General features: G+C 49.1%; 21 protein-coding genes and 1 long non-coding RNA gene across 34 annotated transcripts; 2 read left to right on the forward strand and 20 right to left on the reverse strand.

Annotated features, from left to right (window-relative positions):
- Positions 1-793: 793 nt before the first annotated feature.
- GJD3 (gap junction protein delta 3) lies at positions 794-2,408 on the reverse strand. The gene is made up of 2 exons (XM_065699178.1): positions 2,333-2,408; positions 794-1,529 (listed from the first exon to the last, which is right to left on the reverse strand). The coding sequence occupies exon 2, from the start codon at positions 1,520-1,522 to the stop codon at positions 794-796; it is 729 nt and encodes a 242-aa protein (XP_065555250.1). The 5' UTR covers positions 1,523-1,529; positions 2,333-2,408.
- Positions 2,409-4,383: 1,975 nt separating this feature from the next.
- TOP2A (DNA topoisomerase II alpha) lies at positions 4,384-22,937 on the reverse strand. The gene is made up of 35 exons (XM_065699159.1): positions 22,856-22,937; positions 22,430-22,576; positions 22,164-22,254; positions 21,667-21,730; positions 21,032-21,177; positions 20,579-20,676; positions 20,047-20,259; positions 19,670-19,843; positions 19,385-19,486; positions 18,757-18,894; positions 18,455-18,593; positions 18,030-18,187; positions 17,517-17,642; positions 16,993-17,103; positions 16,797-16,902; positions 16,029-16,138; positions 15,583-15,675; positions 15,018-15,132; positions 14,667-14,788; positions 13,935-14,083; positions 13,312-13,543; positions 13,051-13,185; positions 12,731-12,931; positions 11,968-12,163; positions 10,596-10,687; positions 10,244-10,387; positions 10,064-10,147; positions 9,356-9,547; positions 8,344-8,449; positions 7,913-8,053; positions 7,332-7,482; positions 7,135-7,196; positions 6,770-6,895; positions 5,486-5,718; positions 4,384-5,218 (listed from the first exon to the last, which is right to left on the reverse strand). The coding sequence occupies exons 1-35, from the start codon at positions 22,886-22,888 to the stop codon at positions 5,069-5,071; spliced, it is 4,680 nt and encodes a 1,559-aa protein (XP_065555231.1). The 5' UTR covers positions 22,889-22,937; the 3' UTR covers positions 4,384-5,068.
- Positions 22,938-23,559: 622 nt separating this feature from the next.
- LOC136024132 (collagen alpha-2(VIII) chain-like) lies at positions 23,560-30,160 on the reverse strand. 4 transcript variants are annotated; one of them, XM_065699242.1, is made up of 23 exons: positions 29,821-30,160; positions 29,515-29,651; positions 29,104-29,172; positions 28,869-28,931; positions 28,723-28,788; positions 28,220-28,426; positions 27,656-28,009; positions 27,381-27,500; positions 27,247-27,300; positions 27,016-27,042; positions 26,600-26,701; positions 26,393-26,437; positions 26,139-26,219; positions 25,991-26,032; positions 25,855-25,882; positions 25,616-25,665; positions 25,376-25,510; positions 25,167-25,229; positions 25,000-25,068; positions 24,790-24,858; positions 24,459-24,653; positions 24,190-24,302; positions 23,560-24,039 (listed from the first exon to the last, which is right to left on the reverse strand). In XM_065699242.1, the coding sequence occupies exons 1-23, from the start codon at positions 30,143-30,145 to the stop codon at positions 23,829-23,831; spliced, it is 2,625 nt and encodes an 874-aa protein (XP_065555314.1). In that variant the 5' UTR covers positions 30,146-30,160; the 3' UTR covers positions 23,560-23,828. The 4 variants fall into 4 exon arrangements, with proteins under 4 accessions (XP_065555314.1, XP_065555313.1, XP_065555315.1 ...); XM_065699241.1 differs by having other exon boundaries at positions 27,656-28,012; XM_065699243.1 differs by lacking the exon at positions 28,869-28,931 and having other exon boundaries at positions 27,656-28,012.
- Positions 30,161-32,763: 2,603 nt separating this feature from the next.
- IGFBP4 (insulin like growth factor binding protein 4) lies at positions 32,764-41,320 on the forward strand. The gene is made up of 4 exons (XM_065699193.1): positions 32,764-33,175; positions 38,354-38,508; positions 38,626-38,760; positions 38,981-41,320. Exons 1-4 carry the CDS (start codon positions 32,782-32,784, stop codon positions 39,107-39,109), a joined length of 813 nt encoding a protein of 270 aa, XP_065555265.1. The 5' UTR covers positions 32,764-32,781; the 3' UTR covers positions 39,110-41,320.
- Positions 41,321-43,718: 2,398 nt separating this feature from the next.
- Positions 43,719-60,300, reverse strand: TNS4 (tensin 4). Its single transcript, XM_065699227.1, has 13 exons — positions 60,218-60,300; positions 54,205-54,804; positions 50,506-50,923; positions 49,890-50,305; positions 48,969-49,055; positions 48,377-48,496; positions 48,033-48,125; positions 47,716-47,793; positions 47,326-47,397; positions 46,052-46,220; positions 45,512-45,580; positions 45,283-45,309; positions 43,719-44,756 (listed from the first exon to the last, which is right to left on the reverse strand). Exons 2-13 carry the CDS (start codon positions 54,680-54,682, stop codon positions 44,627-44,629), a joined length of 2,157 nt encoding a protein of 718 aa, XP_065555299.1. The 5' UTR covers positions 54,683-54,804; positions 60,218-60,300; the 3' UTR covers positions 43,719-44,626.
- Positions 60,301-79,784: 19,484 nt separating this feature from the next.
- CCR7 (C-C motif chemokine receptor 7) lies at positions 79,785-90,645 on the reverse strand. 3 transcript variants are annotated; one of them, XR_010616723.1, is made up of 4 exons: positions 90,594-90,645; positions 84,966-85,015; positions 81,065-83,251; positions 79,785-80,035 (listed from the first exon to the last, which is right to left on the reverse strand). XR_010616723.1 is itself a non-coding variant. In XM_065698930.1 (3 exons), the coding sequence occupies exons 1-3, from the start codon at positions 90,601-90,603 to the stop codon at positions 82,187-82,189; spliced, it is 1,125 nt and encodes a 374-aa protein (XP_065555002.1). In that variant the 5' UTR covers positions 90,604-90,645; the 3' UTR covers positions 79,785-82,186. The 3 variants fall into 3 exon arrangements, 2 of the variants coding, with proteins under 2 accessions (XP_065555002.1, XP_065555003.1); XM_065698930.1 differs by having other exon boundaries at positions 79,785-83,251; XM_065698931.1 differs by lacking the exon at positions 90,594-90,645 and adding an exon at positions 85,154-85,218 and having other exon boundaries at positions 79,785-83,251.
- Positions 90,535-98,481, forward strand: LOC136023972 (uncharacterized). The gene is made up of 4 exons (XR_010616725.1): positions 90,535-90,631; positions 93,221-93,368; positions 96,771-96,867; positions 97,297-98,481. It is a non-coding gene; the product is annotated as an uncharacterized LOC136023972 (long non-coding RNA).
- A 475-nt stretch (positions 98,482-98,956) lies between these two features.
- Positions 98,957-115,095, reverse strand: SMARCE1 (SWI/SNF related, matrix associated, actin dependent regulator of chromatin, subfamily e, member 1). Of its 4 annotated transcripts, none has more exons than XM_065698925.1 (11): positions 114,866-115,095; positions 113,726-113,781; positions 113,157-113,200; positions 110,315-110,419; positions 107,941-108,021; positions 106,688-106,819; positions 104,950-105,121; positions 102,510-102,682; positions 101,497-101,598; positions 100,761-100,971; positions 98,957-100,226 (listed from the first exon to the last, which is right to left on the reverse strand). In XM_065698925.1, the coding sequence occupies exons 2-11, from the start codon at positions 113,730-113,732 to the stop codon at positions 100,018-100,020; spliced, it is 1,236 nt and encodes a 411-aa protein (XP_065554997.1). In that variant the 5' UTR covers positions 113,733-113,781; positions 114,866-115,095; the 3' UTR covers positions 98,957-100,017. The 4 variants fall into 4 exon arrangements, with proteins under 4 accessions (XP_065554997.1, XP_065554996.1, XP_065554994.1 ...); XM_065698924.1 differs by having other exon boundaries at positions 98,957-100,229; positions 114,897-115,091; XM_065698922.1 differs by having other exon boundaries at positions 98,957-100,229; positions 114,866-115,091.
- A 2,681-nt stretch (positions 115,096-117,776) lies between these two features.
- Positions 117,777-125,042, reverse strand: KRT222 (keratin 222). Of its 2 annotated transcripts, none has more exons than XM_065698943.1 (6): positions 124,930-125,042; positions 123,508-123,636; positions 122,569-122,789; positions 121,506-121,582; positions 121,235-121,340; positions 117,777-120,094 (listed from the first exon to the last, which is right to left on the reverse strand). In XM_065698943.1, exons 1-6 carry the CDS (start codon positions 124,957-124,959, stop codon positions 119,881-119,883), a joined length of 777 nt encoding a protein of 258 aa, XP_065555015.1. In that variant the 5' UTR covers positions 124,960-125,042; the 3' UTR covers positions 117,777-119,880. The 2 variants fall into 2 exon arrangements, with proteins under 2 accessions (XP_065555015.1, XP_065555016.1); XM_065698944.1 differs by having other exon boundaries at positions 124,848-125,022.
- Positions 125,043-128,105: 3,063 nt separating this feature from the next.
- Positions 128,106-131,873, reverse strand: LOC136023903 (keratin, type I cytoskeletal 12-like). Its single transcript, XM_065698905.1, has 8 exons — positions 131,243-131,873; positions 130,849-130,931; positions 130,463-130,619; positions 130,026-130,187; positions 129,804-129,929; positions 129,217-129,434; positions 128,810-128,892; positions 128,106-128,595 (listed from the first exon to the last, which is right to left on the reverse strand). The coding sequence occupies exons 1-8, from the start codon at positions 131,849-131,851 to the stop codon at positions 128,498-128,500; spliced, it is 1,536 nt and encodes a 511-aa protein (XP_065554977.1). The 5' UTR covers positions 131,852-131,873; the 3' UTR covers positions 128,106-128,497.
- A 2,241-nt stretch (positions 131,874-134,114) lies between these two features.
- Positions 134,115-137,823, reverse strand: LOC136023913 (keratin, type I cytoskeletal 20-like). The gene is made up of 8 exons (XM_065698917.1): positions 137,401-137,823; positions 136,571-136,653; positions 136,267-136,423; positions 135,837-135,998; positions 135,629-135,754; positions 135,253-135,473; positions 134,840-134,880; positions 134,115-134,364 (listed from the first exon to the last, which is right to left on the reverse strand). The coding sequence occupies exons 1-8, from the start codon at positions 137,821-137,823 to the stop codon at positions 134,267-134,269; spliced, it is 1,311 nt and encodes a 436-aa protein (XP_065554989.1). The 3' UTR covers positions 134,115-134,266.
- Positions 137,824-146,891: 9,068 nt separating this feature from the next.
- LOC136023912 (keratin, type I cytoskeletal 23-like) lies at positions 146,892-157,381 on the reverse strand. The gene is made up of 8 exons (XM_065698916.1): positions 156,928-157,381; positions 153,280-153,362; positions 151,953-152,109; positions 150,212-150,373; positions 149,998-150,123; positions 149,054-149,274; positions 148,124-148,155; positions 146,892-147,459 (listed from the first exon to the last, which is right to left on the reverse strand). Exons 1-8 carry the CDS (start codon positions 157,342-157,344, stop codon positions 147,365-147,367), a joined length of 1,293 nt encoding a protein of 430 aa, XP_065554988.1. The 5' UTR covers positions 157,345-157,381; the 3' UTR covers positions 146,892-147,364.
- Positions 157,382-161,404: 4,023 nt separating this feature from the next.
- LOC136023905 (keratin, type I cytoskeletal 15-like) lies at positions 161,405-166,178 on the reverse strand. 2 transcript variants are annotated; one of them, XM_065698907.1, is made up of 8 exons: positions 165,514-166,178; positions 164,979-165,061; positions 164,345-164,501; positions 163,727-163,888; positions 163,454-163,579; positions 163,097-163,317; positions 162,229-162,254; positions 161,405-161,772 (listed from the first exon to the last, which is right to left on the reverse strand). In XM_065698907.1, exons 1-8 carry the CDS (start codon positions 166,117-166,119, stop codon positions 161,693-161,695), a joined length of 1,461 nt encoding a protein of 486 aa, XP_065554979.1. In that variant the 5' UTR covers positions 166,120-166,178; the 3' UTR covers positions 161,405-161,692. The 2 variants fall into 2 exon arrangements, with proteins under 2 accessions (XP_065554979.1, XP_065554980.1); XM_065698908.1 differs by having other exon boundaries at positions 166,080-166,145.
- A 4,822-nt stretch (positions 166,179-171,000) lies between these two features.
- LOC136023914 (keratin, type I cytoskeletal 19) lies at positions 171,001-176,532 on the reverse strand. The gene is made up of 8 exons (XM_065698918.1): positions 175,771-176,532; positions 174,045-174,127; positions 173,557-173,713; positions 173,166-173,327; positions 172,919-173,044; positions 172,576-172,796; positions 171,782-171,810; positions 171,001-171,286 (listed from the first exon to the last, which is right to left on the reverse strand). The coding sequence occupies exons 1-8, from the start codon at positions 176,215-176,217 to the stop codon at positions 171,249-171,251; spliced, it is 1,263 nt and encodes a 420-aa protein (XP_065554990.1). The 5' UTR covers positions 176,218-176,532; the 3' UTR covers positions 171,001-171,248.
- An 8,160-nt stretch (positions 176,533-184,692) lies between these two features.
- LOC136023911 (keratin, type I cytoskeletal 16-like) lies at positions 184,693-188,057 on the reverse strand. Its single transcript, XM_065698915.1, has 8 exons — positions 187,587-188,057; positions 187,122-187,204; positions 186,811-186,967; positions 186,493-186,654; positions 186,129-186,254; positions 185,811-186,037; positions 185,190-185,281; positions 184,693-184,884 (listed from the first exon to the last, which is right to left on the reverse strand). The coding sequence occupies exons 1-8, from the start codon at positions 188,055-188,057 to the stop codon at positions 184,865-184,867; spliced, it is 1,338 nt and encodes a 445-aa protein (XP_065554987.1). The 3' UTR covers positions 184,693-184,864.
- Positions 188,058-193,809: 5,752 nt separating this feature from the next.
- On the reverse strand, positions 193,810-197,195 carry LOC136023915 (keratin, type I cytoskeletal 16-like). Its single transcript, XM_065698921.1, has 8 exons — positions 196,725-197,195; positions 195,865-195,947; positions 195,517-195,673; positions 195,174-195,335; positions 194,810-194,935; positions 194,492-194,718; positions 194,241-194,332; positions 193,810-193,829 (listed from the first exon to the last, which is right to left on the reverse strand). The coding sequence occupies exons 1-8, from the start codon at positions 197,193-197,195 to the stop codon at positions 193,810-193,812; spliced, it is 1,338 nt and encodes a 445-aa protein (XP_065554993.1).
- A 3,330-nt stretch (positions 197,196-200,525) lies between these two features.
- On the reverse strand, positions 200,526-205,372 carry LOC136023899 (keratin, type I cytoskeletal 13-like). Its single transcript, XM_065698897.1, has 8 exons — positions 204,626-205,372; positions 203,848-203,930; positions 203,265-203,421; positions 202,513-202,674; positions 202,032-202,157; positions 201,580-201,806; positions 201,106-201,467; positions 200,526-200,726 (listed from the first exon to the last, which is right to left on the reverse strand). Exons 1-8 carry the CDS (start codon positions 205,370-205,372, stop codon positions 200,701-200,703), a joined length of 1,890 nt encoding a protein of 629 aa, XP_065554969.1. The 3' UTR covers positions 200,526-200,700.
- Positions 205,373-211,966: 6,594 nt separating this feature from the next.
- LOC136023898 (keratin, type I cytoskeletal 13-like) lies at positions 211,967-222,832 on the reverse strand. Of its 3 annotated transcripts, none has more exons than XM_065698896.1 (9): positions 222,753-222,832; positions 216,512-216,594; positions 215,821-215,977; positions 215,403-215,564; positions 214,963-215,088; positions 214,563-214,789; positions 213,710-214,014; positions 213,131-213,232; positions 211,967-212,301 (listed from the first exon to the last, which is right to left on the reverse strand). In XM_065698896.1, exons 2-9 carry the CDS (start codon positions 216,535-216,537, stop codon positions 212,276-212,278), a joined length of 1,131 nt encoding a protein of 376 aa, XP_065554968.1. In that variant the 5' UTR covers positions 216,538-216,594; positions 222,753-222,832; the 3' UTR covers positions 211,967-212,275. The 3 variants fall into 3 exon arrangements, with proteins under 3 accessions (XP_065554968.1, XP_065554967.1, XP_065554965.1); XM_065698895.1 differs by lacking the exon at positions 222,753-222,832 and adding an exon at positions 216,950-217,588 and having other exon boundaries at positions 213,131-213,229; XM_065698893.1 differs by lacking the exon at positions 222,753-222,832 and adding an exon at positions 216,950-217,588.
- A 1,124-nt stretch (positions 222,833-223,956) lies between these two features.
- On the reverse strand, positions 223,957-229,275 carry LOC136023908 (keratin, type I cytoskeletal 13-like). Its single transcript, XM_065698912.1, has 8 exons — positions 228,787-229,275; positions 227,848-227,930; positions 226,858-227,014; positions 226,290-226,451; positions 225,736-225,861; positions 225,354-225,580; positions 224,763-224,884; positions 223,957-224,243 (listed from the first exon to the last, which is right to left on the reverse strand). Exons 1-8 carry the CDS (start codon positions 229,273-229,275, stop codon positions 224,218-224,220), a joined length of 1,392 nt encoding a protein of 463 aa, XP_065554984.1. The 3' UTR covers positions 223,957-224,217.
- A 5,009-nt stretch (positions 229,276-234,284) lies between these two features.
- LOC136023904 (keratin, type I cytoskeletal 13-like) lies at positions 234,285-239,092 on the reverse strand. Its single transcript, XM_065698906.1, has 8 exons — positions 238,508-239,092; positions 237,480-237,562; positions 236,804-236,960; positions 236,412-236,573; positions 235,874-235,999; positions 235,533-235,759; positions 235,090-235,235; positions 234,285-234,341 (listed from the first exon to the last, which is right to left on the reverse strand). The coding sequence occupies exons 1-8, from the start codon at positions 239,090-239,092 to the stop codon at positions 234,316-234,318; spliced, it is 1,512 nt and encodes a 503-aa protein (XP_065554978.1). The 3' UTR covers positions 234,285-234,315.
- A 6,721-nt stretch (positions 239,093-245,813) lies between these two features.
- Positions 245,814-249,932, reverse strand: LOC136023909 (keratin, type I cytoskeletal 19-like). Its single transcript, XM_065698913.1, has 8 exons — positions 249,405-249,932; positions 248,957-249,039; positions 248,530-248,686; positions 248,270-248,431; positions 247,777-247,902; positions 247,430-247,656; positions 246,388-246,498; positions 245,814-245,870 (listed from the first exon to the last, which is right to left on the reverse strand). The coding sequence occupies exons 1-7, from the start codon at positions 249,930-249,932 to the stop codon at positions 246,411-246,413; spliced, it is 1,371 nt and encodes a 456-aa protein (XP_065554985.1). The 3' UTR covers positions 245,814-245,870; positions 246,388-246,410.
- Positions 249,933-255,361: 5,429 nt separating this feature from the next.
- LOC136023906 (keratin, type I cytoskeletal 14) lies at positions 255,362-260,381 on the reverse strand. Its single transcript, XM_065698909.1, has 8 exons — positions 259,791-260,381; positions 257,982-258,064; positions 257,524-257,680; positions 257,103-257,264; positions 256,889-257,014; positions 256,559-256,779; positions 256,179-256,228; positions 255,362-255,679 (listed from the first exon to the last, which is right to left on the reverse strand). Exons 1-8 carry the CDS (start codon positions 260,310-260,312, stop codon positions 255,582-255,584), a joined length of 1,419 nt encoding a protein of 472 aa, XP_065554981.1. The 5' UTR covers positions 260,313-260,381; the 3' UTR covers positions 255,362-255,581.
- Positions 260,382-262,811: the final 2,430 nt, after the last annotated feature.

The following is a 262,811-nucleotide window of genomic DNA, read 5'->3' on the forward strand; positions in this document are numbered from 1 at the left end:
TTAGGCCTGTGCAGGTGGAGGGGGCCCGGTGGGTGCTGCCCGGGTGGGGGTGGGGGGGGATGGGATGGGGGGGGGGGGGGAGGTGGGGGAGGGGATGCACAGTTTATTATTATTAAATCTCTTTTGGTTTTTTTTTGGTTGTTGTTGAGGTTTTAGTGGGTTTAGAGCCGGGGGGCACCAGGCGGGCCCTGCCCCGGCCCCCCCCCCCAGGGAGGGTGGGGGCTGTGGTGCCACCCCGGCCTCACGGGCACAGGGAGGATGGGGGGGGGGACACGGACGGGGAGGGGGAGGCTGGCTCCAGAATAAAGTTTATTTATTCTAGCGCCTGGCTCGTTCTTGATGTGGGGGCTCGGGGGGGGGGGGGGAATGTGTGGGGTGTGGGGGTTGCACGTTCAGGGTTGCAGCGCCCCAAATACCGGGGGTTCTTTGGTGCTGGGGGTCTTCTCCCTGCTGTTATCTCCATGGGGTAGAACCCGTTAGGGTCCCCCGGCCTTTCCCATTGCTGGTGCTGTGGTCGTGTTCCCATGTGCCAGGAGCCAGCCCTGTCCTGCAGAGCCCTGATGCGGTTGTGCTGTCCCCCGGTGGGGGCCAGCCCTGGGGCTGGGGGGGGCAGCAGGGATGGGACCTGTTTGTTTTCCGTTTGTCCGTGTTTTTTGTTCCAGCAGCTGCGGGGCGAGGCCCATCCGCTGCCCACAACAGGAACCAGCGGCACGGCTCCGCGTGGCACCGGGGCAGGGAGCAGCGGGCTGAGAACGGCCACAACTCGCAGCAGCGATGGCAGCGCAGAGCCCCCTTACACAGTGAGGTCCCCGCGGGGCAGGGGGCCGGGGGCGCAGCGCGGCTCCTCCGTGGCCCCCGCCGGCTGCCCGGGGGCCGGTGCCCGCTCCTGTGGCCGGTGGCAGCAGCCGGCGCGGGGAGGGTGGCCCTTGCGCAGGAGGTGGCCGAGCTCGGCCAGGCTGAGCAGCGCCGACACCAGCCCCACCACGAAGTAGAAGTGGATGAAGACGGTTTTCTCGGTGGGGCGGGACACGAAGCAGTCGACGCGGTGCGGGCAGGGCCGGCGGCGGCACACGAAGAGCGGCTGCACCCTGAAGCCGTAGAGCAGCGCCTGCCCCAGCAGGAAGCCCAGCTCGGCCGCGATGCGGGCCACCACGCTGCCCACGTAGAAGGGCTGGAGGCGGCGGGTGCGTTGGCCGGGGCCCCCCCCGTGCCCCGGTTTGGCCGCTTGGTGCACGGCGAAGATGACGAAGAGCGCGGCGGGCGCCGAGAGCACCACGACGTGGAAGACGAGGAAGCGGTAGTGGGAGATGGGGAAGGCGGCGTCGTAGCACACGGGCTTGCAGCCCGGCTGCTGCGTGTTGCAGACGAACTCCTCCTGCTCGTCCTCGAAGACGTCGCTGCCCACCGTGGCCAGGACCAGGATGCGGAAGAGGAGCATCACCACCAGCCAGAACCGCCCCACCATGGGCGAGTGCTCCTGCACTGCGTCCAGCAGCGAGCTCAGGAAGCCCCATTCGCCCATGGCCGCCCTGCGGGAGCGGGGTCAGCTCCAGGGGGATGCTGTGTCTGTGAGGATGGACGCCAGCGGCAGCACGGCCCCTCCAGCTCAGCCCCGTGCCAACCCCAAATGCACAGAGCCATGGAATCAACCAGGTGGGAAAAGCCCTTTAAGCTCCTCCAGTCCAACCATTCCCAGCAGTGCCAAGGCCACCGCTAACCCATGGCACTGAGGCCTCGTCTCCGCAGTGTGTGAGCACTTGCAGGGCCGGTGCCTGCAGCCCTGCCCTGGGCAGCCTGTTCCAATGCCTGAGCACCCTCTGGGGCAGGAATTGTTCCTCAGCTCCATCTAAACCTGCCCCGGTGCAGCTTGAGGCCGGTTCCTCTTGTCCCATCCCTTGGGAGCAGAGCCCAGCCCCTCCTGGCTCCATCCTCCTGTCAGGCACTTGTAGGGAGTCATGAGGTCCCCCCTGAGCCTTCTCTTCTCCATCTGAACCCCCCAGGTCCCTCAGCCCTTCCCCATCACCGCTGTGCTCCAGGCCCTGCACCAGCTCCATTCCCTTCTCTGGCCCCATCCAGCCCCTCAATGTCTCTCTTGGAGTGAGGGGCCCAGAGCTGAGCACAGGATTCGAGGCATCGCCCTGTGCTGCTCACAGAGTGGTACCCGGCAGTGCCAGCCCTGCTCACCCCATCGCAAGCATCCCCTGTGCTCCAGGACTCACCAGAGATGGGTCCAAGGGCAGCAGCCGGGGCAGGACCAACACGTTCCCCATCCCTTGTGTGTCCCCCCCAGGCTCCCTCCCCAGCCCCATCCCGCTGGGGTGAGCCCCGGTACCTGCGGAGGCTGCGGTCCACGGTGTGCCCGTGCGGCTGGCGGCGGCTGTCCAGGGCTGACCGGGACTGTCCGGTCCCTTGTCCGGCTGGGGTGGGATAACGGCCCCGCAGCCACGCCTGGACTCCTTTTAAAGAGACAGAGCAGCCCAGGGGCGCCCGGAGGGGAGGGAAGGGCTTGGCTCTGCCTGTGGCCTTGCCTGCGGCCAGGCTCTCTCCTGTGGGGCTGGGATGCTGTGCTCAGGGGATGCTCAGGCCCAGCCATCCCTGGTATGAGGTGCTGTGTCCAGGCTGTCAGGGCTATGGTGGCTCATAGGATCATAGAATGGCTTGGGCTGGAAAAGACCCAATGCTCATCCAGTTCCAACCCCCTGCCACAGCCAGGGATGCCTCACACTTGTAGACCATGTCACCCAAAACTGTCCAACCTGGCCTTGAGCGATGCCAGGGGCAGCCACAGCTTCTCTGGGCACCCTGTGCCAGGGCCCCAGCACCCTCACAGGGAAGAGCTTCTGCCTGATCTCCAACCCGAACTTCCCCTGTTTCAGTTTGAACCCATCACCCCTTGTCCTATCGCTACAGCCCCTGAGGAAGGTCCCTCTCCAGCAGCCCCCTTCAGGCACTGGAGGCTGCTCTGAGGTCTCCACGCAGCTTCTCTTCTCCAGGCTGAACAGCCCCAGTGTTCTCAGCCTGGCTCCATACAGGAGCTGCTCCAGCCCCTGAGCATCCTCGTGGCCTCCTCTGGCCTTGCTCCAACAGCTCCATGTCCTTTTTATGTTGAGGACCTCAGAACTGCACACAGTGCTGCAGGTGGGGTTTCATGAAGCATCCCGGGCTCTGGCATGTGCTGGCAGATGGAGCCACGCCAGTGGTGGGAGGCCATTCCTCTGGGTAACTTATCCAAAGCACTGCGATGCTCTGCAAGGAATTCTCTATGGCACAGGTGGGGCAATGGCCAGCGGCCTTTGCCTGTGCCTCAGGATCCTTTGGCAAATGGAGCAGAGCCCTGGCCAAAGCAGATCACCCTTGGTCCTCCTCACCCCTTGTGATGCCCACAGTGTGTTGGCACCCTCAGCTCCCCCTCCAGCAGCGCTCAGCATCCCCAGTGCCCTGGTCAGGATGGATTCGTGATGCAGACACCGCCGTGCACTCGTGTCCATGCACACACATCCCGGGGTGATGCTGGGGTTACAGGAGCAGAGGCACGGCCAGCCCGGAGCAGCCCCTGGCACAGCCGTGGCCTCACCATTTGCTGTGAGAGTCCCAGCAGCCGGTCCCCGGGCACACTGGCAGCAAGAGGAGCTGTAAATAGCTCGGCCCCTCGGCAGGGACGCGCCGGAGACACTCTCCAGAGCCTGGCAGTGGAAAATGTGACAGCGCTTTCCACACTTGACTGGGTTCCAGCGAAGCACCTCGGTGGCACCGATAGCGCCTGCTCCTGGCCCCAATGCCACAGGGGACGGGGGGCCCTGGGCTCTGGTCCTGAAGCCGCACAGTAACGCCCAGATGCTGCCAGGGATGTGATTCCAGCCTGGAAAGGCAGCTTAGCACAAACCCTTTGCTCTGGTCTCAGTGTGCTGAAAACCTGAACCAACGCTCACCTGCAGCCATTGCCCTAAAGCAGGACCCGGGTGCTCACATGAATGTGGGAACAAGGCAGCAAAGCCACAGGCTCAGCTGTGAGGAAGTTGCAGGAAAACAGTCTGGGCAGCAAGGAATTTCCTCAGGCAGGGTCCAGGGCTTTCATCCCAGAGCTGCTCCTGCACAGTGACCACCTACACCAGCCCCACACACGGAGCAGAGGGCTTGGCACAAGCTCGGCGATGGATATTTCCCTACCAATGCCAAAACTGCCCAAATCAGCCCTAGAAATAACCTCCAAAATAACAAGTGTGGTTTGACAACGCACATGAGGCATTTAGAGCAGTCCTGGCAGCAGAGGGTGGAAGCTGATGGCCTCTTGCTCCTGAGAAAGGCAGAGCTTGAAGTGCTCACCACAAAGACAAGCTGTGGCTCTGGAGAGTGGGCACAAGGGATAACTGAGGCAACAGCAGCTGAGGCCAACCCCTTTTTAATGAACAAAGCTCAAGTAAAAACCCTTTTATTACATAAATATTAAAAAAGACAAAGGACAAGAAAAACACAGAAAATATTTACATGGACAGTCAAGAAACCACAACGAGATAAATACTCTGGTGTGGAACTTCGAATTTGAATGTAAAACCCCAAAGGCTAAAACTTAACATGGTAGAGGCTGAGCAACTAACTGGGGCTTGCACAGACATAAAGGACTAAGAGAAAGAGACACACTAGTGTGGAGTTCTAAACACCTCCCTGTTACGTCTCTATGGCTGTGAATCTTACTATTAAGGTCTCTAAAATGGAAGGTGTCTATGCGAGAGGGTGCTTAAAAAGGATTCAATCTGCTCTAAAGTACAGCTGAACCAAATGACAACCAAATGTTAAAAGGATTCCAGCTACTAACAGGTAAGAGGGAAGTGCATCAGCACCAGCTGGGCATGTGGCTCCAGTGTTCCCAAGAAAAGGGGGGTCCTGTTTAAACAAATCAAAGTTCTTTAAACCCAAGAAAAAAGGAGAGAGATTCACTTACACCAACACATTTAAACTAGCTTTAAACTCAGTGAAAGTATTCAGCAGACCAAGATAAGGATGATCTTTGGCAAGAGCTTGTCCAGAGCTCTGCTGATGGGTTCGGCACTTTGAAACTCTTCATCTTAAGTCAAAACGAGTCGTCCTCCTCGGACTCCTCCAGGTACTGGACGGGCTTCTTGAGACGCCCAGGCCTGACACGGGGCACGGCTGCGATGGGGCTGCCTGCACGAGCACTTGGATCAATGGTAAAGCTATCATCATCCTCTGGCTTGGGTTTCTGGAGGGAAAGGATGGTCAAGAAGTGACTCATGGCTCTGAGCATAAACTCAATTAGCCCCTAACACCCCACTGTGTCAGGGAAAGGGATGGTTGGGCTGATGAGACCAAAGCAACAGCCTGGGATAAGCCTGTGTGCCCACCCCTGCTTCTTGCCCACCCCTCCCTGCACCCCTGGGGTGTCATACGGGAGGTTCTACCTCTACCACACTTTTCCTGCCACTCTCTACGGTACCGCCTCAGCCCTAATGGGTGGTGGAGCACAAACCTTTGCTGCGACTGATTTGGAAGGCTTGGAGCCAAAATCTGACTCAGAATCCGAATCCGAAATCAAAGTGGTCAGCTGCCTTTTGACGACTTTCCGCCCCTTGGTCTGCACAGGCTTCTTGTCACCCACTGCTGTGGCCTCAGAGTCCAGGGATCCCTCCTTTGCTGCTGTTTTGGTAGATTTGGGTGCAGCCTTTTTCTTGGTGAGAATATCCATGATGGATGGCTGATTATCTGAAACAGAGCGCTGTGTTTAAACCCTTGTTCTGCTGCCTCTCTTCTCCTTCACAGCCTGCAAGTGACTTCCAACACAAACATGCTCTGCACTACACTGTGAGGCCGCGCTGGTTGCCTAATTTTGAAGCATGGTTTTCTAGAAAGATCACTCTTTACCAAGATGAGGAGAAATGAAGGGGTTTATCTGCTCAGTTCCACTACATTTAGAAGAACAAATTAAAATGTACCCAAAGCAATTTGCAGGCTATTTCAGGTTGGAAAGACCTGAACTTTCAAGGCTGTGTAACCAATCTTACACCTTCAAAAGTGCTGCAAAGGAAGGAATGAATTTCCTAGCTACACCAAACGCTTTCTGGTAGAGTTCTTCCTTACCTACATTTTTTTAACAGCATTTTGAAGCCCAGCTCCAAGTTGAGCTGAAACGAGCAGGCCACTTCTGAGTGATAATAGGCTTTCTCAATTTAGGAGTGGAAGAAACAGCTATTTTGCTGTGAAGTGACATGCTATTTCACTGCTGGGATCAAAACCAGCTTGTGGTGGGATACGCAAAACAGCTCTCAAAGTTTGACAAAGAGTCTGGGCACCTAAAAAACCCCTGAATCAAACGTGGCAGATTTATGGGGTTGAGCTAGCACTAAATAGATCAAACTACCCCAAAGCAGCTTGGCTTCTTCCTGGGAAGTGAGCTACCACGCTGCTTTCTTCCCAAAAAGACATGAAGTAGAACATTGACTGCAAGACACAAATTCCACTCGGATTGTTTCTGCCAAGTATTACATAGCACTGTAGGAAGCATTCACTTTTCCTGTTCCCAAACTAAAATTCACTCCCTTCGAGCATGTCTGAGATGAACTCGAACATGATCTGCTTGGAAACAGACTTCTTTAAAAATGACAACAACCAGGAAACCTTTGCCACAAACCTCAGATCTTTCTGGAGTGAAAACTCAAGTTATTTGGGCCTCTGAATGCCTCAAAATCACTCAGACTGGTTTCCCACAGGAAAAATAATTGTTCATCTAGAAAGGTTACTAAGGTAAACTTCTTACCCTTAGTGGCCCCGGCCTTCTTAGCTGCAGCAGGTTTTTTAGCTACAGCCTTGCTGCGAGGCACAGAGACAGAAGGAGCTGCAGCAGCTTGACTCTCATTTTCATCAGCAACATCCCGAACTTGAACTGAATAAAGAAAACAGAAAGCAAGTCTGAAACAGTCAAATTTATCTATAAACATTAGAGCAGAAGAAAATTGGCTTAATCCACTCTATAAAAAGAACAACTATTCAAACTGGATTTATCCCAAATCCAAGATAGAAATGGACAAGAAGTCTGGTGCCCTGAAACCACCTTGTACCACATCAGTGCCCTCTCATGGAGTTACAGGTAAAGAATGGAGGTTTGGAAGGTCTGGTACTCACCAGGGATAGTGCTTTGCACTGGCTTTTGCTTGGGAGCTTCAGCTGTTTTTGCAGTGGTTTCCCTAGAACACAACACCCCAAAGTATTTTTATAATGTGCTAAATAGGTGCATTGAAGAAAATGAGCTATTAATATCTATAGATCAGTCATGCTAGAAGCACAACTAATTTCCAGTGACTATGCAGAGAAACACTCACTTTGGAGCAGCTCTGGGCTTGGAAGGGGCTTTTTCTTTGGAGTCTGTATCCAATTCAGTGTTGCCTTCACTGCTGCCCTGAAATTTAAACTCCTCATCTGACCCGGAGGGATCTGAATCCGAGTCCGAACTGATTATGGTCTTGACTTTGGCTGGTGAAATGACACAGATGTATTTTACACATTTGGTAACATGAAACTCGGTTTCCTTTTCATTATTTTAAGCTGCAGTTGTTAAAAAATATAGATCTGAATAAATCCAAACAGATACAGAGACCGCCGGTGAGAAGACTCCAAATCACAGGCATATTCTGCACTCACCCACCAACAGCATACTTGATTTGCCAAACACTTGTGTAATTAAAGCAAATGACCTATTTCTCTTGCTGCCCAGTTCTGCTTTTCCCTGAAAAGCATCGTGAAAATTTGCTCAAAGGGTAGAAATATTAAGTTCTTCTCTCTAGTATAATAAACAAACCTCTTAAAAATGATTTCTGACTGAGATCGCAGGCTCTGGGAGCTCTCTGAAGAGTCTGTTCAATTTTCTCCTTCACAGACCACCCTTCATTTGTGTTGCACTCACCTGCTGCTTGGCGAACCACTCTCTCTCTTTTAGGAGGCACTTCAAAATCAGTCTCCGAATCAGACCCTGAGTCAGACCAAGGGTTTCGTTTCTTCACTTTCTTTAATGGCTTAAATGGTAGCGTGGCCTGTCTCTTACCACCTGAAAAACATCAGAGGCAGGATGAACCAACAAACTTCCACATGTACTTCAGGCTTCGTAGCTCAAGCTCAGCTTAGAGATACATCACTAAATTCAGAGGATTCTGCCTTAAATATCGAAGAGAAACAGCAATCTTACCCTGCCTGTTAGCCAGGATCACTTTCACAGCTCGTTTTTCCAAGAACAGTGATCCTAGATATTACTCATCACTTTAGGAAGAGGTCAGACAACCAAATGTACAACCCTTCCCCTCATTTTCCATTGATGCAGTAACACACAAAAACATTTACCTTGCTCAGTCTTAAGCTTCTGTGCTAATCTCTGCTTAAGGCCTGGAGGCTCTTTGTCCCCTGATGGGCTTTCTTCTTGATTCTCATCATATTCATTTTTTTCAGTCTGAAGACACAAGCAGATATCAAATAGAAAGCAAGTCAGCTCACACAGGAGAGGCAACACAGGGGTAATGCAGAAAGGAGCTGCTTTTTTGAGATGTACAAAAGTTGGTGAAACGAATTGTGTGTAAAAATGATTACAAGTAAATAGGACATGATCTGTCCCCAGAGCTGGTGACTTCAGTGCAAAATTCACCTATTAACAAAAACAGGAACTTTGCCCCCACTCTGAGTGCGGTTTTGGTATCGCCTTTGTGTGCTGCTGGTCTGGCTCTGGGGTGTGTTGAGGATGCAGAATTGAACAGGGTGGGTGAAAAACAACAGTGCAGGTTATGTGGAAAAACTGTTTGATGGAAGCATCTGTAGGAAAGGAGCCGTGCCTGGCTCCAGGTCAAAACAGGTGAAGGGCTATTCTAATTTTCTATGTTGCAAATGGCTGAGTGGCACAATTAGTCCTATATAAAGGATTCAACCTTTATCTCCTCAATATCGAGAACAATAATGGCATGAAGTGGCTGAAAGTATTACTAGAAATGCAGAGGCTGTTCTAGAGAAGCGAATTTACTAGCTGAATTTACTGCCTGCTAGAGGATTTATAAAATCCCCAAGGCACCTAGGACAACTTTACTTGCATCTGCCTTTTAATTTCTAAGCTACCAACCCATCTCTGACACTGTGACATACGCTCTTGCCAAAAGATTTCCCTCTAAGCCATCTCCTGATCTGTTAGCAAATCTGTTCTCCTTCAGGCTAAGAAACATCCATTTCCAGCATTCCCCATGTGTTAAGAGTTCTGCCCTTTTCCCTGAATAGCTGCTTCATCAGGACAAGTTCAGCTAACAACTTGCATTTCTTTAGGACTGGATTGATGGGGATGTAAAGAAAGATTAAGCAGAATACTCCTTGTTACCTTAATTTTCTTTTTACTTCTCTTCTCTGCCTCTGCCTTCATCTCTGCAGTTATCCGAGGTACAACCCTTTCACCATGAGGTGATGGCATTACTTCTGGCAGTTGTGCCTTCTTCATTTTCCCTCCTTTTGCTTTTAAAGGTTTCCCAACAAAGCCTGCCATCTCATCTTGCCTTTGCTTGGCTTCCACTGCCTGCAGAGGCAAGTTCAAAATAAGACAACCGTGAGAACACAAAAGAAACAGCGTACTCCTGAACAAAACACCATCACAGGCTGCAACAGAGGACTCTGTACTTGCTGATACATTTCCTACCATCACTTTAAATGAAGTTTCCCACCCTCAGAATCTGCAGATTTGCACATTTTCGAACAATGATTTAAGCCAGAGATGTAGTTACTTCGGGAGTAAGGAGAGGCACAGGCAGTGACCAGGCACGATGGTGCAGATGCCTGCCCACAGTTCAGGCTCTGTTCAGTAAAGTCCAGCTCGTCCCTCATCCACCTTTGTGTTTTGACTCCCTGGCCCAGAGCTGTGGTACTCCTACCCAAGCTAGGAAGGTGAAAAAAGCTTTCATTCTCCATAGTGAGTGCAAGACAGTGCAAGACATAGGAGTTATTTTTAGTCTCCTTGTTACGACAAAAAAGTCAATACAGAGCTGGTGGCTAAGACTACGAGGGAGACAGTTGTCTGCACTGAACACTGACATACATCAAGTTCTTCAATAAAGACAGCAAGGTCTTCCTTCCACAGATCAGAGGGACTCTTGCACTTCAGGTTCTCCAGCTCCTTTTCCTAAAGGGAATCACAGTTGATAATCATTAGTCACACTTTAATCCACAATCAAAACAATATGTGACGATGCTTTTATGAAAAAAGGAAGCAACATACTTTGCTATCTCTCTGCTTACACAGCTCATCTTTCTTCTCTTTAGTCAGATACCAGAGAGGCATGTTAAGCAGATAGTTGAAGTCCGGTCCAGTACCTGCAGCTGATTCTTTGTCACTCTCCTCCTCCTCCTCCACCTCTTCTTCCTGAATGTGGATTTAAAACAAACACTGTCAATAAATACGGTGACATACAAGGGTAGGGCTGTTGATCAAGTCTGGACTGCATCACAGGTAACTCCATGTGCTTGTGGTGTCCTAGGCAAAAAGCAACTTGGGCTTCTTTGCATGAATTAAGAAGCTTCGAGACAGGGGCTAGTTGAGATCTATTTAGAGGGGATGACTGAAGCATTACCTTGTTCTGCGACTCCTTCCAAGCCTTCACTGGATCAGATTCATACCCTCTCTGGATAAGAACTTGAATCAGCTCTTTCTTGGGTTTGTTTTCTGCAAACAGACAGTTCAGGATTGTCAATTAGTGACCACTGCCAATCACTGGTTTGTAGCATCCCATGGTTCTAGCAGCTCAGCAACCTACCGGGCTCTAAACCAGCCTTTCCTTACGGGAGGTGGGACATGTGGAAGAGCCTGAAATAACACCTAAAATGTTCCTACTTAGCAGGTGATTTGTCAGGTCAGCATTGCTCCTAAACCTGCCAGGAACTCCTGTCAGAGCACTGTAAATATTTTTCTTCTTCATTTCCATACATGCATTTCCTCTGCCCTCAGTAGTTTTTGAACTTGGAAAAAGAGGTGTGATGGTATCAAAAAGGCTTCATGGTAATAAGCAGGTGGAGGAAAAAAAGCCCTGATAGCACTCAAAAGTCTTTGGTGTAGCTTGTACCTCATTAGACATCACCTGGGAAATTTATGCTCTTAAGTGCCCCAACCAATGGAACTGCTTCAGCTGGAATTTGTTCCTTTTTAAGATATCAGAAGCAATCAAGCATGAGACACAAATACAAATGAAACCAGCTCTGTCAGCCTTGGAACTACTTATTACAAAACCCCAAGAAAATGCATTTCAAGGGAATTATTTCTCTTCCTGAGTCAAGTCAGACAGACACAGGCTGTTGGGATTATGGGGCTGCCTTCAGATACAAACCACAAAGCATCTTATGACACTTTGTCTAGCTGAGTCCTCCAGGAATGCAAGTGAAACACAGACTTGCCTTTTAGACAGAGGTGGAAAAGTTGATTGAAAAATCTGAATGCTGGGAACAAAGATCTGTTTCTTTTCCTAGCTCATGATTCTCAGATGCTGCTAACTTGAGTATCTCCTGAGTTTGAAATCCCAGTCCACTGAGAACATGATTTGGAATACTTTTGCAAAGGTTCACAAAGATAACACACCTGAAGTATGCATTTAAACAGAAAACACTACCTCTTCCTTTTAACCCCACCAGTACTTTACTCTTATTCTGAATCAGAAATGCATAGGGATTATAACTAAACTATTAAAAAACAGAATTCTATTCTCAACATAGTGTCAAACACACAGTAGGAAAGCTGCACGAGTATCCCGTCTTAATTACTGCGTGCACAATGCTCGACAGACCAGGAATACTCTGTGAAGCATTTTCCTCTTGTATGTTACTGGAAAAGAAAGATAAGCTCTGGTGTTGCTTGTTAAGAGCCAGTCCGGGGCTGAGGGGGTGCTGACAGAACTCAAGGGAGCACCTGGTTCTCCCCATTTCATCAACCAAGTACCCAAGAACAGTACATACCGATGACAATTTTGCCATCTATTTTCTCCAGGATGAACCGAGCCTGGTTGCTCAGCTTTGCGGACTCGGCACCCAACATCCCAATCAGCCATTCCTTTCTCAAATTGTAATATCGGAGTCTGAGTTCAAAGAACTCTTTGAGAATGTCTTGGGGAGAGTCGTACTTCTTGAGAAAGCCGACATGGTCAAAAAGAACCTAGGTGAAAGAACACGAGTGTTATGGTAAAACTGATTTCCAGACCCACTGAGAAGTACCTATAAATACAGGTGTGACAGTACAATTGAATTATTAGCCAACAGGTTATAAAACCTTTGTGTTGCTTTAAATATGACTGCAGCTTGCAAGCCCAGCAGCAGAGACAATTTTAGAATATGAAAGTTCTTGAAAGCACACACAGTAGGGTGAAGGTTACTCGAATCGTCAAGCTATCTGTAGGATAAACGTCTTGCATCAAGCTTCACACATTGTCAGAATCCAGACATTCAAGTGGCAGTGCTGTTGTCACAACAAAGGTTTCTGTAAACTGTGTGATTTCAGATCACTTTGACTCCTTCGGGCAAAACTATACCACTCTGAGCCCATTCCCAAGCCAGCCTCTTGACCTTTCGAAGGTATATTTAGAAAACAGATTTAAACCCAGTAACAGCAGAAAAAAAAAAATCAAAGCGAATAGGTTACTGCAAAGAGGATTTTTGTTACAGGCAGCTGTTTTCACAGTCTGAGTTAAACCAAGGACTTTCTACAGCAAAATCTATTACATACCATGGAGTTGCATGTTAAACTTGTTTGGAGTTTGAAGACCTTATGCACCCCTGCTGCTTTAACTTCTGCTAGTTTTTCTTCAGTCATCTTCACTATAAACTTCACTGTTGTATCTGTGTGATATTCTTTATAGTCTGTGATCAGTGGGGGTGTCTTCTCAGTTCCATTCAACATTGGCTCCAGAACCTGCTCTTTGTAAGTCTGAGAAAAGAGTCAAAGTCAGACCCACGTTTTCTGTGGAGATGAAAAGCTCCAAAACTAATTGCTTTTGGTTTATAGGGCAAAATATCCACTCCTGGGGCAAATTCACTGTTTATTACCTGTGTCCACGTTCTGACAGGCAGTTCGGTGATCTCAATGGTTGTAGAATTAAGGATAGACACTTCACCACTTATCACATACTGATTAGGTCCCAGCTCATCTATTGTGCCTTTGAAATTCTTGTAACTAGGAAGCTAAGGAAAGAAGAACACTAGGTTCAGTTTTGTGTTGATGCTTCAGTTTTGAAGCACTTGCTTGAATGCTCCAAAGTGCTGAATGAACTGATAAGTGAGGCATCAGTTTTTAAATGCATTATTTACCATTGGCAATGGCTCTTCTCCATCCATTAGGCGACGGATATTGTTCACAACTTCCCTAATATCAAAGTTGGGGATCTTACAGGACCAGCCAGTCCCAATCCCTTCTGCCCCATTTATCAGCACCATTGGAATGATAGGCATATACCACTCTGGCTCCACACGTTGATTATCATCATACAGGAACCTCAGGACATGGTCATCCATTGGTGGGAACACCAGCCGTGCTAGTGGACTAGAAAGGAAAAAATACTTTAAGCCCGAACTCTCCTTATTATCCTACTCAAATTTATCCCTCTCAAATTTATCCCTTTGTTTCCACTCCTATTTCCATATTCTCTGCCATGCCTTTCTGTTCTCTGGGATGATTAGGGACACAATTTAGTGATGGACTTGTCAGTTCCAGGTTCAGGGTTGGACTTCATGATCTTAAAAGTCTTTTCCAAACCTAAATGGTTCTATGATAACCAAGTTTACATATCAGAATCTAGCATCCAACTCTCACTTCAATTGCTGCTTTTGAGTATGCAAGTAGCCCAAAGTTTCAAAGGGAAAAAGTAACTTCAATTTTGAGTCCTGTAACATGCTAATAGTATTTAAAACAGCAAGAAATCTTTAATGCTGACCTGAGCATTGTGAAGATGTATCGAGGACTGGCAGAGTCTTTCCCACCATGCAGCCTTGTGCCAAACTGACCAATAGGCTGTAGCAAGTTGAGGTTGTTACTGCCCACGAAGTTCTGAGCTAAGTTAATAATAGTCATCATCAATGATGCCTGCAGTAAAGGAAAGTTCAAAGCTAAGAATGCAGAATTCTTCACTGAATGGACAAAGTTAGAGGCAAAATTCGCACCAAGATCAAATTGACAGAGGATAAACTCCACTAATAAAATACTGGAGGAAACTCACTGAAAGTGTATCCCAAGACCATCTATTTAGTCTGGGTGACGGGACGTAATCCAGTGACTCACAGATATATTGCTATCTGCCTGTCCTTGAAATCTTCAATGAAAGATTCTGTCAGTCTCCAAAGGGAAGCTTGCTTTAGTGCTTAACTTCTCCTTACCAAGGTATAAAGGCTATTAGCATCTGCCTAAACCTAGCACAAATAAAGTGGGTTTTTCTTGTTCTACTTTTTGAATGAAATATAGTCCCGTGAAATCTAGGTAGGACAGGCAGACTGTCCAATCTCAGATTAGATGAATAATGAACAATTAATAGTGGATATACAGCTACTTCACTTTGTTTATACTCAAACATCTAATCCTGCTTTAGGGGCATCTTAGCTGTCAAATCAACAGAGGGGCTTTTATTGCCTTTCATTTAAAAGCATTTTGCCTAATCAGGCCAGGTTCTTACTTCACCATGATGGTATGAGGACATCTCAGCTACAGAACCAGCCAGCTGAGCAACCTTCACCTCCCGCTTATCATTTCGTTTGAAACATGTGAACAGAACTTTTCTTTGACCTGGCTTCAAACCTGTATAAAAAAGGAAAGACCTTGGGGTTAGAATGTACAATGTGTTTCACTTCTCTTCTGCTCTCTAGAGACCAAGAACAACTTGAGAACCTAAAGATTCTGCACCCAGAGAGCAGAACACCCAGAACTCAGCAGGTTCACAGACTCTGATACGACATGACATACAAACACCTATTTATTAACTTCTGGGGAATGCACTATGCAGAATCACCACCTTGAAATAACTTACCATCAACCAGTGACGGGATTGATCTTTCATTATCTGAGTTTGAGAACAGCACTAGCTCCTTGTTGATGAAGTTGTTGTATGTCAGGTAAGTAGTGTTTTTCCCGTATAGGTATTCCTAAGAAAAACAGGTGCAAGATTGCCTTAATTTTAACAAGGTCTAATCTGTTGGAAATAACACCTGGCTAGTTTCGATCGAAGGCAAGCTCCTTGTACAACTAGGTAGACACAGCTCAAGTGCTGAAATCCTTAGCATGGCCCATGAGGTCTGAGAAATAAAGATCTCATACAGTCCTGCTGGAGTTATAATTTCCCTGTTGATAAAGAAATTTGGAAGGTTTAGAGTTAAAAATTAATTTAACTGTTGGACAACTGACAATGAGGCCATGCTGATAAGATGAGAGAAGCAGCTGCTCTGTAAAATCCCAAAACATTTCAACTGTCCCATAATCCTGCGACTGACTATCCAAATCCAAGCTGTGTGCAGCTCTGATGTGCCAGAATGAAGCTGAGAACAGCCTCAGGGAGAGACAGGAAACCAGTTTACTTATATATGTAAACCTTCTACCTCTGGCAGGCCATGCAGCTTCCGTTGTCTTCTATCCTCCATGAAATTAGTCAGCCACTCCTTTCGCTCTTCTACCTTCTTCTTGCTAAAGGCCTGTATATTACAAAATGAAAAGTAACTCAAGGTCTGACCCAGGAGAAAACTGCAGCAGAACATGCAGAAAAATGTTAAAGGAATATTTACTGTTGTGTCTGAAAATATCAATTGGTTTGTAGTGATTAGCTTGTTCTGAGCTATATTTAAAACCCATCATTAAAAGGGTACTCTTGGCCTGAGGTCTGTGGACAGATTTGCTTCTACTGGTTAGACTAAAGCCGTAGCCTTGACAACAAAGAGATTGTCTCAAGCCCAAAGGCCTCTAAGAGCATTTTAAGAAAAATACACAGCACTCAAAGCAGTAAAATACCAAAGGTATTAAGTCAGCAGTTAAATCAAGTGCTAGTTACCAGGGTGATCGCAGCATCATCTTCAGGACCAGTGTATTTGAAGCCAATTCGATGTTTAGCCATATCTGCAAAGTATTCTTTAGCCTCCTTCGATGTGCTGGTACCCAAACCTGCAGAGACAGTATTAGTTAATCCTAGTTAATTCTTGCTTAATTCAAGTTGTAGTTCAAAGTAGTATTTTTGCTATGCCTAGTATCTATGATACATCGTTAAAATGCACAGCATGAAGAGGACTTACTGAAAACTTCAGTTACTTTAAAATGAGGTGTAAGGCATCACAAAATATTACAAAAATTGCAGACTGGTGAGCAGTTGCATGCTGTACCTTTGGGTTTTGTCTGTAACTCCTGTAGACATCTGCAAGTATTAACTGCAGATTGGAAACAATTCCTCATATCCAGCAGTTGGCAACTTTCTTACTGGTATTAAGCAATGGGTGACTACTTACCTTAGAGTGCTAACGGTACACAAGGACTGTTACATGGAAAATAGCACATAAAACTGAGGATAATTCCCTAAGAGGGGTGAAATAATGGTTACCTACAAATATTGTAATTCCATTTTGAGATTTTATCCACTTGGAGGTTACTATTTCTTCAGTTTTATAATTTATGTTGCAGATATTCCTAATCAGGGTCTCTTGGGAGGGCAGAGACATGGAGGACACCCAGTCCAAAACTCCTTCCACAAAGGCAGGGCTAATTGAATTTAATGATGAATTCTCTTAATTGGGTCATTTACTTTCACCACATTAAATTTTTTACAAACCTTTATAGTACTTGATTTTCCATGAATTGTAGTTCTGTGTTCTGTTTTTCCATTCTTCAAATTCGGGAATGCTGTAGAACGCAATCTCTTCTTTGTTTTTAGAGGCCTACAATTAATAAAATAATTTGTGAAATGAGAGGCAGATTTGGACCAATGGATCCTTACTCGTTCGCCTTCCCATCCACCCAACCCTTACCTTTATGATGGGAGTAATAAATTCCTCTAAAAAGTTGTGTTTTAGAAGAGATGGCCAGTTGTGATGGATGAAGTTAATCAGCAAACCTTTGATATGTGATCCATCCTGATCCTGATTTAAGAAGAAGAGACATTTTACCAGGGACATGCTAGAATTAGCAATTGCTAGACTGATAGCAAATGATTTGATAATTTCAGCTAACTGGCCCTATTCACATTCACTTCTAACAAGGTGACCATGTGTTGATTAATCACTGAAAATTAAGAGAAATAGAAAACGCATATTCTTGGTGAAAGGAAGTATAAGGGACTGGGTCAAGAACCCTGAATCAGCAGACTGAAAGATAGCAATTGGCTGTTTGGTGATGCTACTCCCCCTTCTGCTTCATCTGGTTTGTGGCTGAAAAGACATTATGACCCACTAAAATAGAGAATGATGAAATAGAGAATTTGGTACAATGATGGCAGTGGAAGAAAAATGCCATTTTCTTCCTTCTCCCCATTTTCAGTTTGAGTGAACCTAACCTGATCTGTCATAATCATAATCTTGCCATAGCGAAGAGTGTTTAAAGATTCTCGATCTTCATAGTCCTTTTTATATTGCAAGCCCACAATCTTGATGATGTTATTGATTTCAGCGTTTTCCATAATCTGGAAAAGACCACACAGAATAAAAACTTGTCTTTCAGACTTAAAACATAGCTCTCAAAAAGTCTAAAATGATCCATAAACTGTTGACTGAGCTTTGTCTTGTCAGTGGTTTTTTGCTGTTTAGAAACTTATTTCTAAACTGAAGCCTAGTGCTTAAATTATTATATACGATTCCAAATATTTTATAGTCCACAACACAAACACTATTTCTTCAGGCAAAACGCTGAACAGGACTTAATATTCCCACTTAACCAGCAAGGCAGGCTGAAGATGAGACTAAATTCAGGTGTTTAAGACACTGCTCCTCCGAGTTCCAGTGTTCCAGATGTTGACTCACTACACTAATGTGCCTTCTAACACGTAGACTATAACAATTTTCCAACTCACCTGTTTGTGAGAAGCTTCTCGGACATTGAGTATTTTCCCACGAAGTGGAAATACTCCATATTTGTCTCTACCAACCACTCCTAGACCAGAGACAGCCAGGGTTTTGGCTGAGTCTCCCTCAGTCAGGATAAGTGTACAGTCTAAAGAATTCTTGCTGCCTAAAAAGAAAAAAAAACCCAAGACAATTTCCTAAGTAAGTGAAATCAAAGCCCGCATGCTCAAATTGACTATCTTCCAACACATACAGGTTTTGTTGCACTGCATGTAGTAAATGGGGATAAACACAGTAAATGGGACTGTCAAGTGGGGATAAACTATAATTACAGGTTCTGTCTTCTTTCTTTTTTTTTATTCTTTCATTTGTCTAACGAACAAGTTTTAATTGTTTTTGAAGGAATTGGTTACAAAGGATGCAAAACACTTACCAGCATCGTTGGCATCATCCAGCTTAGGAACTCCCTTAATCTTCGTGTGTTTCACAGCTGAACATTTCTTATTCAGCAGGTTCTGAGCTTTAAATTTTACCCAGTTTAGGATACTTTCAACAATGCCACAGGCAATTGCCTGCAAGACAAAGAATAACCCTTAACAACTGGAAAAGCCTTAACAATGATGGAATTTTAAGGTATATACTTTAGTTCATGACACTACTTCAAAAGTATGTATTTGACACATTAAATGTAAAATGGAGTTTACAGACATCTTGATTGTGTATACCAATACTTACACCCTTAATAAATTTTTCACTCAGTTTACAGGTTGAGCCAAAGTTCTTTGCCTGCAGAGTCATGTTCTCTTTGGTCTGAGAGTCAAAAGTTGGGTTTTCAATTAAGGCATTCACAAAAATCCACATGTGGTTCTTCACCTGGAGTTAAATACAACAAGCATCACAGGTTACTCGAGCTCCTCTCAGTTAACAGCAGTCAGTGCATTCTGACAACTGCCTGTCAGAACCACACAGCAAGGAAAAGCTGTTATCACTTTATGGTCTGGAACTTTCCTAGATGTCCTGAAAGAATTTAGGACAGCCAATGAACATTCCTGAACAATACGTTATGATTTGGAATGTCAGGGAACCAACAGCTCTCAGCCTAATAATAGGGATCACCTAACAGATACTGAGTTTTAGTGCAGCTACACTGACTTACAGTGCTCTGATTACAAAAGACAGCAGCCAAACAAAGAGAAGATTGTTAGTTGGCTTAAACTGGACAACACTTCTATAATTAGCAGATATTTCTATACATTGTCTGTACAGTGGAAATATGTATTAATTAATGTTTAATTAATGCATTAAGTTGTAGTTGCAATGTGCAATAATGTTAGAGCTGTCCTTCCCACTGGGGACACTGTACCTGAAAAGGCTTCACTCCAACTCCGTTCTTGTTCTTCTTTTTCACAACTTCAATGACTTTAGTCACAAGCTGGTCAGCTATGTAATCAACGTGCCTGCCACCCTAAGGGAAAATGGGATCAGAGACCTGATGGTAATTCCATTTAAAAAAGAAATCTATTTCAAGCTTTATGAATAGCCTTTGCAACATGAAACAGCTAAGTCTGGTTCACTAACATACACACGTTTGAAACAGCTAATGACAAAGAACATGGCATTAGCTTGACTGAATAAACCAAAGAGTTACCTTTGTAGTGGCAATGCTGTTGACAAAGCTAACTTGCTGGAAGCCTTTTTCACTTAAAGTCAAACATACTTCCCACCGAGAATTTACTTCTTCATGGACAACCTTAAGTGTGTTACCGGTTTCATCTACTTTGTCCTTCAGATAGAGGTCCACATAACTGCGGAATCCTTTCACCTGCACACAGATATAAACAGACAACTCCTTTATAACAGCTCCTATAAATACTTAATTCATATCCTCCTGAAGTGGGTAGAGAAACCACTCAGGCACATTTTCCACTTACTATGTGTAATGACATAAATTGCTTCAACAAAACCTCACTGTTTAAATGGCATGAGAAATGCAGATGTTACCATTTCTGTTAAGTGTTCACTTACAGGCAGCCTCTGTCCATTCAGGAAAACTTTGACATCCTTTGTGGATCCAGCAATATCATACGCTCTTCGAGACATCAGTGCTACGATGTCTTTATCAAGGATTGTCATTTTAAATTTTGACAGATCAGGTTGGAAGGTGACACATGTGTAATCCTCTCCATCAAAATATTTCAGTTTCATTTCACCAGCCTTCCCCATGTTGTCGGTCCAAGTCTGAGAAAAGGAGGTTTTGTAAGTAGCAAGTCTAACACACACAAGCCACTAGAGCGTTGTTTTTAAAAGCAGAAAGCCAATTTGGAAGTTTTAGATACTTTCAACTAAAAAAAAACCCCACTGGTTAAAAACTAGATTCTGGTTATGTCTGCTCATTTCATTATTCATTTGAATTTTGCTGTGTGGTACAGTGACTGTGGGCTAAACTTATTCTAATCACAATGCTCTGAATGCAAGTTATACCTGGATTTTTTAAACAAAAAATTAGGGTCTTAATGGAAAATCTTGGATATAATCTTACTGAAATAAGGGTTCCTACCTGCCTGAACAGCTTTTTGTATTCACGACAGGCAGTTTCCACAGTAAATTTTGTGCTAAATATGTTGCACAGTTTGGCTCCATAACCATTTCGCCCACCTGGAATTAGAAGGGAAACAGACTCATGTTATTACCTTTGGTCAAAACCATTTTGAAGAATTTCAGACTAACAGGAGTTCAGCCACTTCAGTGCAAAGAACAACAGGAAATAAGCAACAATATCCTACAAACTCAGTATGTGACTATAAATCCATATTTAATTATGATTAGCATTCAAAGAGAATTTTCCATGTTTGTACTGTCATTAATACAGAGCATGAAGGTATCTCTCTGGTGGACTCCAAACATCATTTTCAGTTCCATCAAGGGCCCCCTTCCCAATCTGATTTTGGTTCACACATTTTTATCCATCAAGCCGCTCATCTATTAACACATATTTGAGAGTCTTCCCTACCTGTAACTTTCTTTTCGTTGTCATCGTAGTTGCTGGATGTTAGCAGCTGTCCAAAGATAAGAGCAGGCACATAGACCTTCTCCACTTTGTGTTCAACAACTGGAATACCTTTCCCATTGTTCCATACGCTGATTGTGTTATTCTCTCTAGGTAGAAGAAAAAGGGTGTTTTTAAGGCTGCAAATGACTGAGCTATGGAACAAATGTCACACAAAAGCTCTGGGGAAAGGCCACCATTTCATTAAAAGCATATCTCTGCTGAGCAAGTGCAGAAATTGCCAGCAGAGGGAGAACAAGTCAACCAGAAAACTCAGCTGCAAAGAAACTGTCTATGAAATGGACCACCACACAACCAAATCCTCCATTTGTGCTCAGTGACAGAATACAGAGGTTAAGAGGAGGAGAACGGCCACAATAGAAAACAACCACAAAGCAGTCATTTCACAAGCCAGCACTCTAAGAGACCAAGGCAAAGAAAAAGCCTTTCACCAGAGTTGAGTTACTAGTCTAATTTGGATTGACCTCATGGCAGAGGCCACCACCACCACCACCACCCCGGCTTAAACAGCATCCATGTGAAAAAATACAATGTACTCATGTTGGGAAAGCAATGAACAGAAACAACCCAAAACTTACACATCAATTGTAACTTTAATGCATGTCATGTTTTTATCCCTCTGCTTGTTGTCTGCAGCATTGACTAGAATGGAAAGATTATTGTTATTATGTTGCATTATCAAGACAAAGCTATTAACTGATAGTGTTTCAGTTCAGCAGAATGAATGCAAAAACTCAATACAATGTTATTAACAACCATCTTGGCATGCAAGTATGTTGCAAGTTAAAGATGAGTACAAGTTAAAATGAGAAGTCTGGGATGAATTACATCAGTTTTGTTAAGTGTGCCATCATCCCACCAACAGCTTGCTAGTAACTAATGGAAGGACTTCAGCGTCCAATATCTCCAAGCACAAACCACACACCCTGCAACCACCATCCATCGAACTGTGCTACAGACATTAGCTGGTCAACAAGGCAACTAGATAAAAGTAGACTTGCATTTCTTAGCTATTAGACATTCAGCACCCATTAATCGACCCCGAACCACTGACTCAACAGACAGGCCTCCTTACCTAGAATCTCATCAAAGATCTTGTACAAGCCAGGCACAAAGGTCACATCTCTGCAGTTGAGGCCCACGTCCTCATCGAAAACCCACATTTGCTGAAAAGAAGGCAAGAAACCCATGAGTCCTTGGGCACACCTCCACTTGCGTGCCCTGGGCTTGCAAAGCCGGAGTTTTGCGCTGTACAAACCAACGCTTTGTGCTTTATAAGCAGATATTAATGACTTCCTGCCTGCACCGAGGAGCTCGGGCGGCTTAGCCCCAACCCCGCACCTGGGTGACCGTCTCCACGGAGCCGATGTAGGTGTCGGGCCGGAGCAGGATGTGCTCCAGCTGCGTCTTCTTCTGGTAGATGTGCTCCACCGAAAGCGTCTTCTTGACGCCATCGCCCTTCTGCACCCGGAGGTTCCCGTCCGCGGGCTGCTCGGGGGGGGGGGGGAGAGAGAGAGCGCGGCAGTGAGGGGCAGCGGGAGCCGGGGGGCTCAGGTCGGAGGTGGGGAGGAGGCGAGGAGCGTGCCCGGGAGGGGGGACCGCGACACGGAGCCAAGGGAGCGGGAAGGACCCCGGGGGATCTGAGGGGACCGGCGGCGGGGAGAGACCTCGAGGGGCGCGGGGGAGAGGAGGGGAGCGCGGAGGAAGCCGAAGCCGTGCGGGGAAGGGGCTCCTCGGGGCGGAGGGGGCCGAGGCGGGGGCACGCACCCTGAGGGGCGCCGGGTGCTCCTGCAGCTCCATGATGGCGGCGGCGCGGCTGAGCGGCGGCGGTCCCAACCGCCCGCGGGCTTTCAAACCTCCGTTTAGCCCGCCGAAACCCTCCGCCAATCACCGCCCGCGGCTCCCCTGAGCTCCACCAATCGCAGCGGGAAGGCGGGGACATGGGTGGTGCCTCAGCTTCCCCCTCTGGCCAGTCAGAAACGCGCAGCGCGTTCAAACCAGCCACTCAGAAGGGAGAGCTGCGGGACGGGCAGGGGAGTCTGCTAATAGGAGGGTTCTGCCTGCCCGGGCTCTGCCTGCCCGGTTGCTGTTGGCACGCACCGGTGCCATACTGGGACCCACCGGTGCCATACTGGGACGCACCGGTGCCGTACTGGGACCCACTGGTGCCGTACTGGGACTCACTGGTGCCATACTGGGACGCACTGGTCACGCTCCGGGAGCACAGCACTGCCTCTGGGACAGGCACCGGCGCTGTGCCCCATGTGTGTACCCAGCAGTGCTGGTATCACTGGAGTCCCGTTCCACGGCTTCAGTGTCCCTATGGTGTCCCTGTCCCCCCATTTGTGCTGGTCCCAAAGCCCACGGGTGGCCCCAGACCCTCTCCCCCTTCCCCAGGCTGGCTGCAGCGTGATCCCCATTGCCCCTTGCTGCAGCAGGAGATGTCCCCCCCCCAGTAACAGCACGCTGGGTATCATCCAAGCCCCAGCGTTTTGCATCTTTATTTCCAGAGCAGTGGCAGCATTCCCTTTGCCGGAGCTGCAGGGACGCAGCCGGGCACAGACCAGGGATGCACGGGGTTGGCACAACCTGTGATGAGCCCGGCTGCACGCTTGGCATCCTCTCGATGCTCTCACCTGGCTCCAGCGCTGCACTTCTCCCTCCCATATCCTCACCCGCAGGACAAGGAGAAGCCGCCCGGAGCGTGCAGCCGGAGATCACCGGTGCCACGGTGCCGGCATCACCACATGTGCCGGTAGGGAAAGGCCACCTCCACGCAGAGCACCACCAGCGCCTCGGAGCAGTTGTGCCGCTGCCCAGCCAGGAGCCTGCCCTCGTCCAACGCGGCGGCCAGGCCCTGCCCGGTGCCGGAGCTGCGCCAGCCCTGGCAATCCCGCTTGCGGGCTTGGCTGCCCCGTGGCGTGGATCCGTGCCAGGCCAGCGCCCGGGGCCTGCGGGCAGGGATGGGGGTGAGAAAGGCTGGGGCACCCCCTCCAGCTCTTTGCATCTGTGCGAGCATCAGGAGCAGGGGGACCCGTGCGGACCCCCCCGGTGCGGGTGCATTCATTCAGGGTTACCCGGCTGGTGCCCACCAGACTCACCAGAGAGGATCCGTCAGGACATTGCCCCCGTTGAAGGAGTAGATGGGGCCCCGCAGCGTGGCACTGGTCTGACCCTCAAAGAGGGAGCTCCAGGACTTGGCCAGGAGCTGCCCCTGTGGGCACAAGCAGTGGCACTGAGCTGGTGGCCGGGGGCTAAGGCGATGCCACGTGTGGGCAATAACTCGCCCTCCGCTCCTCCGAGCTCCCCATAACACAAGTGCTGAGCACGGCCAGGGTGCAGCAGCCCCATGGGGGACAGGGGTACCTGCCTTCAGGTTGACGATAGGGAGGTTCCTGTCCGTCCTCTTGACGATGGAGACTAAGTCCTGCGTAGGGGCTGACAGGAACGCCCGGAAAGTGCCGTAGAGCTGAGCCTCCTGGGACTGCCGGTAGCACTGCAGGTCCGCACCGCGGAGCCCGCTCATGTCACCGGTGAGGGGCACGTTCAGCGCGGCCAGGCGGAGCTGGGGGGAAAGCAGGGAGGCTTGGGCATGGCTGGGATTTGGGGTCTCTGTTCTCCCTTCCCAAGAGGGTGTGAGGGGCTGCCCGGGCATGGAAAGGTCCCCCCAGCACCTCTGCCCAGAGCTGGGCATCGCTTACTGATGGGATCCGTGGGGCGATGGTGGTGGGCAGGGGCTGGGGCATCTCTTGTCCCCCTTCCTTCTGCACCTGCAATAACACAGCTCAGGTCAGCCCAGGGACATCCATCCCTCTGCCAAGGGTGCAGCCCAACACCACCCCAGGCTCTGCGTGTGCGCTGCCCTGCAGGTACCCCATCTCCATGGCACAAGGACCTGCTGCAGGGCTCACCAGTGAGTCCATTGGGGTCAGCGCAGGCGGTGCCGTGTCAGAACCTTTTGTCTGCACCCGCTTTGCCTCCTGAATGCAAAGGAGAGGACAGTCCCACAGGAGCCTGTCTCCCCCCCTGGCCAACAAAGGAGGGCTCTATCCCCTCGATGGGTACGCGCACCCCTCACCTGGTACCGTGGGGTGGAAGCAGAGGGGTCATCACCAGCAAAAAGCGACTTTGAATCCTCCAGCTGCTCAAAGCAATGAGCAGAGCGATGGGTTAGGGGGGAACCAGCTCCTTCCCAGGTCTCTGCTGCCCCAGTGACAAATCCAGCTGCCAGGGCTGGATCCTGCCCCCCCCAACCCTATGAGGGCCCTCAAGGGGTGTGCTCGGTACCAGGAGGCGGCTCCAGCCGGTGGGGGTCCGGAGGAAGGCGCTGCTCCCTTCCCGCACATAGACCAGGCTCCCCTCGGGCACGGCGCTGCCCGACTTCAGCATCAGCTCCTTGGTCCTGAAGACCCACATCTGGCGCTGGGGGATGGAGGGGGTCATGGCTCAGGGTCATGGCCCAGCTGCTGTGCATGGGGCAGCCGGACAGGCTGGGGGTGCTCGACTATGGCCGCGGGCAGGACCAACCTGGAGATCGACACGGGAGTCCAGCGGCTCCGTCCGAGGGACGTCGGCACCTGGAGAGGGTTGGGGGTTATGAGGCATCCCTGTGCAGGGGCTGGATGCTCTCTGCAGGGATGCTGGTACTGGGAGCCGGGAGGGAGAGCCAGCTGCGGTGCTGGGGACCCCAGGAAGGGAGGCAAGACTTGATAAAAGGTGGTTCCACAGAGGATGGAGCACTGGAAACACCTGGGAAATGGCCTCACCTTCTGTCCAGCCTGCATCCGAGGCTGCCTGCAGAGGCAAGTGGGGCCCGTTACTGGTGTTGGGCACTAGAACACCCTTCCCGGTGCATGGGGAGGGGACAGGGTCTCTCCTGGGGACAGCAAGGCTGTGTCTTACCGGCTGCTTGCAGGGCTGCTGGGCACGGATGGGGTAAACCCTCTGGAAGCAAAGAGAGGTGGGTTTGTGGGGAGCCCCCCGTGCTGTGCATGCTCACACGTGTGCGTGCTCTGGCACAGGCACATGCACAGCCAGGGCTGCACCTTACATTGAGGTAGAGGAGTCCTGGTGCTCCGGGGGGACCAGGGGGCCCGGGGGGGCCGGGGTTCCCAGGGGGACCTCGAAGACCCTGCAGCAGATCAGTGTGGAGGTTGGGCTGGGCTGTTTTGGTGCTGCCTTTTGGGGGGGCAGCTATAAGACACCCCATTGCTGCCCCTCATCCTTCCCACTTCCTTCCCCTCCCAGGGCTGCCCCCCCGGGGCTGAGGCAGCACACAGACACGAGCCAGGCAGTGTCTCTCACATGGGGAATGATTGCTCCGTAAATCTCCGTCTCCTCTTTGCTGCCCTGCAGAGAAAGAGAGAAGATTGAGATGATCTCCATCCTCCCGCTCTCCATCCTCCATCTCTCCGAACCAGCTGGGGCTGTGAGCCCTGGGGACCTGCCAGTGGGGCACACAGAGCCCTTGGGCACCCCTTGCCATGATCCCCATGATCCCTGAGGACTCACCGTCTGGTACCCATTGATGGGCACCCAGGAGCCGGCCTGGCTGCCGGTGCTGGGGAAGGGGGGGTGGCCTGGTTTGCACCCATGTTCCCCATAGCAGCACCCCTGGGTGAGACACAGAAAAGGCACAATTATATGCTGTGATGGGGATGCTGCATGTGTGCATGGGGGTACTGCATGCTTGCACGGGGGTGCACACATGTGCACTGCATGCACTGCATTGCAGTGTGACTCTCCAGTCCCTCCTCCCTGTGCCCCAGCCCGCCTGGGGACCCCAGTGGTGCCACTGGGGGAGTGAAGGTTGGGGCTGCCCATAGAGAGGGCGGTGGGGAGCGGAGGCAGCACTCGTGGCTCAGGGGTTCACATTCAGGTTGTGAGGATGGGGCCCACCCCCTGCACCAGTGCCTGTGGCTACTAACCCGCTCTCCAGGGTCGCCCTTTTCTCCCTGGAAGGAAAGCAGAGAGGTCCTGTTGGTGCCCAGCTCTGGGGGTACAGTCACAGCCCCCCTGCTCAGCGCTGTGCCTCACCCCACCGGGTGACACCCGCCATGGAACTCTTTGGTTTTGACACCAGCACCGGGGAGCAGCGCGGCCGATGCTGTCCCCATGCCCCAGGTGCCAACACCATCACTCGCAGTGCCCTGGCTCACCTTGGGGCCCGGTGGCCCGGCTGATCCATGGTGCCCTGCGTGGCGCAGGTCGCACTGGAAGGAGAGCATGCGCCAGGGTGAGCATGGTGTAGGTCCCCGAGCACCTGCAGCCCCGGGACCGACCCCCTACTCACCCTGTAGTCCCCCGGTGGACCTGGTGGCCCCATGGGCCCAGGCATGCCTGGGGCGCCGGTCTCTCCGGTCCGGCCAGGGTTCCCTGGCATGCCCGGCAGTCCATATTCACCCTTCTCACCCTGCCAGCGTACATGGGGTGGTGAGTGTAGGGGCTTAGCACCCCGGACCCATAGCAGCAGGGCTGGGGCAGAGCAAGTTGCTCACGGTCCATCCCCATTCCGCTGCCTCTGAGCTCCTGCAGTGCCATGGACAGGCTGGGCTCGGACCCCCTTACCTTTAGTCCAGGGAATCCTGGCTCCCCTCGGAGCCCTGGTTTGCCAGGAAGTGATGTAGGTCCTGTGGGACCGGGGGGTCCTTCGTGCCCAGGCACCCCGGGGGGACCTTGGGGCCCTGGGAGCCCTGGTGCCCCGGGGGGCCCATCTGTTCCAGCCAAGCCTGGAGATCCCGGAGCTCCTTCAGCCCCAGGGAAACCAGGGGGTCCCACAGCCCCAGGCGGGCCGGGGGGTCCTGGCTGCCCATCCCGCCCAGGGACCCCTGGGGGGCCTTCGTGGCCTGGGTAGCCTGGGGGTCCAGGCAGCCCGGGGGGACCTGGGGGTCCCGGGTTTCCCACCGGGCTGGATGATCCCAGCTGCTGTTGGGTTGGAGTTAGTGAATGGCACCATCCCATCCCCTATTCCCATCCCCTGCTCCCATCCGCTATTCCCATCCCCTATTCCCATCCCCTGCTCCCATCCCCTGAGCTGCCCACGGCCATGGGCCCCAGCCCTCCCCATCCCTGCTGGGCATTGACACCACTGTCAGGCCCCCCACCCTGGCATCAACCTGCCCGAGCGCTCACCTCGTTCTCCGATCCCTTGGGAAGGGAGGCAGGTGCAGGCTGGCTCCTGGCTCCCCAAGTGCCTGGGGGTCCCGGGGGTCCCGGAGGACCTGGGGGACCCCGGGGCCCCTGGTGACCCGGCTGCCCTGGGCTGCCGGACTTCCCTCTCTCCCCAGAGAGCCCCGGCCGGCCTCTCTCCCCCGGGGATCCTCGGTCGCCTTTCTCTCCCTGTTTGGAAAAGACAGAGCCTGGCTCCGGCTCCTGGTGCTCTCCTCCATCAGCGCCCACAGCAGGGACCTGCTGCCCCCTGCCAGGGGACACGCGCGCTCCCCCCCACCCAGACCCCGAGGCAAGAACCCAAATAGGAGCAGAAAGCATTGTGCACGGCCAAAAGGGCCTCAGGATTCCTCCCGGTGTGTCCCTATGGGTCCCTGCGCCCCCGTGTGTCCCTATGGGTCCCTGTGCCCCCATGTGTCCCTATGGGTCCCTGTGCCCCCGTGTGTCCCCGGGGAGAATGACAGCACCTTGGGGCCGGGGGGGCCGGGAGGGCCGGGGAGCACGGGGCAGACGCAGCCGGAGCCGTTGTGCATCTGGAGAGGGAGAGCGCGGTGAGGTGCGGGCTGGGAGCCCGGCTGCAGGGTGCGGGGTGGGTGCCCTGCGCCCCGCTCACCTGCATAGCAGGATCCACCTCTGGGGCTGGGGGCACCCGCCGGGGCAGCCCCTTTGCTGTTGTCTGTGTGGAGGAGAGAAGGGGCCGAGTCTGAGACCCCTGAGCACCGTCCCCCTCCCCTGCAGCACCGTCCCCATCCTGCCCTGCCAGCCCACATCCCCCAGAGCCCCCCCACGCGGGGGCACATCCCGGGCTGCCCCTCGCAGCCCCGCTGGGGATCAGGGCCCTCCACCACCTTGATCTGCAGGAACTCCTCTTCCTCCGCGCTCCCCTCGAAGATCGCCGGGGTGACCGTGGGTCGCTGCTGCGGGGATGGATGGACAGGGAGTGCTCAGTGTGAGGCTTGGGGGGCATGAAGGACCCCTCCACAGCCATGGCTGCCTGGAGAGCGGGTGGGGGCTCAGCACATCGCCGCCGTGGGGCTGTGCCATGTGCGGGGACACCGGGAGCTGCCACAGCTCCTTCCCATGGGACAGAGGAGGCTGAGCCGCGGCCGGAGCAGGGCACGTTGCGCTGCCCGGGCTGTGTGTGCAGCAGGGCACAGGTAAGGGGAAGGACGGTGCAAGGAGCCCTGCAGAGGCTGGGGGGGTTCGGGAGAGCTGGAGGAACTGTGGGGGGGGACGACACCCTGTCCGGGGAAAGGCACCTGGCCTCGTGTGCGTGGTGGGGCATGGCCAAGACCCTTCCCTGCCCCCCTGGCGAGGGGTTCCCGACGTCTGGGGGCTGTTGCCAGCGGGGGTTTGCTCAGCAGCATCTTCCGAGTGGGCTCCACGGCATCTCTGTCTGCAGGAGCAAAGGGGTGATGGGGTGGGAAGTGGTGGGGTAGCCACAGCAGCCCTGGGCCCCAGCGCTCCACACTTCACCCTCCAGCCTTATGTCAGAAGTTCCCCTCTTTGCTGGGGTGCAGGAGCCAGGGATGAAGGGAAGCCGTGCCCTGCCCCTCCATACCTACCTTCCTCCCCATCCAGCATGGGCGCTGTAGGGCTGGTGCCTGGGTCCGGGGTGGTGTCGTCCAAGCCCAGGGGATAAAACCACTGGGCCGTGGCAAAGGGCAGGCGCCCGGCCAGCATCCAGAGGATGCAGAGCACAGGGAAGAGGTGCTGGGGGCTGCCGGACCCCATGCCGCTGCCTCGGGGCCGGGCTGCCCAGGCTGGGGGTCCTGTGCTCATCCCGCTCGCCTGTGCTGCCTGCTCCCGGCACCCGCGGTTATCACAGCGGCCCCCCCGCGGCCCGACACGCCCCTTGCCCGCCCCGGCACCCGCACCTACGGGCCGCATCCGGCGGGGGCTCAGCACCAACATGGCCAGGAGTGAGGGGGGGCAGCCGGGAACCACGGGGAAGGGAGCCAGGGCCGGGAGGAGCTGACGGAACCAAGGCGAGGGCGGGCTGGGGAGGGGATGCTGCCTGGAAATGGGGAGGAAAACCAGCGAGGAGGGGGCTGGCTGAGAGCAAGGGGCATTGACCGCGGCGAGCAGTCGGGTGCTCTGCAGGGACTGCTGGTGCTGGTGCCTGGAGGGGACTCGAGACTCAGGGGACTTGGGGGTCAGTGGGGCTGAGCCCTGGGGACAGGGAAGTTGTGGATGTCCTGCAGCATATGTGATACTTGTGCCCTGTGGTGTGTGCAGTCATCGTGTCCACAGTGGGTGCAAAGAGCCCTGCGGGTCAGTGGCTCCATCAGGGCCACCTCGTTTGGGGGTCTCCAGCTGACTCCTAGACCCCCTTCTGCCACTGCCTTGCGCTAACCTGCAGCCTCTCCCCAGGCTCCAGACCCTGCTGGGGCAAGTGGAAGAAAGGCAACAGCCAGGCTGGGCCCCAGCAGCCTTGGGGACCCCAAAGAGCCACTGAGGTAGGGGAAGCTGTGCTGGGAGCTCCAAGAGCCCTGGGGCCAGGGGCAGGGGGAGCTGGGCTGCACCAAGCACCGTGCACTGAGCTCTGTGCACTGGGCATCAACCACCATCCACAGGGCACCCTCCTTGGCTGCAGGGCTGTGATCGGGGAGAGGGGCAGCATGGCTGTGGGTGCCCCCGCTCAGCCCCCCTCTCTTTGGCAGGATGGTGCTGGGACGGGGACCTGGAGGAGCACAGCGAGAGCATCCCTGTGCCCTGCACACGCTGCAGACACAACAGTCTCCGCAGTGGGCGCTCGGCGCTGCCAAGGCCTGATAAAGTGTCGCGGGGCTGGGCACATGTTTGGGTTTGGTCCCTGCTTGGACACTGTCAAGGCTGATGCCTCTGCTCCGAGTCATGGCCACTGCAGCACTGCCAGGCAGGGCAGGGGCTCCGGAGCAGCACCCGGTGCTGCTGCCTTGCAATGCCCCTGTGGCAGATGGGAGAGGAAAAGAGGGGCTGGGATGCATGGGGGACACAGACCCTGCCTGCCTGTGTCCCGCTGGCACACTTGGTGCTTCCCGATTCACATGCACAGGAGAGAGATGGTCCTGGGAGCTCTTGCAGTCAGTGCCACCAGTGCTGGCACTCCAGCCCCAAGATACCAGTTTGAGCACTGGATGAGATGAGTTCAGGGTTCTCAGCCTGAGCCCTAATCCTCTCATCCCACTCACTACACCGAGCCCCACACCAGGCCCCGCAGCAAGACCCAGTGTCTGGGTATTTAATGACTGTTAATCACCATGTACATGGTGCAGGGCACAGTTACAAGCCCCAGCAAACCTGCTACTCAGCCAGGTCCTCGGTGGGATGTGGTTGCTCCTTGCACGCTGTGCTTGCCCTACAGTGCTGCAAGGCCTGGGCTGGCTCCCTTGTTCCAGATGGTGAAGGCCATCTTCTTGACAGGATGCACCATCTCCCCACTGGTGCTGTTGGTGGGGATGGCTGGGGTGGTTGTGGTCATTTCATTACTTTGTGTGGCATAGAGCGGCATTTTTGCTGGCATTGTCCAGGGCCAGTGTGGTGACGCGGCCAGCACCCAAGTGCTGCTGAGCCAGTGTGTCCCTGAGTCTGCAGGGCAAAGCTCCCTGCGGTGCGCAGCTGCTCCTCATCCCACGACATGAGCTCAACAAGTCTCTGCTTTACCCTTGCCCACAGCTCGTCCTGTCCCTGGGATGGGGAGAAGGGCTCTCTGTGCCCTTGCACCCCTGCAGCGAGCCAGGTGTGTCGGGGACACCTTGTGCAAAGCCTGCACGGGTGCCACGGCCATTCACACAGGGCAGCGAGGCTGTGCTTGTAGCGGAGCTCATCCCACCCGCAGGACCCCGCTACCGCACCCAGGCGGGTCCCCCCGGGCAGGGCCCTGCGGGTACCGGCGGGGAGGGATCCGGGGCTCCCTCCCGCCCGCCTCCCGGTTTTCCCGAGCAGCCGCTAGGTGCCGGCAGCTTTCAACTTATCCCGGGGCCGTGCGGGGCGCGGGGAGCCGCCGGGTGCGGGGCCGGGTGCGGGGGGAGCCGGCGGGGCCTCCCCGGGGCGTTGCGGGCAGACGGGGCTGAGCTGCCCCCCGAGTGATGCCGCTCCCGCCGGGACCCCCGTGCCCGCGGCCCGGAGCCCACCCCGGGCAGCCCCACGCGGGAGGTCTTGGCCGCAGCCCCCGCGATGCAGCCCCGCGCGGTGTCTGGGCCCCCCTCCCGGTTCATCCCCGCTGCTCTCGGGCCCGGGCGGGTGCCGGGGCTGCTGGAGGGGGCGGCGGGTGCTCTGCGGGAGGGGGGCGCAGGGCCGGGGGGCTCCGCGCTGCGCGGAGCCGGAGCTGTCCCTCCGGCGGTGCCGGTGCTGCCTCCGCCGCCCTCCCCGCTGCTGCCGCCGGCGAGGATCGGTTCCCCCCGGTGCCTTCCCGGTGTCAGCGAGGGCGGCCCCGCCGGTGGCCCCGGTGCCGGCGGCGGGAGGTGTGGCCAGGGGCCGCATAAAGCCTCCGCCGCCAGCCGAGCGCCGCCAGCCGCGGGCCGGAGCGCGGGCGCGGGGCCGCCATGCGCGGGGCCGCCGGGTGCGCGCTGCCGCCGCTACCGCCGGTGCCGCCGGTGCTACCGGTGCTGCTGCTGCTGCTGCTGGCGGCGGCCGCGGGGCTGGGCGGCGGCGAGGAGGCGATCCAGTGCCCGCCGTGCTCGGAGGAGCGGCTGGCGCGCTGCAAGGCACCGCAGGGCTGCGCGGAGCTGGTGCGGGAGCCGGGCTGCGGGTGCTGCGCGACCTGCGCGCTCGGCCGCGGCACTGCCTGCGGAGTCTACACCGCCCGCTGCGGCGCCGGGCTGCGCTGCTACCCCCCCCGCGGCGTGCCGCGGCCCCTGCACACGCTCATGCACGGCCAGGGCGTCTGCACCGACCTGGCCGACGTCGAGGCCATCCAGGAGAGCCTCCAGCCCCCAGGTAAGGCCGGCCCCGGGCGGCAGCGGGGCGAGGGGTGGGTGCCGGGGGGGGGTCTCTGCCCCTCGCAAGCCGGGTGGCAGCGCACAGGCAACCCCTGTGTGCCCCAGGCCGCTCTGCACTCACTTGGCAAGAGTTGGGGCCATGGGACCGGGGGCTCAGCAGGGTCTCTGTAGCAGGATGGGATGGGGCAGCCTGGGATGAGGATACAGGGAGCATGTCCCAGTGGTGCTGAGCTGCATGAGGTCCCACAGCTGGGTACCAGTGGGGCACGTCTGTGCCATCCTTACCCAGCATGGGCACAGCCGTGCCATGGCCACTGCAGGAGCAAGGTGCTTCCCAGGGACCTGTCACCCGCTGTGCCCTGGCTGCAGCGTGCCCCTGGACATCAGGGCAGCACCCGTGGTCCCTGGGACAGGTCCCGGCTGTCTGGGAGGCTCCTGCTGCACGGTGACCCTTTTTCAGGAATGCTGTCCACAGCTCTGCTGGGAGGAAACAGGAAAGAGGCCTCGGGGCACCTGCTTCCCCCCCAGGCAGGTCAGGCTGGGCTCTGCCGGGGCTTTGCAGAGGGCTGTGTCCTTCCCACGGCTGGACAGGGATGCAGGCAGGGCCAGGGCAAAGAAGCTGCCTCTGTGTGTCTGCCCCAGGACCCTCTTGCTGGTACTAGTACAATCCCTGTGCTCAGGCAGGGGCTGGGGCTGGGAGCAGGTCATGCTGTGGCTTTGACAGTGGGAATGGTGCTGCTCCTGCGGGCTGAGTGTGGAGACCAGGCCCATGGAGCTGGTCCGTTAGCGGGTCTGGATACTGCCACATCCCCATTTCCCCCATCCTGTGAGCTGTGCTCAGGAAGATGTCCTCTGGAGCTAGGGAGCTGCATCCTGCCAAGGGATAGTCCATGGGCTCTTCTGGCCCTGTGTGCCCATGTGGGGTCACCCAGAGCTCCCCAAGGGGCAGAAGGGGCCGGAGCGGTGTCTGTCCCTGTCCACTTGACGACCAGATCCCAGCTCCATTCCCTCCTCATGTAGCCGGTCCACGGCAGCTCTGCTGGTGTCCCATAGTGAGGAAAGCCCTTTGTGGATGGGCCCCTCCAGCTGCCCCTCTCCAGGGACAAGACATCCCCACGAGTGCTCGGCATGGGGTCCGCTGCGGAGACCCCCTGCCCTGCCTGTCTGTCCTCATCCCACATCCTGCAGGAGCTGTCTGGGCTGCCTGGCCCGGGGCTGCGTGGGGCTGCCAAGGCCTGTTGGTTTTGGCCGTGCCCCTGGTAACGCAGCATTTTTTCCCAGAGCCTTTAGGAAACAGACTTGCAGATTTTTCCCTTCCTTCCCTCCGTGTTCTGGCCTTGCTGGGCAGGGGTGGGTGGCCGTGAGAGCCGGGCTGGCCCGCTGGGCTCCGTGCCTGCCTGCAGCATCGCAGGTGGCAGGACAGGGGAGCACCTTCCCCTGGGACACCCCACAGCACATTGCTCGGTGCTGCCCTGGTGGGAAGACCCCAATGGGATGTCAGAGCCGTGGGTCCCTGTCCCGCTCCAGCAGCCCGAAGCAAGTGGGAATGTGGGGCTGGGGACTGTGGGCTCTGCCGCTCCCACCATAACCCTGCCTGGCACAGAGAGGGCATCCCAGCATCCGATGGGTCCCCTCCGGGTAAGGAGAAAGGGATTAAATGCCTGTTTAGGGGCAGGGGGATAGGGAGCGGGTGCCCCCGGGGCTGAGCGGGTGCCGGGGAGCAGAGGCTGCAGCAGGAGGGTGGCTGGGAAGCGGTTAACGTGCAGCTCGTACAGTCAACACTTTGTCTGGGGGCTCAGCCCAGGGGGGCTCTGCATTCCAGGGAAGAGGCTGGGATCGAGGGGGCTGGGCTTGGAGCGATGGAGCACCAACACCAGGAAAGAGCCTCTCTGCTCACCCAGGACCTGCAGCACCGTGGGACGGGGCTCCCTAGGAGCTGAGGCTGCGGGTGGCTGCTCTCCTGCTGCAAGACCCTCACCCGTGGCTGTGGGTCTGAGCACCCTGTGCAGGACCCTGGTCTCTGCTTCCCACTCCCAGCCCTGCCAGCTCCAGGCTGGCTCCCGGGGCATCCCTCTGGTCAGGCCAACCCTGGGAGGTTCCAGCCATGGGTTTCTGGCACAGCCCGTGGGTGCCTGGGGGAGGTGACGGCTGACGCCGCGGGTGGCAGCCGGGAAGGGGTGAGGACGGTTTCCCCAGCACACATGACAAGTGATTTAATGCTGGTTAAATAATTATGTCTGGGAAGAACTGACCCCATGGGAGCTGCCTTCGTCCCACGTGGTTACTGGAAGCAGTGTCTGGGACAGTCCCTATTCCCTTCCCATGCGCAGTGACTGGGAGGGACAGTGGTAGCTGTGCCCGGCTGGATGGCACAGGAATGGTGAGGACAGGCTGGGTTCATCATGGTGGCCACACTGCATTCATCTGTCCCTTTCTGCCCTGGCAGGGAGCCTTGTCCCATCCGTCACCCGGGATGGTGTTTGGCCTTTGCCCATGCTTGGGTTTTTCCAGGCTGGGAGCTGCTCCCAGCAAGGCTCTGGTCCCTACCCGGAATCATCTGCATCCCTGTATCCTGACCTTACCTCCATTGGACTCACACTGGGCACCGAGCCGGGAGATGCAGATGTGCTTGGCCATGTTTGAGCACAGCAGGGGCTCAGCACCATGTTCCTGTGGGATGAGGATGGGCTTGGCTTCCCAGAAGCATCCCTGGCCAAGGAGCAGGAGGTGCCTGCGCCCAGCCACCGCTGTGCCCCTGTGCACTCCAGCGGGGCCAGCTCTCACCAGGACAAGCACAGAATTCCCTGTGCCAGTGCCTGCCAAGCCCGGAGCCCCGGCAGGCAGGAGAGCCAGCGCTGCTGGTCCCTGCCAGGGCCACCCACCGGCCGCGCCAGCCCTGCCAGATTGGGAAGAGGAGGGTGCCGGGACCCTGCGGCTTATGTTGGCCATGGACACATGGATGTGTCCCTTCTGGCTCCCTCTGGTCCTTTGCCCCCGTGCTGGTGGACGTGGGGAGCAGGGCTGGAGCTGTGGGGCCCTGGCACTGTCCCTCTCCCATGGACACACTCACTGCCCCGGGCTCTTCTCCCATGGGAGCCATGCGGTGGAGCCGGAGCCCTTCCCAGCTCCCTCGGAATCACAAGCTCCGCATGTGACCAACCTCATCTGCAGCTCCCGTTAATTGAAGTTGATGCTGAATGACCCGTTTGTGTCTCCCGTCCACAGCTCGAGCAGAAGGCCGGGCAGCAACCCTCCTCTTGCCAGGGCAGGGCGGCCGGCGCGGGCAGCACCGGTTCCCATCCCATTGTGCTTTTTCCATGTCCTTTTGTGAGGAGTTCCCTCATCCAGCCGGTGCAGGAGGATTGCCAAGGGCGGCTCGAGCTGCTGCCTGTCTCTTAGTGGGTGAGAAAATCACCCCGAGGATTGCAGGGATCCTGGGGGGATCCTGGATCTGTGTGCGAGCCGGGGACCACGGGCACAGAGCTCCATCCCCAGCGCCGAGTGCAGGACCAGGAGGCTCCTTCCTGCCCAGAGGCACTGACGCTTCGTGTGACCTTAGGAGAACGTTGTTGGCATCTGGTTTTATTTAAGCTGAGGGATGTGATGCTCTGAAAGCAGTTGGCTTTCAGGGGGAGGAGAGGGGTCTGTCCATGCCAGGGCTGGCTGCGGGCTTCCCCCAGGCTGTGCTTCCCAGCGCCTTTCCATGGTGCGGCGGTGGTGCCAGGACTTCGGCTTGGTGGTCCCCCCCCGGTGCCAAAGCTCCCACCTGGCTCTTCCCTGTGTGTAACCCCAAGGAGTTGCAGGGGGAGGCCGGGGAGGGCAGGAGCTCTGTTGCCAGCGCCCGCTTTGCGCCACGGCCCCGTGGTCGGTGCCACTGGGGCTGGCATCGCTCTGCGCCGGGTGCTGGAGACTTTGGGTTTGTGTTTCAAATTTCAAGGGCATGAGCCATTTCCTGGAAAAGGGAAAAAAAAAAAAAAAAAAGGACAAATTAAACAAAAAGCAAATAACACGAATTGAAGGAGAAAGCTTCGATCCAGGCTTTGCTGTGAACTTTACCCAGGCTGCTGGGAGCTGGTCCAGGAGCCATGCACTGCAGGGGAACTGATGGGAGACCAGGGCCGGGATCCCAAGGGGATGTGGCAGGCAGGAGGCTGTGGCTCTGACCCCGCTGCCTGCCTGTGCAAAAGGGCTGGTGCTGGGCATCGCCCCGGCAGCCTCCATCCCTGGTGCTGTGGGGCCCCGGGTGCTTCCACCCGTGCTGCACCATGACCGCCTCCCGCTTGGTTTGGGAAGGTTTTTCCCATTGCTGGCTGCAGTATTGATTAATACGAGCCAAATCCTGGGATAAGCTCAGGCAGGAAAGGGCCCTGGCTGCTTTCCTCTTGCAGCCCAGCCGGGTTGGGAGCCAAAACGTTGCCTGACGTGGCTCTGAGCGCAGGCAGGACCCAGCTGCCCAGCGTGTCCCTGTTCTGCAGAGCATTAATGGGCCCCGAACTGGAGTGACCAGCAGCTTCTTAAGAAACAAAGTGGCCCCAGGAGCTGGGTCTCATGACACCTCATCCAGCTGCCAACATCTGGGATCGCAGTTTGGCTGCGCTCCTGGCACAGGCGAGGATGCCAAGCGCCGCCTTTCGGGATCGGCCCTGTGGGAGATTAACTTTCTTATTCCAGGAATTCCTTCTTTCATGTCTTTGCGGGGGCTGTGCCCTGCGGCAGAGCACGGCTCCGGTCCCAGCCACGGCGCCCGGTGCTGCCCCAGGCCTGGCGGGTGCTCAGCACTATCCCGGTGCAGCCCCGGTGCCCCCGTTCCTGCTGCAGCTCCTCAGAGGCAGCTTTCTGGGGGCATCAGGATGCTCTTGGGGCTCCCTGGCCATGCACCCCGTGGGCACCTTTCAGCCCCGTGGATGCAGTGCACGTGTCTGGCCAGGGCACAGCCAGACCCTCATGCTGTGCTGTCACTGGAGCAACTGCCCCTGCTTTTGCTGCATCTTTTGCAACCCTACAGTAACAGACACATGGCAATCAGCCTGTGAATTGTGGCTAATGGGTTGTCAAAACTCCCAGGAGCCTTTCCCAGCGCTGCAGTGCTCAGCCCAGCGGCAGGGCTGGGGGTGATGCCCATGGGGATCAAGGTTTCGATGCAGGGCTGAGCCCCCTCTTGTCTGTGTCCTTGCAGAGAAGGAGGAGATCGACCACCCCAACAACAGCTTCAGCCCCTGCAGCATCCACGACCGCAAGTGCCTGCAGAAGCAGCAGGCGAAGCGGGTCAACAACGGCAACAAGATGCGCAATAGTGGGAGCCAGTACCACCGCGAGGAGACACGGCCCATAGTGAGCGCCAGGCTGGGGAGGGCAGGATGGGTGCTGAGCCGCCCTGGGCTGTGCTCCAGAGTTGGGGTGTTGGGGTTGGGGGCTGGAGGCATCCATCGTATTCCCCCCTTCCTGCAGGCACAGGGCTCATGCCAGAGCGAGCTGCACCGGGCGCTGGAGCGGCTGGCGGCCTCGCAGACCCGCACGCACGAGGACCTCTACGTCATCCCCATCCCCAACTGCGACCGCAACGGCAACTTCCACCCCAAGCAGGTAGGACAGGGTCACATCCCTCATGGCGGTGCCACTTGTGTGGCTTGGTGAGGCTGGGAGCAGGACACAGATGATGGAGGCAGGAGCCACCGGTCGGAATCACCCTTCAGGGTGGGATAGGGGTGGCAAAGCCCCCCATGAGAGCTCCCGGTTGCCCCAGCCATGGGAATGGGGCTGTGGGGGCCAGGCTGGGCATCCCTCCCTGAACCTGTCCCCTCAGTGTCACCCGGCGCTGGACGGGCAGCGGGGCAAGTGCTGGTGCGTGGACCGCAAGACCGGGGTGAAGCTGCCGGGCTTCCTGGAGCTGAAGGGGGACTTGGACTGTCACCAGCTGGCAGACAGCATGTGAGCGCGACCGGGACACCCGCCGGGGCTGCGCAGGAGAGGAAGAGAGGGGACATGACTGTCGAGCAGCTCCTGTGTGCCGGGGGACCCTGCCACGCACCCCGGCTCTCTGCGGTGCTCTGCGCCCCAGCACGGGGCACGGCACCACGACCTGCGCCATGACCACTACCTGCCAGTGCTGAGGGGTCCCCGGCACACCTCCATCCTGCACGGACACTGCTGAGACTGATGCTGCACTGGGGCTGGTGTCACCGCAACATCCTCCTGCCCCTTGAGGCTGCTCCCACCCCATGGTAACCTCTGGTTTTTGTCCTGGCCCACCCTGTGCAGTGGTGTGGCCGTGGACACTCCAGTGGCTGCATCAGCAGCATCACCCCTGCCCACGGTGCATTGTGTCCACACTGGACCTCTGCATGTGGCAGCAGCAGAAGTGCCTCATCCTGCCCTCCCTGGCAGCAGGCATGGGCTGGAGGTGCCCAAAGAGACCCCCCCCCCCACTGCCACTGCCTGCCTGGAGCGCCCCCCTGCCTGTACTTCACCCAGCGTGTGTGCACCATGGGCACCACAGCCACACAGAGCAATAAGAAACCTTCCCCCTCCCCACTGCAGCCCCCCAGCTCCACAGCCCAGGTCCTGCCTGCCCCATGGCCCAGCCCCATCCCTGCACAGGGACAAAGCCAGTGGCCGCAGCATTTTCCTCCTATCCATCCATCCATCCATCCATCCATCCATCCATCCATCCATCCATCCATCCATCCATCCATCCATCCACCCATCCATCCATCCACCCATCCATCCCTCCATCCATCCCTCCATCCATCCATCTATCCATCCATCCATCCATCCATCCATCCATCCATCCATCCATCCATCCACCCATCCATCCATCCATCCATCCACCCACCCATCCATCCACCCATCCATCCCTCCATCCATCCATCCCTCCATCGATCCATCCATCCATCCATCCATCCATCCATCCATCCATCCATCCACCCATCCACCCATCCATCCATCCATCCCATCTCCCCATGCCCGGTCCCCATGGGTGAGGGGGGTCATGCACCCCCAGGCATGCCTTCTTCCAACTTGGCCAACATGACAAAACCCGGATGAGTTTGTGGCGCATCCCAGTGATGGGATCTGCAGGTTTCGCCAGCACCAGGTTCTCAGCTGGGGAATTCTCACCACTTTTGTAGCAATTTTTTTCCTTAATTCCCTTTTTTGTAGTATTTTTTAAGCTGGGCTGGAAGTTTTCACCTGAATGGCTTTAGGTGAGGAGTGGCCTTGCTGGCTGCCATGGCGGGTACCAAAGATGGAGGGGATTTTGCTGATCCCCCCTCTCCCAGACCCATGCCCTGGCTCCATGGCCTCAGTGGGAGGTTTTGGTTTTCCGTGTGGGTTCTCCCTGGTGGGTGCCAAGGCCCCGATGGGAAGGAAATGTTTCAGTTTTAGTGAAACACCCTGTGCCTCCCAGCAGCTGCCCGGCACGGCATGGCACAGCATGGCACAGCATGGCACAGCATGGCACAGCATGGCACGGCACAGCGTGGCACAGCAGCTCCCAGCACCAGCAAGGATGTCCCCACGTGTCTCGGCAGCAGTGCTGCCATCCCGCTGGCCAGCGCTGGCCGGATGGTGAGGACGGAGCAGGGACGGGGCTGGCACCGGGCTCAGTGTCGCAGCTCATCCGCACGGCTGCGTCTGGCTTCTCGTCCATGTGCTGGTGTCCTCGTGTCACGTCCGTGTCCCTGGGTTCACGTGTCCCAGCATGGCCCAGTGCCTTGTTGGGCTCCTGGATCCCCTGCCTGGCATCCCCAGTGTGGGTTTCCTGGGATGCTGCTGGGCACCACGGCCGGTCCCAGTGCCGGTCCATGCGCTGCACTGGCAGCACCACGGCAGATCCCATGGGACCTCTCCTGGTTTGGGGTGGCCAGGGGATGGTTGTGCAGGGACCAGGAACTTCTGTATCCAGCTCAGAGGGCTCCAGTGTTTTGTATTGTCTCTCCTGTAGGTTAGGGCTGTATTTACACACGATCATATACCAGCGTAAGGCTCCCCAACCCCAGCTGCGTTTTTCCATGCCGATGTGATTTACGTCAGTTCCTCCCGGGCCAAGCCCATCCCTTCAGCCTCCCATTATTAGCACCGACCCCCTTTTACAGTAAACTTGAACCTTTGTATCGTCAACAAGGAAAAGTAATTCCTGTATTAATTGTCCCTGTTATTTAATGTGTTTCTGTCGAGTGTATTTTATCTTTGCATTGAGGAGAGGGGGGAAGCAAAGCAGAAGAGGAGCGAGGGGTCCATGAGGATCCCCCCCATGTTCCTGCAGTGCCGGTGTGAGCTGTATGGAAACGCTCCCAAATGAATCCGAGGCTGCCCACGGCCTTGGCACCATCCTGCTGCCACCTGGCAGAGGGCAGAGGAGCAGCCCTGACCCATGGAACCCCATCCAGAGGGGCCACCGCTGCTCCTCACACCCATGGGACCCCCTTTGGCCACCTCCAAAGCACCTTGGCCGGGGGTCGTGGCCAGGCTGCGGAGCAGGATGAGGGAGGATGAGGGAGGCCAGGGCAGGGGGAGCTGGGCAGGCCGAGGGGCTGGGCTGCAGCAGTGGAACAACTGCCGGAGCTGTGCGTGCATTGCGGATGCAGGATGGGCTGCAGGAACGGGACCAGTGCACCCAGAGCTCAGGGACCGGCACTGGGCATCCCACGAGTGCAGGGACCGGCCCAGACTGGGGGACCCCGCACCGGGACTGGGGATCAGCACCACAAACATCAGGAAGAGCTGCACGAGCTGGGATGGGGCGGGAGGCAAATGATTTAACGCCTTGTCCTGAGTCCCAGCTCAGCCTCTGCTTGGTGCCACAGTGAAGGCAGCAGAGACCATCACCACCAGCCCGGCACAGGGCAGAGGTGGGGCCTGGGGATGGTGCTGGGCTGGGATGAGGCTGGACAAGGTTCAAGGGAGGATAGGGACAGGCACTGGTTCGTGCCAGGGCAATGTGCTCATGGCCAGGCAGCACCACCGGCCGCAGCATGTGTGTGTGTACGTGCTGGTGCTGATACACCCCGAGCACCACCGGCTCTGCTCAGTGTCCTGCAAGGGTGTCAGGGGATGCATTGGAGAGATGCCCAACCATGGGAATGCTGATGGCTCAGTGCTCCCAGCCATGGCTTGGCTTTCCTATGGTGTTTGCAGACCGGGGCACCTGCATCCCCACGGCTGCCTCTGCTTGTACCCATCAGCTGAGGTTGTGCCGTGGCCTTTTTCCTCTTCTGGAGGTCACCAGGAAGCCGGTGACAGGAGGAAACCAAACCCTCTGCACCCTCCATGTGTCTGGGATGTGGTGATGCTCACCCCAGCAGTGTCCAGAGGTGGGTCTGGGTCCTGGGTGCGCTGCTCTGCACCTCGCCACGGAGTAAAGCTCCACCTGCAGCAGCCACTGAGGGGGATCTGTGTCCTCCACCTGTGTCCGTGCACCCCATGCCCCGGTGCCATCCTTGCCACGGGCTGCAGTTGTTGGCTCTCGGGGTCCTGCTGCAGCTGGGGACGTGGGGCAGAGGCTGCCGGGAACAGACCCACGAGCCCGGCCACAGAGGGGCTGGGCTGGTTACAAAATGGCTGGAACCGGACCCAGGAACCGAAACCAAGAGCCGCGCTTCCAGGAAGCCTGGGACAAACTTTGGAAGCCACGAGGAGCTCAGAGAATTGTTTGTTTTTTTCCTGAATCCAGGTGGTTTTGGCTGAACTGTCCCTGCCGCCGCGCCTGGGCCCAGGCTCCAGCTCTGCTGCACTGGAAAAGGCTTTCCAGTGAGCTGAAAATTCCATGTGTGAAAGGCAGCGCCTGGCGAGGGGCCTGCTGCCCATCCCACAGTGGTCCTGAAGTGGGGAAAGGGAGCATTGACCTCCCCATTCCCCCGAAGATGGACTCTGCAACAGGGAGAGGGATTTGCCAGGACGAGGAGCAGGGCAGGGATGGGGGACATCAACGTGACCCCCCCGCTTGGAGTCAAAGCCTTTGAATGTGACCATCATATTCCCTTGTGCTTGTCACTGCTGTCACAACAGTGGTACATGTGCTGGAGCTGTGCTGCATGGCCCATGGGGTGCAGGGGCCGGAGTCCTGCAGCCCCTGCAGTGCTGGTGCAGTGTTGGTTACCCAAAACAGCCCTGAGCACCCAGCTCTGCCCTCATCTGTGGCTCCCGGCAGCCGGGCAGAGCACAGGCAGGGTGCAGGCAGGGCATAGGCAGGAGGCAGGCAGGGCTGACAGTGTGGTGCTGGGGCCCCTTGCCGGCTGCAGCGCGCACTGCAGCGGGTCACATCCTGCACAAGGGGCTGAGCTGCCCTCCTTGACCTTGGGGAGCTGCAGTCCCCTGGGTCTGTGCAGTGCAGTGCAATGGGGCCCATGGGGTCACAGCCCAGGGGCCACAAAGCCGATGGTGAAGGAGGAGAATCCTCCTCCCCTCACAGTGACTCCGGTGTCTGTTCTATCGGCCCCGAGCAGCTGTGGCAGACGGATGCTGTTTCTCTGCCTGGCTGGAGGAGAATCACGTTCATGAGCAGCACAGAGATGCTCGTCCATGGAAGAGAGCAAAGTAACGCGTTTCAGCGGCCAGCACCGAGGTAAGTGACCCGCTGCTTTATTGAAGATAACCCCCGAGCAGGGTGCGTTACACAGGGCCCAGAGCGAAACCCCCCCAGAGGCACCAGGTAAGTGCATGCTAAGGGAGGCGGCTGTCGAAGCCGCTCCACTGCGCTGAGGTTACAGCGAGAGCAGAGCCTTCAGCTGGTGTAAATCACAGCAGCGCCGGCCGCAGCACCCAGCGCCAATTCACGTCATCGCAGGACCTGGCCCAAATTCACACAAATCCATTTCCCAAACCCCAGCATTTCACTGTCCTGAAGACGTCAACATCCGCTCCTCGGCTCCAGGGCTGCTGCTGCTTTGTGAAGAGGGGCAGGAGAATGGACCTGCACCGGGCAAGAATACGCTGCTCTGACGCAGCAGCTTCTCGCTCCTTAGGGAAGCAGGACTTTGCAGCAGGGCCTGATGGGTTTATGCGCTTTGATTTGCAAAACTGCCTCCTGATGCTGGTCTGTGGGCAGGGATCAGAACCCCCCCCAGCTTCACCAGGGGTTAGGGCTGAGGCCCCAAAGGCAGGAGCTCAGCTCCTGCCTCAGCTTGGACACCCTGAGTGCTGGTAGAGACCTCAGCCGGAGTATTCCAGTGCTCCAGAGCAATGGATGGTGTGTGCCCAGTGAGGGAGGCAAAGCAGTTCCATACGGGAGCACAGCTCCCATCCTGTGATGCCCCAAAAGGAGGGTCCTGGAGCAATATTTTGTCTCACCAGAGCATGAAAATCTTTAACCGAGACTCTTGACGTGCTGGTATGCAACAAAAAATACAGATATAAATACGAGCTGTTGCCAAAATGCAACCTAGAAGCAGGAAAAGGAGAGCAGGGACAGCTCAGAGCGAGGGGACCTGAGCTGTCCCGGGGTTTCGGTGCTCTATGGGCCCGGCAGGAGCTTGCAGAGCAGGTCGATGACAAGGGACGCGGGCTGCACAGTGTCGTACTCGGCAAACAGGTGGCAGAGGTTCTCCGAATCCGTCTGGCTTTTGGCCACGAACCCAAAGATTCTTTGAAAAGGGAAAGAGATTCGCTCGGTTTGCATCCAGGAATCCAACGGAATCCGCTCAAACCAGCCCCAGCCCCAGAGCAAAACCCCAGCTCCAGCAATTCCACCTTGGCCCGCTCCCCAATCACGTTTACTTGGAAGCAAAAGACCCAAGAGAAGTGTTTCTGGCAGGGCTGTGCGGGGTTTCTTGAGCACAAGGTAGAGCCAGATACAAACTCACTTCCTGAGCCCAGAGCAAGCAAGACCCTGGCAAGGCTGATGGGCTTGCGCAGGAGCTTTCTACGTGCGTGGATGAGGAGAATTGGGCTTAGCCAAGCCTCTCATCAAAGCCTACAGAGCACAATGCCCCCTGAGGCTTCACCCGGCTGCCCCATGTCTCACCCTGCCACCACGTTGACTTTTATCACACCCCCTCTTCATTTCTAAGCTTTGATTCTTTGCTGCTCTGCGCAGCTTTGCAAGGCACCCACCGAAGAGACAGCATCTTCCCCCCCAGGTTTGCACCCGCACCCTTTGGCTGCTCTTACCTGGAGGACTTGCAGTACTTCTGCCACCTGAGGGGAGAACAGAACTGGAGTCACAGACTGGTTTTTAACTCATCCCATCAGCTGCAAGGCCCAGGTTTATATTTAGCTAAACCACAGCACGTTAAGCCCGGGGCAGGGGCTGCACAGCCGATGGTTGGGGATTTCAAGTGGTGCAGAGACCCCTTGGACCTGCTCCCACTGGGATGGGAGCCCTCAGCACATAACTCACTTTCTGTTCTCAGGGTCCATCCCACAAAACCTGATGGCAGCCAAGGGGTAGTGTCGCCTGAAGAACACCCTGAGGGAGGAGGAGGAGAGCGTGGTGTTAGAGGAGGGAAGAGCCTGGGCAGAGCTGACAGAAGAAATGGGTATCTGCAAAACTAAGCCCTGTTTGCACTGTTCTGGCTGCTGGGGATGGGGGTTTGGGGGTCCTGCTCCCTGGGGCTGCCACCAAGCTGATGGTGGCAAAGCTCTTGGGATCAGCCTGCTCCTGCCTCCCACTTGTGAGATGCTGCCCCTGGCTCCATGTAAAGCAGCGTCATGCCCTGTGCTGTAACAGAAGGGGTCAAGTCCGCCCCTGGATTGCGACACGGATTTGTGCTCGCAGGCCAGCTCTTGACGTGCTGCAGATCAGCCCCTTGGCAGGCTGAGAGGCAAGAGCAGAGCCGGGTGCTCACGGGTGAGCTCTGTTTCCATCATTGAGCCCTCCCTGCACCTCCCCACCCGTGAGCCCTGGGCTCCATCCTCACCCTCCCCAAGCAGCTCTTACTTCCTCTGGATGTCCGTCAGCGTCACCCCCTGCTCCGTCACTCTGAAGTGCACCAGGGTAGGTGTGGGCAGTGTCTCCAGCTCGAAGGTGCAGGAGATGGCTTTCTGGATGGCCGGGGCTCCCGTCAGCGTCTCCATGCTCACCGAGTTGAGGTACAAGACGTTGCACACTGCAAGGACAGCACGGAGCCCTGCTCGGCGCAGCACCAGCATCTCACCGCCACGCGTGATGCTGGTCCGGGGGGGGTCACAGGCATCACCCTGCGGCACCGGCCACACGGACGTGGTCAGGTTTGTTTTGATGGAAACGCGAGATCCGGTGACTCAGAAATCCATCGTGAATTTATCTTGGTTTACTTTAATTCTTTGCGCTCAAAGTTTTAAAAGTCAAAGTATTTCATTTCCAGTTCCTAAATGTCACATTTGTTTAGGATTTTTTGTTTTCCCTGTTTAGTGCATATTTCTTTTAATGAAAAGCAGAAATACCCCAAGCCAATGGAGGGCTGAAGCCAACCCTAAAACATGACGTTTTGGGCTGATTGAGCTCTGTAAAGGGCTGTTCTGGGTCAAACTGAACTTGCCAACTTATTCTCCAGCATTTCCAGCAAAACAAAGCAGTTCCTGACTATGCTGGGGCCCTCCCCACAGCCTCCTGCCCATCGCCCTCTGCTCTCACCTGGAGCCCACTCACCACTGCACCCAGGCTGGGGGTACCGATGGTGGAAGAGAAGCAAAGACCCTTCCCCATCCTGCTGTGCTGTTTCCATGTGCGTTCCACCAGCAATTTAACCAGCCCCGACTGCCCCATCCCTGTCCTAGAAACCCCAGATATTCAATACCCATCAGCTCAATACAATTAGGAGAGGCTTAAAAATCACAGGCTAGTTAAAACTGTGGGAATTGCAGGTCTTTCACCAGCCTTGTGACCTCAAGAACTGCGTTTTCATCATCCTGAGCACCAAAAGTCTCCTTTCTTTAAAAACACCAGGCTCCCCTGCAGGCCACATTTGAGGATGTGAAGAAAACCTGCAGGCATCTCCAGCCTGGTGATAAAGCCATGAGGGGACATTGGAGCTGCGCAAGGGAGCAGGTCACCCATGGGCGTTGGTGCAAAGACAGCTTCTGCTGTGAGTGGTGCCAGAAGGAATGACATAGAAAATAGAGCTTCTTGTTTGATAGGTAAGGATTAAAGCCCGAAGCACGGATGCATGCCCAGAGCTGTGGCTGTCACCAGCTCAGCTTTATCCTGGTGTCCTCCCCAGCTCATTTCCTCACCAGCAGTTTTCTTCAGCAAGGCCAGTGCGGATTCCGGAGCACAGTCAGGGCTGTCTTCTCCATCAGCAAGATCTGCACAAATGACAAGCAGGAGCACTGATGCACAGGGAGCCCTGGGTCACCACCTACCCCCCGTTCCCTCTCCTCCCATCTCCCAACTCCTCCTTTCCTTGCCCACCCCCAGTGGTGCCCTGCTCCCCACTGCTTTGCTGACCACCCTCCATCCGCAGCAGAAGCAAGTCACCACTGACTCGGACTCACGTCAGCTCTTGCTCCACCTCCAGCCCTACTGCACGGCATTGGGGTTCAGCCCCCTCCCCACTGCAGGACTTGACCCACATCCCCAGGCTGGGGACCGCTCAGAGCATCTCTCCTGTCCCCAGCACCTACCTCGGGTGGGGATGCTGAGCTTGCAGGGCAGTGCCAGCGGCGTGATGGCATGCTGGTACACGAAGGCAGAGAGGCTCCCTGCAACACAGAACTGTGAGCTGAGGGGCTGCTGGTGCCCAAAACCTCCCACCCATGTGCCTCAGGCCCTGCTACAGTGTCCAATGGAGCTCAGAAGGAAGGGAGGGGGGGCTGAGTTTGACTCTGTGGGGTCTCACGTGGGTTTTCCAACCCGCATCCCACGTTCCTATTTTGGAGACTGCTTTTGAGGGCTTTTAGTGGCTTTTTTGGGCTGGTGTGGTTGATGGCAGCATCCTCACCGAAGTACAGCTCCTCGCTGGCTCCTTTCAAGTGCACCCCTTTGGCAGAGGACTCGATGAGGAAGTGCCGGACGAGGTCACTGCCCTCATCGCCTGCAGGCGGGAGTGGAGACAGTGTCAGCACCAGCATCGGAGCCGTTTTCACTCCTGCCCTTCCCCGCCTGCCCCTGCCCGCCCTGGTGCATCCGCTGTGCAACAAGTGCGGTGCCAGCCCCAGCACAGGGATGCGATGAGCACGCACAGACCCGGCCACTTGCATCTCTCATAGACAACAGCAGCTTCTCAGCTTGCTCCAGTTTGAGTAGTTTCAGTTAAACCCTTTACTTTCTGCATGAGCCCTGTACCTGTCTGGCTGCTGGATGGAGACACGAGAACCTTCATGGCCAGCCCGAACGAGCCACGGTACGACGTGCTGTCCCGCACCACGAACGTGCCTGGCTCCTTGTCCTTCAGCAGCTGGATCGCTGTCAAAGCACAGGAGGAGGCTCAGCCAAGCTAAACAGGTAGAACCTCCCCATGTTGCTGATGCTCTCACTGGGAGTCGTTCCTTGGCAGCACACATCCCTTATGTGGGTACCAGATGTGGTGCCCCTGCAGAGTGAGGGACCCGGCTTGGTCCCATGGCTCCTGTGGTCCCAGGACAGAGGCAGCCCCTGCCCAGGCCATGCTGAGTAGCAGCACATCAGAGGGAGGAGAAACTCTGTTGGAGTTAAGGGAGTCACAAACGGGCTGTGTCAGAGCCCATGTTGGAGTCTGCCCCTGGACCTGGGAGTGGGTATCAGTATGCTTTGAGCTGCCACCACTGAGTCTCCACAGGACTTCAGCATGGGCACTGGGGTGCTGCGGGGGGAAAAGCCCAGCCTGGGGAACAGGCAGCATCCTCCCAAGAGCAATCCTATGGTGGGATTACCCCTGCAGAGACCCTTTCTGCCTTACCTTGCTCCCTAGTTATGCTTGGCTTGAACCAGTATTTCGATGTGTCCATCACAAACTTCATGGTCGGCTGCCCAGCCTTGAGGGGACCTGCAAGAGACCGTACGGTGTCAAGGACCTGACAGACTTCACAGCAGCCATCACCAAGAGGACAGAGCTCTGGCAAAGAGATTCCTCTTTCAGGCTGGCCGGGGTAGGAGGTTGCTGTTTTCAATCCTTTCGAGCAGAGCTTCCTCCCTGCGCCTCGGAATGATTCATTCCCCACGTAATTATCTCTCTTGGCAGGCTGCGACGGAGCGCAGGGAGGCAGCACATGGAATCCCCCAGCAGTGCCCATCTGCACAAGTCTACCAGCCCATGGGGATTTACACCAGCTGAGGATCTGACCCACAAAGCCCTGCTGCTATTCCCATAAGGGTCCCAATTAAAACCCTCTGCCCTGAGGGCTGCCTCTGCTCATCTCCAGAGAACAATAGCCCCAGTGTTTACCCTTGAATGAGGGACCCTATGGGCTCTGGTATCTTTAGATGCCCTCCAGAGCAAACCAGACCCCCAGCCCCTCCTCCCCACCCGCCCTGGGCTCACAAGCAGGAAACAACGCAATCGTGGTTCGCGTTCTCAGGTGCTATAAATAAGCGTGTCCGCATCTCCTGGAGGGGACCGGAGTGTTTCTGCCTGCTGAGCAAAACACCGTGGGTAATGCAGGCTCAGCAGCAAAGAGCCGGGGACCCCCGCAGAGCTCTGCAACCTGGTGGAGACGCAGCGAGGATCTCCGGCTCCAGCAAGGACCTCCTGTCCTTTATGTCTATGACCCACGGATAAACCAGAGTAGAAAACAGCGTTTGCTGCCTCTTTCCTGGCAGCTCTTGGGCTCTGCAGCTCCTTCCCCCCTCAGGCCTGCCCCATGGCAGGGAGGTGACTTACTGTCCGGGATGCAGGAGAGTGCTGGTGCCGACAGCGTGGTGTTCAGGCCACTGAGCCCCGAGGATGGGCTGCAGGTGGGAGCAGGGACCCGCTTGACAGAGGCTGGGGGGGCTTTGGCCAGCCTGGAAGATGCATCCGCTTGTTCCAGGCACCCGTTCACCAGCAGCACCGGGATGTCGGCTGAGGAGTTGAGGATGGAGGGGGGGCAGCTGCTGGCCTGTCCCTTCTGGGATGGGGAGGTGCTGGCTTTGGTGGAGGAGTCTGCCCTGTGGTGGCGGGGACTCAGGCCAAAAGCTTCTCCAGAGCGACAGGTGATGCTTGGGGAAGGTGGGCAGGGGCTGCCCAGGGAGCTGGCAGGGGACGGGCAGGCAGCGGGGTGAGCATCCGAGTCGTTGTTGTGGAGCGAGTAGGTGCTGCTGCAAGAGGGACAGCGAGAGCAGGGGCGGCTGCTTAGCCGGGATGCAATGCACAGTGCACCCCAGGGACCACACCAGCCCTGCGGGGCATCGAGCCCAGGCTGATGAAGGAGGTTTTGAACCGTGGGACTTGGGATAACCACCCCATGCCCCTTCCATCCCCACCATCAGCCCACGACCAGACATGAGGCAGCAGTTACCTTCCAAGGATGTAACTGGTGTCCGAGCCAGGGCTGGTGGAGAGCATGGACACCCGGCTGCTCCTCTGCTGAGCCCTCACCACGTGCACCGGCTTCAGCAGGTTGTCGAGGCCCGGGGAGGTGCCAGGGGTGCCGGGGCCATAGGAGATGCTCTCGGTCCGGCACTGATGGGGCACGGCCACGCACTCGGCTGCGCTGCTGTGGGGTGGGGAAGCTGCAGAGGTTGGCCTGGGGCTGGATGGGCTGGAGAAAACCACGCTGCCACTGGTGCTGTAGTTGCCTCTGAGCCCCCCTTTTTGAGACAGGAAACCATTGCCCTGGGGGGACCTCGAGAACGGGGTGCCCGAAGGGCTGGGGGAGCCCTGCAGCCGCTCGGGACACGTGGCTCTGCCTGGCGTCATCTCTATGTATTTGATGTCTGCAGGAGGAAAGAGGAGGTCGTTACCAGCTCAGTGTGAATCAGGTTTGTTAGCTAAGCTCTGTGGCACACGCATGTCCCTTCTTGCTGTTCATTTTGGCTCTGATGCACACGCCCCGCAGGGTGCTGCACCCGGGGAGGACCCCCATGGCCCAACGCTGTCTTCATTAAGACCCTGTGAGGGCTGATTCCTTCACAGACCCCAAGCCACAGAGACCCCCCCCCGGTGCTGGCAGGGACGAGGGGTTACACACGGTCAGGTCTGACTGCACAGCCCCCCCCATCCTGCCCTGCACCACCGGAGCGTGCTGAGACCTGCGGCCAGAGGAGGGTGTTTCCCTCGGCAGCGGCTCTGCTTGTACCTGACTCAAGAGAAAAACACGGGGCTGCTCCCCCAGGGATGGCACCGGGCTGCAGGGTGCCCACGGCAGCAGGCACGTGGCCCTGCGCACCCATCTGAGCACAGCGAGGGTGGCTCCTTGGCTCCCAGGGGCACCAGCACCCAGGCAGAGGGAAGCCACAAGGCTGTAGGTGCTGGTAATGGGACCTGCTCACCCTTCCCTTCTCCCATCCTGCACAAGAGTACTCATTTCCAAGGCAGTTTCTGTGCCTGTGCTGTGGGTTCCCTCGTGCTCTTCCATTCAGGAAGGCAGGCACTGCCTCATCTCCTACTCCCTCTTTGCACACCATTATCTATATCTAGCAGAGCATCGCTTGCTCCCAGACCTTCAGTGCGATCTCAGGTACAGGACAAGGGGTGTGCTGGCTCCCCATGGTGCATGTCACTCTCTATGTGCCTTGAACAAGCCATCATTTCCATCTGAGCTAGAAGACGCCTTTTAGCAAGAGACACTCGGGCTTGATTGGAGTGCTCTCAGTGATGGTGAATTCATCACCTCCCTAGGGAGGCTGTTCCAGTGCTTAATCACCTGCACTGCTTCAAGCATGCTCCTTTCTAGTCTGAACGTGCCCAGCTCTGTTTTCAGCTCCTGGTTCTTGCCCTGCCACGGGGTTCAGGAAAGTTCCCCTTCTTGAAGGCGTTTCTTGGAGGCAGAAAAGCCCTTTTGCCGCAGCAACGAGAAGCTGCTCTTGCCAGCCCTGAGCTCCCTGGGCAGTTGGTGGTTTATGTGCCTGGTTCCTGTGCTGGGACCTGCTGGCCAGGGCCGAGCAGCTGCCCCTGGAATGCCAAGTGCTGCAGACCCAGCTTCCTGCAAGGAACAAGCAGACCTCTAGGGAATAAAGCTGGATGAGCTGGAAAAGCACAAGTCTGTACAAAAGTTACTCCCTGAGCCCCTTCTCCGTGCTGATCCCAGCACGGGATCCGGTCGGCACAGCCAGAGGAGAGCTGCCGAGGAGGCACTGGGTCAGGCTGGTCCCAGTGGGAACACGGCTGGACCATGCACAGGGAAGGAGCCAGAACTGCAGCCTCCTGCTTTGGGCAGGCAGCAGCAGCTCCTCCAGAGCCCTGTGGTTCTGGTGTCAGCATCAAACTCTTACAAGAAGCTCTTTCGGGTGCTTTTTGTCAATGTCTCCCTCAAAAGGGGAAAATAAATGGGGATTTTAATTGAGCTTTAAAGAAATAACTGAAAAGCATCTGTGCGCTGCTGAGGCCTTTTGCCTCCTGCTTCGCTGCCTTCGCTCCTGCTTATCATAAAGCTCAAATATTTGCTCACGACCTTGGCAAGGTTCTCAGCATCAAGGAGTGTCAGCAGCACGGAGCAGAGCTGTCACGCGAGCTGGGATGCTTTCCCCTTCTCCAGGAGCAAGCATGTACCAGAGGGAGCTGGTGACTCTCATCAACGTGTCTCTAGCAGCTGTGATGTTAAAACCCTCCTCATGGTTTCCACTAGACCAGAACAAGCCCCTCTCATGGGCTTGGGCACTGTCAGTCTCCTGCCACATCAAGTGGCTGTGCCTGTGGGGAAGAAAGAACCTTAGAAAGAGCATCAGGCAGAGAAGGAGAGTGTGGAAGTGATTCAGGGGTGTTGTGGGGCCTCCCCTGCATGGCCAAGTGGAGGAAAGGGAGGCAGGAACCCAATGAGAGCAAGGCTGGGCAGGAGGAGGTGGGTGGTGTGAGATGTGCAGCAGTTGGGAGTTTGTGTTAGAAAAGAGGAGAGCTGTTAGAAGAAAATGAAAGCTGAAGCGAGGCTTTTCCCATGAATCCGGAGCCAGATTCCCAGATGTTCAGTTCCACACCAGGAGCCAGATTCTCTAACCCACGGGCACGATACCGATACCCGCGGGCTGCTGGGGACTCCAGCCCTCGAGTGATGCCTGGGGCGGCATTCCAAGGCCTCTGCAGCCAGGCTGAGGAGCCAGGAGCTGAACTTGCCCTTTGCCACAGTACGTTATCTGCAAGGCCACCCCTTCCATCCCAGTGGGAAGCGGGAATGCCTCTGTTCCACAATCACCGGAGCCCCATGGCAATGCCTTCCACAACCTCTCACTTGCCTTTCCCCTGGAAATCGCCCTGGGGACAGACTTTCAGGGTATTTCTACAGACACAGACAGATAAAAAAGCTTTCCAGAAGCGTGGAGACTGTATCTTTAGGCACCCAAACACATGGCCGAGCTGCCCGGAGGCGCACCACAGTGCTTGCAGCAGCGGGCAACACAGTCTGCTGGTGTTCCCCTGTGCAAGGGTGTTGAGCAGCTCACACACCGCACAAGAGCCGCAGGCAAGAGTGCTGGCATCAGGAGCAGCACACAGGGCAGGGCTCTGGACTGCTGGGATGACAGAGGGGTGTTGCACAAGGGTTCACGTAAGGCACCCAGGCATGAGAGCAGGAAGAGGGGGTTGGTGTGTGCTGCTGATGCTCTGCCTCGTGTATGCCAGGTATGCTGCTGGAGGAGCGCACAGGCTCTGGAGAAAGAATTTCCCTGGCAAAATGACTTAGGAACCTGTAAATGGGCTGGTTGTGCAATGACCGGTACCTTAGCCCAGGGCTCTGCAAGTCTGGCTCCAAGTTCTTGTGCTTCCACAGGTCAGGTCTGACCCTGAGGAAGGCTCTGCTGCCCTTGGGTAGAACCAGACCTGTGCTGCAAGGGTGAGCACATCTGCACATCACATCCAGGGTCAGTGCCTGTCCCTAATCACTGATGGGAATAACATGGATTAGGAGTTTTCCCCACGAGCTACAACTCCCATTTCTAATGAGAAACGCTTCCCCAAGCACAGAGGAGCAAAGATCAGGTTGAATTAAAGGCTTCTTCCTGCAGATGGTTTTCACTAGCTCGGAGCTGCACCAGCTCCACCACACGCCCAGCACCTTTTGCCTCACCTATTGCCTCTGGATCCTGTTTCTTGGTGGCAGCAGGGTCACCCTGAGGAGCAGCTCGGACTGCATCCTTCACTGGCTTGCACGGGAGCGGCTGAAAGGTCGGATCGATTTCTAGGATCATCTTGTTGAGGCTCTCTATGTCCAAGGTAGGAGACCCCAGGTGAGCCTCCGGATCTGCACCGGGGTTCTCCTCCTCCTCCTTTGGCTGATACGGTCTCTCCAAAGGGGTATCCTTTGGAGCCATGTGCTCAAACACAGGGTGGGCTCTGTAGAGCCCCCCATGGGGCAGCAGGACTGTGTTGGTGTGCACCATGGCCAGCGGGTCAGCCCAGCCCTCCGTGGAGTAGTAGGTGCACTGCATGGGCAGCGCTGAGCAGCCCTGGTACCCGGCTGGGTGCAGGCTCTTGCTCTCCTCCCGTGAGGAAACACACACAGTCTGTCCAACACGCAGCACGTGGCTTTGTATGACCTGGGACATGCTTTGGCTTCCTGGTTTGATGGCTTAGAGTCCAAGGGAAATCTCCTCCTCGTCCTCCCCTCTTCCTTTTCTTCACCAAAGACTTCGGACCCCTTCACTCCAGTCTCAAGCAGAAGAAGAATCTGAGGAATGCAGAGAGAGGAGCGGTTACACAGGCATGCCCCGGGCAGGAGCAGACTGCAGCGGAAAACTCTATAAAAACGGGGATTTGGAGCGCAAAGCTGGAATTCAGCTCATAAGCAAACAAGTCATCCCCTATTGCTTTTCCACCCCCTTCCAGCCCCTGCTCCCGCTGCCGCAGTGCATCCGGGCAAGTGCAAGGAGGATTAATTCGCAACAGCTTTTCAGGATTCAAAGGCCTGAAAGCTGCATTCCGCTTCCTCTGCGCACTGCTTATTTTCCTGGGCAGGAATGAAGGACGACTCCAACAACATCAGTGTGGGACCCTTGGAAGCCACCCGGAGCAGAGAATGAGCCCGGAACCACGCAGGTCAGACCTGCCATGGGCCATAGGGATGGAGCTGCTGCCAGAGCAGTGGGTGTACACTTAACTGGAGGGTTTATTTGGCTGGCACAACATGAGCTGAGCCCTGGAAGCCTGTGTATGCGTCTGCTTTCTCTAGGAATCCGACCGCTATTAAATTCGGAATACCCTCTGGCTTTGCTTTAGATAGAAAGTATTCTGCAAGCCTCCATTCCAAAAGACCCATGCCAGGAGCTGGGTTCCTCTGGGGGGTTCTCAGACACTGTTTGGAGGTGGGGGAAGTTGTGCAACTCCATCTGCAGACAATTGGGGTCCCCCCGGGCTGCTGCTCTCCCTCCTGCTCGTCGGCACAGTCAGCAGACCTCAGTGCCACCAACGTGCTGAGGGAACCTCACTCTGCCCCTTCATACCCGCCGGGGCAGCCAAACCCCAACGTCTTGGTGCTTGGACATCAAAGCCAAGTACCTTTCCCAGTATGCCAGATGGATGGGAACGTGCCCATCCTCTCCGCTCCTCAGGGAGGGCAGCGCCAGTGGGGACCACAAAGTCAGAGCCAAAGACTCACTGACAGGGGTTAATCCTGGGGCTCAGGGCTCGCTCCTCTGTGTCCTGTGCGGATCTGGTGTGTAATACATACAAGCAGCGGGCTACACTTAGCATGGTATTTGTCCTTTCCTGCACCAGCCTCGAAGGAGTTATTTGCTCTCCTATCTCGGGTTGAGTAACTGTGGAGTCACAGGACGGAGGCAGAGACACACTGCGCTGGGTCCATCGCGCCGTGGGCAGGGCTGGCGCCGTACGTCATGTCTGCTGCGTGGTGACTAACTGCTGGGCTGGGTGAGCTGGCGCAGAGCAGGCTGGCTTTGCCCTCAGTGAATGCTATCACCCTGGAGAAGCTTCTCCTCTCGCTGCAGAGACACCCGGAATAGCACACGCTCACCAAGGTGAGTGCATTAGAAGCAAAATGTTGCCGCTGTCTGCTCTATGAGCGGCTGAGGATCATGAGTCGCAGCAGTTAACACGCTCTAAAGAGCAAGGGGAGGTTTTTAAGGACTGCAGGAAGGGAATAAATACTTCCGACCCATTTAGAGTCCTGCCCAGACCCCACTGTGTCTCCTGAGCCTCTTGAGAGATGTTATTTAGAGGACCAGCAGGCTGGCTCATAGGAAAGGCTCAGGACAAGGATGTGTCCTGCACCAAGACCTGTGCTGCAGGAAGGAAAGCACCTCTGGGAGGCAACTGCTGTGCCTTTAGCTGGGAATCAGACAGGCATGTGGCATCTCCGAGCTGGAGCTAACTAATACTACACATGGGACAGACGCAGCCCCTCCAGGCATTCAGGGCTCTGCAAGCCAGGTCTGTCCCATCCTGATGGGAGATACCCAGAGCCTGGAGCAGGTTATCCCTATGGAGTGCCAGCTGGGATCTACCAGAAAACGGGTGGGAAGAGCTGGACCTCAGGGGAGCTGCCATCAGCACAGGTCCACGCTCTGTCCACTTCTGGTTCCCTGCCTTGGAGCACGTATGTGCCGTAGTGCCACAGGCGATGCTGCGAGGGGTGCAGCACAGCACAAGGCTTGCAGAGGGCGTTTGTTAAGTATAAAAAGAAGAGTCATTCCAGGTCAAAAACACAAGTGAGATGGAGTGAAAATTGGATTCTCCCCCGGGGACAAGAACTGCCTGGCTCCAGTCAGCGTCCGCAAGACAAGGCTGGTTTTAATTTAAGTAGGTACAGAAATAACGTGCAGTATGCATGAACCGGGACTGTCAGGGGGTTCCAGGAGCATGCACGCAACAGCTTCGCTCCTCCCTTGTACTCCTGCCCCGAGTTTTTGATCTTTCTCATGCCTGATGCTGCCAGAATGAGCCTCCAAACCTCATTTCCCTTCCCTTCTCCTGGTTAAAGTGAGAGGGCTCCCAGGCTCCTCGCAAGAATCCTAAGCGTCAGATGCAGGCTCTTCTGCTTGGAGGAGCCAAAGCCAAGGAGGACGCTCAGTGCAGCTATTGCTGCAGGGCAAAGGGCTGGGATGAAGGAGGTTAACGACAAGGCGGCTGCTCACAACCAGCCCATGGCACGCCTGTGCCGTGCTGTGGGGCACGATGCATCGGCGCTGCAGCAGAAGCATCGCAGCCCTGGCAGAGTTAACCCAGCGCTGCAGACGTGCCTTGCAGGGCTTGGCTGGGAGCTCATCCGAGCCTGAGAGCATTCGCTGGCTGCACAGAAACACGGGGGGAAGGAGCGCTGCTGTTTAGGTGAAGACAAGGGCAGCGCAGGCAGGAATGGAAATCAGCTTGCCACAAGCACATCTAGACTGGAAATTACAGAGCTTCTGCTTCTGGAAGCAGGCTGTGGAACGGAATTCCCCTTCAGATGAAGGCATAGACAGACACGCTTATAAAGGCTCTTGGTGGGGTAGCTGCTTAACTCACCAAGACACCCAGCTTGGCGGGGCAGGATTCAGCCCAGTAACCCCGGTGCTCATCGCCTCCTCCAGCCCAGCTCGGGGGGCAGCCCCTGCTATGAAAACCCGAAGCCCCCCGACGTGCGAAGGAGCCGGGCTCGGGGCTGCCGGGGCTGGAGCGGGAGCATCCCCGTGAGGCTGCAGGAGGTGGGAGCTGGGTCTGGAGGTGCCTCCCGGGCGGGTGAAGCCGGGTGCCCTCGGGCCAGGGCTGTGCCAGGCACACCCTGGTGCTCCCTAACAGCCCATAGCCTTTGCCAAGCCCGGCAGGCACGGCCCAGCCCAGCCAACGGCCACGTGGGGCGAGCCCCACGGATCCCGCAGAGAGCAAAGTGCCAGCTCTGCCCAGTAGGAGCCAGGACACAGCCTTGTTCCCCGTCCGCTCAGAGACCCCAACACAGCAAACCCAGCTGCCAAGCCTGCGCTGTTTTCCCTTGCAGTGTGAGCCCCGGGAGCCTCCCGCTGACACGTCCATTCCACATCCCCGCACCAGGAAGAGTGGAAGGAGCTGCTGGGACACCCAAGATTTACAGGGCTCATTACACCCGGTTTAATCATGGGGAGGGCTGCAGGCTGGCTTGCCTGGATTAGCAGGTCATGCTGATGAGGGTGAAGATAAGGGTTCCCATGGTTATGCTCTGTTTTGCCCACAGAGCAGGGAGTGCAGCGGTATCGCACAGCAAATATCAGTACAACTCCAGCTACAGCGGGTTCCAGCACCTCTGGAGCACGAGGCAGCTGAGAGGGGTGACGGTCAGACAAAGCCAGCTCCCTCCTTGCTCAAACAAGAGCTAGTTAGGAAGCTCAGCAGCCAAAAGAAGCCTTTATGAAATCCCTGACAGCTTCTTGGTATTCGATCAGCCCCTGGAGCCTCACGATGGGGCAGCATCCGTGTGGCCATTGCCAAAGGGGGACTTGTTGCTGGGGTAGGGAGAAGCACTGCAACATAGCCCAGCAGCAGCAGCCATCCTCCCGCAGCGATCCCCCGCCAGCAGCCCCAGCGCATCCTTGTTTAGCAACATTTGAGGCTTCTGACAGGGTCTCCAGGGCTTTGGATGAGGAGGGTTATTTGTAATGTCGAAACCGCTCCTCTCCCGCTGCTGTGTTCCCTCTTCCTCTCCCAGGATGGCTCTTTCCCCATTAGCAAGAACTTGTCTGGGTATGAGACAAGCACCAGAGCCTGGTTCTCCATCCCCAGGAGAGGTCCCAGCGCAGCCAGGAGGGGTTTGCCTGCAGCTCTTTGCAGGCTGAGCAGTGGGCATGGGAAGTGAGGGCATCGGGCAGCAAGAGGAGCTTTGGAAGAGGGAGTGCTTCCAAAATAAGACTGAGTTAGCTAATCCTAGGAACATCTGAGATGGGTTACAGCAATATGAGAGCTCTCGGTCACACCGACAAGCTCCTCAGAGCACCAGCTCCCTTCTGATCCCACAGACACATCTCACCTCTGCTCCCACATTAGGCTGTATAATGACAAAGGGAGCTGCAGTGTTAGGGAAGCTGTTTCCCTGCATTTCAGAGGTACCAAGGGAAGGGAGAGGATGGGAGCTGCTGCATGGAGGCTCTGCAGGTTCTCAGTGTTCCAGAAGGACACTGTACATCAGCTCTCCCCCACGCACGTCCCCTCAAGTGTACAGCACTGCGCCCCAGGGCTGGAAACCTTGTGAAGCCACAGACCATGCTCTCCTCTTTGGTCCAAGGGACAAACAGCACAAGGTGGGACAAACAGCACAAGGTGGGACTAGGTGCTCTTCCTCCCCTCTTCAGACCTCCATCTTCCTGCCAATACATCTGCCTGCACAGCTGTGTGTCTGCAGCTCTCCCGGCTGGAGCTTCCACAGCGTGACCCTGATGTTCTGCTTCTCTCTTAGGCAAGGATGGATCCTCAGGACCTCAACTGTGGTTTCACAGCATCTCTTGACACTGACCCAAGTCACCGTGCTGTGACCTTGCTGACTGTCAATGGCTTAAGAAAGTACAGTGATACCAAATAACCCCGACCAAGCATTGCCTCTGACTTCTTGCTACCACGTGGCATTTTGATTGCCTTGGACTCTCACCACTTCACCACACCACAAAGCCCTGTGTACACACAGAGCATGCTCTCATTGCCCCCTTGCTATGGGCTGAATTCCCTTCAGAGCGAGTGGAGCACCTCGCACCACTGGCACAGCAAACATCACAGGAAAGCGTCAAGCTCTGGGTGAATCAGAAAGGTAATTGCTACTAAATAAAACCCATTGGAGACTGAGGAAAGTCCAAACCCTTTGCCTGAGCAAAAAGCATAATCCCATGGCATTTCCCACAGACCATCCAGCAACATTCCCCACCCAGGATAAACAGCCCTTGGTCTCGCTGCCAGCCAGCAGCGCTGTTCAGGCAGGAACAACCATGTCTTGGCTTATTCAACATCTCTGCAGCAGATTTCTCCCAAGGCGCAGGAATAAACATCAGTTAAATGCAAAGCAGCAGCAGAAGAAAGAGGAATGATGGAAGAGAGGAACAGATACCAGCTACAAACAACATTAGCATGGAGGATGGAAGGAGAGAGGTGGAAAAGCAGATACGGCCCCTGAAGCGAGCACTCGGCAGTACCTGCACTGCAACCGCTCGTCCCCTCTCCTGCAGCAACACCTCCAACAGCACCTTGAGCTCTTAAACTCGGCACAAGGGTGGGTCCGTGAAGGAGTCAGTCCTCTGGGAGCCTTGGATTTAATGGGAGCCCAGTCCCTCCCACCTGGGCTGAGCTTTGCTCGCCGCCCCTCTGTGCACTGGGTGCAGCCCTGCTCCGGCCAGGTGTGGTGCAAGAGGGAAGATCCAGGGGATGGGATACAGCTGGAGCAGCGCTGAGCTGCACCCAGCACATGGGCACAGCACAGCCCGAGGCAGAGTGACTCGGACGAGCTGGTGCAGGGCAAGGTGACTGCTGGCAGCAGCTGAGGGTTTGATGCTGCAGTTGACAGCCCTGTCCATGAGGTCCCACCCGGGTCAGCAGTAGCCCAAAAACCAGCACCCAGCCGTGGCATGGGCCCCTCACAGCTTGTGGAGGGAGAGCAGACAGGGACCGGGGCTTCACCCTCACTCTCTGGCCTGAAACCATTGCCTTGATTCTGCCTCTGCTGTAGGGAAGCGATGAGGTGCAACCACCTTGACTCATGATGCTCCTTTGTGTGTTCGAGCCCCCTGATTTATCCAAATGCCAGGAAAGTCCCAGGTATCTCAGTCAGATCATGCTAGCAGTAGGAAAGGGTCCTGCGACCTTTTGTCATTCCTTTACTCTTGGTTGAATTCATTTATTTTCACAGCTGTGGAGGCGACAAGCTCCACTTGGAGCGTCGGGATCGTGGTGTCTCCCTGCTCCTCCTCAGTGCAGAGGGCACCCACAGAGCTGTCATTGGGAGGAGCAGTTTGAGAGGTTACAGCCTGGCCCTGTGTCACTGCCTTGGTGGCAAAGGTGCTGCCTCCTTGGGTGAGATGGGTCCAAGTGGGTGCAAAGGGGAAGAAATGATCTCCCATCACGTCTGGCTAAAGGGCAGCTATAGCCTTCTAAGGATGTTCTGGCCTGATCTAAACCAAGACCTGGGTCTGCCCACACCCTCAGCACGTTATCTGCTGGCGCATTACAGGGAGCTGATTAAAGAGTGTGTTTAAAGGCAACTGTGCCTCCAAGTCCTGCTTGTGCAGTGTCCATCCCTGAGCAGCCGGGCCTGACTGCTGCGTTCAGCATTCCCACGTTTGGGAATGGAGGGTAATAAATAATCCCCAAACATCTAAATTTTGGATGGCTGTGCGTTTTGGCTCAAGGGTTTCTTCCAGTTTCAATGGGCACAGAGCCACGCGGCAGCCTTTGAAATCCCACATGCGAAATACCCGTTTTTGGGGGAAATGCTTATTCTGCTCCCAAAAATGCTCTCTGCTGGCTGCAGCGTTGCCACACGGCGGAGGGACGCTTTGAAATGGCCGATTTTATCAGGAAATACACCATATAAACTCCCTTCCTTCAAATTCCTTGATCTCACTTTACAATCTTTCCAACGTTTCATTTATTATTGGCGGTTGTTTTTTCCTTTCCTTACATCCCTGGAATTTACAGTGCTCCACGCTGCCAGCACAGCCCCTTTCCTGCTGCAAGATTGAAGAGGGGAGTGAGTGATCTCCCAGCAGCTTTCCTTTTTCCTGGCTGGTAAAGTTCCCCATTGATGGGGGACCTGACAGGCAGTGTTTGCAACCTGGAGGACACTCAGTACCGCTGCTGGTGCACACACAGCATGAGGCTCCAGCCGGGAGCAGGCAGGGAGTCGTGTTGGGAGACCAGGATCTGTGTTAGGTTGTAGACTCACAGACTCATAGAATGGCTTGGAAGGGACCTTAAAGCTCCTCCAGCTCCAACCCCTGCCACGGGCAGGGACCCCTTCCACTGGAGCAGCTTGCTCCAAGCCCCTGTGTCCAGCCTGGCCTTGAGCACTGCCAGGGATGGGGCAGCCACAGCTTCTCTGGGCACCCTGTGCCAGCGCCTCAGCACCCTCACAGGGAAGAGCTTCTGCCTAAGAGCTCAGCTCAGTCTCCCCTCGGGCAGGTTCAAGCCATTCCCCTTGGCCTGTCCCTACAGGCCCTTGTCCCAAGCCCCTCTCCAGGTTTCCTGCAGCCCCTTTAGGCACTGGAGCTGCTCTCAGGTCTCCCCTTCAGGAGCCTTCTCTTCTCCAGGCTGCCCCAGCCCAGCTCTCTCAGCCTGGCTCCATAGCTCCAGCCCCCAGATCATCTTTATGACCTCCTCTGGGCTTGCTCAAGGTCCCTTGAACTGAGCATCTACACTGTTCTTCTCTGAGGTTTGCAGCCCTGGTAAGATAAACCCTGTGTCAGCAGGATGGAGCGTGTGGTTCGGGGTTAAGCACATCCCAGAGTGAGCCTGCGCTGGACCACCCTGTCCCACTGCCCCAGCTCCAGCCCGCGGCTGCTTCATGCCTCGTTTGACAGAAGGTGCTGATCAGCCAGATTTGGTGATGCAAAGCTGCTTGCTGTGCTCTAACATCCCATCCCGTTTGCCCCGGGCCTGAAGGGGCCTCTCTGTCCCAGCCTGATGCAATTCCTCTTCAGAGGGTATTGGATTGTTACTGCTGTTGGCACTGACAAAGCCAAACTGAAATCCTGGGTTGGTCTGTGAGCATTGCTTTCAATCTGCAGCGCAGACATTCACGTCTCAGTGCTTTTCCATCTGCGTTGTGTAAGGCGCTCGGAGGTGTCCTGGGGGGGCCAGTTGCTATAGAAAAGGGCTTGTTTGTTGCAGTGCTGTCCAGCTCCGCGCCGAGTGCTGAAGCAAACACGATATTGCAAGACCCCTCTGAAAAAACCCCATCATTTCCCCCTGGCTTTGACTTTGCTGGTTTTGCAGGAAGCCAGGATGCTCCGTGGCTCCTTTGCCAAGCCCTTGCATCTCCGTCCGCATGGAAGATTAACAGGAATAAACCAACGAGGTGCACTGGGGGCCTGCCAGCACAGCACCGTGTTTTGCCCTGCCCTGATGGATGACTAACCACAGCCAGTACTGCCCAGGTGTGAAAATGTGCCTGCACTAGGGCTTGTCATCCCAATCCCAGCCTGGGTCGAGTGGATTTATGGAGGATGTTGTGTATTTGAGCAGCAGCGTCTGCACACTGTGAGGCTGTACTTACAGAGGTGGAAAAATCCCACTGTGGACAAGCCTCTGCCTCCTCCTGGGTTTTCCCACCCTGAAGGCCCCAAACATTATTAGCAAACAGCGTATCCCAAGCCTCTTACATAGCTGTGCACATGGATAAAATCATGGTAACGCAACTCCTCTGCGGTGGAATGGGATGGTGGAAAGGTGGCAGGGGCTGCTTGCAGATCGGCATTCCCAACAGGAGCAGGCTGCTCCTCCAGGTCCCTGTGAGCATCCCATGGCACATCCGCAGCAGAATCCTCTGCCACCACCTCTGCTGGTAGCTCTGTCTCTTCTTTTCTCAACTAAAATGGACCTGCCTGTGCAGCGCAGACCTCTCCAAGCATGGCTCTACCTGGGATGTGCTTATGAAAGACCAAGTATTGATTTGACAGCTAAAACGCCCCAATAAAACTCATGAGCTGGCCCCAGCACCTGCTCTGCCCCATTTTCCTTCAGCAATGCTGTGCCCCGTGTCCTGTGTTAAGCACTGAGGCCACCTCCCTCCATCACCATCTCCAAGTCTGGCACTTGAGACGTGAATGGCACCATGCCCCAAAGAGCAGAAGCGACGGGGGGAACCGGCTGAGCGGTGCATCTGGGCAGCAAGCAGACTGCTGCTCTCTTCTCTTCCCCCCTCCTCCTCCCCACGCTCCAGCCTTCCTCCCTCCTCTGGGGCCTTCAGAAATGAAGCAAACGCGACATACACTGAAATACCTACTTGAAGGGCCGCAGAGGGCTCTGACCTGCCCAGAATTGATGGCACAACTGCCATCAACAGAGCAAGTCCAGGCAGCTCCCAGGGAAACCTCTGAGGGATGCCTGACTGGGTTTGCGCTTGGATGGACCTCAACCAGCCCACCAAGCGGCACAGCGCAGGGGAGAGGACCACAGGCACTCGCTGAGGTCTGGAATTAGGTCCTGCTGCCACCTCCAAACACCCCAGAGGCACCCTGAGCCCTTCTTCTGGGGCCTGTGGGCACAGGGTGTAGCAGCGCCTAACAGCACCGAGCCCGGAGCATCCAACAGCACTCGTGATGCTGCGAGCTGTGCAGCGCAGGGAGCATGAGGACAGATGGATGCTGAGGAGGCAGCTCTTCACACTCCGCTGACCCTGGCACTGCAGGGCTCATTTAACAGCTACGTGTGTGCTGCAGAGACCTCAGCGCTTCCGAAGCCTCTGCCAGGTGAATCACCCTTGGGCTTGGAACAAGCAGCACCGGGGAGGGTGACGAGGCCCTGCGGTTCCCCCGAGGGGATGTTAATCAGCCTCCTCTAACAGAGAGAAAGGACCTTTTGTTTTCTAGGCCTTACAGTTATGATTTTCATCGACTCAAGCACAAGCCAATGTGGAAACCACGCTGGAGCATCAGTGAGAGTCAGTGACAGCCACGAGCCAGCGAGGGAAGGGGCTGGCTCCCTCTGTGCCCTATGGGGTGCCCCAGCCCAACAGTGTGTCTGTGCAGGAGGGAACCAAGGAGCAACCGCTGTGGCCTGGAGCGTGCCAGAGGCAGGGGCTGGGTTGCCCCGTGGACCTGTCTGCACATGCCGAGTGGTGCGAGGGCTTCGGCAGCCGGCGAGGGGAAAACCACTGACGTCAGTGAGACGGGATGAGGTGCTGCTGCTGCCCTGCACGGCGAAGCTGAGGTGGCAGCACCTCGAGGAGTTCCCTTCTGTGGAGGTGGAGCGCTGAGAAAACACCTCGTTTGGTCAGCGCTGTGTGACAGCATCGGCCGTTTGTGATGTGCTGAGGAGCTATGGGCAAGCTCCAAAGAAGGTTGGTTCTGGGGGCTCCCTGTCCCAAAGGGGTGCTCAGCACACAACAGCCTCCTGAGCCCCTCATCTGATTTCTCTGGGGTGTTTTCGCAGAGGCTGGGGACATTAAAGCCGCTGAAAGAGCGCAGGACAGCATCCTGCCCGTGCATCTGAGGCTTGCGTTTTGCTCTCGAAACAGCAGACACTTAGAGACTGGATTCTTATTTTCTTGATGTCCCTTTTCCTGAGGCAGCTTTTAACTGATCATTTCCAGCGAGGAAACCTCCCATGGGGAATAAATGCCTCCACACTGCTGTGGTGGGGGGTGATGCAGGGAGCTGGCAGCGCTGGTTGTGCCATGTGGTAGCACCCATCCGTCAGCTGAGACGTCACGGTCCAAAACTTTCCTCAGAAAGATGCTTTTAGGATCCACCCCGGAAACAACCGTGACCAACCCCGCACTGATGTAAGGCACGGAATGAATCACGGAGCCACCTGCCTCCCCACCACAGGCGTATTTTAGCCTGTGCCAAGTGACACCATCGCCCTGCAGCTTCTCATCACAGCCTGGTGTTGGCCCTGGAGGCCAGCGGAGTCCTGGGGGATGCTCATTTGGGGGGTTCAAGGGGGTTCTGCACGCTGGGGGTCTCCAGTACCAGAGGATCTTCCCAGTGCCTCTGCCAGACACCTCACATCGACTCAATAGGGACAGCATGGTGTGAAGGCACATGGCCATGGGCTATGGGAGACCTTCCCCTCCTCTCTTGTTGCCACAGCAGAGCCCCTGGGACTCTGTTTCTCTATCCACCGGTCCCCATGCGCTGCCTCAAGCTTTGCTCCCAGCCAGCCAGAACCAGAACGTGGATGGACACCTCCAAGGAGCACGTTAGCAATGGTTCCGTAGGCACTTCCCCTGTCCCGGATGTCCTGCGGCACAGGGCTGTGGAGATGCTGCTTGGGAAAGAAACACACTTGGAGCCATTCCGGTAACTGCCAGCGCTAAATCCCAGGGATCTTCAGAGGAGACTGCGCTGCTCACCCCCAGGCAGCAGGAGCTGGGCCATGGGTGCGCTGTGCACAGAGCCCGATGGGGCATGGACCTGAGATGAAGGCATCTCACCTGCCTGTGCGCGCACCGGTTTGTGCTCCAGTGACCCCTCAGCAGAGGCAGTGCTGCAGGGGGAGATGGCGACCTCCGAGCTGGAGACGTTGAGAGCTTCCCACTAAATAATCATGGACGGGTTTTGTTCTCCGGGGGAAGGGATTTGCCTGAGGTTCGTGGTGGGTGGCGGAAGAAAAGGGGATGAGACCCAGCTCTTCCCACTCGGCCTGGACTGCCCGCGCCTCCGAGCTGCATTTGAAACTAACACCATCAGTTTTCCCTTTTCCAGGAATGAGACTCCTGCAACCTCAGGGCACGGAGCTGTGAAACAGCCTTTGTCTTGGAGCTGGCGTCTTTGTTATCAAGGTGAAGTCAAGGAGAACAATCGCTTTCCACACTTGCTTTTCCTCTCCACAATCAGCCTTGTTTGCTCATGCTGCAATGCCCTAAGCTGATAGGGCTTGGCAAGCCAGGTAAATTGCACCATATTTGTTCAACAGAAAACCCTATAAACCCTCCTGGAAGCAGGGAGCGGGCTCTGGGCACAGCCAGCAGTGTTGATTACAGCTCTTATTGCTACCAGGAATGAGTAGGAATGAAAGAAAGGATGGACAGGAAGGGGAAAGGTAAAGCCAAAGTGTACGGAGGGCCTCCGGATGGGTGCAGCAGCAAAGGGCTGGAGAAGAATAGGTTGCTTAATGCAGGTTTATGGGAAGAAGTGGGCAAGGATGGTGAGAGGTGAGAATCATCAGGAGCTGGAGGACTGCCAGGGGCTGTGAGTGGGACAGGGCAGTGCTGAGGGTGTGCAGCTGCCTCTGCAGCTCTGCACCGTTTCCATCTTACAATGGCTAAAATGCACTGAGCTCTGCAGCAGCCCTTGAGGGGCTGAGGATCAAACCCTCTCAGCAGCTGTTCCTAGGCTTTGGAAGAGTAGGAATGTCCTCTCAGGATGTTTCCCACATGGAGCCACACACTGGCTGTACCCAAAGCATTCATGTGCTACCTGCAGAGTGGCATCTTCCCCTCCATCCCTCGTAGCCTGAGCATGCATCACTGCATCAGGGCTTCCCAGTGTGCTTGCTTCACTTCTGCCTGCAGCCCAGGGGAGCAGCCGGGCTGGCAGGGTGGGCTCCCGTGTGGCTCACATTCCAGGCACCCGGAGACAATGAAAGCATGGTTTGTCTGATGGGGAGCATTGCAAAGGGCTGACTCACAGCTGTTGACACTTGTCACGCTGCGAGAGCATTTTGATATTTATGGAAGGCTGTTCACATCCGCAGCGCAGGGTACAGAGGGGCCGAATGCTCCGCGTGCCTTCCCCATGCCTCAGCCCTGGCCTGCACTGCCCTTGCCTGTGCCTGGGCTCCTGGGATGGAAATGCTCTGGCCCTGCTCTGCCCATCGGCCCCACTGTGGGCTCCAGGCTGGGCCACTGCTCAGTCCTGGCCAAAGCCCCCAGTAGAGTCCTGTCTGTCCCTGTCCCACATGTTTTTGGTGCAGGGATGCGAAGGGTTCTCCAACTGGGATACTGGGCTGTGGCAGTGATAACTGGATAGCAGAGACAGCTCACAGCAAAGCACTAGTGTCCCTGAAACTCCCTTTGCAGGACTAGCAAGTGCCTGTCAGACACAGGCACTTGGTTTTGATGTTGGAAAACCCATCGCTACGTCTCTTTCAAGTCCTTGCCTCTGCTGTTGTCCAAGTCTGCAGGAAAGGGAAGGAGAAGAGGCCCCTGCGGTTCCTTCCTGCACCGAGCAGTGGCTGCCTGTGGACAGGGCAGAATCCGTGGGCTCCTCTGCACAGCAGAGCTGTGCGGGGAGCTGGCTCCAGCCTCCGGGCTGCCGTGCCAACACCTTTCCCCAGTGCTAACCTCACTTCAAGGCTAAAGGAGACTGAGGTGCTAATGGACTCTAATGGAGCCGTGCTGATTCTCCTGGGAGGCAGACAAGCTGTCCTGAAGAGGCAAAAAGCAGTGAGCAGATCACTGGCACTTCCACGGCTGTTCTGGCTGTCATTCCTAGACATCCCTTGGGGTCACAGCTTCCACAGATTGCAAAGGAGGAAGAAGTGCAGCTCCAGGCATGACCACCAAGGCAGGCAGGGTGTGCAGCCGGGTGCCAGAGCCACCACTTTGGAGGACTTTGGGTATCTCAGGCTCTGCCTTGCCAGCATCCCCACTGTGCCAGGTAACACCAACATCTTCCTCTGCGGAGGAGCTGTTTGGTGAGAGTCCTGCCCGATGTGGAGCCTGGCAATGGGAGCGGGCCTGGCCCATGGGGTAGGTGTGATGTGCTGCCCTCTTTAACTTCTGTTTTGCTAACAGCGATTTCCAGTGCTTTTCTCATGACACTGACAAAAAATGAGTCACAGGAAAACAGAACAAGCCAAAAAGAGATGCTCAGCTTGTACAAGAACAAGATGCTTTGCTCTGGTTTTGTTTGTTTCCCTGCATGTTTGTGAATTAGCACTTCCTCGCTTGCCCGTGTTCTCCCTCCTGCCCCTGCCTGTGGATAACCCGCGATGCTAGAGCTCTCCAGCCGCAGCACGAGGAAAGGAGCAGCTCTTAGACCTCGGCCAAGAAGTGAACAGCTCCAAGCAGCAGTGCCCTTCTGGTGCACTGCAGACAGGTCACGCTCTATTTATTGATTCCTTTTAATACCAGAAGTGCTGTGTTAATACTTCCTTCCCTGTTAATTTGAGTGCTGCAGTTCTGCTCTGCAGTCCTGTGCCAGCAAGACAGGCAAGAGACACTGGAAACGCATGCCCAGCTCTGCTCATGCTTCCAAGCATCACCTTGGACTTACTTCTCTCCCTCTGGAACACACACTTAGAGCTTGGCCCTCATTTCCAAAGGCCCTTGAGATCCTCAAAAGGCACCAGAGCAATGCAAACTGTGGCTCTCCCAGCTGGGCTTTCCCAATGCATTGTTCCCGGTTTGCAGAAGTGGAAATCATGCCTCAGTGGCCACCGACAGGACACAGGGCGCCAGGATTTCTATGGTGCAAGCCTGTGTTCAAAGCAGGATGCCAAGAATGTGTTTTTTTCTGGATATCTTGGGCATTATCTGACTCCCCGCAGCAGCACCGAGGGGAGGTTGTAACAGCGCCTGCTTGGGAGGCCTGAGGACATTCAATCATCAAATTGAGCATTTAGACACTTAAGAAAGTACTGAAGGGCACCACGCTGTTCCACTTACACCAGAAGAGCGTGACACAGCTTGGAGAAGGATTTAGAAACCCTTTTTTGGGGGGGGAAACACAGGGAAGGAAACACATAAAGGCTGATGAGGGCTTGAGCTCATCGGCACGCTGCAGCTCCCGCATCCTTCTGCTGGGCTCAGCTTCCCAGCAGGCCGGTTCTGCAGCCGCGGGTTGATTTCATCCGCTCTTTGTGCTCATTCCGCCGGAGCTGGGGTGGCAGAAATCCCGTGGTTTCCTGTTGCCCTCCAGTGGCAGCGGCTCGGAGCAGCCGCAGCCCTGGGGATGGTGCCTCTCACCTGGGCGGCTTGGAGGCGATGGTAACTGCCCCCCTAGTGTTTAATGCGTGCCTAATGAACATGCGGCAAAGCCGCCTCAACGGAGAACAGATCCTGGCATTCCCCAGCACAGGGAAGCCTGAATGCGTCCGCTCCAACAACCAGCTCCACACCATCACTCCTGCATCGCCACACAGACCGCTCTTGTGTCCTTCCCCACTGTCAGCTTTGGAATGGGAATGGCCTGATTTCTAAATCTTTTCCTTTTTCCCCTATTTCTCTTGCAGAGTCTTTGTAGGTTGGGTTACTACACGGCATTTCTTAGATGGCAACGTTCTCCTCTGCTTATTATCATGGAATGCTTTGGGATGAAGGAACCTTAAGCCATTCCCCTTGGCCTGTCCCTACAGGCCCTTGTCCCAAGCCCCTCTCCAGGTTTCCTGCAGCCCCTTTAGGCACTGGAGCTGCTCTCAGGTCTCCCCTTCAGGAGCCTTCTCTTCTCCAGGCTGCCCCAGCCCAGCTCTCTCAGCCTGGCTCCAGAGCAGAGCTGTTCCAGCCCTCGTGGCTTCTCCACTGCCTCCCTTCACTGCCTCCCTCCACACAATGAACATCCCCAACCCATAGGGCTCGCTCCCACCTTTATCCCAGCACAGCCGGACTTGCCCTTTAAATCCCCCACGGCCCAGCTCCCTCTGCCCCTTCCAAGCCTCATCCTGCTCCGGTCACGCACGGTGCTTCCCTCTCCAGCGAGGTGGGGAATGGTCGCGGCTGGAAACGTGCCCGCGGTGCTGTGTGGGTCCCCGGAACAGGGCAAAATCCATCAGTGGCTGCTCTGGATGAGGGCCTGTAGGGACAGGCCAAGGGGAACAGCTTGAACCTGCCCGAGGGGAGACTGAGCTGAGCTCTTAGGCAGAAGCTCTTCCCTGTGAGGGTGCTGAGGCGCTGGCACAGGGTGCTCAGAGAAGCTGTGGCTGCCCCATCCCTGGCAGTGCTCAAGGGCAGGTTGGACACAGGGGCTTGGAGCAAGCTGCTCCAGTGGAAGGGGTCCCTGCCCGTGGCAGGGGTTGGAGCTGGAGGAGCTTTAGGGTCCCTTCCAACACAAACCATGGTGGTCCTAAGAAGCGTGCTGTCCTCATGGCAGCACCGTGGTGCTGCGTGGGCTGCACAGAGCCTGGTGAGCTCCATGCACTCATTGCCTGCGGTGCTGCAGGCATGATGCAGCTGGCAGCTGATGGGGAGGGGATGGTGGGATCTGGCTGGGGGTTTGTGAGCCCTTCCTGGGAGAGCAGTGAGGAACCTCTTGAGAGGGTGTTTGTCATTGTCATTAAGTGCAAGCACGTGTTTCTGTCCTGCTACTCCTACCTCTGCCTGCTGGGGATTTAGGATTGCTATCTTATATTTCATTTATGTCTGGAGGCTCCTTCCTGCAGTGTCTGTACAAACACACAGAGGCCTTCCTACTGAGTTAACAATCCAGGCAGACAACGGGTGAGGGGAATTAAGCGTTAATGGCCCCATTTTATAGCTTGGGAATTGAGACCTGCTGTTCCTCTGTGATCACACAGGGACCGTGTAAGCAAGCTGGGAAGGGAACCAGATCCCAGGCTTCTCTTTGTGCTGAGGCATCCAGGCTGCTGCTTCTTTAGAGCCTGTGATGAAGAAGTGATTGGGACTCATTGAAACAGGGAGGAATTGTTTCCTACAGCTATGCTGTGCCAAGCACCCTGCTCAGGAAAGCAAGGCCGAGGGTGGCAGAGCTCAGAGTAAGAAAATGCCTGGAAAGCTGGTGCCAGGTCGGGGCGCTTGGCTCTGTGCTGCTCTCCAGAGCCCATCAAACCAGGGACCAATGCTTTCAGGTGTTCACTTTGCAGGGAAAGCTGCTGGATGTGCATTGTCCAGAAGCGCCACAGCAGTGCAGAGTGCTTCACTTGGGAGGAGATTCCAGAAAACAGGAATGGGGAAGGTAGGAGATGGGGCTTCCTTCTGCTCATGTCCTTCAGCATCACAGCAGCTGCTGCTGACAGCATTAGGAATTCCCTTTGCCAAAGTGAGAGCTGTGGGAGCAGGTTAGAGTCTGTGTGCAGGTGGAAGAAGAGCAGAGCAGAGACAAAGAGGGTCACTGCACTCCCTGCTGCCAACCCGCTGGAGTCCCGTTGTCTCAGCAGCTGACCCTGCAGCACCAGCACCTGGGTGCTCGATGGATGTTGGGAATAAAATCCATGTTTCCTGAGCAGCCAAGGTCCCATTTGGGTCCTGACAGGCAGATCCAACATGACCCTCAAAGGATGGTGCTGGCCTGTCCTAGTGTAGCAAAGTCTGGTGCCATCCTTTATCATCCTATCACTCCTTTCTTAGGGGTGTGCTTGGGCAGCCTTTAGAAAGCAGCAGGAATTCCTTGCCCATATCCTCATTTTAGTGGTGTTTGGTAAATGTCTAGCAAAACATCTTGAAGGCCAGAAAGGGGTGTCTGGTTTCTTATCTGTTGTACCCATTCTGGTGTGTGGGGGAGCAGCGAGTTGGCAGCATCTCGGAGACCAAAACAGCGAAGTGTTTTTGTAAGGGGATGTGGGGAAACTTTCCTTGATAACAGACTTTATGTCACCGTGTTTATTTCTTCAAGGGCTGGGTGCGTGGGGTGTGGGCTGCATCCCTTTCAGGTAAAAGCCATCTGCAGAGGTGGAGCTCTCTTTGTTGTTTTTGTTCATTTCTCTTCTGCAGAAAGCCACAAAGAAAGGATTTTTCTGTGCAAACAGGGGAAAGAGGCATCGCCAGAGTGAGCCAGGAGGGTGCAGTCTGCAATAAGCACGTTTGAAGGTGAAACGGAGGAATTACTCCAGAACATAGCACCAGCAGTTTGTTAACACGGTGGGGTTTAGGGACCGAGACACACGCAGCAGTTAGCACTGGTTCCATCCTTTCTGCTCTCCCCCTGCCAGCTGTGGCTTTAACATTCACACCTCTGCTAAGTTTGTTCTCACCTGCATAAGGGTGACTAAACCCGAGTCATCGCCCAGGCCTGGGCTCCAATCGCAGGGTTTTGCTTTGTTAAAATTACTGGGGGATACTTACATTAAATCAAACTAAACTGACTCATAGCAGCCTTCCAGTACCTGAAGGGGGCCTATAGGGATGCTGGGGAGGGACTCTTCATCAGCGACTGTAGTGACAGGACAAGGGGTAACGGGTTCAAACTGAAACAGGGGAAGTTTAGATAGGATCTAAGGAGGAAATTCTTTCCTGTGAGGGTGCTGAGGCACTGGAATGGGTTGCCCAGGGAGGTTGTGAGTGCTCCATCCCTGGCGGTGTTCAAGGCCAGGCTGGATGAAGCCTTGGGTGGGATGGTTTAGTGTGAGGTGTCCCTGCCCATGGCAGGGGGCTTGGAACTGGATGATCTTGAGGTCCTTTCCAACCCAAACTCTTCTATGATTCTGTGACTCTGCTTTTTAGCCTGATTGTCCACAGGGGACTGGAATACGATTCAGGTATCACTGTTGGAGCTCACACCTTTATTCCAGGGGTCAGTTTTCCTCGGGGCCCCTGTGGAATGTGGTCATGGGAGCATTTCTCAGCTGTTCCCACTTGGTGTCAGCATCTCTCAACGAGAGGGCTGCGGTCGGTTCTGTTCGCTTGCAGGTTTACCTGGGCTGTAACCAGAGAGCAGAGGTTTCGCTTGGAAGCCTTTTCCTAACAGCGTGATTTTTCATCTCCGGGGTGGCTGAAGGCAAGAGGAGAGGAGCTTGGATGGACAAGGGGGAGGTTGTGTCCCTGCTCTCTTAACTCGCAGTTTTCTGCCTCTCCTCTGCTGGTTACTGGTGCTGTGTGATGAGCGCAGCCAATGGGGGGCTGTGACCATGGACTTGGTCTGGATGTGCTGTGGGGTCACTTGGAGCCTGCCTGGGCTGTTGGGTCTTTCCAGACATCACCTCGGGTTTGGGGACGTTGTTAGTGCATTGTGTGCCTGTCTTTGCATATAGTCTGTGTTTTTTTACTTCAGATGGCTTCCCCTTGCAGGAAGGAGAAGGGAGCGTTTCCATCTTGGTTACAAGTCACCGAAGCTTCGTTTCATAGCGTGTTTCAGGCCATGTGCCATGACTGACAAACTTGACGCATGTCTGCAGGACGCAATGCCTTGTGAGGAAAGGCTCTTTTTGTATTGCTGATTGTAAAGGGAACTAATTTCCAAGCTGAAGATCACCATTACTGCTTGCCATGGAGATTCCTCCCTCCTTCCCAGTGCTGTACAGGATCTGTGAGGCATGGCCAGTTAGAGCCAGGAGGTGACTCATGCACATGCAGGCTCCCCTCTGCTCTTGCTTCTCCTGCCCCTCTGCCACCCCGTGTGTTCTGCATGCGGAGGGCACCATGCAAAGTTGTGGTGTCACTTACGTGCAACACGTCTGAGGCTCAGCTGCGTTTTGATGGCTCCTAATGGTCTGGCTGGACCATGATCCCGAGGGAGAAAGACTAAACCTCCCCAGGGATGCGGAACAGAGCTGTCTGCTCGGGTGAGCTGCTGCAGAGCAGGGTGTGATGCCCTGCACGCTCCCTATTGTAGCTTAGGAGCAGGTCTCTGGGGTGAGCATGTACCAGAAGCCCTAAGTCCCCAGAGGGGAGCATCTCTTCTGCAGAACTGATGTCTCACTAGTGCATCACCTCCTTGTGCAGGAGCATCAGTGGCCCTGGTGCTGGGCTGGCTATCACAGGAGCCAGGAGAGCTGTGCTGTGGTGCTGCAGGATGATGCTCCACCATGAGCTGGCATGTTGAGTACATATCCAAGGGCTGCAGCCCATGTTGTGCTCTCAACAGGATGCCCGGCTGAGGAGGCAGGTTCTGGCAGCGTTTCAGGTCTTGCTTGTGGTGGTGTGGAGACCGTTCGTGTTGTTTGTTATCTACAGAGCGCTTCACAACAGCCCCCAGTTGAGGCTGCACGCCTCTGGGCTGTTTGTTAGGCTGTGCAGGAGCGCGGCACATGAGGGGTTGCTCATCTGCAGCTGGGTGTGGAGGCTGGCCAGGAGCTGCCGGTAACAAAGGCGTTTCGGTGGGTTCTGTAAGGGTCTGGTCACCGGGCAGGCCTGCCGCAATGCCCTCGGAGCCCGGGGCACCCGGTGACCATCACCCTCTGCACGTGCTTGGGTCACGAAGAGGGAGCAGCAGCCTTGTAGCTACCTGTGACCCTCTGGCAAGGCAGGCGAGAGCGGCTGCGAAGGAAGGTGTTAACCTCTTCAAAGGAGGCTTGCACAACTCCCTGCCGAAGAGCAGGGCTGAGCTGCAGAGTGGCAATAGCTGCTGGCTGTGTTAGTCATCCAGAAAGAGACTTGTTTTTCCCTCTCCCCCTCCCCGCCCTGGCACGGGCTCTAGAGGTTCTTTCTCACTGCTTGGTGTGGCCAAAACTGCGCAGAAGAAACGCGTTATCTCCATGGGAATCTGTCAACTTTCCCCTGAAATCGGGAGCTTCTGTTTGTGCTGCTCCCGTGGTGAGATTTTGCGCTGGTGGGGTTGAGTTTTGCTGCGTATGCATCACAAATGCATGCAAACGTGAAGGTGCGCGTGTGTGCTCACACCTCCCACCACACGAACGTGGGGATGGGTGATTCCCTGCTAAGAAGATGCAAAGCGGAGGGTGTAGAATAGAAACCTGCAAGGTTGTGCTGGCTACCTGTGGTACTTACACCAAGGACCTGGATGGGGTGGAGGGGTTTGTGCCCCCCAGTCACTGTCAGAGGTGGGGCAGTGTGCTGCTGCAGAGGGGAAGAGCGATTTCTCTTGTAATTAAAATCAGTAAACCAGGATGCTTTAATTGCCAGAGCCCAGGAAGGCCCCTGGGGTCAGAGGAAGTCACCGGTGCTGTCTCGGTTGGACAAAGGTTTTTTGGGGTGTCCAACTCAGCACCGTCGTTTGCAGACAGCTGGGTGGGAAATGAGCAGCCTTTGGTGGGGGAAGCATAAAAGCTGCCGTGTCTCTTGGAGGGGAAGGCTTGAAGGAGCCTTTGGAGAAGGCATTTTGACTCGTGAGTCACTTCTCTTGCAGGGGTTCATTTCTCACTCCCTGCTTAGTGGAGCGCAGTTAACAGCACCTTTCCCCTTCGCTGGAGCATTCAGCCACTTGCAGTTTGGTCGGTGGGTGAGTATAAACCAAGACATCACCGCAGAGGAGCGCGGCTTTGGAGCTTTACACTGCGGTGTAACCTTGAGGACAGGCAGGGCCAGAGAAGTGGCTGCGTTTCTCGCCCTCCCGAGCCGTTCTGGGGCTCTCCAAGCCTTAACAGACCCACAGGAAATCCAACCGCTCTTGTAGCACATCCAATAGAACTCAGCGCCCAGGGGAGAACATTGCAAAGCGGTTTCGCCTTCCTGGGTTGTTTCGGGAGGAGGCTGGGTTGTGTGTGTGTAGCCACTGGGGTTTTGCCTTCTCTCCTCCCTTGTGTTCATAGCGTGAAAGATTCATACCAGCTCCCCAGGTGTCCTGTGGCTTTCAGTGGGGTGCAGACTGTGCTCCTCGTCGTAGAAGAAGGAACTAGAACTGATGGGAGAAGTTCTCATTTTGGTACAGGATGCTGTGTCCAGGAAAGCCTTTTGGATTATTGAGTGCACAGGAAGTTATTTGGCCTTTTCCCCTCCTGTAGGATGATTCCAGACACTGGAATTCTCCTTCAGTCACAGAGATTCCCCCCAAAAAGCACAGTATCACTCAAAAACCAGGGCTTTAGACAACAATGCTCATCACAAGAGGGAGGAAATGCCTGCTTGCTGCCTTATTTTAGACAATTGAATTAGAAACCCCAAAGCAGCAGGAAGGGAAGTCGGAGTTTCGCTTCCTGCAAGCTGAAGATTTGCATGGGTTCAGCAATGACAAATACATGAGCTCATGCTTAGATGGGCTCTGCATCTGCCACGCACGTGGCAAAGGTGAGCCCAAAGTCTCCCTGCTTGTTAGGACCTGAATTTGATGTCTGTGGCAGTGACAAGTGTTTGCCTAGCGCTGGGAAGGTTTGCCTCCCCGCTTGGGTAATGCTCCTCGCTGTGTGAAGAGCTGGGGGCTTGCTGAAAGACGGGAGTGAAAAGTAACTTCCAGTGCAGGCTGGAGGTGGGATAGCCCAGAGCTGTGCGTGTGTGTACCTGAAGCTGCTGTAAAACCCAGAGGCACGAGGCCTGCCTTGTCTCAGGGTGGGAAGGCTCTGATGTGTGGTGCTAGGAGCAGAGGAGCTGCCTCCATTACTGCTTTTGCAGGGGCAGTTAGTGGCTGTTAGGGGCAGTTATCTGCTTTAGTGCTTGGGGAAGGAGAGCAGGATTGACTCGGGTAAGCTGGTCTGGCAATGGATTGTGCTGCTGTCATCAGACACAGCCCAGAATCATAGAATGGTTTGGGTTGGAAAGGACCTTAAGATCCTCCAGTTCCAAGCCCCTGCCACGGGCAGGGACACCTCACATTAAACCATGCCACTCATGCTGTTTAATTATTTTTTCCTTATATTCCAACTGCATGTTCGTGTCCCATCCTCTGTGCTGAGAGCAGGCTCTGAGCTGGTCCTGCCACCTTCTAATCCATGACAAACCTCTGCTTTTCAGTCTGGTCAGGCCCTTTGGTCTACTTTGGTCACAAAGCTGCTTGTGATGATACAAACAAGGGGTGGCTGAGGTCTCAGCTGACTACAGTTTCCCCAGATCCATCATAGGTAAGAGGGGAGAAATCCCCTCGGAGGAGGTGTCCCTGGGCAAGGCACTTGTGCTGGCCAGCTGGGGAGGAAGACGGTCGGCTGTGCCCCTATGGTGTGACACCTCTGCCCTCAGAACAGGACTTTGGGTTCTTGTTCCATATAGAAGATGGGCGGAGAGGAAAGCAGAGCCCACTCTCAGCCATTCTGATTGCTGCAGGATGCCACCACCCTTCCTCAGCGCACACACGCTTTATTTTTAGCTTTGCCTCAGCTCCAGCTCATTCTTTCTTAGGGTGACAAGGACTTTCCTCCCGCAGCTACCCAGGTGGCACATCAGAAACCACAGCCCTGCCTGGGGATGCTTCCCCTTCCTGGTCACATTAATCAGTTCATTCACGAGCAAGTGATGGGAAGCAGCACCTGGGACAGCACGAGAAGGGAGAGGACCAACTGGTACCTGCTCTGAGATGGGAGGGAGAAACTGCACTTAGTGAGGCCTCGTAATGGTTTACTTCCCTCTCATTCCAGTTTATCTCCCTCCCAGCCCAGATCCGTTTGGCACTGAGGGCTTTTCAAGGTATGTGCCTAGCTGAAGCACTCGCAGGGAAGGAGGGATGCTTAACAGCCATACTTTATTGGGGCTTGGGAGTGATGAAGAGGCTTTCCACAATGGCTTGGAGAAGGGATTACAGGAATGCCCTGGTGTCCACCTGGCTGTGACTAGCTGGGAGATGTCTCTCCTGCCTTTGAGTTCACTCAAAATGATGAATGACCGCTTCCTGTAACGAGGGCCAGGCTTTTCTATTGACTTTTTAAAGAAGATTTAAACCTGAGATTGGGCCCAGTCCCCCAGAGAAGTGAGAAAGGAAACTCCTTTCTCTGTCTTGCTGGTGAAAGGCATTAAAATGGGTTGAATCCATCCTAGAAATGCACTTTTTCTTTTGCCTGTAACTTGTTCTGGGTATATTTAGCTAGGATATTTCTGGCCTGAGGTGCAGCCTTGCACGGTTGCTTGGTGGGCAGAGTTGTACTGGTTGAAATTTGGGTTCTAAGTCTCTGTTTTCTTAACATTCAGGAGCTTCACTATTTGCAGGCTTGGTTCTGGGTCACCTCTGAAGGGGCACAGGGAACTGCTGAGAGGTTGGCGGCTTTCTGCACATCCCTGGTTCTGTTTCGCGTTGTGTGCGCCCTGGTGCAGAGCTCTTGCTTCCGCAGGCACAGATGAGCTCCCTGCACTCGGGGCAGTTGGGGCTTCTGACCTAGTTGTGGTGAGCAAGACCTCATGTTTATTGGAGGAGCCTTGGGCTGAGGCTGTTACTGCCTGGAGTTGTATTGTGGTGTTGAGGTCTTGAGATGCTCCTGACCACTGCTTGTACCTCTGGGCCGGATGCTGAAACTGGCCTAATACTTTCTCTCTAGGGAGAAACCATGACAGACGTGTTTAGTGAAAGCAGAAATGGTGCTTAGGTTTGGCACTCAAACGTCAAGCTGCATGTCTTCCGGTTTTCTATGAGGTTCCTTCCTTTTTCATTCCGTGGTTGCCATTAAGAGACAATGGTTTGTGAAGGATATTGATCATCCCTGTGTGCCTTGAGGCCTGGGTTAGCTGGGGAGGCCAGGAGGAAAAGGTCTGTGCGCATTCATCGTGCCACATTGGCCTGGTTGAGTGGCAGAGCTGGATTAGACATGTGGCACATCACAACTACCATGGCAGTTACTGCTTGGACCTCACGTGTCGGTGTTGTAGCCACCAGAGCTGTGGTCACTGCCTCTCCCTGCAGCACTTTGCACAGGGATGTGGTAATTCATTACTGACTGCACTTTCAGTGTAAAAGTGAACAGTAAAACATCACAACATCATTTTTCACACGAACGTTGGTAAGTCACATTCAGGTGTATCCAGTGGAGTTCAAGCAGTTGGGCTAAGCGTTAAAATAAAGGCTACTACTTAAATCTGTTGGTGACTTGGTTACTCTGTAGTGCATCAGCTGAGGAAGGAAACCAGCTCTTTTTCTACTTAGTTTATTTTACAGGCTTTTTTTCCTGCAGGGCTGCTATGAAGCTGGGTTGATCAGCAGGCAGCTCTTGAAGGAGATGATATAGAATCATAGAATAGTTCGGGTTGGAAAGGACCTCAAGATCATCCAGTTCCAACCCCCCTGCCATGGGCAGGGACACCTCACACTAAACCATCCCACCCAAGGCTTCATCCAACCTGGCCTTGAACACTGCCAGGGATGGAGCACTCACAACCTCCCTGGGCAACCCATTCCAGTGTCTCACCACCCTCACAGGAAAGAATTTCCTCCTTAGATCCAGTCTAAACTTCCCCTGTTTCAGTTTGAACCCGTTACCCCTTGTCCTGTCACTGCAGTCCCTGATGAAGAGCCCCTCCCCAGCATCCCTATAGCCCCCCTTCAGGTACTGGAAGGCTGCTATGAGCCATTCTGATACATATGAGATGCATCCTATGGAGGAAATACCATGGAAAACCAAAGGTACTTTTAAAAAATGGTATAATTTATTGTCCCAAAATAGCAAAATACAGTCAGTTTTCAGACTTCAGCAGGGAAACTCGAGTCAGGATCTTGGGCCACTGTTGATGTGATTCATCTCAGGAAGTGGCAAAGTTGTTTTGTCTGTTCAATTGTCTGGCTGATAAAAACCTGAAGGCTTCTCAGTCTGTAGAAGGGGAATGGCTTTTATCAGCCAGGGGACAAGTGCAGCTGCATGTTCTGCAGTTCTCCTTGCTAGAATAAGTTAGGTGAAAGTATTCTGTGTGAGAAGTTATGGTTAAAGCAGTGTATTTTCAGGGTACATTCAGGTACACATTTATCTTTCTCCATACAAAGCAGCTTTACATATATGCATATACATTGAGGATATGTTGTTACCGATGAAGAAAACTAACCCGAGCCTGTATTATGGGCATTCCTTGCTCTGGCAGGGTTCTCCTTAGCCCAGTGCCTTGCCTGAGTGAGGATTATAGGAGCAAACCCAGAACAAATGACTCGTCAGTGTGTAACCCCCATTCCAGAGGTCAGAGAAGCAGCACTTGTGCACGTGTTACATGGACATCCTAACAGCAAATGCATTAAACAGTCGGACGGGGCACAGGCAGGTGATGAGGAGCAGAATGTGCTTTCTTCCCAATTCCCAGCTCTTGGCAACATCCCGTACCCCAGAGCCAAATGGTTTATGAAGAAGAATTGATTTAATTATGATGGCAGCCAGCTGTGTAACTGGCAGCCTTGTCTGAAACCCAGCTAACTGAATTCTTTCCTTGGGAGGCTGATTGTAATTGTCCTGTCTCTAAAGGAATGTTTGTCAGCCTCTGCTCCAGCATTCCTGATGGATCTACCTGTGCTATTGAAAGAAGCATAGATGTCTTCTTCGTGTGGTTTGCTCCGTGTGGCTCGGTGTGCCCATGGGAACATGCCTCATGTTTTGCACAAAGCTGTCCGGCTGCTGCTCCGGAGGGTGAGGCTCTGCACCCACGCCAGCAGTTCCCAGGGCATTCATCTGTCCTTAGGAACCTTGGCTCTTGCAGCAGCGGCGCCAGCTGGCATTGCATCCTGGGCTTCTTTTCCAGGTCTTACTTTACATGACAACAATCTGGTGTTCAGCTGCTACTTTCCTTTCAAGTACTGACCCTGGCAGTAATCTTGAGCACATCACTGTCCTTTGCACTGAAATCACACCGGTGAACGGCATCTCTCTTAGCACGGACTGTGTGAATGCAAAACACGTTTTCAATAGCTTATAAGTGAAATACATACCTGACTTCAAAGCCAGCTGCTAAAGCCCTTCTAGAAGGACGCGTTGATTGGGAGGGGAGAAGAAAACCCACATTCCTGCTTAGCTCTGGAGGTCAGCAAGCAATAGCACAGAAGGCCCCACGTGTATGTGCCCTCCATGGTTGATAAAGCCAGGTACAAGCATTCAGATGCTGGCAGACTGGAGTGGTTGGAGCATGGGCACAACTACATCCAGAATCTGAACGTTTCGCCTTAAGAAATGCCTGGATTTGCCCTGGGCTTGAATCTTTAAAATCCTGAGGATCCTGGCACCTGGTTATTTGGAGCTCGTCAGCCTTGTGCCCTTTCAGAAGCGAAAGGAGGCTTTCTTTCCAGAGTGAAGCAGCGTTCCTAAAGAATTCAAGTCAATGTTGGGATGGAATCACTTGTGCTCCTTAGGATGCACCTTCTTTACAGGTGAAACACCAGATACAGGTGGAAGTGGAGTGGAATTTGTACTTTCCTTGAGAAACATATGAGTTTCCACAATAATACATGAAGTCACTGAAATTATATCTATCATACGTATGGGGTTAGTATTAGTTATGGACATATCTCACTTTTCATGGGGGAAGGCAGAGTGAAGACTGGTGTGCTTGGATACTTCACAGCTTACAAGCTTGGAGCCTGAGGCTGCTGGTGCTGTTCTGGGTTGAAGACAGGATCGGTTCAATGGGCATCGTTTCTGTAGGTATGGAAGAGCAATAGGCAGTGCTGTTTAAAGCAACATTCGAAGCAAGGATGATGCTCTCGGAAGTTCTTGTTTAGTTCTTGTCTGTTTCTCTTGGTATTTGTTGCTTTGAGGGAGAATGTTCTGAACATTTCTCATTGTGACTAACAAAGACTGAAATAAAGGTGAAATGATGGGGTAAGTTCTAGACTCACCAGGCTCCCTCTCCCTTGCTTTGCTGTTAGTCCCAGCCTTACTGGAGTCTCTCCATCCATGGGGGTACTGGCTAGCAGTGTTTGTTGCCTGAAACAGGCAGAGCCTCCTGGGTTTTCCTCTTTCCTATGGTAGTGGCAGGTCTTGCTCTACCAACAGTTCAGAACAGAGGACGTGTACAGAACTACTGCAGCTCAGTCAAAGCTTGCCTGGAGCTCGGCTCATGGGGAGAAGGTGGTGGTTGTCTCTGTCTCCATGGCAAAGGAGAACCTCTTGCTCTCGCGGCAGGTTGAGAGCTGCCAGAGGCGCTCCTGGCTCAGGCAGCCCAATTCCTTCAGAAGCTTGAAGAGGTCGTTGCGGAATTTGACGCCAATGAAGGCATAGAGGAAAGGATTGAGGCAGCATCGGAAGCAGGCCAGGGTGTAGGTCACGTCATCTGCCACGTCGAGCTGCTTGCTCTCCTCACACGAGCTGGTGTGGTTGAAGGCTGAGATGGTCTTGGCCAGCATGACACCGTTGTAGGGCAGCTGGAAGACAACGAAGACGATTACCACGGCAATGATGACTTTGATGGCTTTATTCTTCTCAAAGTTACGGGCCTGCAGTAATGTTTTGATGATGATGAGGTAGCAGGCAGACATGACCAGCAAGGGAAATAAGAAGCCAAAAACCATTTGGGACACTTTGATGCCAGCATTGAAGGTCTGCAGGTCGTGAGCGATGATGGAACAACGGGGATTGTTGTCCATGTTTTTTACACCACTGTGAACCAACTCAGGGATTGAGAGGATGAAGGCCAGGAGCCAAATGATGATGCATGTAACCTTGCTAATGAATATCATCCGGGGACGAAAGCGGTGGGCTGAGGCAGCCTGGACAATGGCAAAGTACCTGTCGATGCTGATGGACAGGAGGAGCAGCATCCCACTGAAGAAACTCATTCTGCAGATGCAATACACAGCTTTGCAGGCAAACTTCCCAAAAAGCCAGTGCTTGGCTACAGTTGTGGCCCAAAAGGGGAGAGTCAGCAGGAAGAGGATGTCTGCCAGAGCCAGGTTCAGCAGATAGATGTCTGTCATGGTTTTGAGCCTCTTGAAGTAGATGTAGGTGAGCACCACCAGCCCGTTCCCCAGCAGCCCTGTGAAGCAGATGAGGGCGTACATGGCTGGGAGGAAGGCAGCGCGGAAGTTACGGACATCATCCTTCTCACACAGGACCTCGAACTCGTTGTAGTCGATGGTGGTGTTGGAGTCATAGTAATCGGTGACGTTGTTCCCAGCACAGACCTAGAACAGGGGAGGAAAGAAGAGTATTGGGACAGGTACCATGGCCCTCATGGTGTCGGGAGGGGAGCCTGGTGCTGACCTGTGAGCAGGCAGGGTTACCCAGCCACGGCCCGCAGAGAAGTCCCAGGGAGTTCCCAAGCATTGGCTCATGCCAACATCACGAAGGGCTGGCGAGGTCTCATGGCCAAACCCACTTCCCATAAGTACATGGGGTTTAGGGTTTTTTTTTAGGCTCAAAGTGGGAATTCCACCCGACCTGTTTAGTGCTCAGCCACAGTACCCCCTGCAAGCTCTCAAACGTGTGGCTGCTTTCCAGGGTGGTTCAGGACCCACGTACAGCTCCTTGTGGGCAGTCAGCTCTCGAAGTGTGAAAGATAACGTATCCTTCAGCATTCTCCTTCTCTCAGCAGGGACATCTCCTCTTGACTGACTACTCGTGGCGTTTTCTAACCTGAGCATTCCCTCCCTTCTCCCATCTGCAATGTTCCTATTGCTCACTTCTCACTTGTGGCAGTGCTAGAAGAAGGCTGCAGTGGTGGTGGTGGTTCCAAACAGCAGCAGCCTCGCATGGGGAGGTCCCAGCCCCACAGTGAGGGGTGAGCCTGGGGGTGCCTGGAGCTCCATGGGAGAATGAAGCTGGAGCCTCCCTGGGCTCTTTTCTCTGCTAAATTAATAGAGGTGTTGATGAGATTGGGAGGAAGCACAGAGTGAAGCAGGAAGCTGTTACGGTGCTGGCACAGACACGTTGCTGATGTCTCATTCAGGCTCCTGCCCCTGATTTAAGTTCTGATTATTCTTGTTTTATCTTCCTACACTGTCTTAACACACAGGGCAGAGCGAGCCTGTGGTCTCTGTGCCCTGTTTTTTTGAGCCTTATTAGTCTCCAGTACCTTCTCTCCATCGCACAGAGATGAAAGGTTTCCCCTGGATACCTCTGCCTCTTATCGCCAAGTATCTTTGCGTGCTCTCCATCTCAGGCAGGTTTGGCTTTCACCACATCCTGCCTGCTAGCTGGAGGCATGCCGCCAGAAGTGAAAGGGAAAAGGACGAGGCTGCAAAGCCCTCCCTGCCCTGCTGAGCCTCTTGGAGAGCCTGAGCTGGGGGCCGTGGTGTGGCTGAGGCTGCTCCTGTGGTTGTGAGAGCGCGAGCGCTGGGGCCAGGCTGTGGTTCAGGAGCAGGTCATGGCACAGCTCCGGGCTCTGGGTTCTCCTTCCCCCTTCACATCTACTCTGAGGGGGAACAGGCAGAGGAAGACACTGAACTCCTCCTCCTTGAGCACATCAGCTCTTCAACACTGAATTCAGTCGCTGAAGACTGAGGTCTTCAGTGCTTTGACCAGGTGTTGCAAAGAGCATCGAGCTGGCTCTTCACAAGCGCTCAGCATAGGATGCTCTTGTCTGCCCTGAAAATGCTCATTCTGGGGCTAAATGGGACTTAGTTCTAACAGTCCAGGCCATCTTAAACGGCAGTGTATGTCATTGCTTCTCTTCCCTCTTTGTTTCCATTCCTCGTGTTTGTTTTTTGTCCAGCTTCTGCTCTGCTGCCTCACCACCCACCTCCTGCAGGGCTGGACCCGTGCTGTGAGCAGCCGTGCCCCCACACATCTTTCAGGGCTGTGGGTGGTTGCTTTTTGCCTGTCAGAGCTTTCAAGATCTCTCCCTCCCCACAACAAAAACACAACTGGGTTTCACCAGCGCTGGGTTTAACATCTTACCTGAAAAAACAGGGGCAGGCTGAGAACAAGAGTGACCTTTAGCGGCTTGCCTGGAGAAGGAGACACTGTGTTAGAGTTAGGAGTTGAGTGGGGCTTCCCACATGATGCTCACTTTGAAAACACAGCGCTGGCATACCTGACCCCGCCAACCTCCCCACAGCTGGTTAGCTAATGGTGAAGATGCTCACTTGAGAACCCAGGCTCACATAACAAGGTACTGTCAGAGCACAGATGAAGTCTCAGGAGCGCGGTCCTTCCAGTTTCATCTGTAAAGGCTGGTAGCTCAGGAGAGTGAACTCCTGCATCTTTATTGTGCGGGTGTTTTTTCCCTGCCGACAGTCAGCGGCCTGTCTCCTGTGCCTGTTCGGAGCTGCTCAACCCATGTGAGAGCAGAAAGCTGGGAGTGTAATACGTTTGTCCCAGCTGCTCCCTGGCAGCGCTGCACAACAGGAAAGCTCTGCCCCCATCGCTGAAGCTGCCTGAAATTTATTGCTTGTGTCTAAATGTCAGAGTTGGCTTCTGCTGCCTTTGGATGGGGAGAGGGAGGATGCTGACAGCTGGGAGGAAGAGCTGAGTTCAGAGCCAGATGTGATAATGGTGAGAGCAATCTCAGACAAACAGTTCTTCCTGCTGTGGTTAGCAGAGGCATCGAGGCCAGTGAAAACTTTCTCTTCGCTCTATTTAAAGCATGTGCCAGCATCTACCTCAGGCAGTTGTGACTGAAATGATCTGACAGCCATGAGAAAGCCTCAGCCTCTGCTCTGGCACGAGCAGGAGATGTGCTCTTCCTTGAGGGAGAGTTGGCATCAGCTGCTCTGAGCATTGTGCTGCTCATCCTAGGCTGTGTCTCTAGGCACTGGCGAGTTCCCTGCATCACAGTTGCTCACTTCCCTGCTCATTCCTGATTCCATGATTATCTGGTCCAGGATCCCTGAGCAAGGCTGGGGCAGAGACAGGAGCTGCCTTTGGTTTCCAGCTGCCCATTTCTTCTAGGGAGTATGGCTTTTCCATACCGTTCTGTTTCTGCAGAGCTCCCTTACACCCTCCCCTGCTCTGCCAGGCTCATGTTTAGGTATTGGGCTGGACCAGGAGGATGAACTTCCACTACTTCAGGTGACTGCAGCTGGATCCCCACTGTAAGGTGAACGCGGTAGCATCGTTACTAACAGTTACTTTGGTAGCTGTGAATGGAGATACTTGTTTTGAGTGGTGATGTGTGGGTGAGAGATCCTCAGCCACGTGTGAAAGACTCTTACTTCCCATCCCCAGAGGCTGTTCGTGAGCTTCCCCTTGTGTCTCTCAGAATTTGTGCCACTTTCCCCCCTTATTTTGATCTTTTATACTCATGCAGCTGGGTGCTCACTTGTGTTCCTCCATCCCTCACCTTCTCCAAGTCCCCCTGAGGGAATCCAAAAGGGTATCAGTGCATTGGGAGTGCATTTTACAGTCAGGCATGGAGGATGCTGGGGAGTTGGGGGGAAGCTTGGATAAATGTTCTTGTCTCTATTCTCTGTATGCATCCAGTGGTTTTCACTCTGAGCAGTTGCAGGATGCAGGAAGAGGTTTGGTGAGCATCTGCCGTAGCCATCTCTCCCTTCAAGCTGATCTAACTTCTGCATATTACACACAGGAAATACACTGAAAGCCCAAATGTCTTGAACCTGCTGGGTGAATTTAAGCAAGCCTCGACTGTAACTGCCCTTACTGCCTGGGACACAGGCATCGGGTCCTCGACCTCTGCCTAAAGAACCACTCATCTGAGTCCACTCTCTTAAACACCTGATTTCCAGGGGCCTCCTGGAGCTGGTGCTTGTGTCTGCCTGGGGATGGGCAATAACTGCGTCTGCTGGCCCAGGGGCTGAGGCCCCAAAGGTAAGGCACCTCCTGGCTGCTGTATTAAAAAGGAGGCAGAGGAGAAGAGCCACTGACAGCCCAGAGAGGAGAGGCACCAACCTCAGCCCCGCTCCATCAGTGCCTTGCTCTTGGCATTCCTTGGGTTGCATTCTTCTGTTATCTCCTGGAAAGGACCCGGTTCTGCCAGGTACCAGGCTGGTGCCCCCAGCACAGCCCCAGCCCTTCCTTAACCTGACAAGCCATGAGTGCACAGCCCTGGGGATCTGCTTTGCTTTTCTTGTCTTTTCTTTCCTAGCACACTGTGAAGTGTCAAACTGAATAGGATGCTGCAGTGACTCAAGTACTGGTCCTGGAGCAGTTCAGCTGACTCATTCCTTTGAAGAGCATCACACTCTTTTCTCTCTCAGTTGCTGTTTCAAGCACCTTAAATGTCAAATGACTTTTCAATAGTGAGAAGCTCATCCTGTTTCGTCCCCTCTTTCTGCACCCCCACCTCAGCTTACACGTTTGCCAAGGCAGAACCTGGATGGCAACGCAGCCTCATGGTCTTCCCACATGAACTGTTTGAGCGAGTGCCTGTGTCACCAGATTTGGGCAGACAGGACACAACTCTTAGGGGTCTGGGACAGGGAACAGAAGCAAATGAGTGGCAGGGAAGGAGTGAGGCATGCTCTGGTGTTTAACAGGTAATTCTGGGTATCTTTCTCTACTTTTTCTTTCTCCTCCCCACTCCCCTCTGGCAGCTTTCTGCTGTGGGTATTTTCCTAAAGTTTTGTTCCTCAAAATACCAAGAAGAAAACCCCCCTCAAAAGTCCCCACAAACAGTTGCACTGAAACCTCATTTATAGAAAGAGCAAAAACCTATTGCAGCAAATGAGTCAGACACATTAATAGAGCCCCACATCAGGTGCTGCAGTTCTCAAAGCATGCCCTTGTCCTGCAGGACCTGGGAAAAGGAGGGCAGGAGAATTGCTCCATGCAGATGAAAGAGGGAAGGGGTCTGCTCTCTGCTGCTGATGCAGGGCAGGGGGAGAGGAGGCAGCAACCCATCAGTTTTGAGACTCTTCCTCCATGGAGCAAGCACAAGGGGTGGGATTCATCTCTCTGAACTCAAGCCCTCGACGTGTGGTTGAGGCTCCCTCGACAGCAGAGGAAAGAACCGGGTGGTTTTGGTGTTTTAAAGTCATGGTTCAGCTGCCAAGGGGTGGGCATCAGGGTGCGGGTTCATTCCCTGCTGTGGCAGAAGGGTCAGCGAGTTTAGACAGGAGCATCCCATCCAGTTTACCTGAATCTCCCTCAGCATCAGCATCAGCAGCAAATCTGAAGAGAAAAGCAGCTGTAGGAGCAGTGAATCCTCTCCAGGTGTGCCCAGAGAAGTCAGAAGTATTTGGTAGCAGAAAGTCAATGCAGAGGAGGGAAGAGGAGCAGAAACAGCGGTGTAGGATGGTTAAACTGGAGTGGAATCCTGCAGGACAAAGCCCTGGCTCAGCTCTGACCCAAGCAGGTCCGGCAGTGCAGGAGCAGAGCTGCTCCTCTCTGCTGGTGTCAGGGAATGCACGGGATGAGCAGCAGGAGTTGGGAACGCTTTAGGGAGCATTGGCAAAGCCAAACAAGCCTGCTCTGGCTAAACCCTCATGGTGAAAGCATCATCGGCTGGCCAGAACTGAGGAGCAAAGGTTTCAGTCTCAAGCACCTTGGCACATGTGTAGGTGGTGAGTAATGCACTGTTTATCTCTTGAACCATGGTTTCAGGTGCCTTTTCACCATCAGAGGCGTAGGGTTTTGGGCGAAGAACCGCGTATTTCTGAGAAAAATTATTCATCCCCGAGTGCTGTAATGACTACCTGCAGCTGACAGCTCAGTGCCCGTTCTCCCCGCTTTGCCCCTCTGCTCCTTACAGCTGGCACAGAAAAGAGACCATCATTTCAGGAGTGCACAGACGCAATGGAAAGAGGTCGTGCTTTTATCAGGTGTTCATACATGTGTTAGAGCAGAAAACACGCTACCCGCCACCTCCCTTTTTAGGAGATTGTGAATCCAAAGGCAACATAAGCAGAGATAAGCAAGTTGGAAAGCTTCATATATAGGGATGCTGCGGAGGGACTCTTCATCAGGGTCTGTAGTGACAGGACAAGGGGTAACGGGTTAAAACTGAAACAGGGGAAGTTTAGATTGGAGATAAGGAGGAAATTCTTTCCTGTTAGGGTGCTGAGGCACTGGAATGGGTTGCCCAGGGAGGTTGTGAGTGCTCCATCCCTGGCAGTGTTCAAGGCCAGGTTGGATGAAGCCTTGGGTGGGATGGTTTAGTGTGAGGTGTCCCTGCCCATGGCAGGGGGGTTGGAACTGGATGATCTTGAGGTCCTTTCCAACCCAAACTATTCCACGATACTACGATTCTATGATTCATTCGTAAGTGAGCCAATCGTGTTTCCTACGTAACTGTTAACAAGAAGCCATCCTGCTGGGCAGCTTCCAAAACAGCTATTCTGGAATATTCCTCTGAAGTGTAGTAGTAGGGCAGAAAAGGCAGGAAACTTGTGCTGCTTTTCTTGTCAGGTTCTCACTGATTCTTTCTTTCTCCTGCCAGAATTAGCCCGTGGGGTTGGGATGCTCAGGAACCCTCCTGCATCCCAGCTAATTTCAAGCTCTGATTTAAAAATGTCCCAGAGAAAAGGCAGTGACACCTCCCATTGCACCCTGTTCCACTGCTTACACCTGGAACAGAGCTTTACTGGGATGAACTCCCATGCTTCTCACCATCCTTATTGCAGCTCTGACTGTGCTGCCTGGCATGGAGGGGTAGCGATTGTATTCTAAACCCTCTTTGGTTAGTCTGGTTATAAACCAACTTACCCACTTGAGCTATTGCATTTGTCCCTCTTCCCTGCACTCCCTGGCAACTGGGAGTCGTGTTTGCAAATCTTTGAGCAATAAAACCCCCAAAGCCCATAGAAACAGGAGTAAATCAGAGTCAGAGAGGCAAGAAGAGCCCGCATCTTATCCGCCCCACCTTGGACCCACAGTGCCACCCCTTCCTGTGGCCACCCACCCGCTCGAGCTCCTGGAGGCTGGTGCCTGCAGGGCTCTGGCTGAGGAACAGCAACAAATGGGAAAAGGGAGCGTGAAGCGCTCAGCAGGAGCCACTGCGCATGAGGGAGGTCATGCTCCGAAGAGGAGAGGAGCTCACTTGCTCTCCCCTGGTGCTGCGTGGCTGGGTGATGCAGAGGGATAGACCCCTGCGAGTGCGCTGACTCGGGGCTGTTCCAGCGCTGAGCAAGCACAAGCCCCAGCTCTTTATAGCAAAGTTCTGCTGCTGCACTGGACGTATTCATTAATAGAAACCCTTTGCAAGAGACTGGACAGACCCAGCCAGCAATAACTCACACAGGCTTGCTGCTAATCCCATGATTCGTTCACTGAATTAAACTGCTGCCAAGGAGAGAGCATTCCTGTTCTTAATCTGCTGTTAAGAACGTGGAAGGAAAGGTACAAATTATGTGAGAAGGGCTCATTTGCTTCAGGACAAAACAGCCCCTGAAAATTGCCTCCGAGCCTATTTTGTGTGTGTGTTTCTGAAGTAATTGATTTGAGGTTTTCTGAGCTTGTCAAAGGGAACTGTGCCTTTTTTTATAGCGCTGCATATGAGGAAGATGAAAGTCATTTGTATTGTTAAATGCTCTGTTAAAAGTGCTCCATCTTTGTGACACAGGACATGAACTGGGGCATTGTTAATAAAGCTGAAGACAAGCCAGAGGCTGCAGAGCAGGTACTCACCACCCTCCATGGTCTGGTTTCAGAGATGCAGGCACAAGGTTAGTAAGAGCATTCCAGCGCAGCCTCCCCACGCCGCAGCTCCTGCCAGAGACCCTCTTTGGGAAGCTCTCTTTTATACTTCCTGTACCCCTGCAAGCTCACGGCACGCCCCGGTGTCACCGGCACTCACTGGACCCTCCTCCTCCTCCTCATGCTTTCAGCAGCACGGGAGAGCCGTGCTCGGTGCCACGCTGCCGTCATGCGCTTGGGGGTTCAGGTACTTCCTCAGTGCCTGCACCGCGGCACACGCGTTGTGCTGACACCCGTCAGATGAAGTGGGATCTGCTTTTGCACTGACACATGAGAAACTGTCATTGAAGGGACAAGAGGGAAATCTCCTTCCTTGTCACCTCTCCGTCCGCACGTCCTCTCTCAGACCCTGAGAAGGACCTGAGAGAAGGTGCTCAACTACCACATGAAACATCTCTGTGCAGGAGTGCCAATGGTCGCATCCTTCACCGCTCTCCCGCCTGCTTGCAGCATCCTCTGCAAAGCAAGTGGCTTCAGGCAGACACCACCTTGTGAGTGGTACCTTTCCTACACACTAAACGCTATGGCCGGTGAATTCGGTAGTCCATGGCTCTTGAGGAAAGGAAACACTTCCCTGTTGGGAAAAGCCAATTTGTTCTCCTCTAGCATAGTTTTAGTGCTGGAAGACCTGAAGATTTGCTGTTGTTAGAAACAACAAGATTACAAGCCCAAATTAAATGTACCCGAAGTGGAGGATCCTGTGTAAACCCATCCACAGCCCAGCTGTCTCTTAAAAACCTCCCCAGTGCTCCCCTCTCAGTAGGGCCATCACTGCTGTGGTTCTGATCCCATTAGGGGTGCTTCACGGGCAGGATGCTGGCGCTTGGAGGTTTATCAGGGTTTCTATCTGGTGCCCCAGGAGGTGCCCCGCGCTGCCCTTCGCGCTCCCAGCGCGCATCACTGGCTTTTCGTGCTGTGTGAGGAGCACACTCGCTTCTCGCTTATCTCCGCAGGCACATGCAGTTCACCTCTCCGAGAGTCTATTTATTGCTCTGTTTGCTCTTTGTTCGTTGATTATCCAGGCAGGTACTGCCTGAGAGAGCTTTATCTTGTAACCGCTTCCGCCAAGCGGGACTGGAGATGAAAGCCTTCTCTCAGGTACAGGCAGAATACTTGGAAATGGTGGGTGTAAAGCCATGAAACGAAGCCTTGGTGCTGGCTGTGGAGTGGTGGGTGTGTAGAGAGGCACCAGCACCCAGATTTGCTCTGTACTCACTGCCACAGAGCGAGAGGCAGCGTCTGGGTGAATCCATCCACAGTGAGACAGAATCCATCCAAGCCAGACAGGGAGAGAAAGCAGCCAAGCAGCTGGTTGCACTTTGTTCTCTGCACAGACTCCCAAGCTTTCACTTCAGCGTTTCAGGACGTGCCAAGTTCTGTGTTGTCGGAGCCAATCCAAGCAAATTGTTTTCCCTAAAAAAAGAATGGGAATATTTTAAAATAAACAACTTACTCTGTCTTTATGACACTGAATCTTCTTGTGCAGTCATGTCTTACACCTAGGGAGTTCTCAAAGCACTTATTAGAGCTGTGCTTAATTTGATCGTGTGTATTCGCAGTCTATGTCGTGCCTTAGTGATCCCGTCTCTTTGACGTATTCCCTTTAACACGTGCACCCTGTGAGTAACTGGCAGTGCCAGGCCTGAGCTGCGACTAGGAAAGCCACACTGGGCTGATCGCTCACCAGAACACGTTTGTTACCCTAAAGTTAAATTAACTATGTATATATAGTTAGAAGCATACACATATATATATATGTAAATATAAAAGCCAGGTGACCAGGTATTTTCAGTCTTATATTCTATATATTCTATATATATCTAATATTCTAACCTCTGCTTACCTCCACTGCAGGAAGGGTAGGAACCGGCAGTGAGAATCTGCTGCCCAGGTCCCAGCACTGGGACCTGGATGGCAGTTGTTCGCCAATGTGATTTCTCAAAAGCAAATGCGGGTCCTAATAAATTCCCCAGGAAGTTAGCTCAGACAGAAGGAATTCAGTTCAGGTTGGTTCCACTTCATCTGAAACACCGAATTTGCTGAACTGGATCAAGATGAGTAATGTGGAATTGAGCTGATGTGAAATTGTAGCTCATTCAGCAATGAAATACCTCATGGGAATCTGTGTGGTGTACATCTGTGTGTAAGATTGGACCGCCTGCAGTCTGTCCCCCAGCTAAGTCACTTGGACAAGCCAAGATGGAAAGGATCCCAGTGCTAAGGAGATGGTGCCTGGCCAGCCCGGGCTGTGTGATCTTAGAAAGCAGAACTGCTGGGGCTCTGATGTACAGTTCACTCTGCGAAGAGCACGGCACAGGATGGTTTTGCCCCCTGAACTCACACCCTGCCTGTATTTTCCACTGGTTTTCTATAAGTGAATTGAGATGAAACCAGCCCAAAAAGGCACTTGCCCAGCGGTGGCGGGTCCAGGTGGGCGCAGCTGCTCTCACCTGGGTCAGCACACTGGTTTTGCATACAAGTAAAAGCATCCCAGTTCAAACCCATGTATTGCAGGTCCCTTGCAATCTGCTGACCTGTCCTTCTGCACCCTGCTACAGGACAAGATGCCATGGAGCTCCGAAGGAAGAACCAGCTCCATCCCCCTGCTTTCTGCTTTGCTGTTCTGCTCCTTCACTGACCTAAAGCACCAGGAGGGGTTTCTCCCCTTTGCTAGAGGAAGCCAAAGTCACTGAGACAGAAGCATTGGTGAGTCAAGGGTGAGCCTTATTCAACTGCCCACTTCCCAGTAACATCCCTCCTCTTACGTCAAGGAGGGACACTGATGTCTTCTCTGCTCTTAGTTTTGCCCAGCAGTGACAAAACAAGACCTTGGGATCTCCCATGTCCAGCTTTGTCTCCTGCCCAAACATCCCCCTCAGCTCCCCAGCTACTGAGCTGGCATTTGGGAGGCACACAGGGAAAGTTTGTGTGCTGATGTCAGGAGGCTTGCTTGGGGAAGGAGCTTCATCACAGTCGTCCTTCAGGCAAAGAAAATAGCAGAAGTTAAAGCTCTGAGTAAATTCCTGACATTAAGAGCAGCCCGAGCTGGGAATCCTCACCAAGAGGAGCTCTTAGAGTGGTTGTAGGGGGATGCCCTGAGAAACATCTCATGATTGTGATCTCCCCATGAGGTTAATAAAAGATCCTTATCCTCCCAGCAGAGGAAGCAATCAGTGCAGCAGGCAGGCTCCTATCAGCGATGTGCAGTTGCCCATGATGCCGGTTATGCAGCCGCAGGAGGGCAGGGCACATGCTGGGTGCCACTGGGAAGTCACCTTCCCCCTGCCTGCGTCATGCCACGGGTGATGGCCTTTCTCCCCAGTTTATTTTTGGAGAATAAAAGCGGAAAAGGGGCAGTTTTAGCGCACCGGCATCTGCTCTGCACTGAGGCAGCTTCCCAGCAGTGCAGGAGCTGAGATGTGAGAAAGGAAACGTACTCAGAGATGGAGGCTGGCAGAGGCACAGCCCCTCTGCTTGCCACCGCTGGCCCCTGTGCTGGTGGCTCCTCTGTGCCCTCAGCCCAGGCTTGGTGGCTTCCTATGAGATCTGCTTCAGTTTGTGCCCACACCGCCAGGTCCATTTGTATATGGAGGGGCCTGTGATGAACAAACAGATCCTTTCTGGCCTGAACTAATGTGAGAGACAGTGCAGGCCCCAGGATAACAGGTGGGGAAAGGAGAGGAGAAAAGAAGTAGGAAGGAAGTGGTCCACGGCCCTTGGTTATGTCTAGAGAGTGTTTTGAAGCCTTCCCTGTTCTTCATTCCCTAGTGAGCAATGACTTGTTTAGGGAGATAAACAGAGAGCATTAGGTTTCCTAAAGAAAACTGAGGGTCAAAGCATCTGCTGACCGTACAGGGAGCATCCTTCCTGCAAGCTGGTGTTACCGTGTTCAGAAGGTGCACGATTTAACACCAGTCCGCTGCTGTCTTTGAAAGAAAGCTGGATTTAGAAACGGGGAATAACCACGTCAGTGGTTTCTCCAAGAGCAGCTCATCCAGTCGTCCCTGTCACACATCTGCGATTTCATCCCTGGCCTTAGAAAATGATAATAAGCAAATCACATTTGAGTTTTCACTCTGTTGTTACTGTCCCTCTTTCTGGAATTGGTGCCAGGATTAAAGGAGCTTTTCCTTGCCTGCTTAATAGACTTGAGTGGAAAAAAAAGGCAAATTGAAACTAGCTGTTTACCGAAACTACAGACTTCTCGAAGTCACAAGTGAGGCTGTACGTGATAATGTACAGCAAAATAAGACACCAACCCGATAACTGCAAAACCACTTCAAAAAACCCCTCGAAGGCTGTGGAAAAAAAAGCATCAAAGTGAAAGAAGGGAACTGAGAACAACAAGAGAAGGACTTAAACCAGAGCAGGATCCCTTGCTCTCAAGCCACCAGTGTAGTAGCTGGTCTCCACTTGGTTATCCAAGGTGCCTAGAGAGCTTCAAGCTGATTCCTAGCCTCTGCTAAAGTTGTACCAGCATCTTATTACAGCACCCACAGCATCTATCACAGCACCCACAGCATCTATCACAGCACCCACACCTGCGTTTCTCTGCCCAGGCACACAGTAGAAGTCATTGGGAACTGACAACAAAGGCAAGGCTCAAATCCGGAATTCCCTGCTCCATCTCAGCTGTGATAAGAACTGTTCTGACAGTGGCCAGGTCCTGAACAGCACACACTTGTCAGTCCCTTTTCCCAACAGTGCCAGAACTTCTTCCTAAGATCCCATCTCAATCTCCCTCTCCCAGCTTAAAGCCATTATTTCTTTTCCCTGAAGTGTCCAAGGATATACCGATAAATTCACATGCACTGAAGTGGATTAGTTAAACTGTATTAAAAGTCCCCACAAAGATCACTCTTACTTGGAATTAACATGATCTTGACTCAGTTTATCTTAATTCACATTGAAAATTAAACGAGCGCAGCTATAAATTCTCCTTATGGACTGAATCATGTGTAGCAGGATCACTGAGCATGTCAAGTTATCCAAGAGCAGAGGGGAAATTGCATCCATTTGCCTGTGAAAACAAGCTGGAGCTGCAGGGAGAGACTGGCCCTGCTCGGCAGGAGACACATGGCCAGGCCAACCTTTGTTGGTGCAGAAGTGGTTTTCCTCGATGCCCCTGCACACAGGATTCTTCCCTGGGAGCCCTTTGTCACAGCTCAAGCATTTTCCACAATAGCTCTTTGTTAGAAAGCTGGAAAAAGAAAAGGAAGAAGACAGATTCTGTGCTCTTTTTCTCTTTGCCATCATCTAGATGAAGCTAGAAACATGGAACTGCCACTCAGTTGCAAACAGGAGCGTGCAGGTAAGCTCACTTGCAGTACGTGATGCATCGGTACAACACGATGCGCAGCCTTACAACGTGGGGGGAGTCAAATGCACAGCCCTGCTGCAGTCGTGCTGCTGGCTGGCACTTCCCAGGTGTTACACAAAAGCAGAGGAAGAGCTAGGAGCACTTTGCACCCCAGGGTACACCGATGTTTTCCTGCGCTCCAGCTCCACACAGGCAGCGGCAGGAGGTTGAGAGACGCCTGGTGGCAACGCTTGGTCCAGCTCATGCACCTCTGCGAGCTCCCAGCCTGCGCCGCTGCTCATCCGGAGCCCGTGAGGAGCAGGGTTCTCAATATTCCATCAGTTGGGACCGCTGGGAACACTTGTCAGTTGAAGGGGTGGAAGGAGAGGTAAGCAAAGGAGCGAAGATGGTGCAGCTTTAGTGGCGTGTCAGCACAGGGGTGCTGGGGTGATGGCCAGTCCGGTGGCATTTTCTTTAAGCAGCTTTTGATAAAATGAGAGAATAATCCAAAATAGCCTTTTTTTTTATCAAATAAAAAGCCAGGGCTGCCCAGCTGGGGTTCAGCACAACAGCTGGGAGGAAGAAAGGGAGAAATACACCATCACGGACCCTCGAGACAGAACCTGCTCTGTAACTGGAGCCCCAGCTGGCGCACACCAGCACAACACGATGCTGCGAGTGGCAGCTCCCATTTCCCCACACACCACGGGCTGCCCTTGCCTCCATTTGTGCCAGGATTCAGCTTTACTTTGACATTTCATCCCTCTAAAGCTCAATTAATCCGTTTTCTTTCTTTCTTTCTGTCACAGGGATAATCCTTTCTGCAAGCACAGATTCTACATCCGAAGCCCTCGTTTTGCTGGAAGCCCGTCAGCTTTGCAAACCTCCCACGTGATGCACACACAGGTGATTATTTTGCTTAAACTCCCAAGAAGTTTGGGGATTTTGTTCCTCCTAAAGTTGAGCTGCTGCACAAACATCGCACTTTTGCCTTTCATGGGACGCTGACCGCAGTCACGTACACAGGCGAGTGCTTTGGGAGGGTATTGAGGTGCATAAACCACCTCTGTTTTACAAGGAGCAAAGCACTGCACCTCTGGAATTGCTTTTGAACAATCTTGTAAGGTGCCTGGTTCGTATTTGAACATCTAAACCCTTTCAGTGTTTCCCCTTTGGAGCCTGCTCCATGCTGTGGGCCTGTTCTTGTAGTTCAGTTTTGTAGGTCAGAAGGTTTTTTGGGTGATAAAATCTAATAATTACAGTAATGCAATAATAATAATAAAAAAACAACCCCCCAAAAAACCTTTAAGAGCTTTTTTTTTTTTTTAAACCCAGGCTTCTTCATAACCTTTACAAAATGTCTTTTTGTGGTGAGATAAAAGCATAGTTTTGAGAAGTACCCAGTGCAGAAGGGAACCTTTGCCTACTTGACTTTACCTGCAGAAGGCACAGAACAGCGGAGCTGTGGGGATGTCAGAGGTCACAAAACACGAGGCAGGCTCAGAAAATGCCTGTTTTTTTCATGAAGATTAAAAACAAAGCAGAGAAAACAACTCCCTCGCCGTGATGCAATGCTTTGGATTTGCCTCTTCACTTCCGTGTCAGTCCCTGTGGGTGTGAAAGACTTGCCAGCTCTGAGGCACCCAGGGGGGCCCCAACCACTGTCTCCAGTGGTACAAGCACTCTCAGCACCCAAAGCACAGCCTGCACCCACATCTGCATGTCCCCGTGGAGGTAAGGGACACTCACCACAGCTAGAGGAAGCAGGAGCCCCAGGAGATGCCACCCCTTTGCCACATAAAGCACATGAGGACCTGAAGAAGCAGACAGCTAACACCAGAGACCCCAGCAAAGAGCACAACCTGCTCTTGGGCTTTATCTGCTCCATCCTCCCCACAGGAGGCAGCAGGTCCTGCTCAGCCCCTCCAGGTGGGTGTGTGGGCTCATGAGGAGCTCCAATGAGCTGCTCTTCATCAGAGGTGTCAAGTGCACAGCAGTTCCCAGCTGCAGCCTGGGGAGCAGCAGGGATGGGGAAGAGCTGTTGCAGGAGCACAGCAAAGGAGCTGGGGCTCTCACCAGGCCAGTCCCTGATGCTCACGCCCCTTGGGGGCTTGTCAGTGTTCAAACGCTGCCCACCAGGCGCTTGTTCAGGTTTGCATGTGCTTAGAGGAGTTATTTTACCCTTGAAGTTGACACCTACTCACTGAGGTGCAGCATGCCGTGCCTGTGCCAAGTAATGACTGTTATTTGCATACACCTTGAGAATACAGAGGAGATGAAAAGCACACAGGGCCTGCAGAAGCCCAGCACAGAGAACTGTGGCACAAGGAGCATTTGCAGCACAGGTGTAGAACCTCCTCCTACTCCTGCACCAACTGATTCCACCTGAGCCCCTTTGTGGTCCAGGGAGCAGCTGGTACCATTTATGTAATCAAACTCTGTTGGCAGTAACAATCATTCCAGAAAATGCTTTTTTAGAAGAGCAAAATGCAGTAAATAAATCTTCAGGTTAAGGTGTAATCTCTGTGTAACCAATATGCTTCATTAAAGGAAACTCAGCTAACAGGACTCTGCTCCCAGTAGTTTGTGCATGATCTAGAGCACAAACAGATCCAGGATGGAATCAAGGGAATAAAACAGGAACAAGCAACCCCATTTGTTCTTTTAAATCTGAATTGCCACTGGCTCATTTCTGTGTGTGCATACAACATAGTGCCTCAATAACAACTTCCAAGTATTATTTCCCCCACAGCTTCTCCCATTCACTGGTTGTAAAGATCCTTCTAGATGTAGCCAGTGTTCAAACACAAGTCGAGGCCAGCTCAGGGGTTTCTTGCTTTGGTTTTCCAAGCCCTTTTTCAGTGTAACTGTTTGTATGTTGGATATGTCACTAATTCCATGGTTTTACTCCCCTCTGGGCTCAAGCAGGAGGGCAGCTGGTGGAAACCCTAAATCAAACACAGGCATTCCTTAAGAGACAAGAACCAGAGCACTGTGAGTTTAAAAAAACCAAACTTGCTGGATTTTATTTAAACCATTAAAAAAAAAAAAGAGCAAAAGGATTTACAAACCATTACTGCCCCTGGACCCATTATTCCCTAAAAACATTCCAGGTTATTGACTGCAATGCATCATGTGTTCTCTTAGTTGTACAGGAAGCAGCTTCTGTCTGTTGTTGCAATTCAGTGGGTTATTTTCAGAAGGGCTTCAGAGGTTAACATGGGACAAAATGGGGTGATTTTGGTCTCTTAGTAGGAAATAAAGGAGTTCATTGGTACAGAAAAGCAGAGGTTGTTCTGATTAGAAACCTTCCACCTGCCCCCCGCCCCCCTCCCAGACACATCATTTACTGCAAAAGGACAGTTAAAACTTATTCCTTTGGAAGTGGATCTCCTGACATGTTGCATGTGGAATGTGAGCAAGTTTCTGTCACTATAGAACAGCTTCTCTTGGACCAAACCCCCCCAAGACTGAGCCCATCAGCCTTACTTAGGAGCACTCATGAGTAGCAAAAGCTTTCTCTAAAAGCAAAGAGCTGCATCCTGGCTGGCCAGAACCAAAGCAATGGGGCTGCTGGGGGGTTGGTTTTGTGAGATCAAGGACATGCTCTGGGTTGTGGTGCAATAAGCTGATGTGTCAGGACAGAGCCAAGCTCCTCAAGAGACACCCAGAGAGAGCGGAGGCCCATCGTCATCACATTTCAGCCACAAACAGCCAAGAGGGGCCTTTCAGAAAGGCCTCCTCACTGTTATCATGTAAGTAGAACAGTAGACGGGCTGATTTGTAATGTAAAAACCAAAACCAGACCTGTTCTGCTAGGGGGAAAATCCCAAGCAATAGGAAGGACTTCTCTGTATTTTAAGAGGTTTTCTGTCTGCTTTAAGCCACTGCCTCTAAAGGCCCCTGGACATCAGTTTGCTGATAATGTGACACATTACTGAAGCCCAGTATCCTTCGGGAACAAGGGATACAGGCAGGGAAGATATAAAAGCTGCATAGCACATGTTGAAACTAAACCAGTACTTCCTTAAAGAGACACATGAAATGAGTCAATATTTATTCTTTCTTCTCACTGTCCTCGGTGCTGGGGTCTGCAGGAGGCTCCTCCACTGTCGCGCTGTTGCTCTCAGAACCAGTGTTGCTGTCGCTGGTTCCCTCCTCTGCGGTGCTGTCACCCCCTTCTTGGCCACTCTCCTTGTCATCGGGGGTGGATGTTCCTTCTTCTCCATTCTGCTGGGCTTCTGTGCTCTCTTCTGGGTGAGGCTCTTCTGTAACAAGAAGTCAGCCATAAGAAAGCCTTGTTACACCAGAAGCACAGTTCCAGCTCCCTGGTGCCTTTTCCCTTGTGCTTACTCTGGTACGGCAACAACTCGCTACTTTACTGACAACCAACACGCTCCAGTCCAGTAACATTTTCTAATGTCACTGTACAGAACACAAAAAACCTGCAAACCAGCTGGTGCGAGAAGCAGGGGATAAGTGCTGTCATGTCCTCCTAATGCTGATACCAGCACAAGAAAACTCTCAGTTGCTTTTGGCTAACCTGTATTTAAGGGATGAGAGGGGCTTAGAAAGCATTTTTTCCCCTTGTGTACATAACTCAAAGCATTAAACAGGGCATTGTGGTATCTTATTCTCTCCTGTTTAAAAAGGAGCAATTTAAGAAGAAAGCAGACGTGTCAGGTCACAAAGATCAAGTTCTCTATTCTGACTGTTACTGTGCTGAAGCCTTTCTTCCTACTAACAGAAAAAGCAGAGGGAGCACGCTCATGGCCATGCTGGGCCTCTTGTGCCTTTACCTGTCTCCATTGGAGCACTCTCCTCTTCTTTCTTCTCCTCTGCCTTGTTAGCTGCCTGCTCTTCCTCAGCTGTGATGTTGTTTTGGCTGCGTTCTGCTTGCTCAGCTGCTTCCTTTTCCCTTTCCTCCTGCCTCTTGCGAGCCTGTTCCTCCGCCTGAGCAATTTCAGCAGCAATTTTTTCCATATCCACTTCCACCTTCAAACTGCATAACTGGCAATTAAAGAGAGACAAACCAGGAAAGCTTTTACTACCTCAGTTAAAACATCAGTAAAACCCAATGATGAGCTCAGCATTTCTAAATCAAGATTCTTTTGCTTTGTCAAACTTTATAATCAGTAACCAGAGAGGGAGACACAGCAGTAACTGGGCAGAGGGGCACAAGCATGTTACCAAAAAAGGGGGGAATAAACCAGCTAAAGCTTGTTCTTTGAATGCAGACAAGGACAGAGAGAGCAGTGGCTTTAGGCCACCTTCCTTGAGCCGGAGCTACTCTCCCATGAGCTCAAGCCATGATGCCTGAGGGGACTTCCAAGCTGTACTGGCTGAATGTCACCACTAAAGGTCACTGATGGAGCATGAAACAGCACAAGCTCTGTTCACTTTCCAGCATGCACAAGGACACTGCAGTCCTCAGCTGTGTAGTTACACATCACTGAATACAGAACTGTGGGGAGAGTACTTGTACAAATGGGTAACTAACAGATTCCTCAAAGTGGAGAAAAACAAGAGTTGTACCCTTTTGAGCTCGTTGTTAAAGGATTCTGTGCTTTCCAGAAACTTCCTCTTCTTCTCCTGGTGACGCTCTTCAATTTGTAGAAGCTCAGCTTCCAGTTTACGCTGGAAATGAGATAAATGGTGAGAACTTTACTATGCTGTCATCTGAAGAACTAGACACAGTTTACAGCTACCTATAGAAATATATACACCAGTATTTAAAAATATACCTATGTAATATATAAATGACTTTATGCTGTTGAAAAGTATGAATAAACAGGTCTCTGCAGTCACTCAGGATTGGCAAGGTGTACTGTAAGCAGAAAACACTATGCATGTACCTGAGGTGAATCTTCCAGCATAAAACCTACATGTTTTCTTTCATATTATACACCCCACAGGTATGTACAAATGAATACATAAATTACATTCTCTAATGCAGAATGACCACAATTAAAAGGAAAGAAGGGATACCACCCCCCTCCAGATCTGCTTTTGTTCATAAAATTCTGGTGTCTCAGTTTTTTTCACCTATGTGTACACTGGCTATACTGACAGAGGGGTCTTCTGGTAATGTACATGTTTGGAAAAGAGGCACATGCCCAGTCGAACCAAAGTGAAACACCTCACTAGATTTCCTGGTATGTGTTTAACAATGAAATGTTACAATAGGGACCATTTACTGGAATAAAGAATAGTTACAAACAAGATTATGAGTAATAAGCTACCCCAAGTCACAACTCCACCAGTGCCCATTAAATAGGGGACTCCAATTATGTGTAATAGTGAAGATGTGTGGAATTGATACTTAGGATATCCTAAAAAACACACAGAGCTTAACACGATTCTTAATAACAAAACAGCCTGGGAGGTGACGCCTCATGTCTTGCACCTCCCAAGACAGATGAGCTATTCGAGCGTAGAGAACACTGACACCCAACAAGAAGAGTCACGCAGATGATCAAACTATCAGAGACTTGGAGTACAGCCCAACACCATTATCTTCACCAACACTTCGTATCATTTGTCCTTACCTGATGAACCATTAAAGACTGAACCTGGCGTTTCAGAACTTGCATTCTAGCTGTGGTGACCACAGAGCGGACGTCAGGCACCACGCTTTCACTCAGGATCTCACTGATGAGACGATGGTTCCTCTGGAAACGAGCTGTGGCCGTGTGCTTCATAGAAAACCCATCATCATAGTCTGAAGAAAGAGTGTTAAGTGCAACTGCTTTAATGCCACAAAACCAGGACTATGTCCAGTTTTGGTACTGCTTCTTAAAACCAAGATACAAACCTTAACACCAGTTGCTGTCGTGTCACAAAGTTCACAGTAGCACACACAGAACATCAGGTCATCAGAAAAATCACCTTATGAGGACAAACTATTTACCTAGCACAGCTCTAACAGCTGGGATTTGACATGCATTTCCTACAGGCCTGAAATTTGGATTCACCTAGTTAGTTACTGTGCTGCTTTCTGCATTTCCAGAGCAAGAGGGACTATTAGTACACCAAATAAACCCAAACCTACACATTCCTGATCAATCGTGTTACCAGAACAGTATCAACTATAAAATACCAACGGGAGAGTGACTCCTCTCTCAATAAGCTTTGCAGCACAGATCAGACAGACTCATTTTGAAGCACCTGAGGAGTGAAAGCCTCAAGCAGTGATACGTTTACTCATCACTGAAAATTTGCAGTAATGTGTTAAGAGCAATGATTTATTTTTTTAGTAAATGCAGTTTACTGAGAACAATTACAGAAAAAAACCCAAAACACTTCAAGAGAGAAAATACATAAGCAGATGGGTCAAGGTGCTGGTCTCCTTATAAGCTTCTTGTGCAGAAAAGGAATTAAAGACAGCCGAACAGGAACTAAACTGTCTTGTTTGACATTTCTCTACAGGATTAATCACAAAGAGCTATGAATATTTCAGGTCAAGGATTTAGCTTTCTTCTCTCTGATCCAATTAAATGAGCTTCTGATTTTCTGGCAAGATGTGGCAATTTTAATCTAGTCACAGAATTTAACATGAACTATAGCATTATGCAATATTAAAAGTCAAACTAATTAGAATTTAAAGCATAGTAATTAAATAGCATCAAGTATTGGTAAAGAAACAGAAGAAACTTATGTGAGCATAACTCAGATTTAGCTGAGTATTAAAGTCAGTTAAGCACCAAGTATGAATTATCTTCCAGAAGGATGTCATGTAGAAGAGTGCAGAAGTCAAATTTATTTCACATCAAGTTTTCATAATCGAGATCATTTGCCATCTATTCAGAGAGATCTTAAGAAGAGTCCTAAGCTATCATGCAGCAAGATGTTACAAAAGAAGGTAACCACTTTAATGAAAGTTTCTGTCTCCTTTATCTCGAAGTGTTATGTTCAATTTTCCATTGAGGTACCCAATTAAATGAAGCAAAGAAGAGGAAAAACAGTGGGAAGGCAATAGATTTGCAAGAGACAAAAAAGTATTGAGCAAATTTGTCTCCTTAAAGGTGTGCCTTTGTCCTCTTACTAAGATTCCTTTTATGTTGAGAGTTCTTAACCCTAGTGATGGGCAGGATGGGACAGAAGCAACATTTCTGTCACAGAAATAACTTGCTGCTTGGTCCCAGATGGGAAGATGCAACTTGGGGCCTCATGCAGCTGGATCCAGCTGAACTCCTTTGGCCCTGAGGTCCCCAAATGCCAGCTACTGGAACACTAAATGTATTTACATGAATTCTGCAGTTATCTCCCACTGGGTAAAATGCTGCTTGTCGTGTGCTTTCTTTTCAAGGTGTGCATTTACAAAGGGGAAGGAAAAAAAGGGTGTAACTGATTAACATGTTTCCCCCTCAGGTTTCAACAAGCATTGGGCTGTGAACTGCAGAGCAGCCCTTGGGTGGCTGGGGCTGAGTGTTCCCAACGGGTGGGGCCTTTCCTCGCACTCAAATAAACTCAGAACCTTCTCAGCAACTTGCCAGCAGCAAAGGTAACCGATGTCCTCAATCTCAACTGACAGCTGTTGAACAGATCAAAGGTTCAGGTGCTCTTAATCATACCAGAGCTCTGCCTATCAGAATTACGTGCTTCTGGTAATAAAGCACACAATTTCATTTGAGCTGGATTAAATCAGGCATCTAAGCCTTTTATAATGCATATACTAAAGCCATTACAGGGCTTTAAGCAGACTTATTTGTTTTGAACTGTAAGCATTACTTCATCATAATTAAAGGTTGAAATAACTTTTGACACCTTGGAATCAAGAAAAAGTCAGTTGTTGGCTGTATGAAATAAAACTTGATGATGAAAATCACTATTAAAGGTACTAAAATAGGAAGGAAGTAATGTTAAGCACTGTAAGCTGTTAGTTACAGTAAACTGGTAGTTTTCTGTATCTCCATCTGTGTCTCTCTACTGCTGGTCCTGTAATGGCACTGTCTCGGTGGATGTGCACACAAACCCATTTGCGCTTACCATCGGGATCCTCTGCGGGCTGGATGCTCATGTAGGGCTCCCCTTTCTCCATGCGCGACTGCCTCTGGCGGCTCTCCTCTTCCAGTGCAGCCTCCGCACGACTCTTGGCATTGATGTAGGCCAGGTACGCAGGAGAGTTGTGGTAGGCCTTCATGGACTCATTGTACTCTATCTGAAACGTGACCAATAGCGTTTGATTGCACGAGGGGATGATTTCAGCCTGGACACAACTGCAGCCTGTACAACTCATGTTGTAGTTGTACAGATAAAGCTATTCTGAATCATCCAGTGATACACAAATGACTATTCTCTGAAGTTTTTTAACAATTGGAACTTCTTCCATAGTCATTCATGTTTTAGAAACACTAGCTGTGCTTCTAGGTACGCTTCAGCTTTAATACCTGAGAAGTCTTAAACAACAGCTTTCTTTTTTGAGAGTTAAAAAGCAACTGCCTCAGAACAAGGCATTTATGATCAGATGAACTCTGACAGGATAAAAATAATCAGTTAACTTAACATACTCTCAATAAATCTCCGGAGTTCTAACTAGATCTTTGATTCTGATTTCTTCTCTTTCTTTATTGCAGTATGTCATGAACCAGTTTTCAAAATAACTTAAGATTTTTCCATCCTTTGATCCATCCCTGCCCTGGGATGATACAGAATGCTGCAGCCAGACTACAGTCTCCTCCTGGTAGCAGGTCTGCACCACTATTTTCACCTTCTTTGAAGTATTTTTGCCCTTTGATTTGCTTTCTTTAATCTCACTTTTAAAATGTGCCAAGTCTAGATTTTGTACAGTGATCTGAGATACTTCCAATGAAAAAATATAATCTACATAATGTTAAATGTTAAAGGTACCTAAGCATCTCATTTTCTTTATGGTTAGGACTGGAATACTTCTACCTAGGCACTGGAAAAATATGACCAGGATGGCCCCTGCCCCAAGGAGCTTACAATCTAAACATCATGACCAAGTTAAAAAATAGAATCCCTTGATTATTTGTTTGCTTGAACTAAGAGCATCCAGCTTTGAAGCGCTTCTCTATTGACCTGCAATAAAAACAGCTTAGATTTGACCAGGTTACACACAGCCTCAGATGCCTACCAGGTTTAAGGACAACACAGCAGTTGGACAATTCCCTTTGTTACCTCAGGATTACAATACCAGTCTTGTCAAGGTCCTCAACACTTACCAACCTAGACACACAGGTAGCTGTCATCTCTCGTCATCAGGATCAATAAAACCAAAACAAAATCACGAGAAAAACCCTAAAAGTGGTAACATTTTAAGAAACAAAACACTGTGTCATAGCGTGGAGTGACACCAGATTACACCATGAAAACCAAACCCTACGTGACTGGAAGTCTTTCATGAACACGTTCATGACAATAGCAGTAGTTGCAGAGCACCAGTTTTGAAAGAGGATTTTGGTGTTGAGACAATCTTTTCAATACTGATGTTGTACAAGCAAATCCATTCATTAAACAGTTAAAATCGACACTCAATTATCAATACTTCATTTTGAATTAGGTCTAAAAACTGACCAGTCACAGTTGATGTACAGTTATTTAAAAAAATCTAAAAGATGTGTCAGGATATAACTTCCATTTAAGTTACATACAGGGGTCTCCTGAATGCCTCATACACCACTGCATGGGGAAGATGAATTTTTCTTCTCAGACCAGTTCCTAGAAGAATCAGCTGTAATAAACATCCCAGATTTCTTCCATTTACCTTTTCAGCTTCATATTCATTCAAATACTCTTGCTTCTCTTCATCAGTGAGATCTCGCCACATTCCTCCAATAATCTTGCCAATTTCCCATAACTTCAAATCAGGATTGGACGCCTTCACTTGGTCCCAGACCTTAACAGAAACAGCTGGAGCTTTACTAATGATATCTAAATACTTCCAAATTACACATTTTATATTGTCATCTCAGTGTTCTTTCTGGAATCACCATGAAAAACAGGATTAAGTTAGGAATGAGTCTGGCTAAACTATCTCGATTATTTTCTGGGGCAGGAGGTCAGTAGGAAGCCATCTACTGAAACAGGCAATTGCTGAAATGGCTTTGGTTTCATGAGAATATTGCCTTTAACCCTCTTAATTCTCTTCTTAAATGCACATCGCTGCATCTCGGGGAAAAAAAAAGGCTACTGAGTAAACACATCCAGCAGTGGGTTATGATAAAGAGCACTGAGCTTTTCACATCAGAATGTAACATTGCAAAATATTTTGCAGTCTTGCTGATCAATCTGAGTTCCAACAAGTTCTGACTCCACCAAGAAAGTTTCTAACTTTATAGGGAAAAAGAAAAACCAAAAAGGAGAGCTGCCAGTGTTATTTCTTGCTGTGCCACTTGACATTTTTTTTTGTTGATGGTTTTTTGCCTAAGACAGACATGCTGGTAAAGGTATTTTACCAGAAGCGGAAGGAATTCCTTCTGGCTCACCCGCTTCAGCCAGGCTGACATGCCCTCCCCATGCCCCATCAGATTTCAGACTCCACAAGAGTCTCTCTCCTACTTTCTGTCAAACAGTTCACAGAATAGCGAAGTAAACGGTGCCACAGGCTAGGGTGGTGAAGGAGAACATGCACAGTCCACTCATTGCTACTCTTCAGTCCAGCTACAGCACTGTACCAAGCCCAGTATACCGCAAGGAATACTTCCTTTATATATAAAAGTTCTGTCAGTAAGTCACAGGAACTTCTGCATGTGGCAGGGCGGATCCTTGTCAGCAGACAGTGGTAGTACTTAGCATTTTAGAGAAAACTTTTCCCCCCAGAAACTGGCAACTGCGTGAACAGACTACTGCTGCCTTCATTGTGAAGGGCAATGCATCTGTATTTTACAATTCCCTTAAAAGAATGTGCAGGCTGTTAGAAGTCAAAGTTTAGAAGCTGAAACTAAGATAATAGCAATTAATTGTTAGCACATACAAACACTAACTTTCATTATAACTTGGTTGACACTGTATACCCACCTTCCGGCTGTACCTCATGTAGGGCATCAGGGGCTTGTCTGGGGGTTTGGGGGGCTTTGGAATGGTAATACCAGAGGAAGCCTATAAAAGAACCGAATAAATCCATTTGTTAACACGATCACTGGGCAAAGTCTACAGATACGTTTCGGAAAACACTCATTCTTGTGCAATTAACCCAAACCAACCACACGCACCCCCACTAAGAGAAGCAAACAACATCACCAAAAAGTCACCCAAGCTGGGAACAGATACTAACTAGAGCTGGTCCTCAGTCATGTTTTCCCAATGTTAGTCTGTCCTTTTAGCTGTAAGTTCAGAGAGCAGTAACTAGATAAACCTTCAAAAGGGCTCCATATTCTTAAACTGAAATAGGCAGCTTAGAAATTTAAATGGAAACACCAATCCCAGCAGGTCGTTTTTCTCACTTCTGATGAGCAATTTGTTCTACCCGTTTTGACAAATTTAATGTGGCTACTGTACAGGTGGAAAAAAGATAAGGAGTTTAAGATCAGAAAGTTAAGACATACTTTCATTTTCAAATCATTTTAACCATCTATTTGTCTGCAAAATTTGTCAGTGGAATTTTGGAGCCAGCTACACTAAACTAAACCCCATCCAACTGAGCCATCAAGGTGTGCATTATCTCTCTCTGAACTGTACTTAATGGTCCAAATTAGCCTGTAATATCCTTCTGTGCCATTATCTCCCTCTAGCTTTGCACACTGACAAGAACATTGCTCACACTAAACAAAAGGACAACGACCACTAACTGCTGTGGATGGGAAGCTGCTGCATCCTCTCTTGGCCCCTCAACCTACAAAACACCTGACAGGGTTTTCTCCTAAAACAGTGCAGTAACATGACAGTCCCTGTCAGCTGCAGGCTCTGGAAACCTCCACTCCTCGAGCACTTCCACATGCCAGGACTTGTATTACATGAAGTGGGAGCATTCTCATAAAAATATAAAGTAGTTCCAAGATTTTTCAGGACTACAGCCATAGAGAAGCAAATGTATCTGGCCAAGAAAGCCCATGTTCAGTGTTCAGCTTTCCAATTTTAACTCTTGGTATCTTTTGTTTTGCTGAATTTATGGAGCTCTATGAAACGATGCGTACAAGATTGTGTATAAATAATGTGCATGAAGTATGTGCATTACCAAATGTATACACAGATACACATACAGATGGGTTGGAAAACATCAACGGAAACTGTTTAATGCTTTTAAATTAACAGGGATTTAAAGACACCATACATATACTGATATATGCATGGCAGAAAAGGCTGTATATGCTTATGACATACAGAAACAATGGAAGTTCTCAGACGAAACCTGATTTATTCCTGTATAAGGAAAAAAGTCTCTGTTCAGACAGTGCGTGAGTCAAGTTCCAGCTTGTATGGGGAAGGTCTTTTCTGTAAACATTTTAACAAACCAGATGAACTTCATAAATGAAGTCTGAAAGAAGGTTTATATAAGAGGCATAAAAGGTGTACACTTCATTAAACACACCATCTATTTGTTCCTTGAGAAATCTTTTCATCGTGTTCCAAAGTAATCACATCTTTTGAGGTAGAAAGTTTTATATTAAAACCTTGAAGTTATGAGAATTACAGGAACTTTACAAAAATCAGGAATTTACTCTGTTTCCGTTGTTAGCTCTGAAAATGTTACACTTCCAGTGTCTACTTTTATTTCCTAACTGCATCCAACACTCAGGACTTGACCTGCATTTGAAAGAAGCTGTCACCTCTCTCATCACTCAACTCCATCTCACTTGGTTTACTCTGTGAAAAATGAATGCAACATCCATTTTCCACACCCTGACAGAGTACATGAGATCTGAAAGGATTCTATTATCATCACACTTTTGTTGAAAGAAGCAATTGCTGAACCTGGGACTTTGTAGTTATTACCAGACTAAGAGTGGAAAGAACAACAAAGGCTTGCATCTCTTGCATGGCTCAACAGTATGATGCAACTATTACCAATGATCTCCAGTTCGCAAAATGTTCTTGTCTTTGACTAAACCTCAATAAAATGAGCAGTTCCCTCCCTCCAAGAATTCATACCCAGGCTACAGAACTCTTCCCTGAGCATGCAGTGGTCACTGAAGACCACAAAGTCTGTCTTTTTGGAGTTCTGCATCATACATGATTACCACATTGTTTTCTCTGCTGAGTAGAAGTCCATTTTCCTGCAAAAGGTTTCAGAGTGAGAGGGAAGGGGGTTAAGGAGGTGGAATAAGAGTCAGAAGTAATGTTCCTGGTTTTATAAAGAAGTGGCAGCAGCCAAGCCTCAGAAGGACCTAACCCTAGAGCCGCTCCTGGTCAATTCCTGTTGTTTGCTGGATGATGTAATAGTTGATTCTCCTACCGTGACCCGGCTGTTGGTGCCCGGGTTCCCTCCCAGCCTGTAGTTGTTGTAGGCCAGATGGCTGTATGGATTGTATCCCACAAACCCTGGTGTGCTGGGCATTTGCTGATGGAAACAAATGAGACAAAAACACGAATGAGAAATGAGCTCAAACGAGGAAAACACAGAAATGAAAATGAACTGCAATATGGCATGCAAAAGCAACCAGAATTTAAACAAGCAAATGAGGTGTAGCAGTTGGTATCTTCTCAACACAAAACTTACTCCAGTAAAAACCTATTAAGGAAACAAGATTTTTAAGCAAAAGTGTCACTACAAGTTTCTAAAGTTGGTGATTTTATTTTTGCTAAGTGTAACTCTTTTAAATAAGTATTCTATAAACCCAGCTCATGGCTAGTAAGAGTGTCCAACATAAGCCACCAAGAAATTCAGAAAGACTCCTGGATCCAAAGGTTTAAGCTCACACAGCAACACAGCACACAGTAATCACACAGAAATCCCCACAATCCACATTTAAGGTACCAGTGACAATCCCTGCCTGCTTTTCTTCCCATCATTCTCCCTTTCCAACAAACATTATACAGCCAGTAAACAGGGCGCGGAATAAATCTCTCAAAGCACCACCTGTGCACCACTGCCAGTATCTGAACTTTCCTGGTGGTTCACAGACACAGTTTGGGGACCTGGGATTTACAAGCTGGGAAAGATGACAATTCAGAGATACCCCCCTCTGTTCTGGGGTAGGCTGCAGGCTGACAGAGGTGAGGAACCACTGCAATATACAGGTCAGAGGCTACAAACAAGTCTTAACAGATGACTGAATCCAAGACAATTTAAGAATACATTTTTGTTCATTCCTGAAAGTGGATCCATTCATTCTCACCTCAGTAACGTAGATGAAAATTTGAATTTCTTTACTTTATGTTGATGATGGGTAAGAAGGAATTGTATCAGAAGGTTCACTGCATTCCTTCCTCACATAAATCTCTCTCCTGCTTTTTTCCATTATCCCGTTTCCCAATCAAATTTTGTTGGTTAAAAAACCCCCAGTGGAACCACTGTTAAATAGCAATTATGAAGTCCTGTGGCATTCACAATATCCTGTAGCATTTCATCCACAACTTTTCCCACTCTTTAGTAGCACTTTAGCCCTTATAAGCAGCACATACTGCAGTTGTGTTTTGAAGTGATTTGCTGACTGAACCCATTCTAGAACACAGCTACAAACCTTGCACAGGTCAGTTCAGGACTCCAAGAACCAGGGTATGACAAATAAACACAGAACAAAGAGAACCTATAGGCTATACTACATTAACTTGTGAAGTTTTCAAGTGCATGTAGACAAACTGTAGTTAGTTTATTTCTAAACATATACAGGTTATCCTTTGACGGCCTTTTATATCTATATATTTATTGCCAACTTTTTAATCTCAGCCACAGCAGCTGACATTTACTCAATCCATGTGCCTGTGATCACAACATACACAGCCACTATTTAATAAGACGCCGTTTTACTACAGTTTTTTGTGTTACCATAACAGGTTTGGAACTACACTTCTTCAATAAAACCAGATGACAATTGTAATCTCCGTCTGCTTTCTGCAAGACAGGATTTAGATGTTACAGGGGAACTACCTTGCATTACATGGGGAATTTTTACTTCAGCTATAATATTGCAGTTAACTACTGGTGCTCCGTTGACTGTAGTAACTGGAACTGGCCGTGCATACAAGCAGTAGGGTTATTTGTCTACTCTGAGGACTTGCATTAGCAGAGCACAGACTATCACCAGAAGGCCTGCACAAAGTAATACAGAAGACATTTGCAAGACAGGTCATGCATGTCACTAGTTGAAAATTTGTTTCATATACTCTTCTAAAGTGACTAGAGAATGTACCACGCTGATAGAAACCATTTAACAGCTGTATCCATGCTACATCCCAAAGAATCACACACGGATGTGCACAGCTCTCGATGCAGGAATCCAGTTGTAAGAGCAGATGCCATCATGTTCCGACACTGGCACAGATCTATTCCGTTGTGTGCAAAATGAAAACTCTGAACAGACTACACAAATAAAAGTTTTATTTATGGAAGTTTATAAGGAACATAATTTATACATTCTGTACTTTTCAAGCCTTTCTGAATGTGAAGTATGGCACGATAAATTTGAAGGATCACATTTCATCTAAATGCCATCCTGCAGTTTTCACTCCAGATGCAGAAATCAGGGACACTCTATTGGATAACAGCTTCCCAATTTTCTTTGGTAAAAAAAGAAAATAAATCACTATAGCATCCTTACTCATTCTTCTGTACGAAAGGCTTGGATTTGCTCACGCAAATACATAATGTGAGTGCTACAGAAAAGGTGCATTTGCTTTCAAAGTCTTTCCTTACCACTGTGTACTGGTATATCAGTACCTTTTTAAACATGGACAAACATGGGCACAGTTCTGAAAATCAGCTGAAAAATGCTCTGTTTGCCCATAATCTGGGCAGAGGTTGAGTGGGAAATTCTAGAATTAAATATATCAGTTTGTTAACTATTCCAGTGAACTGGTGCAACCCACTGGGAATAATTTAAGACCAACTGACTGCTTACAGAAAATTCAGTATCTGCAGGATGTAGCCTTAAAGGCAAAGCAAAATTATCCAGCTTCTCTTTGCCAAACTCCTGAAGAAATGAGATTTAATTAATGCATATCACATTAATAATGAACTATGACTAGCTTGTGTTTCCAATACAGGAAGGTGATGCAACTCCATAATTATTGCTCTGGTAAGTTATTAAAGACTAGATTACCATGTCTGTGTTAATGAGAAAAATCACTATACTTACGGTTGCAGGAGCTGGGGTAGGAGGTGGGGCATAAGATGGCCTTTCTGTTAAGATATAAATGTAAGCACATTTTTTTTTCCCTTGAAAAACTGAGTGATTTTTAATAAGGCATGTGCTGTGGCAAACATTTTTAAGCAATTTACAAAACCAAGACAGAAATCCCACTTTCAAAGACTTTGCATTTTGCCACTGAAGAGCATAAAGCAAAGAGTACAAGAGAAAAAAAAGAGAAAAAAGTTAAGACCACAGAACTGCTCTATTGTCAGCCTTTTATTTAGGCAAAAGACTGAGAAATACAAAATCCATTTATAAGGAGATAAATTAAAAAGGGGATAAGCAGAAATGCCTTGAAAGGGGATTTAAAATAAACTGTGAGATTTGGACTTCCTGTGCAAACATGCCGGAAAATCAGCCTCAGCAAGATTTAAGGCCCAGAGTTTGGTCACGAATAACTACACTTTATCTCATTCCTTTTAATGCAAGGAATAAGAATGTTCTCTCACAAACACCTTCTGTTGAACCAGATGTTTAATTCATCAAGTTAAAGGAAGAAAAATCTGAAGACTTACTTGACATTTTGATAGGATAGGCAAATTTTCAGCCAACTGACATTATATTTGTACTTCTGAAAGACAAAAGAATACCATGCTATTAAGTATTACACCGTTGCTTCCCCAAATCCTTGAAGCTTCATCACAGTTACCACTGATTATAAAAAATCTTTCCAATTCTGAAATAAAGAAAAAAAGTTTCTAACACTAAGGATGTTTTATCTCTTTCGAAAATGAATGTACTTTCTAAGGACAACGGCCTTAAATCATACAGCGGTTTGTGTTGGGAGGGACCTTAAAGCTCATTCAGTTCCAACCCCCTGCCACGGGCAGGGACCCCTTCCACTGGAGCAGCTTGCTCCAAGCCCCTGTGTCCAACCTGGCCTTGAGCACTGCCAGGGATGGGGCAGCCACAGCTTCTCTGGGCACCCTGTGCCAGCGCCTCAGCACCCTCACAGGGAAGAGCTTCTGCCTAAGAGCTCAGCTCAGTCTCTCCTCTGGCAGATTACAGCCATTTCACAACTAATCAGCTGTGAAATAATGCTCAGGTTTATCTTATTCATATTAAGGATATATATTTTTCCTCTCAACAAATATAGAATACCCCATCATTTTACACTGTTTCAGAGAACGGGTATTAAATGTCCAAATTAAACGGTATCTGCTGTACACGGTACAAAACCCCAGGCACGGAGCACACCGCTGCCGCCGCGCAGGCCGCGACCTCACTGACCCTTCAGCAGCCCACCGGGGTCACGGGAAGAGCGCAGTAACAAAGCGGTGTGGGGTTTTTATCAGCCTTTTTCTCCAAAGAACTCCCCAGCGATCGCACCAGCAGCCCGACCCCGGGGGAATTGCCCGACTAACGCCATACTCCGCTTCGGGCTCGCTCAAACTCTTTGACATGGGGTCGCTCATGAGGCTCGAGGCACTCAAACGGGAGAAGGCCCAGAAAGGGCCCCTTCAGCCCCACCGCCTTTCCCCGCGGTGCACCCCGGGGCCGAGCCCACCTCGCTCCTGCTGCCGTAGGGAAACGTCGCTGCAGCCCCGTGCACGCCCCTGGGCCCCACCGGCGCGGCCCCCTCAGCCCCAGCGGCCGCCGACGGGGACGAGACCCATCCCCTCCCGCGGCCCCCGGGCCCGCTCGGCCCGACTCACCCGCTCCGGCCTCGCTCCCTTTGTTCCTCACCAGGCCGGGGCGGTGGCGAGGACAGCGCCTGCGCCCTGCGCTCCGCACTTTCGACACATCGCCGCCGTCCTCCTGCAGCCCACCGCCGCGGTCTCTGCTTGAAGGTGGAGGCGGTTCGGCCTTCCCCGCTCCTCCCGGAGTCCCCGCCGGGCCGGCTCCAGCCCTTCTCCGCACCGCTCCTTGCTCGGCAGTGGCCAGAAGCGGTCGTGGCGAATCTGCGGGACTCGCAGGCCGCGCCCATCCCAGCCATTACCGGGAAGGCGCCTCCTCCCCGGCCGCTGCGGGGTGTCACCGGCCCTCCTGAGGCGTGGAGCGGGCGGCACCAGCTCCTCCCCGCCGCAGTCTCAGTCCCCTTCATCCCGGGATGACGAGGGAAAGGTGCGGGCTGGAAACTGCCGCTGCCACGTCCCACGCAGCGCTTTGCGCAGCGAGCCCACCCCCCCCTCCCGCCGGGCAGCCCCCGCCGCTGCTTCCGTGCCCATAGCGGGCTGCGGCCGCGGCGCAGCCTGCGGTGGCGAATCTGCGGCGGCGAACCAGCAGCGAGGGAGGGGCCGTTGGCACGTGGTGTTTGGCGCCTTTTTTGCCCCCGTGAGGGAGCGCGCGATCCCTGAGGCGCTGCGAGTGGGGGCCTGGGGCAGCGCCGCGGCGTTAGGCCCGCAGGTGGGCCCCGCAAAGGCAGGCAGCGAGCGGGGTGGAGGGTCCGGGCAGGGAGCGAGGTGGAGGGTCCAGGCAGGGAGCGAGGTGAAGGGTGCCGGCAGGGAGCGAGGTGAAGGGTCCAGGCAGGGAGCGAGGTGAAAGGTTAAGGCAGGGAGAGAAGTGAAGGATCCCGGCAGGGAGCGAGGTGAAGGGTCCGGGCAGGGAGCGAGCGGGGTGGAGGGTGCCGGCAGGGAGCGAGGTGAAGGGTTAAGGCAGGGAGCGAGGTGGAGGGTCCAGGCAGGGAGCGAGGTGAAGGGTCCGGACAGGGAGCGAGGTGAAGGGTTCAGGCAGGGAGCGAGCGGGGTGGAGGGTCCGGGCAGGGAGCGAGGTGAAGGGTCCCGACAGGGAGTGAGGTGGAGGGTGCCGGCAGGGAGCGAGCGAAGTGAAGGGTCCTGGCAGGCCTGGGCACGCTTTGCCCGTGCCAAGTAGGCAGCGTGGGGCTGAAAATGGTGGTTTGGGAACGGCAGGGCTAAGAAGCGAAGCTGAATCGGGGCAGGATACCGGAGGCAGGACGGCGGCAGAGGGATGTGAGGGGAGGAAGGCTGGTCGTGCAGGATGCGCGAGAGACCTGATAAATCTGTGTAGTTTGCTGGTCAGTTTCAAGCTAAATCAGGCCGAGCCACTCAAGCAGCTGCTGGGCCACAGGGGATGATGAGTTACAGCAGGCTGGGAGCAGTGGGGTTATCCAGAACAGTTTCTGGCAGAGGCTTGTGAAGGTCTCGCATGGAGTGGTCAGAAAGCTTGCAAATCCACACTGCAGAACACCACGTGAGGAAGGTGAAGGATTTCAGACCTCAGCAGTCAGGAGTCTTTTACACAGTGAAAATCGTGGAAGTGACTGAATTAAGTATAAAAAAGTAACATTTGGCATTGAAATGCTGTCATATGACTGATACGGCTCAGATGGGTGATCCCTACTTAACCCAAAAGGATGGTAAAAGATGAAGAAAAACTACCTGAAATGATACCACATTGCTGCAAGCTAGGCCCATTTCTCTTTGATGCCTGCAGTTCTTTTTAGCCCAGTTCCCTTCCGTTTTAAAATAAGTATATTTTTATGGACAACTAAAGAGACAAGAGCTCCGTCCTGCTTACAGTGTGGTGTCTGTGGCCACAATTAGAATTTGTTGATACGCAGTAGAATAATGTGTGACAACTAAAATAAGAATCAAAGAAATTCCTCATGCAGCCAACCCATCTTCAGTCGACCAGTTTCACCCTGGCAGAATATTTGTAAAGGTGAGAAAATACTTACTAAGAGCTGAAAAATAACTTGGTTTTCAGCTTGGTTTTGACCGCTTCCCACACTAATCTCTAGTTTATTGATAACGTGGTTTTGTTGATAGTGTTAAAATGCATTTAATGTTGATAGTGTTAAAATACACTCTGAATTTGCACAGCTTGTTGAAACATGGTTTTCAAGTATGCTACTGATGCTCACTTTCCATGCTGAAGGTTCTGAATCATTCTGTGTGCTTTCAAAGCTAGCAGAGTATTCCTTCCTTTGTTTTGTGGTTGGGTTTTTTTGCTTTGCTGTTTGCCTGCTTTCCACGTTGTGATAGTGAGAGATTTTGCCTGAGTTTAAAAAACTCTATAATGAGTAGTTTCATGGTTATAATGGGAGTGTTTATACTGCATCATATGAACCAGAGGGCTCGAAATAGTTGGCTCTTCTCCAGCTGTTTTAATTACAACAGCTTTGTAATGAGACCATACATTGATTGGAAAGTAGGTTGAGACAGTGAAACCCGCTTTCATGCCAGACGTCTGGAGGTATGAGATGGCAATAGCTCAGCCGCTCTGAATTGAATTGGCAGTACAGAACTGAAGAATTCTTTGACATATTATCAAGCTTCAGTGCTATATTAATTCAGCCTTAAAGTGACCTAAGATCAGGGTGAGTGTTACCGTGCATACTTTTTCCTATGCAGAGGACTTGAGATGTAGTCAGGGTTATGGGATTTATGGGATTTACGGGATTTACAGGAAAAGAGTACTTTTTGTAGCAGGACACTCACATGTAATGATAAAGGTTCTTAGGGAATTTGAGTCTTTCTAATTGTAGAGGAGATCTTAGAAAATGCTTCGTTGCAGTGCTACATATTTTCTTATCTATTGCTTTTATTTTATATTTCTCTGTTACTTCTTTCCCTTTAAGGTATGCGAATTAAAACTCACACAATATGCATGGGCAAACTTAATTTTAATACTTTTTTTATTGTAGGACTATCATTTACTTTGGTAAATTTGTATCCCTGTTTAAAATGCCTTAAAGCAATTAAAACTTAGTTTAAATTCAAGTACTGTAAAACGTACAGAGTATAAGCACAAAAAAAAAGCTGCATAGTGAAAATACTAGAGCAGGCGAATACATTCAGGATGCCAATTACTCAAGTATTAATAACACCAGATCAGTATTAAGGTTAATGATGAACAGTCAGCTTAATACAGCAGATCTAGAACTGTTGAAAATACAAATACATTGTTCTTATCATTAACAAAAGATAGAAGCATAAATTATCACTGAAGGAATTTGTAGTATCTGTTTGTAACACATGCCGTGAGTAATAAGGCAAATACTGTCACTTTAATTAGTCTCTCGCATGCTGCTGTGAATCCAGCAAATCCATTACGTGGTCTCCGTAGATTCTAAGCCCCTTCAATCCCAGTGAGTTGGTGACATTCATGCCTCTTCAAAATCCACATAAACAGTCATTCTGAATACAATTTTATTTGAATTTTTGTTGGAAATTTGGCTCAAAACTTTATAAAGAAGTATGTCTTGAGTTTGCATTTCTGTTTTTTCTGTGTACGGATGCCAGATCATCTACTGTACTTTGCTCCTTTGTGTAGGAGTGGAGGATACTCACTGGGTATGGTAGAATTTTACTTTGAATACGTAGCCCTTATTTTGTCCATTTATTTTGAAGGAATAATAGTTGTAATCTGGCATAATAGTGACTTCTTACATGTACTAGATCAAGAGCAAAACTGACATATAATATCTGTCAGAAGAGGAATTTGTTGAAGATTCCACTGTTACAAGAAACAAAATTAATTAAATAGCATTGAAATGATGGGTTGTCTCCTTATATTTGAATAATTAAAGAGGAGAATTTGACTTGGTATGGCTAAGAAAGTTGTACAGATATGCGTGGACACAGAAGAGACTGGTTGATTTTCAGTGGAAATTGCTGCTTCAAAACCAGTGGAGCAATCAATATGGCTCAAATGTTTTTGGTTTGTAACAATGCTTTTAAAAATATGTGTATAATCATGTAATGGAAAGACATTTTAGCTCAGTTGTTGCTTTAAAAATCAATTTAAAAATACCAGCCACTTCTAAAAGAAAATTCCTGTAAGAACATATTTTTATGTCATTTATGCTGTTAGAAAGTGTTATTTTAAAATATATTTCAAGAAATATGACAGTTGTGATATAAATTATTACAAGGATTCATCAGTCATTCTATGTAGGCAATATTGAATAATTAAGAGAAGGAAATATGTATTTCTCATTTCCAGAAAGAGAAAACAAGTTCTCTTTTACAAAGGCAGAATATATTAAAGTATAAAGTTGCAGTTTAATTTTTGCAATATTTGGTGAAATTCTACAAAACAACAATAATCACAGAATTATAGAATGGTTTGGGTTGGAAAGGATCTTAAGATCATGAAGTTCCACTCCCTGCCATGAGCAGGGATGCCTCACTCTAGACCATATCTCTCAAGGCTCTGTCCAACCTGGCCTTGAGCACTGCCAGGGATGGGGCAGCCACAGCTTCCCTGGGCACCCTGTGCCAGCACCTCACCACCCTCACAGGGAAGAGCTTCCTTAGACCTAACCTGAACTTCCCCTGTTCAAGTTTAAACCTATCACTTCTTGTCCTATCATTACAGTTCCTGATCAAGTTCCTTTCCAGCATCCTTGTAGGCTCTCTTTAGATACTGGAAGCTGCCCTGAGGTCTCCACGCAGCTTCTCTTTTCCAGGCTGAACAGCCCCAGCTTTGCCAGCCTGTCTTTGTACGGGAGGTGCTCCTGCCGCTGATCATCCTCGTGGCCTGCTCTGAACTGCTGCACCCAGAGTATAAAACTAGTAGGAGTTAGGCTTCTTGGAATCTTAACTCCCTTGCTCTTCTCCCTTTCTTTTAAAAGACTTGTATGGTTTTATTGTATTAATCAAAGTACTTAGTAAGATTTGTGGTTGTAGCAAGGATACAGGCTGTCTAAGTCCATCTATATTTCCAGAGCCTGTTGGAAATGAACTTTGGGTTAATCTGCTGTCAGTTAAGGTTTGATGGAAGGAATACTGCAAGATCTCCTCATTACCAGCCTGACTTCGATGTCGGGAAGAGTTTTCTTTTTAGTGTGTAAACATCCTTCATCCGTTGCTGCCAGGTGGAGATCAAAGCGCAATGAAACAGACTTTTTCCTTAAGCGAGGGTTGTCCTTAAAGAAAGAACCTTCCCATTCTTTAATGACTTCATCCACTTTTTCTGTCCTGAAACAACAGAACAAATGTATTTATGATCCTTTAAACAATATGAATTCTCCATCTTAAGGGCTGCTGAAACTGCATAATGAAGTGTCAGATTATTTTAGATGGGTACCGAGACACTGGAATTTTTTTTATTTTTTTTTTTTTCCACAGGTTCACTCTCCAGAAAAGCCAAATAAGGGGTGAGGGTTCATTATATTCTTGGGTTTGTACTTTTAAGTAGGCATGGATACAAACCCACTGCTCCGAACACATCAGGCAGTTTGTTTCCAAGGAGAGAGTTTGGAATCCAAGCTCAAAAGCTCTGCAAGAAACCTCCGTATTATAGTGGGCAGAATTCGTGCATCTGAAAACCTTCAAAATAGGGAGGAGAAAAATGTAGTTCAGATCCAAACCTCAGAATGCAGATGCACATTAAAATCTGCAAATCTAACTAAGGTGATCAAAGCTGGTGTATGAGAATGGGCTTCAGAACGGGAGTGTGCACGCTGGCATTAATTTTTAATCTGAATTTCTACATGTTTTTAGCAGCTGATCACAGTTACGTGTTGGCGACACAGGGCACCATAGCCTTAAATGTAACGTTAAACGCAAGTCTGCCCAAGAGCTTAAAGAGCAGCAGGGGAAAAAAAACCTGATGAGGCAAACTATTAAAGTAATTTAAGGTGAATAACACATAGTAACAGCCCTTCACATGCTGCTTAGGAGCCAAGTTCTCTGTTCCCCGTTTGGTAACTGGTGAAAAGTAGGAGTTTCCAAATAGCAAGTCAGAGCAGCCAAGCCTGAATTCGTGTGCATAAACATGCCCCAGAGGGACGTTGTGAACATGGTCTGGGCTCTTTTGCTTTTAGCCTTAACTAGATGTATTATTATAGTTTCATTCTTAGCAGAAATAGAAATTACAGATTGGAAGCATCATCATGATATTGTTAATTTAGGAAGTAAATGCCAATAAAAAGAACTTTAAAATTTAATGTATCGTTAAAACATGCCATTCAATACACCTTCAAGAACAATCACTGTTCTACTACAGCTTCTTGGCTGTATGGTGTGATACAGTAGCTACTAAGTAAAGAACAAGTCAGAGCTACTGCCCACCATTTACTTTCAATTGTTATTGTGTTAAACTCATGTTTATCTTACTGTACAGTGCCATGAGCTTCAGCGCTTCCCTTTGTAATGTTTCCATCTAGGATTGCTTGTTTTGTCAGCACTTCCACCTTCTCAGTTTCATGCTTCTTTACACCACCTGTAAAAAAATCATAGATACACTGGGCAGGCTGCAGGACCTAGAGATGTTTTCTGTCCTGCTGCATTGGAAGAAGATCCTGTTGTCATGTCCCGTCATTTGTCAGTAGTGAGTAACTTCCTTTAGGGCCATAATTCCTTAAGGGGAAAGTGTCTGAAAACTCACTTGCAGGCAGTGTAAAGGCAATCTTGCTGGTGGTGGGCTTTTTGTCATCCTTCCGCTTAGCTGTACAGCAGCGAAACCTGCAGAAAGAAAAATCATGACAGTCTCCTAATAATACTGAGTGACCTTAACCCAATGCTTGTCATATGAATTGCTATAAAAAATGTAGAAATGTGAGAGCCCCAAGAGTGTTTGAGTGATGTAACTATTTGTTGGGATTTCTCATTCTGAGTAGAGAATTGAAGAAAGTGACAGTTTTTAGTTTGTTGTGTGCTAGGAAGAGTTATTTGTTAGTATTGGTACTGAGTTGTGTATATTTTCACAGTTGTAAGCATTACATTTCAAACTGACTGCCCTGCTTGGAATCTTCTTAGGCAAAAGTGTGAGTGAGATTCCTGGACTGAAACTCTCCATTTGCTGTGGGAAGGACTGAAAGATTCAGAATTGTGTGTCTTATTTTGTTAAGATTCTAGTGCTGAATGTGAAATGTGCTATTTTAAGCATTTTGCCTTTTCCCTGTCCTCCTTGTTGCTTATATCTACATTGCTGCCTCTCTTGTGTCTGCCTTCTGAAACAGTGGTACGTGTGCTCTGGGGAAAGGGCAGGCAGGAGGAGTTACCACCAAAGCAAAATGGCACTAGGAGGCAGATCCTGATGTGTGCCTTCACATGCTTTGAGTGATACTGAGTAGTATGAACTCCATGTGCAAATGGACATCTGTTACGTGAGGAGACATGAACTCCCGTCCCGAACTTCATGTGTGTGGACTTGCTTCATCAACGCTCTGAGGCAAACAGAGCACACAGCAGGCAGCTCATGGGCTACAAAGTGTACAGCAGCGTGCGGTGCCTAGAGTCAGGATGCGCTGAGTGCGCTGTTACCTGCAGTGCACTGTGGAGGTGCTCTTAGTGCCCGGAAGAGTGAAAGCAACAATGAAGCCATTTTAAAGGATTTTATAGTGTAGTTTTGTAATGATTGATTCATGTATTTACAATTCAGCTGATTATTTCAATGAGAAGTTCTGAAATGGCAGATCAGTTTGAGTACTTTTTCTCTGAACAAGTACCTGTTCTCTTCTTGCTCCAGCAGACTGCGATATGTTGCTATTTCTTCCTCCAGTTTCATCCTGGTGTTCAGGAGAATTTCGTGTGCCTGAAGCTGTTTCTCAATACCTCTTCTCATTTCCAGTAGCTCTTTCTCCAAGCATTCAACCTCAGATTCCAAGTTTTGTAGTTGCATATGGTACTGCTGCTCTGTGGCACGCAGCGAACGTTCCAAACCCCTTTCCTGTGAAATTTAACTCTTTAAAATTTTAAGATTTATATGTGTAAAGATGCTGTATGGACTTTTCCTTAGCAATCTGTGTATTTTTACATCAGTTTCTAAGAATATTCTGTCAGAAAAGCAGTAAAGCTTTCAAGATAATACTTTTACTGAGATACTTTCCAGTAAAATCTGTAATAAAATCGGATGAAAAACAGTAAATGCAGTCTGCTGTTGTACCAGCAATCCACTGCCACTGATTTTACAGAGTTTTGGTTTTACCTGTATGGTTAAAACAATATTCATGTGAGTGCTGTGTGAAACCTGGGCAGCCTGTGTGGTCTTGTAGCTTATCTGTATTACTGAATTCATACTGCCATACTTTATCATGAATGAATTGATAGATGTGTCCCACACATTCAAATCTAGTTCTAAACCTGGTGTGAATTGGTTAGGCAGAGTGACTGGGAGCTTGAGAACTGCACATCATGCAAGTCTATGTTTGGCTGACATGAAAACATGCAAACACGTCTGTTGGGTGATACGTGAACATACAGCTGGGTTGTTGCTAGTTCAGGCTCTGTGTGACAAGCTGAAAGTACACCCCAAAGCTGCGTGTTTGTGTGTTCTATTTCTGCAGTATAGTGGACATGATTGTTACAGAAACTGAACTGTGATGTAGTTTACACCAAGAAAAAAGAGGTATTTTTTCAGATATCAAGTTTCATGTTATGATGCTTACCACAGCGTGGAGAGATTCGATCTCGATCTGCATGTGGTGCCACTGCCGCCTCGCTTCACAGAGTTCTGCTCGGGCTGCCTTTAATGCTTCTGCATCTTTGTCCATTCTTTTAATTGTAGCTTCTTCTGTCTACAGCAAAAGACAGATGATAATATTAAAAAATACATTCAAATAATGAAAATAAAATAGATGCATAACAATATTTAGTTGGAAAGAACAGCTTTATAGAGCAGGAGCCCTTCGGAGGGCTTGCATGATCATGGTTTTGCCTGACCTAGTCATTGATGAGGTTTGAGATTGTCAGTTCTGAGTTTTACTGCAAGTGGTGAAGATGTCATAAGCGCTTGAAACAAAACATGCTCTTCTGCATATTTTACTGCTTTATGTAGGTTCTTACAATGCCATCAACTCTCTAGTTCAGGTCTTATAAGACAAGTAGCATAAGTTTATTTTACCCCCATAACATACTGATGTACTGTGTTTTTACCATGCCATTATTTTGGTGAACAATCTAGATTTGGCTAATCCACAAGTGAACACTGGATACTCTTTGCTTACCCCTTTTTGCCTGGGTACTGCAGAGCTGATGTGACAAGATTATATGAATACACATTGGTTGCTTTGTGCTAAGCACAAATACAAACCTGGTTTAGCTGTCTAGTTTACAGCCATTGCATCGCTGTGGGGATCACTCTGACTGCAGCAGCAGCCAGGCCTGGGATTAAAATAAACCTCCAGGATTTCTGCAGTAACCAAGAAGTAAAACAAGGTGATATAATACTTATTTTTCACGCTGAATTTCTTAATACTTGATGGTCAAAAAATGTTTGGCTGGTTTATTTCCAAGTTCAGTTGGGTTTTAGAGGTGTTTTGTATGTAAATCTGTAATAGCAGCATTGTGTGTTGATAACATTGAATCAGTCTGCATGAAAGATCAGACTGTTTGCCAAGGAGTATAACACAGTTTTACTGTGAACACTATAAAATAGTGTTCCCTGAACGGGTACAGTTTGCTTTAATATAGGTGCTAAAACCAGTAAGTTGTCTGTATATACATGAATTCTCCACATTGCCTTTGATTTGCACGGTCCTCTTCCTCTGGGATACCTCCGTGGTGCTAGAGGTTACCATTCTACAGCATATGTCATCATTTTTTAAATCACAACAATATCCCTGCTGCAGGTACAGAAAACCAGCCAGATGAATTACATGGCACTCGTTCCGTGTGAATTTCATACCCTGAGCAAAATCTGCATCCCTGTCTTCTAGTTCACATCTTACTGCAGTAAAAGCACAACCCTTCCCCGGCAATATGCTGCATTGAAAAGGAAATACTGTACCTCCGAGAGGCTGAGGGAGGAACTGTACAGAGCGGGGACGGCTCCTTGCTCTGGAGGTTGTATGGCTGTGTGGAGGCATTACCTGGGTCCTCGCTGAGGTGATGGCCTTCATCTGATCCCCGGTGGGGAGCGAGTCCCCCTCGCCGGGAGCCGCCGGGGCAGCTCCGCTCCCACCCGCCGCTGCCCGGGCCTCCCCGCCCGTGGCGGGTCTTAAAGCGGCAGAGCCGGGCTTTTGGGGAGCGCCGGGGGGGCCGGGGGTTCGCACTCCCTTCTAAAGGCAGCTTCGAGAAAGCAAAGGTCTGTAACTTTTGCAGCGGGATTGATAAATGATGGCCGAAATGAGAATATGCGATGTCTTTATGTTGTTGTTGTACTCTAACTGTGGGGTTTTATGACCTTATAAATACGAGGTTAAGAGATACAAAGCAAAGGACAAAATTACAGCTGCGCAGCATGAAAGTACAGCCACAAAAGGGAAGGGAGCAGCTTCCCAGCAGTACCCCAGTGCTGGTGACAGTGCCGCTGAACTGGGCAGTTGTGCACCACTGAGCACGTTACTGGGAATGTTACAGGATTTCCATCCTTGAGGGGTTTTGAGACTCAGCAAGGGCAAGCCTTGGGTGACCTGATCCAGTGCTGAGGGCTGGAAAAAGAGCTGGGCTCCTGGACACCCTCTCACCCAGCGTTTCAGTAGTTTTATGGGCAGGACACAAACAAGGAGAGGAATCAGCATTGGTTTGGCTCCTTTTCTGGACTGTGCAAAGATCTGGTGAATCAATGCTTCTGCCAGAGCTAACTGCTGCCAGAAGTGCCAGGGTTCTCTCTGAGGGGGGATTCACAGACCCCTGCCATGTACAAACAGTGCTCAGCTCACAGAGTGCGTAGGCAGTGCCAAATCTTGTACCTTTCCTGGCAGCTACCAGGCAGGACAAGAGTGGAGGCTGTCTGCTGTACTTTCTGTGAATTACTCCTCATTTCCTGGCTCACTGTAGCTGCTGCCTGATCCCAAAGACCTTGGTTGCTAAGAACAGCTCTCACCTATTTTTCATTTTTTTTTAGTAATGTGCAATACCAGATATTTAATAAAAACCCCTCCAGATTTCAGTAAAAGAGTATCACTAGACAGATTGCATTTTAGGCTCCAAATAAGAGTATGCATCAGTGAAATTAGACAAAAAAAGGCAGTAACCTTTTACAAGATGCTTGTCTTTTTAGAAGTCAAAGTATTGTAACACTGGAAAGTTTCCTTGTGTGCATAAGGATTCCTTGTTCTTGTCTCTGTCTGCTGGCACATGTGAAAGGATCCTGTGTTCTGATTTTATTTTTCTTAGCTGCCTGTTTTTCAGCTGACCTGGACTGAGATGAGAATCTTTTGTTGGTCACTATCTTTTCTATAAGTGGCTTAACTAAAATATTGACAACGTTTTTCTTTGGTGGTATGAGAACAGTCACAAATAAAACCATCAGGAATCCGTCAAACCAGTGTAAGATATTATAGCTTAGGACAGTATAAACAGTAGGAAGAGCCCATGTATTTAAGCAAATAAGAACTTGAAATGTAGTTTAGAATCTTCTTTTATCCTTGCATTGCAGTAGCGATTGTTTAAGGTTTGCTTTCAGCTCTCTGGGACTAAGAACATCTTTTTTCCAGTGGGCAAAGTAAGGCTGCCCAGTGGCCAGCAGTGAGGCCAGAAAGGCCAAAGTCAGAAATGCAGTATGGAGGCCTGCAGGGATGTTGGATTTGGTCCCAGAAACCAAACTTTGTGCCTCAGCAAGCGTCTATGGCTGAAGTTTCACACTACCAGAATCCAGACATTTGCCCAGTAATAAAATTTTTAAAAGCTTTTTAGAAAAGACGTTATGTCTAATGCTTTCTTTTTCCATCATTTTTTTCAGGTGTAAAGGGAACCTCTGGCGACGAGATCTTGAAGGCTAAAGGTAGGTGGGTGCAAGCATCCACCTTTAGTGTTATTGATGCAGTTTTGAATTCTAGCTACTTCAATGTTCATATTTTGTTATAAATGTTGGATTTTAGTTAACTTTAGAGTTCAGATGCAAGAGTTGTTTGAATCCTGAGGTACAGTGTGGTAATGCAATAGTGATTGCAAGCTGCTTTGGTTCACTGTTGTTGCTTTCTCACAAGATGAGCTTGAGTGGTTTCTGGGTTTTACACACATGGAATCTGCACTCCAGATGTTAAATTTGGGATTAATGCATGTGTAGGTAAACTACAAGATTATTCAGTGGAAATCTATATTGAATGGTATAGGAAATCATGACTTCACAGCAATCACAGACACGGTCCTTGAGGTATGTACTTTATTTCATATTTCTGAAAGTATAAATGTCTTTGGAAGAAGACGATAAAAGGGACACATTTTTCTCCTCAAAATGGAGATGCTGTCAATAAGGGGGAAGATGATATGGCTTCAGGTCTTTCACATAGGGGAAAAAAAAACATGGATAGAAAAGAAACATGATGAATACTGTCCTGTTTTGGGAAGAGAAAGAATGTCCTTCAATCTCTAATTTTAAAATTCCTCTCTAATCGTACTCTGGGATTGCAACTGGGATTGCTGTGAAGTTGTTCTTTGATTATTGTCTTGATGACTTTGGTTTTTATTGGTTTGCATCAGGAAGCAGAAAACCTGCCAGCAGTGGGGTTTACAAAAGGCAGAATGGAAGGACAGCATGAAAACTGTGCTCCCTTTAAACCTTTGCTTTGGGTCAAGCCTTTAAGGAATGTGGTAGAATGTGCAGAATGTTTGTATTGTAGACACTGCAATCTGCGTGTCAGAGGCCACAGGAACTTCTTTGTAATACCTGAGAATCACACAAAAATCGACATTTTGGCTTAAGAACAAAGGCTCACGTGTATGTTGTACGGGAATTGTATTTTGGTTTGTAGTTTTGTTTTGGATGAGATTCTTTTACGTTGTTATTTGAATTGGTCATAGGGAAGCCCATGAGGGTTCCCGAGATCATGTTGTGCTCCCACCAGATGGCACCCGGAGACATGGAAACCCACCATCCCCTCTGGTCTGCCTGGTCTATTGCAGACTGAAGAGTTCATGCCTTTAGTCCCACATTTAAGCAGGGTTTCTTTAACGTGTCCGTATTCTAGCACTGGATTAATTTAAGTTCTTGGGGGGTGCTGTAGCACACACATGGTGGGGTCAAGCAAGATACCCAATGGAATGGGAAATACAGATCAGAGGCAGCAGTCCTAAGTGAAAAATAAAGGGAGACTAATACATTAAAGCTTGTTGCATCATTTTTATTAGTCAAGAAATCTGGAAAATGAGGTTAGAATAGCAAAATTATTTTGTATATTAATTGGTAAAAATGATTTAAAAGCCCATCTCATTAAATGTCTGCTGTGTGCTCCATATGTCCTGTCATTGAGCAAAGAATTGATCATATAAAGAGCACTGTGAAAATACAACAGGTCACACCAATAGGCTGAAGCAGAAAATACATTGCGTGGTGGCTAAGAATGAAAGTGCTGCAGGCTTTGTGTTATGTGAAAGAATCTTAGTAAAAAGCCAATCTATTTTTTATCACTTCATACGTAAGAACAAAATCATTTATCCATTTTGTCTTTGCAAAGTCGTGGAGTGAATGGATCTTTTGCAGTAGCAGATTGTGCCTTATACCTTCTCTTCAACTTCCTTAACATGGGATGCAACAACTTTTCCATCTACCACCTCTTCGACAATTGTCTTGATCTTTCTAGTTTTGGTAGGATCTAAACATCATAAACAAAATAAAACAAGTATTTCTCAAAGTGTGAAAGATGCTAAACCAGAGCAGCACACATATGTGAATAGTTACAGCCTTTTCCTTTCAAAGTGGCTTCTTGTTACCACAAACTCTCTGATGTAGTTAAACAGAATAAGATGTATTATTTTATTTATTTGAATGACTTTAGAAACAGTTTAATTTAATCAAGTTTTACCTACCCTGAGAAGAATCCAGTGACTGAGTTTGAGATTTGCACCCTGTCAAGGATGAGCTTTCAAATGTAACTCCCTGTCCTGAGTTCCTGAAACAGAGACACACAGTACTGCAGCAGGTTTGTCAGATTTTCACGTTGGCACTGGTGGGTAATTTCAAATACTGAGCAGAATGGTTCATTCTCCCCAGTCATAGGGCGTCTGTGTCATTTCAGAAGCAGTGGATGTGCTTTACTGTCTTTTGGCAAATGTGCCCCCTGGTTTTACCTTTTTTGTCCTGAAAGAATATTGCTGCAGGAAATATAAATGGATAAATGGCATCTGCTAAGGAGCTGGGCTAGATGACCTTTGAAGGTCCCTTCCAACCCAAACTATTCTATGTTTCTATGATTTAATGTGAAGGAGTTACTTACACAAACTCGCCATCCAGCAAGCGGCGATAGGTTTCAATCTCCATTTCCAGGCGACTCTTGATGTCCAGGAGTTGTTGATACTCTGCATTCTGGCGCTCCATATCAGCCCGGACCTGGAACAGCTGAGACTCCAGGTTCCCAATCTGAAGCTGGATTTGTGAAAGCTGGGCACAGTAACCTCCTTCTGTTTCTGCTAAAGTGTCTTCAAGGGATTTTTTCTGTGTAGGAGGACATTAAATAATCTTTGAGGGAAACAAATTCTTTGCAAAGACAAAAGCAATTGCAGTAGTTTAATGGGAGCAGCACAGCCTCATTACTTAGAGATTTTGGTGTCTTTTTTTCCTTGAAATATCAGTTTGAAAACTTGCCTTTGCTGCTTCACTGAATATGAACATAAAAGTTCATCTGCTTTATAGCATGCTACTTGCAATCCAATTACAGATACTACTGCTATTTAGGAACTAAAAGAATGCAGGCTTTAATAGGCAATAAATACAAATCTTCAATCCCATAGAAGAGTGTAAGATCTGACACCTCTGAAGATGGAACATGTACTCTCTCTAGCTAGCAGCTTCCTTAGAACATACCATGGCAAGCTGAGATTGTAATTCAATTTCCAGGCTCTGGAGAGTCCGTTTTAGATCTGTGATCTCACTCTTTCCTGACTGAAGCTGCTCAGTGTTGGTGGAGATTTCCCTTTTCAGCTCCCCGCTCTGAAATGACAAGGAAGAACAGTGTAATTTTACTGTTTCAAATCTTCAGCTCATTTGGATATGCATTTCACTGGATTTGCTATCTCTGGTGGTTACTTTTTCATTGAACCATGCTTCAGCCTCTTTACGATTTTGCTCCGCGATGACTTCATACTGTCCCCTCATGTCATTCAAAAGCTTGGTCAGGTCAGTTCCTGGAGCAGCATCCATTTCAACACTGACTTGGCCAAATGCACTGCTTTGGATGCCCTGGAGCTCCTGGAGAGATTAAAAATAACAAAAAGTTTATGTTACTAAGATAATAGTTCTACAAAAAATATATATAAAGAGATGTATGTGATATAATTCTGTTTCAACAAGATTCTGAAGGTTGTGTGCGTATTTCTTGCACTCTTTGACTTAGTAAACACCAGAAGAGCAGCAAACAAAACAAATAATGAAACCAGGGTATTCCCACTGGCATAAATAAGGGAATAATTTGCTATTTCAGAATTCCATCTGACTTGTCACAATCACGAAGAAAAAGAAAGTACCTCTTCATGGTTCTTCTTGAGATAAGCCAGTTCTTCATTCAGGCTTTCAATCTGCATCTCCAGATCGGCTCTTGTCAAGGTCAGTTCATCGAGAACTCTGCGCAGACCATTGATGTCGGCTTCCACGCTCTGGCGAAAAGCCACCTCGTTTTCATACCTGGAAGCACAGCAATTAAATATGACTTTTTATGTGGTTAATGAGGTCAAATGCAAAGTATTGCTATTTACTTCTATAACTTTTAATATGAAATCTTAATACACGTAATTATTACAATATTGTGTAAGAGTTACGTGAAAGTATTCTACAAGGCAAAAAGATTTCTAAATACAAAATAATGATTTCCTTAAAATATTAGTAAGTTTTTGTAATATTAAGACATGCTTACTTGAGTCTGAAATCATCAGCAGCCAGTCTGGCATTATCGACCTGCAGAATGATTCTTGCATTGTCAATAGATGCATTAATGATCTGGAATACAAAGAATGTTCAGGGACTGCTTCTCTAGCCCAATGGCTTTGCAGCTCAGGGTAGCTCTTTACACAACTGCCATCCTAAACACACGTTTAGACTTTGGGATCTACAAGGGTTTGTAGACCTGGATTCCATCACTGCCTTCTCCTCCTGCACAATATCCCTGCATTATGATAGGGATGTTTACAAATTTGGTACTGTAGAATAAATTTCTTCTTGGTTTCTGAAAGGAATTTGTTATGTCGATCCAAACTATTATTAGTTTACATTACAAATGTAAAGATATTTTAAGTACATGGCTTTGCTACCTTGTTTCGGAGATCTTCAATGATAGGATAATATTTACTGTAATCATTCCCAGATCCAGGGATACCAGTGCCAGGGCCACTTTTCTCATACCACTCGCGGATTTTGCGCTCCAACTCAGTATTGGCGTCCTCCAGAGATCGTACTTTGTCCAGATAAGCAGCCAGGCGGTCATTGAGGTTCTGCATCGTTTCTTTCTTTGAGCCAGAAAGAAGGCCACCATCCCCAGCACCAGCACCACCAAACCCGCCTCCAAAACCAGATCCTGAGCCACCACCAAAGCCACTTCCTAACCCCCCACCAAAAGCACTGCCTAAGCCACTGGCATAGCTACCACCTAAACCACTACCAAAGCCTCCACCAAAGCCGCTGCTTAAGCTGCTCCCAAAGCCTCCACCTGAGCTACTCGCAAAACCCCCACTGAAGCCAGAGCCTGAGCCAAGCATAGAAGCAGCACCAAAACCTCCAGCAGCTCCACCACCAAACCCAAGCCCGCTGCCACCGAAGCCTGCTCCACCACTAGAACCAGACATTCGCAGAGATCCCCCGCCAAGTCCACTCCGAGAAGAGAACTGCCGGGATGCACCGCTTGTGCGCACAGAAAGGGCCATGGTGCTTGAGGTGCTCTGCTCTGCTGGGTGAAGCACACAGTGTGGAGCAAGGCACATTGGAGAGCACTTGGACCTTTATACAGGAAGGCAGTGGGTGTTTCAGGAGTAGTCCCCGCCTTTTAGGAAGAGCTTGAATTCTTTCTCTCTCCCCCTCCTCACTTGGAGGGGAAGTCAGTTTAATGTGTCCTGACCAAACTGAGTGATACGTGACATTCTAAATTGCCAGTGGGAGTGGAAGTCTGATGCCCTCCAGGTGTTTGCTGTGTGAGGGGAAATGGGTGGAGGAGAGCAAAGATATCATGATCATGTTTTGTCATGTGCAATGGAGGGTAAAATTTTCGCATTTAAAGCCTTCCCAAGTAATGTCTTTGGCATTACATATTCATTACTTTCTTGGTTTGGGGCTATTATTCCAGGAGTAAGCTTAAGCCAGTGGTGTGATCCCTTTCATATCATCCTTGCCAGTGTGCTTGTCAGAAATGCTTTTCTAGTCATAATATGTTTCTGGCATGAATCTCTGCCACATTGGTGCTCCCTGAATGTTTGATAAGAAGGAAGAAAAGTGATGAGCAGAAGTGTGTGAGAAGGCATGTGGTCTGCAGGTTGATCATTAATATGAAAACAAAAATAGACCTGATTATACCCAAGTTAATTTGTGTTTTCTGCACTAAACCCTTCATCATGGAAATGTCTCTGTGTAATATGCAGAGCCTGTACCAGCAGTTCACACTTCTGAGCTGGGAACTTCCCATTGTTCCTTCTGAATAGTTTGTCATGATCCCAAACTCAGGCAAATCGTTTCTGTGTTTTGTACTTTTTATAATATAAATCTAAAGCTCAAATACAGCTCTTCTGGGTGGAAGGTTTAGTCATGGAAACCCTTCAGAACCCATATACCTTTCCTTTGAAGTTATTTCAGTAAACAGAGAATTGCTTTTTCATTGTCCTGGCTTAATTATATCAGTGCATTTGTTAACTGAACTGTTTTCATTTCAGTTCATCCCCATCCAGAGCATGGGTGCTTTTTTGGACAGAAATGCATTATGAGTAGTTGATCAAAGATTTAAGTAAAGCATTTATGTAGAAGTAAATTGATAGCCTGGTATCAGTGACTCATGAGAGTGAAAGCAAAGCATTATTTCCTTTGGCAGGTGTTTCTGTACAGTAAATAACACACTGGGCAGGTGAGATTTCAAAGGAAAGAGGTTTTTGTGTTTATGCTGTCAAGAGGAAAGTGTGGAGTCCTTGGAGTGAGGATCTGGGTGAGGCATCAGGAACCTGCCCGCAGGGGATAGGGGACATGCAGGTGTGGTGGGAAGGTTGAACTGAGTTGGTGAACCGAGGTCCTTTCACTGCTGAACTGGAAGACAAAATACAGTCTTATTGGTAAAATACCTGTGCTTGCTGTGGGCCCTGGGGATATGAACATTCACAGAGAGTGAAAAACAATAAATAGGCTTCTTCAATTTCTTTATTCATTTTAATGTATTAAGAAATGTAAATTGACACTTTGTGGCTATTTCAAAATCAGTTTTTACTGAAGTGAAGCTGCATTACATTTGAATGGTAGTTCAAGTACAGAAAAAGTGCACTGAATCAACATCTGAATGCATTTTTTAAAAACAAATCTACATGTGCTGGTACATGAGAAAAAACCAGATTGCTAAACTTTGGGTTGCAATTAAACTAGCATCTTAGTGTGTCATCTCTATCTGGTAAATTCCTTTTGTTTTGAGGGGGTGTCCATCAAGGTTTCAGAAATCGCAGCTCTCTTCTAAAAACTTCTCGTTTATCAATGTGTTGAAAGTGTGAGAAAACTCAAGGCACCGGTTGATGAAGTGAACTGTGTGAAAACACAAGGGAAAAGTTCTCCTCGTGCTTAGAGACGAACCTGTGACAGTCTCCAGTTTGCTGAGCACAACAGCAGATCCTGTCCCATGTCTTCATCTCATGACTGTCACCAGATTCGGTGCTTTGAAACTCCAACAGTGAGTGATGTGTTGGTATTTTTGTGAAGTCCATTTAGATGACTTGAAAAGCTCTGGTAAACCCCTGCTAGAAGGCATTTGACTTTCTAGTTTTTACTGAGCAGATTTTTAAATGTAACTAAAAACCTAATACCTCAGTTTTCCTCTTTCTTAGAAACAGCTACACATTAAGAACATGCTGATTTGTTTTTATCGATGTATTTAGTCACTATGTAAGTAAACCCAAAATCTTGTACTTTGTAACTTACTGATTTTTATTAACACTCACACACACAAAAAAAAAAAGAAATTGAGATTTGATAGTTTGGCTTTTCAACCCTTCTGGTTTTTAGGGAGAATTACATTGGATTCTTTATAAAGGTCTGTCTTTTAGTTTTGCCATCAGCTCCACCAAGTTCCAAGGCCATCTCCTTTCTGCTGGTGCCATTTACATTTTCTCTTCAATCTCCTTGACCTGAGAGGAGACCACCTTGCCATCAACCACCTCTTCAACAATTGTCTTGATCTTCTTAATTTTACTTGATTCTGGTAAGGAATTTGAATAGAGAATTAATGCAATGCAATTTCCATTGACAGAATAACATCGCTGTAGTAATCCCAGCAATGAGAAAATAGATAAAGGCATCTTTTCAGTGCACAGCTACAGTGAAGTCGCCTTTTGAGGTACATACAACATGAATGCTCTTCCTCTGAGCACCCTCTGTGTAACCCAAAATACTATAGTGGACACTGTGTTGAGTATCTCTCTATCCCTCCTGATAGTTTTGCTTCTGTTTAGCACAGAGCTGTAGGCCTAAAACCTAGGAGCTGCCTTACCCTGGAATGGATATGTTTGCTGTTAACCTGGATTTCTGTAATCCCTGTAGTTTATCAGTTCATGATAAAGGATTCCACTGGTTGACTGTTTGCTCTGAAACTGTCTTGTATTATATCAGGCTACTTAGTTCCATAACATTTCAACAAGCAGCCATTAAAAGATAAGGAAGTTGGTGTAACATACCTTTCTCAGCCTCTGCTGTAGATACATCCACTTGGAAATGTCTGTTCAAATAATAAATTAAAGAATATAAATAGATGGCACCTAACATACTGCAGAAACCTCCTTGTGCACATCCTGTGTGTTTGATTAGGACAGGTAATGTCCTTTCATCAAGACAATTCAACCAGGTGTTTAAATGAGTTTTCTCTGTTAAACTTGCTCAGTTTAAGTATAAACTATAGGTGAACTTAATGTGCAGGCTTGTTTCTGCAGTGCTGTGACTTCAGCTCATGCAGATACGGCCAGAACAGCTGAACAGGCAGAATCCTAGCAGGATTCACACTTCCACTGTCCAGGACTGCAGACAGTGTTTGCAATGTTCTTTGCTGTCACATGAACCTAAAGCGATAAGCAAAGTGCGAGTGTTTCCTCACCCGATGTCCTCTCCTTCCAGCAGCCGGCGGTACGTGGCAATCTCCATTTCCAAGTGAGTCTTGATGTCCAGCAATACACTATACTCGCTATTCTGCCCCTCCATGTCAGCTCGGAGCTGCCTCAGTTGGGCCTCTAAGTTGGCAACTGTTTCTTGTATTTGGGCTAGCTGATAACTGTAACGTGCTTCAGTTTCAGCCAGAGTGTCTTCTAAAGCCTTTTTCTACAGCCCAGGAAGAGAACAGAGATGTGTTATTCAAGAGGATACATTTTTGTGTTAAAATAACATTTGGATTGAAAAGCCTCTTGGTTTCTATATTTACCCATGTAGCAGTCTACTAAACACAGTACTTATTTCAAGTAAACTCTGTCATTTACCATGTTAAGCTGGGACTGTAATTCCAGCTCCAGCCCCTGGAAGATCTGTCTCCGGTCGGTGACCTCTCTCCTCTGGGCTTGCAGCTGTTCAAAGTTGATTGCTACTTCCTGGTTCAGTTCTTCTGTCTGAAATGCAAAACCAGAGGGACTGCAAACCACACCTAGACATGGCTGGGGCTCTTGCTGATGTTTAGGTAATTGACCTTACCTGCTTTTCAAACCTTTCTTTGGCTTCTTGACAGTTCTTTTCTGCCATTTCTTCATACTGCTTTCTCATATTTTCCATCACAGTTGCAAGATCTATGCCTGGAGCAGCGTCCACCTCTACGTTAACTGAGCCCCCCACTTGTTTGCGCAGTCTGTCAACATCCTGCAGCAAGGAGGGTTGTATTAGCATCAGCCACAGGGAACTTTCTATCCAAATTTTGGAAGCTGATTATAATAGAGGCATAGGTCAATTCACAGAGGTACTATTTGAATAAGTGCCTACATTTTGATGTGCTAATCTGAAGCTGAATCTCACTGTAAGTGTAATATTCTTTCAGATTAACTGGGAAGATTTTCCTGTTCCTAGTGAGTCTGACCTTATTTATGCACTTAAAACAGGTGTCTCCCTGACAGTGTTCAGCTGCTCTCACCTCCTCATGGTTCTTCTTAAGGAAAATCAGTTCTTCATTCGTCCTTTCAGTCTGGGACTCCAAGTCAGTTATTGTCAAAATCAAGTCATCACGGACTCGTAGCAGTCCGTTAATGTCACTCTCAACGCTTTGCCTGAGCAGGAGTTCATTCTCATACCTGTAAAATAGGGCTTGTTTTGTCAGCATGAAAATGCAGCTGTTGGTGTAAATGAATCAGTAGCTACTGCACCCTTCACTGTAAGTTTTTTCTTTTTCATGAATAAGAGAAGCAGGAAAGAATTTATGAAATGATCATGGAACTTACTTCAGTCTAAAATCATCAGCAGCCAGTTTGGCATTGTCAATCTCCAGAACAAGCCTTGCATTTTCCAATTGTGCGGCACCAATCTGAAAAAGGGTGGTTGAAAAGTGATGAATCTTTGCACATAAATACACACTTGATCCGTTTCTGTAAATAAATACTGTGTTTGAGCTTCATCTGGCTTAACTTTAGCTGTCTGTTAATCTTCTAGGTTGAAGCTGAGTTCCCTCTGAAGTACATAGAAGGAATTAGGGTTCTCTAAAACACAAATTATCCTGTCATAAATAGGTATATAAAATGGTTGGGATGAACTGGTTTTTGGAAGGGATCTGCCTTCAAAGGATAGGAAAAGGAGCTGGTGAAAGGTGCAAGGGGAAGATTTAAGGAAATTCATTGGAAACAGTCTGACAAAGTCTGATTCATTGGAATCACAGTCTGACTTCCGTGGGGTATTTTATTGTTTATAGCAGGAATTCACTATTTCAAGTAGTGAGCTCTCCTTTTTTCTGAGCCTTTGGCATTCTTTTCTAAAAAAACCCACTTTGGAATTGACATATGCTAAACTATATTTAAATACGTAAATCCCATAAGGCAAATAGAATTAGTTCATTTCAATTCAAAGATTTTTCCTGTATGAGACTGCTCACATCTGCAGGCATGTATCTGATATTATAGATTATGTAAAATCTGACACTAATTTGTATTTGAGCAAAGTAAAGCATTTGTTTTTCGTAGTTGAGAGAGTTGCAATTTGGGAATGTACATTCTCTACAGTAGGTTATTATTTATCTCTCTAATAACTACAATTCATGGATGGCTGTGTGATATCTTACCTTATTCTGGAGCTCTTCAATGGTTTTGAAGTATGAGCTATAGTCATGCCTTATGTCTGTGGTGTTCTTCTCATACCACTCCTTGATCTGCTTTTCAATCTGGGAGTTTGCCCTTTCTAGCGAATGCACCTTTTCCAGGTACGAAGCCAAACGGTCATTTAGGTTTTGCATTGTTGATTTCTCATTGCCAGTGAGCAGCACATCATTGTCACTAATATTCAGCTGGAAGTTGCCCCCGAAGCCTTGCGCATAGCTGTTGCTGCTGGATATGCGGGTGCCGTAGCCGCCAGCCCCGCCATAGACACTGGGTGCCTGAATCCTTTGGATGGTTGTTTGCCAGGAGGTCAACCCACTGATGCTGGGTGCTGGTGGGTGAAAGCGGCTGCTTGTACCCCACTGGGAGCTTCTGGTAGAGAACGCCATTGGGGTTCTTTGTCTTCTAAACTGGAACAGCTCAGTCCACACAGAGAGCAGCTGCAGTGAAGAGCAGTGTGTGCTCTGTAAACCTTTATACTGTGTTTCAAAGAGGAAGCACAATAGTTATAAACCCCACCTCTGTTGACACACAATGCAGCCGGTGTCAGCACAAGCAGCACACAGTATATTGCCCCCATGCTCCATATGAAGTGGGGGTTTTTAGCTGTTCTCTGTGTTTGAGAAGAGCTCCCCAGGTAGTTTGGCTTGCTTTGTTATCATTTGTAATAACAGATAAAGCACAAATAAACTGTTGAATCAATTATAACAGTGTACCTGCAGCCATACCCTCTATAGTCCTTTCGAACAAACAAGCTGATTCTTACACCCGTCTGCAGTGTATGAAATTAAAATGAGAGTTGACTATATGTGACAAGAGACTTAAAATATTTATATGTGCAATTAAGAATATATTTCTGTTGAGTAAGAAACAGTTTGGGCCTCAGGATAGCCTAGGACAGTGTATAAATTACTAGAATGGAGGCATCTGTACCTACCACTTTAATTCATTTTCTAGCAGGCACAAACCACTATTCAAACTGTAATTGGAAGGTGAATACTGTAGTTAGCTTGCATTGAATATGCATTCATTTAGTATCAGAAAACTGTTACCAGATGAACTCTGGCTTTCAATACAGTTGAAATTAAGCAGAAAGATTATTGCTTTGTCTATAGATAAAGTAATAGGAACAGGAGTATTTAAAATCTTCACTGCCCACTTTAGTTCACATATGGGCCACTGGGGGCCACAGAGCAATAGAAGGCATTGAGATCAAGCTTCCAGCATAATGACCTTCCAGCCCTCCTGGAAGCCCAAATTAGAGCAGAACAAGTTTCCATTGCACTGCCAGTACTCTAGTGCATTATTAATGTTAGTTAGAACAATGAACATGTATTGCTTGTACTGGTGAGCACAGCTGCTACTCAACCTTGGGGCAAGGAAATTGGTGAGATACTAAGCTTTGGGGGCATTAAACTGTATACTGGAAGCATCCTCAGGTTTCTGAGGATATTAAGGCAAAGAGTGAAGCTGTTGTACTTGGTTCTTCTGAGAACAGGCATCTGCCAGGCCATAGTGATTAGCATTCAGGGCAGGACTTTACTGCAGGAGGATGCTGTGGATTGTCTGTGGACCTTGAACTTCTTTGGGTGTAACTGATAATGAGAAACATTTATGACAGTTGAAACCAAAGTACACTAGTCATATCATCTGGCCTGTCACTATAGAAACTCAATCTTTAGTTCATTAAAAATACTCAGAATGAGTAAGAATTGATTGTGTTAGTAGGGCAGAGTTTACACCTCTAGAGCTTCAAGAGGAATACAGCAAGAGATCTTGCTACAGTTGCATCTCTTGGCTCTGTATTTCACTGCCTACATCTCTGGCAGTGTTTCATGATAAAGTAAACATGCTTCTTTTTAATATTTAGTAAAATTACATTCCATGTTACCTGGATGGTATTTTTCCTAAGAATACCACTTGAAAATTCCATTTATTTTTTTATTTTTTATTGAGCAAATAGCAAAGGTTATCAACTTTCATGTTTGCCTAGAATGCAAACAGGTCAAGATTGGCTTTTGCGTGTGGGTCAAATTCCTAATCTGTGTATTCACAACTATCCCAGCTCTGTATGGAGAAGCAGCTGTGTAGTTTGAATAGCAAAAGCCATCTGGGTGTGTTAGTACCTTAGTGCAGATGCTTGAAATATACAGAAGCTGGATACTATTTAGAAATGTAAGAATAGCATAAAAGTACATTTTAAATTGACAGAGAAGTAAAATTCACTGATACTTAAGCATTCCTTAAACTTTCTTCTAACTTCACCAATACAGTGATCTGAATTGAAATGGAATCAGGATTAGGGCAGGCGTTTGCCTTGTGTTCTGGATCTGGTACTTTAGGTCAAGCTGAACCTTCAATAATTATTTTCCTTCCAGAATTCTTTTGACTATTAAGCAAAAGTGCTCCAGGCGAATGCAACTGGAAACACGGATCAGTCGTGTTGTGCAGACACCCAGGTTATTGGGCTGAATTTTCTTAGCGTTCTCCAAATTGTTAAGTGACAATTTCTCTGGACTTAGCATTTTGTGGATGCATCTGTTCTAAAAAGTAAGCCAGAATATTTGTAAGAATATTATGAAGACCAGGATAGGCATCATTCACACCGCAGGTGGGCTTTGCTTCTGGTTTCTTTTTTTATTTCAACAGTTTTTTTCATGGAATATTGTGATGGGTTGTATAAATCACTGGTGACTGTAGGAGTGCACACCAGTACCTGGGAGCAAGGCAAGACCCAGATAGGCTGAGGGCAAGTGGCTCCTCACAGCTCCATCCTTGGGAGCAGCTACCAGCTCCATTGGAGGATGGACTATGCCCAGGTATTATCTGCAAGAATAATGGCTGTCTTCCTGTTACTGTTTTTAAATGATATTGGTTGTAACAGTAAGTTATTCAAATCGATGTTGAGCAATTTAAAACTGTCTGATGTCTGCAGTTTTGATCAGTGCTGAAGAAGGGCTGTTAACCCTTTGCTGGTGCTTTAGTTCAGCAGTGCAGTTTCCAACTCACAACTGGGTTGTGAATGCTCTGCAGAGGACAATCCCTGATCATGTGTAACACTTCCTGTCAGTGACGTGCTTGGCGAATGCTTTGTGTGTACTGATAATAAAACATTCATGGCAACAGTAATCAATTGAAATATCACCTGTGAGACATAAGTTTAATGTGTCTTGGAGAGCAGCAAAAATAAGTCTTGCAGGGTTATGATAATACGTGCATGCCATTTAGTATTACTCACCTTCACTAACCAGTCATGGGCAACCAGACTTGAGAGCTCAAGATAAAAAGACACACCTGGCTTTGGTTCTGCATTTGGGCTGCCTTTAGGTGAAACATCGCTTTTCTTTTGGCTGACTGAAGGAAAAAGATCTCTGACAATACAGGCCTGAAAGACTTCCACTGTACAGTGTCCAGTCAAGGAAGAGGAATTACTTGTTCAGTATTCCAGCCGTATTTCAGTATTTAATACTTCTGTGTCTGAGAAATTCCCTTCCTCTTCTTAACTTACTTGTGAGAAGTTGCTTCCTGATCTGTGCCAGACAAGTGGTTTACAGTCAAGGGAGCAGTTGTAAGATGAGCTTTTAGGGGAAAATCTGAGTGAATTTTTCATGTAGATAGGATTTAAAATTACTATTTTTTGAAATGAGTGAAAAAATAAGTACTTAGGACAATCCTCCATCCTGAAAACAAACTTAAAATCAAATAGCGTGATACTTGAAGATGCGTTCCAGATCTTGGAGTGGTGCACAAGGCATGGGTTGGTTACATCCTTCCCCAGCCACAAGCTGAAAATAAAGTGAGGAGCTGCCTTTCCTGTCCCGGCTGCTCTCCTCCAGCAGGATCGCATTTCAGTGCCAACAACAACAGCTCCAGGCCATACAAATGAACCTTCTCTTTTTCTCCCCTAAAAGGATCATTAGTATCAGCTCTAATACAATCTAACAGACTGCCAGGCAGATCTTTTCCCCTTGTAAAAGTTACGTGCAGCTGAGGGCTCAGTGGAATGAGAAGGCCAGCAAGCTGCAGAATATTCCAGCTTCCTGCTTTTCTCAGTTCTGCAATGTTGGAATAGTTCCGTATGCGTGAGAAAATATTACTTATTTATCTGGTTCAGTAAGCAAATAGGATTTTCATGGCCTTGTGCAAATATATGCACACACTGATAGCACAGCAGAGGAGACAGTCACACACACTCACACGCTGTCCTGCCTATATTCACCTTTGTGTCCATTTTCTTTTTGCTAGCTTTTATAAAACCCAAACCTTGTGTGTTAGGGACCTGACTTGGGTCATGTCGGAACCCGCGAATCAGGAGAAACTCCTTTCGTTTTCAAGGGTATATTTGCAGAGTAAAATTGTCAGGAGTTTTTGCCCGGGCAGAAATACTGTCCCAGGTTCAGGATCTGTGTATCAGGTATCCAAACAACAACAGGGCAAGAACGAAAACAGGCTGAAAATCCATCTCCGTACTGCCCTGGAGAAGGCTGTGCGCTTTTGGGAATGGCCATTACAGAAATACTTGAGCAGATTTCCGGTTAGACACGGTCTTAGGAGCCTCGTAGGGGGCACAGGTACCACCAACAGGAGAGGATCCGCCGCAGCGCCTGCCCCGGGGCCGGGGCCTGGTGTGCATCCGCCCGGTTGTCACTAGGGGCCACCACACGCCTTCAGAAAGAGCTCCGCGTTCGCATCTGCGTGGTGCTTGCTGCGGCTGGAGGCTCCGTGCTGGAACCTGAGCGCGGTTAATGAAATTCACAGATTACATAACAGAATTTCACATATTACCCACTTTTCTGCGCCTCTATCCAGAAGAAAAATATTTTGCATAACTCTTGTGGCCAAATGTTTGAAGTAATATTTCTCTTCCCAGCCACGAGCTGTAATTACGGGAGTTCAGCCTTGTGTATGGCAGTGAGCTTGTAAGCGGTGGCAACAAGTACTATACAGCTGTCTAAATCTTGAAAGCTGAATTTCTAAGGACGTGTATGTGCATTATTCCTTTGAATTATGCCCTTTCCTTTGTGACTAATGCTTGAGTATCTTAATTTTTAGTGAGCAGTAAACTCTAGACATGAAAGAAAAGGTTTCTTTGGGTTTGTTTTTACGTCTTTTTTTTTTTTTTTCCTGCATAGCAGCAATGTTATTTCCAGTGGAACGTGTAAACTCACAGAATGTCTTGGTAGCTGAATTGCTTCCAGTGTGTTTGTTTTATGCATTTCGTGCTTTAATGTCTTGTGTGCGTGCTGCAGGGCTGCCGGGCTGAGTCGGCGCAGGGACTTTGTCTCTAAGAGCAGCAGACTATGAGTGTCTGCTCCAGAGAAGCACTGTAGAGTTGTCAGCTCCTGCAGCTGGTTTGTTCCTCCTTCTTTTCCCTGCCTGCTCCAAATAATTATTCCTCTCAATTCAAGTACGTGTTTCTCAAATGATATTCCTCGTTTTCATTGCTTTCTATAGGGCCTAATAGCAGCCTATCGAATGTCCTTTTGACTTGTCCTTAGGATGTTGGGAAGCAAAAAACAATTACCCCTGAAGTCTAGATAGTTATTGAAAGTGCCTTCGCCACAGCTGATGTTATGATTTTATGCCTTTAAGCTTCTGATGCATATTCAAACTTTCAAAAGGCAAATTAATATGTCCAGAAGGAGCAGCCATGCACCTGCTTCACCATTAGGTCATGTCTAGTGCTATGAGCTGTTGTCACAGGGGCAGCAGACTGTAAGATGTTGATGCTTCTGTTTAATACAATATTTGGGCAAACTATTTTTTATGCCAGCCCCGGGATGTGTGGCTTAAGAGGCTCATTTCACTGTGGTCCTACAGTTAAAAGTACCTCAAGAATCCACATTGAAAAGGAATGAAAAAATGGACTGAGGAAGGAATTCTGAGGAAGCAATGCATCCTGAAAATTCACGTCATTTCACAGAGCCAGAAGTACGAGTACAGTCAATAGTTAAGATGCTTTTGGCGTATAATTCTGGACATGAGGCGGATGGGGGGGTGTAGGCCTCTCAAGCCTTATTCTTCCCTTGCTTCCCTGTTTATAGATCCTTCCCTTTTCTAAATGATTCATCCACAGGACCAGGCATCTCCCAGCAAAACTGTAGAAACCTTTATAGGTCAGGGTGTGGACATTGTGAAATGTTTTACCGGCTCTTCTACCTATTCTCTCTCCTTCAATAATAGCATGTGAACAGTGGTTTTAGCAGTGCTGTAAATGCTGGATTCTCTTTTCTTCTTTCTGAAACGACTTCATTAACTCTGCACCTGGATTAACAAGGCAGCAGAAAGCAGAAATTTTGCATTCTACAGAAATGTCTTGTTCATAAATAAGAAAGAAACCTGCCAATGTGTGGCCACATCACCAGAAGGAATGTGTGATTAATAGCACAAACCACTGTGGCATTACCTCATTGCAGACTTCTTCCAGGGGATCAACAATTCACTTACCAAAGCTGCGTATTGTAATATACCTTAATAAGTTTTACCATTTCTACAAGTGAAATGAGCTCTGACTCATACATGTCCTGGAGTGCAGTCAAGTCTGTTATAAATCACCTTGGAGGATTATTTAGTGCAGGACTTCCTTAAATGGCAGGTGAAACTACAAGCAGTGATTTGTGAATGCGGATGGTTTCAGCCTCCTTTTATAGACTGTGAGCTCCTGTGGCTTGTTAGTTTGCAGGAGTATTGTTACATCATTCCTTTAGACTTAGAAAGGACATTCTCTTCTCTTGATATTTTTTTGTTATCCTATTCCATTTATGGGAAATGGTATACATTCACCTTAAGAGGGTTATTTTGCGTGATACTCCAGAATTTTAGAACTGCAGTTTCTTTGGGCCTGGGTCAGTCACTGCCTTGATGTTGATGCAGCACTTCTGTGTATATTTAGTACTGAAGTAGAATAAATCCCAGCTATTGGAGTTTAATCAGTTTTAATACAAAGAATTAATAAAACTATTTTTCAAGCAATACAGAATCACACTCCTTAAGGTTTCCTTTCCTTCAAGACACTGATCTGAGACTAAGAGAAGGGAGCATGTACGCCATCTCTTTTTTAAAGTCCCACAAACAGTACAGCATCACCAAAGGCACCCAGGCCCAGTGCTCTGTATGGACTGATGAGTAGGGCTATTGGCACATGCACATTGAAGAACATCATCAGTGTGCAGCGTCTTGCCCAGCAGTACATGCTGGAAATGAATCCATCAAGTTCTCTCTTCTGTGCCATCAGGTACAGAAAGTGTTGCAGTAACTGGGGAATGGCTCTTGGGGAAGTTATATTATCTAATAGCTGGGTAAGTAGAAGCTGTGAAGTGATGAAGTCTCATTTAGTCTCTATCAGTGACTTTCTCTGCAGCCTTGAGCAACTTGTGTCATCTCTTTTCCAGTTTCTCAAGCAATAAAATGGGAATGATAATATTACCCCCCTTCATTATCTCCCTAACTTCATCTCTCGGCATGTTATGAGAATAGAATGGTACCAGTGCATGCAAGTGGTAAATATAAGTATCATTAGTTATTATGTAGGGTGCAGACATACCCTAATACATTTAGAAAAGCATAGCTTATCTGCCAGAACACAAGTTCCGAAATAGTGAATAACCAGTAGATACAGGGCAGCATGTGGCTGGGGACATGGTATCATAAACTGGAACAGAAAGGAAATCGGCAGTTCTACAGAGTATTCTAAAGCCACGAAAAATCCTCCAGACATAACCCACTTTTGCCACAGAATACTGCTTTTATTTAGAAACCAGAATGTAGTGTAAGTAGTGCTTGTATGTCTAAGGACTGCCTGGTTTACTTCATGTGTTAGATCTATGGCCCTGTACTGGTGCTTGTTAAACAGAGCAAACGGTGAGGTCGGTGTGAGCTGTGCTGGTCTGACCATTACAGAATGCATCGACTCAGGGGTGAGAGAAGGTTAAAGCCATCAGGGAAGTGGTGTGGAAGGGGAATTCTGCTACAGTGCCATTGGGAGTGTAGCCAGGCCTAACACTGGAGTGTGCAGCATCTCCACCACTGTGTGAGGGGACACTAGGGCGTGAGTAAAGGCAATGCATTGCTCAGGAATGTTAACTGTGTGTTCTATAAAGCATGTCCATTTTTTGTTTTTCCTTCTTTCTTGTAGTTTACCACAAGCAGAACCTAGCACAAAGCAGAGATACTTCTCTTTGATTTGGAAATAATAATAATTACTTGTATCACAGCAATGGTGTTATGCTCTGTAAATGTGATAAAGGAATAAGGCTTTAAATAACAGAGAAAACTGTTCAAGAAAACCTGGGCATATTCTGTCCAGATGCTGCGAACACCAGGTCTGGCTTGTTGAATCTGGTAAGCCATAAGGAAGGACATTGTTAATTAGCCAAGAGTTACTAATCCTGTACTACAAGTTTTACCCAATTTAAAGAAACCATTAGGTAATCCATTCAATGCTTTTGGGATCTCTTTGTGCAACAAGGGTGGAGAGTTGGAGGGGGGGGGGGGGCAAAGGGGAATCCTGAGCTGGTCCTAACATGCCAGTAGGAAAGCATTGTATCACAGAGATGGACTTTGTTTGTAATAAATCTGCATTTTCTTTGAAATTTTCACTTTCTTTTGTGAGCCTTGTTTCAAAGGAAAGCTGGGAGCCAGAATCCTGCCTGAGAGTGCCTTAGGAGTGGGTATGAAAGAGCACAATGACAGTTTTGCTCATGAATATGAGACTGCCCTGAACACACTGGTTTATATGCAGACATTGACTTTGGAATGCAAATCTGTACAGACATTCACTGTGCTCCGTTTTGTCTCTCTTGGTTCTGCTTTACAGTCTTCCTCTAAGAGGCCTAATAATAGTCCTCTTTTTCTTGCTCAGTTTTTGGCTTTGTGTATCACTGGGAGTTCTGTCGCTATGAGGGTCTCCTGCTGGGCAGTGCTTGGGCTGATGGGAGAAAGGTGGAGAAGCTTGAACTTGGCTTAAGCATTTGGACCTCTTCCTTGCTCTTCACGCTGCATACAGCAGTCTGTCCTGACCACCGAGCCCATCATCAAACCCAGGGAACGTTAATGTGAAAGCAAATAACTGAAATGGCTTTTTGAATTAAATGTGTCAGTGAGGAAAAATGAGAGTATCTGGAAAAGTGTTTGTGATCTCTAAAGGAAGGGGTGTAAAGGCAGTTGCAGAAAATTTCTCTAAAGCTGAAGAACAAAGAAATGTTTCTGAGGTGACTGCTGCAGTAAAGTGAGTGTACTTTACAATGATGCTACTAATAATGCTGTTTTAAATGGTGACATTGAAATGTTGTGTATAGGGAAGTCTAATAGTTTTGCTTATGCAAATGTCACGTATGCCTTTTGTCACTTCTTGTCTTCTTTGTTGTGTCCTTCCAATTTTATACCTCCTGAAACAATGAGATTTCTGCATTCCTGACCTATGTCAGTAACCTGCCACTTGGGGCTGGTGCATGTGTAAGAAAAAGCAAAATAGGAAATTCCAATGACCAGAACAAGTAATGGAAAAGAATTTATTGGCTGCAGTGAGGTATATGCTGAGAAACATAGGACCAGGAGAAAAGCTGAGAGATTATTCACTTTAAATTATAGTTAATTTGCAGAGCAATAAATGAATCACAGATGGAGATTCATGCCCCAGTGAGATGTGCATAATACATATATTACCAGCTCAGCCAGTCGTTTTCATTGAATAGCTTTTCTTTGGCATTTTGATGACTAAAAGCTCTTTAAATTTACAATATCAGCTCTACTTAACTCTGTAGGGCACCTTTGATCATTGGGCTGCACACCATGGGAGGAGAGAGCTCACAATAGGATCCCTGTTTTACACACAGGGAGACCAACATACAGCACATAGGTGCACAGAAGGGTTGTTGGAGCTCAGGCTGCCGAGAAAGCCAGGAGTCAGCAGACCTTTCTACTTCATGCTTGCTAGTGGATCTCATTAATGGTGGAGGACACCACCTGCCCATTCACACTGTCATGGACAATTGCTTTGATCTTTCGTTTGGTCAGCCCAGCGTGTTCTGAAAGAAGAAGAGAGCTGAATTAGACAAGAAGCAATGCTGAGAGAAGCTGATGCAGGGAAAGCTTCATTTACAGTCATTTACCAGCTACCTCCTCAACTGATTTATCTTTACATGTTGCCCTTTAGGTCAATACTTAATACTGCTCTTTGTGAAATGTACTGCCAGAAAGTCATCCCGAGTCTTGTCCAGGTCAGGGCAAATGAATAACGCAGCTCCATCCCAGCCAATGCAAATCTAACTTCAGAGCAGATTCTCCTACATGTCTGTAGGTCATGCTCGTGCTGGAATGTGAGTTTCCAGACATGCAGATTTACTGTTCGCTCTCAAGCCCTAACACAGTTTTAGTCACTAAATGGAGTCTCTGTGCCTCCTCCTATGCCATTAAAGCTTTAGTCCTGAGTCTGAGCTTTGCACTTGTGTTTGGGTAGCAGAGGTCAGTCTGAAGGTACTCCGTGAGTGGGCAGCCCCAGCAGAACATGCTCTGAGGTGCAGCCCTTCACAGGACCATGGGAGTTATTTTCTAATATGACCTGCATGCACAATAACTGGTCTGAAAACCTTTCACAGCTCAGTCATGGAAGGGTAACATTATTCTGAGTAGAATCTGATTGGAAATAACAATAATGGAGAGTCTATAGAGAACAAAATAGGGGGCTTTTACCTTTAGCTCTTGCGTCACATTTTCTTGCGATCCTGTAAAGATAATGGAACAGAGAAAAAATAATGATTACGCTGATTTCCAGAAGTTCTCCATCCCCTTCTGCTCGCTGATTCTAAGGAGACCTCCCACCACCGGGAAAAGAGAAACATAATGCTTTCACACCACGAGAATTTTTCTTCTTGGGGTAGTCTCAGGTACTGATATTCTGACCTGAAGCCAGTCCTGTGGACACTGGCTGTTGTTCTGCTGTGGGCAGCTGCCCTATTCTGCCTGTGTTAGGAGTTCCTTAACCTGATCCACCTTTGGCTTCTGACAAATAACTGTGTAATTGGTGCTGTGCTGCTGCCTCTCTGAGACTGTCAGCTCTAAAGGCTGCTAAGCTTCCTTGTTCTGATTTTGGGTAAAGAAGACAATACTCTGTATACAAGGTGAGAGAATAAGCAGTAGAGGCTCCAGGATTGCTGCAGGCAGAGGCTTCAGGCAGGGCAGGGATGGGGAGGGCAGCCAGCATCAGTGTTGGAATGTGCTCTGCCCATTTGTGTGCTTGTGACCAGCCAGAAAAAAATTGAAACTTGTCTTCAGGCTTCTTTTTGATCTAGAATTTGTTTGAAATACAGGAAATGGCTCTGAATTTTACTGAACTTGGCATTTTCTCCTTTGCTGAGGCAGGCATGCTGTGGGAATGTAGAGTGGTTTTTTTCTTTAATGAAAAGTGATATTAATTTAGGTAATCCCAATCCCATGGATACAGGTTTCTCTGTGTGCCAAGTGGTTCAGGCTTTTTATTATGATCCATCCCATTAAAATACCAACCCTTGATGTAGGCTGGAACTCACAAGCTTTGATTAAGCATAAACAAACAAACAAATAAATAACCCGAATATGAGAACTCTCTTCTCATCTGTTCCAGTCCAGGCGGCTCTGCCTTACCCGTCAGCATTCCCTTCCAGCAGCAGGCGGTACGTGGAAATTTCCTTCTCCAGGCGGGTTTTGATCCCAAGAAGAACCTTGTATTGGTTATTTTGCTGCTTAATGTCATGACGAACCTGGCTTAGGTCTTCCTCACATTTGGAAATGATCTGCTGCATGTTTTGAAGTGCAACAGCGTAGTAATTCCGAGTGTCAGCCAAGGTATCTTCCAGCATGTGTTTCTGACGGAGCAGATAATACCAATACCATGATTAGTGTTTATGTGGTAGTCACAAGGCAGAAATGCCAGCAAATTTGGTCTCTAGCTAGAAGATTGCAAAATTAAGACTGTGGTAATTTAAACACTCAGACATTTGCATGACTATTCCTGTGAAGACAGCAGGATCATAAGGCTGTGTCGTGTGTGCATAATGAGAGGCAAAACCTGAGTGATTTACCCCTGTGTGGTTCTGCTCACAGGCTGCGCCCCTGGAACTGGTGACTCTTTGTCTGTCTTGCGTTTACTGCCCAGAATTACTCTGAAGTCTCCAAGCCATGACTATGTGAGCTTGAACCATACAAGAGCTGAGTAACACTTTTGAAGATTTCCCATCATTTTCACAGTTCATTTATTTCATGTATTATAATAGGGGTTATAAATACGAAATTGTACTACTATCTGACTTCTAGGCCACTTTTTCTTTCTAGATCATGGAGTCAGCTATGCCATGATAGTATCTCTTTGTTCTAAGAAGAGACAAAAAGTTTTCCCTTCTTGTCGATGGTCTCAAATCTATTTTACATATTCTGGTAAAGTCAAGTGTCCAAATTTCACAGCAATTTCACTGATACTTTAATAACTGCGGTGAAGTTGTGCTGCACTATGGGTTTAAATGAAGAGTTGGTTCATGACTTGTTTCTGAGAATATATGAAGTAACCAGCCAGAGATGTCTGCAGTTGATACCTTACTCATCTGTGCCTGCAGCTCGATATCCAGGGACTGTAACGTACGTGTGAGATCCTTGATCTCAGTCTCGTTGCGCTGTATCTGCTCTGGGTTCGGGGTTGCTGCCAGAGACATTGCTGTGCTCTAGGGAGCAAAGGCAAGAGAAAAGCTTTCTGAGTTTGGTCAGTCACATACAGCAACAGCTGTGAAATGAGCAGAAAACAGCCATTACCTGTTCCTTGTACCAGCTGTCCAGGCTTTGACGATTCTTTTCAATGATGGCTTCATAATCTTCTCTTATTTCTGCTAGAATCTTGGCTAAGTCTTCGGGAGGTGCTGCGTTTACTCTTACATTGACTTTGAAGTCTTGTGATGAGCGATTTGCTTCCATGTTCTATTCATATATGAGCAGAGGAAACAAGCAAACTTGTTTATGAAGGTGGAAAGTTTTCATCCCTGTCTTGTCTCCTTCAGTTCCGCCCTCTCACAATATCTCAAGTATTTTTTCATTATGGTAGGTTAATTGTTATCTATATTCAGTTAATGCTATTTGGAGAATTGATACATGAATAACACTGTGATGTGACTTAAACCAGTGACTTACATCGGGTCCTTTGGCAAAACTGTGCCAGAGAGCTCAATAAAAAACATGTGAGAAGATCTCTTCATAGAATTTCTCTGGCAGATACATGCTTGCTGAAGCACTGCCATTTTTTATTTATTTAACTATTAGGAACCCAAAACCTTTGATGAAAATCTAACAGTAATTTCATCTTTCTTCCCCTGTATGTTAATATTTATGGAACTGTAAGTTTACAGGAGAGCAATGTAAAAGTTCTATGTAATTGTTAAAGGAATAATTGGATTAAAGCATATAATTACTGTGTAAACAACATAATTACAGGACAAGTCAAGCAGGTCTGGGAACATTCCTGTTGCTGTAGCACAATCTTATGTGCTAGGTACCATTTTCACAAGCACCCAGGCAAAGCAGCATTTCAGGGTATGACATCACGGCCTCCAAAATGCAGATCAAGACATCACAGCCTCCAAAATGCAGATCAACTGGCCGGACCGATGTCTCTGGTGGTTGCCCTGCTTCCAAGAACTCTTTTATTCCAGCTGTTCAGCAGTATCGTTGGCTATAAGGATATAAGGATACTACAGCCAAAGGCAGCTTCACCTGCTGCTGTGTAACCCTCGTGTCTCGACTATCCATTCTAATAGTCCGCAGATACTGAGTAGGATGTTTGGTTCTGCCTTAGGTAATAACTGAAAACAACGTCTGATCAAGCAAAATGAAAAACAGTGTCAAGCAGTGGTATTGTATATGTGGGAATAACAGGGCCCACGGGGCTATAGCTCCAGGAGGATGCAGAGCAGTGTGTTTTTGGATAATTAGTAGTATTATCTAATGACTGTGGTCAGGGTTTTGCAAGAATAAATCGTTTGACTTGAATTCAGCAACCATTCCTGTTGGAATGAAGGTCTGTTTAGCCAGGTCAGCTGGCTGATGTGAACTCGAGAGTCCCTTCCAACCTCAGCCACTCCTCTGTGCTCTGTGATTGTGTGAAATGAGATATCCAGAGTGGAGGAAAAAGTCTGTGATGAGTAAAACTCATCAGCAAGCACTAACAATTCCTACTTACTTGCAATCTGTGTGTATTTCTAAGTATTTCTGAGGACATTTCTGTCAAATATGTAAGAGATTATTAGCTATGTATGACAGATGGATAGGTGACTAGGAAAGAGTGGGAGAAAATACAGCAATGTTATCCTCTCTGAAATCCCAGGTTAGTGGATAAAGTAGCGCACAAAGTTTGTGCCTCATCTGACTCTCATTGGCCTATGTAGAAACACGGTTTGGTTCTGAATCATCCATCCCATTTATAGACTGTGGGTCTTCCTCAAAGTTAATTACATGGTAGCAAAGATTTATGTGATAGGGTTTTACCAAGTGGAGCTTTTCCTACCTCCTCATGGCCTTTCCTCCTGAGGATGTGCTCTTCTCTCAAGCCCTCGATTTCCATTTCCAGGTCTGTTGTAATAATGGTCAGGCCATCAAGCTCCTTCCGCAGGTTCTCCACATCAAGCTGCACTCCCTGCCTGCGCGACTTCTCTGCTTCATACCTTTGGGAGGGAAAAGAAGTCGGCTTGCTTGAGTCTTCTATGTAGGGAACTAGAGAGAACAAAGCACCCAAGGAAACACATTCTGTTTCTAATATATGTTCTTTGAATATTCTTGTATAGTCTTAATAATCAGATGGGTTTCATTACTGGGATTCTTTCTTCCTCACAATTCCTCCTATATCACAGGAAATAATTGCTCTTTCTTTCATTTTCCTTTTTGCATGCATTTTAACATTCACCGTGAAAGCTTTGAGAACATGCTTCTCAAAATTTGCCAGTGAAGATGTGATAACAGCATCAACAATCAATGCTTGGTATAGTTTTTCCAAACTGGTCGCTTTTCAGTCCTTCAGAAAACAGGGATAATGTAATGGGAGCCAGTTCTTAACATTCCTCTAACCTCTTGCAGTTTGCCACTTGTAGTGAGGTGGTCCGAAAGACACCACCATGTCTTCCCTTAGGTATATGAAGCACTTTTGCTCCTCAAAATCTCTCGCTTTGCTTCATTTTTGTGGGCTCTGGTAGGTTTTCTACATTCAATCCCTCAGACTCATTTTGCAAGTTTCCTTTTGTGTCACCGCTGAATGATAATGGAAGAAGGGCCAGGCCAGGCAGAGCTGCAGTGCTCAGAGGCTTTAGGTTTGCTACAATATCACCAAAACCTGGGAGATTATTTAATAGCTCCTCATCATCTGTTGAAAGTAAGACAAATCTTTATGACTTCTGAGAAGTCTGACTGAGGAGACTTGGGAGCAGAAGTTACTGCAGGACAGGTATTGCCTGCGGAGCTGGACGGAAGAGGTGATACATACAGGAAATGGATTGGGACTGGAGGGGGAAGCGCAGTGCAGGCAAGGGTTAATTTGTATTCCCAGGTGACAGTTTTAAGTGCCTTTTGTCACAAGTATCAAGTGTCTGCTGTAAAACCTGCTCTTCAGGACCTGAATTAAGTATCATAAACAGGGTGACTCAAGACTGTTCAGCAATCATTTGTGGGTTTTGCATCCTTTTTATCCTTTCTGGGTTCTTTTCCTGTTCTACATCGGTTTTATTTGCCCAGTATCACCAGAAAACCTCCTTAAAATCAGTTTCATATTGGATTATCTAGAAAAAGCCATATTTTGCTTAACCCTCTTTCCAACTTAATCAGGAAACCAAAGAAGAGCTTACTTGAGCCTGAAGTCTTCAGATGCCATGTTGGCGTTATCAATTTGTAAAAGGATACTGGCATTGGTGATCTTGCTATCCTCAATCTGGAAAACAGAGAATCCAACAGGAGACTCAGCATTGCCCCGTGGTGCTGGTGAATAACCTGTGCTGGGTTAGACTCCCTGCTGCTTGTAGGAAGCATCTAAACAGTAGAATTCCCATGTTACACAGTATACATGAATTAAAGCAGCTTAGTTTCCTGATTCACGTAGATGTTTATGCAGGTTTTGTCTATAATCTTACTTTTCTCTATGTCTAATTTTTCTGGATATGAAGCAGGATGAGTCCTCTTATTCCTGGCTAGGTAGAGGATATGAATAATGTTACACAAACTTCACAGGATATTATAGAATAACAATCACTGTCTTCCTCTCTTTTTTGTGAACTGATTTTGTTTCTGGTTAGCATAGCTGGAAGAGCAGCCTTGGTCATCTTGAGGGCAAATTTCAGTGAGAATCATTAACCTGTGTCTGAATATAACCTAAATGCTGTAATGAATCCCATGCTAATCAGTAAGCCTGTATAGGGACACCTTGCTGCAGTGGTGGTGGGGTGCAGAGGCTCAACAAGAATGGCAGGAGCCCTCCAGTCTACCATGTGCCTTACTCTGGAGTTGCATGATTGTCATTTTGAGAATAACACTAGCATGTAGTTGTCATGGTCCATCCAACTATTCACCTATTCCTGTTACACACTGAATCCTCCAGCAGTGTGGAGGGATTAATTCAGGTTTCTGATTTTGCTTTGGGGTGTTGATAATTGCCCTAAAAGTTGCAGGAGAGAGTGCATGGCATCATTCACTTAGTGGACTCTGCGGGCACTGAAAAGGCTTGTAAGCCCTGTTAACAGAAATATCTTTGAACTATAGATCTGAATACAAGCCCCTCAGCATTCCAGCCAAAATCTCTGACAGAATTCTAGGAGGAACTGCTATGTAATTAGTAGGATCCGATAACTGAGGGATGTTGCGTCCTTTTCTAACACAGAGGAAGGAGAAGCAGGGTTGCAGTTTCAAGAGCTGCCTTCACTCAGCACTGACATAGCAAACCAAGGTGTGCTATGGCTGTGCAGAAATCATTAGCCATTTACAGAGCTCTCAGCACCTTGGAGTAAAACTTCCCACACCTAAATGAATCACAGAGAAATGAGGAAATGACAAAATTGTCCTGAAGTGTCAGAAGTTTACCTCTCGCTGTAAAGAAGAAGGTGCCTGTGGAATGTTTTCACTAATCTGTTAACAGACTGCACATTCTTGAGCAATTAGCAGCACACCTCGAATCCTGCCCTGGGACATGATCAAGGCCAGCTGAAGAAGTGTAACAATCCCCATCATGTGTTGCTGCCTGGAATTTGTTGTCAGAGAAGAGGCAATTCTTGAATCCATCACTAGAAAATGGTGTATTTTACCATGGAAGGTAACAAGGCATTGAGGAAGCAACAAGTGAGTTCTTCCACTTTGTGCCATTTCGTAATCAAAAAGCAACAAAGCAACAGTTACAGAAACGCTTTATGAGCCTGTGCTATCAAAGCAGTTGTCAGTGTCCTGTCACTCGCTGGATGACACCCATTGCTATCCCAGCAACAGCACATTGCACATGTGGCTGTTCTGCTGGTTAGAATTACACAAAATTCTTCACCACAACCCTCGTGAATATGGATGCATCACTAATATCAACCCCCAAACTTACAGCTAACCTCATTAAGAACTCACACATTATTATATGTGAAATACACTCAAATTCCTTCTCAAACAGGGTTTTATCAAGAAGCCTTCCTGCACTGACTTCTTGTGTCCTTTATCCAGCAGCACTGAGCCTGGCTCCTTGAGTGTTCTGTAAATCAGTTTGTTGCTTTAGTGGTATCAATCTTTGAACGAGACCCGTGAAGAACTGCTGCTGTTTTACTGTGTGTCAGGGTTCGAATGCAGTCAGGCTGGAGTCAGGCAACTTGTTGCTCCATCTGACACATTTGTCCAGAACTCAGGCATCCAGGGCAGAGCATGGACCAAAATGCAGGACACAGATGATTATGTGCCTCCAAGTTTAGGCAGCCATAGATGTTTCGAGTTATTGGATGCAGGAACCTAAATTTTGTCTAGATTTCATTTTATGTCCTCCATTAGTTTCACCTTTTTAATTAATGCTTGCTTTAATTATGGTTAATAATGAGATGCTGTATTTTCACTCATTTTATTGGCTGTCATGTACTAATTGCAATAATTTATAGAGAAAGTAAAAATTCTGGGTTAAACCCCTGAGCTGTCGCCTGTAAATAACCCTTCACTAGCTCTTCCCAGCATGGGCACCACAGCCGGGACAGCCCTGGCTCTCACAGGTGCCTGGAGCCAGCAACAGCTCTTTAAGTGGTGAGGGTTAAAATTAAGTGGTTTGGGTACAGCCTATTCAAAAGTGAGGCTTTACCCCAGTCAGCACTATTCAGTCTTTCTGTCTGTCTTCCTAAGTCTTATTAACACCAGATCAATGTGAACACGTTTATATTCTCGATGAACAAGTTTTTATCTCTGGATCAATTAAAAAAACCCTGCTCAAGTGCTAGGGCTGGAGACAGATGACCTTTCCTTATCCTTAAAACAGAACTAGGTGATGACAATTCTGGCTCTCCTTCCACATTGTCTGTGGTCAGAGTGCCTCATCTTCTGCCTGGAGGCAACACATTTAACATCGAGCAGGGAGTTTGATTAAGTCCCCGGCCTTAGTCCCCAAAGCTGCAGGATAATGCCATCTCCAAACCCTCTTGAAAAACATTCCTTAGGGTCTTGAGAATGCCAAGTAACCATGGTAGAAAAAGTAGAGCGGGAACTAAAGCACCGTGTTTGGAGTAGCTTTGGGTTTTGCCCCATATGGCTGTGTAAAGTTAATGACATTGATTAGTCACACAGATGGTTCCAGCGCTAAGTATGTTCATTAGGAATCCTGATTAATACTATGCTTGAATTTGAAGACACGTGAGTTTGGGAGATTGAAAGAGTTACTGTTGCATGTTAATATTAACGACTGGCAGGAACCAGAAATTCTCCTTTTAATTATAGTGAAAACATCCACAAGGAATTTGTCACTGCTATTTTCTTAATTACAATGAAGTATTTTTCCATCTGATTACATAAGCTCATTGGACCCAAAACTCCTGTAGTTTCATTGTCTGCCACCACAGGAATCAAAGAACCAAAATGCAACAGTATGTCTAAAGAGAGCACGCATGAAAGAAGGCAGGCTCTTCAGCTTGCCTGCTTTGTAATTTGCTTGAATACATGTGCAGTCAAAAAGACCAGCTTCTGCCAGATGTAGTTACTCCAACCACAGTTTCATGTACAGAGATGAACACTTGGCAGCATATGAACCCCTTTATGCTACAGCTCTTGCAGAACCCCCCTTTGCCATCTGCAACCTTTCTTTCCTTCTAGTACCGCACTCTCCTTCTTGGGAGCCCAAAGAATGTTCATGCCCAGGTCCTGTACCCACTTGCATTAGTATTTCTAGCACTGAAAAGGTTTTATTTAACTTTCTTTAAAGGAAAGCCATCAGCATAAATGAGCACCCGGATTTCTTAAAAAAGCATAGAATGACACAGTTACTTGCAGCTGTGACTTACCTGTCTTTGCATGTCAGTGACGTTTTGCTCGTATTGGTTGAAGTCATGCCTCTTGCCGTGAGACTTTGTCTTGTGCCACTCTAGGATGCAGCTTTCCAGCTGAGCATTAGCTGCTTCTAAGGAACGGACCTTGTCCAGATAGGCAGCCAAACGGTCATTCAGGTTTTGCATAGTCTGTTTCTCATTCCCACCCAGGAAGATGCTTTCCCCATGGTGCTCGCCGAAGCCTCCCCAAGGTGCCACTCCTCCAGCAGCCAGCCAGAGGGGTCTGGCGGAGGAGAAGGAGGTTTGTGTGCTGCTGGCACCACCACCTGCACTTGACGGTCTGAAAGCAGTTCCTGGCTGGGCCAAACCACACCCTGAACTACCCCTGAGGGACCCAGAAGAAAATTGGAAAGGGCCTTGGCTGGTGCTCATGTTAGCTCTGGTGTGAATCTAACCCAATGTTTGACTGACTACCGCTGAGCAGCTTCTTAGCCTTCCCTAAGCAGCTTTATGCCTTTTCCTGTGGGAGTTTCCCTTCGATGAATGACTACAGCAACAAGATTGTGTCATCATGAAACGTGCTTCCTCTTGGTCAATTCTGAAGCATTTATGAGGCTGCACACACTGTTGTTATTTGGAATCTCAGCCACATACCGGGCTGCTTTCCTTTTGGTTGTTTTGGTTTTGTTTTTTTTCTCTTTTCATATGATAATGGTGAGGTGTGGCTACAATCAGGAGGTGTGGAACAGGATCAGCTCTGCCTCAGACTTTTCTCTAGCCCGGCAGTTAGTATGTTATGTTTTTCTGTGTATGAGGTGCAGAGGATCGGCCATTCCAGACGACACAGAGAAGATGGGGCTCTCAAGACACTTTCTGTCTGTTGTATTTCGCAGGCTCTAGTACTACAGCAGTTTGTGAATCCCAAAGCACATCCCATCATGCTGTCGTTAACATACTGCACAGCTGCAGCCTGTGAGTGGCTTTAAGGAAGTTGTCCAACCTTTGCCGTTTGACTAAAACTGCAGCCCAAAGTGAGTAAGGCTCAGCTAGTCCCTTCAGTGGTCCATCCCAGGTGAAATACAGGAGAATTAGGTCTTAACAATCTTTCCTAATGATTTTTTTTTTTAATGATTTGAGGTGCTGTTGTATTTCCATAGTCTTTTTGGAACACGCAGTAATGCAGATATATGCTGTTCCCAGTGTCAATGCTATGAAGATATTTATATGTTTAGCTACAGAAGATATTTAGAATATGAGATTGTAACAACACTAAAAGAATTCAAGTGATTATTTAAAGCTGCCAGCGTGAAATATTGACCTGGCAATCAGGCAGGAAAAGTCTTTCTCAGAAGTTTCAGTGACTTTCATCACGCTTCATCAAATACAGAGCGGGCAGGTCTGGCTTTGGCAAAGGTTTTGTGACTCCTTGTGATGCTCAGGAGATGGTGACTGGGTTATTTGGTTTATCCTCCTCGAAGGGAGAGGAGGGAGGAAGCAGATGTGGGCAGAGGCGGGAAGCTGGGTGGACGTGGGCTCTCAGCACCAGACACGGTGCCGAGTTGGAGGCTCAGCTCTGTGCCAAGCTTACCCAGCACTGTTACTCATTTGACTGGGTTGGAGGGACCGTGCAGACCAGAACTGCACCATCCTGGAAGAAACCTGAAGGAATCGTTTTTTTCTCTGTTTGTTTCACTTGAGGTTTTTCAGTAATACAGGACTGCTGCACCTCATCCCTCTGGGCATGCTTCCCAGTCCCCATCCTGGGAATGAGCAGGTCCTGAGCTCCTCCTTGTGGCTCTTCCCAGCTCTGCTCAGCACTTCTTGGTTTTGTTTTTACCAGTTATATTTCCATTGAATACAGATTCATTCTTTCTCCTCATGCACTTCGTTGTACAGAAACGCCAACACTTTTAACTGTGTGGGGAAATGGATCACTGAAGATAGGCGTTTGCAGTAAGTCCGAGGTTTGGCTATCACAGAATCTCCTGATAACAGCTGCAGTTCATAGCAATAGTTTGGTGTCAGCCCTGCAGCTGAAGAGGTAGCAGAGCTTGAAGCACCAGCCACAAAACTAAGGCCTAAGCTGAAACCCAAAGAAATTATAATAGAAGCAATTGTTTCCTGATGGTATTAGCTCATTCAGACTAATTTCAGACTGAATTTTCTAGCCTGGCAGTTCAGCCGGCTAATGTTCTATGAAATATGACATTGAAATATAACTACATATATATGTACATAATACTACATGAAAGAAAATGAATCCTTTGTTTCATGTGGAATTACTCAGTGGGATTCACAGCTTGCCTGACAGTGTATGGCACAGAGCAGCCTCTCTCTTGCTCCACAGTAGTTTCATGGAAGATGGAGGCATCATGAAAACCAGAATAGGTTTTTCTGCTGGCAGGTCATGCCCTGGCACGGAGGATGTGTTTCATCTGAAGCTCAACCCTTTCAAACTGGAAAAGTTGCCACGCAGTTTTCATCACCGCTTGCTGAGGATCCGTGGAGAAGACCAAAAAACCACGGTATGGAATGAAAGCAAGGGTGAGTGAAGAGATAACCCGCTGTCAGCAGATGGCACCATTGGATGGTGACTTACAGCCTGCTCTGGCTGGGAGCTGGCCTGGGCTGGCGGACCGGGGCTGCCTGGTCCCCAGTGGCTTTGTTTGGGGTTCCTACTTGTTTTACTGAATTGGAACGTGAAAAGCGAACTGAGCTGAATTTATAGGTTGCAGTTTAAGTGTAGGCAGAATATTTGGACACCTACGCTGTACAAGTGAAGATCCAGCGACCATCACTCGTTGATTCACCTCCCCCGTCAGCAGTACAAATGGATCACTGCCTCGGGCCATAGGATCTGAGGAGGTGATCCTGCCCCTCTACTCTGCTCTTGTGAGACCTCACCTGGAGCATTGTGTGCAGTTCTGGTGTCCTCAACATAAAAAGGACATGGAACTGTTGGAACAAGTCCAGAGGAGGGCCATGAGGATGATCAGGGGACTGGAGCACCTCCCGTATGAAGACAGGCTGAGGAAGTTGGGGCTGTTCAGCCTGGAGAAGAGAAGGCTGCGTGGGGACCTCATAGCAGCCTTCCAGTATCTGAAGGGGGCCTATAGGGATGCTGGGGAGGGACTCTTCATCAGGGAGTGTAGTGACAGGACAAGGGGTAACGGGTTAAAACTTAAACAGGGGAAGTTTAGATTGGATCTAAGGAGGAAATTCTTTCCTGTGAGGGTGCTGAGGCACTGGAATGGATTGCCCAGGGAGGTTGTGAGTGCTCCATCCCTGTCAGTGTTCAAGGCCAGGTTGGATAAAGCCTTGGGTGGGATGGTTTAGTGTGAAGTGTCCCTGCCCATGGTGGGGGGGGGGGTGGAACTGGATGATCTTGAGGTCCTTTCCAACCCTAACTATTCTATGATTCTGTGTTCTCTCTCTTGCTGTCTGAGTGGTACAGATAATAGTCACCTCATTTCTGGATCAGGAAAAATACTGTTGGTACTGTTTGGCTTGTATTTTCTGGTAGATTGTGATGTTGCTTTGCTCCTTTCCATTCTTTGCTGTGGGAATACCAGCGGTGGCCCACCAAAGGCCCTGCAGCCTCCTTTAGGGCTCAGCTGTGAGGCTGAGGCCAGCAGCCTTGGAAGTTTTGTTTTAAATGTCAGAAAATTGAAGACAGAAAAATAGTGGCTCTGAGAGGTTGGAAGGGAAATAAAATAGATAATTCTAGAAATGATGCTAGAAACAGATCTGATAGAAATGATTCTAGAAACAGATAATTGTAGAAATGATACTATATTTGTAGATACTGTGATGTGGATTGAAATATGCAGCGATGAGGCTAATGACACGTTTTCCAAACAGGTTCTATTATCAAAATACAGCATTTATGGGAATGTTTTATATGTTTCTGAAGTCTTTATAAGCATGGCTCTGCCACGACTGCAGTGCAGCCCTGCAAACTACCTGCTGCTGGCAAAGGCCGTGGCCTGGAACAGCCACAGCAGTGGCAGAGGCCAGTGAGACTGTTCCTCATGTAGGGAAACTGAAACAGTCATAGCAAACTCTGACTGAACAGTTCCGTTTCCTCTGGACATTGCCTGGTGCTTCCTCAAGCACTGAAGGAATTTCCCTTTTGGCTGAAGGAAGTGCAGGAACGTAAATACATATATGGAACAACACTAATGGTGCATTTTATTTGTGCACGAACTGTAGTGATGTTGTGCACCTGGAATTCAGGGCCAAGGAGCCCAAGGGCTGTTTGCATTATCTTCTCAGGTATTTACTGATACTAGCTTCAGATTCCTGGGGGAATCTAATGACACTTTATATGTGTTTGTTCATTATCATATTTATAATTCTTGTTAAAGTTGTTCTTACTGTTGTTATGCATTGAGCATCTCTTGTGGGTGACAGGAAGCCCCGTGTTAGGGTGGGTGTACAGTCGTGTGCATGGTAGGGTCATTCTGACCTCAGAAAAACAACATAGGCTGGATATACTTGCACAAGCAGAACAGCAACTTTATTATGTAGGTTCTTTTATAAGGAAACTGTATAGTTACAGACAGAAAACAAGCTTGTCATCTCTGAGCACGGAGTCACACAAGCAGGTAAAGAGGAGAGCAAGTTTAAGGCCAGCTATCAAGCTGGTGCACATTCTTGGATTACATTCTTGTGATATGGCAGCAGTACAAGGGGATGATTTCTCTCAGCATTAGCCAGCATGCAGGCTGCGCTGCTTATATATGGTGCCATATGCAAGAGAAGATGCAGTGTTTCTTTCCTAGTATCTCCTGTCACGAGGAGAAGTATGTTTTCCATCATCTTCCGCACTGATGCGAACTCTACTACTGCTTGCAGATGCTGTTGTGGGAGAAAAACAAAGTCAGTTAGGGAAAAGGCCAGTGTAGTGCTAACACTGTGTGATGGGGGGATTGTTGTTTCTCACAAGATCTTTTTCACATTCCAAAGAGGGAACTGCCTTTACATCTTATCTCTCTATTGGTCCTCACCCAGTAAATCCTAAGAGTGCACATCACAAATCAGATTTGAATGTATCTTGTATGGTGTGTGAATCAAAGGAATTTGGGAATCTTTGGGAGATTTTGGTAGTTTAGAATCCCATGAGGAATTCATGCAGTCATTTTGGTAAGCTACTGCTTTCAAAAGTGCACATCAACTAAGATAAAGTATTGCATTTTTGTCTGGAAATGATAAGGAATGTGGTCATTGCAGACAGAGTGGAATCTGTGTTAGTAAGAAGAAACCCTGAGTTAATTTAATCATTTCAGCTGCTCTTTAAATCAAAATTTTGCTTACCATCCTTCGGGTTCACTCCTGACATCCTGTAGAAAAGAAGAAATATTTGATTACTGCCCATCACTGACCCTGCCCACTGAAACCCTTCATCCACCAAGGAAGTGCCACGGGTGCCCAGCCCTGATCTCACACTGCTTCCTTCAATGGCTTGTGCCTCAGGTGTGTCCTTACTAGTACCATTGTTAAGGAGGTTTCTGCTCTGAAAGCCACTCCCAGGTACTCAGTAGGACATAGGAGCAGCAGTCAGACCAGTTCTTGGTTCTGACAGGGCTCTCTATGCTTCTCTTCTCAAAATGTCATAATCTAGAAACAATGTAAGGAGCTGATGCCTCCTCAGAAATCAAAAGGAATTCCATGTATAGAGCAGATACGAGAAATGGTCACTAAAATGTAGATTTGAGTAAAGTAACTGTAGTCTGTGCCAAGTTATTTTCTAGCTGGGAGTGCTGGTGTATGAGGATGAGTATTTTCACCTCTGTGCACAAGTGTAGAGCACCAAAAGCTAAAGAAATAGAGAGAACAGGTTTTTATAAGTTATGTCAGGCTAAAGACTGTAATTCCAGTGCAACAAGAGTATCATGTAAGACATACATAAGGTGCCTGGTGCCTTCTTTCACTCATTGTAGTCAAAGTGGTTGCATTTATATTTCTAAACCATCAGCACAATTGATCGGGAGATTCAGCTTGAGTTACAGCAGCGCCTGGGACTTTGCTGGGCATCTGCTTTGCCAGAACTCCAAAAGCTGCATATGCAGTGCGTGCAATTTAGTTATCTGGAGTCAGCCTGGCAACCAGAACTTACTGCTTTACAATGTGTCGGGTTATTAACCTTATCTAATCAGCATAGGGGTTGTGTATTGTTACGTACTGAGAGTCCTGGCCCTCCAGCAGCTGGCGGTAGGTGGCAATTTCCTGCTCCAGGCGGCTTTTGATGTCCATGAGCATCCTGTACTCCTGGTTCTGACGCTCCATGTCGCACCGCAGTTCACTCAGTTGCTCCTCAACGCTGGTGATGAGGGCCTGAATCTGGGCCAGCTGGGCGCAGTATCGGCCTTCTGTATCTCGCAGGCTGGCTTCCAGTCCAGCTTTCTGAAGTGGAATCATGTCAGAACAGGTTAGCATGCAGGTTTGTCCTGCAGAGGGGGAGTCTGAGGAGAGGCAAGGGAAGGTGGGAGGGGAGAGTGTGCTAGCTGTGACTTGGGGTGTGCTTGGCACCACTCCATACCATGCTGAGCTGCGACTGGAGCTCAATCTCCAAGCTTTGGACTGTGCGTCTCAGTTCCGTGATCTCTGATTTGCTGGACTGTATCTGCTGTGTATGGGTGGCTACCTCACGGTTCAGCTCATCAGTCTGAAAGTTAAAATCAGCTGTAAAATCACATACATGTTGTATAAAAAGGTTTTCAGTTATTTTGAGAAAGGGGGGAGCCCATGCCATCCACTGGCACAGCAAGAATGAGGCAATGCATTAGTTTGCTGTTTCTTGGTGTAACTATACCTGAGTGAAGAACCAGGCCTCAGCATCTTTGCGGTTCTTCTCAGCCAGAGCTTCGTACTGCTCCCTCATCTCGGCGAGAATTCTGGTCAGGTCGATGCCAGGAGCCGCATCCATTTCCACGTTGACTGTTCCACTGAGCTGGCTTGAATACTCTTTCATTTCCTGCATGGGCAGAGGACATGAAAACATCAGGATCCCCCTGCCATCAGCAATCCACCCAGTGGCTGCAGGATGTTTATTATCAAGTATCAGTGGTGGAACACACATAATAACCTTTATCAAATTTTACCTCCGGTGCTTTGCTGCTCTCATGTGCACTGACACACAACACATACTTGCATGTAACTTGTATGGATATTTCTTTTACTCAGCTTAACTCTCTCAGTGACATGTCATGTGCTTATGAATTTCACACTGAAACCAATCGGTCCGAGCAGTTTGGAATCAGAGGAATGATTCCAAGGACACACTTTGGATTATTTGAATGTTAGAGTTTTCTTCTTACTAAGCTGCAGTGCCGCCTGGGGTTTTTTGCTTGGATTTTCCCCTTCCCCCCCGCCGAGAGTCATAAATTCCAAAGGGAAGTAATTTCCTCTCTGCACGCTCAGGGACTCTCACCTCCTCGTGGTTCTTCTTGAGGTAGGCCAGCTCCTCCTTCAGTGTTTCAATCTGCATCTCCAAGTCAGCTCTGGACAGGGTCAGCTCATCCAGGACCCTGCGCAGGCCGTTGATGTCGGACTCAACGTTCTGGCGCAGGAACAGCTCGTTCTCATACCTGTGGTTTAAAAAGGAAACAAGCACTGAAATATGTAAGAGTTTGTGTTCAGTAGAGCTCTCAAACTATGAGATTGTATAGTGAGTGTAGGAGGAGCTGTGGGTTCTAAATGAAAATTCTAAATTTCAGACTCTTTGAGAAGGAACTACGGCAGCCCAGCAGTGAGCTCTTCATGCCACTCTCTTCCTTTTAAGGGGAAATCCCAACCTGTTCCTATCTTCTTTCCCCCTGTGATTTAGGCTAGTAAAAATAGGAGCATCACTAGAAAACTAAGGCACGAACTAGAATGTATTATGTAAACAGCTTAGTGAGCTGGATACTGTGTTCTCTCAGGTTTGCATTGCAAATTGATCCTTCAGCACGTGGATTCTGTTTGCCAGGGGTTTTCATCAGACATTATCAAGGAAAAATGCCTATCAGAAAACTGGTTTGGGAGAGAGAGAAGAGAGAAGCCACATGAGCTTCACGTAAGCTTACTTCATTCTGAAGTCATCTGCAGCCAGCCTGGCATTGTCAATCTCCAGAATGACTCTGGAATTGTCAACAGTAGCTGCAAGGATCTGCAATGAAAGAAACATGGAGAAAGGTTCCTGTGAATAATACCTTTAAGTGATCCAGATTACAGACATGATGAGGAAACACCTTTGTCCAACATCCCATCTTCCCTGCAGTGAGAATTATTTTGTCAGCCTTTGAGGCCTACCTGTCACATTCTTTGCTATTTGATTGCTGAGTAAGTCTGTTGATAATTCTAAACACATTTGGCACATTTTGCTAACTTTTAGTGCAATCATTTTAATTTCAACACACGGCACATTTTCAGTATAACAGATTTGGTTTTAAAATTGAGAAAAAGCTACCCTTTTCTGCTAGAATGTTCATAACCACAAAATACCTGGTTGGAGAATTCAATATATATTTTGGGATTATTTTAGCTTGTTTTAAAGAAGTGGAATATGCAGTTCCACAATTGTAATGCATCTCGGAACTCCCCTACAGATGAATGTGGTACCTTGTCTCGGAGATCCTCAATTATCTTGTAGTAATTGCTGTAGTCCCGGGCTGGGCTGCTGGGAGCTTGCTTCTGGTACCAGTCTCGGATTTTAACTTCGAGATCTGAATTTGCTTCTTCCAGTGCTCGCACCTTCTCCAGGTACGAGGCCAGGCGGTCATTCAGGTTCTGCATAGTTATCTTTTCATTGCCAGAGAGAAGGCCATCTCCACCACCAAAGCCACCACCAACTTCAAAACCTCCCCCAAAGCCAGATCCTCCACCAAAGCAAGAACCTCCACCAAAGCCAGCTCCTCCACCAAAGCCAGCCCCTCCACCAAAGCCAGCACCTCCACCAAGGCCACAGACTGCACCACCACCAAAGCCACTGTAGCCTCCTCCACAGCTGCTGCCTAAACCAGAATACAAGCCCCCACCATATCCACCTCCTGCAGAGGAGACACACCTAGCTGAAGAGATGGAGACACCCCTGCCACCAGACCCTCCATGTATGCTTGGAGCACGGCAGGCTCCTCCTGCTCGGACTGAGGAAAGGCGAGAGCTACCACCACCCCCAAAGCCACTACCATAGGTAGAAGAAGAGCTCTGCATGAAGGAAGTAGCCATGGCTGCAGCAGGGTCAGGCGTGCGGCTTGCTGTGGAAGAGGAAGGTGTCGTGCCTTCAGTGCCCTGGTGCTTCTTTTATATCCTCAAGATAGGGTGTTGGGAGACAAACCCAACCTGCAGCCCTCCTTCCAAAATTTCTCCTCCCTAGAGGTGAGGCCAATTATGATGCCATTCCTCACAGCAGAGCCGGGGCTGGGGCTGGGGTTCTTTTCTTAATTAAACAAAAGGGATGATTCAGATGAGTGTTTTTTCTTCAGGCTATAGTTCTGAAACTTGGAGTTTACTTCTCTGACATTTAGGAATGGAAAAACAAAGTGAGTTCAGCCACACCTGCTTACCCAGTCACAGCCATCATGGGGGCTATTTTAAGAAAGTCAGCTTTTTCTACAAACAAATTTGAAGTCAAATCCTCCTTTCATTGCAAAGCGCTCAATCGTCAGTTCTTGGCACCATTATTTCAGCTTTTCCATCCACATTTTTCCCATTAAAAATTTGGCATTGAATCTCGTATGTTCTTATTCCTGTTCTTTGCTTGGAACTCATATTTAGAGTTTGGAGTCTGAATTTTTAGCACAAAAGCACATCATCATAGCAGTGCATGAGGAACAGTTAGCAGCCCTCAATGGACAAGGAAGAGCTAATGTTTGTGAAAGGGTCCAGAAGGGTAATACAAGACAGAAGTAATTAAATTAAAGAAGAAACGTGGGAGGACTGAGTTCCTGCGTTTGGGAAATGAAAACAAATTGGGTTGGAGATGGAGCTTCAGATGGCAATAAATGTGTTTAATGCCAGGATGTGCTAGGAAATGAAGTAAGTCTTGAAAGGAAGGTGTGAGAAGAGATATCCGAATCCTTCACTTCACGTGGGAGTCCAACACACCAGCGTATTCCCCACCGAGTCACTTGCTGGTGAGGTTTACAGGCAGTAAGTCAATCCAACACTGCAAAATGAGGGGAAAACAGACTCGGGAGATTTTGAAGGGGTATGAACTGCCCTGTGTGTGTCGTGATGTGTGTGTGCAGAGCACGGCAGTGGTGGGCAGTGTGGAGAAAGAGCTTGTTCTCTTTGCACAACCAGGTAACCTTCTGCAGGTGAAAGCCACAAGCTACAGCTGCAGAATTAGGGGTATGGGGAGACAAGAAATCCATACTGAGGGGTAGGGTGGATTGGGAAAGCTGGGATGAAGGAGGGAGGAACTGTCTCTGGGCTCCAGTTTGGAGCCACCAAAATCAATTTAAAACACAACTGTATGAGGATCTGTACATTTGCTAGCCACCGAATAAGGAGCGTGTTGGTTTTAGCACAGTTTGTACTGGTCTGTATCAACAGAGAATGAGCTCAGAATTCAGGATGGGATGACTGCAGAGAGACTGAGGCTGTTTCTGATGGCTGGAATAAACTGAAGGGGTTCTGCAGTGGAGTTGTGACTGTAATACGGCCTCAGGGGAACGTGCAGCCTTTTAGCTGGGAGAGGATTTGGATTTGGGAGGAAAGAAACATGGAAAATCCAGCTGCGATATGCAGGTGCCCAGCGCGGTCGGAGTATGCCCCCCCTTCCTCAGCCCACTGGGAGAGATGGGATGTTCCAGTGGTGAAACACATCTCAGAGTGATCCTGGAGCTCTGCCACAGCAGTTTGCTTTGGCTGTGGGGCAGATGAATGGTTCTGTGGTGCTTGCCAACTCTGTGTGTCTCCAAGAGTTGGTATCTGAGGAAACACGTTCAGACAAACTCCTAAAGATAAAAAAAGGCTCTTTAAGACCCCTGTGATGTGACTGTGCTGAGGTCCGGGGACCCCTGCTCTGCTCGATACCGGCTGATCCCACCAGGATCAACATCAAATTCCATTGAAAAAAACAATCCAGCAAAATCCCTTCTAGAAACCCCTGTAAACTTGCACAGGAAACTTTGGGGGTTTTTTATCCAGTCTTCTCTCACTCAGCCCTTCTAACTTCCCTGGAAGCTTGTGGTGAAACACACGTAGCCTCTTTTCAAAGAGCCCTGGGCACTATCCGAGATCCTTATCAGATGAACACTTACAAAACCCAAGGAGCACATAGAAAGCTGTTTTTTTCCTGTAGAATATTTACTATTGGCAAAACTTAATCAAGAGCCAACATGGGTTATGTCCTATAGCATAACCCAGGGAGCTGGAGCTTTTCGCACGTTCTGTAAACCAGCACTCAGCTCCTTCAGCGTCCCCCATGATCACGAGCTATTTCCAGCTTATGCCTTTATTCTGTTCTCCCTCTCCTCACTCTTCTCCCGTGCCCTGATCCTGATTGCAGCGCTTTCCCCAGTGCTCAGCAGTGAGGAGCCCCTCGGTTTGTGGGAGCTTTCCTGGAAGCCGTCCCCAGACATGTCTGTGCTGCCCAAACTCCTTTAGTGCTTCTGTGACGGGATTAGGGGAGTTGACACACTTGAGCCTCCCCTTTCAGGAGGACAGAGAGTTCCATTCAAGAAGCAGCTTGTTTATCATCCCGGTCTTTGCTGATAAAACTATCACTCAGGTGTTACATACCTTTAGCAAACACCTTCTTTGTTTTGCTGAACCAAACTGTAAAATTAGAGTCTCAGAGTGACTTTAAATTAAACGTTTCACCAGAAATCCTTCATTGCCCTACAATTACGGGACAAAATCAACAAAAATATAAAATTAGGCTATAAAACCAAGAATTCGAGCCTTTTCAAGGCTCTTCCAAGTCTCTGAAGTTGCCAATTTCTTTAGCATGGTTTATGAATTCATTCCGTTCTCAGCACTTTTAACCTCTGAAACACTTTTGAACTGTTAACATTTTAAATATCTTTTTTTTCTAAACACACATTTAATGCAATCTCTTTTTTGGTCAAAAAAGTGAATTTATAACTTATACTTTGCACTCTGGGTGTTCTTGTCAGGTTTTCCCATTTGCAGCTGGATGACACAGGAAATCTGCACCATCATCTCCTGCTCTGCCTGGTTTTGCCCCCACAACTTGCTCTCAGGGAATGAGATTTGTTATGTTTAAAAACCAGACCCGGACTTGTTTGTTCTTTCATCTGGGAGGGATTTCGGGTCTGACCGTTGTAGGGAATCAAGTTGTAGGGAATTATTTATAGGGAATAAACTTGGTATAAAGCATTGGTTATCAAGCTGTCTGCACTCTGCTCCAGCCTGCACTGAAGAGTCAATGCACAAGAGTTTTCTTCTCCTTGCTCTTCCAAAGGCATCACCATGTAAGTAGGTGATCTTCGGAGGAGCCACTTGCATCTCGTGCGTGCCAGCACTTCTGCCGCTCCTCTCTTCTGTTGCTGCTTGTTTCCACCAGAGCACCTTGGGCCTCCTGTTCTTCCCAGCTTGTCCTCTTTGTGTGTCTTTGCTGATCCTTACCTTTTGTGACTGTTCTTCTCTCCTGTCACAGTTTTTCCCTGTCACAGCAAAGCCACTGCCTCATGTCCTCATGCTGGATTTCCAGGGGCTGAGCTGGGATTGTCCATGTCACTGCTTGATGGCTGATGTTGACAGGTCACCTGAGTCACTACTGAATCAACCCGAGCCCCAGCACCTCCCCACTGAAGAGAATTGCCCAACCCGGATAGAGCAGGTCCACAGCTTCAGGTGTTCCTTCCCTCCCAGTGCTCGATTTGTCTGTAAGAAACATCTAGTTAGGAGCAAGGTTGCAATAATTATTCCCTTCCAAGTCTGAGGAGAGAAGAGCTTAAGGATTTGATGATGTCTTCCTGAAACAGAGGCAATGAGATGTCCCGCTCTGGGGAGCTGCGCTGTTGGGGTCCTCTCAGTTTGGGCACGCTGGTGTTCCAGTGTCACCCCTGGCTGAGGAGCTGTGTGACAGGGGAGGCACAATGGGAGAGGCCACAGCCATGGTTTTCTTTTAGCACAAACCCTGAAAAGATTCCTTGGCTGTGAGCTTAGTGGTGGCAATGCGGTTAGTGACTTCTGGGGTCCTGAACTGAGAGTTCTGGGGATGGAGAGAGCTGGGCTTGTTCAGCCTGGAGAAGAGAAGGCTCCGGGGAGACCTTAGAGCAGCTCCAGTGCCTAAAGGGGCTACAAGAGACCTGGAGAGGGGCTTTGGACAAGGGCCTGTAGGGACAGGCTGAGGGGAGTGGCTTTAACCTGCCTGAAGGGAGACTGAGCTGAGCTCTTAGGCAGAAGCTCTTCCCTGTGAGGGTGCTGAGGCGCTGGCACAGGGTGCCCAGAGAAGCTGTGGCTGCCCCATCCCTGGCAGTGCTCAAGGCCAGGTTGGACACAGGGCTTGGAGCAAGCTGCTCTGGTGGAAGGGGTCCCTGCCTGTGGCAGGGGTTGGAGCTGGAGGAGCTTCAAGGTGCCTTCCAACCTAAACCAGTCTGGGGTTCTGGGATTCTGTGGAAAGTGATCACATTTAGAAATTCAGCTCAGATACTGTCCTCTCAGCGGTGTGAGAGCGAAGGTGGCTAAAACTGATCCTGAAGGTTTGTTACCTCGGTGTGAACTCAGAAAGTGAGTGAAGTCTCGCAGCTGTTTCTCACTGTTTGTTTCTGCAGGAGTTATTTTCAAGTCATTTTGACAGCTTTACGTTTCCCCCTAACAAAACATCTCCCAGCTCTTGCTTCTTACCAGAATCGCTGAACGCCTCAGTGCTGCTCTGCAGAGTGCACAGGCGCTGTCGGTAGGAGCTGAGCTCACTTTTCTATCCCCCACTCTGAGGGGCTGAGGATTTCATTTCCTCCCTATTCAGAGCTCCCACCAGCAAGAGGGGCTGGAAGACACTGGAGATGGAGCTCCAGCCACTGTGAACATGAACCTCCTGGGGAGGCTGGCTGGCTATTTACTGCCTGATGAAAGCCAAACCTCAGGAATAGTACCTTCAGGAATAATAACTGTATAACCCCAAAGAAGCCAAGATTGCAGAAAAAGGTCATCTTTATTAGAGTAGACACAGCAGTTCAGTACAGGAAAGATCTAGAACTAATTGAAAAGCTAACCCAAATCACAAACTAATCACCACTACGTGATCAATCTACCAAAACTCAGTGTGGCCAAGAATTCTCTGTGCTTTCAGACAATGATTTCCAGCAGTGCAGTGATTCCCCTGTTTCAGTTCCCCTGTGGTGTCTGCTTTTTCTCACTTTGAGGGTGACATCTGGAGGATTTCAGAGCTGTTTTCTCTCTGCCAGCTTGTCTCTTTTGTCTACAGTAATAGGAAGAGAAAGAACAGTGATTACTTCGGTGTAACACACACACACTGCAGTGGGCACTGAGCTTAGTTTATGTCTCATCTCTCATCCCCATCTCTCAGAAGCTTCTTCATAGCATTGATTTGAATCATACATCACCTTTACAATTCAGCAGACCTTTAAAAGCTCAAGGCAAGTTTGACTTGCGTGTTCATACAGTTCCCCTGAGCTGGCCAAGCTTAAATTTCTTGTACCCTTTCATGTGGGGGAATGATTAACCCTTTTGAGCTTTACTTGATCTTTTCGGTAGCATAGTCAGAGATTTTTTTCAGATGTGTAATATCTTTTAAGGACTGAAATTTGCTAAATTCTGCCGAGAGTCATAATTTGGTACTTATCAGATCTTTTTTTTTTGTGACAAAAATCAGTGCAGCAGCCCAGTCTCTATAATGGACACAACTACCATAATGTACAATGTAAAGGTTTCCTGAAAGATCAGGGATTCTTACCAGCAGTTCCAGAAGAGGAGCCAAACATCCTGTAGAACAGAGAGAGAGCAGTTGAAAGGAAACACATCAAATGCTGCCTGGGATGAAGCTGCACGAAAGCAAATTCTCTACAATCAATCAGGCGCATTTTGTATATGGACAGTAAAGGGATGCTCATCTCTGTGCTCTCCCTTTCAGCTCAGGAGAGAGAATTGTTGTAGGAAACATATCTTTTAACAACTGTAGTGGGAAAAGAAAATTATGGGAAAGAAGGAAGAGAGGAAATGAAAATCTTTCAACTCCTTCTTTTGGTTCTGGTTATGAGATATTTTCCTCCTTGAGGCTTTCTGGGAACTGGCAGTAACTGGGTTCCCATGTGGGAGGTCCACTCCATGGCTGGCCGCGATGGCGTCTGCCTTCCCTCGAGAGTATCTTCTTCCACACGGATTACTCTGAGGCAAGAGCTATTTAACTGGTAACGGGAAGTTTATGGGAACTTGGTGTTAATCCTTCTGTTCTGTAAAACATTACTGGCTGCACTGTTTCCTGACTGTCAAGCAGACAATTCCAAGTTCCCACTTTAACTGTTAGTTGCATTTAACCTCTAGTGCTACTTGTCAGTTTGCCTTTTTGTTTAGCAGCTCTTTGAGGAACTCAGTGTGAATGGGAATTGTAACATTTCTAGCATCACTATGGTCCAGAAAAACTGTAGAAGCCCAGGACCGTTGCAGGTTGTATTTCCTGTGGTGCTGTGGCTAAGGAGCACATGGCACGGGGCTAAGCAGAAAGGTTTGCTGCAGTGAGCAGTTACTTACTGGGACTCCTGGCCTTCGAGGAGCTGTCGATAAGTAGCAATCTCCTGCTCAAGTCGAGTCTTGATATCCATGAGGATCTTGTACTCGCTGTTCTGGCGCTCCATGTCCCCTCGGAGCTCAGCCAGCTGCGCCTCCACGGTGCCAATGAGGCCCTGGATCTGCGCGAGCTGGGCACTGTATCGTCCCTCCGTGTCTGCCAGGGTGCTCTCCAGAGCCGCTTTCTGCGTGCAGGGGGGTGGTGGGAGACCACAAAAAGGTTGCAGCCAGGTTCAGGACTGTGTGGAGGGAGGGGAAGAGGTACCCTTCCAGGGGGGATGCCCATGCAGTGAGGACTGTAACGTACCATGCTGAGCTGGGACTGAAGTTCTATCTCCAGTCCTTGGAGGGTGCGTCGCAGGTCAGTGACTTCAGACTGGCTACTCTGAAGTTGCTCAGTGTTGATAGCGACTTCCCGGTTCAGCTCCTCAGTCTGAAACAGAGAACACATTACAGGAGAAATATGGGGCCTCCAAGCAGAGGCCCTAAGGCTTTCACAGCAGTTTTGTTCCCTGGATTGTTTTGGTATTTGTACAGTGGGGAGTTTTTTCTACCTTGCTGTGGAACCAGGCCTCAGCATCCTTCCTGTTCTTCTCAGCCATGACTTCATACTGGTCTCTCATGTCAGCCAGGATCTTGGACAGGTCAATGCCTGGAGCAGAGTCCAGTTCAACACTGACTTCACCAGCTATTTGCCCTCCCAGGGCACTCATTTCCTGTGTGGACATGGCAAAGGAAGACAAAAGATGGTACAATCATAAACTGAAAACATGCGAACCTTCCATTCTTTCTGACTGACTCCCCTTAAATACTTGCAAGGGGATCTTTAGTTTCCCAGTCTACACAGAAATCTTTCCTTCACTGTTGGAGAGCCCAGGACAATCCTGGGGGACTCCCCATTTAAACATGCTGCTTTTCTAATGTCACTTTCACATTTTTTCTTACCTCCTCGTGGTTCTTCTTGAGGTAGGCCAGCTCCTCCTTCAGATTCTCTATCTGCAGCTCCAGGTCTGCCCTGGCCAGGGTCAGCTCATCCAGGACCCTGCGCAGGCCATTGATGTCGGCCTCCACACTCATCCGCAGAGCCTGCTCCGTCTCAAACCTTGACAAAGCAAAGCCAAGCTGCTCAGGCGAGCTTCCTGAGCCAGCCCAGCATCACAAGCATCACTCGCTATAAACGGTTCTGGGTTTGTGGGGTTTGTGATGTAGCAAATGTTGCCCAGCATTAAACTTTTCTGCACATACCTTACACGAAACCAAATTTTCCATGGTGGAGATGGTGCTTTAAGCAAATGCATAAAGGGCTGAACTTCCAAGGACTGGTTCAGACTAGTGCTCATACAGAGGTTTTATAGGTATTCCTTTCTCTTTCACAGCTACTGCCCTTTGGCTCGACAAGGGTTTTTACTTTTTTCCTGTGAGAAATGACTCACTTGGTTTTGAAGTCGTCGGCAGCCAGCCTGGCATTGTCAATCTGCAGGACCATCCTTGCATTGTCGATAGTGGCATCGAGGATCTACAAACAAAAGGATTTCATTGCTGAGGCTGAAACAACTGTGTGTGTTATCTTCTGCCCTGACGTGAAGACAAAAGAGTTAAGATCCTGGTTCACTTGCAGCTGCACCAAATAAAAGTGTATTTCATTTGGTCTCGGTAGGGAAGTATCAATGATCTACAGCAAATGCATAGCACAGGTTTATCACCGCACTTTACCCACGAGTGTTGGGTATGGGTACCTCCTCTTCCTCTTGTCTGGCATATGAAGAGGCTTTTAGCTACAAGTCCCACAGTGAGACATAACCACGTGCTGTCTTAGAGGGAGAGGATTTTGGTGAGCCTGGGGGTAGGACTGCAGCAAGAAAGCAGTTCCCTGCAGAGCTGCAGGGCAGCCAGGCCTGCAGGCTCCTCCTAGCAGAAGCTGTTCTCATGCCATGTTTTCTTAGCAGTGGGAAGTGGTTACAAGGCCTGTATGGTTTTAAAACAAATGACATTTTGTGTATCATAAACTATAGGAGGTCATATTCCGTTTGGCCAGTCTCTGAACACGTTTTTATTTCCTAGAGTATCCAGGACAGTGTTTATTGATTCTTCTAATGCCTCATGAAAGCTTCTACAGGAAATTTTGTTTATTTAGAGATAATCCCTGTTAATTTTTACCTAGAAATCATGTCTGGTTTTGCCTGCCACTTTTAAAACTCAAAAAGTCACCCACAAAACCATCAGGAACAACATTTTCTCTCCCCTAACTAAGGGGAGTAAAAGACATAAGGAGAAAATCTCATTGCCAGTTCTGCCTGTCCCGTTAGCTCAGGTTTAAATTCAGTGCAGAATGTGAATGATTGAAGCAAGGAGAAAGTGTGGGAATGGTCATGACCTCCAGGTTGATCTGGGAAAACTGAACCTCTAGTTTTCATTCATTTATTTATATAGCTTAATCAGCTGCTACCTCTGTTTTCCAGGGTGCGCATCATCTCCAAGTAATCTGTTATCAGGTACCCATGAGCTGTTGGGGCAAATCCTACATTTAGATGTGGGATTGATACTGTATGTCTGCCACTTCCTTCTTGCATAAGCCGAATGTTTCAGCGCCTATACTGCAATACTTCAGTTCCAAGCTTAAGGAAGTGAAGTGTGAAAGAAAAATAAATCTGTGATGATGAAATCTTGAGCCACTATCTCCACATTTACAAAACTACTTCACAGATTTGTATTGTTCCTGTTAAAGCAGTGTATGTGTGCCTCAGGTTCTTCAAGCTGTGTGGCATGTAGCAGCTTACGGAGGCAGGCAGGTTGCTGTCACTGTTTGACTCTCTTTATATTTATCAGAATATATATGGTCATGCATCTATTCAAAGGTCATATACGTGTAGATGACCAGCGAATGTGTATATGTGTGTATATATAAATACATAGATGCTTTTATCAGAGAATTAAGTACTAAGGCATCTCAGACTGACTGCTTTGCACATCCTCTTGGCTAATACTTGAAGAGTAGGTAATTCCCTGCTGGTGATTTCCTTTCCTTGCCCAATCCCTGCATACTCATTTCATCTTCCTCTCCTCTCCAGACACTGCAATGCCTTCTGGGTGTTCTCGGGTTTTTATGCTTCCCACTTAAGTGCAAATCTAAGATGATTTGAAATAAATATTAGCACCTACCTTGTCTCGAAGGTCTTCAATAGTGTTGTAATAAGCACTGTAGTCCCGAGCTGGGCCTGGGCCTTGTTTTTGGTACCAGTCTCGGATTTTAGTTTCAAGATCCGAGTTTGCCTCTTCCAGAGCTCGCACCTTCTCCAGGTAGGATGCGAGGCGCTCGTTCAGGCTTTGCATAGTTGCCTTTTCATTGCCCGAGAGGAGGCCATCCACACCACCCAGACCTCCACCAAACCCACCACTAAAGCTGCTGCTGAAACTACTTCCATATCCCCCTCCCAGGCTGCTTCCTAGGCCAGAAGAGACAAACCTAGCAGAAGAGACTGACACCCCCCGGCCTCCAGAGCCCCCGTGGATGCTGGGGGCCCTGAAGGAGCCTCCGAACCGGGTTGAGGAGATGCCGGGTCCCCCTGCCACTGAAGAGGAAAATTGCCTGAAGCTGTAACTGGCCATGGTAAGAAACAGCAAGGACCTGACCAAAGCCTCGGCTCCCACACTCGGTGATCCTGCAGCAGGAGTGTCTCTGCTCCCCCACCACAGCTCTTTTATGCCTGCTACAATGGGAGTTGTCTCCAGAATGTGTTATCTGAGACCCATGGAATTTATCAGCCTTAAGCCTTCTGCCAGCACGGCAACCCGTCTCATTGGTCAGCAGCAGTGCAGTGGGCTGTTTCTTTCCCAAATACCTTCACATACAGGTGCTGATTCCCTTCCCCTGACTGCTGCCTCTTGAGGCAGAAGGTGGGGTTCAGAGCAGGTCCGTCCCGTCCGTGTCCGTCCCCGTCCCGTCCCCTCCCCTCTCCCCGAGGAGCATTCTTCAGTCTAGTTACAGTTTAGCCACATAGAGACAAAGGGCCGGAGTGCCCGTCCCGCTGCAGCCAGCACCTACCCACAGCCAAGGCACACAAACACTTGCTTCATGTGATCTCAGGAAAAGGGAGTTAGTAATTGTTAGACTGATAACAGAGCTTGAAAGGAGCCCAAATGGTGAACAACGTGTGTGGACCTGGATAAAACAGGTTCCCACCCCTCCGTTTTCCTTGCTTCCCCTCAGAAAAACTCTTTCAGAAGCAACATCTTCACTGTTTCTTTTCAACTCTTTGTTCCTTTTGGGCTGACAGTAGAAGAGGGGGGCTGACAGACAGCATGCCTGGTCTGAAGGATCCTGGTTATCCTCAGAGCAGCTCTTTGAAGAAGAAGGAAGTGAGCTGCCCTTCCTGCACGTGCAGCTTCAGGGAGGCACCAGAACCAGCAGAAATTCTGCTACCAGCAAGTGTTCCCACTAAACAGAACTTTGTGTCACAGATGCATGAAGTGATGTTTCAATGAGAAATCCATTTAATACCAACAGAAAGAGTTAAAGATAAGCCAAATGAAATGAGTACTCTGTGCGGGGGCCTTTCTGCACCACCCATTAGTGCTGTGCTCATTGTGTACGGAGAGAAATGTCCAACTGCAGGGCAAATACAGGGAGGGTAAAAGAACAAATACGCAGACTGGAAGCTGGCCAAGGCACCTGCTCAGCACCCCCATTGGTCTGTATCTAATTCTGAGGCTGGAGCAGGAAGAGGAATTGTGCAGTGACTCCAGCACACAATGTAGTACTTGATACATACAAATACAGTGTGTAAACCAAGCTCCATCGAGCTGTGCAGCCTGGGCACAGGACAGCCCAGTGCTTTTCTTTCTGCGGAGGCTGTACAGCCTTTCCTAAGGTGTACAGGAGCCTTTCAATTTGTCATTCAGATCTCCTATAGACCTGAATGTCCTCCTCAGCCCTGGGTAGGAAAAACCAGCCCAGCAGGTAACTGTTCCAAGGCCTGTGCATAAGTGGAATAATAGCAGCAGACAGTTACAGTCTGCCTGCGGACAGGAGAGCTACAGAAGAACAGGTATTTCATTGTTAAGCATTAAATCCGCAGTTGGAATATACCATGTGCTTTTCTTCACTGAACAGCCATGCGAGAAGCTTAAAGAAGAGCAGGTACCAGCGCAGTCTGCTTCCTCTCTTGCTGCAAGGAGAGAGGAACATCCTTCCCTCTTGGTACTCCTGCCTCAACTTCCATGTCAGGACCTCCAAGTAGTGTATTTGCGTTTTGCAAAATGAAATGCACGTGTATGATGCTGCATAGTATTTTATGATCCAGTTCGTGACAGCTGGGATCTGGAAGTGCTCTGAATTTCCTCTGATACCCCCTGAGTGAAGGTGCAATAGACTGCACTGTGAGAACACTGGCAGTGTGCTGCCAGCAGGTTGGGTTTGCTTCAGCACATGGGTATAAAGCTCCCCCAACCTGAACTGTAATTCTTCATGGCAGCTCGGAAGTACACCTGGAAGTGTCAGGAGAGGAGCAGCTTGGGAGACGCTGTCCAATGGAGTAACTATTGAATCTCATTTATACCACCAAATGTATTCTAAGCTTCCTGTATCAAATCAGTCTCTCAAGCAGCATTTTCACTAAAACTGCGTCCTAAATTTTCAGAAAGCTTTTGATTTTCTTTTACCTTTCCATCTGTCTTTTGCCTCCATTGCTGCATGTGCTTGTTTTGGTTTGGACTCTTTGGAGGTGATAACAAACTTAAAAGCTTGGAAAAAGCCTTTAGTATGGCAAAGTATTTGCTAAGAAAGAATGTGCTTTTATCATTCCACGTAGGTCTTGTTTTCTCCCATTGCAATAAACCTAATTTATTACAGGGTCAGCTTTTCCCTAAAGAAAATACAAGGAATGGCTAACAGAGGGAATTTCCTTTATCTGCATCTTATCTGAGGGAGATAAGCACATGAAGGAGAGACACATTTTTTTAAGGTAAAGTCATCCAAAAGGCTGGTGGAAGCAGCCCACAGCCGAGCTCCTGCCTGAGGCCTGGTTCTGCGTCTCCTTTGCATGCTCTGTGTTACTTGTCACTGCTGCTCTGTCAGTGTTCACATTATTTCAGGGTATTTTTATTCATTGTCCTGAAAACCATTTTTTTATTGTCCTTTGAGTGACACTGGTGAATACTTCACTCCTCTCACATCCTGCTAAATTTGCTTCTAGGGACTGCCAGTGCACTTACAATAAAATGAACTCTGTGAACATTCTAACCTACTTTATCAGTGCCTGAGATTCCACAGATGCCTCTGTGGATGAATGAGCAAAGCCAGGTTATCATTCTGAATTCACCTTGGAAATCTTCAAGTGTTTAACCCTTCTGAGAATTCATTCTTTCTACCTCTGCTTCCATCAGTGAAAATGGGCTTCTGGACTCTTCTGTGTGCACATTCTCACTCTTCATCTCTTCTCTTGCTTGTGAGAGCTTTGGCTGTCCCACCCTGCTGATCATAGAATCATAGAATCATAGAATCACAGAATAGTTAGGGTTGGAAAGGACCTCAAGATCATCCAGTTCCAACCCCCCTGCCATGGGCAGGGACACCTCACACTAAACCATCCCACACAAGGCTTCATCCAACCTGGCCTTGAACACCGCCAGGGATAACCATGATCATGTCGTTTGCCTTCTTAAAGCACCGGCTTTACACACTTTGCTCTCCTCCTAAAGATCATGGCCATGAAACCTTTGACTCACTTTAATTCAAACACAAAACTCTGTTTTTTTTTCCTTTCAACCTTGTCATAAGCAGAACCAATGATAACAAGAAGTCCTCTGCAGCTGGGACTAAAATAACGGTGTTGAATATCAGCTGAAGCTACAGTTCTTGGCTTTCTTGCTTTTATATCCCATCATTAATCTTTTTCTCAGTCCTCACAAGCCTCACGTTGCCATCTTTTCACTGACTGTGCCAGCAGATCCAAAGACAAGAGTGTTGATGTGCTGCGAGGCAGGTCCCAGCACATGCACCTGGCTGGGAGCAGTTGGAAGGAGGGGGTGTAGGGGCAGGGAGCAGCAATGTTCTCTTCCTCAAAAATGCTAGTTTTGCAAAGCGGAGGGAATGTGATTTGGTGAAGAGACACGCACGAGGTGCCCCGTTTCTGCAGTGAAAGGGATGAGAAGTGAGGTCCTGGAAGGGATCAGTATGAGGAAAACATGCAGCAAATCATAAAGAACTCAAACACTCCAATAGCTGAGAGCAATGCAAATACTTAACTCCTTGAAGCTGGACATGGTGTGTGCTTTTGCAATACCTCAGTGTTGTCTCTGTTTCCCTAGAAACAGAAATACCTTTAAACTCTTGACTTCCCTCTCAATCCAGAACTATAATTCTAGTGCACATCAGGGAGTGAAGTACCTGAGCTAGGAAAGGAAATAGATTTTCTTCCAGCAGGATTAAAACTGGTGCGGGAAGAAAGAATCAGTTAAGACACAAAGCTCTGATTAATGAAAGATAAGTCACTGGCTGTATTTTTATACTTCCTTTATGCTGTTATCTGGCTGGTAAATCTCAGCAAGGTATGATGGGGCTGGAAACTACTATTGAGTCCAAGGTCTAACTGCTGAGATGCCAGGTTCCAAGAGTCAGGTTTCTGCAGGCAGCTCAACAGGCAGTGCCAAAAGCAAATAGACTGAACCTGTCCCTGGCTTCAGAGGAAGCAAGTCTGTGTTGGATGCTGGCCGGGCCAGCTGCAGCGCTGCCTGATTCACATGCAGGAGGGCCCTGGGGCGGGGGTTCCCATAGGGCACATGGAAAATTCCTACTAAACAAAATATGATCCCAGACTTGCTAGAAACACAGAGCAGGCTGGATTCATACACAGAGAGATGAGCTGCTTTATTCTGTTTGTGTCTGTAAAACATTTGGAGAGCACACTTGTGTTTTTGTTATTTAGATCTATGGTTAAGGGTTCATATATTTGCATAGATTTGTATTCATATGCCCATATGTTATTATTTCCTTTAATAATTTTATGAGAGCATATTCTGATCACTGTGACAATCCACAGCTTCCAGTAAGGGAAGAGATTTTGCTGTGTGAGCATGAAACATGTGCTGGATCAAATTAGAAAATGAAGAGCTCTTTGTACCCTGCTGCTGGATCCTCTAAGCTGGGCTGGGGCTCTGCTGATGCTACAGTGGTTTCAGACTGGCTTTTGCTTGAGGGAAATTCTTAAGAGTCTCCAGATCTCTGTTAGGTTCAGTGAGAAAACCCAGCTCTGTTGCTCTACGAGAGCAAGTCGTGGAGCCACTGGTTCGAGGAGTTGCTGCCAGGGAGGTGTTTGAAACCAGCTTTTGTCCTGGTGACTGTCAGCTCACAGGAAACATGTTCAGGTGCCCTGGGGTGTCAGCCCAGTGTAGCCGCACACCCTTGGGAACAGGAAGGGGGATTTCTAACTATGCTGACCAGTCTGCTCTGTTTTCAGACAGGAGTAGCCTACAGGCAGTGTCACAGTCAGTGTGTTTTGGGTGTGTTCCCTTCCTGGGCAGCCCTGGCACTGAGACCTGTGGTTTTCCAGCAGCCTCAGACACTTGGATTTAGCTTTAAATCTTTCTTTAAGCACAAAGTAAGGTCTGCGTTGGCTGCCTAGATGTTTAGGGCAGCCCATCACCCCCAAATCAAGCTGACTGGAATATTTGCTTAGTGCCTTTTCACTCTTTTCTAATGGGTTCATCTTTAATAACTAATAAAACCTCTCGGATTCTGCTGACATGATTCCTGAGAGCATTTCCAACAGAAAGGAAGCATCGGCGTTTGTTTAAAATCTTTGTGTGGAATCACCATGAACGTTCTGGTGCTGCTGTAACTTTTGACAGTCTGACATGGGGTTGTGGGAAAGAACTGAACTCACGGTAGAAACGTTGTATGAATAAGGCTGTGAGCGCCTTTGATCCGCAGCCTGGCTCCGGCTGCCAGGGCTGGAGAGCGCCGGAGCGTGTGCCAGGGGAAAGGTGTTCCCTGGAGCCAGCCTTCGCACGGCAGCTCCGAGCGTGGGCTCCTAAATGTGGCTCATTAGAAGTAATTGCAGCCTCCATAAACTTCTCTTTAGGCAGCACTAAACCAGTTACGGGAGTCAGCCCCAGCACTCTTGGAGCTGCACGTTCACTGTAGAGAGCATTTGCTCTTTGTTCACAGAGAGCATTTGCTCTTGATGTCTGTCATAGGCTGAGAATACTTAAGAAATGTGGAGGTTTGTTGGGATGTTTTGTAGTACATGAAACTTCATAGAAATGTCTCACTTGGAACACAGAAAGGATTTTCCTACAGGAAGGTTTGTACCTGCTTAACTTGCCTGCTGCTATTTTCATGATGGCAGGCTGGTAAATGTGAGAAGTATCACGGAAGTAGCTTCCTTTCACCTGATTTTTCACCAGAAGCCCAGTCAAGCATATTCTGTTTCCGTCCCTTGAGGTGGGAGGTGCAGGGGGACCCTACCCTGCAAGGGCTGAGTGGAGTGGAGGGGCCTGGCCAGGCTGTGCCTGGGGGTACCATGTGCTTGGAGCCAGGAGTGCAAGAGACAAAGCTGCGAGACCCAGGGGCAGCAGGCTGCTGTGCCTGTCAGCCTTTGGAAACAGCAGCATTCCATGGGACTAGGTCCTGCATGGCCCCATCCAGCGTGAGCCCCTCGGAGAATTCAGTCCACTCATTTCAGGTTCTTGGTTTGGTTTCTTCTTTATTTCCCCCTCTCATCTTCATCAAACCTCCTGAAATTGTTGCATTGTGCAGGTGGGGATGATTAATTTCCAGAATTAAGAAACTCAAACACACCCAAAGATTATAATGTCCAAAACCTTTGGCAGCAGTGACAGCACCAAGTGTCAGTATCTCCACAGTCCCCCCTACAGGCCTCCTTTTTAAACACAGCAGCATTTAATTCGGCCTCATCCTTAACAAACTCCTGCCCCTTGCCATGCTCCTGGCTGGCTTGCAGCAGGCCCTGTTGCTGCTAAATGAGTTGAAAATGGACACAAAGCAAATTCAACGCTAACTCAATGCATGAAAGGACAATCCAGGAGGTTTGGACTGAATCTGAATTTACTGATTTCTTATGGAATTAACTCAAAACCTTCAGGCAGAATTATGTGAAACATGTATTTCTTTTTATTTTCTCTGTCCCTGGTAATGAATTAATTTCTAACCTTTTTACTGTCTGTTTGGTTTATTACCCCCTCTGGAATCACAATGTTACCCCTGTGAAAAACATACCAATTTTATTCTTATTTGAGTTTTCTTGCCTTGGCCCAACCGTTTCCCATGTCTGAGGCCTGAATTTAACTTTGAGACTGTTTTGAACAGTTTCTGTCCCAAATCCTGTGGTATGTTTTCTGTATTTGTCACTAGAGGATGCTGTGGGAACCACCACGCTCTGGCTGACTCAGAGGAAGCCAGTGCCTTGTACCGTGTTCTGCTGTGGGGTTAGTCAGGGGAGCAGAACTGCATTCCCTGGTGTCAACGCTGCCAATGCAGACTGATTCCAGCTCACCCTGTCTTGTTGTGATGGGATTTGATATTACAGTGGGCAGATTATGCCCTGGTAAGTCCTGACTAGGAACTCCACCAAGTAAAGCCAAAGGAAAGCTGGAGGCTGGTGTGCTCGGCTCGGCTCGGCCCAGCTCCCTTCTGGGATCAGAAACATTCTTTCTATTCCAGCTATTTCATCCCACAGTCCACTCTAGCTGGCTAATGCTGAGGTTTAGGCCTGGTTTTTGAGGTAATCAGCACTGGTTGATATGAGAAGTATCATGGAGCAGAAAGCAGAACATGAGCTTCTGTTAGCTTGGTCAGAGCGTGAGTCCTGCTGTGACTCACGGGAGAGGCATTTTTGCTTTGACTTTACAAATCTCCTTTGTTTTCTAGGGAAATAGTTTCTCTGACTCATCTCTCTTTACTGCTGTGCTGAAAATTCAGCTTTGGTTTGTAACATGTAGAGAGTTTGATGCCTTTTAAAATAAATTATCCCAGAAGGTGATATTTTCCGTGACCTGAACCTGTTTGCAAACCAATGGGCAAGGGAAAGGCTATTAGGCACAATAAAAAATTGCTTCTTGTGCTGCTCAGAGAACAATGAAGCTTGTGAGACCCACCCTGCGTTCCTGGGCAGCTGAGTCACTCACCCAGAGGTGGTGGACCCTGTTCAGCTGCTTTCTCCCACTGCAGATCAAAGGGTGAAACAGGGATTTGTGGGGTTTGAGTGCGATATTGCACCCATTTGTCTTCCCCTGTCGAGCCCTAAGAATGCCAGTGTGTTATGGAAAGGGGAGCAGATTTAGTAGGAATGGTTGAGCCTTGCCTCTACCCTGCCACCCTCCAGCCATCCCTCCAGAGCACTAGAATCATAGAGCTGGGCATACTGGCCTAGGCAGTAAGAGAGCACAATTCCTTTATTTTGAATCAGCAGATAAAGGACCTGAGCCCAGATCATCCAACATGTCAGGAGGAATAATCCTAACAATGGAACTCAGTGTTATAAGGAGAACTTCTCTTTCACGCCCATCACCCATTTCCTGAACAAATTCTTTGCTTTTATTGAACAAGTTTAGGAAGAGCCCTCGTCTGGAAGCTGCCAGGAGAGGATTGATTTCTCCTTCAGTGACCCAAGTGAAAATAGTTTTGATTTGACAAAAATCGCATGAAATGTTGGGGTCAATTTATCCTCATTATTTCACATCAGCTGCTGAACCGGCAGATCAGGGACTTGCACAGCCCTTGCGATGATGCACTCTCTGAAAAGGGGCTTTACCCATCCCTTGCTCTTCCTACAGGTGTCACTCTTGAGTTTAACGTGAATGTATTCGTTCCTCTCTGATCTTTTTATCCCAACATCATCTGATTGAGTTAGGATACACACATTTCTTCGCGACCATCTTACATATGCACCCAACCTTAATTTCTCCCTGAAGATATACCTCATTTAAATACAATATTAATATACCAAAGAGATTGTCAGACACAGTTTTCTTTGCATTGCAGAAAAGTAGAGTTTTATTAGAGGCAGAAAGTAGATCACCAACTGCACTGCAGAGAAGTGCATGTACATACGGTGACTGCACATGAAGCACAGTATAAAAGCAAAAAGGAGATAATTTTAGGAGAGTCCTAGAAATGATTCATCTTGACTTCATGGATAACATGTGCAGGGCAGTGTGTGCTGGGCAGGGGAGCAGTGCTGCTGTGTCTGGTGCTCTGGTGGCTTCAATCAGGGAAGACCAGTGCACTGATGGTGTCTTAATACACTCTTGACTGCCCTGTGGAATGAAAGAAGAAAGCATTACTCTGATGGGGAAATCAAGAGTCTCTTGCAGCACTGACATTTCAAATGTATCCACTGTTTAAATGTTCATCTCTGTTAGCAAAAGCCTGGGAAAGGAGCTTAGCCTGTTCCTGTAACTGCAGCTAAGACACCTTGAAATTAAGAGATTTGGTTATGAATGCTTTAATCCCCATTGTGATTGCAAAAGGGGTAGTATCAACAGGAAAAGGGATGAACCACAAAATATGAAAGCCAGGGAAGCAGGGTAAATGAGGATCCTCTTTGGAACGTGTTTCTTACCTGCCTTATCACTAGATTGCCCATGAGAGTAGGAAGTAGAATAAGAAGTGTGGGAGGACATTCCCCCTCCTTGGAGAGCTCCTTGAGATGTTCTGTGCAAGGAAAAGAGTTTTAATGAAGGGAATGATAAATACATTCACAAAGAGCTGCTGTGACCTGGTGTGCACATAACAGCTCAGCCTTTCCTGGGCCTTGCCAATACTTCTGTATTTGTATATTTTGTTCCCTTCAGCTCTATTTTCCTAGAAAGTAGTAGAAGCAGGAATAACAGAAGACTGTAGAAATAATGCTTATCCTCTCACAGCCCAGCTGTGCTTGCCCGTCTGCTTATAGAAGGCAGTAGAGGACAGTTTGGTTTTCCTCTGAAGGAATCACTCTGCACAAAACAGGCCAAAAGGAACAGATTAACTGAACATGTCACTGGCTGTGCTCTGCTTTTCCTCTGTCTTTGATGTGCTTAGCAAGTTTATGTTCTACACATTTCAGTGCAGATCCTGAGAAAATATCTGTTGTATTTAGATTTCAACTACAGACTGGTAAAATTCTGCTCTGTCTTCTGTGAGTCCCAGTAAAGAAAAGGTTGTAGTAGGATTTATGCCCTTATTTGCAAAGAATACATACACAATGTCCTGCTGTCCCTCCTGCAGCAGAGCTCGGTACTGAGCAATCTCCTGCTCCAGGCGGGTCTTGATGCCCAGGAGCATCTTGTACTCCTGGTTCTGACTCTCCATCTCACAGCGGATGCTGGCCAGCTCCTCCTCTACACAGTTGATCTGCCCTTGGATCTGTTGCAGCAGGCAGCCGTAGCGAGATTCGGTTTCTGCCAGGGAGTTCTCCAGAGAGCCTTTCTGGAAGCGGGAATGCAGGAGGTGAGGACCAGAGCTGTCCCCCAGCCCGCTGGGAGCAGGGAAGGGCCCTCAGGCATCGCGCCCCACGTACCGTGCTGAGCTGCGCCTGCAGCTCGATCTCCAGGTTCTGCATTTCGCGTCTCAGCTCAGTGAGCTGGTGGCTGCTTGTCTGGATGTCCTGGCTGCTCGAAGTGACCTGGCGGTTGACTTCCTCGATCTGCAGGAGACAAAGCCCAAGCACAGTTTCTGGGTGAGAAAGTCCCTTCAGGGAGCCGGTTGGCTGACTGAGAGGCTGAACAGCCAGGGAGCCTCTCCCGTTCAGCCCGTCCTCATGGAGACGGCCGAGTCACTGCTCCATAGATCCTGATGTTCCACCCACCTTTGCCCTAGTCATTGCTACCTACATCAGAGCTACGTCCATGCTCCATCGTGGGAGCAGAGTCCTTGCTACGTACCTTGACTTCATACCACTGCTCCACCTCTCTGCGGTTCTTGTCAATGATCTGCTCGTATTCGTTCCTCAGGTCATTCAGTATCTTGGTCAGGTCTTGTCCAGGGGCAGCATTGACCTCTACACTCACATCACCTCCAGTCTGAGACTGCAGCTGCTTCATCTCCTGCAGAGTGTGTGAAGAGAGAAGCAAAGAGGCCAGGTCATTGGTTGTGTTGGGGTCTGTGGTGAGAGCAGTGTGAAGGCACAAAGGAACGACAATCACATGAGATTAGGCTGAATTGCATTGATATGTGACTTTGGGAGCCCTGAAGAATCGTACCTCCTCATGGTTTCTCTTAAGAGCAATCAGCTCATCCTTCAGGGCCTCAAGCTCAGATTCCAGGGAAGACCGAGTGCGAGTGAGATCATCCAGGATGTTTCTCAAGCCATTAATGTCAGCCTCCACAGTCTGACGGATTACCAACTCATTCTCATACCTGCACAAAAGAAAAAAAGAAGCATTACACATTCATTTCATTACCATGTGTAGGCTTGATCACACCGCCTGGGACAGGGTTTCATACCCTGCTTTCAGGAATCCCTTAAGATTCATGAAATGAACGACATGCAAGGTTCTGGAGAGGTACTCACTTCATTCGGAAGTCATCAGCCGTCATCTTGCTGTTATCGATGTCCAGAACCATTTTGTTATTCTCCACAGTGGCAGCAATGATCTGCAAAGGAAAAGATGGAAAGAAGTCTTTCTGTGTCCCAGACTTGCAGGAGCAGAAGAAAGAAGGCCCAAAGTTTGGTAGGGTGTTGTTGAGGGTCTTGGAATTGTTTCCTGCAGTTACACAGGGCCCAGAGAAAGTTATGCCATGCCACAAGAACTGGTGTGTGCAAGGTTTTGGCTTCCCCAATCATTCTAATGGAAGAATATATTGATGGGGAAAGAATAGAAGAACTTTTGTGCTGGGAGATGCCCAATTTTCTGGGCTTCTTCACTCTGTGTGTATAAGGAACCAACCCTGACACTGTAATGTGTCTCATTTAAAACCAAAGCTGATTGTAAGGACAGACCTTGGTCCTTCCAACTGGTTACTGGTGCTGTCCTACCTGGTTCTGGAGTTGTTCAATGGTGTCGTAGTAGGAGCTGTAGTCCTTTGAAACACTGGGAGCTTGTTTCCTGTACCACTCCCGGATGTGGTGCTCCAGCTGAGCATTTTCTTCCTCCAGCCTTCGCACCTTGTCCAGGTAGCTGGCCAGGCGGTCATTGAGGTTCTGCATGGTCACCTTCTCATTGCCGCTGAGCAGGAGGTCCCCTCCGGTACCAAAGCTTCCGCCAAAACCGCCACCAAAGCCCCCTCCCATGCAACCCCCAAAGCCCCCAGCGAGGCTGCCTGCGCTCATGCCCCCGCCATAGACAGTGCCACACGCTCCCCCCCCATAGCTGCCCCCGACGACGGAGGAGGCGTAGCGCCTGCAGGAGACGGAGGAGCTCCGGCCGCTCCCGGCACCACAGGCACCGCCGCCGCCACCGCCGCTGCGGTAAGAGGTGCTGGATGTTCTCTTGATGCTGCAGCTCATGGTGGAAGGAATGAGAGATCCAGCCCCAAATGCAAAGCCCGCTGCAAGCTTGATGGAGATGCTCCGACTGCAGGCTGTGTCCTCGCTGAGGGCATTTATAGCCTGCTGGGTGGGTGTCAGCTGAAGGCAGCCCAGCTTCCCAGGAGGTTTGCCAGCCCCAGTGCTCATGCCAAAAGTGATGTGCTAAGGGGAATTTCTTTTGGGGCTTGGGACAGCCCTCCCCAGAGGTATTGTGTCTGTGTGCTGATTCATCTGAAGCACACACTGTAATTTCAGGTGGGTGGCTGTGTGTTAGATTTTGTTTCAGATACTGTGTTGCTGGCTACTCAGTGAGAGACTCATTTTAATGGGTCTTCTTTGTTCTTTGGAGTCATTTTTTGTCCGCAAGCAGGTGGTGAAAGCACCACCTAGTTACTCTGTTTTAATTTCAGAGTTGAAGAAATATGAACCCAGGCACCCCAAGAGTGAGTCTTGTTCCATTTTACCTCCAGTGCTACCAGTGACTGACCCTTTTAGATATGGAATCTCTATGAATTTAAGTCCTTCTCTACAAAGAAAGCTCACCCGGGGTGCTGCCTTTCAGAATGCTTTGTGGTAAATCTCGGTGGAATAACCTCTGTAGAAGCAATGATATTTCTGTTGCCACCAAACTCTGGTAGTATCACTTCCAGGAATTAATCTTACGTTTCACACAGTGATGGACATGCAATGATGGAGTTTTGAAGTGGTGATTTGTGCAAATTTCCCCTCACTCACGGATTATTTTACACTGAAATAGATGTGTAGGATGGATAAGGCATCACTGGCTCTGTCTTGGGAGAGGAGAGCAAAAGGATTCATCTTTTCCACTTAGCAAAACAGAGGCTCAGATGTTTATCAGCATGCTCTCGAGGAAGGAGCTACCAGGCCTCTGTAAGATAAAGCACAACCCTGCTCCCCACATAAGAAAGGCACCACCTGGGTTTGAGTGCATTTTAACTAGAAACTAAGGGGAGCTTTTTATCTATGGAAGGCAAAAGGATCTGGAAGCTGACTCCATTGAGGAAGCTTTGGATGGAAAAGAGAAAGAGTTTTGAGATTGACTGTGATCCACTGATGGTAGGGGTTTTATCCTCATATAGCAGAGACAGCGCTCATGACCCTTTGGATCCCCTCACCCTCTCTCTTGTCTCTCTGACACTGCAACTTCTGGAAGACATAAATTTTAAGCCTCTTAAGACAAGGGGCACCTTTAGATGAGAGTTAGCCTTTGATGAGACTTCATCTCAATATTCCTAGCTGATTTCACTGTTCCTTTCTGCATTCGTGATCTCACTTACACACAGTTTGAAGCTGTGGCTGGAGCAACATTCCCTCTCTTAGCCACAAGGATTATGAGATCTGTGCTGCGTGTTGTGGCTGACTGAAGACTCGTGGAAAACCATTTACCCTCCTCCTTGATACCCCCCCCACATTTTCATAGATATGCTGAAGATAATGCAACACTTTGATCTTTATAGCTCTGATTGTTCTTCTCTTGGTAGCTCTCTGCTGACCTGCCCGTCAGAACCAGTTGCTTTGCATGTGTTACTGAGCCTGAGTCATCATTATTAAAAAATAAGAATTATTTTCTCACAGGGTGTGCTTCCTTAGTCATATTTTCCTCATTAGATTGTTGAAATGCACCTTTCTTCTTCCCTATGAGATGCTTATTGTTGATTGGCATTAATGCCAGAGGTGTTGATTTTATGTCTGCTTCTCGGTAGTGTTGCATCATAACATCTGACCCAACGATTTCAGACGTTTCCCAATGCTGTCATTTCGTACCATCAGCAGTGCCCTGCCTGTTCTCCGTCTCTGTCCCTCTGTCCCTCTGTCCATCTCTTCTTCTTTTTAATTCTTTGAAAAGCTAATCTAACTACGCTAACTGCTGTAACTGTATCACAAAGACTTAGACTTCCTATTTTGTAACTCGTAGGCATTGCCATGTGTCCTGTGCATTTCTGGCCCCCCATCCTGTGGCCACAGCTCGTTGATCTGTGATGTCTCTTGTCAGTCCATTTGGATGTGCCAGTTGACTTCCCAAGCCAGAGCCAGGTCTCCCAAGGTGCCATCAACAGTCCCAATCCCTGTAATGACAGAAAAAGTCAGAGGTTTTCTGGTGTAGAGGGATAGAGGCTCCTCAGCCCTTTGAGGAGACTGTTAGAGCTTTGAAATCATAGCTGCCCCTGCAAGACTTTCTGCTCATAATGCACCATAGGAACATCTGTAAATGAGAAGTTTTTGTAGTGGCAGTGTTATGAAGCCTTTCCAAGTGCTGGGCTTGGCTGGGAGAGAGTTAATTCCCTTCACAGCGGCTGGCATGGGCTGTGTTTTGGATGTGTGCTGGAAACAGCCTTGATGTTTTGGTTACTGCTGAGCAGTGCTTACACAGCATCAAGGCCTCACCCCACTAGTAGGTGGGTTGGGGGGCATAGGAGGCTGAGAGGGGACACAGGTGGGACAGCTGACCCTGAGTAACCCAAGGGATGTTCCAGATCAGCATATAAAGCTGGGGGAGAAGCAGGAAGGGGGGACATTCAGAGTGATGGTGTTTGTCTTCCCAAGTAACCATTATGTGTGATGGAGCCCTGCTGTCCTGGAGATGGCTAAACACCCACCTGCCGATGCGAAGTGCTGAAGGAATTCCTTGTTTTACCCTGTAGGTAGCTTTTGCTTTACCTGTGGAACTGCCTTTATCTCAGCCCAGGAGTTTTCTCACATTTCGCCTCCTGATTCTCTCCCCATCCCACTGAGGGGAGTGAGCAGCTGCGTGGCGCTGAGCTGCGACTGGGTTACACCACACCACAAGTGCTGTTTACTCACTGGAGAAATTGGATGCAGATCCACAAACAGATACTTTACATTGGCAAAAGAACCAAAAGCAGTCAGTGGTTTTTGGAGAACCTAGGATGCCATTGCTGGATACATCTTTAGTCACACAAGAGGGAGAGGACAGCCTCAGAAACAATTACTGGTAATTAACTGTTCTACCACAAATGAGTCAACTGAGGTCTTGGTAAGAAGGGTGCTACTCCCATAAGTTTCATCAGGCTCCATCTGTGCCTTCCTCATGCATTGCCCGCCACCCTTCAGCATCACTGCCCCATGCATCTCTTGGCTTTGTTCAGAGATGAGGGATTTCTGTTCTTGTCTCTTTCGTAACTCCCTGGGATGGAGCCATGCCCTTGCACATGTGTAGCCCTACAGAACATCCATGAAGTGTGAGCTGTTTTAGTGCCACAGTCCATTTACATTGTTATCCAGTGGTCCTTCCTACCACTGAAAAAGAAAAGTTTAGAAGTAATTCCCTGGGGAAATGAAGCTCTTTCCCCATAGCAACCTTTTCCTGTTCTTCTCTCTACTTGTTAGAGTATGCTGTTATTATCAATGATGTTAACTGGTGAAATTCTAAATTCCTCCTTGCCAAAGCCCTTTTTTTTTCCTTTCCTGTAGATCTTTTCAGAACAATAAGCAGCTGTATTGCTTTTTCTAAGCACCATGGATGAAGTGAAGTGAGTGCCAGGAGCACACAGAGATGCCAAGACACACACCTGATTGAGCATATGACAAGGTTTCTGGAGGACCTGCCAGCTGCAGTGAGGTGTGCTGTGTCTCTGGCTGGCCTATGCCATGTTCCCTGTGTTTTCCTGAGGCCAGCCATACCCCCATGCTCAGATGGGGGTTATTGCCTCAGGAATCAGTGGAGGGGGGAGAGGCGTTGCACTGTCAGCAACAGGAGGGCTCCACCATGGGGCTAATCCTGCTGGCAGCTTCGCAGCACACCCACTTCTTCCAATCTGAAGAGTTCCCATAGCTTTGGTCTTGCAGATTTAACTTCAGACTCCGCTTCCCAGAGACCCCACTCCCTTGCATGGCAGTTCAGAAGGGGAGAAAGGGAGTGCAGCTCTGGTGCTCCCTGCGGCTCTCTGCGTGTGGAGGCTGCGGCTTTGATTATCCTGGTATTTCTCTGTGCTTCTGGGGAATTAGAAGGAAGTAAAATAACCTTTCAGTACTTACTTACACACACTAACTGCAGCCTAAGCTTCCATAATCCCACCTCAAAAAAGATGTCTTAAGCTGTTCTGGCTATGGTAAGTAGAGCTGAGACTTGAATGAATTCTGGCAGCCTTTGGAGATGAAAGTTGTGTTTGCGTTCACTTTACATCACTTTCTATACTGTTAAAACCTGAAATGAGTTTTCCTTTCTTTGGAGAAGGGCTTTTATTCATAAGAATTCTTGAAAGTGGACTAAAAAAGTCAGTTTGGAAACCGAGTTTTTCAACATGAATAGAAAGTGTCTTCTTTGTGGATTCTTACCGCAGACTGCAATCATGGCATGAATTGCAATTGTGATTGTAATCCACATGATTATGGAAAGAAGACCGAAATAATACTCTTGCAAGTTGTTTAAGATGGGAAAACTTTTCATTTCATTACCTTGACAGAACAATACCCTCAGTCTTAAATGAAACAGCAGCTACTAGATTGATAGGTAAAGGGAACAGGCACTTGTAACTGAAGGAGACCTGGTTGGTTTTGTGTGTCTGAGGCACAGTCATAGACTGAAAAGGGGCTTCATTGTGATCTTTAGAAAGCAAAATATGTATAAAATATCTGTTCTAATTTAGTGTTGCCCTCTCACCTCCTGTTTTATTCCATATTTTATCTTCTTAAGCAGAAAAATTACTTTCAGCAGATTAAATGTCTCTCTCATTTCTCTAAGGCGTCTCAGCCAGGTGAGTGTACTGACCAGTTCGGGTTCTTGGTATTATATTGGTATTTAGATTGAAAATTGTACCATAAACCTTAGGAATGTTTTTGTGCTTGATACTGAAGGAAATAGGCACACTGCCTTGTGGCTGTACTGCCGCACAAAAGATAGCAATACGTAATTCTCTGCCTAGTCCAAGGTGGAGAAATATTTGATGTCAGGAAATCCATAGGGATTGGAACAACCTGCACTGAGTCACATCTTCCCTTTGGAACTCTGGCTGTGTCGAGCTGAGTAAAGCCAGAGGTTAATGGGCTCAGGTGAGTCATGGTAGTGGCACTGAGCACGGTTTAGTACATTAACAGTTAATGAATCTTCAGAGAGTTCCCCTCACTGGCATTGTCTTTCTCCTTTCACTCTTCAATTCCTAGTGTCTTTAGTGAACAGCAGCAGGGTGAGAGGTCAGGAAAGAATCCCTTAGGGGCTATTAGAAAACGATGTGGTAAATGGGTTGTAATTTCAGAGGAAGGAGAAGACTTGTGTCAAGAATTGATCAAGGGCCTGTAGGGACAAAACAAGGGAGAATGGCTTTAACCTGACAGAGGGCTATTGAGGTGACCTCTTGGGAAGAAGTTATTATCTGAGCATGGTGTCCATTTTCTTAGTGCGAAATAGGTTGTCCTGAGTTACAAAGGACGATTGACAGCCTGGTATGGGCTGGTGAGCTTGATAATACCCATTCAAGTTTGTTCACGTAATTTCCAGACACTGTTTTTTTGCATTGCAGAAGTAAATTTTATTAGAAGCCGTGTTGCCAGCAGAATTGAAGCCCTTAAACTAAGAAGCAAAGGCAAGTTGAGGGAGGCAAGAGGTGCAGAATGGCCGGAGGTGATGAGGCAGGGGTGCGCCATCCAAAGAGCTGCAGTTGCATCAGCCATGCTGCAGAAGCAATTGGTGCAGGCTCTCATGGTCCATGTCCAATGTGTCTGGCTGGAGGATGCCAGTGCTGATGCTCTTGCTCTAGCACACTCTTGCCTGTCCTGTGTAAAGTCAGAGCAAATCATGGCCTTAGGGGAGATCTGATCTTTCCTGCTGAACTTAATCCTTTCACCTAACATGCTCTTTTAGCAAGAGAAGCTCAGTGGCTTCAAGCCCAGCACTACCCTTGGAACTTTCTCAGATCTGTATTTCTTTTTTTATTACAATGAGCAAAAAACCAAACCCCATCCTGCAAAGCTTCTAATCTGTAGTTTGTATTCATTTAGGTAGTGGGAAGGGCAAGACTTACTGTATTTAAACCCCTGATTCCTCCATGACACTGCCAATGAAGTTCTCTCACTCCTGGGTCTTACCCAACCCAAATGCAAACTTTTTTTCTGACAGAACACACTGTAGTCATTGGGGCAGATGTGACCCACTAACAAACATACCTTTACAAAGTGTTGTCTTACCTGACATGTCACCACACTGGGAATGAGAGTAGGAAGCAGAAGAATATGAATGGGAGGATTTTCCACCAGCTTGGAAAGCTGCTTGAGAGGCACTGTAAAAGGAGAGAAATTAATTCATAAAAAAAAGCCCCTAACCAATGGAAATTCAGTCAAAAAAGGTGCTGATGTAGTTCCATGGACAAGAAGTCTCTATTAGCAATTAAGTACACAAAGATTTCTTCTATTCTCTTGTTGTTATATGGAATACATACACAATGTCCTGCTGTCCCTCCTGCAGCAGAGCCCGGTACTGAGCAATCTCCTGCTCCAGGCGGGTCTTAATGCCCAGGAGCATCTTGTACTCCTGGTTCTGACTCTCCATCTCACAGCGGATGCTGGCCAGCTCCTCCTCTACAGAGTTGATCTGCCCTTGGATCTGTTGCAGCAGGCAGCCGTAGCGAGATTCGGTTTCTGCCAGGGAGTTCTCCAGAGAGCCTTTCTGGAAGTGGGAATGCAGGAGGTGAGGACCAGAGCTGTCCCCCAGCCCGCTGGGAGCAGGGAAGAGCCCTCAGGCATCGCGCCCCACGTACCGTGCTGAGCTGCGCCTGCAGCTCGATCTCCAGGTTCTGCATTTCGCGCTTCAGCTCAGTGAGCTGGTGGCTGCTTGTCTGGATGTCCTGGCTGCTCGAAGTGACCTGGCGGTTGACTTCCTCGATCTGCAGGAGACAAAGCCCAAGCACAGTTTCTGGGTGAGAAAGTCCCTTCAGGGAGCCGGTTGGCTGACTGAGAGGCTGAACAGCCAGGGAGCCTCTCCCGTTCAGCCCGTCCTCATGGAGACGGCCGAGTCACTGCTCCATAGATCCTGATGTTCCACCCACCTTTGCCCTAGTCATTGCTACTTACATCAGAGCTACGTCCATGCTCCATCGTGGGAGCAGAGTCCTTGCTACATACCTTGACTTCATACCACTGCTCCACCTCTCTGCGGTTCTTGTCAATGATCTGCTCGTATTCGTTCCTCAGGTCATTCAGTATCTTGGTCAGGTCTGGTCCAGGGGCAGCATTGACCTCCACACTCACATCACCTCCAGTCTGAGACTGCAGCTGCCTTATCTCCTGCAGAGTGTGTGAAGAGAGAAGCAAAGAGGCCAGGTCATTGGTTGTGTTGGGGTCTGTGGTGAGAGCAGTGTGAAGGCACAATGGAATGACAATCACGAGATTAGGCTGAATTGCTTTTGGGAACCCTGAAGAATGACAGGACTATGTCTTGCGTGCCCTATTCATCATTGAATCGTACCTCCTCATGATTTCTCTTAAGAGCAATCAGCTCATCCTTCAGGGACTCGAGCTCAGATTCCAGGGAAGATCTGACCAGAGTCAGGTCATCCAGAAGATTTCTCAAGCCATTAATGTCAGCCTCCACAGTCTGACGGATTACCAACTCATTCTCATACCTTTAGCACAGACAAGAGAGACAGGGAAAAGGAGAAATGAGATTATGACTGTCAGTGGCATAAATCTTTCCAGGATCAGTATCCCAATAAAACATGAAGACTCAGTAACACCACTTAGGGAAGTGCTGCCTTGTCTCCTGAAGTTATGAGCAGGATTTTAAAGACATGCAAGGTTCTGGAGAGGTACTCACTTCATCCGGAAGTCATCAGCCGTCATCTTGCTGTTATCGATGTCCAGAAGCATTCTGTTATTTTCCACTGTGGCAGCAATGATCTACAAAAGGGGAAGGTGAAAAGAAGTCTTTCTGCATTCCAGGCATCCAGAAGAAGAAAGAAGACCCAAAGGTTTGGCGGGGTGTTGTTGAGGGTCTTGGAATTGTTTCTTGCAGTAATGCAGAGGCCATGTGAGAGGGAAATAACCTCAGGTTTGCTTTTCAAGGACACTTGGGCTATCACAGACCATGCTACTGAATCCCTACTCTTTGCTTCTCTTTCTCAAATTAGAGAAATGTCCCAAGGAACGTATTGAAGCCTTTTGCTGCAGTGTGCTTCTTCATGGTCTGTTTAACCAATATTCCTGGTACTGATGTAACCTCACTGTAAAGACAGCCTGGGTCCTTTCATCGAGTAGACATAGGAATGTACAGAGACAAAGGGAGTTCATATCTTGCAGTCCAGGTGCTCTGGCTTTGTGCTCCATCCAGCTGAGCTGGGTGGGAGCAGGTGGAAGAATGGGAAACCACACACGCCTGGTTTGGAGCCACCTCTGCAATGTGGGGTTTCAGTTCTGTGTGCCAGCAGGTCTAGGCATGATTGAGCACTTGGTGCCTTGGGCTGACCTCAGAGCACATCCCCTTTGCTCCTGTGGGGGTTTACTGGCCCAAGAGGTGGGAAGCACAGCTCAGCAGCTCCCTGCCTGAAGCAGCACCAGGAAGGCCACCCAGTAGCTCCCTTCCAGCCCTTTGGAGCTATTGCCAGAAGGCAGGAGGAGGGTCTTACAACGGAGAAGAGCATGTGGGAGATGGAGCCCCATTAGTCAGGGCTGTCCTACCTGGTTCTGGAGTTGTTCAATGGTCTGGTAATAGGAGCTGTAGTCCTTCGAAATGCTGGGAGCTTGTTTCCTGTACCACTCCCGGATGTGGTGCTCCAGCTGAGCATTTTCTTCCTCCAGCCTTCGCACCTTGTCCAGGTAGGCGGCCAGGCGATCATTGAGGTTCTGCATGGTCACCTTCTCATTGCCATTGAGCAGGAGGTCCCCACCGGCACCAAAGCCTCCCGCAAAACCGCCACCAAAGCCCCCTCCTATGCAACCCCCAAAGCCCCCAGCGAGGCTGCCTGCGCTCATGCCCCCGCCATAGACAGTGCCACACGCTCCCCCCCCATAGCTGCCCCCGACGACGGAGGAGGCGTAGCGCCTGCAGGAGACGGAGGAGCTCCGGCCGCTCCCGGCACCACAGGCACCGCCGCCGCCACCGCCGCTGCGGTAAGAGGTGCTGGATGTTCTCTTGATGCTGCAGCTCATGGTGGAAGGAATGAGAGATCCAGCCCCAAATGCAAAGCCCGCTGCAAGCTTGATGGAGATGCTCCGACTGCAGGCTGTGTCCTCGCTGAGGGCATTTATAGCCTGCTGGGTGGGTGTCAGCTGAAGGCAGCCCAGCTTCCCAGGAGGTTTGCCAGCCCCAGTGCTCATGCCAAAAGTGATGTGCTAATGAAATTTTGTCTGAGGTAAGGCAAACGCATTACCCTTCTGTTCAAGTATGTCTGTTGATTCACACAAAGCATGCACTATAATTCATGTGGGTGGCTCTTGGATATTTTGTTGGATAATATAATATCTCACAGCTTCCATTAATCTGGCAATATATCGCCAGTAACTGGAGTTAATGACGGCCCCACCTTGGTCTGTCTCCTGCAGTCTTCTGGGTGGTGAAATTCCGTGTTTCAGCCCTTGTCTTCCTCCTGTGATCACAGACAACGATTTGTACAACCGGCCTCCATTTATTCACCACTTATACTGGCTATTTGGAAATCTGCTGTGATTTACTGAGATAAATTATTAGCTTTAAAATTACATTCCATGGCTGTTATGGAATAGAACTTCACACCGAATGTTTTACTCTCTTGTCACCTTTGATATTTCAGAAGGTCCTGCTGGTAGAGGATGGTGATTGCAGTCCCTTTGTTGTTGAAGACAACTGGGTGACAGCCACAAAATTAGTTCTTAGCAAGGGAAAATATATTTGACCTTTTCCTATCACACAGCTATTTATTTTATTTTAGCAGTTTTAAATGGACCCAGAGGAAATTTACAGGCGAACTCTTTGAAATTTCCTATTCTCATAATATATTAAAAACAGGCATTTCTCGGACTATGTCCTTGTATTATAGAATGCAGTAAAAAATGAGTTTGATTCAAAGCTATAGTGACAAAGATTAGATCTGGGAAAATATAATCATTACCTGAGTTGTTCCAGTGACTTGTTCCCTCACTGTACCGTGAGAGAGTGTCTTGCAACACACAACAGAGGAAGAAGCAGTTGTGTATTTTTTTCCACTGCCTGTGCGGCGAGGGATGGTCACTGAGCCACCTTTTCCATCCTTACCAAAGAAGCTCCTGGGGAACTGAGAAACGGCTCAACAGGAACGAGCTCAGGTTTCCAGCTGTGAGTTAAGCACTGGCGCTTTAACTCCTGCAGAAGAGCTGCTGGCTGGTACAAAGGAAGCACAAGGAGGGATCTGCTGTAAATGACCACCTCAGAATCAGCTCATCCATGGAGAGGGAGGATGCGTTCAGTGTAGAAGTACTTTAGGAAGAGATTCCATATTGCAGGGGAAGAAATAAACTCCTGAAAATTATCAAAGAAGAGTGAGAAGGGACTGAGTCGCTTCACACCTGAAGGGATGAACCAGAGGAGGGAGCAGGATGATCTAAATCTGAAGACAACAGTGCCTTGATGTGCCACTCTGGGATGACCCTGACAGACACCACAAAGCGCTCAATCGCTCCCCTCCTGGGCTGGACAGGGGACAGAAATATAACAAAAGGCTCGTGGGTTGAGATAAGGAGAGGGAGGGATCACTCACCAGTTACTGTCATGGGCAAAGCAGGCTTAGCTCACCAAGGGGGTGCTGGGGAATCTGCTCTGGTGCCTGGAGCACTTCTTTCCCTCCTCCTTCACTGGCCTTGGGCCCTGCAGGGCTGTTACTCTCACACATTCTCACTCCTCTTTCTGCTGGTGTTGCACAGTTTTTCCCTTTCTTTAATACCTTATTCTAGAGGTGCTACCACCATCACTGCTGGGCTCAGCTTTTGCCAGCAGTGGTTCTGTCTTGGAACCTGCTGCATTGGCTCTGTTGGACATGGGGGAAGCTTCTGGAAGCTTCTCACATGCGTGACCCCTGTAGCCCCCCACTGCCAAACCCTTGATTTGCAAACCCAGTGCAGTGTCCTGTGGATGTAAAAAGAGCTGGGGCTGAAGTCCTGAACAGGAGCAGCTCTAGGTTGTGCTTTGCTCTTGGCATGTACTGGCTGCCACTCAGCTTCTCCAGCACCCACTGGATCAGGCACCAAAGAACTGCTTACAGACAAGGTTCCTGCTCCCACCAGTCCTCTGATACATGTTTTTAATTCCCATACCAGTGACTTCCTCCTGAAGACCCTTCATTCCCTCTAAGTGGGTCTCTCCCTAGTTGCTGTCTATATTCTGCCCCTTTCTGAGCTTCACTGTATGGTCTGTAGCACTTGGTGCCTGTGGGGCAGCAGGGTATTTACAAGGCAGGAAAACAAATCCTCTTTAGAGGTTAAAGTGTAGATTGACATCTGTAAAGGTAGTTGTAATGTGCAAGGTGCATGAGGTAACAACATAGTACCCTCTAGAGGGCTCCAGCATGGCACAGGTGGGTACTTTGACATTGCATTTACTGTGACCATCCTCCCTCTCCAGATGATGGATCCAAGGATCCAAATTTCCAAGAAGACGTTTGTAAACCGCAGAACTAGAAATCGCCATTAGTGGAATCTCATTCTTCCTATTGCGTGTCGCTGGAAGTATTTGTCACTGTTTAACATTTATGTTAATTTGGTTCATAGCACAGATCTTCCTATATCCAAAAGTAAATAGCCTTGGTACTTTCCCATGTAGTTCATTTGCACGGATAGGAAGCACATACTGCTGTTAGCATTAGTGTTTTATGGAGAAGAATTTTGTAAAGATCCTGTAAATCATACTTCCTTTAATTTTTTTTCTTTTGTCTGTTCAAAACCAGACCCGTAGTTTGTGCATTTCCAGTTTAAACCAGTGAGTGTCAGTTAAACTGAAACATTCATTTTACAGTCGTCATTTGTAACCATCCCTGTTTCTTTATGTCAGGCCTGGATGGGCACTGTTGTGATGTTAGCACCCTTGTAGTGCTGTGCTAAGTTCTGCAGCCTGCGGCTCAACTGTCACTGAGCTTAGAGCTCAGCTCCACAAGAGTATCTGGCATGTAACTGAAAGGCAGAGGCATAGCTCAGGATGCTCCAAGAAGATTAGGATCTGCCCTAAATGCCTAAAAATTGTGCTTTAACTCTAAATTCCATTAGCAACTATTGTATCACCAGCTTTTCTACCTAGAGGTGTGTATTGCTGTGGCTTTGTCTTCTCTGTTTAAGTGTTTACAACCACAGATGGAAGAAAACTTGCACAAAGGATTTGGTTGCATCAGACAGAAATGAAGTTTTATTAGCGACATTTTCCTCATACAGAGCAAGCCAAGTAACAACCAGGTTGAAGGTGCAAAGTGAGTAGCTCAGGAGACAGTGGTGGAAGCCATCAAAGTTCTGGGCTGAAGCAGCCCACAGCATGTGGGGCAGGAGGTTGAGCAGCCCTTCTGAGTAGCTCTGATGGGCGTTTTTGGATAGATGGCATCAGCAAGGCTGAGGGACTGTGAAGAGCATCTGTGTTTCTTCAGGAGCAAGGGGATTGTAGAGGATTTGAGCCAATTTTGGTTTGAAAGGTGTTGCGCTGTAGGATCCTCGAGATATATTCTTAGTCAAAAGATTTTCTTCCATAGCCTGTTTGGAAACAAAGCAATCATTAACTTCTGCAGTGCTGGTACCGACTCTGAGGCACCAGTATCTACCAGACAGAAAAGAAGGTTGGTGGTGTGATAGGTGACCATAAGCATTCTGAAAGCATAAAGGAAAACCTCAGTGTGGTACGGTAGCTGGTGTCACCCACAAAACTGAATAGTAATTGAAAGTGGGTTTCTTAAGTGGAGTTGATTCTTTGCACACAAGTAGGAAAGAACTGTTAATAGAAGTAAATCTAACACTTCCCAGAAATTCCAGTGTATCCTCAGCACTGTTCACCTCTGGAACAGTCTGTTGCCAGAGTGCATGGATCAGTGAGGACAGGACTGAGAGAACAGCATGCAGGTACAATAGCTCTCACCTTGGCTTTCACCGCCACTCCTGCAGGCCTGAGACTGGGAAGATGAAGAGTAGGAGTGGGAACTGCTGACGCCTCCAGAGATCCTTCCTCCTCCTCCTCCTCCTCCTCCAATGCTACTGCATCCACCGCCGCTTCCCCCTCCTATTCCTCCACTTCCTCCTCCCGATCCTCCTCCGATTCCTCCTCCCATTCCTCCACCAGAGGAGATGCCACCACCTCCATATCCACCACTCATGCTACCACCACCGCTATATCCACCACTCATGCTACCACCTCCTCCTCTTCCTCCTCCTCCAGAAGAATAACCACCACCTCCTATTCTACCACCTCCCATTCCTCCTCCTATTCCTCCTGCTGGGATTCTGCAGAAAGAGAGAAAGGAGAAAAAAAGTTACTCATCAAATGCATTATCTCTGTGACTGATCCACCAACCCAGGGTTCACACAATGCTGTGCTCTTTTCCATTTTACATACACAAGGTCCTGCTGCCCCTCCTCCAGCAGAGCCCGGTACTGAGCAATCTCCTGCTCCAGGCGGGTCTTGATGCCCAGGAGCATCTTGTACTCTTCGTTCTGACTCTCCATCTCACAGCGGATGCTGGCCAGCTCCTCCTCCAAGGGACCGATCATCCCCTGGATCTGCTGCAGCTGCATGTTGTAACGACGTTCCGTGTCTTCCAGGTTGGACTGCAGAGAGTCCACCTGCAAAGGGAAAACACAAGACGGTGTTTATGGGACTGTAGCATGTTTAACTCCCTTTTGTGGAAAACTGGAGATCTTCACAAACCAGGCAAAAAGCCTGTCTCTGAAGATAAGTGATCTGGATTCCCATTCTCTAAAGGTGGAGTGCTAAGTGTAACCACTTTCATTCTGGTGACGCATACAGCCTGTGTCACCAGCGAAACAGAAGCAGATGTCCTCACTTACCATGCTGATCTGCGACTGCAGCTCAATCTCCAGGCTCTGATATTCACGTCTCAGCTCAGAGATCTGTTGGTTGCTTGATTGTATCTCCTGGCCACTTGAGTGGACTTGTTGGTTAACTTCTTCCATCTGAAAAATTCACATACATAACTGAGGCTGGCTGGATAATAAGAAAACATTGGGGGAGGTATCATGAAACACTGAGAAAGCAACTAATAAGAATAAAGAGAGGTGTAACGTAGACTGATGCTGTGTTTCCCACATGCCACTCTGCTAACTTAAGTCTTCGTAATTCACACAGACATTCCCCATGCTTTACCACATAACCTGTATGCTCCAGAACTGGTCTGTTCCAGTAAACTGCTTAAAGTCATTTCAAGTTTATGTCCTTTAAAGAATAGGTGATAAATTGTCTTTCCTCTGCTGGGTAGAAATAGGTTCAGTTCTTTGTGAAAGATTTAGTAACCAACCCCTTGTGCTTTACCTTGGTTTCGTACCAGCTTTCCACCTCTCTCCGGTTGTTCTCAATGAGTCGTTCATATTCGCTACGCATTTCATTCAGTTTTTCCATCAGGTTGATGCCAGGAGTAGCATTGACTTCCACACTGACATCCCCCCCAGACTGTGTCTGCAGACCCTTAATTTCCTGGGAAAAAGAAAACACAAAAGGTGAAGACAAGGAGAAATGTCATGGCTTCAAGTGAAGGAAAAGAAAGGGACACAAATCCTCACACAGCCGTGTTGCTTCTGCAAAGGGGCCTCATTAGGATAGGGAACAATTCTGCCATTCCTAAGGCAGACTTTGCAGTGCACAACAGCCAGGCACCGTGTACACATTGACCCGGACATGCACAAGGAATTCTGTGCAGCGTGCTTTTTTGTGAAAATCCTTTTATGTATTTTTCTTCTCAATGGGAAATATCCCTGCGGGTAGGATCAACATTTCCTTCTGGCTGCTCCATGTATTCTCTCCAATTTTCCTTCCATGACTTCAGCAACAAAACTGTACTTTGCACTGGAGCTGTTCATTTCCCTGGCCTCATTCTGCCCATGATGACCCACGTGTCTTGTTACAGTGGCTGTGGGAAGCTGTGAGTGCTGCACACTCCTGAGAATCAAAGCCAGGTTGTGTCTACTTGAATGGTCAAAGCAGCCAAAATCTGGTTACTGCTGGTGGAAGAAACCCACAGGAAATCCTCTCGGTGTTTTGTTGTTTTAAAGGGTGGAGAAGCTTACCTCTTCATGGTTCCTCTTGAGATAGATCAGTTCCTCTTTCAGGGATTCAAACTGTGTCTCCAAGTCAGACCTGGCTAGAGTCAGCTGATCCAGAAGTGGGCGTAAGCCATTAATATCACTTGCCACACTCTGGTGGAGAGTATATTCCGTTTCATACCTGAACAACAGACAAGAGAGACAGTAAAAGTGCTGCCAGACCTCTTTGGTTGTGGATTGATTATGAAGAGTTCCCATCAGTACATCTTTGGTCTTTAATCTCTTGCTCAGTTCTTAAAAGAAAGGTCCTTATTCTCTTTCCATCTTTAATATGTTTGTTTGCTTTCAGTAGAATTTCTGTCAATGAGATCTATATGATGAGGATTATGCTTATAAATCTGCATTCAAGGATGGAGAAACTTAGAGTGCAGTCCTGGAAATGGCACCTTCAGTCTCTTCTCTAGAGAAAAATATTAATGAAAAGCTAAACTAGTAATTCTCAGCATGCTTTCCCCCGCAATTCTCTGTTCTGCCCCTGGAGCCAAGGGGCTGTAGCATCTACAAAGACAATATGAAAGTGGGGGGGGGAAGGGAAGGAAAGGCTCACTTCAGTCTGAAGTCATCCACAGTCATTCTGGTGTTGTCGATGTCAAGGAGGATCTTGTTAAGGTCCACATTTGCACCAACAATCTGAAAGGGGGAGGGCAGATGGATTCAGTCAGTTGTTTTTTCAGTCTGACACAGAGAGAGGGAAGAAATTCCTGTGTAGAAATACAGCTCACAATATCTTTACGGCAATGTCAAGCCTGACTGATGCTGCAGGAGCCATGTATAGAGAGTTTATTGCTTCCAGTTAAAAGAAAGCGCCTTTGCTGTCAATTTTTGTTTACAAATATCCATTTAAAATACCTTTTTGGAAAAGGTAGCTAAATAAATCCCCTGTATTAAATAAAACAGTGGGAAAACATATAACCATTGCGTTTGGCAGCGACCCAGTCATCTAGGATGTATGGGACTCTTAGATGGCTGAGGGCTAGAGTTAGACTAATGCACATAGAACCATAGAATCACAGAATGGTTTGGGTTGGAAGGGACCTTAAACAGTAGCATTGAGGAGAGCACTGGACAGGCCCCATGATGGGTGCTGACCTATGATGGGTGCTTGAATAAAGATCTGCTGCTTCACCAAACCACACTACCTGCACCGAATACAATTGTGCCAGGATCCCCGTGTCACCATGACAGAGAAAAACCAGGAGCCAGTTTTGTCACTACCCAAACCTGCTTCCCCCTGGCACAAAGGAGGGGATGTACTGCCCCAAACAGCAGGAGGCAAGTGCTGTTCTAAAGAGAATCTGCTCAAAGTTAGTCACATTCCGTCCTACCTGGTTCTGCAGTTCTTCAATGGTTCTGTAGTATTGGCTGTAGTCCCTGGCACTAGTGGGACCTTGATTCTTGTACCACTCCCTGATCAGTTGCTCAAGTTGAGAATTTTCTTCCTCCAAGCGTCGCACTTTATCCATATAAGAAGCCAGGCGATCATTGAGGTTCTGCATGGTCAGCTTCTCATTCGTGGACAGCAAGCCACCATCTTCACCAAACCCCATTCCACCAAAACTACCTCCTCCATAGCCACCACCTCCAAAGCTGCCACCACCAAAGCCACCACTACCCCCAAAGCCACTAAATCCACCTCCACTATAGCCACCGCCTCCAAAGCTACCTCCACCGAGGCCAGCTCCATAACCACCTCCCATTCCCCCAAAACTACCCCCACCTGATCCAAATCCTCCTCCCATACTTCCACAGCTCATTCCTCCTCCATAACTGCCGCCACTTATTCTGCCACCATAGCTACTGCGGCTAATCCTTCCACAACTGCCGCTGCTGAAGCCCCCTCCATAGCTGCTCCTGGAAGCTCCTCCACCAAAGCTTCTCCCAGAAAAGCCTCCACCTCCTCCAGAAGAGGTGTATTTTCTAGAGGACACTGAGGAGTATCCACCAGACCTCCGCACTCCACAGCTGCTGCCCCCTCCACCGCCTCCACTGCTATATCCTCCACCACCACCACCACCACCTCCTCCACTGCTAATTCTAGTGGTACTAGTCGAGGACTTAGTGCCACAGCTCATGGTGCCAGCAGGTGAGTCTGACCGCAATCCCAAGTGGAGGTGCACAGCCTGATAAGAGTCAGGACTGTAAATTTTCATCCCCAGCTCTCTCTATTTATATTTTTGACAGTGGGTGTCACCATCAGGGTGTTTCCTTCTCCCAGGGCATTTACCAACCTTGTTGTTTGTGCCAAGAATAATTTGCTGAACACTATTTTTGTGCTGATATCTCACGCAATCTGGCCCATTGCTCGGTTCAAGGTGTTTGGTTAGGACCGAACATCTCACTTCTATCGGGTGGCATTCTCATGGCATGGTCTCCAGAATGGGTTGCCTGTTGCCTCAAGCAGCCTGGATCTGCTTTAGGATGGAAAAGCCACTTTATACAGGATCCTGTTGAAGCTACTGGGAGGCAATGTGTACTTCATGGACCTATACAGAGAGAGGATTTGTTCTCAGTTCTCCCCTAAATGAAAGATGAAGCTCAAATCTCTCATGTTAGACTGTGCATTATTCGTTCCATTATTAATCTACTTTCATTGCTGAAGGTTTTTGTAGCTCCTATTGTCCTATTGTTCTCTTTTGCTCTTTCATATTTTGTGCATTTAAGATCTACTCTGCTTATCTTCTTTTTCTCACTGTACATGATAGAGTAAGGGCTTTCATACTAGGAGCGTGTAACTTGTTTGTTTCGCTTGTCCAATCTGTGTATCCCTGCCATCACTTAGACAACATATTTATTTACATGAGAAGTCTGTTTCAAGCAATGCAGTGGGATTCTTATTTAAAAATCAGAATCCTTCATGTGTGAAGGAAGTGACAGGACAGCTCACTTGGGACTTCTAGGTCGATAGCCAAGTCCTAGAAATCAAAGAGAAAACAAAAGCTTTTCTTCATCAAAGAGCTGTGATCCAAACTAGTAAGAAGGCTAATTGTATTATACATTATACATTATACATTATACATTATAATACTTGAATTGTATTATAATGACAATTAGAGCACAATTAGGAGCTGAATTAATGCAGACAGTGACCTATAAACTACTGCGTAGGAAGTCCTTTTATGGTTTAATATAAAACTGTTCCTTTTCCCTGCTGTTACTGTGTCATATATGACAAGTGATAGAGTAATTATGTAGACTGCTCTTAATGCAGAGATCCTTGAGACTCTGAAATAGTCATCAGAGAAACAAGGTGAAAGGCTTTTGCAGTAGTCAATTGAAATCTGTTGAGACCACAAAAGAAATTCAACCATACTTCAGTCTTGCACTGATGGGCAGAGTGGACTGGGGAGTGGTTTTTTAGCCTCATCTTTGTCCTGGGCATAAACTAAATATTCTGGTTCAAATGGTAGACTGAGCTGAGCTCTTAGGCAGAAGCTCTTCCCTGTGAGGGTGCTGAGGCGCTGGCACAGGGTGCCCAGAGAAGCTGTGGCTGCCCCATCCCTGGCAGTGCTCAAGGCCAGGTTGGACACAGGGGCTTGGAGCAAGCTGCTCTATGGAAGGGGTCCCTGCCTGTGGCAGGGGATTGGAACTGGATGAGCTTTAAGGTCCCTTCCAACGCAAAGCAGCCTGGGATTTGATGAAATGCAGTCTTTTCCTCAGCACCCACTTAGCTCTGTTCTTACACTGCAGGCTTGTATGAGAGATTTCCATCATATTTTTTAATACAGTAGAGACTTCATTCATGCAAACAGCCCGTTCCCACCAACTCGTTGAAGACAACAGCAAAACCCTCAGCACCCATGCACTTGCTGTGGAGGGATCCAAACTGTTACAGTGTGCTCAGGCAGAAGTGTACGTGTTTCCAGTGACAGCTTTGTTCTTCTCTGTTTCATTACTGATCCTCTGTTGACTGTAAGGTATTTATGAAATTTAGCAATCTCCCCCTGATGTTAGTAAATCTCCCCCTAAACCTCAGGTGCAGGGAACAAAGAAGCACCCACCTGAGGAGCTCGTCACTTCTCTGCTGCCCTTTTCTCAACATCTTCAAAAAGACCAAGGCCACCCTGACTTGGAAGTTGACTGTGTTGCTGCAGGTTTTTTACGTGCTGCTGTCAGTCTGCATGTGCAAGATTCTTTCAGAAACTAAATTTCTGCCTCTTAACTTCTGGTCTTTTTTATGTTAAATTCAGGATTATTTCACATTTTCTGACTGAAACCATTGTCATGTCCTCTGCAGTGTGCTTTTGCCAGCATTGCTTTATTGCTGCTTATGCAATCTCTTTCAAAAGCTCCCTGATTTTATCTGTCTGTTTGATATACTCAGTGGCTCAAAGGTGATGAAAGATTTCAAGTAACTTGATGATGAGATAATTTCTCCTTGATTCACAGCTGGAGGATGGTAGTGTCACCTCAGCGTGTAAACACAGTTTCAGTGAGCACACAGCATCAGTGAGGCCAGTGATACTCCTTAGAGATGCTTTTCATAGACAAGCTCCAATAGTCTATGAGATGCTAGTGGTAGAAAGAAAAAAATTCTCTGGAAGTACTAAAACAAAGAGTAAAGCCATTGACCCAAGGAGTCTTTTAATCTGTTAATGTTGTAATGTCTGAGAACCTCCATTGCTTCCTGTTTTATTTATCCATTGACTTTCTGTATGCACTTGTTCTCAGCAGGGACTTCTCCATACCGGAAGGTTCTTCTGATAAGGGCATATCTTACCATCTGCTTGGAAAATAGGGTACACAACATTTTGTTTCAGTTCTATATTATTACTGCCTTTTGTATATAAAGGAGGGACACAGGTAAAAGATTTTGCCTATAGGTCTTACGTAGCCTTCAGGTCCTGTGCTCACAGGATGTTCTTTTTCTGTCTTTAGTGTTGCCATCATTTAACTTTGGTGACAGTGCAATCTCAGTGCTTCCTCTAGAGACCTGCTGGCTGGTGGGAATCGCTGTGTTCTTCACAGCTGGAGCTTTTCCCTTGGGGTAGTTTGTTTCTTTTACAGTCACTATGTTCTCAATAATGTCACATCACTCTTTAGGCTGCAATACCAAGGCACCAGAATAAGGACATTTATTACCGCAGCCACCAGCATTCCTCACCCTGTGGAGTGTTGGGATGTTTTTAGGTACTGCTTCCTGCCCAGCTCAGCACAGGCCACATTTCAGGAGCAACAGACATTCCTTCACTCTCACTGTTCATGTTTTCCTTTTAACCAGCCTCCATGATACATCCATGCATGACTGCACAGACTGAGATGAGCTCTTAGGCAGAAGCTCTTCCCTGTGAGGGTGCTGAGGCGCTGGCACAGGGTGCCCAGAGAAGCTGTGGCTGCCCCATCCCTGGCAGTGCTCAAGGCCAGGTTGGACACAGGGGCTTGGAGCAAGCTGCTCTATGGAAGGGGTCCCTGCCCGTGGCAGGGGTTGGAGCTGGAGGAGCTTTGAGGTTCCTCCCAGTCCAAACCAGTCTGGGACTCTGTGAATCTGCATATGGTACCTTGTGTTACTACCACTGGTGTGTTGTATCATGAAAGGCACCTGCTCTTCCCGAAGTGCCTGGGAGGGTTGTACTTCTGGGCTCCCCTCAGGGACACCCTGCATGGTCTCTGCTGTGGGAAGGAGCTGATGCTGGCTCCCTTTAGCTTCAGCCTGCTCTGAACAAGTCCAGAAGCAGCCTAGAGACCTTGGTCGTCAGCAAGTGACATTTAGTGAATGTAGTAATTCAAGAAACTCCACCAGGACATTCCTGTTGAGATGGGGGAGCTCTGAAAGTTACGATAGATCCTTCCTTCCCCCACCAGTGCAATGGCAGACTTCACAAAATGCTCAGCCCATGGATATCGCCCATGTAGCACTGGCAACTAATAGGGCTGACAAAAGAGACATCAGCAGAATAGATGCATGGGCAATGTTGAAATGACATCTGTGCCGTTGAAATGACATCTGTGCCTTCAAATGGACACTGAATTGCTCTGGGCCGGGAGCCGGCCGCGCAGGAGTGTGTGTGCGCATTTCTTTTTGCCCCGGGTTGTTCTGAAGGTCTTGTTTCAGCACGTACCACAATTTTCTTCTCAGAGCACTAACAGGAACACCAGATAAGTATCCGAATTGCAACACTTTGTGCTCATAAAATTAAAGCTCATTATGCTGATTAGCGCCTAACAAAGTGCATGCAAATGAGAGCACGGGGTGCTCCTCGCTGCTCTTCTGTCATTGGGGTCCCACTTGCAGCACGCACCTCTCACCACAATGTCTCTGTTTCTTACGCCTGCATTGCAATAGTTGGGGTTTCTAGCTGTTCCTCCACATGAGGTTTTTGCATCACTGTTGTTATCACAAGCTTGGTCTCCCAGTAGGCAAATGCTAGTGATAGTGGTAACCTAGATGCAGGTTTTGTATATACAATATGGAAAAAGGCCCTTCCTTCCAGGGTATGGCAAGAAACCATCTGAATTCAGTCTTCATTTTGTCCGTAATGAATGCCATGATTAAATAGGTCTCTTTTAAGTTTATTGGTGTCTTGTATTTATTTCATCACATACGTGTACCAAATAAACTTTCTTATGAAGTTTACTGGCATTATAGATGCAGACTCATTAAATGCAAGAGACAGGACAAGAACACCTTGGTACTGACAGTACAGATCTTAGGCAAGGAAGAATACAGCACAATCAACGCTGCGTAGTAAAAGGAGTACTAGTGATGTTATCTTTAAGGTCCCCTCCAGCTGTAGCCATTCTGTGATTCTATGATTTTTTTGATCCTAATTGCTCAGAAATGTTTACTTCTTTCTGTGCCTGATTATAACATCAACGTGAGCATTTAAATCAGCAGCAGAGTTGCACAGTGTATTACAACAGATCGCATTGAACATTGGCATGTCGGCTGCAGTACTGGCTGCTCCAGTACGGCACAGAACTGCTGTCGGGATTCTCCTTCCCACACTTCCAACTCTGCCAGTTTCATTCTGCTTTGCTCTCACCAGGACTTGTTTCAGTGGAATTTTCTTTTGCAAGGTTGCAAGATGGTGATTATTAGATAACTGGCAGTAAAACTACTCAAGGTTGTAATGTTGGAAAGGACAGGAGCCAGAGGTACCAGTAGTCCTCAGAGCTGCTACGATGCTGCAGAGCAGCAAGCTCCAGCACAGGCTGCTTCTTCGAGTAAATTGTACCTAACCTCCTTAAGAGCCTCCCAGGTGCTGCTCTAAGGCCAGAGGTGGGGTGATGGCCAGTAAAAAACCCTGTAACAGCCAGGAAGCATCACCCAGCAGCAACAGTTTTGACACTGAAATTTGAGAATTAAGGCCTTCCCTGTGAGGGTGCTGAGGCGCTGGCACAGGGTGCCCAGAGAAGCTGTGGCTGCCCCATCCCTGGCAGTGCTCAAGGCCAGGTTGGACACAGGGGCTTGGAGCAAGCTGCTCCAGTGGAAGGGGTCCCTGCCCGTGGCAGGGGCTGGAGCTGGAGGAGCTTTAAGGTCCCTTCCAGCCCAAACGAGTCTGGGATTTTGTGATTATATGAGGTTAACTTGGCAGGCTCTTAGAGGAGGTCTGAGAAGCAAGGCTCCTGTATTGGGAGTATTCTTTAATTTGGGCTGTCAGTTTAGTATCTTCAGTAGACAGGTCTAAGAAAGAATTGTCACTGTCTGCCAGAGGTATCAAACTGGCAGAGCCATCGGAGAAAGTAGGTTTAGGGAACAGCTAGGAACAGAGACAAGTTGGATTTGATCCTGCAAGGGTTTTAAAAATGGAGTAGGTGATTTTGCAATAGGAGGGAGACGGGGGTATCCTTGCAAATGTCATTAGCGCTGCCTCTTTGCATGTCAGTAAGGGACATCGGTGCATGTTTGTGTGTGAAGCAGCTCTTAATGAAGATCAGACCCCACCAGAGACTGACCTGCTAGGCCAGAAGAAGATTTTCTGATAGATTTTGTTTCTTTCCAAACAGCGACAGGACTGGCTGGGAGCCTGGTGTAAGGCAACGCCGTGAATCACTGGCACGGATCTGCCTGGGACTCGGGTGCTAGGATTCCCGTTCCCACGGTCTCCCACTCAGTCTGTGTTTCATAATGCTCTGCACTGGGTGATGCCTTCCTCAGAGTGAGAAAACAGAACTCGTGACTGTCAAACACAGAGAGAAAACCTCGTAGCAGTGATACTCCTATCTGGAACCTTTGTGTTTAAGCAGATGAGTCGGGAAGTGCAAGGGATAAAGTGTGTGTTAGCGAGCAGGTGTTGTGTGAGAAGCCCTCTGACTTACTGCAAAGAATCATAGAATCCCAGACTGGTTTGGGTTGAAGGGACCTTAAAGCTCACCCAGTTCCAACCCCTGCCACGGGCAGGGACCCCTTCCATAGAGCAGCTTGCTCCAAGCCCCTGTGTCCAACCTGGCCTTGAGCACTGCCAGGGATGGGGCAGCCACAGCTTCTCTGGGCACCCTGTGCCAGCCCCTCAGCACCCTCACAGGGAAGAGCTTCTGCCTTAGGTCTGTCTAAATAATCCATTGCAGCAATGCAGCCCATGGAAGTTCTGCTTAAGCACACCCCACACTTGAATTACCCCCAGCAGGTGGGGCTTGATGTTTGGGCTTGATTCAAAGAAAAATCTCTGCTAAAGGAAATCTCTCCCAGACATGGCTTTGTGCTTGCAGCGGACAGAAGCAAAGTTTTATTAGTGTTTATTTTGAGGGGGTTGGGGTTTTATTTTATTTGGGTTTTTTTCTGTTGTTTTCAGGGGAATAACAATCACAGTGGAGATTAACTCAGGTGCCAGTGATTAGGAACAGAAATTCAGAGGGAAGAAGCTGATGGGTCATCCAGAGCGTTCGGATGAGCCCCTGGAGTGAAGAGTGTTGAGTAACTCAAACAGGTGTTTGCTCTTGCTCTTTGCAGAGGCACGATCAGACATGCTTAGCACAGTCTTGCTTGGTCCAAAGGCCCAGAGGTAAGGTCCTGGGGTGGAAGATGCTGCTTTTGCCCATCATTCCTCAGACCTTCTGAGACTCCCTGTTGAAGGATTAAGGGAAGCAAGACTTTCTTTGAAGAAGTGTTCTCTCATTCAGTGTTTTTAATCTTTATGTTACTAAGTAATTATAGAATGTGCACTTCTCACTGCTCTGGGCTTTTCCCCAGCACTCTGGCAAGGCTAGAACAGATCAGACTTAATATTTGTACAAGTGTATGTGTGCAGCTCCATTGTATTAAATACGTGGACCTGCTTCAGTCACGTGTGCCATTGTAAGCAAGTCTTTAAATTTAGAGTGACTGTGGCAGTAGAAATGAAATCCAGATGAACTTGGAATCTGTATTTATGTGTGTGTGGATATTTACAACAAATGTTTATAAGTTGCAGGTGATGGCATATAATATATATTACTCTTGCCTATCAAGCATTAGTGTATGTAGGACTGCTGCAAGTCAGACCGGATGTTTGATCAGAGGAGCTTGCAAAGCCTATTCAGTTTTAAAAACTAGATCTCATCTACTCCAAATCTTACCAAAATAATCTTACTCATTCCACAAAGGCCTTGGAAATCACTGCCCTTGTTTTCAGCATCAAGAGACTCTGTTGTATTCTTACTTTCTCTAATGGTGGCCTCAGGCCCTTTGGTCTACAGCCAATACTGTCATGACCAACTGTCAGTCTGGGAGGGAAAACAGCATGTGTGTGAGACAGACTCAGCCAAGATTAATAGCCCTGTTGCTTCCTGGATAAGAAGGGCTCAATGAAAGCCTCAAAGTGGGATCATTTTCCATATTTTTAAATCTATATATTCTCATTTGCAACATTTCCAGGCATTGCCTGAGGAGCTGCTGCTGGGACCTGGAGCCTTACCCCGTCTCATCGTTTTTATGGCTTCGGACACTTCCTCCATTGTTGCTCCTCTGTCCAGTGTTTTATTCCCTTCCAGGCAGAGCTTCATGCTTTCAGCATCTTCTGGAACCACAGCCGTGAAATCAGACATGGAGAAGACCTGGTCACTCCCTATCTCTTGCTAAGTCAGGATTTTGCAGCTAATACCCCATAGATTTTAAATGCCCTGAGCGTTCTAACCCTGCTTTAACCATTTTCCCCCTTAACACCAGTTACATTTCTAACATGTGGCTTCGTTCCCAGACTACTGACTTCCCCAGTTCCCTGCATGCTTTGCATTGAATATTTTCCCTTTCCCTCTTCATTTCCTCTTTCTACATGTCCTCATACAACTCTTCGTGACATTTATGTCACTTCTGAAAATACTGCCCTATTGATGGGTTACTGCATAGGAACAAATGGCAGAGTGGACTTTGGGACAACTGGCAAAAAATAGCACAAATATCTCCTGATTTCCAAATCAGGACGGAAGCTGTCACATCCTTTCTTACTACAGAGAAAAGGGAATGGGAGGGTGTACCCTTCTATCCTGATTTTTACCTTGGCTTTCATAAGAGTTGCCAGATTGGGGCTGGGAAGATGATGATGAGCGGGAGAGGCAGGATCTGCCCCCTCCTTCTCCTCCACAGGCTCCACCTCCTGCTCCTCCGCTCGCTCCTCCTCCACCTCCTGATGAGGAAGTTCTTCTGCTGGATCCTCCAGTTCTTCCTCCGCTGCTTCCTCCAGCTGAGGACCAACTGCTTCCTCCTCCACTACTTCCTCTTCCAGAAGACCAGCTGGTTCCTCCATGACTTCCTCCTCCTCCTCCTCCTGAAGATCCACCACCAGCTCCTCCCTGTGAGGTGCTGTAAGGAGGAAAGGCCATGAATGTGTGGCATTTCTAGCAATGTGACCGGTGTCTGGTGCCCTGTCATCTGTATCAAAGCCACTCGCTGACTCCTTCTGAACTCCTCATATGACTGAGGAAGTGCTACTGTGTGAAGCATGTTCTAGAGAACTGCTTTGAAACTGTCTTGGTAAAGGACAAATTAACTGATTAAGGAAGAAGAAAAAGAAAGGTAACGGATGCCTTTAGAAGGCTTTCAAAATATGTACCTTCTGTATTTAGAAAAGAAGGTTTTTCTGTCTGACCTTTCGTTTTTGTCTATAACTGTACTTCGTGACTGCACGTAGGAGAAGAAATGGCAAATTATAAATTCTTTTGTAACTGTTTTTGTGCAGTTCACAGTAATTGTAGAATACTGCAGCTTTTTACACTGCCAGCTAGGGTTTTGATTCCATCCAGATTCCTGTGATTGCAGTAGATATGCTGATGATTGACCACTAGTTCCTAATACAAATACAGCTCTGTTCATCTTTGCCTGTTTGCAAAGGCTAATCTGAAAGTACGTACCTAATGCCATGCTGCCCCTCCTGCAGCAGAGCCCGGTACTGAGCAATCTCCTGCTCCAGGCGGGTCTTGATGCCCAGGAGCATCTTGTACTCTTCGTTCTGACTCTCCATCTCACAGCGGATGCTGGCCAGCTCCTCCTCCAAGGGACCGATCATCCCCTGGATCTGCTGCAGCTGCATGTTGTAACGACGTTCCGTGTCTTCCAGGTTGGACTGCAGAGAGTCCACCTGCAAAGGGAAAGCACAAGATGGTGTTTATGGGAATGTGGCGCGTTATGGGAATGTGGCAGGATTAGATCATTCTTATGCACTAAGCATCCTCATTAAATGGAGTGCTGGCTACATTCCAGCAGCTCACATGTTCTTTGTGTATCGGAGGATCAGAAGCAACCATTCCCTACCATGCTGATCTGCGACTGCAGCTCAATCTCCAGGCTCTGATATTCACGTCTCAGCTCAGAGATCTGTTGGTTGCTTGCCTCCACTTCCTGGCCACTTGAGTGGACCTGTTGACTCACTTCTTCCATCTGAAAAATTAATATATTGGAGTTTTTGAGTTTTACTTACAGTGGCAGCATGGTCCCTTAGCATTTCCTTAACAGCTTGAAGCAGGGTCACTTGCAACAGGGGGGCTGTTAGAACTTGCTTGTGTGGCTCTGCCAGTGCAGTTCAAGGCCACTTGTGATGTCTTTTATTTTAACCAAAGGGATTCTGCCACTATATCCTAAAAGCAAGGGATGTCATCGTTCAAAGTGTCATTCACCTACAGGAAGTTCTTACCAAAGGTTGGCATGGGTTTTCTTTTGTGATGTGAACCTTCAAATCAGAACCATTTATTTACCTTGCTCTCATACCAGCTCTCAACCTCTTCACGGTTTTTCTGAATGATATTTTCATACTCCTGTCTCATGGCATTCAGCTTTTTCAGCAGGTCCTCCCCTGGAGCAGCATTCACCTCCACGTTCACATCACCACTCGACTGTGTGTGCAGCGATTTCATCTCCTGCAGAGAAAGCAAGTAAACAAAAAGGGGGAAATTACTTTGCAAAAGAGTTTTGAAGTCAGTTAATTTGCTCTGACATAAGAACCCATCCTGACCCTTTCAACAGCACCTGTGTGTATGTTGAATCTCCTTGACGAGGAGAACAGGGGAAACTATTTAGTGTGGAGGATGCTGCCTGCAAACCCTCCCACATTTCTGATACTGTAAGTGTTCTTGTTCTCCTCTGCAGTTTGCACTTCGAGGAGCTGGCTCTCACCTCCTCATGGTTCTTCTTGAGGTCAATCATCTCCTCCTTCAGAGACTCAAACTGCATTTCCAGGTCAGACCTGTTCAGAGTCAGACTATCCAGCAAGGGCCGCAGGCTGTTGATGTCGCCCTCCACGTTCTGCCGGAGCCCACGCTCGGTCTCGTACCTGTGCCAGGGACAGTGCTAGGTAAGGGCCAGGGTCAGTGCAGGGGTCAGCCCTGTCCTCAGGTTCCAGGTCGCACTTTGGTGTCTGCGCTCCATAGCACGCAGCATCTCTCAACCAGCAGAATTACAAATCCAGCAGCCAGTACTTAAAGTTTCATCTTACTTATAGCCTTTAAGATCAAAAAGTATTCTGTGGTCTTTTCATTGTTTCCTTTTGCTGTAGACTCTGGGCAGGTTTCCTCTATCTGCTTCATCTGACTTTCAGTGAGAGAAAATCACAATTCTTATTCCTTCCTATAAAGGTATTTTCAAGCTTTGACTCTACAGCCATAGGGAGTGTTCCCATTGGAGATCATTATAGGAATAATAAAGAGTTTTGAACCCTTACAAATAATATCAGTTGTTCTGCTATGGAACCAGGAGGAACCCTGGTCTCTGTGGGTTGATATTTGCTTATGGAATGGATGAATGAAACTAAGTTGAGGAAAGTAGGAGAAAGGAAGTCAGTTCCTGGAAAAGAGGATTATATATTTACTTTATCCTGAAGTCCTCTGCAGTCATCCTTGTGTTATCCAGATCCAGAAGTACCTTGTTGGTCTCCACAGCTGCAGTCACAAGCTAGAAGAGAAGACAACATGCTGAGGAAGAATGTCCCTGTGAATCTCTCAGGTTTGCACAAGGGACAGAAATATGGATGTGATCTTGTTATAATTCCTAGAAGTCTGAGGAGAACAGCACGTCCTACATGGAGAGGCCTGGAAAGGTTGTGTACAGTGCAAACCAAAAAGGTACCTGTGTGAAAGCAGCATCAGAACTGCGAGAACTGTTTTGGGAGTACAGGAGTCCTGTCGAGACACCTGTGTCAGTGCCATAGCTCTGTCTCACCTTCCATGCCCAGGGCTGGCCACAGATGTTTTACTCAATCACAAAACATCCGCCAATGCTTAAACTTCTCTGACAAAGAGCATCCTACCTGGTTTTGAAGGTCTTCAATCTCTCCATAATAGTGGCTGTAGTCCTTTGTGCCAGAAGGAGCTTGCTTTTGGTACCACTCCCTGATTAGCTGCTCAAGGTGAGCATTTTCCCTTTCCAGATTTCTGACGGTGTCCAGGTAAGAAGCCAGGCGGTCATTGAGGCTCTGCATGGTCAGCTTTTCATCGTTGGAGAGAATTCCCCCCATCCCTCCAGGAAAGCCACCACTGCTAAAGCTGCCACCACTGAAACCAGCACCACCTCCACCAAAGCTTCCTCCATAACCACCACCAAACCCACTCCCACCCGATCCAAAGCTCATGCCCCCTCCATAGCCACCACTGCTCATTCGCCCTCCATAATAACCACCGCTCATTCCTCCTCCACAGCTTCTGCTGCTCATTCCTCCTCCGTAACTACTGTGCCTGATCCTTCCACAGCTACCACCACCAGCTCCCCCACCATAGCTGCTTCTGGAGCTTCCTCCAGCACAACTGCTGCCAGAACTCCTGCCCCCACCGCTTGTCCTGGAAGTGACTCTTGTGGAGGAGGCACAGGAATACACGCTGCCCCCTCCACCCCCAGCACCGCTGCTCCCGCGCAGGCAGCTTCTGGAGGTCTGTTTGGAGCCACAGCTCATCGTGGCAGCGGCAGTGACTCGGGTGAAATCTCAAAGCTGGTCTTACAGTTGTTCTGGAATCATAGCTCCAAATTCCACCCTGCCTGGTCCACATTTATACCCGAGGTAGTGGGTGTCACCCTCAAAGGGAGTACCTTCTTCTCATGCAGTTGTAAGCCGTTGTTTTTCTGCCAAGGGTAATTTGCCAAAGGGAGATGTTTGAGGGTGTCAGGAAGCTTAACCCATGCTCTGAGTGCCCATGACCATTTGTTTGTTAAGACAAAGCATGTAATTTCTATTGGGTGGCTCTGATTTAGGCAGATCTTTTCTGTGATCTAGTCACTGATTTACAGTCATCTGTATTAACCTCATCCCACTCATCCTGTTCACATCTATTTCAGCACAACCATGGACTGTCACAATGTGGGTCAGTGATGAATGTGACTCTATTTCTCCTGCTCTTTCACCTTTCAGAATGTTGTCAAGGAATCCTGGCTGGTTTTGTGGTATTTTACCAGGTTCTGGTTTCTGGGTATCTGATGCTGTATGCTCCTTATTTTCAGTCCTTTATTGGTTTATGTCTTTTGAATATCCCAGGATGTATTCTGTGGGTGCTGTGAACCACTCCGATGTCTTTGTCATGGTGACCATTGGCCAGCACCACACGCCCCATCAATCTATCCTAAACGTCATCCACAATTATGATTTATAAATAACAAATTAATTACGAAGAACTGTCTGACAACAACTGGAAAATAGCTCTGAGTAAGACTGCAAGGAAAGGACGTGTGACAGGATGTTTGTTGCAGGGAATAGATAGCTCTTTATGTGCTCGCAGCAAATGCAGTGCAGGATGGTTGGCTCTGTGCTGGGCCCTCCTGGCATGTCTGTGGATGGGAGAGGAAACACTCCCGCACCTGAAAGGGTTTCAGAATTCCAGTCAGGATGTATTCCTTACACAGTGCAAATACAAACATGCCTGCTCGGAGGAGAAGGGTTAAGTTCCTGTTTGGGGGATTCAGCCCATGAGCTGTACATCAGAATAGCATCTTCTTTGCAGTTTTCTTTGCTGTTCATGGACACGGCATGACCAAAAGTAGGAAGTATTTCCTATCTTGCATCTTCTTCTTCCAAGATCGTGTCTTTTTCAAACACACAGCAGTGGGTACTTCGGCTGAGCACCCATTTTAGAGCTCTTACAGGAACCTGCACCTCAACCCTGAGTGCCCCCCACATCTGCCCTCCTTCCCCCTGGGGGGCTCCAGCCACATGCTGTCCGTGAGGTCTGTCAGCTGCCACCCTTTGCCAGTGGAACTGTTGTGTGATATCCAGGTTCCCGTACTGATTCGGTGTGTTGTGGTGGTGGTTGTTGCTAGTTTAGACATTTGTTTGTTATGGCTTATAGCAAGTGTTTATGGAAACATCTTTTTGTAGTGCCCCTCCCAGCACACCCTCGCCCACACTGAAGGGCACACCTCAGGTTTCGTCTTCCATAGCTGAATGGCCACGGAAGCAAGGCCATTGCTGGTTGTGGAAGTGTAAATGGTGGGGTCCATTAGTGGCCCCCAAAACTTAGTGAGGTCCAAGGCATAATTTTAGCTTGTTCCAGTGAGAAATCCTTTTGAAGTGCACAAAATTCTTTTCTATGCTAACAGCTATTGTGTTATGAAACTGTTGGGTTACATCCATTTAACGTGGCGTCTGGTGGCATTGCCCAGCCTCTGGACCACTGGCACCCCATGAGGTGATGGATGCTCCCAGTCCACTGAGCATCTGAATGCACTTTCCTCTCCCTGCCCACCTCAGTGGGCCTGGGAACAGGCACTGACAGATCGTTTGCCCTTGCTGAGGACAGATCTCTGTCATGGGCAGGTGAATAAGGCTGAGGTTTCTTGGGTTTTATGCACTGAGCGTAACTAATGGAAGAGGCCACGGTCCCAGCATGCCCTCAGCGCTGAGCGTTCAGTGGCAGTCAGGAAAACCTGTCCTTGCACATTGACAGACCTGCTTCAGGTCAGAGACAAAATAGGAGGGGAAGGAGGAGGAGGATGCCCTGGGGGTAGATGGCACCACAGTTGTTTGTTTGCAATGAGGCCTCTTCTCTTATCCTGTGATGAAACTGTTTGGAGCTCCTGCCCAGAGGAGGTTGGGGCACTATTTAAGCCTGCACGGCTCACCCAGTGTGGGCCTGAAGTCACCCAGTGCAGCTGAACAGCAGAATCACCATGTCCACAGCAGCAAAAGGTGTGCGTCTTTCGTTTGGAGTGCGTGGCAGCAGCAGGGGATGAGGCTGAGCTGGGGTGAGGTGCTGGGGGATGGAGCTGAGCACACACAAGCCCCCATCAGCTCCATCTCTGAGCTCTGCATTGAACTACTGAGGCTGCCAAGCACCTTGGTGGGGTATGAGCAGCCTGTTCCCCCCCTTTGCAATGCTTTCCTCTTCCATCCTTCCCACTTCTGGTCAGGTCTGGTCAGGAAAGTTCAATTTGTTTATGTTGCTACACAGAGAAAAACTGAGGAAGATCTATCTGGGGAACCTGATTCATCCTCATAATTGCACATTATAAACTAACTTCCATTATATAATCAACAAGCAATTGTATTAACACCAGATAATCCCATAGGACAATATTTCTCCATAGTAAAGGAGAAACAGTCCCTGTAGCGTGACTGTTGGAAGGAGAACACTGTTCTTGTTCTGGACACTGTTCTTCCTCCCATTGAGGTTCAGCTGCCTAACATTTAGCATGAAACAGTCTCCTCTCCCCTGACATTTAAATGACAAGGGCTTTTTTCTCATCCCAATAAAAGGTAGATGTTTGCAAATGGAAAAATCTGAGAAAATTCAGTTCAGATTATTTGAAAATATCAGGGCTCCATCACGTGTATTACTTTAATAGTGAATTGACTGAAAGTTCTGAACAGTAATTCCTACCTTGCCATTTCCAGTTAGTGGGACAGTGTAGGATGTGCTGTTCATTCTGTTCCTTTCTCCCTGTGTGTATTTATGGCCACATCTAATAAAATAAAGCAGTGCAAATTCTACAGAAACCATCTGCATATGATCATTCAAGGCTGGATGGGGCTTGGAGCAACCTGCTCTACCCTGCCTGTGGCAGGGAGTTGGAACTGGGTGATCTTTAAGGTCCCTCCAGCCAAACCAGGCGGTGGTTTTGTGATTCCTTGCATGCCTTAAAAACCTCAAGTGAAGGTTTTTAAGGTACCTGTTTTGAAGTGAGAGGGTAAGTTCCACCTCTCCTGTGCTCTTCTGCAAGACAGGGTGTGAGTCTTGGCATCTGCCCACACCCCGAGATGTGTGGGCACGGGGAATATCCCTGGAATCTGTCCTTATTGTGTCCAATGGTCCTAACACAGCCCTTTCACCCACCTCTCAGGGAAAGCTGGTGTGCAGCACCAGGACGGGCCCTGCTGCCCTCCACAGACCGTGGTCAGCAGCGGCCAGTCCGGCAAACACCTCTCCTGGAGATAAAAACAATTCTTGCCTCCATTGTACTTGATCTGTTACTCATTCGTTATTGCAGTCTGGTACTGTTGAAACATTAAAGGGCACCTTCAAAAGATCCACCACCCAATGGAACGATGGTGATTATGATAGGAGCAGTAATTAGGTGAGTCAAGAGCTGTGAGAGATGAACCCATTTAGAGTACGAACCCTTTGGTTGGGAACTTCTTCATTTTGGGTCTAGGCAGCCCCTTGCACAGCTGACTCTGGGGTCTCAGCTAATTCTGCTCCATTGGCAAGACCTTCATCAGCAAAGGGTCATTATAACCCACTTATAACTCGTATGGAGGGCCTGGGTTTCCCTGTGCTCCTGCCTAATGACAGGGTGCAAAATACTGCAGTGCCATTCTCAAACACACACAGGAATTAGTGCGATGAGTTTCAGCCTGGCGTCAGTTCTGAGCACTTTCTTACACGCAGGAGCACCCAGTGGGGGGTTCAAGGAGGGAGGGAGGAAACCTGCATCATCCCCTGCAAGAGTCACACACAGAGAATCAGGTCATGTCAACCTCACTGCGACTGCACCCACTGAATACTGATGGGGGAACTGGAGCAGGATGTCAGGGCTGACAGCGGGTTGTGTTTTCAGCTAGCAGGAGCTCCCTGCACATACCGCAGGCACGACTTCATCTGTTTAGTGTTCGTGTATTTGTGCTAGAGGAGGAGCCCAGCAATGGGAGCTGGGTTTGCCGCATGCCTGCTGCTTGCCTGTGCACCCTTCGGCACCTTTGGGAGCTGGGTGCCCTCTAGAGAGCAGCTGCAGCCCGAGGTGCAGGGCCTCCAACTCCTCCTGCATCACCAGGCATCACATGCAGTGCAACAGCACGGGTCTGAATCCTGCAGCGCTGTGGGCACAGGGATCAGGAAGGCAGGAGGGAATGCTTTCCCTCACAGCCGGCCACTGCCATTACTGCACCTTTGCTACCACTGCACTTCATAGAACGTTATTTCAATTACATGTTGTTGTGCTTTCGGTGTGTAGCCCAACAGCAGCTGCCTTTTAGCCACAGACAGCATCAGCCCAGCTCATCTGCACCTCCGGGCCTCCCAGTGGAATGTTAGTCCCATTCTCAGCAGGGCATCGGTCCCAGCCCAGCGCTGCGGGAGCTGCTCACCGCATGGGTAGGCACAAAAGAGGCAAGAGGAGACAGGAGCATGTTGCTCTTGGATCTGGCAGTTAAGTACAGCTGACACCTTACGGAGAGACTTGGGAAGTACTGAAGTGTGTGCCCAGGCTGCGTTTATCAGCAGCTTCCACCAGTTCCATGGTTTTTAGCACAAGCAGCGTTTGTGCGTACGGGTTGTTCACTATTGCAGCTGCTCTTAAGCTTTTGTCTGAAATCAAATGAAAAGCTTTTCCTTGAGCCTTGGTACAAAGGGGATGACAGCCAGCCCTGCCTTGAGCTCTCGGGCTCAGTTTCACTTTCCTCTGAAAAGCAAAGCAAAACCAAGCCAGTAAAAATATTTGCACAAGCTCTCCAGCCTGGTGCTTCGTTCCGCGGCTGCAGGAGGGAAAGGCCAGGGTGCAAAGGGAAAGCTCAGCCTCCAAAGCCGCAGGTTTTAGTTTCAGTGCGACGCTGCCTTTCCTCGGGTTTGATTCCCGTGCTCGGGAGCAGGGGGGCTCAGCCGCGGGGCTCCGGGGTGTCACACGGGGGGGTGTACCTGGGGGCAGCTGCTGGGGGGGTGCAGAGCGCGGTGCGACCTCCCCCGAGGCACCTCATCCGGAGCCCGGTGCCGGCGGTCCTGCCTCCTGCTCTGCCGGCGCCGTGTCCCGCTGCTCCTCACCGCCCCGTCCACCAGGGATCAGTCGTGTTGCTTCTCTGCTGCGGAGCCGCAGCACCTCCCTTGGCTCCGACCCCGCTCCCTGCTCCCTGCGGCGCTCGGGCTGAGCATCAGCCCAGACGGGGTTGCTGTTTGTTCACCCAGGTGCGTGCTGTGCTCAGGAGTGGGATTTGGGGAAATGCACTCGCTTTTGTGCTTCAAATGCTTTTTAATCTCTCTGCACAGGGCTCCAAAATAACTTTAGATGTGGTTAAGTGTGAGAAGTGCTGGCGTCGTGTTATACAGGTTATAAAAAGGGCTTTCAGGCCACCCGCTGTCTCCGTCCTGTGGGTGTCTCTGCACATCTATGGATATCCAACCATCCCTTGGCCATCTCAAGAGAAGAGATTCATTATAGAGTCTGCCATCTCAGCATCTGCGTTGGGCTCTGCTGACTGTCACCCAGGCACTCAGGCCTCATGGTCCCCCTCCCCAGGCAGATATCTGACCAGACGAGATGGGATGTGCTCTGCAGAGAGGCAGAAGCACATAACAAGAGTCCCAGGTGGAGTCAGGAGGCACGTCCCTGCGGTGCAGGTCTGTTAAGAGGTGCGTGACTGACATCGTCCTCCCCAGCAGCCAGCACGACTCACGGTTTAGTGCCTGACACATCTGGAGAGCAGCTGGAGATGTGCATCAGGGATGGCTGCTAGGCCATAACTGTCTGTGGATATAGACCGCCCTGAGCTTGCTTTTACAGGGGAATTTCCGTCCATGATCTCTCTGTTCTCCTTTCACTGACGAGCTCCAGCTCCGCTTACTTCCTTCTCTGTTGTTTTGCAACGAATTGAGGGAAAATGCTCCATGGGAAACCCACAGGCACCTGCCTGATCTGGTCAGGTAGGGCATGGGGGATGTTGTGTAGGAACAGGCCACGTGTGCTACAGGTTTTGACAGGGAGAAGGACAGGACCTGTGAGGTCAGTGAGGCCATTCCCTGGCTTCCTTTCCCGACCAGCTCAGGTGGCCCTTGTGCATGGATCAGCACCTGCTTTTCTAAAGGAAGGCAGTTTCCAGACACAGGCTTCTTGATTGCATCAGGCAGAAGCAAAGTTTTATTAGAGAAGTTTTTCACCAGCAGGTACACAGTGATCCTGACTAACTCCAGTAACTTCTAGAGATTACAGCGTTAAAGAACAGAAACAGCAGAACAGAGAAGAGAAGGTGGCTCCCAACAGGCCCCTTAAATACATGGCAAAGCATCACTGAGTTACTTCTACTTTCTCTGCAGAGGCGTGCAGTGAACATTGAGTGTTCTTGGTTTTTCTATGGGTTTCTTTGTATTTCATCTTCTAGTCCATTCCTCCTTAGTCACAAATTCTCCTGCAGGTCACTGGAGAAGAAATATAGCAGCATTATTTGATCGGAACAGAGATAAAACTCTTCAAATAACAAAACTGTGCTCTGTGTAGTGCCCTTATTTCAGGAGCATACTCTGTTAAACCAGAGCGGTTAGCTGACAACCGAGAAAACCCCAGAGATTCCCTAAATAATTGTGTTTTAATGGGAATTACAGGTTTGCTCTTTTTGCTCCAGACTCTTGCTAAGCTTTTTGGGCTGTCATCTTCTTTACTGCTACTTCCAGATCTTTCCTTCATGCCCCATTTCCCCAGCTTTCTCCTCTTAGTTCTGCTGCTCCCTCTTGTCTCTCAGCTGTTCTCTGCAATTCCACGCTCGCCCAGAGCACTCTTTAAACCTGTTTCTCCCTGACACAGCTAACTCTGCAGTGCAGTTGCCTGCACTGCAGCCCATCATGCCTATACCATAGTAACTCTCCGCAGAGATACCAGTAACATGTCCTAGGAGAGTGCTGAATCAAACGGGTTCCCTTTTGAGAAATCACAGCTCTTACCTATGTCCCCAGTCTTGCAGGGTGCGACCTGGGGCTGGCAGTGGGACGATGAAGTTGCTGTATAGGTGTGGCTTGTCCTAATGACTCCTCCTCCTACACCAGTTCCGATTCCTCCTCCATGACTGGTGGGATAGATTTGAGGAGAGCAAATAGGGAATTTTAGAACTTTACATGACACTGGCTGACTACATGACAAAAGTCTCAAACTATGTCCTTTGTAGGGCTTAGGGTATTTTACATCGTGTTCTTCTTACACTTTCAGGGCTCTTTCATAGTTTTGCTCCCTTTTGGCATGGAAATGCAACACAGAGCATTGCAATTAATTCATATTTTGACACCCTGCTGACAGAATACTAGTAGTTATGATGTTGTAACTAGCAGTTAACAGATTTGGTTTGCCTGCTTTGCAAATCCCAAGGAGCAACATTAGTTCAGATTTGAATGCTCATCACAGTGAAGCAGCTCACAAGACAGCTTCATCATCTCAAAGAGAGCATTAAGATAGACTAAAGCTTCTGTTGGATTCCCCATCTGTCATACAGACCCTTGATATTTTCATTTATTCCCCAGTGGATTTAGAGATCTACATACATAAGGTCCTGCTGTCCTCCTTCCAACAAGCACCGGTAGGTCTGAATCTCCTGCTCCAAACGGCACTTGACGTCCAGTAAAGTCTTGTACTCTTGGTTCTGGCACTCTATTTCCGCTCTTATTTCAGCCAATTGCTGCTCCACGCACGTGATCTGGTTCTGGAGCTCGCCGAGGAGGGTGTTGTACTGGCACTCGGTCTCAGCCAGAGAGGATTCCAAGTTATTTCTCTGATAAACAAGATAAGCAAAGAAACAACATTCATTTAAGTGTTACCCTGGAGCTGAAAGAGATGCTCCCCCCCTACCACGCTGGTTGCTCTGTCTGGCCATTCAGGAAGGCCAGCAGTCACCTCATCACGGCTGTAGGGACATTCAGCACTCACCTGGCTGAGCTGAGCTTGGAGATCGATTTCCAGGGCTTGCAATTGGCGTCTCAGTTCAGTCACCTGGTTGTTGCACGTCTCTACCTCCTGACCGCTTGTAATAACCTCCCGATTCACCTCCTCAATCTGAAAATCACCAGTCCAGAAGGAAGAGCATTAGGGAATACCTGTGTAAATTGGACTTGCTTTTACAGAAGCAGAATACTGCTGGCATAAAGAAAAGTGAGCAGGGCACGTTCCCTGCTCTGGGCGTTAACCGCCAGCTTCAGTGGCTCGCTTGCTTTACACATCCCATTAAGCTTGTCTCATTAATCCAACTGTGGAGTATCTCAGCTCCAACAGCACACCACAGGGCCTTGTGGCAAAGTCTGCTCTTCCAGACAGGACATAGCAAACTGGTCAGACAGGCCTCCTGTGGAGCACAGTGGATAATAAGGGCTGATGTTGGGCTTCACTGTAGGGAAGAACTGCTTATTGTCTCCAGGTCTGTTTCCCGAAGCCCTCCTGTGCCCTGAAGTGTGCGTGTCTGTTGGGAGCAGGCACATGTCGCTTACCTTGCACTCGTACCAATCCTCAACTTCCTTGCGGTTGCGCGCTATCAGTGTCTCATACTGGCACCTCAAATCCTCCAAGATTTGCCTGAGATCTGGTCCAGGGCAGGCATTGACCTCCACGCTCACGTCTCCAGTGGATTGTTTTCTCAGGCAATTCATCTCCTGGAAGCAGAACCCAGATCAGATGCATACTGGGGGTTGAAAGAGAAGAGCAGGGCTGGGTGGTTGAGGACCGCCCTCTGTGAGGGGTGCCCCGGAGCTGTGGCCACAGAAAGCACTGGAAGATGGTGCAAGTGTTTTTCCCAACAAATCTCTTGGGTAATGTCTTTCCTCATCCAACTGGAGTCAGCAGCAATTTCACCCCCCTCTGGCACTCCCAGCACTGGCAAGAGCAGAGGCCACATCTCTGCCAGAGCTCCCCCCATCCCAGGCAGGTCTGAACCCCAAAGGGTTTGATGGGAAGCTGTGGGGTGAAAGCGGCTTTTCGTCATTTTAAACCCAAAGCACGTTCACGTCGGCAGTTTTCTGTCAGGGCCGTGGTGCTCCCATGGCGGGGGCAGGATCCTACCTCCTCGTGGTTCTTCTTGAGGCAGCAGAGCTCCTCCCGCAGCGATTCGAGCTGCGCCTCCAGGTCAGACCTGCAGAGCGTGAGCTGGTCCAGGACCTGCCGCAGGCCGTTGATGTCAGCCTCCACGCTCTGGCGCAGGGCCAGCTCCGTCTCATACCTGCCAGAGAGCAGTGACATCTCACACGTGCTCCGTTCGTGCAGAGATCTCTCTCCTTGCCTAACTGCCTGCTCTGAACTGCAGTTTGCTCTCTCAGCTGAATGCTCTGTGCACTGGATTTCTGCATTGTGTTTAATGTCTGTTCCATGGAAGCTTTTCTTCCTTATCTTTGCTTTTCATGCTCCTGATCACTATGTGTTTGGTATCATAGAATCATAGAATCATGGAATGGTTTGGATTGGAAGGGACTGAAGCTCATCCAGCTCCAACCCCTGCCACGGGCAGGGACCCCTTCCACAAGAGCAGGGTGCTCCAAGCCCCTGTGTCCACCCTGGCCTTGGGCACTGCCAGGGATGGGGCAGCCACAGCTTCTCTGGGCACCCTGTGCCAGCGCCTCAGCACCCTCACAGGGAAGAGCTTCTGCCTAAGAGTTCATCTCAGTCTCCCCTCAGGCAGGTTCAAGCCAATACCCTTGTCCTGTCCCTACAGGCCCTTGTAAAAAGTCACTTATCCATCTGTGTTTCTGTTTTGCTGATCCCAATCTACACTTGTCTGTGATGGAAATGCACCAACCACACCACTAAGGACCACTCCCTGCAGTTTGGGTCCCCAACCCTCACCACAAAGACTTGCCAAATGCTTTACCCAAGAATACTAATTAAGGGAGGGCTGGTGACCAAGAGCAAGATGCCTTTCATCACGCCACCCTGTCTTAATGTGGTGTTGGAGTGAGACTCCTCTGAAGTCTATAATTACACATTGAGAGTCCACAAGTGAGATGTAAAGGGGCAGGGAGGAGGCAGCAGGGTCCATCTGCACAGAGGTGTACTCACTTCACTCGGAAGTCGTCAGCAGCCATCCTGCTGTTATCAATGTCCAGAATGATCTTGTTGTTATCAATGGTTGCGCAGACAATCTGGAAGAGAGCAGACCATGAGAGATGTCTCATTTCTCTCTGCTGTTTTACTCTATGTAGATTGCAGTTAGGCAGGATCCCTTCACAAGGTCCTTTTTCTGTTACCTTCTGAATTTAGTAACCATTTTTCTTGAGCAGTTTGCAGCAGCTTTGCCTCCTTCACTCACAGTGAAGATGTCAGCTCTGTAGAGGCTAGGAGTTATAGAGCTCTCAGATGGAACTTGCCAGTTTCAAGATATAAAGGGAAGACCCAAAGGTGCTTCACAAAGAAGTGAACCTAAAGAACCTCCCTTAAGACATTACATCTCAGCTGACATTCAAGCTGATGTGTTCTGGGCTTCAAGCTTAAGGATCCTCAGGAAAGATAGTTGGAAGGTATCTTTAAGCCTTAAGATCAGCCATAACCTTCACTGTGGACGTCAGTATCAAGCTCTTTGTGCCACTGTGGCAGCCAGTTTCAGATCCTCAACTTGTCTCACCCAGAATTTACAACGCTTCCTTTGATACAGCATTTGTGTGTTTTGCTCTGGTGCTACAGTTCTCTTTGGTTTGCTTTTGCTACTGGGCTGACACCCCTGCATTTCCTCAGAACACACTCAGTATCAGATTCATACCTGTATAGTCCAAACCCAACGTAACAAAGCAGCCTTTTCCTTTTGAAGAGTATCACCCCACCTGTATCATCCTGCAGCCTGTCTTTGATGTGCACCCACAACGTGCCATAGGGCAGCTTGCCAAAATTTGTTTGCAAAGACATTCAGCAGCACCAAGTTACCTCTAACAGTTGCAGGAGGTTCTAAATACAAATTCAGACATAAGCTTTAAATGGGGAAGGAACAACCGAAAAGGGGGTTACCTGGTTCTGAAGATCTTCGATTTCTTTGTAATAGCAGCTGTAGTCCCGGGGCTCGCAGGAGAGGCCCTGTGTCGCATACCACTCTCTGATTCTGCATTCCAGTTCAGCATTTTCCTTCTCCAAGCACTTCACCTTGTCCAGGTAGGAAGCCAGGCGGTCATTGAGATTTTGCATGGTGACCTTCTCATCGCAAGATGAAAGCAAACAGTCGCCACCAAGACCACCAACAGCCACACCACCTCCAAGGCCAAAACCAAGGCCATTGCCATAGCAGTTGCCACCTCCAAAGCTCCCACCAGCCAAGCTACCAACACTCAGTCCCCCTCCATAATTCACTCCACCGCAGTAACTCCTTCCAGAAAAACCTCTGCCACTGCCTATCGTATAGGAAGAAATCCGTGCTCCACCACCACCACCAATGATACAGCTGCCACCACTGCTCCTGCCTTTGCTAGACACAGTAATAGTCTCCTTAACGTTGCAACTCATGGTGACAGCAGTTGGAAATGCAAGCAGAAGCCCAAAGCAAGATGCACAGCTTGATATTAAATCAGACTGCGAGCTGTCTGTGGCAGAGAAACTCTATTTATACCTTCCAAAGTGGGTGTCACCACTGAATCCTCTTCCCATAAGGCCAGCTACCCCAGCCATTGGTGCCAAGAATAATTTCTCAAAGGGAAGTTTCCTTTTAGGAATCCTGGTAGACAAGGAAGATACTTTACATGTCTCTTGCTAATTTCAAAAATACATTAGCAATAATGTTTTATGAATCATCAGCTTTTTGTTTATGATGCAAACTTTACAACATTAAGCCAGGAAAAACACTGTCCTAAATTATATACCAGGAAGAAATCATTAAAGGCTATTGCATCAAAGAGCTCTTTATCTCTCATTAATTTATTTTCATTTTGAGTTGAATAAGCAGTTTTCATGCAAGGTGCTGATGTTGGAATATGTAAGATGAAAAAGAACGGATAAATACGAAGTTTGACTCTCGAATGATGTATGAGGAATGATGTAAGAAAGTTGTGGAAAGATCAGAGACGCAGAGATTAACCTTTAAGTCTCTCCATTGGCAAAATGACAAATCCAGAGCACTGCTACGAGACGAGGCTGCGGAGTGATCTCTTAATGGACACGGATGAAAGGTGCTTCGTGTATGATCGTGGCTCTCCAGTCACGCACAAAGGGGTTGTTTCTTATGTAGAGAGTGTAAAGGGAGGTAAAAGCACTTTACGTGTTTCCTGTTGCTCAGTGAAAGGTATTTCTGCAGTTTTCATCATTATGGATAGTGATTGTTCCAGCAAAGGGTGGGTGCTTTGGAGCGGTGAATGGGAGTGGAAACATCCTATGGCCAATTCTCTGTCTATATGTGCTGCATTCTAATGAGAGGTTTGGGATCATGTCCTAGGAAATATAAAGGCAGGATTGCTGATACAGCTGGCAGAGCAGTCGTGGCCAGATAGAGTTCTCCACGGGCTCGGAGAAGATGGATGAAGCACAAAAGAGAGGCTCTTCTCTATCACTGACGTCTGCAAATCTTAACTAGGCAGAGAAAAGGAAAAGTAAGAATCCTTTCGCTCTTCTGACAGCACAATTCAGGCTAAGCTGATTTTCATGAGTGTGTTGCTAAGGCTCAAGAGCAATGGGCTTCTCTCTAGGGAGAACCTGCTTCTACTGACATTGAGCAAGAGACAGGCGTTCCAGAGCTTTCTGAAACTACTAACCGTTCACTGCAAGGCGTTCTCCAAGCCTGCTTCACCAGGGAGCAAGTGCTCAAATCCTCACTCCGTGTCAGGGTTGTGGACTGGAATAGCTGTTAGTATGGCAAGTAAATAATCCCACTCATTGAAGGGCTGGATTCTGCCAGTATTCATGGGTTTGCCCATCATTTTATTGTTCCTATTCTCCTTATTTCTGTTTAAATGATGTGTCCCTTAATCTCTTCATCCTTGGATGTTACTTATCCAGTACAGTGAAAGCCAGCAGCATTCCGGTGGTATCTCCAGCAAGCTGGAGACAGAGGTGTGGAGAGACCTGCTCAAAGAGATTTACTCAAAGACTGAGAGCCTGCCTCTGGCAGAATCTGCCCTTGGACCTGGGTCTCCTGTGTCAGATCTCAATGCCTGCATGTCAGCCTGCCCTTCCTTCAAGTTGTGCTCCACTCAGCCCCTAAAAACAAAGGAGCAAAGCTCAGGATAGGTAAAAACTCTAATAAATTTATTGTGCATAGGAAGGAATACCTGGATTTCATTACTAGGACTGGAGAACATAATTGGAGTCAGGGTGTGGTGGTAAGAATGAACCGAAACTGATGTAATGTTGCATCGCTTGAAGCTTTGCCTGTCCTGCATATGATTCCTCTGGAGTTTCCCAACAGCTGTCTGCAGCAAGCATCTCTTCTGAGTGAGCACACATTCCTTCCCCAGCTCCACACTTATCATTTTAGCACATCAGAATAATGCAGGCAGAAACATGGAATGACTTTACTCGTTTGTGGGAGTGGAGGATGCCTACATGCCTATTGCGGTAGTTATTGTGGAGGGCAGAGAGGATGCCTCCTGCTTTTCTGAGGTACCCCATGGGCTGGAGCTTTATCCCTTAGACCCAGCTCCTCCTTTGCCCAGGATCCTCGCGTGGCTCACACTTGGCCTCTCTCTTGCCATTTTCCCTTTTGTCTTCAGGAAATTGGTGCACCGGTTAAACTAAGAGAGAATGAAATCATTATTCAGAAGACCTTAAAAAAGTAAATTAAACTTTTCCTCCTATTTTCATTCAGATATTTGAGCTCAGAAGCTTCCCGGGTATATCTCATTAGCACAAAGAAATACGTAAATCTCATGGAAATGCAGTTTCCAGACTGAGGTTTGCAGCTCCATAATTTGCAGCTCTTTAATATAAAGGTTGTTTCCAGGGTGTTTTCTGCTGGGGAACAGTTTATCACAAGGTACCTTCTCATGAACTGCTTTCCAGACGCATCCCAACCTGTAGGACCACAAACAAGAGCTAAGTCTGTGCAGCCCCAGAGGCTTTCCAGAGGCATATTCATAAAGTCTGGATCATTGGAAGCCCTTGTCATTAGGTCTCTTTCACCTCTCAGGAATTTAGGACAGCTGCTTTGTGGAAGTCCATGGTCGGCGCCTGCCGGACCCAGTGGGAAGGGTGGGAAGGCCTTTGGGGAAGCACAGGGAAGCAGGTGGAGCAGCTAGATGTCAGCAGCAGTTCGCAAGCGGAGAAAACTAGCCCAGCTCTGGTGGGAATCAGCTGGCGATCCCCGGAGAAAGCAGCAAGCTTTAGGTGTTGTAGGCTGCCCTGAGTTTCCAGAAGGCTGGAAGCTGGAGGAGCATCAGTACAGTAGCTTTGTACTTTTAGAAATGAGAGAGTGAGGACTTGTAGATTGGGAAGGACCAAGGCTGGGAAGTGCGGCAGTGGGGTTTTTGTATTGTGTCTTTGCACTGAATAAGGCAGGAGAAGACAATGGGAAAGGAACAGGGAAACGCTTTCTGGCTTCTCCTCTGAAAGCTCTGAGAGCAACTGGGGTGTAAACAGAGAAGTCCAACCAGTGGAACTTTGCCATTATAACCATGATAACTATCTCTTTTGGTCTCCTGTGAAGCACTGGCCTTACATGGCTACTGAGAGATTTCTGCATCAAGTCTGGGACTTTCTGTAGGGCTGGAACTGATCTTTAAAGAAGACATCATCCACAGTTTTGGTTTAAAAACTTCTGCCTTTTACAGCAGAAGGGCCCCTGTCGCCTGCTTCCTGATACATTAATGGTTGGGCTTCTTCAGACACTTGCCAGCTACAGGCATTGGAGGTGCTGCTGTCCTGGAAGGTTTCAGGCTGTGTTAAGTCTGTTTCTGTAGTGACAGATAAATTCACTTCTATATAAAAGACCTGATGCTAGCAAAGTGTGCCACTGTATTGCATATATGGTCCCGAAATGCTTTTGTCTTCGTATCCTTTCTCCTCCTCCCTGGGACTGGCTGCTCCATAACCTCCAGCTTTTGTCAGAAATGAGTAACCAGGAGTTTTGCTTTGCCAGGTCATCTCAGCAGTGAATGTGACTGTAACAGCCACATCACAGCGTACCGGGAACAACAGCAGCATCCAGTGCTGCTGCTCAGCTCTGAACCTGCAGGGTGGGGTGGACATGTAAAACCCATGAGTGCTTGCTTTCCTGGACCAAACCTCAGAACACCCTCCAGCTCATGATGGCTTTTAACTGAACATTCTGCAAGCTCACCAGGGCTGGTTCCCAGGGCTGCACCCACCACAAATGTGGCAGGGCCCTGACTTACCAAGCTGCTGCCTTCGTGTTGCCACACAGGTCAGTGTCAGGATGCATGGCCACAGCATGCCAGTCCTTCTGACTCAGCCCCAGCTACAGGGCTGCTGTTCGAGGCCCAAGGAGGGAGGGACCTTTGCCATGCTCATGAGGTTTGAGACATTCTGGCTCAGGGCATCCAAAGGCCCTAGCTGGCTCTTCTTCCCATTCTATTCTCCATTGAGCTGCACTTTTTCAGCTCCCATCCTGCTCTCTCCAGTTCTACAGAGGTGTGTTTAATGTAAGGATGATCTTTCAGTGGTTCCTCATGTCCAGGTTCAAACTCTTTGAAATAGGATGACCAGTAAATGATTCAGTCACTATGTGAAACTAGGCAGGATATAAACCTTTTGCTTCCAATCCTTTTCCCAGTGGGAAAATTCCTATGAAATGAAACCAGTGGGTCGGAATACAAGCTGTGTCAGCAGAAATTGGAACAGTTCTGGAGATCAAGATTTCTTCTTCAGCCTAATCGCAGTCCCCAGGCTGGGTGATGTAGTATGAGATGTTCAGCCCAGATGTGTCAGCACTGGGCTGGGGCCGAGGCAATCTGTCTCCATCACTGACTCTCAGAATGTGTCTAAAGCTGTGTTGTAGCACAGTGCTGTGTGGGCAGCCCACGGGCACCTGCCTGATCTGTTCATGCAGGACATGGGGATGTCATGCAGGAACAGGCCACGTGTGCTACAAGCTTTGACAGGGAGGAGGAGAAGGATAGGACCTGCGAGGTCAGCGAGGCCATTCCCTGGCTCCCACTGGCAAAGCAGCTCTGTTCCCAGTGGGGTGGGATCCCGACCAGCTCAGGTGGCCCTTGTGCATGGATCAGCACCTGCTTTTCTAAAGGAAGGCAGTTTCTAGACACAGGCTTCTTGATTGCATCAGGCAGAAGCAAGGTTTTATTAGAGAAGTTTTTTCACCAGCAGGTACACAGTGATCACACCACTGGTGAGCTCCAGCAATAGTCATGGTGCTTGGGCACATGCAACAATACAGACTGGAAAAAGCACATAGCAAAATAAAGCAGAATGTGGCCCAACGCTCTGCTTATCCCTGTGACACATGGCTTAGCATTGCTGAGTAACACAGAAGAGCACATCCCTGCTCTCTGCAGGGGCGTACGCTAAATATCCTCTCTCTTCACCCATGGCTCTGGATGAAGAGATTCAGGGTTCTCTTGTTGGATATTCTCATTTCTCTGCTTAATCACAAATCCTTCTGCAAGGCACTGGGGAGATTAAAGGAAACGTGAGTTTGTTTATAGCAAAAAATAGATTTTTTCCCACACTGTCACTCTCTGCCCGTGCTCATTCCACCAGCCAGTGCGATCAGAACTCCAGATAAACCCTGTCCTTCCTGGAGAGGCCTGCTTGCTGCCTGCCAGCCAGGCAGACGGGGCAGGGAGCTTGCTGGAGCACGCTCTGCCCTCGTACATAAACACACCAAGTGGTGGAAGCTGCAGCCATTGCCCCCCCAGCAATCTGGGTGTGGGAATGGCCTCAGGGTCCCTGCCAGCGCAGTGCCCTGCTCGCACTCCTCATGGACCAGCTGGCACCATGTTTCTTTATTTCTTTTTCAGTTTGGCTGGAAGTTTCCCCTTGAACTAGTGTGAGTAATTTTCTGCCAGTATTCCCCTGATTCCTGCTTTTTTTTTCCCTGATTTCTAGGCACTTGCTTTCTCCTATTCTTTCCTTTGTCCCAGATTTCCTGCCAGCCCTTTCTCCATGATCTCTATTGCCTGCCAGCCTGTCCCTCTCCTTTCCATCCCTCTTCCCCCTCATCCCCTTTTGCATTCTAGCATCGTCACAGCTCCTGGCAGCACTTGTAACCACTCCCCCATGGCCTCCCATCATGTGTTTCCCAGTAGCCTCACCATGAAGCTTTCAAATAGCACCTATAAGCTACGTGGGAAAGGTTCCTGTTGCTGCCTGTGCTTGCTGCACTGTGGAAATCCTGTTGAGTGTTGCAGTGCTTACCTTGTATCTCCGCAGCTGCACAGGATGGCATCTGGGAAGATGAAGTATAAGTGTGGCTTGTTCGAATGATACCTCCTCCTCCTATTCCACTTGTTCGTGCAACTCCTCCTCCTAGACCTGAGGACTGGCCAATTCCTCCTTGCTGACTAAGGGGACAGGAAAATAGCATTTTAGTGATGGAAATGACAGATGAACTGGAACTGCAGCTTTTCACTGTCCCCGCTGCTCTCAATTGGCAGAATATTGCGGTGACCTTTCCTGTGGCAATGGCTGGCACAGGGTGGGAAGTGGATTGTCTGCCCCGATTGCCAGGCAGCCGGGTAGAGCAGTGAGGGTGAGGGGGCTATGCAGCACCTCCACTTACTGTTCACTTTCCTGGTATGTTAAAATACCCAGGACAGGGCATTTCACTGTGTCTTTTGGTGTGTCTCAAGCCTACTTACATAAGGTCCTGCTGTCCCCCCTCCAGCAGGCAACGGTACGTGTGGATCTCCTGCTCCAGGCGGCATTTGACGTCCAGCAGGATCTTGTACTCTTGGTTCTGGCACTCCATTTCTGCCCGCAGATCAGCCAGCTGCTGCTCCACGCACGTGATCTGGGTCTGGAGCTCAGCAAGGTGGTTGTTGTAGCGACACTCCGTCTCAGCCAGTGAGGACTCCAGGTTGTCCCTCTGAGGGGTGACAGGAGGCAGCAGTACGGGATGAGAAACACTGCATTTAACTGTGAATTCTGACATCAAACGTAACTGTGAGGCAGGTGAGCTTGCCACCAGCTCAGCACCCACCTGGCTGAGCTGAGCTTGGAGATCGATTTCCAGGGCTTGCAATTGGCGTCTCAGTTCAGTCACCTGGTTGTTGCACGTCTCTACCTCCTGACCGCTTGTAATAACCTCCCGATTCACCTCCTCAATCTGAAAATCACCAATCCAGAAGGAAGAGCATCAGGGAATGTGTAACGTAAGTCAGATGGACTAAGGAAATTGCAGAGAAGCTAGCAAAATCATACATGGGAAAGGTTTGGGTTAACTCTCTCATCCTAATGGAGAGTAAACCCTCTTGTTCTAATAGCACTGCTGTCCAGTTAGTTCTCACCACTGACTGCTTTGTAAAGAGTTCCTGTCTCAAGTGTCACTAACATGCAGCGCTTCCCATCACCCCATGGCAGGGCCACAGAGTGGCAGCATCCCCTGTGTCACTTGGTCCAGTTAAATCAATGTTAAAGGCTGTTACAGTATGTTGTGTGATTTTGATGTGTGCTAAATGACTGTGAAAATATTGCTCTGTGTTAGCTGGGGCAGGTCAGAGCTGTGTAATTTTACTCACCTTGCACTCGTACCAATCCTCGACCTCTTTGCGATTGCGTTCAATCAGTGTTTCATACTGGCACCTCATCTCCTCCAGGATCTTTCTGAGGTCTGGGCCAGGGCAGGCATTGACCTCCACGCTCACATCTCCAGTCGATTGTTTCCTCAAGCAGTTCATCTCCTGCAAACACCGCCCAGAGCAGGTCAGTTTTTAAAAAGAAGGAATAAAGTCCAGGAGCCAAGTTCCCTGGTAGGGAAAAGCCAAACCCCTGGCAGAGCCCGGATGTTCACAGCCCCCATTCACATGTATTGTCTCCATCAGCCACTTGCCCCCTGCAGCCAGCACCCAAGGGGTAGGAACCCCAGTGAGGGAGGCTGCTGGATCCTTGTGCAGCGCGGGCAGGATCCTACCTCCTCGTGGTTCTTCTTGAGGCAGCAGAGCTCCTCCCGCAGCGACTCGAGCTGCGCCTCCAGGTCAGACCTGCAGAGCGTGAGCTGGTCCAGGACCTGCCGCAGGCCGTTGATGTCAGCCTCCACGCTCTGGCGCAGGGCCAGCTCCGTCTCGTACCTGCCGGCAAGAAGGAGCTGTCAGTGTCTGACACCACCGTGTGCTCTTTTCATTTGGCCATCCATCTTTCTCACAGCGGTAGTTTCCTGACTGGCCTAGCAGGATGCTAACAACAGTTTGAGGCTTGCTCTGCCAAATCTGCCCTCAGTCTGCCTTCTCGGGAGCTTCTTCACTTGGGTCGAGCTGTCACTCACCATGTTTCCGTGCTCCAACAGGAAAATCAAAAGCTTTCCCTTTGAAAGACACCACGTGCTGGAACAGCAGCTCAGGTGAACCCGTGCTGCTCCCTGTCTGCAGAGCCCTTCTGCTTTCTGAGGACCTCTAATCTCCGCTCAAAACCATCTTCTGGTCCCAGACTTTCCACCTGGAGCTGCCACTAATTAGGGCAGCTCTAAAGGCAGTGGATGGAAGAGCTTGTCCTGGCCAGGGGATCACAGGAGCCCTGTCTGAGATCTGCTTCTTACCAGCTCTGCGAGCAGGAGCATTGACAGGGGAAGGGGCAGCCAGGGGGATACTCACTTCACTCGGAAGTCATCGGCTGTCATCCTGCTGTTATCGATGTTCAGAATGATCTTGTTGTTATCTATGGTTGCGCAGACGATCTGGAAAAAAGAATATTCACTCCTGAAGTCTCCTCCGTGTGTCCTCAGGCTCAAGTGTACCCAGTGACCAGTGCTACCAGACCTAACCTCCTGCCCTCGCTCTGGTTTTTACTACTGGGTGCAGGCATGGGGGAGCTGAGGAGAGCAGCAGTCACAGGGGGAGTGTTCTGTGAAATGAAGGCATTGAAATGATAAAACACATGGTACTGATGCAGACAGCCAGGGAGGTACAGTCAGGGTTGTCCAGCTCCTGCCCCAATCCACCTACCCTTTGAAATCCAAATCTTACTTTCATGGATAAGAGATCTAAAAGTTTGTTTCAAGGCTTAATTATAAGTCTGTCTCATTCCATCTGTTTCCTGGATTCTTTTCCCTTTATTCTTCTTCGCGCATTGACATCCGAGAGTTTTTTTGCGAGTGTTTGTAATTGCAAATCACACACTCAGGATGGGGCTGGCAATGCTTTCTTTGCCCTTGTTTTTAATGAGCTGCCCCATATTTCCCCAATTCTGAATGGAAAAGTAAACTTGTAACAAATGAAATAACATTTAACAGGAATTCTGCAAGACTGATCTCAAGAGAACATGAATTCAGGCAAATTAATGCGATCCATTATTCACTTCTCTTTTAGTTGCTTTCTTGGCATGTATCTATTTAAACACCTTGGCACAAACCCTAATTCAGAAAGACTACAGAGCCAATGCACATGTATCCCGTGAAGGTAACGTTTCCCCCTTCAAACCTATCTGACGAATAAAAGCAATGGAACCAGTCCAAACACTGGAGGTTTGACCCGTGAGCTCCAGGGCATTCTGCAGGCTGGTAAGGGCTGTTTACGAAAAGCATTTTACAACAGGGAATTGTTACTCTTGAGAACTGCCTGGAGTTGTGAACCAGCCATGGGAGAAGCTTACAAGGGAGAAAACAGCTGAGAAGTGGTGTTACCTGATTCTGAAGATCTTCTATTTCTTTGTAATAGCAGCTGTAGTCCCGTGGCTCACAAAAAGGGCCCTGCTTGGCATACCACTCCCTGATTCTGCACTCCAGGTCAGCGTTTTCTTGTTCCAGGCATCTCACCTTGTCCAGGTAAGAAGCCAGGCGATCGTTAAGGTTCTGCATGGTGACCTTTTCGTCACCAGAAAGAAGAATGCCATCACCAGCAAAACCACCTCCAACTACCCCTCCACCAAGACCCATACCAATGCCACCTCCCATGCCACCGCCAAAGCGAGCGCTGCCACCGCTGAATCCCATGCCTGGACATCCTCCGAGGACAGCGGCTCCTAAGCCACCTCCAAAGTTTCCACCAACCAAACTGCCGGTGCTCAGTCCTCCTCCATAATTCACACCGCCACAGTAACTTCTACCAGAAAACCCTCGGCCACCACCTATCCCACAAGTGGTGTATCTTCCAGAAGAGACTGAGGAGATCCGTGCTCCTCCACCACCACCACCGCCACCAATCACACAGCTGCCCCCGCTGGTCCTGCCCCTGAGAGAGCCAGTTGTCTGCTTAATACTACAACTCATTTTGAGGACAGCTGCAGCTCCAACCCAAAGCCCAAAGCAAGATGCACAGCTTGATATTGAATCAGACTGCAGGTTGGTTGTTGCCGCAGATCTCTATTTATACCTTCCAAAGGGGGTGTCACCTAAAGGGTGTTTCTTCTTCCCACGGGGCTGGCTAGTCTTGCTGTTTATGCCAAGAATAAATAGCCCATAGGCAGTTTCCCTCTAGAAATCCCAGTTCACAGGGAAGATACTTTACATGTCAGCAGCTTATTCCAAAAAGTAAAATAATGTTTTATGAGTCATCAGCTTTTTGTATGATGCAAACTTTACAGCAAGTCAAGAAAAAAAGTTGCCCTAGATTATGTACAAAGGAGAAACATTGGTATTTATAACATCAAAGTGCCTTTTATCTTCTATTAATTTGTATTTATTTTATTCTTAGTCCAATAAACAGTTTTGTATCCCGTGCTGTGCTAGACTGCATGGAACAAAAATGGGAAATTATAAATTCTCACTTCTGGAAAGTGTGAGTAACAGCGACAGCAGCAGTGAAGAGACCAGGGGTCCCATGGTGAGGTGTCTGCCACCTGGCACAAGGACACACAGGTCTAGCACAGGCTCCACTGTGAGATTTCTTTAACCTCAGAGGAAATTCCCCCGTGGGTTTAGTTCTCCTGTCGTGCAAACCCAGGAAGGCAACTTGCTCACAGTGTGTGGAGATCAGGCCTGCTGAGTGTTGAAGTCCTTGTTCCTGGATGTTGCACAGCCTTGCTGGAAGTGCATGAAGTACCTCTCTGAAGTTATTTTTCAATTACTTTAATTGCTGTCCATGCTGCCTCAGTCTGTGGTGATTGTAGATAAAGAGATGACAGGAAAGGGAGTATCCATGGGCGATATATCCAGTTCCCGGCCTGGCATGGGATGTGATCCCGCAGGTCTTTGCCATCACCAAGGTTGTGCTGAGCACAAAATAAGAAGGAGAAAATCTTCCTGCCTTTCTGATCTGAGTCTGTCAGCGCAGCAGCAGGCATTGGCACAGCTTGGCTGGTCATGGGAGCACCATCTCCCAAACCAGGCACCGGCCAGAGGAGCGTTCGGAGAACTGGCTCCACCAGTGCGAGTATCTTTCCCCGACAGACTGCTGTAATGAGAGGCTATTCTGCTCTCCAGGGAACGGAGGCTTCTGTTCCCCACGGGGTGGAATTTTCAAGCAACTCTTACTCACAAGTGACCTTTGACTCAAGTACGTCCATAGGTACAGGAGCAGTTGTGATAAATCCTCTGTGAGTGTGACCTGACAGGGAGCCCTGAGTGCAGCCGTCACCTCCGAAGAGGGGCAGAGGAAATCTCTGCTCACACCTCAGCCCCATCTCCTTTCCCAGCGGGAAGCTGGGTGGCTCCTGTCACCATGAGAGGAGAGTGTCCCCAAGCATACACAGATGTGATCATCTTCTCACCAGCTCAAGTGAGGACTCTCCACTCTCCACTGAGATTATTTCTTTCTTCACTAAGATCAGAAATGATAAAAAGGCGCCTACCCAAGGCTGGCAGCACCCTGGAATATTCATGATTCGGATGGTGTAGGGAAATAACTTGCTCAAGGACAGAGCTGGAGTCTGGCAGAGCTCAGATCCTGGCTGAGACTGCACTGCCTGAAATACGAGTCCATCCTCCCCCTGCAAACACATCCCCGCGCAGCCGAGACTCGCCACAGTGAAAATCAGGAGCAGAAAGGAGGATGGGGAGTAAATCTGGCTTTCATCTGCCTTTTTGAGGAATATAATTGGAGGCAGGGTGTGGCTGTAAGAGCCAACAGAAATTAATATAATGTCTGGATTGCTTGGAGCTTTGCTCTGCTGTGGAGGCTTTCAGAAGTTACCTAATAGCAACCTACAGCGAGCACTGCTCACTGACTCTCTTTCCCTTTCAGAGTTAGGTTTAGGATGGGATATGGCAGATGTCAGATGATCTCTCCAGGTGGGCAAGGAGCACCTCGACCTTGTTTCAGCAGTTCCATGATAGCAAGAAGGAATAGGTCTTGCTCCACAAACCAAAGTGGTTCGCAGCATTGGACAACTTTCTACGTACATCCTGGTGTAAAGGTCCACAGGCAGAAAATACACAATTCTTCTGAAGTACTCATGTTTGGGATATAATGACAGCCTTTGGAGCTTTACTGGGCTCCTGCCAGTTTCACTGGGACGTGGCACATCCAGAAGCCAGGCCCAGGCTGTAGTTTCGAACCAATGAGGGTTTCCTTGCCCTGGCTGCATGGCTGCAGCTCTGTGTGCTCGAGCACTTGGGGTATTGCCCTGCTCTGTATGACCACAGCCCGGGCAGAGGCGTGTGTGTGTCTTGTGACTGTAGGGTTCTGCTTTCTCTAGCTGTGAGACACCATCTTGTTCTGTTCCATCAGCACTGGCTGTGCTCCCCACTAAACTGATTTCTTTGCCTCCACTTTTGTAACTGTGTGTATTCCCATAGCTCAGGGGCACAGCCTTCGGGCAGAGCTCTGTGTAGGAAAGGACTGTGCAAGTTGAAGACAGAAGAATGTCCCCAAAGGATTTGCAACCTAAATGTCAGACAGGAGGAAACAAGCGGTTTCACACCGATGGAAATGAAGGAAGCGGTGTCAGGCCGTTATCCAGGCCAAGCAGCGGTGGTCTGTGTCACACAAACACTGTGAACTCTTGTGGGCCTTATGGAGAAGAGGGATCTGGAAGTGGACCAAGAGGTACCAAGTGTAAATACGGACACATGGTGATGGGCAGCTCAGGAGGAGGCAGGAGGATGTTACAGTCCCAGGAGATGTTGTGGGCAGTGGAGTTGGGTCCTGTGGGAGCTGCGACTGTCCCCGTGCCCAGCCTGGGTGCAGAACATCAACTCATCTCTCCCACCCTCTGCTCGCTTCTCTTATCAAGGTTGATAATGTTTTCTTGTGTCAACTACAAGAAAGGTGTGTCTAATTTGACAGAGCTTTGCTTTCATAAGCATTGCTTCAGTGATGTTTGTGCAACCACACTGGAATATGATTTTATCTTGTCACTTGTAATTACTATTAATAATTTGCATAATAGCCATTAGGCATCACTTATTAAACACTGCTTTGATGTGATACTGAGCCGGCTCCAGACCTCATGCTCCCATCTTTCAAATGCAGACCATGACTTTTTTCTGGCCAGTGACTCATTGGTTTATACCACCATGTTTAGCAAACTCCTGTAAGGCGAGAGAAATAATTATCACAATGGGTTTGGTAACAGCATGATCCCAGCTCTTAAATAAGCCTCAGAGACCAAGGTGATGACTCTGTTTCGGTTTCTTGCTGACTGTTCACATCTTCAGACTACCTCTGAGCATTTGCTAGTGGTGAAGTAGAAGTTCAGCAGAACATGGAGGTGAACAGAACCACATTTCTTCCTACTGAAGCTCACAGTGTTCCTTGATTCATTTTGTGAAGGGTTTTAATTTCCTTCCAGCGCCTACCAGATGATAACAGTGTAGCCAGACTTCCCCACATTTGCATCCCTGGAAGCGCTGCTGATTATCATGGCAAAGAAGAGTACCAGGGAATTTGTATTGGGACAGATTTGAATACTGACGGAAGAATGAAGCTCCAGCGGTTCCCCTCCTGCATGGGCAGCTCAGCGCAGTGCAAGGCGAGAGGAGAAACGGCTTCAGCCCACGGTCCCTGTACCAGAGCCATGGGGGTCAAAGCAGGACCTGCCAAGAGGATGGGAACATTCAGGTGCCTCCTGCACCCAGACACTACACAGAGGGGCAGCAGAGACAGGCAGCCAGGACACCCGCCAGCCAGAACCTCCCCAGGGTGTCTTCATCTTTATCTCGTACTAAAAAGTCTCTTTATTTCCATATGTTTTCAATGTAAGGCTTGTAGTGGCAGTTTAAACTACATTATTCAGGGTACTGAGCTGAGAAATCTCCTGCATGGTTATAGCAGTAGTTTACTCCTCTATATAGTTTTTTATGAATGTTACACAAGCCAGTAAAAAATGTAAACCCCACAGACAGTTACTATGGGTGTGAGTGAGACTGTACCCATCTGGATGCTTTATATAGTAGACTTTATAAAGAAATTATAGCTTATACACCACAGCAGAATACTGTCATCATCTCTAACTGCTTGTGCAGCACAGCCCTGAACTCACAGCTCATTTTCAGCAGTGGCATTTTGCAGAAGTGGTTGGTTTCTTTCTCTTTCTTCTCTACCTTCATCCTTTAGGGTATTCAGTCCTAAGGGACCTTTTCTGATGGTGCTGTAGTTCCCATGTGTCTGGTCTGTACCACAGAGTCCGTATCTGCCTGAGCAATCACAGGCTGCGTTTCATCTGCAGCCCTGGCTGTGATGCTGAGAGCTTCTGCCACCAGCCCAAGTGCTGAAAGAACTCCCCTTTGAGATCCTCATTTGCTCTTGCTTTAAAGATTTGCACATTAAAAGAGAAGAGAAGCTCTTGCGAGCTGTGCTTCCTGTGTGCTGCTGCCAGTGGCTGCATAAGGGCAGCGTGATCAACGTTTGCCTCCGGTCAGTGTCCCAGGTGATTCTTGTCCTGCTGTCCCACGCGCTGCATCTTCCACATTTCATTGATCTTCTCTTCCTGTGCTATTTCCACACTCTTCATTTCCCATCACTATAAACTCACCTGGGAGGGAAGGCATCTTTTTATTGCTGCACAGCATTAATGCAGTGGCCTTAGAGGTGCCACGTAAACACTGGGGCAGGTCAAGTAACACTGAGATGCACAGTGTAATTAGTGTGGTGGGAATGGGAGATACAGGACTTAGTAAAAGTATTTAACAGCAGCTCATTAGAGCAGTTAATTACCCCAAGGGCTAGCAAGTGTCTACGACCTGGACAGAGGCTGGGCAGAGTCCACCCCCCGAAGGGACACTCGGAGTGGGATGGCTCAGTCCCTGCCCTGCGGTGCTGCTGCGGTCAGACACAATGTGTGGCTGGGTTAGAGCACCAGAGGTGACCCAGGAGCAGACCAAGCTTTTTGCAGAGCACAGACCAGAGGAAGAAACAAAAGCTCCATCACTGCTGTGATTTATGCTGAGAGAACAGCTCTGTGTGGCCAGCTTCAGCTTGTACCGTGCTGTCATTCCAGAAGTGTTGGAGCTGTTCCTTTCTTTAGAAATGGACCCTAATTCAGACTCATTGTATCCCCTGACGTCTTCTTGTTAGGTTAGTCATCAAACCCCATCCAATATTTTATTACACTGAAAACTAACAGAGCCACAGAACCATAAAATCAGACTGGTTTGGGTGGGAAGGGGCCTCAAAGCTCCTCCAGCCCCAACCCCTGCCACGGGCAGGGACCCCTTTCACTGGAGCAGCTTGCTCCAAGCCCCTGTGTCCAACCTGGCCTTGAGCACTGCCAGGGATGGGGCAGCCACAGCTTCTCTGGGCACCCTGTGCCAGCGCCTCAGCACCCTCACAGGGAAGAGCTTCTGCCTAAGAGCTCAGCTCAGTCTCCCCTCGGGCGGGTTCAAGCCATTCCCCTTGGCCTGTCCCTACAGGCCCTTGTCCAAAGCCCCTCTCCAGATTCTGCTGTGGGTGAGAAGGGACAAGCTGGATCCCAAGTCTTTGCTTGTACAAGCAGTTGTGCTCCTGACTGGGTTTGTAATTCCTTTCTCTGTGGTAATAAAACAGCAGCGTGTTTTTTTCCCCCGTCTGTTTATTGTATCTTACTTTAAAAAAAGCCCTCTCCCATGTATTAATTTGTCTGCCCTTTTATCTTCCCACGTTGCCAGCTGGTTCTTCCTGCTTGCCTCTCTAAAACAACCCATTTAGAGGTTCTTTATTCAGTATTTTCTCTGGGAATTGCAGCCCTCCACCAGAAGGGTGTGTCGAGCCCAGCGGAGCCCGGCTTTCCACATTACTGCTCCAAGGGCATTGGGGAAAACTTGTTGTTCTTGATTTAATCCTGTTAGTGCACATTCATAATAACTCAAAGGTGTTGTGTATTACATTTCATTACATTATGTTATATTATGTTATATTAGCACACACCTACTTTAATGAAAACTCGATTTTTGCTCCGAAGTCTCTTTCAGTAGGAGATTGTGGGTCAGGCTGCCTCCTTCCCTGCACCCTGTAACCCTCCCCGAGTGTTTACCTTCTACTTCATGTTTTAGCTTATGCTTCCTCCTCTGGTAGCAAATCATATAATCCCAGACTGGTTTGGATTGGAAGGGACCTTAAAGTTTATTATCCAGTTCCAGCCCCCTGCCATGGGCAGGGACACCTTCCACTGGAGCAGCTTGCTCAAGGCCCCATCCAACAAATGTCCCTTTGTGCAGCATCAGCTGGGCCCTTTCCCCCGTCACCACCCTGCATCGACCTGAATTCAGCAGGAGCGGTGTGGCAGAGGCCGTTTTCTTGTCCCCTTGCAGTGCTTGCTTTGGGGGTATAGATCAAAGGTGGATTTCTAACCGAGGGCGGATGATGAATGTAACTACCTGTGTAACGATGTTTTCGATACTTGTGTGGCAACTTCCTTGTAGAAATCATTTGTGGGTTTGGAGGCTGTGTCAGTAGTAGCGAAGTTTATTAGAGACAAGCTGTGGTAGTGGTGAGACAACTGAGTGCAAAGCAGGTTGGTCCCAGTGGGGACACCAGTGGCTGGTGGATGCGGCAGCGGGTGAGGATGGGGAGGCGACAGGGGCAGCCGGTCTGCAGGGGCCCTTCCGGAGCTGTCAGGTTCTTTGTGCTGTGTTCCTGGAGAGGCCTCGGGGATGCGATGGGGCTGGCGGGAGCTCTCCTGCCTGACGTGACCTGCCGAGGGAGAGCAGGATATGGGGCTTTGCAGGGCTCATCTCCACACTGAGCCTTGCTCTTGCATCCCACTTGCTCTGGGACTGACCCTTCTTTTCCCTCTCCCCCCTTGCTTGCTTAATTGTACATTTGAAAGACTCGTGGCTGACTGATTCCACCTGCCAGTTCCTCATGTTCATGTGGCGCTGAAAGTCTTATTTAAGCACACTTACCACTAATAAACCCCCACTGTCAAACACATTTTCTATGCAGTCTATAAATGCCCCATAGCTGCACCCTCTGCCCCTGCTTTCTACCACAGCCCATTGCATCCCAGTGCTCCACCACCAACAGTCACAACCGCGACCCTGCACACCCGGCTCCTTGCACTGCGTCTCTCCAGGGAGAAGAAACCACCTCCAGCCCCTCTTCACCACCCAGGAAAGCCTGGAGACCCCTCGTCCTCCTCCTCCCCGCGTATGTAGCAGGACTAAAGCAGTTCCTGGCCATGCTCACAGGCTCCTAGAGCACAGCTCACCTTGCACATCCTTGCACACGGGCTCAGGGCACGCAGGGCTGGCACATGCCGGCTTTCAGCCCACCGCTTCTTCCAGCTGGTGCTGCGGGGACTCCTCTTGCTCCCGGCCCTCTGTGAGAAGGAGACAGCTCCGGTGACCGAAGCCCCGGCATTCACACCCTGCAGACCTGCCCCCGACCTGAGCACTGCCTTTAGCTGGGTCTATTCAGTCGCTGTGGGTCATTTCCCCCTCAAACCATTAAGGTCATTAAGAGCAGCAATTAATTAGCACATCCTCCACCCTGCCTGTCTGCTGCCAGCCAGTGCTTTGCCATCGTGACACACTGAGCATTACCCAAGGCTCTGAGACAAGCTCTAACAGTGTCGTTTCATCCTTTACAAGTGGCATTTTGGAACAGAACCTGATGTTTTATGTAAGTCAGCCACCTCAGGCTACCACCATTAAATCCCTCTTTTTCCAAGCTAGTGGAGCAGGGGGTGCTGGGGCTGGTTCTGTGTGTATGAGGCGTTTATGAGCTTACCAGTGTGCCTCCCTGTTTCCAAATCTCGGTCGATGGGAGGCAGGGCAGAGCCAGCTGCTTTGCATACAAATTAAATCTCCCCGAACTTTAATTAAATTGCTGTGTGAAACTGAAAATGTGTAGTAGATAATTTATTGTTTCACTTCATTTCCCTGCCAGTCGCTAAGCCTGTCTCGCTGTGACAAAGCCAATAAAACTCAGTGACAGTGCTCGTAAGGGACCTTGCCCAGCTCAGAGTGGAACCCGCCCTCTGAGGACCTGTGGTGCTGCACAGCTCTGGGGCCAAGCCCACCACCTCCATCGGCCCAAGATGGGGAATGGTCTTAGCTTGGACTGTGGACATTGCTCAGAGCCAAACCCTCACATGCCTCATGGTTTGCTAATAGGCCCTGTCTGTAGCAGGTCAGTGCTGGTTCCTCACCACAACGTTGCTTTTACCACTGGTACCACGAATTGTCGTATCCCTCTAAGTCAAAGCATAGAGATGTTACTGTGTGAGGGTCTGTAAATGGTCTGCATACATGATGTCGTGCTGGCCCCCCTCCAGCAGGCAGTGGTAGGTCTGGATCTCCTGCTCCAAGCGGCATTTGACGTCCAGAAGGGTCTTGTACTCCTGGTTCTGGCACTCCATTTCTGCTCGTATTTCAGCCAGCCGCTGCTCCACGCAGGAGATCTGGTTCTGGAGCTCAGCCAGGTATTTGTTGTAGCGACATTCGGTTTCCGCCAAGGATGATTCCAGGTTTTCTTTCTGACAATGGGAACAACACAGAGGTACTTGGGGATGCTGCAAGCTTCACCCGTCTGGTTACAGGTACAGCTCCAAAGTGAGCCGGGGGGCCGAGATGCGAATTGTAGTGGCATCACCTACCATAGTGAGCTGGGCTTGTACGTTGATTTCCAAGGCCTGCAGCTGACGTCTCAGCTCTGTAACCTGTTTGTTGCTTGACTCGATCTCCTGGCTGCTCGTGACCACCTCCAGATTCACCTCTTCCACCTGCAAGGTTAGACCCCTTGCTGCGGCAGGGGCTTCACCACCCTGCTTGTGCACACCCTGCTTGTGCACAACTTGCTTGTGCTCCCCCTGCTTGTGCACACCCTGCTTGTGCTCCCCCTGCTTGTGCACACCCTGCAGTGCACCTGGGCATTTCCAAATCTGAAGCCCCCCATTTATTCCGTTGTGACCCTGCAATGCCATGTGGTGGCCCCTCTGCCGCAAACAGAATAATACAGGGACTGGGCAGTGCAATCGGAAGCTGAGCACATCTGTGACACAGATTAAGGCATCTCAGGAAGTGTTCTAAATCTTTTTTCCCTTTCGCTCAAGAGGCAGAGAAGGGGACAGCTCTGGATGTGTTTCGTACCTTGCAGGCGTACCACTGCTCAGTCTCTTTGCGGTTGCGCTCCATCAGCGTTTCATACTGGCACCTCAGATCCTCCAGGATCTTCCTCAGGTCGGGACCAGGGCAGGCATTGACCTCCACGCTCACATCTCCAGTGGCCTGTTTCCTCAGACAGCTCATTTCCTGCATGGAATAGGTGCACCATATCAGTAATACTGACACTTGGGGCGGGGGACACTTTCCTTCTTCTTGCTCCTTAATTCCCTATGGGGCAACCTGACCTCCTCGTGATTCGTCTTGAGGCAGCACATCTCTTCAGTCAGGGCCTCACACTGCAGCTGCAGGTCGGTCTTGCAGCTCGCCAGCTGGTCCAGCACCGGGCGCAGGTTGCAGATGTCTGTGTCCACATTCTGCCGGAGACCACACTCGGCCTCGTACCTTGAGCCACAGCCAACAAAGAGAGGTCAGTAAACCATGGCGAGCCTTGGAGTTGAGTTTGTGGGGGGAAACATTTAGGATCAAACTCTCCTTTCACTTCAGGCATGCCATGCTGCCAACATTGTCAATGGCAGCCAGCCTTTCACAGAGATGGGCAGTTTAGTAGGGCAGCGTGACAAGCAGAGGGTTGGGATTTCCCCATCACCACTGCTCACCAACCCTTCTGCAGGCAGTGTGAACCCCCCCAGCCCAGCACAGGGCCGTACTCACTTCACTCTGAAGTCATCAGCAGTCATCCTGTTGTTATCAATATTCAAGAGGATTTTGTTAGTCTCCATGGCTGCACACAGGATCTGGAAAGGAAAACGCAGGAGAGGGATTCTGGCTTGTGGCTTCCTCTGGCTCCCAAAGGCCCCCAGAGGAAACACCTGCTTGTGGTAATGCATCCCCCTCTTTATAACAATTCCATATATTGGGATTATTAATCAATTAGATGGCATCACAGTGGGGAAACTCATGTGGCAGCTTGGCAGGGCAGGCTGGGCTGAAACTTCTTTGTAAACGCAAGTGTCCTCCTCCCTCCAACCATCATTTCATATAAACTATGGCTTCGACTGCTCCTCCAGAGACAGAGCTATTGCATCTAACATTGCTCTATCCACATGTGAAGGCAAAACCCATAGAAATATTAGGATTGTCTCGAAGAAGACAGGTTTACCTGGTTCTGAAGGTCTTCGATCTCCTTATGATAGCAGCTGTAGTCCCGTGGCTCGCAGCTGGGCCCTACCTTGGCGTACCACTCTCTGATCTTGCACTCGAGCTCGGCGTTGTCTCCCTCCAGCAGCCGCACCTTGTCCAGGTAGGAGGCCAGGCGGTCATTGAGGTTCTGCATCGTTGCCTTCTCGTTGTTAGCAAATAAGATCCCATCACCGCAGCCAGCACTAGCCCTGGTGAACCCACCACCTCGAGTGCAGATGCCTCCACCGCCGAATCCAAGGGCAGAACAAGCCCTCTGGGCAGCTCCGAAGCTCCCACCAGCAGCACTGCCGGCGCTCAGCTGCTTCCCAAGTAATCCCTCGCTTAAACTGTCACCAGAAAAGTTGCCGATCACAGCACCGAGGTCATAGGTAGCGTGTCTCCCCGGGGAGGCGGAGGAGACCTTCCTTCCGCTGCCAGCCGCGGAGCTGCCCGCGCTGCTCCTGCCTTGGGAACAGGCAGTAACAACCTGCCTGACGGCACAGCTCATCGTGCGAGCGTGGATCCAACCCCGAGCCCAGGACGAGCTGCACAGATCGCTGCAGGATCCGATTGTGATCCCTCTGTCCCCATAGTCCTCTATTTATACCAGCCCTTGTGGATCCTGCTACCGGAGAAGGGCTGTTTATTCTTCCTCCTTGTGACCTGGCTAGTACTAATTTACTTTTTTTCAGCTGGAAATATTTCCCCAAAGGCGTTTGTCTCCAGAAATCCCACAACAGAAAGGTGCTTTGGTTAACAGAAGCGTGTTTCAAAACTACATCAAAAACGTTACTTCCTGAATCATCAGGTCTGACTTGTGATGACAACTAAACAAGAGTGACACAAAACCTGACGATACCCGAGAGTGCCCGGGGAGTGAAACACCACAGCAATTATCCATCCCCGCCGTGGGCGAGTCTACCCGGAAAGGGAAAGCTGTGGGAAAGCTGTCCTATCTGCCGGAGCCTGTTCGACCCCTTTGTGACCAGAAGCGAGGGTGCCCCCTCCATCAGCTGCCCTGCAGCCTTGGGACAGAGCCAGCAGAGCACCCTGGGGGTACTGCTTCCTGCACTGCTTCGCCGTGAGGGTCTGTCCCATCCTGCTGGAGCTGAGCGAGAACCTGCCGAGCTGCAGGTCATTTGACTGGGAAATGCGCTGCTCTGGGGGAGCACAGATGAATATTTGCACTGGAGTGCACCAGGGATGACTTTTTACTTCTGTTTCTCCAGTGTGCATCAGAGCATCCCCTTGCAGAGGAGAGATCCCGTGGGATTTGGTTTGTTGCTTTCCAGGGTAGACAAAACATCCAAATCGTTACCCAAACCAAAAGAGAAGGGGCATTTCCTGAATGCCAGATGCTGCAGTTCACTGTCAGTGCCCACTGCCAAGCGAGGACGGCCGTGTGAGGGGGTTCACAAGATCCCTAAAGCAGTAACACAGAGAATCGCAGAAGCAGCCTGATCCTCATCAGTCTGACCCAGTTCCAACCAGCACCACAGGAATTCTCCAAATTTAATCTAAGGAAAATGTCTTAGATTTAGAAAAGACACTGGAAAAGCTCATTTAGAAAAATATTTTATTTTTTTTTTTTTACTCTTGGAATGCTGAATTGAGGAAGAAGGGAAATAATTAAAATGTTTTGTCATCTGAATCTTTCATTTGTTTAATAATATTCATACAGCCATGCTAATGCTGGCTGCCTTCCCCCGTGTGTGGCTCAGCGTTGGGTTTGGCATCCAGGTCACCTGCATACATGGCATGAAGGATGCGTCAGGTCCAGCCTCTGTCAGAAATGTTGCTTATGCCATTGCAGCAGCTTCAGTAGTCTTGATTTTTATCTTGACACTGTAAATACAGAACGGCTTCGATGTGGTGTGGATTCTGTGTGTGCCCATGCTTTGTTACAGCCGCAATAAGCAGGAGGAGCTGGTGCCGTGGTGCTGTGGCACGCCCTGGAGCCTCTGCTGCGGAGCAGGAGCAGAAGTGGCCAGAATCTGTCCTTTTCCCACAGAATTGCTGAGAAATCGGTGCTGAGCTAACACCAAAATTCGTGTAACTGGGAAAGCACAGTCCTTTCTTTTCCAATGCGAAAAGTGAAAACATTGATGAGTGCAGTTTATTCGGTTATTCATGAAACCGAAGCAGAAATGTCCACGTTTCTTCCATACAGTTTGAACTTCAGACGTTACCATAGGTCTCTGCAGCCAAAGGTGATGAGAATTTTGCAGCGTTTGTAAAGGAGAAGAATAATTCCCCTCTTGGTTTTATTGGGTTTGCGTCAACTTCGTGGTAGCTTTTTTTTTGTATGCAAGAGTTGACGTTTTTATTAAACCAGCTTTTACACCCATTCACACCTCAAGACCTGGCCGCAGTTACAGCCCTCACTTTATTAAAAGAGATTTTCCTTTTCTGATGAGGAGATCTGGTAATGATGGGTTCTGCATGTGTCGTGGAGGCTCTTTCCATAATTAACTTTTCCTGGCTTCCAGACTGGAGTCCACAGACAGCACTTAGCTCACCGCAGCCCTGCAGCCAGCCACAGGCAATGCCTCATGAGTGGCCTCAGCTGACCTGGACCCCTCGCAGGCAGCGTGCACCCGAGGGAGGAAGAGGAGGAGAGGAATGATGACTTATGAGGGCTCCCACAGGCATTCCAGGAAGAGCAGTGCAGACCTGACAAGGGAAAATTATTACTTCAAGTAACAAATGAGCAGAAAGGCATCCCCTAGGCAAAGGTGCTGTTCCCATTTAATGAACACTATGAAAAATGACAAGAAATGAACTATTCTGCAGCTTTACATCTGCAGCTTGAGCTGGGCTTTATAAAGGAGAGCAGGATGGTGGTAAATGGGTGCTGTGGCCTTATTCCCGAGGCTTGTTCTACCGCACCAAATTGTCAGATTAAAAAGGGCAATGGAAATGAGAAGGAAAGATGAGATTTCCCCTGAGGAAGTCCTTTGGTAATCGCAGGATATTTTCATAGAATCCCAGACTGGTTTGGGTTGGAAGGGACCTCAAAGCTCCTCCAGCTCCAACCCCTGCCACGGGCAGGGACCCCTTCCACTGGAGCAGCTTGCTCCAAACCCCTGTGTCCAACCTGGCCTTGAGCACTGCCAGGGATGGGGCAGCCACAGCTTCTCTGGGCACCCTGTGCCAGCGCCTCAGCACCCTCACAGGGAAGAGCTTCTGCCTAAGAGCTCATCTCAGTCTCCCCTCGGGCGGGTTCAAGCCATTCCCCTTGGCCTGTCACTACAGGCCCTTGTCCAAAGCCCTCTTCAGTTTCTTGAAGTCCCCTCTCAGTGCACCCTTTAGTGCACTGAAGTGAGTGCAGCACCTTTTAGGCACTGCGAGCTGCTGTAAGGTCTCCCATTAAGGACCCTTCTCTCCTCCAGGCTGAACCAGCCCAGCTCTCTCAGCCTGGCTCCAGAGCAGAGATACTTTAAGAGTGTTTCCTGAGCTAATGCATGTGGACTACAGAAAGTAGAACGTGCCCCCAGGAAGGCGAGCCAGCATTTCACGTTATTACAAACACTCCCTGAATCACTGCCTGTCTTCGTGTCCGACAGAACTTCCCTGGGGACTCAGACATGACCCAGAACCTGAGTCCCTGCCGGTGCCAAGCTGCTGCTGTCCCCCCGCGGAGCTGCCAGCCCAAGTTAGGTTTAGGTCAGTTTAGTCACTTATTTGGGTTCATTCTGCTTTTTATCCTGTGAAGTGGCCACCAGGGAGTGCCAGGAGAGGGAAGCTGGAGCCAGGCACTGCCAACACTGGACACCGGCTCTGTCTCCTGTATGTCCCTCCAGCCTGAGCAGGGCTAGGTACAGCGACAGAGTGAGAACTGCAGCAGCCCTGGCTCCTGTCTGCTCATTGACACTGAATTCCAGTCTCGCCTATGGAAAATCCTTGTGTTTGCTGTTTACAAAGTGATACTTATTGAGCTCTTGATGTCATTGTCACTCCACTCCTTTTCTGCTCCTTATTGGCTGGTCTGAAGCTGGTCTCCATCTCGCTAATGACACCAGATGCTCCAGGGTTCTGATCCCACCTTTGCAAATCACTCCAGGCAAATAGTTCAGCTTCTCCAAATCTCAATTTCATTCTCTGTAGGCTGGAAATAATAATCACAGTAACCCGCCTTCTCGAGGGCATTGTAAAAACAATTATGTGCTACAAACATGGGGTTTGAAGATCAGAACCATGATACACATTTTAAGTATTAGTTGTTGTACGTGTTTTTGCTGTTACATATTAAGTTTGACAGTGGCATATCCTACGTATTTCTCTGTGTCTCTGCTGATGAAATACCTTTCAAAGGCATTCTTGGGTTTCCTTTTCTCTTTTGCTGTCCATAAAAGTTCCACCATTCTTCACCGAGGACTTGTTTCTCTAACTCCTTGCTGAACCCTAACAGGGACTTGTGTTTGCACCTTACAGAGCATTTGAAAAATGCTCTCCAAAACCAGTGCTTACCCATCTCTTGAATGTGATAGCTTGTCCGTGTTTCACAGGCACAAACTGTGGGCAGCAGTGGTTGGTCTTCTCCTTCTTCACAGTACTGTAATGTAACACAGTGGTTACTTGTGCACTGCCTGAGCTTGTCTCCTGTTTGTGATATCAGGGTTCTGTGGAGCTGTCAGTGACCTCTGCTCTGGTCTGTGTTTCATTTCCTACCCTTTTCTGTAATTGCTCAGCAGTGATGCAGAATGATAGCATCTCTTCACACTCCCTTTTCTGGAAAGACCTGGCAGGTTCCCTACTTCTTCGATCACCTTCCCTCTCTTCTGCTTGTCTTGGCATGCCCAGCATGACACCATCAGCACTTTCTAAGAGCCTCTGCAGGATGCCTCTGTAATTGTTCCCTGAGGACTGTGATGTCTTTGGCGAGGCTGGCAGTGAATCACCATTAATGGTCCCAAGGATGTGCTCCATATCAGCCCCAGGAGCTCCTTGTGCTGCATTATAAGCGAAGGGAAGCCAATTTACTGCAAATTATCAACATTTCCCTTGGTCTAAGGCCAAACATGAGGCCATGGCCCAAGACTGGACAGAGCTCCCTGGTACCACTGGCTAGAAAGCATGAAGTTGGATCTAAGTGATTCCATCAGGCTTCTGGGTCTGAAATGATTTCCTCTCCTATCTAGCCCTCAGGTGATGTGGGACCAGGGCAGCATCCGTTTGCTCCTCTGCTGCTCTCCAGGAAGTGAGTGGGCAAAGGCGAACCTGGTGCCTGGCTGCCAGCACCCAAACCGTGTTGCCTTCTCCTGATGGCAGCTTGCCTGCAGACATTGTTGGCAGACGGGAACTAGCTTGCGTGTTTTAAGAAGGATTTGAGCAGTGATCTACTAGATGCTATAGTGATAACAATTACTGCTACTCATCCCTCTGTGGATTAAGCAATTCCTACTGTGCAACCTGTTAATGCAGCCTCGGGCAGCATGAAAAGACCTGTATAAAGTTTCATCATGCACAATAATGTGATTTAAAGACAGTCAAGTAAGACAGACGGATGTATGTATGAGATCTGCCAACCAGCCTGACGTTGAGTGCGTGTCTTGGGATGGTACATAGTAGTCCTGCTGAAGATATTTAAGTTCAGCTTACAGGAGAAAGTGATTCTTTATGGTACCAAGAGTTAGAGAACCGAGCTTTGTTTTGTTGGCTTTATTTATCAGTCATGTGGCACGTTGGTATCAGACATCATCCTTCCATCACTGCCTTCATTTTGTATCAAACCTACCTAGTTGGTGTCTTGGTCCTGTGTATTTACAAGCAGTGAGTTCAGTATTGAAAGCTGTATCACATTACTTTTGCTCCAGGTGAAACCCATACCCCTCTGTTACCCTCCTCTTGCTGCCTTCTTGTGGTTTCTTAGGACTTTCCCTGGCATGAGCACACAAGCCTGAGGCTTGGAGGGATCACATACCAGGGACAGACAAGTTTGCAGTTGCAAGAACAAGGGAAAAAAGCTTTATTCAATGTGTACAGAGTGCACGGGGGCACCCACAGGTAATTGGGGTAATAGGGGAAGGAGGAGCAGCAGAATGAAGCAGACACTTTCTGTGACCCAGCCCCATCACACATGGCCCAGATGGTGCTTGGTGCAGCTCCAAGTTCCCTTGAGCCCAGGGCTGAGGGGCCATGGAAGCTGCTCGCCCTCCTAGCGAGTGGTAAGTGCAACCTGCTCCCGGGAGGAGACCACCTTCCCGTCCTGCACCTCCTCCACGATCGTGCGGACCTGGCGGGACGACGACATGACTGCGAAAGGAAGGCAGAGAATGATTGTTCCTGGGGCAGGAAAGATGGGAATTGCTTAACACGTTATCAGATGTCACGTGTTCTTCAGGGGATGTCAGAAATTCCGCAAGGTACTGGAAAATCTTGTTCTACACAACCCTATGCTGGCTGGGAAGAGGGAAGAGCCAGGCTGATGGGAAGGCTCAAGAAGGCCACAGGCACACTCCTTAAATACTTGATGTCACTTGATTTTTCAGGTCTCCATAAAGTCGGACCACTGGCTGTAATGTCCGTTGAGGACAAATCCTTGTGGTAAAGGAGTGCCAGGAATTGCCCTTCCTGACAGCTCTGCCCGTGCTGAGCAGTTGTACAGGGCACACAAACTCTCCTGACAGCTGTCAGTCTGGCTCAGCCAGCGAGGTGGCACAGCACACCCCAAGGGTGGTTTTCACTCCATCAGCGTGGCCACTGCTCTAAGGGCAGGTCTCAAAGCCTTTGGTGTAACAACATCAGTACTTACCATCTCTGCCGGAATGTGAGGACATCGCGGAGGAGTACTGGGAAGAGATGCTGCACGAGGAGAAAACAAAGAGAAGTTAGGGACGGTCTTCTGTTGTTACACAGGCTCTGTATTCAGGCAGAAGGAAAACAGAAAAGGGTGAAACTACTGCTCCTCTCCAAGAGGTAGAGGGACCAGTGGCGCTTCCAGCAGGGCAAGGTGCCTGTTACAGCATCACGTACAGCAGAAACCAGGGACAGAGCCACTGGGCATCTGAGCATGGTCGAGGATGAAGATGAACCCTGAAAGCTGCAACTGGACTGAATCCCCAGAGAGAGCATTTTGTGTCTGTGACCCATCCCCTCCTGATGTGCCCTCCCAGGCAAAGCCCTTCTACGTACTGGGCATCCTCGCCCTCCAGCAGCCGGCGGTACGTGGCGATCTCCTGCTCCAGGCGGCATTTGACGTCCAGCAGGACCCTGTACTCCTGGTTCTGGCGCTCCATGTCGCACCGCAGCTCAGCCAGCTGCTCCTCCACGCTGGTGATGAGCCCCTGGAGCTGGGCCAGCTGGGTGCCGTAGCGGGCTTCTGTGTCAGCCAAGGTGCTCTCCAGTGCCGCTTTCTGCATGTGGAGCAGAGGGACGGGTTCAGGGGGGAATGGGGAGCGGGAGGGACGGGAGCAGCCATGTGTCCCCTTGCCCACAGCCCCGTGTGCCCCTGACCCCTCGTACCGTGCTGAGCTGGGACTGCAGGTCTATCTCCAGGCTCTGGATGGTGCGGCGCAGCTCTGTGATCTCTGTCTTGCCGCTCTGAAGCTGCTCCGTGTTGATGGCCACCTCCCGGTTCAGCTCTTCCGTCTGCAGCAAGGCACAACCAGAGCCGTCCCGTTAGAGCACCGCTGAGCGGCACAGCCCCAGCCCCACTGCCCGGCGTCGAGCAGCTCACCTTGCTGAAGAACCACTGCTCAGCATCCCGGCGGTTCTTGTCCGCCAGGCTCTCGTACTGCTCCCGCATCTCAGCCAGGATCTTGGTGAGGTCGATTCCAGGAGCAGCATCCATCTCCACGCTGATCTCGCCACCCACCTGCCCGCGCAGGGCATTCATCTCCTGGCACAAAAAGACACACGGGATACACATCAGAGTGCAGTTGGTATATTGCTATCATGTCAAATACCTTGGTTGCACCCAGCACACAGTCCTCTCCTGAAGGTCCTATCAGAAAGGATTGGTTCCCTTCCCCTTACCCACTGGAGTGTCTCCTGACAGCCCTGACTGCAGAGATGTTCCTGCACTTTTCCCTGAACCCTTTCCATTGAGCACAAGGTACATTTTGTAGGTCTCAGTCTGAGCCGGGCTCTGTGCTCACCTCCTCGTGGTTCTTCTTGAGGTAGGCCAGCTCTTCCTTCAGGTTCTCGATCTGCATCTCCAGGTCAGCTCTGGCCAGGGTCAGCTCATCCAGGACCCTGCGCAGGCCGTTGATGTCGGCCTCCACACTCAGGCGCAGAGCCTGCTCCGTCTCAAACCTGGGGACACACACACACATTTCCACGTCAGCCCAGCTGAAAAGGGATTTGCCTTGTTTCCTTCCCCAGATATGTGTTTCTGCCAAGCATCTTTTCCTAAACCTTTGTGCACAGCTCTCCACAGTGCAGGAATGTCAGGACAATGCTGTGTCCAGGGAGAGATGTACACTTCCCAAAGGCCACACTTTTAGGGAGAAGTGACCTGGTTGGAGCAACTTCAGTCGCAGAAAGCAAAGCAAAGCCTCAAGCAGGCTGGCTTCTCCTTCCTTCTCATCAGAGCTCTCCGAGGCATTGGACTTACTTGGTTCTGAAGTCATCAGCTGCCAGCCTGGCGTTGTCAATCTGTAAGACGATGTTGGCATTTTCAACAGTTGCAGCAAGAATCTGGCAGGGGATAAAAGAAATCGAAAGAGTGAAAAAGTAGTTCCAAGAAACAGCACACTGCTGCCTGTGTTCCCATTCAGGAGCAGGGCGGGAGCAGCACTGAATCTCCTGCCCGCTGGGCTGGACTTCCAAGGATAGAGGCAGGATGCTCATGCTCAGTCTCCCATTGCACTGACTGAATGTGAAGACATTGGCATGGGCACATGCCACGGCCTGTTGCCCTGTCAGAGTGGCACCTCCAGGCACTCACACCATGTTTGGAGTCCTGGCAGCACCCTGGGATTTGTCTGGCATTGAACAGCCCAGCCGAGGAGTTAAAAAGGGCTGAGGAAGGAGTCTCTGGTGCCTGCATTGTTCTGCTTTCGTAACAACACCCGAGGTGCAAATATTTGTTCTGGGATTTTGGAAGTGATTGGCCATTTAATGAGCGGTAATTTCTGTAGCCACAAGCTAATGGAAAGCTCTCACTGAGTTCTGGTGCTTAGGGAGTGTCCAAGCAGTAATCCGGGAATAGTGACGTGGTAATTTCCCCCAGTGGTGCAGGACGGGAGGGAAGGGTCTGCCTCCCTTTGACTGCTCGCACCTGGAGACAGCTTCTGCCTCCACTTTGCTAAGCTCCAGGTCAGAGCACGCCTGCCAAGCTGCAGTGCGAAGAGAAGCTTCGTGCATCCGGGCAGGAGCCCTTCACCCCAGGGTGAAGCCCCAGAGCTGAAAAGTTCCAGAAATGGGATTTCCCCAGGGCTTGACCCCTGAGCCTGTCAGCCTCATTTCCCTGGCATTTACTCTCACAGAGCAGGTACAGTCATTACCCAACCCTACCCCTCCATCCCCTCCTGTGGAACCTGAGCTTACTAAGAATGCTGTCACCTCGCGTAGGCGGTGGTGAAGGACCGGGCAATCAGCTCTTGATGAGTAATGAGAGCAGAGGAAGGACAATGGTGACAGGATAGGGAGGGAAGGATTCTGGTGCTTTTGTTCAAAGACTTTTGCCTAAAATCAGCCAGAGAGCTGCTAAGAGCAAAGAAACGAGCTTGGCCATGATTACATCTACTGCATTTAGAGCAGGGCACACACTCCGTTCAGCATCTCTGAAGCCACCTACCACAGCCCAGTGTGTTCTGACGCCTGGATTTTATGAATCCCTGTTTGCACCTCTCAAAGTGCAGCCATCCCATAGTGCAGCTTCTTTCTTTATGAACCTCTACCCTGAGCCTCCTAACAGGCTCAAAAAGATCTGCTTTGCAGGATGCTCATGAGAACAACCTGGCATCTCCATTTGCATATCATCCAGTGGGGAACTTCTGCCAAAGAGATATCATGTCCCTGCCTGCAGAGTGCTTAATCAGGAGCCTGGCGAAGGGAGCACATACTTGGGTTGTAAGTAGCATCCAGGGAAGGCAGGAAATGGGTGTTGTGGCAGCATGAGCTGCACAGCATCGCATAACCTGGACCAATGTCTGAGAGCCTCCTCCTGCTTTCCTGCCCATCTTTCTCCCTGCATTAAAACAGCCAGTAGAAGCCCCACCTTTGTGCCTTCTAGAGAACATGATCAAGAAACTGCTCACCATAAATTATGACTATTATTTCCAGCTGTGCTCCTTCTGTTTTCCCATCTCAGGCCAATTATCTGTTCCTTGTTAATGCTCTTCCCTTCAGCTTTTAGAAACAGGGTCATCTTTTTAAAACTGACTTTAATGAAGGTATCTTGGTAATCACAGCATCCTACCTTGTTCCTGAGCTCCTCGATGGTCCTGTAGTAGGGGCTGTAGTCACGGTCAGGACCAGGCGCCTGTTTCTTGTACCATTCCCTGATCTTGACCTCCAGGTCGGTGTTGGCCTCCTCCAGGGCACGCACTTTGTCCAGGTAGACAGCCAGGCGGTCGTTGAGGTTCTGCATCGTCTCCTTCTCGCCGGCCTGGAGGATGCCATCGCCGCCTCCAAAGCCAGCTCCAAAGCCAGCTCCAAAGCCGGCTCCAAGGCCAGCCCCAAAGCCAGCCCCATAGCTGCCCCCAAAGCCAGCGCCGAGGCCCCCTCCTACGCTGCTGCAGTAGCTGCCCCCATAGCCACCCCCGAAGCCTGAGACCATGCGGGAAGAGACAGAGTAGCTGCTGGAGCCTCCGTGGACGCTGGGGGCTCTGTAGCCGCCGGTGCCCCCCCGCACGGAGGAGAGCCTGGTGGAGCCTCCACCCAGGCCCCCGGGCCCCTTGAGGGACATGGAGGAGGAGTACTGCCTGACAGTGGTGCTCATGGCGAAGGCTGCTGGAGGCTGTAGGGCTGCAGAGAGGCAGAGGCTCGGCAGCGCAGGCAGCGAGTGCTGGCTCCCCCCTGGCCTGGAGCCCTTTATAGCCCGGGCAGGAGGCGTTGCCGGTGCTTTTTTTTCCTCTTGCATTCCCGATGATTTTCATCACTCCGAAAATCTGAGCCAACTTCCAGAATCATCATTTTTCCTTTGTTCTGTTGATGCTTTTTGTCGTATTCCAATAGAAATGTTTTATCTCACAAAGGGCGTCTTTATGCTTCTTCCGTTTCCAAGTAAATACTCAGGTGTGATTCAAAGGAGGAGGCTCCTTGCTCAGGGCTACATTTTAATACTGCTTTGTACTGTTAGCTCTGAAACAGCTACTGAGGCAGTGCTTTAATAGAGGAATTTAGCACCTTTTACTGTGTCTTTTTGTCCCAGTTACTACAGTTCCTGTCTCTATTTAGGCTTTATACACAGCACACATGCAGGGACAACCACTGTGTCGTGAAGCCCTGAATGTACATCACCATCCTGTGAGTACAGCGGTGCTAGAAGGAACTTGGCTACCAGTCCTGGAAAGACCTGTCCGCTCTTTGATCCACAGGGAGAGGGATGTTCTGTACTGAAAAAGCAATGAAAAGGGAGTTCATGCTTCAGGGCTCATCCAGTTCTTCAGTTTGCTTCAGAGACCACCCAAGAGTGGAGGAATATGAAAAGGCAATAGGCAGTGGATGTTTTGTGGTGTTCTTTGTGAATGAGAGCCCAGCAGACCATTCAAGAAGGCAGGGTATGGCTACTGGCTGGCATGAGTTAAAACCTATGAGATGCTCCAGGAAATAATGTGGAAAAGCATACAGTAGATAAAGGATGTAAAGAACAAAGCTCCTGCTCTCTAAGCACAGTGAACAAGAGCACAGACAGTGACAAAGCTTAGCAGCTAATGCTGATGATACTTTCTGTGATGAACATTTCAGGTGTGGCCAGGGAGGACAAACTTCAGTGTGAGTTTGGATTTTTCAGCTCCCATGTAAATGGAGCTGCAGGAGAGACACCGGTTGCCTCTGAGGAGCAAAACGGCTCAAAGAATGGGCGCACACAGCATGGTCAAGCTCCTCTGGCTACTGTCTGCACTGACCTGCGTCACGGGCAGAAACCACATCTCAAGTGTCACTAGCTAGTAATGCAGGGTGTGGAGGAGAAGATATTTCTCAAGTGTGTACATGGTGAATCGTTTGACTGTCTTCACAGACAGGCCCCAACAGCCCCTTCCCAACAGCCAAGTTCTGCCTTAGATCATTTGCCAAAGGAGGGGGGAAAGAACATGGAAATAAGCAGCAAAGGTACATTTCTAAGTAGCTTTAAAGGGCACGACTCCCTCCACTTTATCTGAAGAAAGCTGGAAATGATACAGGAGTCCTGGGAATATCAGGAGTTGGCCATGAATAGAGACAAGTCTGTACAACTTGGAGACCTGGAGAGCTGGAATCTCGGCTGTGTTTGCTCTGGCCAGAGGATGGGTTCAGTCTCTTGGCAACAGCATCTTCTTGTCACATGAGTGCGAGGGGATGGAGCATGGAGCCTGCGGGCACCCACTCCCTGCTCGTCCTCCCCGGTGCCGATGGGAACAGCTCAGCAGCTCCAAGGAGCACACGTTCCCGTCTGCATTTCCTCACCTTCACCTGGGTGATGCAAAGGGGCAGAACTTGTGGGCTGTCCTGGCAGAGTGTGTCAGTGGCACAGAGAAAGGGGAATGTCAGTGACAAAACCAGCACAGAGCCCTTGTGAAGCCCAGACCTTGACCTGGGCAAGGGCTTTCGGACCAGCCAGCCAGCAGGAGCGATCGTCTCCCCACTGGTCAGCTGTAGGAAGAGTAACTGTCACAATATCCAAGGTTAACAGCAGTGACAGGACAAGGGGGAATGGCTTGAACCTGCCCGAGGGGAGACTGAGATGACCCCTTAGGCAGAAGCTTTTCCCTGTGAGGGTGCTGAGGCGCTGGCACAGGGTGCCCAGAGAAGCTGTGGCTGCCCCATCCCTGGCAGTGCTCAAGGCCAGGTTGGACACAGGGGCTTGGAGCAAGCTGCTCCAGTGGAAGGGGTCCCTGCCCATGGCAGGGGTTGGAGCTGGAGGAGCTTTAAGGTCCTTTCCAACCCACACCAGTCTAGGATTCTATAATTCTATGATTCTATATTCATCCTTTACATGAAATTGCCTTTTCTTTTATCTTTTGTTTCCTATTTAACTGCTGTGTCATAAAAATACACATTGCTCAAAACATCTGCGCTATGTTGATAATACCACAAGGCAGCAATTAAAGTCATGAAGTGTTAATTAAGACTTAAAACCACATGAAAAATTCTAAGACACGATTTCCATGACCTCCCATTGAAGACAACCACAAATGACTGCATGTTGTTTGTATCACACTCTCTTTCAAGTAAAAGGCTGACTATTAACTCAGATTCTGCCTCTGTTTCATGAGTACATGCACACTCTGAGCCTCTT

The sequence above is a fragment of the Lathamus discolor genome, chromosome 20, assembly GCF_037157495.1.
Source record: "Lathamus discolor isolate bLatDis1 chromosome 20, bLatDis1.hap1, whole genome shotgun sequence".
NCBI lineage: Eukaryota > Metazoa > Chordata > Aves > Psittaciformes > Psittacidae > Lathamus > Lathamus discolor.

Coding starts and splice junctions, on each gene's coding strand:
- SMARCE1 (XM_065698924.1), bottom strand. Junction 108,022..110,314: donor GCACCAACAGCCGGGTCACG/GTAGGAGAATCA, acceptor GTTCTTTTATAG/GCTTCCTCTGGTATTACCAT. Junction 105,122..106,687: donor ATGAATATGAAGCTGAAAAG/GTAAATGGAAGA, acceptor GTCACGTTTCAG/ATAGAGTACAATGAGTCCAT.
- GJD3 (XM_065699178.1), bottom strand. CDS start 1,522: ATGGGCGAATGGGGCTTCCTGAGCTCGCTGCTGGACGCAGTGCAGGAG.
- LOC136023915 (XM_065698921.1), bottom strand. CDS start 197,195: ATGAGCTGCAGCATCAAGAGAACATCCAGCACCTCTTACCGCAGCGGC. Junction 195,674..195,864: donor GCTGATGACTTCCGGATGAA/GTGAGTACCTCT, acceptor TCTGTGCTAAAG/GTATGAGAATGAGTTGGTAA. Junction 195,336..195,516: donor TTAAGAGAAATCATGAGGAG/GTACGATTCAAT, acceptor CACACTCTGCAG/GAGATAAGGCAGCTGCAGTC.
- LOC136023911 (XM_065698915.1), bottom strand. CDS start 188,057: ATGAGCTGCAGCATCAAGAGAACATCCAGCACCTCTTACCGCAGCGGC. Junction 186,968..187,121: donor GCTGATGACTTCCGAATGAA/GTGAGTACCTCT, acceptor TCTTTTGTGCAG/GTATGAGAATGAGTTGGTAA. Junction 186,655..186,810: donor TTAAGAGAAACCATGAGGAG/GTACGATTCTTC, acceptor CACACTCTGCAG/GAGATGAAGCAGCTGCAGTC.
- CCR7 (XM_065698930.1), bottom strand. Junction 83,252..84,965: donor GCCTGCCCCTGTTTTTTCAG/GTAAGATGTTAA, acceptor CCCCTGTTCTAG/GTCTGTGCTGGGAACAACGT.
- LOC136023909 (XM_065698913.1), bottom strand. CDS start 249,932: ATGAGCTGTGCCGTCAGGCAGGTTGTTACTGCCTGTTCCCAAGGCAGG. Junction 247,903..248,269: donor AGCAGTGGTACGCCTGCAAG/GTACGAAACACA, acceptor CTAACCTTGCAG/GTGGAAGAGGTGAATCTGGA. Junction 246,499..247,429: donor GGGGGCCAGCACGACATCAT/GTATGCAGACCA, acceptor TCCTTCTCACAG/AGGGCCGGGAGCAAGAGGAG.
- LOC136023914 (XM_065698918.1), bottom strand. CDS start 176,217: ATGGCCAGTTACAGCTTCAGGCAATTTTCCTCTTCAGTGGCAGGGGGA. Junction 172,797..172,918: donor TTCAGTCCCAGCTCAGCATG/GTACGTTACAGT, acceptor CCCTGCACGCAG/AAAGCGGCTCTGGAGAGCAC. Junction 171,811..172,575: donor CTCGAAGGCCAGGAGTCCCA/GTAAGTAACTGC, acceptor TCTGTTCTACAG/GATGTTTGGCTCCTCTTCTG.
- KRT222 (XM_065698943.1), bottom strand. CDS start 124,959: ATGAAGGCCATCACCTCAGCGAGGACCCAG. Junction 121,341..121,505: donor TGCCTTTACACTGCCTGCAA/GTGAGTTTTCAG, acceptor ATTTTTTTACAG/GTGGTGTAAAGAAGCATGAA. Junction 120,095..121,234: donor GAAGCTCATGGCACTGTACA/GTAAGATAAACA, acceptor CTGTTGTTTCAG/GACAGAAAAAGTGGATGAAG.
- LOC136023908 (XM_065698912.1), bottom strand. CDS start 229,275: ATGAGTTGCAACGTTAAGGAGACTATTACTGTGTCTAGCAAAGGCAGG. Junction 227,931..228,786: donor TCGAAGATCTTCAGAACCAG/GTAACCCCCTTT, acceptor GCTCTCTTCCAG/ATTGTCTGCGCAACCATTGA. Junction 224,244..224,762: donor CTGCAAGACTGGGGACATAG/GTAAGAGCTGTG, acceptor TTTCTTCTCCAG/TGACCTGCAGGAGAATTTGT.
- LOC136023899 (XM_065698897.1), bottom strand. CDS start 205,372: ATGAGCTGTGGCACTAAGTCCTCGACTAGTACCACTAGAATTAGCAGT. Junction 203,422..203,847: donor GTGGATGACTTCAGACTGAA/GTGAGCCTTTCC, acceptor TCTGTTGTTCAG/GTATGAAACGGAATATACTC. Junction 201,807..202,031: donor TGCAGTCGCAGATCAGCATG/GTAAGTGAGGAC, acceptor TTCCCTTTGCAG/GTGGACTCTCTGCAGTCCAA.
- LOC136023904 (XM_065698906.1), bottom strand. CDS start 239,092: ATGAGTTGTAGTATTAAGCAGACAACTGGCTCTCTCAGGGGCAGGACC. Junction 236,574..236,803: donor TCAAGAAGAACCACGAGGAG/GTAGGATCCTGC, acceptor CGGTGTTTGCAG/GAGATGAACTGCTTGAGGAA. Junction 236,000..236,411: donor AGGATTGGTACGAGTGCAAG/GTGAGTAAAATT, acceptor GGTGATTTTCAG/ATTGAGGAGGTGAATCGGGA.
- LOC136023913 (XM_065698917.1), bottom strand. CDS start 137,823: ATGGCGTTCTCTACCAGAAGCTCCCAGTGGGGTACAAGCAGCCGCTTT. Junction 134,881..135,252: donor CTGGAAGGAGAGGACATCGG/GTGAGGAAACAC, acceptor TTATTTGAACAG/ACATTTCCAAGTGGATGTAT. Junction 134,365..134,839: donor TACAGCAGAGGCTGAGAAAG/GTATGTTACACC, acceptor ATTCCTTACCAG/AATCAAGTAAAATTAAGAAG.
- TNS4 (XM_065699227.1), bottom strand. CDS start 54,682: ATGTCCCAGGTCATACAAAGCCACGTGCTGCGTGTTGGACAGACTGTG. Junction 47,398..47,715: donor GCTCAGCATCCCCACCCGAG/GTAGGTGCTGGG, acceptor TCATTTGTGCAG/ATCTTGCTGATGGAGAAGAC. Junction 45,310..45,511: donor ATGGACCCTGAGAACAGAAA/GTGAGTTATGTG, acceptor TTCTCCCCTCAG/GTGGCAGAAGTACTGCAAGT.
- LOC136023906 (XM_065698909.1), bottom strand. CDS start 260,312: ATGAGCACCACTGTCAGGCAGTACTCCTCCTCCATGTCCCTCAAGGGG. Junction 258,065..259,790: donor TCGAGGAGCTCAGGAACAAG/GTAGGATGCTGT, acceptor ATCCCCTGCCAG/ATTCTTGCTGCAACTGTTGA. Junction 257,681..257,981: donor GCTGATGACTTCAGAACCAA/GTAAGTCCAATG, acceptor GTGTGTCCCCAG/GTTTGAGACGGAGCAGGCTC.
- IGFBP4 (XM_065699193.1), top strand. CDS start 32,782: ATGCGCGGGGCCGCCGGGTGCGCGCTGCCGCCGCTACCGCCGGTGCCG. Junction 33,176..38,353: donor GGAGAGCCTCCAGCCCCCAG/GTAAGGCCGGCC, acceptor GTGTCCTTGCAG/AGAAGGAGGAGATCGACCAC. Junction 38,509..38,625: donor GCGAGGAGACACGGCCCATA/GTGAGCGCCAGG, acceptor CCCTTCCTGCAG/GCACAGGGCTCATGCCAGAG.
- LOC136024132 (XM_065699241.1), bottom strand. CDS start 30,145: ATGCGGCCCGTAGGTGCGGGTGCCGGGGCGGGCAAGGGGCGTGTCGGG. Junction 27,301..27,380: donor GTCCACCGGGGGACTACAGG/GTGAGTAGGGGG, acceptor CTCTCCTTCCAG/TGCGACCTGCGCCACGCAGG. Junction 27,043..27,246: donor CCGGGCCACCGGGCCCCAAG/GTGAGCCAGGGC, acceptor CTTTCCTTCCAG/GGAGAAAAGGGCGACCCTGG.
- TOP2A (XM_065699159.1), bottom strand. CDS start 22,888: ATGGAGCTGCAGGAGCACCCGGCGCCCCTCAGG. Junction 8,054..8,343: donor GAAGCTTAAGACTGAGCAAG/GTAAATGTTTTT, acceptor GATGTTTTTCAG/GTGGTAAGAGACAGGCCACG. Junction 5,719..6,769: donor GAAGGCCGGGGCCACTAAGG/GTAAGAAGTTTA, acceptor GCTCTGTTTCAG/ATAATCAGCCATCCATCATG.
- LOC136023898 (XM_065698893.1), bottom strand. CDS start 217,588: ATGAGCTGTGGCTCCAAACAGACCTCCAGAAGCTGCCTGCGCGGGAGC. Junction 215,978..216,511: donor GCAGAGGACTTCAGGATAAA/GTAAATATATAA, acceptor TCCCTGGCACAG/GTACGAGACCGAGCGTGGGC. Junction 214,015..214,562: donor GAGGGGCAGCATGGCATTAG/GTACGTACTTTC, acceptor TCCTCCTTACAG/CACCTCACAGGGAGGAGCTG.
- LOC136023912 (XM_065698916.1), bottom strand. CDS start 157,344: ATGAGCACCAGCCAAGGCCCTTTCCAATTTTCTTCTGGGTCCCTCAGG. Junction 150,124..150,211: donor ACAGCTGGTACAAGGAACAG/GTAATGGCTGTT, acceptor TTTGCTCCCTAG/AGCACAGCAATGTCTCTGGC. Junction 148,156..149,053: donor CTGGAAGGGAATGCTGACGG/GTAAGGCAGAGC, acceptor TTATCTTTACAG/GATCGCAAGAAAATGTGACG.
- LOC136023905 (XM_065698907.1), bottom strand. CDS start 166,119: ATGGCTACTTCCTTCATGCAGAGCTCTTCTTCTACCTATGGTAGTGGC. Junction 162,255..163,096: donor CTGGAGGGCCAGGACTCTCA/GTACGTAACAAT, acceptor TCTTTTCTACAG/GATGTCAGGAGTGAACCCGA. Junction 161,773..162,228: donor AGGAGTGAACCCGAAGGATG/GTAAGCAAAATT, acceptor CTCCCACAACAG/CATCTGCAAGCAGTAGTAGA.
- LOC136023903 (XM_065698905.1), bottom strand. CDS start 131,851: ATGGCCCTTTCTGTGCGCACAAGCGGTGCATCCCGGCAGTTCTCTTCT. Junction 130,620..130,848: donor GCTGATGATTTCAGACTCAA/GTAAGCATGTCT, acceptor CTGTGCTTCCAG/GTATGAAAACGAGGTGGCTT. Junction 129,435..129,803: donor TACAATCTCAGCTTGCCATG/GTATGTTCTAAG, acceptor CCTCCTACACAG/AAAAAATCCCTTGAAGACAC.